Genomic DNA, 288,358 nt, shown 5'->3' with positions numbered 1-288,358 from the left:
CATGTATATAGTAGCCCAATGTCTGTGACTCTGTAATGCTGAAATGCTGGCTGTTCCCTCTGGGAGGCCCTGCTGCCTCCCGCCGTGGTGCTCGACTGACTTCTGCGCCGCTCAGCTGGGCCGCCGCGCGGGAGCAAGTGGCCGTTTGGGATTCACGCTCCCCATGCAGCACGGGGGAGCAACAGCGCCGCCCAGATGGAACAGCCAGGAGGCGGGGCCTGGACGAGTGTGCGTCTCTGACATCAGGAAAGGGTGCCGGATTCAAAAGGAGGAAAGCGGAGCAGACACAGAGGATGCGGGGGAGACAGACAGGAGAACAGAGGAAGCGGAGGATAGTGAGAGAGAGTGAGAGAGACACACCAGGAGGAGAAGAGAAACACAGAGTGAGAGGAGGGAGGGGGAGAAGAGAAAGAGAGAGAGATGGAGAGAGAAGCAGGAGGCGGACGAGAGCTGAGAGAGAGAGAGTGAGGCAATAGGAGGAGAAGAGAGAGAGAGGCCGTTTGCGCTGCTTGCTCCTGCGCGGCGGCCCAGCTGAGCAGCGCAGAAGTCAGCTGAGCACCATGATGGGAGGCGAAGGAGGGCATGGCCTGAACAAGCGTGCATCCCCGATAGAGACAGAGAGGCAGGAAGGGGAGAAGAGAGAGAGAGAGACGTAGAGAGAGGCAGAAGGTGGAGGAGAGCCGAGAGAGAGGGGGAAGGCAGGAGGAGGAGGAGAGCGAAAGAAAGAGACATGGAGCGAGAGACCGGAGGCTCAGGAGAGAAGGCCGACGTGGAGGAGACACCTGAAAATCCCGTTTTATGATGGGCTAATTGGCTAGTAGTATAATATTGCATTAGTGTTCCAGGATACAGATCATTTGGACTAAGGTAGGAGCAGGAAGCAATGAAGATTACTGAGGCATCAAAAATACCCTTACTTTGGAAAGGACAATATCAGGATTAAGTAACCCAGATATCTAGAATGATTAGCCCCAACTCTGGATGTCCTTGGTAGGGAAATTCATTGTAAAAGCCTAGAAATATACTAGATGGCATATTGTTAAAATGCAAAATATAAGCAATTATTTTTACAACTGTCAGAGGTTGACTTTCCCCCTTACCTGCAGCTATGAAACTTCATACTCATTGTGCCCTAGTCTACTCAGCCATGCACTGATGCAAGGGGAAATAAGAAACTCCTATTCTCCTGCCAAAGATGCTAGGGTATGTCTACACTACCCTCCTAGTTCGAACTAGCGGGGTAATGTAGGCATACCGCACTTGCAAATGAAGCCCGGGATTTGAATTTCCCGGGCTTCATTTGCATAAGCGGGGAGCCGCCATTTTTAAATCCCCGTTCGTTCGAACCCCGTGCCTCGCGGCATGGCATGGTCCCCACACAGACTTTACTGAGTAGATATAACATGTTCTCTTCTATGTATATTGCCAAGGGCTTGATTTTATATCACCCATATTCACATGGAGTAGTGGGTAGTGAGTCACTGCTCAACATGAATATGGGTGGTAGATGAAGCCCTTATAATTTGCCAATGCACTAATAAAAGCTATGAAAGGGGAGAAATGCAAAGGGAGGAGGAGGCAAAAAGGTTGAAGCATCTGGATTTGCTTCAAGTTCATGTAAAAGTGCAAATGCATCTCCTGCATCTTTCAAACTGTTACATGTATTGTACGGGATTGATGGCAGCTTTGTTCCAAAAGGAATTCCTAACTAAATTGTTAAAATAGCTCTCCCCAGTACCAGCTCTCACTTTATCTGTAATTTTAACAAGGCTACTTCATTAGCAATGCCGATTACAAATGTTCTTCTAATTCACTCATCCTTGTCTGTCCCAGAATCACAGTGCTCAATGACTTCATACAAAGTTCCAGGAAACACCTCTCTACCAATTTGAGCAACACTGACTCAGTTGTGGCCTCTCAATATGATTCTGTCTCAAACTTCATTCTTGCATCATCATCATCATGTTATTTTACTGGCCTCTATCATATAATATAGTCAGTGTCTTTCCCGTGTCTTCTATAGCAGAAAGCTGACTTCCTCTATTTTCTTGTTCTGCCTCAGTGAATTGTTGTTTGAAATACCCCACAATTCTGGAAAAAATATTTTAAATATTCCAGGATTCAAAAGACTTCTAACCTTGTATTGTATCATAAAATGAAGAAGGGATACATTCCTTAAGACTCTTCAGATTGTTTGATAATGCTACAAAGATTGGACTCCCTGGCCAAAATTTCAAGTGTCTTCTAATTTTGAATGCCTTCTTTCTTGGATATGTAGAGAATTATAGGACCTGATTTTTCCGAAAAGATTACATGTCATTTATAGACTATATCAAGCCATTTATTGATCATCTTTGTTTGTTACAAAATTAAAATTATAAACTAGAGATGAGTGTATCTACAAATGAATGGAAGTGGATGATACTGCTCTTTAGCTGTATTGCCACAGTAACTGAGTTACCTGTCAGGGTCACACCTGCTTAAGGGTCTAGCTATCCCTGTTCTCCAGGATGTGCCCTGTTGGGTGATCTGCCCTTTTTGTACTGTCAGGTGAGATAACTGCTGCTCCATTCAATAGTGATTTCCTTCTCAGACAAGTACACCTCCTGTTTACTGTTCCGAGAGCTCTCCTGATCCCTCTTTCTATTTCAGGGGAGAACAGCTTCCAGAAACTCCAGCTTTCTTCACTGACTTCATTTGTTTTCACACATATGTATCTTTACAAATGTGTATGTCAAGAAAGAAATCAGACGTTGGCAACCACAGAGCATCGGAGTGAGTGACATAAATTACAGCATCAAGTGAGCAGGTGGACCTTGCCAGAGCTGAACAGAGATAGAGGGCAAACTGCATACTGTCAGATGAGACTATATCATCAGTGAGTTTGCACCAATAAAGCCTCATTTTTTACTGACACACAAGTGTTCTGAAGGTCTGAAGCTAGATTTTGGCATGTGAAAAGAGAGGTTTGCTGACAGTAGTAAATGGAGAAAAATCTCCTTTGGTCAGATAATGAAAAACAAAGGATCAGGGTAAAAGAAAACACCACTGCTCTCTAGACAATAAAGAAAGCTGAATTGCAAGCATAACAAACCCAGAGTAATGAACAAATGAGGCTCAGAAGAGTCTGTGAAGCCTGCTTCCTTTTAACTCCTGGTGAAAATGACACATCATCCACAGCTAAATGGTTCGGCGCACTCAAATTCTAGCCACATTTGCACAAGAGACCAATCTGGGGTTACAATCTTATTAATTATAAATGTAATGTATATAGTGCCTTTCCTCCAAAGATCTCGAAGTACTTTACAGGCGTTATTAAACAATCAGTCCATGGCAAGTTAGGTTGTGAATCTACCAGTATGTCCACGTGCATATTAACAGTTCATTAGCACACTTAGATCTAGTCCTCCTTAGAAATGGACTAGATCAAAATGCACTAATGAACTTTAAGTACTTGTCAGCAGGATCTAAACATCCAGTTAGTCTGCAGCAGCTAGTGCAGGCAAGCTAGTACAGGGAAGATTCACACCTCAGCTTGCCACAAACTAAATATTTGTGTAGATAAACCCTAAGTCAGTGTTTCTCAACCAGTGGAATGAGTACCCTTAGAGGTACTTGAGAGAAGTCTGGGGAATACGTCAACACAACTGAAATTTGGAGAAAACTGAATTTTTGTTTTAAGTTTTACAGCGTTTTATTATTTTTGTGCTTTTTACACCCAAAAATTTCATCGCCCACCTGGCTATGATTAAGTTGTTTAAACAAATGTGTTGTAATGGTAGAAAAAAATGTGTGTGTCTGAAAACTGTAGGTACTCCGAGTACTCATAATTTTTTTTAAAGGGGCACTTTATAAAAAAAGGTTGTGAAACACTGCTCTAAGTCACTCAAAAGCCCTGTGAAGGAAGCTTTATTGTGACCATTTTAAAGATGGATAAATTGAGGAACAGAAAAGCTCAGTGGCTTTGTGTCATTGCTTGAATTGCAGGAGGAGAAGCTGTATGACAGGAGCTGTTTCTTGAGGCATTTCATCAGAAGCAAACACAATGCCCCTAAGGGCACTGGAGAAGCACACACAATAACTCTTATGACTACATCATTTTACAAGGTGAGTTTGTGCTCCACCTATACTATTATATATCATGGACGGTGAGGTGATCATAATCCCACCATTGCCCCATTCTGCCATGTTTCCTTCTGCGGCTCACAGCACTAAAATTCAATGTTCCCTGTGAGTCAATAGCACAAAGCCTAGGAATGTGCCCTGCTCCAGATCAAGAGTGCAAGGATGGGACAGGTTTCTTGAGCCTTCCTTATCCACACAAGCCTATATACAATCTAGTTGTAACTAGTCACTAGGAGTACATCTACACAGCAGGGCTAAAGTCGAATTAAGCTACATAACTGTGGCTATGTCAATTGTGTAGCTTAAGTCAAAATAGCTTAATTTGGTTTTTGGCTCTGTCTACACAACAGGAAGTCAAAGGAAGAACACTCTTCCTTTAACTTCCCTTACTCCTTGTGAAATGAGGGTTACCATGAGTTGTAGAAAGAAGTCCTCCAGCTCGACATTATTTCAAAATAAAGGCTTGCTGTGTAGATATGCACTATGTTATTAACACTGCTGTGTAGACATAGCCTAGCAGACCTAGGAACAGAACCCATGAGTCCTGGCTCTTCCATTGCCTTCTTTAAATATAGACGAAAACATCTGAAAAGCTGACTGTTGGCTATAGAAGAATACGTTGGTTCTAGAATGCTGACCACAACTTCAGCACAAGTCTATCTTCTCTAAGGATAAATTTGCTTTTTTTTCTAGGCGTTGAAAGTTAGTTCCATAGTTATATGCTAAAAAATCCATTTCCACTTTTGTCCTCACCCTCTCCGTTATGATTCTTGTTAATTTTATTTAATCTTTCTGGAATATCCCACAGTCAGAAACCAAGTGTAATGAAGCTTGCACTACCAGCATATTGTTCCTTCAAATGTCTTCCTTTCTGTTTTGTGCCTAGAATTAGAGTGGATAATTTAGATGATTTCACTGATGATTGAACATCTTTGTTTCTTCAGCACAGCCAATATTGCAGGAAAAGTAATAGGCATAATTGTCCTCCAGCAGTGATTAATCTAGGGAGCTTGAGGGCAAATTCTTTTAGAAAACAGCATTTGTATAAAAGATGTTATTTGGCACAATCTTGTAAATGTGTGGCAAATTGCAATTTCTCACTTTAAATATGGCTTTCTAAAATCTCACAGGAGCTATTACAATCTTCTTTACATTCTTTTCTTTGCCAGTCTTCCTTCTTATAATTTCAATCTATTTTCTTTCCATAGTTTTGATTCCCCCCCCTATATCTTTGTGGCTTTTTTTCTGTTTAGTCTCCCCAACTTTCCTCTAGTACCTAGGGTGAAGTAAATGATTCATTTAAAACACTTTGATAAATGTTGCTTTTTCTATTTGCAAACTAATTTTAAGTCTATTTGTAAAATGATCCTATGCACTAATTTTATCAGGACAATCCTGGTTGGATTTTTTTTCCATATGATATCCTTGTTTCTTTCCCAGGATTGTTTTTTGGGACACGTGAAATGTCTTCCTAGTCTTCAGTCTTGTTTTCACTACATCGGGAATTGATGCTGCAGGAATCGATACACAGGGCGCTGGTTTATTGTGTCAAAGCAGATGCAGTAAACCAACTCTGAGTGCTATCCTGTCAACACCAGTACTCCACCACGATCAGAAGAGTAGCTGGCCATGATACAAGAGTGGCCTTCACTTACCTTCCTGCATGCAAGACTCCACATAAGTACTTCAACTTCAACTATGTTATTTGTTTAACTGAAGTCGCATAGATTAGATCGACAGAGATGGTTAGTGTAAACAAGGCCTTAGGCTATGTCTAGACTGCAGGCTTCTTTTGGAAGAAGCTTTTCCAGAAGAGAACTTCCAGAAAAACGTCTACCAAAAGAGAGCATCCACACTGCAAAAGTGCATTGAAAACGCGGTCTGCTTTTTCGAAAGATAGCGTCCACACTGAATGGACGCTATTCGCATTTCAGCTGTGATTACTATGGATGGAGTGGCCATCAGGGCACCTATGCTTTTTCCTCTTTCCTCTTCTTTCGAAAGAACTCCCTCTTCATCATCCACACATGCCTTTTTCCAAAAGAGCTCTTCCAGAAAAAGGCTTCTTCATTGTAGAATGAGGATTACCAATGTTGGAAAAACCCCTCTGTTCTTTCAATTTTCTTTCAGAAGAACATGACTGCAGTGTGGACGTAACTGAAGTTTTGTTGGAAAAACAGCTGTTTTTCCGAAAAAACTCTGTAATGTAGACAAGGCCTTAGTCTCTTTATTCATACGGTCCTAGCTGCCATCCTCTACTTACTAGCTTTCAGTCCCAGTCTACTCCCTCTGCCTTCAGCCTCTGAGTCTAGAACAGAGAGGGGCAATCTAGGCTAGTGAGTGTGCCACATGAGTGACCCTCCATATCGGTGGGCCACAAGATTGTCGTAACCAAGATGGTCTTCTTGGACAGGGTAGTTTTGCTAACTGTGCTTGGGTGAGTCAATGCAACCGTAGGAGCACTTTTATTGGATGCAGAGGGAGTGTACGGTTCTCACAATGTTCTGCACAATGTTATGAACATTCACCTCACTTCACGTGCCCATCTTTACGTGTGCATCACTTTTGTAATACTGGTAGGAAAAAACGATGTGGACAAAAACAAGGAGAATCTGGCAACCCTATGTGTGGGCAATGGTTAACGAAATGTCTCATGGACCACACATAGAACCCCTATGGGTCACATGTGGCCTTCAACATTACAGGTTGCCCACCACTGATCTAGAAAGTTCTGCTCAGCCCTGGCATCCAGAGGCTGGAGCATACTCAGAGGAGACAGAATATTTGGAAAATTAAGCTGCTGAACTCTAATAAGCCTGCATTGAGGATTTGTGAACTGAGATATTTCAGGGACATCTAACCTGGCCAAATTTGGGCTCTTATTACATGACCAGCACAAGATAAATCCATGATGTCAGAGCAATCCACTTGCTAGATTTCAACTCCCTCCTCTACAGCCTGGAGGTGGGTGCTAGAACTTCTAAAAAAAACCTGGTGTTACATTTTTTAAAAAACATGGGTAAAGGAGTATATTTTCCCCTAACTTTATTCCCAGAAACAGCTGCACAATTTTGCTGAAACTTTCCAAAAATTTCAGTCTGAAGCAGGCATCTGGCATGGCAAATTTCAGCTTGATTGGCTAAAATTTGGCAACATTATAAGCAACTAAAACTAGGGTCTTATAACGGGACAGCCTTATCCATAAGCAATGCAATAAGATTCATTACTCTGAACAATATGAAAAAATAAGCAATGTATAAAATCCAGCAAGCATTTACATATGGCATTATGAGTACAGAGCAGGAGTTTGTATATAGGTTAAAAACCTCTCTATTCTGGCACCTTTGGGACCTGACCAGTGCTAAAGCAGAGAATTTTCTGGACCACAGGAGGTCGGTATTGTCTAGCAGCATTACCAACACTTGCACTGCTTACTGGGCTCTTAGAATGCATTTACGGGTAAATTAGAGCAAAGTAACAGCACAGAACACAGATGGCCAGGACTGGAGGCTGTAAACAAACTTCATGGGATCACAGGAAACTTGGCCACACCCATGATAAGTAGACATAGAATCATAGAATACTAGGAATGGAAGGGACCTCGAGAGATCGAGTCCAGTCCCCTGCCCTCATGGCAGGACCAAATACTGTTTAGACCATCCCTGAGAGACATGTATTTAACCTACTCTTAAATATCTCCAGAGATGGAGATTCCACAACCTTCCTGGGCAATTTATTCCAGTGTTTGACTACCCTGATAGTTAGGAACTTTTTCCTAATGTCCAACCTAAACCTCCCTTGCTGCAGTTTAAGCCCATTGCTTCTTGATCTATCCTCAGATGCCAAGATGAACAAGTTTTCTCCCTCCTCCTCATGACACCCTTTTAGATACCTGAAAACTGCTATCATGTCCCCCCTCAATCTTCTCTTTTCTAAACTAAACAAACCCAATTCCTTCAGCCTTCCCTCATAAGTCATGTTCTCTAGACCTTTAATCATTCTCGTTGCTCTTCTCGGGACCCTCTCCAATTTCTCCACATCTTTCTTGAAATGCGGTGCCCAGAACTGAACACGATTCGCCAATTGAGGCCTAACCAGCGCAGAGTAGAGCGGAAGAATGACTTCTCGTGTCTTGCTCACAACACTCCTGTTAATGCATCCCAGTATCATGTTTGCTTTCTTTGCAACAGCATCACACTGCTGACTCGTATTCAACTTGTGGTCCACTATAACCCCTGGATCCCTTTCTGCCGTACTCCTTCCCAGACAGTCGCTTCCCATTTTGTATGTATGAAACTGATTGTTCCTTCCTAAGTGGAGCACTTTGCATTTGTCTTTATTAAACTTCATCCTATTTACCTCAGACCATTTCTCCAATTTGTCCAGGTCATTTTGAATTATGACCCTATCCTCCAGATTAGTCACAACCCCTCCCAGCTTGGTGGTATCTGCAAATTTAATAAGCGTACTTTCTATAATATCTAAATCGCTGATGAAGATATTGTACAGAGCCGGTCCCAAAACAGAGCCCTGCGGAACCCCTATTGTTATGCCTTTCCAACAGGATTGTGAACCATTAATAACTAGTCTCTGAGTATGGTTATTCAGCCAGTTATGCACCCACTTTATAGTAGCCCCATCTAAGTTGTATTTACCTAGTTTATTGATAAGAATATCATGCAAAACCGTATCAAACGTCTTACTAAAGTCTAGGTATACCACATCCACTGCTTCTCCCTTATCCACAAGACTCGTTATCCTATCAAAGAAAGCTATCAGATTGGTTTGACACAATTTGTTCTTTACAAATCCATGCTGGCTGTTTCCTATCACCTTGACACTTTCCAGGTGTTTACAGATGATTTCCTTAATTACTTACTCCATTATCTTCCCTGGCACAGAAGTTAAACTAACCGGTCTGTAGTTTCCTGGGTTGTTCTTGCTTCCCTTTTTATAGATCAGCACTATATTTGCCCTTTTCCAGTTCTCTGGATTCTCTCCTGTCTCCCATGATTTTCCAAAGATGATAGCTAGAGGCTCAGATACGTCCTCTATAAACTCCTTGAGTATTCTAGGATGCATTTCATCAGGCCCTGGTGACTTGCAGGCATTTAACTTTTCTAGGTGATTTTTGACTTGTTCTTTTTTTATTTTACCTTCTAAAACTACCCCCTTCCCACTAGCATTCACTATGTTTGGCATTCCTACAGACTTCTTGGTGAAGACTGAAACAAAGAAGTCATTGAGCATCTCTGCCATTTCCAAGTTTCCTGTTACTGTTTCTCCTTCCTCACTGACCAGTGGGGCTACCCTCTCCTTGGTCTTCCTCTTGCTTCTAATGTATTTATAAAAAGTCTTCTTGTTTCCCTTTATTCCGGTAGCTAGTTTGAGCTCATTCTGTGCCTTTCCCTTTCTAATCTTGCCCCTGCATTCCTGTGCTGTTTGCCTATATTCATCCTTTGTAATTTGTCCTACTTTCCATTTTTTATATGACTCCTTTTTGATTTTTAGATCATGCAAGATCTCGTGGTTAAGCCAAGGAGATCTTTTGCCGTATTTTCTATCTTTCTGACACATCGGACATCAAGCTAACTAAAATCATGCCGGACCATGGATGTTGGTGGACCTTAGAGTGCCGGACTAGAGAGGTTCAACTTGCACTAAAATCCACGTAGTTCCTTGTACATTAGTCAAAAGGCTAAATAAATAAATAAATGACACAGTGACAGGGAGATGGATGAAATGACATGACAAGTCTCTCATTTTTAATTTCTGTGAAGTGAGTCAATTAATCTCATGCAAAGTATACAAGTTTACAAAGGCATCAACTAATGAGATAATAAAATGAGTTGATGTAACACAACTCCTCCATTTAACTGATCCTTTACATAAAGGGCTGCCATAGGTCATAGTAGAGCAAAGAAGCCAGACTACCCTTATATACTCAAAGCTCAGTAGGCTACAATTCATCAGCATAGGTAAGGCAGTGCACTAACGAGGAGATGATCAAAGACTCTCCATTAATTCAAATCACATTTCTTGCCAAAACAAGCACACAGGATAGTAGTACCTCCTCATGCCAACTCTGTATCTCTGCCTTCTACAGAACATAGTCAGCCTAAACTGAGTGTTTTGTGGTTTGTCACTCTCTAATCCAGAGATTGACTTGCAAAATAAAGTGGCTGTGTGCTCCCTTCTGCTCAGTTCTTTCCCCTGGCTCCAAACACTGACCTCTTTTTTCATGAGATTTGAAGATAAAGTATGCCCTCCCCATTCAAGTACTCTTATTTTCCTACAGTAACTAGCCTTAAAGGATGCTGATCTATGTCCCTGGGAATCTCCATCAGTCAAAGCAAATTGAATGAGTTGGGTGCCTAACTCCTTTTGGCTCCTTTGAAGAATTCAGTCTATGGGTATGTCTATACTAGCCCCCTAGTTCGAACTAGGGAGGCTAATATAGGCATTTGAAATTGCAAATGAAGCCCGGGATTTAAATATCCCGGGCTTTATTTGCATGTTCCCATCCGGTAGCCATTCTGAAATTCCACTAGCCCGAAGTAACTGCCCGTGGCTACACGCGGCAGTGATACGGTAATTCGAACTAAGTCCTTAGTTCGAATTAACTGTTACTCCTCCTGGAATGAGGTGTAACAGTTAATTCGAACTAAGGACTTAGTTCGAATTACCGTTTCACTGCCGCGTGTAGTCACGGGCAGTTACTTCGGGCTAGTGGAATTTCAAAATGGCGACCGGACGGGAACATGCAAATAAAGCCCGGGATATTTAAATCCCGGGCTTCATTTGCAATTTCAAATGCCTATATTAGCCTCCCTAGTTCGAACTAGGGGGCTAGTGTAGACATACCCTATGTTTGTATGGAATATTCACACAGCACAGTATCTTGCCTCAGAAATCCCCAAGCTAAGTGTAAAATCAGGGGCGGGTTCTCTAGGGACAGGGTTGTCAGTATTTGTTCCAACACCTTGCTTGTGAATCTGAAAGTGACATTCCTGTACTACTAGAGAAAACTTACGAAGGTTTGCTGTTAGCTCATGCAGAGTATATTTGAGTAGATAGTGTCCCTGTTTGCTACATAATGTGCTGTGCTTTTGCATCTTCTTTGTGGTTTAGCTTTGAGTCTCTCAAGTGAGACACAAGATATGTTTTTTAATCGGACAAAAACAGTTTGGTACAAATCCTCAGCCTCGCTTCAAGCCTTCTACACCATTTTGGCAACAGAAGGGCATGACTGGCCAGCTGAACCACTTAAAACTCATGTAGCAGGCCCCCTCCCTGATCCACAATGTATGGCTTGTACAGTATTGGGAATATGGCTGGAGTGCTGCTGCATTCTACTGATCCCTGACCACAGCTGACAGAAATAAAATAGTCTGCTGTAAAATATACCAGAGCTGGTGGAAACTGCCCTGATGATCAGGGAACTGCAAATAGTTTTGTTCTGCCCAAAGATTATTGCACATATCTAGCCCTTCATATTTGTTAACATGAAGGCCATGCTTATAATATTTTTATTATAGGAAGGATTTTGGTGGGGGCTGTCTGTGACCTGTCAGGATAGTTCTTGAGTGGTTCATTGTCTTTTACAGTGGCCACATTAGTAGGTTGGCTATCACAAGAACCCGAAGACCATGTGCAGATCTCTAGTAATGATCTGTCCCAGTGTAAACTGACCAAAACTTTTTGCAACATTATGATTGCCAGCATAATAGCAGCCACATCGGTTTGATCTAGTATCCCATTCCTATCTCCAATCTGACTCCGCAGGCAAGAGAAGATGGACAACTCAAACCAATTAGTTCTTGTTTTCCCTCTTCAATCACTGAGGCTACGTCTAGACTGGCATGATTTTCCACAAATGCTTTTAACGGAAAACTTTTCCGTTAAAAGCGTTTTCGGAAAAGAGCGTCTAGATTGGCACGGACGCTTTTCCGCAAAAGCACTTTTTGCAGAAAAGCATCCGTGGCCAATCTAGATGCACTTTTGTGCAAAAAAGCCCCGATCGCCATTTTCATGATTGGGGCTTTTTTGCAGAAAACAAATCTCAGCTGTCTACATTGGCCCTTTTGCCCGAACGGGAGCAGCATAGTATTTCCACAAAAAGCACTGATTTCTTACAGTAGGAAGTCAGTGCTTTTGCGGAAATTCAAGCGGACAGTGTAAACAGCTGGCAAGTTTTTCCAGAAAAGCAGCTGATTTTCTGGAAAAACTGGCCAGTCTAGACACAGCCTGAGAGTTAAATTGTGACTACAGCTACAGGAATGAGCAAGGAGTGATTTAGGCTGCCCCAGGAAGCACTGTGCCTTAGAGAAACACCAAAGTCACATGCTTTTCCTTCTTACTCCGTTGGCAGCAGTCAGGTGTAACCTCTTTTGCTCAAACAACAAATAGTCTGGTAGCACTTTATAGACTAACAGAACATGTAGATGGTATCATGAGCTTTCATGGGCACAGCAGACTAACTTGGCTATCCCCTGAAGCCTCTTTTGCTCAGGCTAGCTCAGCTCCTCTGGCCAACAAGTAGGCCTTTCCCTGCCTACCTGCTCCAAGGAGGGAATATGAATAGTGTAAGGAAGATTCTTATTAGTACAGGTCACAGTCTAGCCCTGAATCAGACTCTGATGCTATACCCAGAGCTCTGAGGCTATTTCTGGCTGCCTACTTACCAGCTTCCAGCAGGCCTGGTGCACACCAGAAGGTTTAGTGTGCTGCTCTTGCTGTGTCTGAAAGAAGGAACGCCTGCCGCCATCTGGGGCATATTAGTGCTAGTGTCAAGGCAACAGATGTAAAATAGGTGTAGAAGCCCTGGAGGCATCAGTGATCCTTCAAGGAGAACAGTCGGTAACAAATAAATACATTTTAAGCCCTAGAAAAACATCAGTGCACCTTACCTGGTCACAGTTAGTAAGGGTCTGTTCATGCCACCCTCCTTTATACTGAAAAGATGTGTGACAGAAGGACTGGTGTCTGTCAGTAAACCATATTTATATGGAGCAAAATTAGGGTAAATCTGAATTTTGGAGGGCTGTTAATTGTTTCTCTGAACCTGGGCAAAAGATGTAGAATGGAGCTGACCGAGCAGCCAAGAAGCTATCTGCTGCAGTACAATTCTAAACATTTGTAAAGGGATGAATTAGCATCTTCATATAGATTCACAGATTGTAAAGCCAAAGTAGACCATTCTGATCATCTAGTATGACCTCCTGTATAACACAGGCCTTAGAACTTCCCCCAAATAATTCCTGTCTGAACTACAGCATGTATTTAAGAAAAATCACCCTATCTCAGTTTTAAAATTGCCCATGATGGAAAATCCACTAAAACTGTTGGCACACTGTTCCAAATATTAATTACTCTGTTAAAAAGCTACATTTTATCTCCAGTCTGAATTTTGTTAGCTTCAACTTCTGGCCGATGCATCATGTGTTTTGTCTGCTACACTGAAGAACCCATTATAAATATTTGATCTACATATAGGTATAAGTCATCTCTTTACCCTTCTTTGTTAAACTCAGTAGATTGAGCTGCTTGTGTCACTCATTATAAAGCATGTTTCCAATCCTTTAATCATTCTCATGGCTCTTCTCTGAACCCTTGCCAACTGATCATCATCCTTCATACATTGTGTATGGAGGTGTAGGTGACAGCACCTTACTTAGTGAGTTGTTCCATTATTTTTAATGTGACAGCTTGCAAACTAAAGTATTTAAGGTGAGCAAGCACAGTAGAATCAGGGCCTATTAAGAAGTATTTTACTATTTATTATATATTGTAAAACCATTTATCACAGTCTCAGAAGGGTAGCTGTTTTAGTCTGTAGCTTTAAAAACAATGAGTAGTCCTGTGGCACCTTAGCAACTAACAAAAATATATAATATCATTAGCTTTTGAAGGTAGATGGAGTGGAAATAACAATCCAAGAAATATATAACAGCAAAAGAAGTACCAGTCATCTTAGGATTTGCATTAATGAAGCTAATTAAATGGGCTGGATGTGTCCCATTCATAGCTTTTGATGTGAAAATGTGAATTTAAAGGAAGGGGAAGTTGGTTTTGTAGTGCTTTGACCAGTTAATGTCTTTATGCAAGCCCAGGGTAACAGTACCAAGTTCCCCTGCCTTTAACAACTCCATTTTCGCATCAAAAGCTACGAATGGGACATTGTTGGCAAAAAGGCATTAAAATCCATGCAGAAGAAGAAGTTTAAAGAGGGATTTAAGAAGCAATAAAGTAAATAAAAAGGAATTGCCCAACTAGAATTCTAATTTATAGTCTATCTTTCTAGCAAGGTTCTGCCACCACACAAGCAATATCCACACAATGCCTTTGCAAGGTGGGAAAGTATTATTGCCAATTTGCAGACGGGGAACTGATGCACAGAGTGATTAAGTAACTTGCCCAAGAACACGTGAAACAATGTCTATGATAGAGCCAGGAATTAAAACCCTAATCTCCTGAGTCCTGGTTTAGTGTCTTAGCCACAAGACAGTAGATAACAGTGGTTACATACTCTGAGTTGCACAATCTTCATTGTAATTGATTTTTTTAAAAATTAGAAATATGGCTTTCAGCTTAAGGATTTGAGCACATCTGAATCACCTGTTCAATACTGAGAAAGGCTCTCTCTCCTTGCTCTCTGGAGTCTGAAATGCTCTTCCACTGGCAGTGGCTTTGCACCTACTGGTCCTCTGATATCCCTAGGTTAAAGAATCCAATCCAGTCCCTACCGAAGCAAATGCAGACTCCTATGGATTGAAAAAGAAACTGGATATAGCTCTCTGCTTGTGGTTAGTTGGCTGTGTTAGTGAGAACACCCTGCCCTCTGCTGGACAAAAGATCTGTTCTTATATTTGCTGTCTCCATTGTACCTTTTTATTTTTTTCCTCCTAAAGATATGTGTGTTGGTCACCATTTTTATTTTGATTTATTTAAATTAAATCAAATTAGTTTCATTGTTATTAGTTACAAACCTCCTCCAGATAGTCTTATCTTTTGTATGTAGCTGGGGAGGGGGTTAATTCATTTTATGTGCTGTATCAAATAATATTCTGTCTCAAATGTTCTGCACTAGTCTCTAAAACTTCCAAGGCTGTCCTTTGAGGACATTCAGGGAGCATGGTTGGACATAATCACCTTACATTCATGTTCACTGGATGTTTTATGGACAAAAAGGCATATGACACAGTATTTTCTTTACCCTGATTTAGGCTCAAGGTGAATCAACATAATACAATGTTCCTGCACAGCCAGCTTGTCAAGCTGACTAGAACAGACACCAATGTCATTTATCCTGAAGTAGTTTTCCAACCCACTAAAGTGCTTTATTTAGTGCTTTACCTGAAACAGCTTTTTAGACCAGTCTTAGGCATTCAGTAACATATTATTTTTGCTCTCTAAGTACACCAAATGAAATGACTGAGCTAGATCCTTTGTTCATCCACAATACAGACTGAGCAGCTTAACTGAACAGATGTGCCCTTTTCAGCAAATATGGCTTTCCTTGCAGATTAGATTATCTAAGAATGAAAGCAAGGAAAGGAATATAGAACTAGTGTCTGTATAGCTTCACCTGCTGTAACACTATACCTACCTTTTCTTTAGAATACAGCAAAACCAGCAGGAACCAGCTTAGAGGTGGCTTTATTTTATATTGCCTGTCATTTGCAGTGCTGTGACTAATGGTCTGTTCTGCCTGTTTTTTTACTGCCAGTTCGGAAAGTGAGCTCTCGCATTTGGAACTCAGTTCTTTGAGAGCCGTGGCACTACTATCTTTCTGCAGGACTTCAAGTTAGCACATGTCCTAGACTAAGCACAAAAACAATCTTTATACATTTTTCCATTATACGGTATCTGGCATCTGCTTAAACTGACCATATTGGCTAATTTAGTCAGGCATATTTATATCCACAAACTCACCTAATTCTTTTTAGAACCCACTTATGTTTTTGGCTTTCACAACTTTCTCTGGAAGAAGATCCACAGGCTGGCTGTATTGTGTGAAGAACTGCTGCTTCTGAAAATATTAATTTATATTTCAGTAGTTTCCAAAAGCGCCATTCTTAAATAATTCTTTAAACCACAACAGTAGAAATGGCTGTTTTTAATGTAGCTGTGGCAATGTTGTCTCTCTGTTAACAATAACTGTTAGTCTTCCCAATTGCATATAAATCAAGAAAATCTAACACTAAAGCCAGAAAGGTTGAAAACATTGGTACTCTGCTTAGTACACATTTAGAACTGTAAAAAAAAAACAAAAAAAACCCTGATATATTTTGTCCTGATGAACAGCTGGCTATATTACAAAACATTAAAACAATCAGGGACAGTGTAAAAATAAAGAAAAGGTAGTGAGAGAAGCAGCAGTTCTATTTATTTTCCTCAAATGCACAAAATACAGCTAGGTGCTTTAGGAACTTATCCTCTAAAAAGACAAAACAATGCAAAAGGGCTGCCCAGAAATATAGTCAATCCAGCCCACAGTCTGTTCTCTCCTAAACAGAGAGAAAAGATAGGCTTTACCATGTACTCAGAAGGTTAACAAATCCAACTCTGGCAGACTATGAAGTTCCTGAGGAATTTGCTATATACAGCAGGTTAAGTGCATGCTGACAGTGACTGAGGGGATCTGGGAAATTTTATCACAAAGCTGTAACCTGTAGAAGCAGCTATGGTACACCTCTGTTGATCTCGGTTTAGTTCAGTTACAGTGTCCTAGCATTTTTCATAGTCTTCAGCCTAACACTCAGGGCACTTGGGACAGGACGTTTATTTTTTTCTTACAAGCTTTCCCTGCTGCTGTAGATTTTACTTGCCTCAAGAACAGCCAGAAACACAATGTGGTACAACAGGTGACAATGATCATTAATTATTTTGATTTGAAGACATGTAAGGCATGAAAAATATCAATATACAAAATGGCTCCTTAGCTGTGCTGTATGTACACTTAATAGAAGTATCATACACCTAAGCATAGTCAGTACTGTTAAAGAAGTAAGAGTCATATCCACAGTTAAGAGATAGTACTTACTCGAGGGGAATATTGGTTTTGACTATGATTTACCAGATTCTGGCATCTTCTAAATTTACTGATTTTGAGATTATAATATAGGAGATATCTTTCTATTAAGTCATCGGAGCATAATGTACCAAAATAAAACCTTCAGAAGTTGGGACTGCCCAGAGATGGTATAGTAAATCAAAATATTTTAATGCACCCATTTCCAGCTGCCTAGTCAAATGGGAAATTTCTTTTGGGTTGTGTGAAAGATGTGCACATGGGAGGAATCAGTAAAGCTGAATATCTGCTAACACTTTTTTATTAGAGACACAAAGTGCATGAGGTAGTATCTTTCATTGGAGCGACTTTTGCTGGCGAGAGAGACCAGGCTTCTGAGCTTCTACAGAGTTCTTCTTTGTGTCTGGGAAACTAGCTCACAGTATCATTGCTAAGTACAAGGTGAGTAGGCTGTTTAGCATACAATATTAAAACATTTCAAGGGACATGGGGTGATTAATGGGGGGTATGAAAGTTAAAGCGCCCCCCCAAACACCATGAGGGGGGCAAGGGTCCAGCAGCCAGCGAGCAGAGCCATCCTAGGCCCCGCACTTTGGTTGCAGCCCAGAAGTCCAGCAGGGGGTCGCCCACCCCCAAACACACTCACTGGTGGTGGCCTGAAGCAAAGTGATCCAGCCCCATCCCATTTCACTCCACTGGCTCCCTGCCTTGTTGTTTTTCTTCCCGCTGACGGTGAGCATAGAGAATGGTTCTAGCCCTTCCACCTGAGGGATGTGGCCCAGGGGACTGCGAGGGGGACGGACTGAACTGTTCAGGGTGATTAGACAGTCTTCAAAAAATACAAAACATAATAATAATGGAGAATAAAGGGGAACTACATACAAGTGAGGAAGCTAATTAAATGTAAACTGAAATGAACAGTCACAAAAGTGAAATGCCTTCAAACTATACACATTTTTAAGCGTACCATAAAAAAGGCTCAAATGAAATGTAATTGAAAAAGAAAACAGTAAGAGGACCAAAACAATACCACTATGGGTAAACAGAGTAGAAGAGATGGCTGAAGACAAAAAGGCAACCTATATAAACTGAAAGAGAAATCCTACTGAGGGAAATAGAAAGGAACACACATTCTGGCAAGTCAAGTGTAAAAGTACAAATAGACAGGCCAAGAAAGAAAGAATTTGAAGAGTAAGTAGCAAAAAAATGCAAAAGCGAACAGAAAAAAAAACCTGCATTAAAATCATAGAATACTAGGACTGGAAGGGACCTCGAGACGTCATCAAGTCCAGTCCCCTGCCGTCATGGCAGGACCCAGTACCATCTAGACCATCCCTGATAGATGTCTATCTAACCTGCTCTTAAATATCTCCAGAGATGGAGATTTCACAACTTCCCTAAGCAACTTATTCCAGTGTTTAACCATCCAGACAGTTAGGAAGTTTTTCCTAACGTCCAACCTAAACCTCCCTTGCTGCAGTTTAAGCCCATTGCTTCTTTTTTTACCCTCAGAGGACAAGGAGAACAATTTTTCTCCCTTCTCCTTTTAACACCCTTTTAGATACCTGAAAACCACTATCATGTCCCCTTTTAGTCTTCTCCTTTCCAAACTAAACAAGCCCAAGTCTTTCGGTCTTCCTTCATAGGTCATGCTGTCTAGACCTTTAATCATTCTTGTTGCTCCTCTCTGGACCTTCTCCAATTTCTCCACATTGAAGAAATAATTCTAAAATGTAAAAGCGTTAATATATAACTTATTTAAATAAAATACTTTAATAAATGCAAAGTAATGCACATGGGGAAACATATTCCCAACTATTAGCTTGAATTATAGAAGAAGAAAATAAAAATACCTGACAAGAAAAATATTCATCTTTCTTTTGCTGTTTGGACTCTTTCAATGCTTGATCTATGAAATAGAAACAGAGGTCCCCCTGGCTCAGCCTGGAATAGCCAAAAAGACTCTCACCTTTTAAAACCACAAACTGCAGCTCATTTGTGTGTATATGTTCCTGTTTTACCCTTGTAATAAATCTTTTTTTTTCCTAATTAATAAATCTTTAATTAGTTTATTACAGGATTGGCTACATGTGTTTTTTACAGTTGTGAGATACAAATTACCTGGGGTATATGACTGGTCTCTAGGGACTGGAAGCAACTCGAATGTTTTGTGATCTTTGGTGTATAACAACCAACTATCACTAAGGCTACTATTTAGTCACACTTATTTTTAGTAAAATTCATGAACAAGTCTCTGGCAATAAACAAAGTCATGGTCATGACATATCCATGACCTGTACTATAAATATTCCTGCCTAAATTGGGAGGTTGGGGAAACACTGCTTCAGCGGCCCTGGGGACCACTGCTGGGGGCCACCAGAGATCACCTGGAGTCAGCCAAACTGGCTGCTGCAAAAATCACAGAGCTTAGAGAAAGTCACAGAACCCATGACTTCCATGACCTCTATGACAGACATGGAGCCATATTTATCACTAGTCCAGCTTGCCAAGCTAGACCGGAAAATCTAAGGCAGTGTTTCTTAAACTTTTTAAGACCGAGGAACACCAAACAATAATTTTTTTATGAGGAACACCAAGGATTTTTTTTTTTTTTTTTAGGAAAAAAAAATGGGTCGGGGGGAAGTTATTGAGCAAAAAAAAAAAAAAAAGAAAAAGGTTGTCTGTCCCTTTAAGGGCAGCCATTTTGAACTCTGATGTTCTCCGCAACACACCGTGTGCCATAGAACACAGTTTAAGAAACACGGGTCTAAGGGGACTGTGACTCCATGGTAAGAATGATAAAGTGCTTCAGGAGTTCATATCTGTTACAAGACTGATGAAATCTAATCATAGACTATACAACCAGTTTGAGGTCTCTATCCTGCTTCTTCACCTTTGCCCTGAAGTGATATATTAAAACTGGAAAAAGTACCAAGAAGAACAACAACAATCATTAGGGTTATGGAACAGCGTGAGGAGAGATTAAAAAGACTGGAAGTAATCAGCTTAGAGAAGAGATGGCTAAGGAGGTATATGGTAGAAGTGAAGAAAATCACAAATGGTATGGAGAAAACGAATAAGGAAGTATTCTGGACCCCTTCATATAACACGAGAGCCAGGGGGTCTCATGATGAAATTAAGAGGCAATCAATTTAAAAGAAAAGGAACAGTTCTTCACACAATGCACAGTCAGCCTGTGGAACTTCTTCCAGAGAAAGTTGTAAACGCCAAAAGCATAAGTGGATTCTAAAAAGAACTAGGTAAGTTCATGGATAAATAAATGGCGTTTAGTCAAGACGGTCAGGAATGCAACCCCTTGCTTTGGGTGTTCCTAGGCCTCTGACTGCCAGAAGCTGGGCCTGGACATCAGGTGATGGATCACTCAATAATTGCCCTATTCTGGTCATTTCTGCTGAAGCATTTGACACTGGCCTCTATTAGAGACAGGCTACTGGGCTAAGCGAACCACTGGTCTGATCCAGTAGGGCCATTCTTATGTTTGTTACCTGCCTTGCTTCAGCTGAGATTTGGGATGGGATTCCCTGCTCTTTCCTAGTGAGTTAAGATGCATAGGATGCTGAGGAAAATAGCAGGCAGATGGAGCTGGTGATTTATGCGTAGTCAGAAAGTAAGTGTGAGCATTCAAAGGAGCCACTTATAAGCTCTGTGCACTGCTTTTACAACCCATTCATTATTCCTGGCCTTGACATCTTCTGTGTGATACAGCACCAAGTGACACACAGACAACAATGTGCTATGATGAAGTTGTAGCAACAGTCATTAAGATGAAGCCTTCTTTCATCCCTTTGTAGAGAGCCTTTTACATTAGACAGGCAGCTCATGGAGAAAATCTCCAGCTACTTAACTGGAATTATAGTGTTACAGTATTCCCCCTCTGTGGTTCAGCAGGGGTACTCTCTCCTAGGCTTCTGTCTCCCAGGAAATTGCCTCTCTTGGGCAGAGTCATGAGTCTCTCTCTCTCACTCTCTCTCTCTTACAGGTGTATTTCCAAATGCAATGGTCTTGGCTTGTGAGGAATGTTGCATAGGGGCCTGGGGCTTAGGCCCTTCAACCTGCAGAGAGGGATTTTGGTAGGGGAGCCTAGGCCTCCACTGCATTGAACTCTGGCCCCGGGCCCTATGGAGGCAACAAAAGGATCTGATATGAGCAGATAACAAATGGAGAGTTCACTCTACTAAGCCCATTATTTCAAAATAATAATGCCTGCTTCCATGAGGAATTATTTCAAAAATAGTTATTTAGAAACAGCAGTAGTGTGGATGCTCCACTGCTGCTATTTCAAAATAACCACTCTCCAGAGTCATTCAAAGTACTTACTCCCCAGTACTTCCTGGGGCTCTAAGTCAAGGCAGTGCATCCACATTAAGGGGGCCTGCCTCAGACTAATTTTGAGGCTTCCCTGTAGTGCAGACATGCTATTTCTAAATAGTTATTTCAGGAATTATTATTTTAAAATACTTATTTTGAAATAATTTCCTAGTGTAGACATGCCCTTAGAGACTAATAAAAAAATATAGATAGTATCATGAGCTTTCATGGACACAACCCACTTCTTCAGATGACAAATATGGAGCAAGGGGCCCAGGAGTACAAATATAAAGCAGAAAAAGAAGGGAGAGGGGGAAAAGACTTTTAATTAAAGTGTCCATGCTAAATGAGGGTAATAGAGTGGGTAGTAAGAGCCCAATACTTAGCTTTTGATGTCATTTGTGTGTTGAATATAATGGCCCATTTAAGACCCCTTTGAGACTTTCCCCAGCAAAGTCAGGCAGCCTAAACAGGCCTGCTCTATTTTCCCCCTCAGAGATGGTAAACAGTGGCAAAGGCATCCTTTACTCCCACTTTACAAGCTGTCCCAGTGGCTTAATGGGATTAGTGATGTGCATAATAGGTATGAATAAAGATTGCATAGTCATGGCCTAAACTCAGATCATCATCACAGCTTGCTACTGAACAAAAAACAATTCCATCAAAGTCAAGATTGAAAAACAGAGAAAAATAAAATAGATCATCATGAAAGTAATAGAGCAGCAGATGTAACAATGCTTATGGCCATAATGGTGTCTTCCAAACACTCAGCAAGATTGTCCATGACTATGTCTTTCCACAATAGCAACACAGGCAACCAGGATAATCTGACCTCAAAACATAAATGCAAAGACAAATCAAAAAGTGGAAATTCACCAGAGTGTTATTTTGCACCATGAATGAATGCAAGAAAGAAGGACTCTGAGCAAGAATCAGAGACTGTTTTTCCAGAAAATCTCTGCAGTGTAGACATACCCTGTGGGAGAAGTGCCAGCAGACTCTGTCTTGGTGGTGAGCAATAATTTTTGATCGGGGGCCATTCCAAGATTTTAGAAAGTGATCAAAGGCTGCACTTCTCTATTGAGGGGGCATGAGGTAGGGAACGGAGGTTGTGTGTAGAATGGAGCTCAGGGTAGTGGGATCATAAGAAGATAAGAATGGTCCTATTGGGTCAGACCAAAGGTCCATTTAGCTCAGTATCTTATCTTCAGTGGCCAATGCCAGATGCCCGAGAGGAAATGAACAGAACAGGTAATCATCACGTGAATGCTCTCCTGTCATCCATTTCCAGCCCCTGACAAACAGAGGTTAGGGACACCATACCTAGCCATTCTGGCTAATAAGTATTGATGAACCTAACTTCCATGAAATTATCTAGTTCTTTTCTGAACCCTGTTAAAGTCCTGGTCTTCACAACATCCTCTGGCAAGGAGTTCCACAGGTTGACTATGCACTGTGTAAAGAAAAACTTCCTTTTGTTTGTTTTAAACCTGCTGCCTATTACTTTCATTTGGTGACCTCTAGGTCTTATGTTGTGGGAACAAGTAAGTAACTTTTCCTTAAACTTAAAAACCAACAAATAATCTGGTAGCACTTTAAAGACTAATAAAACATGTAGATCGTATCATGAGCTTTCATGGGCACAGCCCACTTCTCATGCTACCCCTCCCAAGACAATCAGGACCTTGGGGTGGGGGAGCACATGAAGTCCCTTGCCCTTGCCCCTGCCCCTCCCACCAAGGTGGGCTATATACTGGATCAAATGGCTTGGCAGGCCACATCCAGCCCGTGGGCCATATCATGCCAAACCCTGCTCTACTGCATGTGGAATGCTACCTGTTTTCTCAGACACCATAAGAAGCATGCCCACATCAGCTATGTCCTCAAACAATTCCAGTGGTTCCCCTTTCATTTCAGGAACCAGTTGAAAATAGTCCTTTTTTTAAACCTTCTGAGACTCGTCTCAGACATCCTTACTGACCTTATCTACCTTTAATCCCTTCCCTGTTTTTCCACTTGTCTAGCACTAGCCCTTCCCTGTCGCTACATACAATCTTGCAAATGTTAGGCTGAAAGCCTTCTTTAGCTTTTGTCATCAGGAGCATCTTGCTCCTTCCTCACTATTTCTTAATTATCATTTGTTTTCAGGTTTCATCTCAAGACATTTTTCTCCTATGCCTATACTTCCCTCTGCCATTTTATTTTAGCTTTGTAGCTGTATCTTTTAACTCTGTCAGGTGTTTTGAGACTAGGGTTGTCCCCATTCAGATTTTATCCAAATAGAATGGTTTGACATCTGTGTCTGGGTGCTATTTAGGGTTGCTAGCCTCCAGGTTTTACCCACAAAGACAGGCTGAAAAAGGGACCCAGCAACCCTAAATGCCTCTGATTTTCATGGGGCGAGGGGTGGAACCGAGCCATCAACCTGAACCAGGCCCTGATCACCTCCTACCTCAGCAGGCTCCTTGAGATGATCCAAGAAGCGATGAAGGAGACAGGAAGGGGATAAAGCAATAGGGTGGGGTCTTTTTTGGGGGGGAGGGCAGGGAGAGATGGAACAGGGCAGGGCCTTGAGGGTTTAGGGGCCAGTGACTAGAAAGGTTGCAATCCAAAGTGGGACTCACTTACTGGTAAATGTGGAACACTGTCAGAAGAAGAGTTTAGTTTTCTTTCTTAACACCCTGCTGTGACAAAGCACCTAAGTCATGGCCTTGCTTTCTAAGTCTTGAGTTCCTGTGCGTGTTTCTGATTATTCCCCTTTAGGATTAGAGGGTGGGGGTTGATTTGTTCTGTGTTTTGGTGGAGAAATAATTTCAAAAAATTCTAAATGGTTGCAGAGATTTAATCACTTTTACTTTCATTAGAGACATATAGCTCTCCATTTATTTACAAGGCATATATTAGATATATCATTTATACTAGAAGGCATTAGGGAGAATTAAAAAAGGATGTTATTGTTTAATTCAACCACAAAGAGCCTCCAAGGGTCCAAACAATTACCTTTGTTCTATTTTCCCTGATACCTTAAATCAACTCTATTGAATTACAATAGATACTTCAAATATCTCATTTGCCGAAAAAGAATGCTTCAGCAAGCAACATATCTGGCCTCCAAAATGCATATCTCCTTAAATGTGACCAAGATAGAATCTTATAAATTCCAGTGAGAACCTGAGGGGATTAAATGTACTGTACAGAACTAGGTACTGACAATGTAAATGTGATGACCTCATAAGAAGGCTGATAAACTAGGACCAAACAATGTTTAAAAGCAATTAACTAATTGAACCTACGCTGGTTATCACTTTAAGAAGTAACTGCTGGATACTACTTTAACAATGAAGCATACATAGAAGTCATTATATATTTTCTTTGAGCAAAATAACACCCTTAATGTCAAATCTAGATAATTATATCCCATCTGGACAAGCCAGAAATAGAAGGCACCTTGAGGCTGATATAAAAGTAAAATACTGAGCACAAAACTTTAACACCCTTGCCCCTCACCAATAAACTAAACAGGCTAGAGTGGACAATCCATCAAGGATATTTATTTATACATATAAATCATTTATATATTTAAACAGTATCAAGTTCCTAATTATCTTAAACAAAATACAGGACTTTGAAGCACTTTAAAGACTAACAAGATGGTTTATTAGATGATGAGCTTTCGTGGGCCAGACCCACTTCCTCAGATCAAATAGTGGAAGAAAATTGTCACAACCATATATACCAAAGGATACAGTTAAAAAAAAGATGAACACATATGACAAGAACAAATCAAAATTCAGAACAGAGGGGAGATGCAGGGAGGGGGGAAGGTAGATATCTGTGAGCTAATGGTATTAGAGGTGGGGACAGCCCCCAACTTAAACCTGTCCAACACATTATCAATAAACTACAGCCCATACTGGAACAGGATACTAAACTTCAAGAGGCTCTGGGAGACAGACCCATAGTCTCCTATAGACAACCACCAAGATGATTCTTACCAACAACCACAGGACATAGCACACTAATACCAACCCTGGTACTTTCCCTTGCTACAAACCTCGGTGCCAGCTTTGTCTACATATTCACTCTGCTGATACCATTATTGGATCTAACCAAGTGAGTTATAAAATCAAAAACACATATTCCTGCGCATCCAGAAATATAATTATGCTATCATGTGCCAAAAGTGTCCGTCTGCTTTGTACATTGGACAAACGTCTCAGACACTTCGCCAAAGGATCAATGCCCACAAAACAGATATTAGACAGGATCACAAAGAAAAAACAATTTCTTGCTATTTCAACCAGAAAGGACACTGTCTCAACGACTTAATCACCTGCATCCTGCTTCAAAAGCCTTTTAAATCTGCACTTGAAAGGGAATCCACTGAACTGTCATTCATGCTAAAATTTGACACTCTACGCTTGAGTCTCAACAAAGACTCTGGCTATCTCACCCATTACAAAGATAGCTTCCCCAATTATCACCTCTAATACCATTAGCACACAGACATCTATATGGCCATATGTATACAGTTTTTGAGATCGAGACCAATCTATTCTTGCCCCCCTAGACTTTCCTGTCTGTCAGGAATAATGCACTGTATTGGGGTAGTTTGGGGAAAGTTGTATGTTCATTGTTTGTGCTATAGCTATTCTATTCTGTGACACTGGCATCTTTCATGACAGCTACATTCACACAGATAAAAATTTAAAAGGAAATAAAGGCCAGATATTTCCTATGATACAAGTTGTGATGCTCACTGTAATGTCCTAACGGGTTTGCATATGAAGCAACAAAACCCAGACATCTACAGACAAGAGCTACAGAACACAGGAATGAAACATAGAGGAATGGCAAAAAGATCCCCTGTAGCCAGAGACACTAGAAACAGAATGTATTATCTATTATCTATGTTACTAGCACCTGTTAAGCATGTTCCAAAATAAAATAAATGTACTTTTCAGTCTTTCACGACCCAGTTGTGTGACACTGGCTTTTAACATGTGGGATAAAAACGCAAAACAAGAGACAGAATGAAAAATAACAAAGAAAGGACCTCAACATTAAATGGGATGAATTTATTTACCATGCATAGAGTTTTCTGTAGTTTCAGCATCAAGAATCAGGCTTCTTAATATCAGTAACTTCAGTAATTAATGAGCTTCAGGGGGTAGCCGAGTTAGTCTGTTACAGAGAAAAACAGCAAGCAAATGGTCTGGTAGCACTTTATAGACTAACAAAACATGTAGATGGTATCACGAGCTTTCGTGGGCACAGACCACTTCTTCTCGAAATAAATAGGAGAAAGGAAGGGGGGGAGAGAAAGATGCTCTGTTGCCCACCCCCCTACCTCTATGCATAAAGTATCAGGAGAAAGGCTGCTAAATCTGAGTAGATAAAGATCGAAGTCAGTGGATAGATGGGTAAGGCAGGAAGGATACCATTCAGAAAGCTGTTAGCACCTTCAGTGATAAAAGGTCCACCACCCCATATTTTGGGGTTTAGGTCCATTAGTAATTGAATTGAATTTGCATATGTATTGTAATTCCAAGATTTCCCCGTGTATTTGGCTTGAGGAACTGGCCTGTGACAAGACTGCCACCTTCAGCTCTGTGAGATTGTGGTTAGGTAAACAGAAATGTTCTGTCACTGGCTTCTGAGTATTTTTTTTACATATATCCGATTTGTGTCCATTGATTCTTTCCCTTAGAGCAGTGGTCCCCAACCTTTCGTGGCTGCCGGGTGCCCAGGGGCGGGGTCGCTCACGTGCTGGGTGTCCGGGGGTGGGGCCACTCATATGCCGCGCTTCTGGGGGTGAGGCCATGCATGCGCCGCGTGTCCGGGGGTGGGAGCCGCCCACACGCCCTGAGCCCAGGGCCGGCACCGCACATGTGCCGCATGCCTGGGGCAGGCGCCACCCACTCCCCCTGCGCCCGGGGCCGGCACTGCACATGTGCCGCTCGCCGGGGGTAGGGGCCGCCCACGCGCCCTGAGACTGGGGCCGGCACCACACATGTGCCATGCGCTGGGGGCAGGGCCAGCCCAGATGTTTCAGCAGGCGCACACAAATGCCCCAGCAGGCACCATGGCGCCCGCGGGCACCGCATTGGGGACCACTGCCTTAGAGAACGTCCAGTTTGACCAATATATATAGTAGAGGGGCATTGTTGGCATTTGATGGCGTAGATCAAATTACTAGATGAGCAGTCAAACGACCCTTTGATTTTGTGGCTTGTGTTGTTTGCTCCAGTGATGAATTCAACAGTGTAGATATGTGGGCAGAGTTGGCATTTTTTCTGGTTGCAGGGCCGGGTTCCTGGAGGCTTATGATGTGGTCGTATGGCATGGTTATCAGAAAGAATACGTTTCAGGTTAGGAGGGTGTCTGTAAGCAAGAATAGGTTTTTCTCCCAAGGCCTCTGAGAGTGAGGGATCATTTTCCAGGATGGGTTGTAGATTGTGTATGATGCATTGGAGGGGTCTGAGTTGTGGACTGGATTGGATTCAGTTCTAATTTGGCTTTGCAGAACAAAATAAAGATTTCACCAAAACTATGGGAGGAATCAGAATCCTAGGGTTGGAAGAGACCTCAGGAGATCATCGAGTCCAGCCCACTGCCCAAAGCAGGACCAATCCCAACAAAATCATCCCAGCCAGGGCTTTGTCAAGCCGAGACTTTAAAATATCTAGGGATGGAGATTCCACCACTTCCCTAGGTAACCCATTCCAGCACTTCACCACCCTCCTAGTGAAATAGTTTTTCCTAATATCCAACCTAGACCTCCCCCACTGTAATTTGAGACCATCGCTCCTTGTTCTACCATCCGTCACTACTGAGAACAGCCTCTCGTTGTCATCTAAATTAATGAAAAATAACGTGAAATCGAATTAAATATGACATCAGACTATTAATTACAAAATGACCATAGAATTAAACAGATAACACTGAACAGAGAAATGTGTTTTATGTTCTGTTTTCAGTAATTATTTGCCTCAGGCCAAGCAATTACAGGATAAGTGTACTCCACCTGTACTTTAAGAAAGTACAAAGAACTTTCTTAAAATGGCAACAGACATTTCCCTTATCAGCTGTGCCATCTGGTAAAGAAACTTGATGAATTGCTTGGCAAGATGCTTTCTGACCTCTGTCATGGTTTGGGAGGGGAATGTGTCTATATACAACTTACAAATTCCAGTTTGGTGTTATGAACTACCTGTATTCGTACATCTTATGACTTACGCTTCTGTGTTAAGTAAACAGGGGAGTGCTGCCAACAAACCTATCTACGAATAAGTTAATCATGAAAGACCATTAGCATTTGAACAACTCTTATCGGAGAAAAACAAAAGAGTGGCTGCATTCTAGGCTATGACCACATTTGCAATTGATAAACAAAACTTTTGTCTGGTCAGGGGTGCTTAAAATCCCCCTCTCATTCTTCCCCTCCTCCCAAAGCCAAAAGTTTTGCCCTAGCAAGTGCAAGTGTGAATGCTCTTTGTCAGCAGGAGCTGCCAACAGAGAGAAAACTCCTGGGGGCTAGAAGTATTTTGTCTGCAAAAGTGATGACAGTGTTCACATGTGCTGAGTTTTAGTGAGGGGGCAGTGTTGATACAGCCTTCTTGCTAAAAGCTGTGTGGTGAAGACATACCCTTAGATGAGGGCTACTCAACACACTTCCCATTTGTTTGCAGCCCACAGTGCTGTTTGGATTTACTCAGGGCTTAACACACAGCCTGCAGGTGGGAGCCAAAACAAAAAAAGTAATCAATATAATAATCTTCTGTTGATATGCATTTTAGTAGTTAAATTCCTGGACTGTCATTGCTCAGTAAAAGTGCTGTCATATGGCTGGAAATTGGGCAAATACTGCATTTTATTAATATCAGCAGAACTGACTTAAATGGCGCCTGTGTTTTGTAGTTTTGCCTTAATCTTTGTATTCATGCCCGTCAATGTGAAAGAATATTTGCATATATATTTGCATGTATATACAACCACTCTTAAGCTGTGGCCCTCAGCATGTGCTATAAGTATCATTGTGGCCCCCCAGGGCTTCCAAAGTTGAGTAGCCCTGCCTTAGATAAAGCAAGTTTTCTCCAACATCTTTGGAGGGAGCTCGCATTCAAAGGAGTGGAATTGCAAGGGACTGGACCATATGTAGGCTTCCCTAGCAGTCCGTCCTGCTTTCAGCAATTCTTGGCCCCAGGGCAGAACAGTCAATAGACCCACCCAAACTCACGCACAAGCCACACCTGTCCTGATGCAGCCCATCTGACATTTGGGCAGTGCTGCACCTGAACTGACTGGTGCCCAACAAGCTGCCAGCTGCGCTAATGGGCGTGCTCTTTCAGAATAGTCAGGGCTTCCACATGCCCATCTAGTAGCATTGCTGACTGTCTAATCTTGAAAACCCAAGGACTCTTGTCCTGTCCTAAGGCTATGCCGTTGGCCGATCCCTTTTCTAACACCCTGCCTCTCCACTCACTCCATTCCCCCTTCCTCCATCACTTGCTGTCCCCCACCCTCAGTCACTTTCACAATGCCAGGGGAGGGGGTTAGTGTGCAGGAGGAGATGTGGGCTCTGGAAGGGTGTTTGAGTGCAGGAGGGGGTGCAGGGTGCGGGTTCTGGGAAAGAAATTGGGTGTAGGAGGGGATGCTGGCTCTGGGCTGGAGCAGGTAGTTGGGATGCAAAAAAAAATGAACACATATGAAAAGGACAAATCAAATTTCAGAACAGAAGGGGGATGAGAGGGGAAGTAAATGTCTTTATGCCTAGGTCTAAACAAAGACATTAATTATCTTACCCATTACAAAGACAGCTTCCCCAATTATCACCTCTAATATCATTAGCTCACGGACATTTACCTTCCACCTCATCTCCCTTCTGTTTTGAAATTTGATTTGTCCTTTTCATATGTGTTCATTTTTTTGATTGTATCATTTGATATATATGGTTGTGCCAGTTTTCTTCCACTATTTGATCTGAGGAAGTGGATCTGGCCCACGAAAGCTCATCACCTAATAAATCATCTTGTTAGTCTTTTAAGTGCTACATAGTCCTGTTTTTTGTTTCAGGATCTACAAAGGCACTTTGGTGACAAAACTTTTGTATAAAAAATTTTCATCCCCTCCCCACTCCCCCCCAAAAAAGTCAAGGTGGTTTCATTTTGTTACCAAAACTGAGGAGTTTTGTAGCCAAAAGAGGCACTGCATGGGTGTATCCCTCCATTGTTTTGACGCCAAAAGCTGCCTTTTGAAAAGAAAATGCTGAAATGTAGAGAAGGCTTTAGTATCCCAGCTCTGAAAGAGCTCTGTATAGGCTCTAAAGCTTGCCTTCCTCTTACCAATGGAAGTCACTTCAATAAAAGTTATTACCTCAGACACCTTGTCTCTTTTCTTCTAAGGCTTATGTCTAAACTAGAGAGCTTCCTCTGACGCAACTATACTGAAGCAGCTGTGAATAGTCCATCTCCGAAAAGCAGTGATAGTTACCACTTATGTTGGCATAATTTGTGTTGCTCAGGGGAGGGAGGAGAGAATATTCATGCCCCTGAGAGATATTAAGTTTTGCCAATGTAAGTCGTAGTAGTAGTACATATAGCTTAAATCAATAATGAAAGTGAGAGCCAAGAACTGATCCCTGCAGGATACCTCTAGAACAGTGATTCTCAAACAGAGGCATGCATACTTCTGGGGTACAGAAAGGTTTTCCAGGAGGCGCATCAACTCATCTACATATTTGCCCAGTTTTACAACAGGCTATATAGAAACCAGTAGCAAAGTCAGTACAAACTAAAATTTCATACAATGACATACTATTCTATGTATTATACACTGAAACGTAAGAACAAGATATGTATTCCAATTGATGTATTTAACAATTATATGAAAAAACAAAGTAAGCAATATTTCAGTAATAATGTGTTATCATACTTCGGTATGTCTGATTTTGTAAGCAAGTAGTTTTTAAATGAGGTGAAACTTGGGGTTTGCAAGACAAATCAGACTCCTGAAAGGAATACTGTAATTAGCAAAAGTTGAGAATCACTGCACTAAGAAACACTGTTTAATGATAAAGAGTTCAGTGGCAATTTAAAGACTAACAAATGTAATAGGGTATTCAAGCATAAGCTTTCATGAGATACAACTAATATCCTCAAATGCTGAAAAGAAAACAAAAGGAAAGGACACAGACTATTTTCCATGAACCATTGTTGATTGGCATTAAGTATATCATGCTCCTTTAATTCTTAATTAATAGATTCCTAAAATTGATGTCAGACTGATAGGCCTATAACTACCTGACAATCCCATTTGACTTTTTAAAATATTGGCACAATATTAGCTTGTTTCCCATCTACAGATGTAAGCGACTAGTTGACTATTTGACTATCAGATAAGCAAATGCGGGGACAGCTGATTACTAGCTTTGTTGGGTCCCCCACTGCACTCCAGCCTTTTTACATTTAAGGCTGGTGTACAGCAGGGGGGCTGGGAGGTACCGAGCACGAGCCAGGAATCAGCTGACCCAGTTTCCGCTGGATCTTCCACCCACTCCCTCCCGCTGGACTCCAGCCTTTTAAATATATAAAGAACTTGTCAGCTCTTAATACATTTAAAAAGCAGAGCTGCAGTGGGGTTAGCTCCCAGGGCCAGGAGTTAACACTGTTGCAGCTCCCCTGCTTATCTACTAATCAATGGAAAAATCCATCAACTAGTCAATTAGTTGATTAAACTAAATTCAATGTCCCTATTCCAGTCTTCTAGAACTTCCGCAGGATTCTAAGATTGATTGCAAAACAACATCAATGGTTCACTGAGAATCTCGATCAGCTATTTTAAAACTCTTAGATACAAGTTATTCAGACAGATTGGTTTTAAAATGGCTAAATTAAGTATCAGCTATTTAATATCTTCCTGAGATACTAGTGGAACAGAAGGAGTTCAGTATATGTTGATGATTTGTTCCCATATGATAGAGATACTTATTTAACATTTCTGCCTTTTCTACATTTTTATTGATTAGTCTATTTCCATCTAGTAATAGACCAGTACCATTGTCAGGATTCTCTTTATTCCTAATATTTAAAAGAGACTCATTCATATTATTATCTCTGCTGGCCATAAGTGTCGCCTTATGACCCTTTGTCAATTTTCTGTAATTCCTAACTCCTGTTTTATAGTAAGTGCTATCAACATCTTTTCTTCCATTTGTTTTTATATAGAATTATTTTAGCTGCCTTCACTTCCTCTCTAAACCAGATTTTTTTAAACCAATATGGCCTGTAATAGGGCATGACTCACCACTGAGTGCCTCCTGCTGGATGCTGAGGGAATTAGCTCAATTCAGCCCTGGAACATCCCCTTCCCACTGGTATCTCAACTATTGTATCCATTTGTGTGCTGGTGGTTCTGCCACCTTATATTAGGAACTATGTCCCTCCCAGACAGCAGTGTCCTTCTCTCAGAGTACTTCCCTGCTACAGTGCCCACGCACCCTGGGATCCTTCCACTCAGGGAACCCAAACCCCCCTATTCCCACCTTGCCTCAGTGACTCTACTGTCAATCAACCTCTCTAGCCCCTTGTTTCAGGGGCAAAATGCAGTCTGAAATAGCCACTCATTATTGGCAAGGGTTGTGGAGCTGCTGTCTTCTCCTTCCATGGCTACCTCCCTACAATCCTGGTACCCTCAGGCCTAGCTTCAGACCCAGCAGCCTAGGTGTTCTTCTGGCTAGAGCTCTCCAACTCCCTGTGTTTTTCCCCTACACTGTTCTGTCTCAAAAGACCTTTCACTTCCTTGGCAGCCGATTCAGCAGCCCTTATATATACAGTCCTCAGCTGGGCCCTAATTGGCTGCTATCTGCCACAGCTGCTTGCTCCACAGCTCCAGGCCTCTTCCATGGCTAGATTTAGCCCTTATTAGGCCAGTCTGGGGGCAGATGCCCCATCACATGGCCTTTGTACTAAATTGTGAGATTGTGGCAGTTTGGGCATTTAGTAAAATGCTCTTAATTCCCAAAATTATTCATATTTTTCTGATTAAATTTTTCCTCCTAACTGATTTGATTTATCATTATTTTCAGGTGTGTGAAACTGCCTGATTAAATCAGTGGACCACCAAGTCCATATCCTGTCTTTGACAATTCCATCTTATTCTGCAGAATCTAGTACTGGCAAGAAGGAAGAGTTATGAAACAGCTTGACTACAGAGATTGTTTTTTCTAAGTCTTGGTAGTTAAAAATTGCTTTATGGTCTGAAACATGAATGTTTATATATTCCTTATAAATGTTAATCCTATTCTGTATAGCTGAGCATGTTCTCATACTCTATTTGCCTACAAATGAGGAATACTGACACACAGTATTAAGAGAAAGCAAAATGCAGGACAATGTAGCACTTTAAAGACTAACAAGATGGTTTATTAGATGATGAGGTTTCGTGGGCCAGACCCACTTCCTCAGATCAAATAGTGGAAGAAAATAGTCACAACCATATATACCAAAGGATACAATTTTAAAAAATGAACACATATGAAAAGGACAAATCACATTTCAGAACAGGAGGGGGATGCGGAGGGGGGGGAGGAAGGTAAGTGTCTGTGAATTGATGATATTACAGGTGGGGAGAGTGGGATGTCTGTGAGCTAATGGTATTAGAGGTGATAATTGGGGAAGCTATCTTGGTATCCCATTACCAAGATAGCTTCCCCAATTATCACCTCTAATACCATTAGCTCACAGACATCCCACTCTCCCCACCTGTAATATCATCAATTCACAGACACTTACCTTCCTTCCTTCCTTTCCCTCCCCTCCCCCCCGCATCCCCCTCCTGTTCTGAAATGTGATTTGTCCTTTTCATATGTGTTCATTTTTTTAATTGTATCCTTTGGTATATATGGTTGTGACTATTTTCTTCCACTATTTGATCTGAGGAAGTGGGTCTGGCCCACGAAAGCTCATCATCTAATAAATCATCTTGTTAGTCTTTAAAGTGCTACATTGTCCTGCATTTTGCTTCAGCTACCCCAGACTAACACCGCTACATTTCTATCACTATTAAGAGAAAGTGGGCTATAAAGGTGTGCAATACAATAACCAAGCAGCAGGTGGTGCAGGTGCACTCAGTATCTCTTCTGACAAGTATTTCCTCTCACCAGGATTATCCAATTAAATATCTGCTGGAACAACTAAATCTGACAAAATGCAATCCACTGTACATGAGAAATTTTAGGCTCTGCACAAACGTGGGAGCTTTTGGTATAAAAGCTAATTGCACTTGACAAGAAAATGGAGGCAACAGAGAAACACGCAAAGATGAAAATTGTCTCCCAGGACAACGTGGCAGTTGACAGAGTGGATATTAAAAAGTACTTGTCAGACAGGAAGAAACTGCAGATTAAGGAAGGAACCAGTTCAGGCATAGGAATATTTTAATGTAGTATATGCCTAATGATAAACAAACCACTTTGGCCTGCTGTCTGTTTGAATTTGAAATCTTATCACACCCTAGATCGGGGTGGGAACAGTGTTCCCTCTAATTTTTTCCATCTATGTTCAGAATAATTTTTTTATGTGCACCTAGGCATGTGAGGATGTGTAACACCAGTGGAAACACATGCTGCCCACTGTCAGTGCTGTGGGCACTCTGCTAATTAGTTGGGAAGCATTTGAATCTCTCCTGGGTGGTTGCCCTAGTGCTCAACTTACAGGGAACCAGGGGGGACCCTGAACCACAGAAAAATCAGTTGGGGACCACACACAAGTGAGAAGCAAAAAAACCCCAAACCGCATGGATGCAGCCCCCAACTGATTAAAAAAAGTTACTTATCTCACTCTTGCAATTTGGGATACCAGGGTTCCTTTAGCACTCCAGCCCTATGTGGGAAGGTGCTAAGGCTCAGGGCTTCTACTCTGGTCTCCCCCTAGTTTCCTGGGTGGGGACAAAAATAAGAGGTTCAGTGTGTGGGAGGGGGTCACAGTTGTCCTGTCCATAGGATGGTTTGGGGTAGCTTCCCCAGGTTCCTTTTGGGGTGAGGGTGCAAGGTCTGGACAGGTGGTAAGGTACAGGAGCAGGATGGGTGGGTGGTGTCTTGGCAGGAGATAGGGTACCGAAATGGGGTGGGGGTGCAGGGTCTGGACAGGAGGGAGGGTGCAGAACTGGGTTGGTGGCATGGAGTTTGGGAAGGAGAGGAAAGGAAGGAGTGGGATGGGGATGGAGTCTGGGCAGGAGAGAGAGTGCTGGAATGGGGCGGAGGAGGTTTGGGCAGGAGTGGTGTGTGGAAGGAGTCTGAGGGGTCTGGGTGGCACAGCTCTGGGGGAGTTGCAGTTGGCTCACTGCAGCTCTGTGATGGCAGGCACCACCCCTTACCACTACCATTGGCCATGCTTCCTGGCCAATGGGAGTGACAGCGGTGGAGCTTGCAAGCCAGCACCCGGGACAGTACTTCTGTGTGCAGAGCCATTTCCTTCCCTACCCTAGCAGAGCCACAGGCCAGATGTGGCAGGTGGCTTGCCTGGATCCAGCCCACGAAGTTCAGGGCTCTGCCCACCAGTAGCAGGGAGCTGGTGCTGGCACTCCAGCTATGGTGTGGGGGAGTGTTCCAAAACTCCATGATCCTCCTCATGGCTAGAATACCAGCACTGGCTGGCCCCTGCGAGGTTGCGGGGAGGAGAGAGGAAGGGAGCCCTGAGCTTTGTGGCCCATTGGGTCCCCATCCTTGCACTAGATTAACAGAATGCTGCTTTGTAGAGATGTCACATTAGACAGAAGGACAACCAGAGATAGATGAACGCGGAATGCTGTCTTATAGCGTTCTCAGATGCTGATGCCTGCAATAGAGGATCTCAGCAACTGATCTATCTTTAAATTAAAAGTGCCCTAGAGTGGAGGAATTTTCCATATTCCTTTTGTTGTACCTTAGGCCATGTCTACACTAGAGACCATGCAGGAGCACAGATGTACTGATGCACCTGCACCACTGTCAGGCTTCGTCTTTACTGCGAATTTTGTTGACAGAAAATATGCTAATGAGGAACTCATTAGCATAAGTCACAGTCTCATTAGCATATTTTCTGCTGTTTCTTTTTGCACAAACAGAACCGGTGTGGACATGGGGGGGGGTTGCGCAAAACCCCTATTTTGCACAAGCTCCTTATGCCTATCCCAGAGAGGCATAAGGATCTTGCGCAAAATGAGGTTTTTGCACACACAAAAAAAGTCCACGCTGCTTCTTTTTGCACAAAAACTCCTTGCAAAAAAAGAAACAGCAGAAAATATGCTAATAAGATTGCACCTTATGTTAATGAGTCCCTCATTAGCATATTTTCTGCTGACAAAAATCATGGTGAAGACGAAGCCTAAGATTTCCTATGTAGCCTTCTTTATGCCCATGGGAGAGAGCTCTCTCGGCAACATAATTAAATCACCTTCAGCAAATGGCAGTAGCTATGTTGGTGGGAAATCTTCTGTTGGTGTAACTTAAATAGAGCAGGGGAGTGTTTCCTTCACACTCCTGAGTGATGTAAATTATGCCAACAAAAGTGCTAGTGTAGATATTGCTTCTGACAACACACAGAAGAAAACAATGAAATATTCTGGAAAAAATACATAATGATAACCGTCTAACTCAGGAGAAATGGAAGACAGTGGAATTACTTGTGATTCGCTGGGGTGTAAATTAGGGATGTTAATGACTATTTGGTTAACTAGTTATCTAATAAGTGATTGCTTATTGGTTAATGTTCCCAGTTAACTGCAACACACACATCCCACCTCATGTGCTCTGTATTTAAAACTTGGACCAGCAGGCTGGCTCAGTTGCAGTCCACCGGTCTGAGTTTTAAATGAAGAGGAGGAAGGGAAACAGCCTACCACCATGCACTACTGTCTCTAAGGGTATGTCTAGAATACATGCCTCTGACGACAGAAGCATGTAGATTAGGCTACCCGGCATAGGCAAAGAAGCGAGGATTTAAATAATCCCCGCTTCATTAAAATAAACATGGCCGCTGCACGAGGCATAAGGGATCAGTTGGCAAAGGCTTTCCCAGCTGACTGATCCCCGTCTAGACTACCGTGCTGTGCCGGATCAGCTGATCATCGGCACAGCGCGGCAGCCATGTTTATTTTAATGAAGCGGGGATTATTTAAATCCTCGCTTCTTTGCCTATACCGGGTAGCCTAATCTACATGCCTCTGCTGCCAGAAGCATGTAGTCTAGACATACCCTAAGAGAGAGACAGCAGCACGGGGCAGCAGGAGGGAGCCAGTTTGTGCAGGGAGCCAGTTTAAAAACTCCAGCTTGTTTATAATGATCCAGTCTCCAATAACACTGGAAACATGTTACCTCAGGCTAATGCAAATATCAACATTTTTGCTGAATATATAGTTGTGAGTTCACACCCTGGGATGGGAGGGAGAGGTGGTGAGAGAGCACACTTATCCAGCTGACAGCCCTGTCATGAATTGTCACAGACTAGATGGATGCTTACTCATGTGGCTGGATTACAAGGATGCCCTTTAACTTGTGCCCCAGCTGCCGGGAGCAGCCACTGTCCTCCAACAACTCAGCAACTTTCTGCCTCACTATCTAGCTGCTCCCACTGCTGTAGAAGGAGCAAGGAAGCACAGCACTTAGGCTATGTCTACACTACAGTGGTTTTGCACAAAAATAGCCATTTTTGTGCAAAAACCTGTGGAGTGTCCACACCTCAAGTGCATTTTTGCACAAGAAAATTTACAGCAGAACAGCAGAATAGAGGGCTTTTTGCGGTAGAGGTATACCTCTTTCTATGAGGAATAACTCCTTTTTGTGCAAGAGTTCTTGTGTGTGTGGATGCTCAACAGGGGTTTCTTGTGCAAGAAAAGCTCCTAAATCAAACTACCTGTTAAACCTCCTTGCAGGAGGAACAGGTAGTTCGATTTAGGGCTTTAATTCGAAATACCAGATCCCTGCCATGAGTAGATGTGAGCAGTTAGTCCGGACTTGTAAATTTAAAAAATGGTGACCGGACGGGAAGATGCAAATCAAGCACAGGATATTTAAATCCCGGGCTTGATTTGCCACTTAGAATGCCTACATTAGCCTCCCTAGTTCGAACTAGGGGGCTAGTGTAGACATACCCTTAGTCTTCAGTTTTCCAAGCTGAAAAATCCTAGTCTCTTTAATCTCTCCTCATATGGGACCCATTCCAAACCCCTAATCATTTTAGTTGCCCTTCTCTGAACCTTTTCTAATGCCAGTATATCTTTTTTGAGATGAGGAGACCACATCTGTACGCAGTATTCAAGATGTGGGTGTATCATGGATTTATATAAGGGCAATAAGATATTCTCCGTCTTATTCTCTATCCCTTTTTTAATGATTCTTAACATCCTGTTTGTTTTTTTGACTGCTACTGCACACTTTGTGGAGATCTTCAGAGAACTATCCATGATGACTCCAAGGGTATATCTACACTACCCCCCTAGTTCGAACTAGGGGGGGTAATGTAGTCATACGGAGTTGCAAATGAAGCCCGGGATTTGAATTTCCCGGGCTTCATTTGCATAAAGCTGTCCGGCGCCATTTTTAAATGCCGGCTAGTTCGGACTGCGTGCCACGTGTAGCCGCGCGGCACGAACTAGCTAGTTCAGATTAGGCTTCCTAATCCGAACTAGCTGTACGCCTCGTGGAATGAGGTGTACAGCTAATTCGGATTAGGAAGCCTAATCCGAACTAGCTAGTTCGTGCCGCGCAGCTAGACGCGGCACGCAGTCCGAACTAGCCAGCATTTAAAAATGGCAGCCCAGCCTCGTACCCCATTCCTCCCTCACCTCCTTCCACTTACCCTGCCCTAGCCCCCCTTCCTGATGTACAAAATAAAGGACAATTGTGTTCAAAAATAGATTCTCTCTTTATTGAACAAAACTGGGGGAGACTGGGAAAAGGAGGTGGGAGAGGGGAAGAGAGAGGATGGGAGAGGGGAGGGCAACTACAATGATGAGGGGTTTGGACCAGGTCCCATATGAAGAGAGGCTAAAGAGACTGGGACTTCTCAGCTTAGAAAAGAGGAGACTGAGGGGGGATAGGATAGAGGTCTATAAAAGCATGAGTGGGGTGCAGAGGGTGCATAAAGAAAAGTTCTTCATTAGTTCCCATAATAGAAGGACTAGAGGACACCAAAGGAAAGGAATGGTAGCAGGCTTCAAACTAGTAACAGAAAGTTGTTCTTCAGAAAGCAAAAAGTCAACCTGTGGAACTCCTTGCTGCAGGAGGCTGTGAAGGCTAGAACTAGAACAGAGTTTAAAGAGAAGTGAGATAAAGTGATGGAGGTTGGGTCCATGGAGTGGTATTAGCCAGGGGGTAGGAGTGGTATCCCTGCCCAAAGTTTGTGGCAGGCTGGAGAGGGATGGCACGAGACAAATGGCTTGGTCACTGTCTTCGGTCCATCCCCGCCAGGGTCCCTAGGGTTGGCTGCTGTCGGCAGACAGGCTACTGAGCTAGATGGACCTTTGGTCTGACCCAGTACGGCCATTGTAAGCTCAGGGCTCAGGGTCGGGGGTCTCAGTGGACCACCTTGATTTTCATGCACACCTGCTCCTGGGTGGCCAGGCTGGCAGCTCTCCTGCCCTAGACGGCCACTTTCCTGTGCCTAGTGCGGAGGTCGTGGACGAGGTCCACGATGTCCGCACTAGACCAGGCGGGTGCCCGCCTCTTGCAGTCCCGAGCAAGCTCCCGGGAGCCGCCAGCCTGGTCCCGGGAAGAGGGGGAGGGCTGGGGGTCATCGGGTGGCTGGCTCGAGCCGTGCCAGGTGCAGGGTCTGCTAGCTGGGTGCTGGCAGGCTTGCACCTGGCACGCGCACCGTAGCCAGCCCGTGCCCCTTTAAGGGCTCCGGGGCCGGGAGGGGGGCAATAGAGTTTCCCTGGTGTTGGCCAGAGTGGCCACCAGGGAAAGCTGGGGAGGGCTAGCCTCCCACTAGTTCGAATTAAAGGGCTACACACCCCTTAATTCGAACTATTAAGTTCGAACTAGGCTTAGTCCTCGTAGAATGAGGTTTACCTAGTTCGAACTAAACACTCTGCTAGTTCGAATTAAGTTCGAACTAGCGGAGCGCTTGTGTAGCGCCTATCAAAGTTAATTCGAACTAACGTCTGTTAGTTCGAATTAACTTTGTAGTGTAGACATACCCTAACAGATTAGTAGACATAATTTCCCTTTACAGAAACCATGTTGACTAGAAGGGTACGTCTATACTACATGCCTCTGTCGCCAGACGCATGTAGATTAGGCTACCCGACACAGTAAAATGAAGTGGCGATTTAAATAATCGCCGCTTCATTTAAATTTACATGGCTGCCGCGCTGAGCCGACAAACAGCTGATCAGCTGTTTGTCGTTTCAGCGCAATAGTCTGGACACTCCCCTGCCGACATCAAAGGTATTTGTCGACCACCCAGGTATGCCTCCTGGGATGAGGTTTACCTGGTTGGTTGACAAATACCTTTGATGTCGGCAGGGGAGCGTCCAGACTATCGCGCTGAGCCAACAAACAGCTGATCAGCTGTTTGTCGGTTCAGTGCGGCAGCCATGTAAATTTAAATGAAGCGGCGATTATTTAAATCGCCGCTTCATTTTACTGTGCCGGGTAGCCTAATCTACATGCCTCTGGTGACAGAGGCATGTAGTCTAGACGTACCCGAAGAATTATGTTCTTCCATGTGTCTGACAATTTTATTCTTTATTATTATTTCAACTAATTTGCCTGGTACTGACATTAGACTTACCAGTCTGTAATCGCTGCGATCACCTCTAAAGCCTTTTTTAAATATTGGTGTTATATTAGCTATCTTCCAGTCATTGGGTACAGAAGCTGATTTAAAGGATAGGTTACAAACCATAGTTAATAGTTCCGCAATTTCAGGATTTTGGGGTGAATGCGATCTGGTCCTGGTGACTTGTTACTGTTAAGTTTATCAATTAATTCCAAAACCTCCTCTAATGACACTTCAATCTGTGACAAGTCCTCAGATTTGTCACCTACAAAGGACGGGTCAGGTGTGGGAATCCCCCTAACATCCTCAGCCGTGAAGATTGAAGCAAATAATTAATTTAGTTTCTCCACAATGACTTTATCGTCTTTAAGTGCTCCTTTTGTATCTCGATCGTCCAGGGGCCCCACTTGTTGTTTAGCAGGCTTCCTGCTTCTGATGTACTTAAAAAACATTTTGTTATTACCTTTTGAGTTTTTGGCTAGCTGTTCTTCAAACTCCTTTTTGTCTTTTCTTATTACATTTTTACACTTAATTTGGCAGTGTTTATGCTCCTTTCTATTTACCTCACTAGGATGTGACTTCCACTTTTTCAAAGATGCCTTTTTATCTCTCACTGCTTCTTTTACATGGTTGTTAAGCCACGGTGGCTCTTTTTTAGTTCTTCTACTGTGTTTTTTAATTTGGGGTATACATTTAAATTGGGCCTCTATTATGGTGCCTTTGAAAAGTTTTCATGCAGCTTGCAGGGATTTTACTTTAGTCATTGTACCTTTTAATTTCTCTTTAACTAACTGCCTCATTTTTGCATAGTTCCCCTTTCTGAAATTAACTTATCTGAATCATTGCTATTTTAAAGGAAATGTTATGCGGTAGTGGGGGATATTTAGAATGTAGGGCAGAGGTCTTTCCCTCCTTCACAATGGGACTTCCCTCCTCTCCTGAATATCCTTATAGTAAAGGTGCACAGCTCTGAACTTTCCATAAGAAAGGAATTTAACTCTTTTCTGCGAACCAAGAAAGCTGAAGGCTTTGTGTTAGCTTAATAGCTTGTCTCTTTCACCCACAAAAATTGGTTCAATAAAGGATATTGAATATCCTGTGACCGACATGGTTATTACAACACCGCAGATAGCCAAGAAACTGGCAGACCTGTACATCCACTCACAGGCTGTGACAAAGTGGGAATGTACTGTAATATTTTTATGAAACTTGTGTCTCAGTTTCCCCCTATACTTTGCATAGCTGCATAGTGGGGAAAACAGGATTAAGCCTGTTCTCAAAGCAGACCAGAAGCCATAGGTGGGTATGTGCTGCCTATTTGTTTGAGCACACTGAATGGGTTATTAAAAGGATTGGGGAAGGCTGACTCATATCAGTGGAAAACCCAGGAAGAAAATGGAAAGTCTCCACCACTAGTATGTTGTTCTGTAATAACTGATGACCTAAAAGGAGCTTTTTCCTGCCTGTCAGAAGGGGTTGTGCACTCAACATAGCCCTACCTGGAGAACAAAGGATTTGGGAGGTGACTGGCAGGAAATAAAGAGTTTATTTCTAGAAAAAGCTGACTCTTAATAGGGACTGACTAAGGAGGTCAGAGAGAGAGAGAGAGAGATGTGGCCTGAAAATGGAGTTCGCTATAGTTTATCAGGTAACGACTCTGGGAGATTCATCAGACTAGCTTTGGTTTAAATTGACTATGTTTTAACCTTTATTTCTCTGTGTTAACCTAAGGACCTGCAATACTGTGCTCCAGTAGACTAATAAATCCTATTCTGTTTTGACAACACTGCTTTGGTGTCACTGCAAATATTGGCTGAGGTGCATGAGTCCCTTAAGCGTGCACAAGTTTATATGAGCGGCAAGGAGTCCTGTGGCACCTTATAGACTAACTGCAGTGTAGGAGCATAAGCTTTCGTAGGCAAAGACCCACTTCGTCAGATGCATGTCATCTGACGAAGTGGGTCTTTGCCTACGAAAGCTTATGCTCCTACACTGCAGTTAGTCTATAAGGTGCCACAGGACGCCTTGCTGCTTTTGCAGATTCAGACTAACACAGCTACCCCTCTGATACAAGTCTATATGAGAAGTCCATTTTAGTGTGACTCACTGGGCAGAGCTCATAGTGTGAATCAGGTGTGCTAAAATCCAGAGAGTCAGTCTAGACTGTGTTACTTACTCTCAAATTTGCCTACGTCTAGACTACAGGCTTCTTTCAGAAGAAGCTTTTTTTGGAAGAGGTCTTACGAAAAAACTTCTTCCAAAAGACAGCATCCACACTGTAAAAGTGCATCGAAAAAGCGATCTGCTTTTTTGAAAGCGAGCATCCAGACTGAATGGATGCTATCTTGCATGCAACAAAAAACAGGACTATGCAGCACTTTAAAGACTAACAAGATGGTTTATTAGGTGATGAGCTTTTGTGGGCCAGACCCACTTCCTCAGATCAAATAGTGGAAGAAAATTGTCACACTATTTGATCTGAGGAAGTGGATCTGGCCCACGAAAGCTCATCACCTAATAAACCATCTTGTTAGTCTTTAAAGTGCTACATACTCCTGTTTTTTGTTTCAGCTACACCAGACTAACACGGCTACATTTCTATCACTATCTTGCATGTAAGCTGTGGTTGCAATGGACAGAATGGCCACCAGGGCACCTGTGCTTTTTTCTCTTTCCTCTTCTTCCGAAAGAACTCCCACTTCCCCATGCACACACGCCTTTTTGCAAAAGAGCTCTTTCACAAAAAGGCTTCTTCCTCATAGAATGAAGATTACTTATGCTGGAAAATGCCCTCTATTCTTTCGATTTTCTTGCGGAAGAACTCAATTGCAGCATGGATGTTCCTCAAATTTTGTTGAAAAACAACCATTTTTATGACAAAAATGTAGGCACACCCAAAAAGTGGGACCTCCTGTGCATCTGGCAAATTAAATGAATTCCTCCAAGAGACTTTAAAATGTAGGGTGTAGCACAGATCTGTGACACGGGCATACGGCTCAGTAAACCCACTGAACATACTATATGGTATCTACTGTTGTCATGGATGGATGGATGGATTAGAACTACAGGCAGTCCCCGACTTACGCAGATCCGACTTATGTCGGATCCGCACTTATGAACGGGGCTTTCTCGCCCCGGAGGTCGAGGTGGCGGATTGCTACCTGCGAGCTCCGGGGCGAGAAAGCCCCGTTCGTAAGCTGCTCCGGTGCCCCTGGTCTGCTGGAGACCATCTCCAGCAGACCAGGGGCACCGGGCGGGTTCCCGCGCTTCTGAGGCTTTGCCAGAGCAAAGCCTCAGAAGCGCGGGAACCCGCTGCTGCTGCGGCTTCAGTCCCGGTGCCTGTGGTCTGCTGGGGACGGTCCCCAGCAGACCACAGGCACCGGGACTGAAGCCGCAGCAGTGGTGGGGTCCCGCGCCTCTGAGGCTTTGCCACAGCAAAGTCTCAGAGGCGCGGCACCCCGCTGCCACTGCGGCTCTGCTCCCCGTGTCCCTGGTCTGCTGGGGGGGGGCGCAGCTAGTGTGCCCCCCCCCCCAGCAGACCAGGCTTTTGTTTTGGACCCTGGGGCAGAGCAGCTGGGGCGCTGCCGATTGGTCCTGCAGCGCCGCTCTGGGCACTACTGGACCAACCCGGCAGCACCCCAGCTGCTCTGCCCCAGGGCCTGATTCAGCCGCTGCTGGTCAGTTTCAGCAGTGGCTGAATCAGGACGCCTGGGGCAGAGCAGCTGGGGTGCTGCTGGGTTGGTCCAGTAGCGCCGAGGAGCGGTGCTACTGGAGCAACCCAGCAGCACCCCAGCTGCTCTGCCCCAGGCGTCCCCAAATCAGCCGCTGCTGAAACTGACCAGCGCTGACTACAGGAAGCCCGAGGCAGACTTGCTCTGCCCCAGGCTTCCTGGAATCAGCCGCTGATCAGTTTCAGCAGCAGCTGACTTGGGGACGCTTGGGGTTCTTAAGTTGAATCTGTATGTAAGTCAGAACTGGCGGTCAGTTTCAGCAGCGGCTGAATCTGGACGCCAGTTCCGACTTACATACAGATTCAACTTAAGAACAAACCTACAGTCCCTATCTTGTATGTAACCCGGGGACTGCCTGTATAGGATCTGGTGGTCTGTCTCAGTCCTTCTGGTATGTATTTATGCTACCGTGTGTCTGGAATAAAGAAATGCTGACATGGAGGCCTCTTTTAATATTTTGCCCATGTCTCTGACTGCTAAGTGGGAAAAGCCTTATCTATCATACAGCAGAGCATTCTGAATTCTCAGATCTATAAGCAAGAACGTCAGGCACAACATGGTGAGAATACACACTTAAAATATAATAATATGGGGTCATTCTGATCTCTTCTACTTGCCATAGGGAAGCTCCTTTTCATCATCATATCCGCAGTTGCACATGACAGGTTTGCCACATTATGGCAAAAACTATGAAAACCAGCTTTAATATTTCATCGGCTTATCATACCACATGAACAGAACTCTATACTTCCTCACTTATTATTAGGATTTCAAGCATGGTTGATAATATGGGGCTCTCTGTGCTGTCCCTTTTTCCACAAGTGTCCAAATACTGTACAGGGGTTTTGTGGTGCTAGGAGAGCACTGTAAGGCTATCATGGCTTTATTTGAGACATTTAGGAAGAGGGAACAAACATGGCATGGATTAATATGAGCTTGTCCGTTAGCCAAATTTGAACCTAGATGGTCAGCAGTTTCTTTGGCACCTACTTACCTTACACATCTAGACTTGTGACTAAGTTTTCTAGAATCCATGGGTGCTCAGCACATGCTTTGAAAAGTTCCCTAGTTTTCTGAACTGACTTCAGTTCAGAGTGAAGCAGGCTGGTATCTTAGAAAATATGGGTGCACATGACTTGTCCAGTATTCAGAGAGTCAACAGTAGATTAGAACTCAGGACTCCTGAATCTTAAAACTATCCTCAATCCACTAGATTGCCAGTGACTTTACAAATTACAGTTCTACATTGAGAAAGCCCTAGTATATAACTCTTGTCAAAGTGAATTTATCTCCCTTGTAGATGTCTTTTGGTAAGAACCATTGCTTAATTAAGAGAAGCTTTATTAAAAGACATTTAACATCCATTCTTTCTAATTATAAAAGAATGTTCTAAGAAGCTGATTAGCATTTCAGTTCTGACAGTTGAAAAGAAGAAATCTTCTACACTCAGGAATGTATTTTAGGACTCCCCCCCCAAAAAAAATATTAAAAAGAAACAAGTATTGAGGTAAGAAAAATTCAGCCTTTTAATTAACACATATTATTCAAGGAACAGAATTAGAGATAATGTCAATGGAACATTACCATAGCATAATGGTCTCACAATGCGTTTGCTACATAATTGAGGCAAAGCAGAGGAAACCATGAGAAAGGTAGTCACCTGAAGCTGGGAATCTCATTTTCAAAGTAAGAAATATTGATCCTTTGACAAAGTTCTTTTATGATTATGTAAGGTTCTGTTGTGAAGATGCTGCTCTCCCACCTCTGCTCCTCCTAGAGCTCCAGGAATTCTTCATCCTTCTGCTGCAGGCAGCCCTGATTGGCTGCTCCTCCATAGGAAAGCAGGAGGAGTGGAAGGCAATTTATCGGGCTGGAAATGGCATGAAGCTTGGAGCTCCTCAACGATATTTAGACTGGTGCCAGCAGTAGCTAAAATTGCAACAGATGGCAAAACAGCAGATAGTATAGTCAAGCACATAGATTTGGCACATTCATTTTGACAGGCTATGTAGCTGAGTGGACGGAATTTGGATCTGCTGTAACAGAAACCTGGCTTCTAATCGCAGAACTTTCCTTATTTGTGAAATGGATGGCATCATAATCCCAAGAGTGGAATCTGGGGCCAGGGTCAATAATAAGAGCTTTGGATGGCACCAAAACATTAATAGTTGCCAGTAGAAGATGACTTCAACTCGTCCTGTGTCCTCCTGGTTTGTCGACCACTGTACTTACGGCTAAAGGGTATTTTCTGAGGGATGTGATCTGGCTCTCTTATTTAGATTTTTACCAGCAAATAGAAAGAACAGGGCTGCCAACTGTGAGACATATATACCATACACATCACTGCATTAATCTAGCTCCCATTCGGAGTGGCAGATCAATATACCAGATAGAGACACTCTCCAGCCCTACTAGACATCTGCTTTCCTCTTCCACAGTACAACAGGTGAGAGAAAGGGATGTTTCAAGCAAGAAGGGTGAGAGTTACAGATGCCGAGACATGGTTGGGAGAGGCTAAGTACATCATGTCATGCGGGGAGTTAGGATGCAGGAAGCTAGTTGAGATGCCTGAGTGCTTGTGTCCATGGGTCTTGTTCGGAGCTGGGGTGTTTGGGAGATAAAGAGTAAGACTGGTGGGAATCTATGGAAGGGTCAGTTTGAGCTTAGCTGTGGAAATAATATAGACAGGTGGTGGTTGGTCAGACTGCAATTTGGGATGGTTAGCTGAAGGAGCTGTTGTAGGATGTGTGTATCAGGCTGTGCAGTGTGTGTTTGTGTTTGGGGGTTTCTTGCTGTGTGCTGAGCTTGTGTTTGTTTGTGGGTTTTTTCCCTCTCTTTCCCTTCCCCTCCCCCTTCACCCCCACGGAGTGTGAGCTGTGGCTGGCAGTTGGAAGCTGTGAACTTCTAATCAAGGTTTGAAATCTAGAAGCCTCTGCTAATTGGTTGAGCCTTAATCAGGGGGAGGGGCTATTAGGCAGTTTGAGGCTTTATAAAGCAGTGAGTCAGCGACCAGGGACTGCAAACAGGGAGTTTTGAGATGGAATTGGGAGGGGGGTAAGATACACTCACCATGCTTTAAAATTTTTTCTCTAAACTATTAGCAAAACTTCCTGAGCTCTGGTGGGCCTTCAGGGGTTGATTGCATCAGAGGCAAAGCTTTGAGCCAGGCCTAGCCTCAGTCTTATAAAAAAGGCAGCCAGAGTGACCTCAGAGACCAGCAAACAGGGCAACAGCCAACAGGGGCATTTACCTGGGAGTTCACCTTGGGAGACTCCCATAGTGTTTGGTGCTCTTTTCCTTAAAAAATGTTTTTTTTCTCTCTCCTGCCCTTCAAGGAGGCATTTAAAAACATCTGAGGAATCTCTCAGAAGGAAGGCAGGTATGGATAGTGATAGGTCTGCTGTTGTTACCTGCACAGCATGTGCCATGTTTGTCTTCCTCCCGGAAGAAAGAAGGGATTTCATCTGCACTAAGTGCAAGCTGGTCGCCATTTTGGAAGAAAAAATTAGAGGACTTGAGGCCCAAGTATCAACCCTACGTTCCATCAGAGAGGATGAAGACTTCCTCAATAGAAGGCAGCATTTAATCCTGCAAGTACAGCAAGTGGAAGAGCCAGTGAGGGCAGTACAGAACAAGAAAGAGAACTGGCAGCATGTAACTTCTAGAAGAAGAAGGCGGCCAACTCAGGTATCCCCCATACCTGTTGAGGTAAGTAACTGCTTTCAGGCTCTCTCCACAGGCACTGCAGTGGAAAATGCTTTGGCAAGGACCTCTCAGGGAAGAAATCAGAAGGGAACACCATCTACTGGAAGGCATGGAATGCGTAGTCCTAGGGATGGGGGTTCCACAATCACCATCCCCAAAAGAAGAAGACGGATGGTGGTGGTCGGGGACTCCCTCCTAAGAGGGACTGAGTCATCCATCTGCCGTCCAGACCTGGAATCTCGAGAAGTGTGCTACTTACCAGGAGCTAGCATTCAGGATGTGACCAAGAGTCTTCTAAAACTAATCAAACCTTCAGATCGCTATCCCTTCCTGCTTCTCCATGTGGGAACTAACGATATGACCACGAATGACCTTGAGCAGGTCACAGCAGATTATGTAGGGCTGGGGAAAAAGGATCAAAGAATTTGAAGTGCAAGTGGTATTCTCATCCATCCTCCCTGTTGAAGGAAAAGGTCCACGTAGGGATTGTCGAATTGAGGAAGTAAATGCGTGGTTGCGCAGGTGGTGTCAGAGAAAGGGCTTTGGTTTTTTCAACTATGGGACTCTGTTCCAGGTACAAGGATTGTTAGAAAGAGATGGGATCCACTAAACAAGAGAGGAAAGAGCATCTTCACTGGCAGACTTGCAAACCTAATGAGGAGGGCTTTAATCTCGGTTTGTTGGGGGATGGTGACCAAAGCTCTGAGTAAGTGGGGAAGCCAGATACCAGGGAGAAATACAAGGAGGAACGAGCAACAAAGAAGGACACCTGATTCGGCTGGAGAAGGTAGGGCGAACAACTGGTTATCTAAGGTGTTTGTACATGAATGAAAGAAGCCTGGGAAACAAACATGAAGATTTAGAAGCCCTGGCCCAGTCAAAGAACTATGATTTGATTGGAATAACGGAGACTTGGTGAGATGACTCGCATGACTGGAGCACTGTCACGAAGGGTATCAACTGTTCAGGAAGAACAGGCAGGGGAGGAAAGGAGGAGGAGTTGCATTGTATATAAAAGAGCAGTATGATTGCTCAGAGCTCCAGTATATAGAGGGGGAAAAGCCTGTTGAGAGTCGATGGGTTAAGTTTAGAGATGGAAGCAACAGGGGTGAAGTTGTGGTTGGTGTCTGCTATAGACCACCGGATCAGATGGATGAGGTAGACGAGGCTTTCTTCAGACAACTGAGAGAAGCTTCCAGATCACAGGCCCTGGTTCTCATGGGGGACTTTAATCACCCTGACATCTGTTGGGAGACCAGTACAGCAGTACACAGACAATCCAGGAAGCTTTTGGAGGATGTTGGGGATAACTTCTTGGTACAAGTGCTGAAGGAACCGACCAGGGGCCATGCGCACCTTGACCTGCTGCTCACAAAGAGGGAGGAACTAGTAGGGGAAATAGAGGCGAGTGACAACCTGGGAAGCAGTGATCATGAAATGGTAGATTTCAGGATCCTGACCAAAGGAAGAAAGGAGAGTAGCAAAATACACACCCTGGACTTCAGAAAAGCAGACTTTGACTCCCTTAGAGAACTGTGGACAGGATACCCTGGGATGCTTACATGAAGGAGAAAGGAATCCAGGAGAACTGGCAGTATTTTAAAGAAGCCTTATTAAAGGCACAGGAAGAAACCATCCCGATGCGCAGCAAGAGAAGCAAATATGGTAGGCGACCAGATTGTCTTACCAGGGAAATTCTTGGTGAGCTTAAACACAAAAAGGAAGCTTACAAGAAGTAGAAACTTGGACAGATGACTAGGGAGGAGTATAAATATATTCCTTGAGAATGCAGGGAAGTTATCAGGAAGGTGAAAGCACAATTGGAATTGCAGCTAGCAAGAGATGTGAAGGGTAACAAGAAAGGTTTCTACAGGCATGTTAGCAATAAGAGAATGATCAGAGAGGGTGTGGGGCCCTTACTGGATGAGGGAGGTAACCTAGTGGCAGATGATGTGGGAAAAGCTGAAGTATTCAATATTTTCTTTGCCTCTGTCTTCATGGACAAGGTCAGCTCCCAGACAAATGCACTAGGCAATGTAGTATGGGAAGGAGGTGGACAGCCCTTGGTGGGGAAAGAACAAGTTAGGAACTATTTAGAAATGCTAAATATACACAAATCCATGGGTCTGGATTTAATGCATCTGAGGGTACTGAGGGTATGTCTACACTACCCCGCTAGTTCGAACTAGCGGGGGTAATGTAGTCATCTGCAATTGCAAATGAAGCCTGGGATTTGAATTTCCCGGGCTTCATTTGCATAAAGCCGGCCGGCGCCATTTTTAAATGCCGGCTAGTTCGAACCCCGTGCCGCGCGGCTACACGCGGCACGGAGTAGCTAGTTCGGATTAGGCTTCCTAATCCGAACTAGCTGTACTCCTCATTCCACTTTCTGGGTGTCTGGCTGGTGAGTCTTGCCCACATGCTCAGGGTTTAGCTGATCGCCATATTTGGGGTCAGGAAGGAATTTTCCTCCAGGGTAGATTGGCAGAGGCCCTGGAGGTTTTTCGCCTTCCTCTGTAGCATTGGGCACAGATCACAGCTGAAGGACTCTCTGCATGTTGGGGCCTTCAAAGTATTTGAAGGCTTCAATATCTGAGACATAGGTGAGAGGATTATTCTAAGAGGGGTGGGCGAGATTCTGTGGCCTGCACTGTGCAGGGGGTCAGACTAGATGATCATAATGGTCCCTTCTGACCTTAAAGTCTATGAGTCTATGAGTCATATGAGTCTATGAGACCTAGGGATTACAGTGGATGAGAAGCTGGATATGAGTCAACAGTGTGCCCTTGTAGCCAAGAAGGAGGAGCACTGCCAGAAGATCTAGAGAAGTGGTTATTCCTCTTTATTTGGGTCTGGTGAGGCCACATCTGGAGTATTGTGTCCAGTTCTGGGCCCCCACTATAGAAATGTGGATGCATAGGAGAGGGTCCAGCAGAGGGCGACCAAAATGATTAGGGGTCTGGAGCGCATGACCTATGAGGAGAGACTGAAGGATTTGGGTTTGTTTAGTCTGCAGAAAAGAAGAGTGAGGGGGGATTTGATAGCAGCCTTCAACTTTCTGAAGGGAGGTTCCAAAGAGGATGGAGTGAAGCTGTTTTCAGTAATGATGGATGGCAGAACAAGGAGCGATGGTCTCCAGTTAGAGTAGGAGAGGTCTAGGTTGGATATTAGGAAAAACTTTCACTAGGAGGGTGGTGAAGCACAGGTGGTTACCTAGGCAGGTGGTGGAATCCCTAGAGGTTTTTAAGTCTCAGCTTGACAAAGCCCTGGCTGGGTTGATTGAGTTGGGATTGGTCCTGTCTTGGGCAGAGGGCTGGACTTGATGACCTCCTGAGGTCTCTTCCAGTTCTCTGATTCTATGGGGCTACAGCTGGAAGAAGCCAAAGGGGGGAGGATGACGAGAGCTGCAGGAGCCCACGGGCTGAGGGGTGTGCCAGACTGTAGCTGTGCGTGTTGTGTTCTGGGTATGACGGGTGTGTGTTGTGCCTTGCTGAGGCTAGGGGTGCGGGTCGGACTGTAGTTGTGGTTGCAGGCTCCCGAGAGGTGTTGGCCAGGCTGTAGCTGAGGGTGTTGTGCTCTGGGAACGGGAGGGCTGTGAGGCCGTGCGGGGCTGTCTCTGGGGGAGGGGTGGGGCTGCGGGAGGGGACCTGGCTGCTGGTGGGTCGGGAGGCCGGGCCGGCACTGGCCATTCTGAAGGGGCTGGGGGCGGGGCTCAGGAGCTGTCAAACCCGCACCCCGCCCTCCCTAGCTCTGCGCCAATGAACCCGGCCCGGCGCCGTCACGTGACCAGGAGGGGCGTGGCTCCCCGGGCCCTCCCGCCCAGCCGCTCCAGGGAGAAGCCGGCGCGGTTGGTGAGAGGATCAAACAGCGACGCTGCGCCGCGGCGGGGTCCGGGCAGAGGAGCCGGGGGCTGGGTCCTGCAGCGGGGCAGGAGGCGTCCGGGCCACGACTCCCCCCCCAGCCAACCGGGGCCGCGCGCGCCCCTTAGTCACGCGCCGCTCCCGGCCGGGGGCCGCCGGGGAAGGTGAGAGCCGCGGTCTGGGGCGCCCCGAGGCAGGGACTGGGGCTGTTCCGCCCCCTCGGCCGCGGCGGTGACGCTGCGGGGGCTTCCCCCAGTCGCTGATGTTCCCTTGGTGCCCCCGGGCTGCTGCTACGGCCCCTCCTACAATGGCCCTTCGGCCAGCGCAGCGCCCGGCCCGCCCTGGGTCAAAGCGGGGTGGCGGCCCCTTAACTGCCCCCTCCCCCAACCGCTGCGCGGCGAGAAGCGCTGGCTGGTCCGCAGCCCGTCCCTGCGGGCGAGTCACCCCCAGCGTCTCTGTGGCGCTTGCTTGTTTGGCACAACGGTCCGATCGCAACTTCAGGCGGTGCTTTATCTGCGCAGGGCGCCTGAATGATCGAGTGGAGTTGTGTTGGGTGGGTAAAATTGTTGGGGAAGAATGTAGCTGGGACTGTGGAATGATTCTTTAGGCAGGGGAAATGTGTGGATAAAATACTGAAAACTGCACCGCTCTTCTGTTGTTGAAATTCTTGGAGACACATGGGGAAAATGTGTTGAGGGTTGTGTGACTCTCTACACGTGATATCACGGGTAGCTTTGTCCTTTGGCTGGCACTTAATGTGGTGCCTCTTTCATCTTTAGGTGGATGTATCCGCTGATGTATTTATTAATCAGACTAAGAAAAATATTTTGCTTTGCAAGTTCAGAGAAAATGAAAAGCAGTTAATTGTCATGCAGGCTACATCCTCCTTGGATGCTTAATGAGCAAGTAATTTAAGCTGAAACTAGGACTCAAAGTAATATAGTAATAGTCCCTTTCAAAAATACAGAACACAGTTAAAAATGTAGTTTTCTTGGTCATCAGTGATATGTTTTCCCTAGTACTGGGAAAGGAGTTTCCCGATTAACTGTTTAATTCCGCCAAGGGAACAAAACTTAAATTTCTCTAGTACTGTAAACTGTTGTATGTCACTGCTGATCAACTTACATGTTTATTAGAAATGTTTGTTTGAAACACTGATACTTTGAATGCATTGCTTTTGAAAAAAAATATTTAATACTTAATAGTTTAATGAACTGCTGTGATCTTTTAGTTTTCAGTCCAGTTTGCAGTATCCCTATCACGATTGTTTTAAAACAATCTATAAGTCTGTCCAAGAAAGTGCAAAACCTGCAAACTCAATCTGCCTTACAAAACACTCCTCCTCTCCCCTCCCCTCCCCCCTTGAAATATTTTTGTGAAGGTAGTTTTCTAACTTAAATGAGTTGACCCTGACACTTTTTTATTAGAAATTCACATATAAGCAAATGAATTTATATGTGGCATTTAAAATAAAACAAAGAGCTGTTTAAGTTGAGGACTGGAAATATCTCAAAACATTAATTTTCATGAGACCTCTTTTAGCTGAAACTTTAGATGTTTTAGTTTAATCCCTGGAGATAATCAGTAACATGCAAGAAGATTCCTCCTTGATTTCCATTCTAGTCTAACAGATTTATTAAGTCACGAGCTTTCATGGGTAAAACCCCCAGATGAGTTGGAGTGGAAATCACAGAATCCGGGGTCCAACCCTGACTTGTATGGTTGGGTCCTAATTAAAGCTTTGATGTAAACCTCATTTTTATTCTCAAACTTTTGAAATAAGGGCTGTAACAATTCTTGTAAACATCAGCTGTTGAGCACTTGTCAGCTCACAACAGATGTAGCGAGGGTGTACTTGGTTCCATTCTTTTGCTCACCTTGCCAACTCCCCTCCTGTGGGCTGGTGAGAGTCTGAAATTGGTAGCTCTCCTTCCTTAAGCATAGTGCTTAAACCAAAACTACACTTTCACTTTGCTTATTTGTCATATCTTTAGAAAATACTGAGGAGCTTCTTTGAATCCAGTGCAATCACCCAGAGATGTTCTTTCAGCCATGCACTAATTTTCCTAAAAACTGGTTACTGCTATAAACTGCTGTGCCATAGTTTAAACTGCTGTGTGTCTGATATAGAGTGAGCAGTGTTCTGGTCTTTGAAACGCTACAGTAACACTTGAAAAGCAGGATTCTTGTCCATTCTAGTTCATTGCCTTTTTTTTAAAAAAAAGCTTATACCTGGAAAGAAGGGGTAGAGGGTGTCTGAAGGGGTGTTGGAGCCTTCTACAATTATGGTCAATTATGAGCTTTTAGTTGGTGATAGTCAAGGGAGCTGTGAGTAGCTCTCTGCACTATATGATATTACAACACTGTGATTTATTTATTAACCAATCAGTATGCTTTTTCTATGTTAACCAGTTGTAGCTGACATAATACTTGGTCACAATAACTAGGGATGTCAGATGTCATGTAATTGAGTAGTCATGTAACCACATAAAATATTATTGGTTACACGACTATTCAGTAGTCCCCAGGGATGGGGCTGGCAGCCAGTGTGCTCCAGCTCCACTGCTGGGGAGCCCTCTGCCACTCCCTGCTGCTGCCGCTGATACAGATGCAGCAGCTCAGTGTGGAAGGCAGGAGGTGATCTGTGACGGAAGCCGGTTTAAAAACCAGCTCCCCTTTCATGATGCCTACCCACTTGCACTGCTGTGTGGAAGCACCCCCTGTCCTTGAGGATCTTGGCCCTTTTCCCCCTTCTCACGGACCGGGGCTGCTGCTGCAAAGCAGCCTCTGCCTGTGATGGGCTGAGGCTCACCATGGACAGAGGCTCCTCCATGGGATGTGGAGCAGCCTCTTTCCATGGGTAGCTTGGAGGACCTCCTGTTGACAGGGGCTACTTCCACCCCTTTGTGGCAGACTTGCCTGCACTCCCCTTGTGCTGGGGGGTGGTGGTGCCACTGCTTGGCTGGTGCTGTGGTAAACCAGCTTTTAAGCTGGCTCCTGCCTGCCCCACTCGCTGCCTCTGCAGGTTCTGTAATAGCTGATACATGTGGGGAGCTGGCTTGACAGCTGGCTCTCTGTGTGTATTGGCTCCCATCTGCCACCCCTTAACCTCCAGGCTGCTGTGCCTTTATCAGAGGCAGCACAGCTGGGTGGGAGGGAGAGGCAGATGGATCTGGTGTTTGTGCGGACCTTCTTAAAGCCAGCTTCTCATGGGCACTGGCTCCCACTCCCTCTCTTCCTGGCCTTACTGCCTCTATATCAGAGGCAGCAAGGTGGGAGTGCATGTAGTTGATAAGCCTAGGCTTATTGGTTAATCATTTACTCGACTATATGCTAACATCCCTAACAATAACCAAGAAAATAAATATACATAAAGTAGTCAGTGAAACAATGAATTCACACTACTCTGACTTCTTTGGCTAGTGTTGATTGCTAATTTGGTTCCTGAACGACCGAGGTCTGAGTATCACTCCCTTTAGTATTTCAGATGTAACAGAGTCCTTCTTTTAGAAAAAAGAAAAGCTAATTAATGGCTGTGAATAAAAGGAACTGGTACCGAGACAGCTACATGCACATGACAGCAATGAATTGAATATTTTTCCTGTTTTTAAACATGGGTTGTGGAGGCTTTTGTAAATTGGGAACCAAAGATCTGTTTCTCTGTTTAAAAGTACTTTTAAAGGGTGTCCAAGGAAACATTCCCCCAGCCCTAACTATTGTCAAGGATCATTTCACTTTTTAGCAACTCTGAGACTTTAAGATCTCTTTAACAAAGCTAAGGCAAACACTGTGTATAAAACCTAAAATCCTTTTCTCTCTCTTTTGTGTGTGTGTGTGTGTGTGTGTGTGTGTGTGTGTGTGTGTGTGTGTGTGTGTGTGTGTGTGTGTGTGTGTGTGTGTGTGTGTGGGTTAGCTGCACAGAAAAAAATAAGTAGGGTTTGTACTCTTCTTGCTGCGTCTGACATAATGAAAGCCTCGTGTACGTAATTTTTAAAAATTTTGCTTGTTTTTTTAACGTATTATAAAATTATATCAGGTCTGCTCTGGAAGCCTCTGTGATTCTCTAGAGTTGTCAGAAACTGTGAAATCCCCAGTGTCAGGAAAATGAACACAGAGTAACATGATTTTTAATTCTTTCTTTTTTTTTTTTGCATCTGATATTCTTGGCATTTGTTGTGCTGGTTAACTTATGTACTTAAGTGGCATGATTCCTATTGACTATAGTGGGAGAGATGGATCAGTCTGAAAATTTGACATAAAGTGCACCTAGTTTGATTAATGTGCACCTAACTCTGCTGTAGCTACACCATTTCTTTAGGATTGTAGTCTGTGGGGAAGTAAAGATATTAATGTTATGAACCACACATTGCTAAAATGTGATTAGGAGCAAGTCCTATTATGCAGGATTTACATTTCCTTGCATTCTGATTTGTCTCCAAGGAACCCTTTTTTCCCCACGTGTAAAAAAAAAACTTCACATAATGACAGATATATAGGTCTTCCCTGCTATCAGTTTTAAACTAAGGGTCACAAATACAGCAGACTGTTTTTCATGATGGTTCATGCACCAGATATTATTTAAAAAAAATTACTATAACAGAAATGCCTCCCAGAACTTCTGTACTATAAATTATGAGAAGCAGCATGTCTCCTAAAATGTTTTAATTCTTGACAAAAACTTGGGTTTATAGATTTTTTTTGGGGAGAGATGCTTAAGTGTTCAGTACTCCAAAAACATTGAGAAGGGCTTGAAAAGAGATAAAGAGCTTGATCTCTAGTTTGATCTGACTTTTCCCCTCCACTTCTTTTTGTTTCCCCAACTGTGATATCTTTCTATCTCCTGTTGTGTACCTGGCTGTCACTTGAGGCTGTAAGTCACAAGGGCTCTGTAATTCAGGCCTTGTGCTCTTCTGCTTCTGAACAGGGAAAAATCTTGATTAAAAGTAGGTATCACTGTATTTGACAAATATGTGCTGACTTGCTTGCTTTGCTGTGGCAGTAGACTTGCTGTATGAACCATAATAACTTTCACGTAATAGGATTTGTCATTATTTTAATGTAATGGCTATCTCCGCTTCAGAGGAAGAGATGATTTAAAAATAAATGAGCTAAGTATCATGAAAGGAGACAAGAGGAAGGGAACTGTAGTATTAAGGTAGCAAGAACAAATCATTATTTTCAATATTTTATACTGGTTAAATGTTGCACCACTTTTCTGGAAGTGCCCACGAAGTACTAGATGCAGTACAAACATAAACGTTGGTAGTTTTTCCCCCAAAGAACTTAGTATTGTATTTTTAGATTTCTACTTAATGTTGTCTGATAAACAAGCAGTTAACGAAGATTGTGCAAATCATCTGTCAGGAGTGCTGAGGGAGAGGACTGTAGCTGGAACTCATTAAAAGGTATATTTGCATGGCTGCTGTGTTTACAGGAAATGAAAAATTAGAGGTTTTAAAATTATGCAGTTGCAGGCAGTCACTGAGATGAGATGTGGAGGAAGTGCAGAGTGTTTGCTTTTCTAAATGTCAAACTGAACAGGTTCTTCACTGAGTAGTACTAAATTTATTTTCTCCATTCTGTGCACAGATTTACTCATGTTAAATCAAAGTTTTAAGTTTTAGTCCACTCTAGCATATTTCTAGTCAGATTATTTTAAACATATATGATGCATGTATACCTTGTAGCATAAATAGTATTGGAAGATTAGGAATTGGAATTACCAGAGGCCAAGGAAAAATTAGTCTTGGTGTTCAATCCAGAGCCCTATTTCCCCATAAAGAAGGAGAGACGGGATGTTTTAGGCTTCCTATTTGGGAGATGTCTTTGTATTCTGCTTGGTTAAGTCATCGCGTGTAGCAGTCTTTGGCTAGGAAGAATGCAGAAACAACTGATGGAGGAACAAAGGAGGAAGCTTGCTGCTGCTGAGAGGCTGTAGGAGGGCTTCTGCTACTTCCGCCCTATAACCACACTCAGTCAGGAAGCTGTGGGATTCTTGGGGCACAGTGAGACCCATGAATAACTTCTGTGCCTGCATCTACTGGTAAGCTTTTCTAACTAGGGGTAGAGTGCAATTGACAGTTGTGAACAGTTGCAGTGAAAATGACTCTGCTTGTTTTACTGCTTACTGAGGAAGGTATATGCAACTGCTAAAGCACTGTCTCTGTCTTCCTATACATCTTTTAAGCAGATAGTGATGCGATGCTAGCCTTCGATGCTAAAAGATTTTCTTTGCAATTTGTAAGGAATCTGAATTAAGGCCCAGATTCTCAAAGGCAGGCACCTATGCAGCTATTTAAAATAAAATATTAGTTTCTACATAACTCAATGACTTCGGGCTCTTTCTGTTCCAGTCCCCTTTCAACTTGGGGAGAGAGGGGAGGGGAGTTCTTGCTGCTGGAGACTAGATATCTTATTATTTTTTTATATCCGGGACACAAATATTTGCTGCCTCTTGGAGAGATTATCACCAGTGTTGAATCTCGCTTAGTTTTATAAATGACACAAGGCATAATCTTTTGGACAGCAAAATCATGAGATCATTACATCAGTGAAGTTGAGTAGAACAAATTTCAGGTACCAGTATTAAAGCAAATACTCAATCAGCTCATGGTAACAGCATGTTACTTGCTTTTCCAGTAACTTGGTAAAGGTTAATTTAGCCCTGGTCCACATTTAAATTTTGATTTCCCTAGCAACGTCAATTACCATATGAAAAAATCACACCCCTGATAACTTACAGTTAAGCTGGATTTGCTCTAGTGCAGAGATGGCTAGGTTGATGGAAAAAGTCTACAATTGACCTCACCATTGTCTGTTGGAGAGTTATATAACTTATTTTGATCAAAAAACCTCTTTGCTGTTGGTATTAGAGTGGCATAGCTGCTCCTATAGCACCCATAGTGTAGCTGTGCCCTTAGCCTTGTAGCTTATATTGATAATAGATAGCCTTGCACTTTCATAGAATCATAGAATACTAGGACTGGAAGGGACCTCGAGAGGTCATCGAGTCCAGTCCCCTGCCCTCATGGCAGGACCAAATACTGTCTATAGACCATCCCTGATAGACATTTATCTAACCTACTCTTAAATATCTCCAGAGATGCAGATTCCACAACCTCCCTGGGCTATTTATTCCAGTGTTTGACCACCGTGACAGTTAGGAACTTTTTCCTAATGTTCAACCTAAACCTCCCTTGCTGCAGTTTAAGCCCATTGCTTCTTGTTCTATCCTCAGAGGCCAAGATGAACACGTTTTTTCCCTTCTCCTTATGACACCCTTTTAGATACCTGAAAACTGCTATCATGTCCCCCCTCAATCTTCTCTTTTCTAAACTAAACAATCCCAATTCTTTCAGCCTTCCTTCATAGGTCATGTTCTCTAGACCCTTAATCATTCTTGTCGCTCTTCTCTGGACCCTCTCCAATTTCTCCACATCTTTCTTGAAATGCAGTGCCCAGAACTGCACACAATACTCCAACTGAGGCCTAACCAGTGCAGAGTAGAGCGTAAGAATGACTTCTCATGTCTTGCTTCGTGTTTGTAGATCAGTGACTTTGAATGTATTCCTACACCATGTACTTTAGAGTTCATTGTACACCCTCTTAATTCTGATTAGTTTCATTAAAAACCAATTTCTTTATAGATGATCTGAGAGCACATAGAGTACATCTGTAAACAGTACTTCTATGTAATATAGTATGTTTGGCCAGGAAATGCTTCTGCCAAGGTTCCTGTGTCTTAGGTAGATTCTATGATGACAATGCCCTCACCAATTCAGTACGGGATCCCAAAACAATTTTTTTATTCCATCTGCCCTTTATAATGTGGTGCAGATTTTCATTTGCAATGTATGTAGTATAGAAGCTCTTGGAATGGGAAAGAGGGAGCAGCTAGTAGTGGTTGACAGATGGTTTTGGATGTAGGGTGCCTGGGAAATTGAGGAATTAGTCTTGGCTTTTGGCAGTGAAAAGGCAGCTTGCTCTTCTGGTTCTGGGAAGTAAAGAAATCTTCATATCACCATCCCTTTTCAGTAGGTGGGAATATGAGTTTTATTTTGCAGTGAACTCTTTCCTACTGCAGTTAACAACATTTGGTCCTACATGCAATAAAATGAAGACGCTTCAGGTTTTCTTTTTTGCTAATATTTTTAGCAGTTAAATAACTGTACTATTTGATACATGCTGCACAGTTTAGGTAACCTGTGTAATTGATCTTGCATTTGGTACTTTCACCTCATCCCCATTTTCTCCATTTTTTTAAAAATTGCTCTGGTTGTGTCTAGTCTCTCATTGGATTCATAAGTTTAGGGGGGTAGTGTTACTGTTTCTGTTTGCACAGTGATCCTGAGTGGTGCCTCAGAGTGGTACTTGGATACAAATGCTAGTTAATATTGCTTTATTGACATGAGTGGGAGCAAATTTTGTTTTTCTTTTCCAGATCTGCTCACTTTACCAGTAGACATGTGTAGATGCCACTGAATTGGTCAACTTACATTCTGAAGGCTTCTTTTGTGTTAAGGGGGTGAGATTTTTTTGAAGAATCTTAGATTAAGATGCACAATTGTGTACATAAGTTTATGCAGGTGTTTAACTGCATGAAACCCACAACCCTCATATGTGGTTTGCATTGTTACTTTACTCAGTGACTTAACTTCCTCAGGGAAGTTGTTTTTGGGTTGAAATTTATTTATTTGGTCTTGGATCAAAGGTAATCTTATATTGGATAGATTTAGTGGTCAACACAATCACTTTCCAATTATGAGAAGACATTTTCCTGTATATTACTGGAGATGTTTTAATGCTTACATAACTAATGGAAGAAATTAGAACTTCATAGTTAGTTGAAGCAAATACTTCAGGTTTGATGAAAACAGGCTTAGCATTTTAAATTACATATTTAAAGCTGATTGTGAGATGTTACCTACATTAGTAGAGTAGATATAATAAAACCCAAACTACAGTTTCATCCACACCTCTTTCCTTAGGGCCCAGTCAGGAGTCATAGAAAATGGGGATAGAAATGTAGAATAGAATATGGGGGAAGAGAGAGTGTGGGGCACGTTGGGCTGCTAGGTGGGATGTCACACAGTGGGATCAGAATGGCTAGGGGCAGGGACTGAATGGGAGCATGGGTGCAGAGACACAGGGATGGAAGCAGATGTGCCTGCCTGAAAGAGAAGGGCTGGGAATCAACCAGGATCAGTGAGCCTCCTGTATGCAAACAATCCTGTGACTGGTTTAATCATAAAGCTCGCCTTGGGGCTGTCACTTGGAGTGCTTGTCATGCCACTGAGCCTATCTGCTTGCCCTATGAGGTGCTGAACTACCTTGTCCTGCTGGGCCAAAAGCTCTGGTGTCTTCCAGACAAGGCACAATTAGGGTAACAACATGAATAATGGACAAGCTCAGCTCTGGGAAGGCTTAGTTATCGGGCTTTGTCAGCATCCAAGAACACAAGCCTTAAGAGGCCAAACCCCTCAAAAATCAGTCTTGCACAGAGATGTTCTCTCTTTTTATTAATGAAAGCAAGATGCATGCACAGCTGTGGTTCACACTCCCCATCCCCTCTCCCCCCAAACGGTTAATTACCCTGGGTTTGTTAGTAAAAAAACTTTTGTTTTTTATTAAATATAAAAAGTAGGATTTAATTGACTGCAAGTGAAAACAGACAGATCAAAGTAAATTACTAAGCCAAAATAAACAAAACATACCGCTAATCTTAATACACTGAGAAATCATTACAGATCCTAATTTTCACCCTAGTCCTTATCTCAGATGCAATTCTTCACAAGCCACAGTTGATCTTTTTTGGCTTGGGTCTAATAGCCACTTTTATATCCTCTTCAGATAGAAGGTAGTTTCAAAGGCAAGATAAAGAGGGCTGTTGATTTCTACCCATTCCTTACATAGAATTTCCTCAGGGCAGAAATTGTTTATTTTATCTCTCCATCCCTAAGGAAAAATACCAGATTCAAGATGCATTCCCGCACCAGGTGGTAAGGATGTTAACACTGTTTATTTTGATAACCATGAACATGGGTGGTTGGTGAAGGCAGGGCTTGGGGAGGCAAGGGTAGCCTACGCAGCCCCACCTCCAACCCTGCCCCTTTTGCTGAGGCCCTGCCCCTTCCCTGTTCTCCTTCCCCCCCCCCCCCCACAAAGAGGTGGGGCGGTGTGCTGCATGCTTCCTCCTTCCCAACCATGGGGAGGTGAGCAGGCAGCCACATGCTCGCCCAAACCTCACCAGCCCTGGGAGGGAAGGAGGGTGCTAAGTGTGTGGCATGGCCCCGGCCCTGGAGGATGGCATACTGCATGGCCTGCCCCAGCCCAACTTCGCTAGCCCCTGAGCACAGGGTAAGGAAGGAGGGTGTGGTGCACGGTGTAGCCCATCCCAGTATCTCCAGCCCCAGAGCACCTACAGCAGGTGTTCTGGTGGGGGAATGTGGGCAGGGCTGTACCTGGCAGTTTGGGAAGGCAAATCCTTTCCTTGCCTAGCATACCAAACACCCACGACAGTGTAACCACTAAAATTGTTAGCGGTTACTCAGCTCCCCTGGGAACAGGACCAGCAGGCAGTGTACTCCTTGCTGCTGACCCCGCTCCCAGGTAGCTGCCTGTGACCCCATGCTGCTGCCTCTGTGTCAGAGACAGCAGCCTAGGACAGCAGAAGCCCCCAAGGCTGGTGGGGAGGGGGATAGAGCTCCCTGTGGACAGAGGCTGCAACCTCTGTCTGTAAGGCGCCTGGGCCCCGTTGGATAGGGGCAGCAGGCAGTTTCCCTGCATGCTCGGCATTTAAAACTTGGACTAGTTGGCTGGGACTGAACCAGTCTGTCCATCCAAGTTTTAAATGCAGATCACCAAGGAGCAGGGTTGTTGTGGTTAACCAGGACCGTTAATGGATAAGCAGTCACTTATCAGTTACCTGGTTACCCAGGTAATCACTAACATCCCTACCAGGTTGCATGGTCACATGTCTTTCTAGGACCAACCAAGTTTGGGGTTACAAGACAAACCTATTTACAGACCTTGACCACGGTGCCATTATGTTTCCGGATTCTAACTAAAAATGGCCCTCATTATAATTCTAAGGGTATGTCTAGACTACATGGCTCTGTCGCCAGAGCCATGTAGATTAGTTTACTAGACATACCCAAATGGAGCGGCAATTTAAATAATTGCCGCTTCATTTAAGTTTACATGGCTGCCGCGCTGTGCTGATCAGCTGTTTGGCGGCACAGTGCTGTAATCTGCATGCTCCGCGGTCAACATCAAAGGCATTTGTCGACTTCCCCGGTATGCCTCATCCCATGACAAATGGGAGGTCGACAAATGCCTTTGATGTCGACCACGGAGCATCCAGTCTACAGCCCTGTGCCACCAAACAGCTGATCGGCACAGCGCGGCAGCCATTTTAATTTAAATGAAGCGGTGATTATTTAAATTGCTGCTTCATTTGGGTATATTTAGTAAACTAGACTACATGGCTCTGTCGCCAGAGCCATGTAGATTAGAGATACCCTAAGTGTGCTAAACAGATTCACACTTCATACTTCCAACTTCACATACAAGAATGATATATGCATAGAATATATCACATTCAAATAGAATATACACATTCAACAGATTATAACTTCTAAAAATGTCACGATGCATTTTGCCTAACATGTCTTCAAGTTATGCATATTTATATTCATAAGCTAATTTTCACAAGACTTGGGGGACCATGACATTCCTCCTACGCCTGATTACTCCCAAAACCATACAAACCTGTTCATTGCTTCTCTCTCTGGCCCCACTCCCAAGAACTCTCCCAAGTTCTCTCTTTCAGCAGTTTTCTCCCTCATCTCTTTCTTTATCCCTGACTTCCCCATATTTTTGCACTGCTTCTGACAGGTGTGGGAAATGTTTGTATTGAGTAAAAATTCATTTAAACTACAAAGTTCTGTATTACATGCCTAGTAAGGATTCTGCCAATAAACATTTCCCGAATCATTTTTGTTGTCTGTATTGTTAAAAATATGCATGCAGTCAAGTGTTTTGAAATAAATTACCAAAATAATTGAAACTGGTATGATTATATTGTTGGTTCCCCCAAGAGTAATTTACTCTCCAACTGAGATGAGGCTAGCTTTTTTTATATTTCTTAAAGCCAGATACTTTGGTCCCATAACTGATAGGCTCATTTTCTTCTTGGTTACTAAATTTTCCAGAAAGCTTGCTATTAAAAGGCCCAAGCAAGTAATGTCTGTGACCCACAGCCTTGTTCACTGATCTCTTGTATACGTGAATTAAGATGTGCTGTTTCTGTGTGTGTGTGTGTGTGTGTGTGTGAACATACTCTTCTACAAAGCTAGTTATTCTTTTCTTGAAAGGTATGAAACTAAAGCAAAATAATGGCTCATGTGGTATTAGTGATGCATAACCATGAGATGAAGTTAAGAAATTTCAAGAGTCAGTGCAGCAAGAATTATTAACTTATACACATTGCTTTTCTAGTGATCCATTGTTCTTCAGTCTAAACTGTAATTACTGCTGTATTTTTCTGTGTGCCATAACGTGGGCCCATAGTATATCCTGATATTTTTACATTCAGGCAAAGTATAATATTCAGAAATTAGTTGTACTTGATTTCTCAATCTGAACATTGTCTTAATGCTCTCCCTTGAAATATAAACTTGACATGCATGATACTTAAAATAATGACGCTAAAATGCCCTTTGTTTAAATACTGATTGACTGAAAATTAATCCCTCCCTTCTACAACATCATGAAGTGAATGAATGAACGTCTTTGTGTTTTGAAGGGGTACTGTCACATCATACGTGGACATACCTCTTTAAGAACTTTAATCCTAAAAAATCAAAGATCAATAGAAGACACTTTCACAAAATTCTTGAAGACTTATTCCAATGGGAATCTTTTATCAATAAACAAAAGTTCCCTGCAGTGCCAGCAACTTGACACAGATGGTATCCAAAATACTAGCCCCATGTGGCTATTTGGTCAGTTAAGTGTGGTTAGCTCACTATAGAGTGTTGCTAATTCTCTATAGCAGTAGCCACTATAGTGATTACTATACTGGCTGCTGCTTCAGAACTGGTTGGACACTATGGGTTTAGGGGCATGAAACTAGAAAATGAAACTATATATATTGTTTTTAAAGAGCAGGTTTTATTTTCCATGACAGGGCTCAGAGGAATGTTAGAAAAAACCTACCGAGAAATAACACACCATTTCAATGTTTTAAAAATCGTTTATGTAATATAATTATGGGGAATTTGTTACCTTAATAAGTGTTCATTCAGATACTAACTCTTTAATTCTGCTTGTTGCTTAAACTCATTTTTTTTTCATATTACTTTTATTTATCTCTGTATCTGAATCTAGTCCTCTAAAGCAATGTATGAATCTGCCTACTAGGAATGTAACAGTGTAGTCCAGCGTTTCCTAAACTATGGGCTGCCCATGTGCGGCGTTGCACGTGGGCGGGGAGGACGCCTGGGTGTGACATGATGGCCCGGGATTTTAAAACTCTTTAGAGGCACTTTGCGGGGCTGCCTCCGGGACCTGAGCGCAGCCTCCGGCCCCGCAACATGGAAGGCAGAAGGCAGGGAATGAGCTTGTGGAGGAGAGGCGAGGCGAGGGTGGTGGTGGCGGCGTGGGAGGGGCTTGGACGGAGTAGGAGGGGCTTGGATGGAGAAGGGGCTTGGGAGGGGAAGTCAGCAAGGGACAGGGTACAGGAGAGACAAATGCCAGGGGGCCAAGTGCAGACAATGAGGGAAAGGGCAGGAGGGGAGGTGTTAGTGGGAGAGGGGACAGGGTGATGCTGGGAGAGGAGAGGGGAAGGGCATTGGGGGCTGGAGGGGGAGGTGCTGGGAGAAGGCTTGAAAGAAGGGGTAGGCATGAGAAAGGTGGGGATGGAGCAAGGCATGTGTGAGGGCACAGAGGGGCAGGAGGGGAATGGGGCAGAGAATGGTGAGGGGGTGGGTATCAGGGGAAAAGGGGGCAGGGACAGTAAGGGAAGGGGGAGGCACCAGGAGAGTGCAGGGCTAAGGGAAGGTGCAGGTGCCAGGGGATTCTGGGGTGAAGCAGAAGGGCAGACACCTGCAGGGGAGGGACCAGCACCAGAGGAGAGAGGCAGGGCAGGTGTGTAGAGGGAGGTGTTAGAAGAGGGGTAGCTCACCTGATCAGAGTGGGGCCACTGGAGGAGTGGGCATAGGGGTGAGAGAAGGGCTGGTGGAGGGGGGGCAGGTCACAGGAGGGCTGAGGGCAGTGAGAAGGGCAGGAGTCAGGACAGCAGAGGAGGGTGAGGAGTTGGGGGGCGGGGGCAGCAGGCACCAGGGGAGATGATGGAGCAAGGAGAGGAGACATGGCAGCAGAGAGAAAAGGTAAAAGTTTATAAAATATTTATTAATAACTTGGTATGCTGCCCACGGACAGTTTGTTTGTGCCCCACGGTGCAGTTTAGGTTTATGTGGGGATCAACACGTGGCCGGCGAGTGGGAGCCGAAACAAAAAAGTAGTCAGTGTAATGATCTTCTGTTGATATGTGTTTTAGTAGTTAAATTCTTGGACTGTCATGAAAAGTGCAGTCACATGGGTAGAAATTGGGTAAATATTGAATTTTATTAATATCAGCAGAACTGACTTAAATGGGGCCTGTGTGTTGTGTAGTCTTGCCTTAATCTTGGTATTCATGACTGTCAGTGTGAGAGAAGCTATTTGTATATATTTGCTTGCATATGCAACCACACTTCAGTTGAGGCCATCAGCATCAGTGTGGCCCCTGGGGCTTCCAAAGTTGAGTTGCCCTAGCTCATCCCTGACAGGTGTCTATCTAACCTGGTCTTAAATATCTCCAGTGATGGAGATTCCGCAATCTCACTAGGCCAGCGTTTGCCAAACTATGGGCTGTGGCCCGGTACCGGGGAGTGGGACTGACCCGGCCATATGTAGATCTTGGGGCGCTTGCCCTCTTCCCCCATACAAAGCACCAGTTAGTCTGGCCTGGGGATTCTATTGTTCTACCCCCCCCCCCACACACACCCTCGAGTAGTTGCGAACTGGCTGGCTGGTAGACACACTCATGTAGCCTGAGCACATTTACCAGCCAGGCAGTTTGAAACTACAAACTGATACATCTAGTAATAATAAAACGTACCTAATGAGAAAATACCAGACCTGTTATATGTTTGGTATTTTCTCAGTTTGTTTTTTGTGTTTATATTTTTGGGCTGCAAAAAACAGTACTGGAAAAAAAAAAGGGGGTTCCAACTGAAGTAAGAAGTTCAGGAAACTCTGGTCTAACCAGCTTTCTGTCTGTCTTAAAGTCCATTTATCCAATCCATATTCCTTAACTTGCTGGCAAGAATATTGAGGGTGACCATATCAAGCTTTGCCAAAGCTGGCACTGGGGGTTTTGGGAGGACCAGAAACAACTTATTTGAATATTCATCATTTGATTAATGAATATACAAATATGCAAATGAATGTTACCAGTCCTCCAAAAGTTCGTGAATGGATTTACTGGTTCCTGTGTCAAAAAGTTTGGGAACCCCTGGTGTAGTCAATTAATGCTATAGACTACATGCATTTCCCTCCCTTCTTCCCCCAAACTAGTAAACTTTTTAGAAGGCTGGCCAGCAGCCTGGCTCAGTTCTGGCTCACGCCGGGTGTGGGACCTATACTTGAAATGCAGAGCCACACTGAGGGTATTAGGAGTGGGAAAAGCTGGCAGTCAGGCTCAGTTCCTGTTTGTTCCAGGCCCGGGAGCTGCTGTCACCCCGCATTGCTTCCTCTTAATCAGAGGCAACAGCACAGGTGACAAGCAACGGGGTCCGCAAGAGGAGGTGGTTTTTAAACTGGCTGCCCTCGTGGACTAGCTCCCGCCTGGCACTCTGTGCTGCTGCCGGCTCCGCCCCCAGGGACTGTAGAATAGTGGACTAACCGATCAGATTTAATGAGGTTACTTGACTGTTCAATTAACTGATATTGAACATTTCTACTTCCTACAAAGATTAGAAGATGACAAACAGAGCCCGTTACGCTTACTGCAATCTCTGAGAATGATGTAGTAAGCTTATAGATTGGTCTGTTTTACTAATTGCTGGAAAAGGTACTTGACTGAATTCCAAACACAAATGCAGTTAATTTTGATAAGCCATTATAAAGCAGTTTCTTGTGGAGGAAGTTGTCACATTGGTTTTGTTTACAGAATGATCGCATATGTTCCATATTTAAACAAAACTTCCACATATGGACTAAAATATTTATCTTAAAACAGAACTTTATCCATAAATTGAGACTGGCACTATTTTAGTTTCACTGACAAAATGAATATTTTTACGGAGGAAAACATGGGCAATGTTTGCTGAAGTGACCTCATATTCTGTCCACACAATCATCACTGGTCTGGAAGAATTTTGATGTATTTTGGGTTTACATCAGTATATTGAAAACTCCGTTTCCAAAGGGGAGGCACTCAGAATGAGGCTATATAGTGATATACAACTTAATTTCATGCATTTAATAGTTAGTTTGACGTTCAGGGGTAAATATTTAAAGATCTACTAGATGTTAATTTCTTTATAATATAGTAGCACAAGTAGAATTGCTTGGGCCCTGGAGAAGGGGATCAGGGCAGGGGGCTGGGAGAGTTGGGGGTATAGAAGTCAGAGTTGGGGATGGTGATGAGAGAGGTCTCTGGGCAATGGACTGTATGAGTGGGAAAGGAACTCCCTTTTCCCCCCAAGATGAGTATTAGGGCTGCTTGTTCTTACCCTTCCTGTCCCCATCAGGGAGCAAGAAAGAAGTGTAAAGCTCTTCTGCCTCCCATGCTTCCCCAGCCAAAGTGAGGAATTTGGGGAAGTGGGAGCTTCAGGCCTCAGATCGCTCCTTAAAGGACACCTGTGGGGGGGGGGGGTAGGGGGGGTAGAGCTGGGGAGCGAGGCTTAGATGTTAGATGGCTTTCACCTGCCTGGCGATTCTGTCTCTCTTCTATACAGTTTTGTTATGCCAGGCAAATCGCATTTTCCTGGCATAACAAAACCCTGCGCTTGCTTTAAGTCATAAGAGGAAACTTATACCAAATTTTGTGGTCCTACCTCTTACCATTTAGGAGGAGTTGTTGATCAAACAGACAAACTTTTGTAATGAGTGATGTAAATGCCCCTCTTTCTGATATGTACAGTGGAAAGCTACCACAACACCAGGATTATTTGTGGTACTCTTCAAATCGAATGTTGATCCTTTCCATATCTGTTATCAAGAGTGCAGTAAGTTGCAACTGTTTTATCTATATTCTTTGTTTTTGTATCAGTAGTCACAGTAGAATGGAGTGACCTTTTCAGTTGAAGGCAAGGGAATATAAATATCTGCTCTTACCTTGTTTTGGGATATGTTCCATGGTGCCACTTCAACTAATATAGATCGGGCACAGGTATAATTACTGTTTCTTATCTAATGAGCTAATACAGTAGTGTTATTTTTGCCCTGTCCAGATTAGTCACACTGTTGCTACCACTAGTGGAGCTGCATTTCATATATGATTTATTAAACCCAGATGAATTCTTGAAAATGGAGGCCAAACCAAACTTAACTGAGCCAAGTATATTGCTGTCTGACACTGTTTGCTTCCCCACACCTCTGCCAATATGCTGGTTTGTCTTCTAAATGCAGATAGCCTGTCATGTTAAACCAGTTATTTTGCAGTGTAAACTAGCCTAAAATGTTTCAGTACTCCAGTAAAAGAGAAGATGTAAAAATAAAATTGATGACTCCAAAAAAGGAGCAAATGTAGCATATGCCATTATCCCTCTTACTGAAATGTTTGTGGTGATGACTTTAATTGGGGCCTACTGGAGTACTTTAAAAGATACACACTGAGGATGGTTGGTCTCAAGTAACTACATGCCAAGTATCCTCTTCCTAAAGCTTTGTCAACACTGCAAATGGAAGGACAAAACTTTTTGTTTTTCACATGTGCTTATTCTCTCCCTTTCCTCTCCACTGAAAGAAAAAAGGGTGTGGAAGTATTCTGGCAAAAGTGGTGACAAGCAGGTCTTACACTGCTGGACCTTTAGCCTTGTGTATACTAGGGAGTTATTTTGATAGGTTTCCCAGGTGTCCGGTATTGACCCGGACAGTTCAGTATTTTTGCTTCCTATCCAGTAAAAAAAAATTGAGAAAATACCGGGCACCTAAAATGTCTGGTATTTTCTGATTTTCTTTTTCCCTGAAAGGAGGCAAAAATACCAGACACTGGCAACCCTACAAACACTCAGCAATTGGGCCTAGCCCCCGAGCACCCCCAGATTTCTCCCCCTCCTCCCCTGCTTTCCTGGTTCTGCAAGGAAGCGCTCTTCTCGCTCTATCAGGAAAACAAGATGGCTGCCGACAAAAAGCTTCAAAGGCTTTCCTTAAAGGGGCCATGCTGTTTTGTTTTATTAATTTTTTAAAATGTATTTATTTATTTATTTATTTATTTTTGCTCAACGGCTTTCGTCTTCCTCCTTCCTCTTTTTTCCTCAACAGAATTTTTCCCCCGGGGTGGGTGTGTGTGTGTGTGTGTGTGTGTGTGTGTGTGTGTGTGTGTGTGTGTGTTTTTATTTTATTTTTTTTGAGGGGAAGGGAGTGTTCGGTATTTTTAGTTAAACCATTTGGCAACCCTATATTTTGAAATAACTCCCCTTATTTCGGAATAACAAGCAGTGTGTCCACACTACCAAGCCTGTTATTTCGAAATATGGGGCTGGTTGTATCAAAACCAATATGTCCTGCTTTCCTTGCAGAATAAGCATATTTTGAAAAAATTATTTTGGAAGTCGTTATTTTTTAAATTGGTTATTTCAAAATAATTTTCTAGTGTAGACATGTCCTTGGTGACTGACATAGCTGTGTCGCTAACTGCTGAGTATAGTAGCCAAAGCCTAAGAATGTTTTGAGTAAGCCTATTTTGAGGAAACATTTTAATTTTGGCCATCAAAACAGAGACAAGGGAGGGAAAGAAATGCAGCCCTACATAGTAGGTAACTTTGAAAGCATCTTTGTGCCAACTCCTGCACTTCTCTGAGTGTTTTTTTTGGGGGGTAAAGTCAGAAGGATCGGTTATGATGATCTAGTTGAGTTCAGCATAACACATGTCATAGGAGTTGACCAATAGTTTCTTGATAGAATCAATAAATTCTGATAGAGCTTTAAATGGCCTGTGTTTCAGGAAAACTTCATCCAACCCCTAAAGCACATGCACACAATTATTCTTTATATTCAGTAGCCAAGTCCTCCTAAGTCTCAAAATATCGTGTTGCACATATACACAAATATGCATTAAAATTAAAACCAAACAATTGTTTACATGCATTGATGCATTTTTCTTACTCTTTTATTGTTTACATGCTAATCTGCAAAATTTTGTAATCCACACTCTCCTAGTCATAGAGGGTGTACTGTAATTTTAGGACAATAACATCCAAATTAGGTGTCAAAACATAGTAAGATTGGGACTTTATGCCTCTCTGTAGTTATTTCGGATAAGAAGAAAATAATCAAAAGGCTGTGGTGATATGTTGTGGAAGGAAAAAGAAAAATAGAGTCCATTTTCCCCATCCCAGTTAAAGCATATGCATACACCAATCCATTTAAACAAGTTTCTTGTGAAACCCTACGAACTTTGCTTAATACACAAAACAGGTGTTTACGTTAAATTTTTTTTTTTTGTCTAAGATACACAATTGTTAGCTTTGGAAAATGGTACACCACATTTATTCAGTAGCTAGGCTTGTGTTCCCTTTGATCTAAATTAATTAATTCTGATTTTAATAGGATTTGCTGAATTAAGGTATTTCATACACTGAAACCAACCATTTTAAGACACCTCCTCTTTAGAGTCCTTTATTTTGTAAAGTTCTAACATAATATGAAATAACATGTTGAACCTCTCTAATCCAGCACTCTTTGGTCTGGGGAACGTCTGTAGTCCAGCATGATTTTAGTTAATGGCCACACCTATGATAAGTGGACAAGTTTCCTGCAGCCCCATAAAGATTGTTACAGCCACCAGTGCTGACTCTCGGTGTCCTGTGCTGTTACTTAGCTCTAATTTACTCCAAATTGTCTTCTAAAAGCCCCGGAAGCAGTGGAAGTGTTGGTAATGCTGCCAGACCATATTGACTTCCAGTGGTTCGGCAAGGTCTCTGGTTCGACATTGGTCAGGTGTAGAGGTGCTGGAGTAGGGACGTTGACATGTACAGGCAGTCCCCGGGTTATGTACAAGATAGGGACTATAGGTTTGTTCTTAAGTTGAATTTGTATGTAAGTCGGAACTGGCTCCAGATTCAGCCGCTGCTCAAACTGATCAGCGGCTGACTACAGGAAGCCCTAGGCAGAGTTGCTCTGCCCCCGGTTTCCTGGAATCAGCCGCTGATCAGTTTCAACAGCGGCTGAATCTGGACTCCTGGGACAGAACAGCTGGGGCACTGCCGGGTAGGTCCCCGCAGGACCAACCCGGCAGCACCCCAGCTGCTCTACCCCAGACGTCCCGCAACAAAAGCCTGGTCTGCTGGGGGGGGGGAGCGCACTAGTTGCGCCCCCTCCCCCCCAGCAGACCAGGGAGACCCGAGCAAAGCCGCGGAGGCGCAGAGGTCCCGCCGCCTCTGCGGCTTTGCTCCTGTCTCCCTGCTGTGCTTCCAAAATTCACTAGCACAGCAGGGAGACATGAGCAAAGCCGCAGAGGCGGGGGACCCCGCTGCCTGTGCGGCTTTGCTCCAGGGCAAAGGAGCAAAGCCGCACGGGCAGCGGGGTCCCGCCGCCTGTGCGGCTTTGCTCGGGTCTCCCTGCTGAGCGGGGGAGTCCTCCCCAGCACACCAGGCAGACCCGGAGCAGCTTTTCTCGCCCCGGAGGACGCGGCAAGAAAAGCCCCGTTCGTAAGTGCGGATCCGACGTAAGTCAGAGCCGCGTAAGTCGGGGACTGCCTGTAGTGTGATTTTTTTTTTTCTCCCCCCCCTTAAATAGTTCCCTGAAGTGGAGATTGTTTACTTTGTTTGGAAGGTAGACACTTTTATACTAGTATAATCACACCCATAAAAGTATTGTAATTTTTTTTAAAAAACAAAACAAGTTACCCCAACTGAATGAGTTGCAACACTAAATCTGTTATTTTAGTAGAGAAATCAGCTGATCAGTAAGTGAGCTTTAAATGTCAATGATATGAGTCTGTTAAAACAAGAGTAAATGCTTTAAAAAATGTCAGGATAAAAATTCTAGGAATTTAAATTTTTAACTTTATGATGCTAGAGGTGTTAACTATGTGACTTATCACATACAACTGGATCATTGTACAAAATGAGAAATTCAACACTCAAAAGTTAGCATAAAACAAAACATCTGAACTATTATTGGAAATACTTTAGGGCCTAACTCTTGTTCAGTTGAGTTGCTGAAAGATGCTGTTATTTCAGTCGGGTCAGAATTTAACTATTGGAATGCATCTGTCTGTCTTAATGTTTCAGCCTTTTACTCATCAGTATAGAATGCAGACACCTTCCACATAAAATTAATAAAGCAAATAGTCCTATTGCACCTTAGAGACTAACAAAAATGTACATATATAGTATCATGAGTTTTTGAGGGCAAAACCCACCTCTTCAGATGAAGAAGTGGGTTTTGCCCATGAAAGCTCATGATACTATATATATCATAGTATCTCTAAGGTGCAACAAGTCTATTTGTTCTTTTTAAAGTTACAGACTAATATGGCTACTCCTGTGAGATGTAAAATTAATAGTGATAGCTGAAATCCATTGCAGATTTTATGGCACCAGTGACTCTTCTCCCTTTTGAGGAGTAACAACTTTGCTTGAAAAACTATCCTCTGAATTGCTTTCAAATCTCAAATATAATTTAACATTTTCCTGGTTTCTTAACATTTGAAAAGGGTATTCACAATTTCTGTGATGAGAACTTGTCAAGCAAATCATAAAAAACTTTAAAGGAGCTATACTATTCAATAATGGAAGTATTCTTATGTTTCCAGATCTTGAAGAGCTATTCAAGATATAAACATGGGATAGCTTCTGTTCAGGGCTGACCTTTTCTTAAGCTTTCCCATCCTTTTTCTTCTTACTAGAATGACAGGAAAGGTTTTTTGCTTTCTCATATTTAAGGAAGTGAACTTCAGATAGATAGTTTAGAAACACAGTCTGATGTAATATTATCTGATCATGTTTTGTTTGTTTAAATGAGCTGGAGGCAAGTTGGCTGTTGCTGTTTCATATCCTTTCCCATCATTTGCTGTTAGAGAACATTGTAACATTATCAATTTTATGAACACCTGTACCCCTATGAAATAGCCCCTTAACCTGAGTGACCTGGCATGCACCATCCACAGGTTTTTTAACTGCACTGTACACCCTAAGACTCCAAGTTCTTATGTGCATAATGGACTTCAGGATTCAGAAATAGGATTGAGAACTCTCTTACGCCAAGTCCACAGCAGCAGTTTACAAAAACTAAGACATGTGGCCATCTTCCATTGCAGTCTCTATACTGTGGAGACTAGGATTCTCTGCTGTTTCATCTATGGATTTTTTTCGTTCTTTTAAGCAGTACTGTGGAAATGCTGTGCTTAGAAGGTTCTAAAATCCTAAATAAAGTTAACACTAGGGTTGTAAAAGAACTGCTTAACTCCGATAGAATGCACATTAAGTGTGTTGCTGGATAGTCAATCTTTTAATCTATCTAAGGCACTAATTGGGTTGGCAGGGAACAGAAATCATATATGAGAGGACAGAGGAAAGTTCTTAATTGAAATAAGTAATGTAACTTCTCAGCTGAGAAATGCAGGTTTGAGCTTCATTTATCTTATGCTTTTGTCAAAATTCATGTCCTTTCCCCCCTACCTCCAAATCCTTGTTACTGAGACTTTTAAGGCCCTCCACTGGCTGTTGTACATTGAATAATAAAGTTGGAAGTGCTCATCTCCTCTTGACTGCCTTGTGACTTTTTTCCCCCTTTCCCCTGGAGTGAATCTTTTTAGCTGAGTTATGTACTCCTTTCCCCAGTCGTTCCCTTTTCCAGGGCTTTAACAAATTAAATCAGTATACATGCAATTTGCTGACTTCACTGTTTTGACTGGCAGGGGCTTTTAATTCATCATGGCTGTATTTGCCTATGGAAGAGGGGGGAGTGAGTCAGATTCTGCATTTTCTAATGTATATTTCCTTTAGCTCATAATTCAGACTCAGCATGAGCATTGTTTGGGACTACGTCTCCCGTTTAAAGGGTGGCATGTTTGCACTGAAGTATTACTTGGATTGACTACCTGGTTCCTTTTGGACACCTGGTGTTCTTCTGAGGTGTGGTTTGGTCTCTTTCATCCTTTCACCATTGTATGGTATCTGCCTCCTAGAAGGAGTTCCAGTGTTCTACAGAGGAGAAAAGTTAGATGTAATCATGAACATCACAAATTAATTTTTGGAGGAGGAAGGGAATTATCAGTTCCACTCATGTAAACTACCTGTTCGAACTCTCTATTTTAAATAATCTAAACTGTGTGTACAGATTAATGATACATGAAGTGATTTAAATTAATTTTTATTTTCAGCAGATCATTAGAAGGAATTTGTACAATATTAGGCAAAACAACAACACTACAGAATTTTCAGTGGAAGTTTTTTTTAGAAACCTTTTATAAGTTAGTTTGCACTCTCCTTTGGAATTTTTACTTGTAGGCAATCAATATTTAAATTTGTTTGTAGAACACACAACAGGAAACTGGGATGGCTCATTTTGACCAAAACTTTGAACCTCAAAGCTTCCAGACTAAACGAAATTAAGATTTTGCTATATTACCTACTCTGCCTCTGCCAGGTTGCATGTGTGGTGCTTCAGCTCGTCAGATTTTGAGTCTCACAATATTTTTTTTTTCTCAGTCTCAGTTCCTGAAGTAATGTGAATAAATCAGAATCAGTTTTCAATTAAAAAAAAATGCTGGTCCTCATGGTTGCAGAGAGAAGCTGGAAACATGGACTCTAAAAGCTCAGAAGAAGGAATATAAAAGGACTTAAAAAGTTGGCTTTTTAAAAATGTGTAATGACTCTCTTTGGAGACTGACTTGTGACCTTGGCAGGGGAAAGAAGTATGCTTGGTGGTGGTAACACTACTTTGCATGGTTGTCAAAAAGCTGTAGTTATGGATATGTCATTTAGTAAGGAATGAAAGCTGAAACTGAACAACTAGACTTAAAATATAAATAGACCTTTTTTTCTGCTGCTTTGATATGTGGAGTAGGTAGTGTTGGCTGACTTGTTGCTTGTAGACAGCTCATAGGACTAGATTGTCGATGAGCAAGTGAACTTGGGTATTATGTGAAAGGAGAGATTTACCTTTCAGTGTTACTGACAAATCTGCTAAGGTAGTACACAAGATCAATAAAACCTTTTCTCTAAACTAGGCGTCTCCTAGAGACCCTCTATTAGTTCTGCTCATCCCAGACCCTTTCTAATAACCCTTTAGGGTAACAAGTCATCTGCCTTGGAGTCAGGGGGGAAAGAAACATTCAGTGCTTTCCAAGCAAGTTGAATTTTACCAGGTGGAGAGACTGTGACAAACACTGCCAGTCTGTGAGAAGGTTTTTCATTATCTTGTACTTAAACAGAGCCCAGTTGTGTACCTTCTATCAAATAGTCATATGAACAGCTCAACAGGAAACTAAAGCAAATAGAATGTTCAAATAAGGGAAATATCAACAATCTATTCCTGTAATTTAAGTGTAAACTTTTCGTTACTTAGTTATGTGAACGTACTTCCCAGCATTGCTAGGAGAAAAACAAATCCCTTCTCGTTTATAAAAGGAGGAAAAGTAAATACAGATGTTTAGTTCATAAAACATGCCTGCCAACAGAAAACTAAAAAGAAATGCATAGCCATCGTTGGTGTAATGGGCTTCCCAATGTAATTATAGAGGTGTCCTTTTCATGAGGCTGTTCTACCCTAACTGTGTAGTTCATAAAAGCTTAAATGTTAAAGGCCAAATTATCCGTAATTCATTCCTGGTTTAATGCCTCCTTAAAAGTAACTTGCCATGAGTCACACCGGTTTCTGTTCCCATTCAGACTATATTCATAGAACATGGGCGGGGAGGGGCAAGGGAGGGAAGTGTATGAAGACAAATGGGCCATCAAATATGCTACCTCACCCAACCCTTGTTTGTGCCATAGCATTGACAAATGTTTTAAATCCCAGTTGTATAAATATTGTGCATCAGGGTTGCTATTGAAGACCCAGTAGAAGGATTGTTAAAACAATCAGTAGAAGTTGTTGACTCCATAGATCAAGGTTCTTCCCTCCCTCCCCTCCAAAAAAGAAAAAGCCCTCTGATTTTTTGTATGGCTTTATGGGAAGGTAGGTCATGGAATAGTTTGAGGTTTTTGTTATTGATGAATAGTCCTCCACAATTTGAGTAAATAGTGAACAAGACATTTTGTGCAGTGTTGCTCATTAAGAAAAGATAATGGATTTCCCTAGATCTGTTTGACTGATACATCTTTCACTGATTCACTCTGGTTTAAGTTTGATTCATCTACATCAGTTTTCCGTTTATTTGTTATGCATGATTATTGAGGGCTGAAGGATATCTGTGAAATGGCTATTTCCTCTAATGAAAGATGTTGATTGCATAGTGCTGTCCGGCATGGTTAGCCTGTTGAGTCCATTTATTAGTGAACAGGGTTAATTGCCAGAGGAGAAAATGGATGGATATGGAACTGAAGTAAATTCACCCTTTGGAAATCCACAGAGCTTCACTTGCAATGCATAGTATGAGATTGCCCTATTGGAGATCTGGTGATTCAGTGGGTTAAAAAGACTCTACAGGAGGCCCTGTCAGCCGACAGTCAGGGCAGTGTATGTGTGTGAGTGACACCCAAGTCTTTAACTGCTAAGACACTAGGTCCCGTTGCAGTGGGCAGCCTAGGAGGCTGAAGGGTGCGCCGAAAGTTTAACATCCGTGCCTTTACTGATAGGACTGGGGTCCCATTGCAGAGGGCAGCCAGCAGGCTGACAGATGCCCCAGAATTTATAGGAAGAGCTTATTACATCTCAGATTTCAGCTGCTAGGATACAAGATCCCTCCGCAGCGGGCAGTCTAGGGAAGACTGAGAGATGCCCCAATGGATCTGTCACCTGGGAGTGGCACGATCCAAATGCCCAAGGTGTTCCTATACCTGTCCCTTATGACCGGCTGAAGTTCTTTTAAATTGTGCTTGGTTCTGTTACAGCAACTGAAGGAGTCAGGTTAAAGCTTAAACAGTTATAGGTTTATTAAAGAAGCTTATAAATCATATGGTTACAATGGCTATTGCTCTATTTCTTAACTGCTAGCAAATACAGATCTTATGGTTACATAGGAAAAGGAGGATAGAAAATAATGGTACCAAGTGACAGCTTAATCTTCAAAGAGCTCTAACACTGTGTGTGTGTGTGTGTGTGTGTGTGTGTGTGTCATACACACACACACACACACACTTAAACGAAGGACCACATCCAGGTACAATTTTTACCCCCTTCTGTGCCTCTTGACTCCAGTGGGTCAGGCCAGGGTCAGTCCCTCAATTCCTCAGAAAGACGAATACGAGGTTTGACTTCGGGAGGTCAAACACCACACCCGACCAGCAGATAGATGGTAGATTGACGCTCAGAGTAAATGTTCTGCTGGAACCATCTTTATACCCCTGGGGGCCCGTATCCTCTTTCTTATCTTAAGATGCCAAATTGTACTGGTCTGTTTTGTGGCGCCAGTTCTTACAAGGGAGTTTCAAATAATTTACACTTGTAAGAGAGGAAGATAGCTAAATTAGGAGTGCCAGATATTCTTTGCTGGGCGGGAGATTCCTCCTCCTGGATGAGTGTGTGATCGTATCAATATGGGTTTAAGTCAAGGGCACTCCTTTGCAGCCTCTTGGTCAACGATTAGTTTGACCACCCTCTTATGTCTGCTTACAGTTGTCCATGGTCACTGGATGAGCCAGCATATTTAAGCCTCCTGCTCCAAGGCTTTCAAAGATCATGCTGTTTTATTGCTCTGTGCGCCTTGCATGCTTTCAAGCAGACAAGGATGGATGTTAAGTGGGGGGGGGAGGGTGTTCATGTCTGGCTACAGGCCCCCAACTTGCAATGCGATTTGTTCCGGATGCAGTGTCGCAAGTCGGGGGCGTTGTAATTAGAACTCACATTTACGGTAGGCGCTGTACACTGTCCTAAATGCGGGCCGAGGTTGTAAGTCATGGGTTTCTGGCCCCTTCCTCACTTGCAACCATTTTTGTAAGTGTGGGGGGGTTGGAACTTGCTCAGTCGCATCTCGGGGGCCGCCTCCTACTTCAGTTTTCAAGTGCTATGAAGCAAGAATGTCTGTCTTTAAGTACTTAGTTTAGTATCAGCTGCTGTAGATATTTAGAATATGGACTGCTTTGCCATCTATTTATACATCTATTAAAACTCTGAAATTAAGAACCTTTAAATTGTCTCTTGTATTGTTGATGCTGTGGCTCTTACTACACTTAAAATGCAGAGCCATAGTGCATATGGCTCCCGGAGCCAGCATGAGCCGGGACCTAGAGCTGCCCCCGCTGTGGCTCTGCAGAGTGGTCCTTATCAACTAATCGCATAGATGATACAAATTGTATTGACTACATAAATTGTGGTTATCTGACTAATTAACATCCCTGGTAAATATTGCTCCTTGTTAAATATTCCTTGTGTTAACATTTTCTTCCACGCATAGGGACTGCTTAGTGTGTGTGTGTGTGTGTGTGTGTGTGTGTGTGTGTGTGTGTGTGCGCGCGTGCGCGCATGTTTCTCAGTCTGTGTTTTGTTTGTATTGGTGGTGCACATCCACACACACAAGGGATGTTAAATTGCAGTTATCTGACTGATCATATAGTCGATACAGTTTGCATAAACTTATGCTTATCAGGCAGTTGATTAGTACTTACATCCCTAATGCTTACGATAATTGAGATGAAATCAAATAAAAAAGAAAATTAACACTTCCCTTGGAGTATATGTATCACCAACCTTTCTAACAGCTCAAGCTAGTACTTGTTACTTCTGACTCATAAGAGTCAGAACTCTACCACGTAGCAAAGATCTGGCCTTAATGTAATACATGGTAAATTGTATTAATTACTAACACAGCACATAAAAACATCATTAAGATCAGAGTTTTAGATATCTGCAACACTCCAAAAAAAAAATCTAAGATTTTTCTTTCTTACCATAAGCCATTAACACCTATGTAAACTTACTTTTAAATGTAATCATGCAAATATCCTGCCCCCGCTTCAACCCCCCACCACACACTCCATGCAGCCTGCTTCCTCTCCCCAAGGCACCCAGACAGAGGACTGCAGTGAGTCAGACATCCCAAACAAACTGCCCCCTGCATCCACCCCACTGCATAAGAGGCCAGGGAAAAATGGGGGTGCCCAGTAGGATGGGAGGACTGAGAGGCTGGAGCTGGCATGGCCCCTGGCTGCTGGGGGAAGAGCCAGGCTTGCTTACCCCCAAAGACATGGGGGTTAGCAAAGCGATCAGGGGGCACCACCCCCTAGTGAAATTAAAATGTGGCTTGTTCAGTAAGTGATGTTGAGATACTTCAGCAAGAAGCTTCCTTGAAACATTTTAAAAATTTCTCAACATTTTAAAAAAATAGTTAACTATCAGTCCTGTGACGGGCCATATCTACACTGTGGGAGATGGATGCTGCCATATCTCTAGCCCCTGCCACGCCACCGTGGCTGCTGTGTCCCCAGCCCTGCTCCTGAGGCTGTCATGGCACTTTCTGCACTACCAGGGTTCTGGTGCCGGTCCAAGCTCCAGTCCTGCTGGGCTCTGAGCTGCTAGCCATCTTGCTACTGGGGCCCCCAGCCAGGACTACCTGGTCAACGAACACTCATGGTCCTACCAGATCACGGAGGTTGCTGAATGAGGGAGTCCCGGTTTTGGGAGGTCCAACCTGTACTCATTTTAGTCAGCTGCTTTGGACTCCAAATAAAAATGCTGTGAACACAGCTGAAGATTAAGCTTACTCTTCTGTTTGTCCACTCCAAAAAGCCCAAAATCTATTCCTGAGCACTCATCTCCATCCTTACCTTAACCCTCCACTTCAACACTTTCATTGAATACCATATTTTAGGCAGAGTTAAACAGAAGAAGTGGTTGGAATTCTTTAGGACTATTAGAGTGAGCCCAGAGAGCAGGAGACTGCAGTGAACTCTTTACTTCCTCTTATAGATATCACTTCACTGCAATTTCAACATAAAAGTGTGTCAACAAAGAAGCTTCTGAACAATTTTTGTGATTCATTAGTGCATCAGTTGTTTTATACAATAACCAATGATAGTTATTTCACATGATGCCAGATTACAAGCTGGAAGATCTTTGTACTGAAAACAAAGTAATAACATTTCTCTTCTCAAGGCTGAACCTTCAGAAACCAGACCAGAGTCCTTACTTTTTCCCCTTATGCAATAACCATGAACCACATTTGGAAAAGTGGCGAGGAGTCCTGTGGCACTTTATAGACTGACTAAAGTGTTGGAGCATAAGCTTTCGTGGGCAAAGACCCACTTCGTCAGATGCATATGACGAAATGAGTCTTTGCCCACGAAAGCTTATGCTCCAACACTTCAGTTAGTCTATAAAGTGCCACAGGACTCCTCACCACTTTTGCAGATTCAGACTAACACAGCAACCCCTCTGATACTTAACACATTTGTAAGTAACTTCAGACGGCAAGTTAAACCTAATTTTTAGATTAAAATTAAAAATTTACTTTCAACATTCCTACATTATCGTGGCCTTACTTTGCTTCTCAGTTTTTGCAATTGGACTGAAAGTCTATCACTTGAACCCTTTTTAACAGGTTTAAGTCAGTTGTCTGAAGTTGCATGAACAACTATTTTCATTTCATAATGATTAGCACTAAGTGAGCTTTTTTTTTTTTTCTGGTGGTGTCTAGTAGCTAAAATACATTTGTGCACTGAGGCCTCGTCTACACTAGAATGGAAGGTCGACTTAAGATACGCAACTCCAGTTCATCGCAAGGAGTACCAGTGCCAATGGGTGTACCCAGGTCCATCCTTAGGCATATGCAGAGTATGCAGTTATGTAGGGCACCAGAATTTCTGGGGCACCACTCTGCTGGGAGAAACAGGAAGCAGTGAGCAGGCAACAGCAGGACTGCTGGGTCCTAGAGAGAGCCCAATGCGCTGCCTGCAGCACAGTCTGAGGGAGGGGACTGGCTGCTGGGGTCTCTGGGAAGGGGAGGAGGTGGGGGTGGGGGAAGAACTCACCAGTGTGACTCTTGTAAGGTGAGGCAGGCTGGCTGGGTGGCTCTATGGCAGTATCCTTTCTTCTCTTCTCTCCCGTGGAGCACCCTTCTCTCCCCCTCTGCAGAGCACCCCTCAGCCAGGCTGGGTTGGGTGAGGTGCTGGGGGGACGGGACACAAGCTGGCTGCGTGCTGACTGAGGCAGGGGTGGACTGGCCTGGCAGTGGGCCATCTGCAGAAGGGCTGGATGGAGGTGGATATGCGGGGCACCCGTGCGCCTCAGCCTGAACGTGGCACCGGCACTTGAAATTCCCCGGCGCCGGCGGGGCACGATGTGGGACCGAGGGAGCCTGTATGGCGTGTTTAAACGCTGCAGAACAGCTGAGAGGGGAGAAGCCCCAGCGTCTTCCATCTCAGCTGGTTTGAGCTGCGCTTGTGGAGGCTGCTGCCAGTAGAGTTACCCAGATAGCTCTCTTCCCCCCGCTGCCCCAAAATGGACACACTTGATGGGGGGGATGGGAAGCAGAGCTGGGGAAGTGGGGAGCTGCGGGCCATGGGGCTGGCCGGACGGAAGGGGGGGTGGGAAGCAGAGCTGGCAGGGGAGAGGGGGTGCAGTGGTGCTGGCCAGGGGAAATCAGGAAGAGGAACGGGCCAGTGGGAAGCAGAGCTGGGGGACAGTAAAGGGGGGCTGGCTGGAGTGGGACTGACCCCGGCACTTGCAGATATCGCTGGGGCGCTGCCTGTCCCGCACAGGCTCCCAGCGATGCAGGAACAAGGAGGAGGCTTCCCCTCCTCCTCACTCTCTTTGGGAGAAGATACTATGCATGTTGTGATTACATATAAATTTATGTCCCTAAGAACGTATCTGGATCTTTAAGTGGTAATTTCGGGCGGGGTGGAGGGGGGGAGAAGAGGAGTGGAGAGGGGGAGAGGTTACAAAATAAAAGGAAAATGTACATGGTTTTATTTATATGATAGAATTTTTCAAAAATGAAGGGGAGAAGGACGTTTGTATTAATATCAGAAGAAAAGTGATTAAAACATCAGATATAGTTTTTTGGTGGACAGTATTTGCATGTTTTCTGTCTTTTGCTAGAATAAAAAGGGGCGGGAGGGCAGGGGGCTGAGAGAGTTGGGGAACTCAGGGCAGGGGTTGAAGGGTGCTGGAGCGAAGGCAGGAGGTAGCCGGGTGAGGGCACAGAGTTTAGTGTATGGAGTTAGGGCAGGAATATAAAGTTGCAGGGCTGGAGTCAGGGCAGAGATATGGGGGACTCTTGGTAAAGGATAGGGGTTAAGATATGTGGGCATGGGGCTGGAAGGTTTGTGGGGGCAGCTCAGGGCAGAAGGTGATAGTGAGGGCAGAGGGGTGGATTCAGGGCACAGGGTCTGATGGGAGGGGGGGACCTCAGGATAGGGAGATGGGGGAGCAGGAGTCCGGGCAGGAGGTAGAGAATGCAGAACTCAGGGAGGGAGCTTTAAGAGATTACGGGGTTTACAAGAGTGACAATGCTGTGCTGACAACTCCTCCCTGGGGGCAGAGCTTCACTTTCCTGGTACTCCCTGCGCCCTCCCCACTCCTCACAGGACGGCATCGTGGAGGTAAGTTGCTGGGGTGCAACAGCCCCTGCAGCTCAGGCAGCTCGCACACGGGCTGTTGGGGGAGAGGGAGTGCAGTCGCACAGTTCCCAGAGGTGCTGCAGGATTGACAGGTACTGGTCCCAGCTGCCCCTGTCCCCTGCCCCCACCAACACTTTCACCAGCACCATCCTGTCCCTGGTTCCAGCACCCTGCCAGCTGTGCCGGCAACCTTGGGACCGCATTAATGAGTCTTAGGGTTTGTTTTGTTTTTTGTTTTGTTTGTTTTTGGCATCTCACTTGTGTGGCCCCAACTGACTTTTCTGTGGGTCAGTGACCCTTGACTCAAAACAAGTTCCCTGCCCCTCTCCTATATAAAGACAATGCTAAAACCTTTTCAGTTTGACATAATATTTTATTTAAAAATGAAGCCTGGCTAACAAGCCCCCAATTGGGGCCAAATCCCCATCTCACTGCAGCATCATAACACTCCTGCACCACCTGACCCCAAATCTGAGCCTCTGTCCACTGGAACCCCCTGTCCTGAACCTCTTATATCCCCAAACTCCTGCAGCCCCACATCCTCAGTCTTCTGCCACAACACTCCTGCACCATCCACACATGACAAATGTGTGTCCTGAGCCCATCATACTCACAACCTCCTTGCCCTGAGCCCCGCATATATCCAACACAAACTCCTGCACCCTCACATCCACAAGCCTGTGGCTTGCTCAGCACCCCAACCTTCCACCTGAGCCCAACACTCCCCAGCCTGGAGCCCCCTCCCCGAGCCAGCATCTCCTTCTCCTGCATCCAAATTTCCTCCCAGAGCTTGCACTTCTCACCCCTTCCCACATCCAAATCCCTCATTCCCACCCCAGAGCCTACACCTGCTCTCTCAACCAAGTGAGACCATATAATGGCTGAGGATAGCAAGTGATGGAGAGGAGGGGAACAGAGAGAATGGGGCTTCAAAAGGCTGGGGTTTTGGGGAAGGAATGTATTGGTGGGCTGCTTTTCTTTTTTTCCTCGACAAACCTAGGCATAGGGGCGTCAGTTTAAAATCCTGTGTAGGGCACCATAAATCCTAAGGACGGCCCTGGGTGCACCCTTCTGAGTTCAGTTTAGTGGGTCTTCATTAAACTCACTAAATCAAACCTTAGCAGGGTGGGAGCAGCTGGGAGGATGGTCTGGGGAGCCAGTAGAAGGGCGCCTCCTCTGGTCTAGCAAATTCCCTTGTTTGGGACTGGTCAGGTTGCGAGGGTGCCAGACCGGTGAGGTCCAACCTGTACATCATGAAAGGCTTTTACATGTGGTTAGCAGCAAAACTCATCCTCAAACATCATGGGCTGTTGACTTCTTTTTTGCATGGATAGACTGTTAAGTTGATATTTTCCATTAATCGGTGGGATAATGGTTGAACAGCACACTGAATATCCTAGCTGCAAAAAAAATAAACAGTTGCAACACAGATTTGTAATCATTTGCCAGAATTCTTCTGCATATGTGAAGAACTTGACAGTTGAGGTTTTTTTATATTTGATGTGTAACTAGTTCAGTCTGAAGCATAGGTGACAAAATGAAAAAAGGTGTGTGTTTTTTTTTTTTTTAAAGAGAAGCCAAAATCAACCCCAGAACCAATGATGAATATCTGATAAATAGCATTTTAATAGAGTGAAAAGCTTTCACTTACTAACAGTGGGCACACCAGGAGTTTAGCAGCTCACCTTTGCACCTACACCGTCTTGTCCAAGTGAACTAAGCCATTAGAGAAGCATCTCAAGAACTATAGTTAAGAATTGAAGGGCACCTGATTTTGGATGTTTGTTTCCAGAGTGCATATAATTTGCTTGAGCGTCTATATTATAATTAGCAGCCGTGCAGGTAATTCTAATAGAATTATTCCATTGTGATCCAATGAAGTCTCTTTTCTAGAAGAGGGTGGAAAGAGGCCAACCAGAAAAAGACAGAAATTTCAACTCTCATCTGCATGTTCAGTGATCATACTATTAACATACACAGTACAGGAAAACAGCCTTCTGCAGCAGAATGAGTTTTCCAAAATCTTTTTTTTTTTTTTTTTTTTTTTTTTGGTTCTTGGAAACTGTAGCTTCTATGAAGGAAAGTGAAGGAGAAGAAACTCCCTGCGCTACAGTTTTCTTCAGAGACATTTGAAAAACAAAATGGTGTCCACACCTGCAGAAAGTGCTAGAGGCTATATCATAAATATGTATTTATGAAAACTAATTAATTCATGTTATGTCCTCCAGCTTCTTAGGTAATAATTAAATGTGGTGTGTGACACTTCATGAGCTTGCTCTATTAGTCTTTCCAAAGTATGTTCCAGTTGTTTGTGATGTGTGCCTTCCCAGATAGCAAAAGAGATATTTACCACAAACATCCAACTAATCCCTATGGTGTGAATGGAGATGGGACTTGAATTTCTGCTCTTCTGCTCTGCTAAATTCAGGAGGCATTTTATTTTGGGTCTGGTTAATATAGATTGAGTTTTAGTTGTTTGTCAAGTTGCATTATGTTTAGTGCTCAGAGCCAAATACTGGGTGGTGGAGATTAATTATACATATCAGCATTAGAAACAAATGTGTTCTTACTCTGATAGTGCTAGCATTGTTTGTTTTCAATTTTAAAAAGCATATAAGCAATTAATTACTGTATGATTAATACAGAAATGTGTGAAAAGGTCCATATGTTGGTATTGGTTAGATAATTTGGATTTTCCTAAGTATTTTACTGTTTCCTGTTTTTGTAAAATTTGTTCACCCATCAAAATGGACATTGAATAAAGCTGAATGGTCCTGTAGCACTTTAGAGACTAACCAAAAAATATAGATGGTAAACAGATTGTTTAACATAAGCCGTTAACACACATTTCAAAGTGAAGTGGTCTGTTAACACTTCTCCAGTCATATGGAGGAAAGGAAGCAGATGGGGAGGCTTTTAGTAGGCTGTAGACTATTGTAATAAGCTATAAATCTAGTGACTCCACAATTTATAGTGTCTAGCAGAATTATGAATTTAGCCTCCCAGGCTTGTCTTGTGAGAAAGTGGAGTTCAGGTTTCTTCATCCTGAAGATGAGGATAGATAGGTCAGATCAAAGTGATTGATTGGTGGGAAAAGTGTTCACCTATAGGTGATAAGGATCACTTTCTTCTGTGTGTTCATTTGAGAGCCCAAGTGATGGTCTGGTTTCACCCATACAGTTATGAAGGCATTGAATGCACTGTCTGAGATGTCACATGTTGAATAGGCATGGATTTAACTCCTGGTCTTTATGGGTGTACTGTGGGGGCTGTTGATCTTTGTAGCAGTGGAGATATGTCTGTGGGTTTGGCATCTGTTCTGGAAAACGTTTTGACAGATAGTGTTGTAATGGGGAGCATTTTGTAATGGTCTATTAAAAGCTATTGTTTTTAAGTGTGTTTATTTTAGTGAATTGAATCTTGTATGAGACCTATTACAGACTTCTATTCACAGACTTAGAATAGTAAGAGTTCTGCCTCTTCATTTTTACCCTTTCTCTCTTCCTGCCGTAGCAACGTCTGTCAAAGAAGAGGAAAAAAGTATTTATTTTAAAAGAATAGGATTGGTTTTGTTTTTGGAAAATGTTACATCCAAAGGAAATTCAAATCTGTCTTTAGTATCTCTTCTTAGAACTTCTAATTTCACTCTGACATTGGAAATGGAAAGAACTATTCTTGCATCTATCCATCCTGTGGAAACACCATTATTAATTTCCTTTGTTTAGGAATTTGGCTGAAACAACTAAATTATCAAGGTTTTTTTCCCCTCCCTGTTTGGCTTGTCCCTTCGCTTGCATTAGCTTCTCATCAGCTCTATATTACTTAGAGACAGCTCACAAACCCTATAGACATAAGAAACCGAGGGAAATATTAACTGGTCTTAATCCATCAAAATACAGATAATTTTCTTGGCTTGAGATGTTGATGGGAACATCTTAATTTCTCATGCTAATGATTTTCTAGGTAAAAATGAATCAACTAGGTAGAGAGAAAACATTCTGACTTACTTTAGTATTACTACAAAAAGAGCTGGGGAGAAAAATTTCTAAGTGGAGATGGAATTAAATGAAGGCTCCTCTTCTGAATGAATTCTGAAATTTGCCAGCCACTTACCATAGATAAGATAGGTGGCAACTAGGGTTTCCAGGTGTCCGGTAATTCACTCAGACAGTCTGATATTTGCGGGCTCTGTCCGGTTTAAAAAAACCCCTAGGAAATAGCGGACATGTGAAATGTCCGCTATTTCCGGTTTCCCTTGGATGGAAGCCTGATGGGGACAATTTCCCCCTTCCGCGTCCGGTGGGAGAGTGAGGAGCACGGCAGAGTTGTAGTGAAAGGAGGGCACTTGGTGGGCGCCACACTAGGGGAATGCTGGGCTGGCGTGGGAGTGGACCGCATGCTGCTTTGGCCCACGTGACCAGCAGAGACTCAGGAGCTGTCCACGTGATGCCTCCCTCAACTCCAGCCGTGGCTGACCCTCGGCTCTTACCCCCCTCAAAAGTGCGGCTTGTGAAGCCACTCCTGTGGCTCCCGCCCCCCAATGGCCCCTTCCGGCTCCCCTCCCGGCCCCCAACTTCTCTATTGCTTACCAGGTGGAGCTGTGGGGTTTTAAAAATGGGGCCCAAGATGGTGGCTGTCTTAAAGGGGCAGCCTCCTTTTTTAATTTTTTTTTATTTTTGCTCAACAATTCTGTTCTGGGGGGCTTATTTCTTTTTTTTTCTCCTTAACTTTGGTCTTCCCCCTTTTTTTCCTTGACAGAATTTTTTCCCAGTGGGGGTTTTTTTTTTGGGGGGTGGGGGGGAGAGGTGTTCGGTATTTTTTTTTTGTTAAACCATCTGGCAACAGTTTGGAGTAAGTGTTCTATCATATTAGAATTTTCCCAGTTTCAAAGTCTTATGTAAAAATAACGAAGAGTGGGTGCGGACAAATGTGTGACTCTAAATCAGGATGGAGTTCCAGAGTGGAGCTCCAAGGGAAGCGTTAGGGAGGTGGGATTTTTTTTTTGAATGTGTTAGCTATTATAGGAAAGAGAACCAAGGTCATCACTTTTCCAAACAGCCTGCATGAAATTAACTTGTATACGCAGTACTAGCATTATGAGATATTAATATCTTCTGTAGGTTCCACTCAGTGCCTGGTAAGTATTTGGTGCAGACAAGGTACTATCATTCTAACGTTACAATGTTGAATTCTTTCCACAAGATTGAATGGAATGACACTGTAAACCTACAATGGTTTAAGATAACCAAACAGTAAGGTTACTGCAGTCCATAATTATCATCAAATGAAACTCCATATATGTAGATTTGTAGAGAATCCTTCCTATATCTAGAAAATAACCACAGATAAAAAGACTTTACTAAACTTGTATTTTCAAGATGAAAACAAAGAGTTAGCCCATCTGCAGCTTCATCTCTGCATGTTGCACCAAAAATGACTGGCTTCATTGGGTTTGGAAAATGCAAGGTGATACCTCCAGAACTTGAACAGTAATGAGTAAGAATTTTCCAAGAAGTACATTTGTCTTAATAGAGGGCAACTTCTCTTCAATTTAAGTAAAAAGTAACTTCACATTTTTTCAGTCCATTTGATCTCCTAATTTTAATGCTGCTTTATCTTAAAGTTTTTATAGTGCTTGATAGGGATATAAGTGACTAGTCGACTATCCAATAAGAATAAGTTTATCGGATAGTCGAGCAGTGATTCAATTAGTCTTCTACCCCCCTCTCCTCCAGCTGCCTCTAGTGGCTGTCCTGGTTCATGCCTGGTTTTCTCTCCCCCCCCCTCCCCTTGTGCTTCAGCCTTTTAAATGTATCAAGAGCCTGCCAGCTCTTACATTTAAAAGGAAGCGCTGCAGCAGGGTTAGCTCCCAGGACCGTAAGCTAACCCCACTGCAGCTCCTCAGTTTCCCCCGCTTATTGACTAGTTGATGAATTTCCAAAACAATTTAACATCCCTAGTGCTTGAGCACCTTCCATAGAAAATCAACAGCAATAGTCCTCACCCTACTAGATTTCATGGGATAACTGCTAATTCATCCTTTATATATCAAAATTGTGTTGTGGATAGCCCTTTTGAGGGCAGGGAAGACTGTGACATGGAAGAAAAAGGAAGAGCTAGGAGGGCCTTGGGAATAAATGGAGCATTGAATTCAGTGACACTAAAGCATGTCTACACTACAGTCTTAAATTGAGCTGTGTTAGGTTACAGCCACTGCCATCATGTCTGCACCACCCTTCTTCTTTAGTGGTGTATCTCCTTACCAGGACCACTTCTGTCGACTGAAGGGGGGAAGCTCACTGCTGTGAGCCGAATATCCCTTGGGCTTCTCGCCTACCTACTTGCAGCTTCCCAGGGCTTCTTGTCTCCAGAGGGGAGATCAACACCCAGAGTATGGTCTGCTGCCGTGCCTGTTTCCTACCTAGCCGGGAAAAGCTGGAAGTAGTCGTTAAAGGCTTTGCCCACTAGCACTTGGCTGAAGCATATGCAGTCTCGCGTAGGAGCTGAGAGGCTGAAGCATGCTTAGTGAGGTTTATATCATCAGCAATTTTTGCTATTAAACTTTAACACGTCTCTACTGACCATGTACAGACTTGTGACTTGGACACTTTCACAGGGATGGCAAATGGCCAATCCCTGACATAAAGGCAACATTTCAAGTCCTTGCTCCAAAGGTTGTAGAAAGTGCTATATCTCTTTTTTTTTTTTTTTTTTTTTTTTAATAAACACACACTGAAACTTTTTATTTTAACCTTTCTTCTTGGAAATGGTTGAAACATTTTTGAAGAGCTTTGCCAACCCAAGTCTTCCTGAGCCAAATAAGCTGGCATTGAAAATTGTCAGCTAGAATAGTTAAGAGTGTGTTAAAATTACAAGCAGCTGAAAACAGAGTCTTCACTTGGAAGGTGTTGAGCAACCTGTAATACAGGGCTGGGCAAAAGGTGGCTAGCAGGCAAAATCCAGCCCACCACGCAGCTGGATATGGCCTGTGGCCACCTTGCTGGCACCCTTACTACACAGCAGTATATGCTGCTGGCTGCTAATTGCTCTGGACGCTGCGGAGAGACAGGGAAGTTTTGAATGCTGACCCTGCCTCCTAGCAAAATCCCTCAGCTCTCATAGGCCAGTTTCCAACCAGCTGGGCAGCTTTTGCTGGAGGCAGGGGGCAATGAGTGAAGTCTCCTCCCTCACTTACTCTCCCCTTCCCGGGGCTGGAACAAAGCCAGCCCAGCAGACTGGCATGGAGCTTGTCTCAGGTTCCTACAGAGCTGCTGGCTGAGAGCCTCCTAGATAAGCAACTCCCAGCCAGAGCCCCTGCCTCTGGCACCCCACCCCCTAACTTCCTGTCCCAGGTTGTCTCCCAAACCCTCTGCACCCCCTTTTCCCAGGTCGTAACTCCCTTCCAGATCCTGTACCCCCTCCTATATCTCCCCCCCAGGCCCATATCCCCTCCTAGACCTTGCACCCCAAGCACCTGCCCCAGATCATAACCCACTCTTTCACTCAAACTCCCTCTCAGACTCTACATCTTCTCCTGCACCCCAGTCCTCTCTCCAAGCTCCCTTCTACATCACACCTGCCATCCCAGATCCCACAATCCGTGCATAGAAGGGCAGTCCTTGATCACTTACCAAAATCTTGGCATGGCCCCCCCATTAACAATTATTGCTTACCTCTGCTGTAATTGATGGTGCTACCAGCTCCATCTGTAATATGCTTTGTATTACTCATAACGTCCATAGTATAAATTGATTCCATTTTGGTTTAGTTTACTCCCCCCTCTTCTATTTGCAGTGTAGATTTACTTCTGATATTTGACCTTCCTCCCAATCATGCTTCTTTTTACAAGCTACTTTGGCACCTTGTTATTTTTTGTCACTTATTATTAGACAAATCACATTGTTAACATTAAATAAACTAAATTTAAATAGTAGAAGATACTTTACCTGAAAGTAAGGATTTTATTTCTTCATTTGGTTATGATATTCTGGGTTTTCAAATCTTCACATTTTGAATTTTTAATATTGTTTTATCTTGCACCTAGCTTGTTCGGTAGAACTTTCCAAAATTTGCTGATTGAAAATATAATCTTGTGCTGAGGTATTCCATGAATTTCTTAATTATGTTGACCTCAGGTAGCATGTGTTTACCAGCCATCTCTATTATTCATGTTATAGTTCTTATCTTTAAGTAGTAGTTTCAGGAGGACATCTCCTATGGTTGTGTTCTTTACTTTCTGGATATACAATTGCCTCTTTCATAATTTAGAAAACCTACTGATCCATTTTTAGCTGCATATTTTATAAAGTTGCTGTCTGAATTTGAGCTTTGAAAGAGTTTGCACAGAAACATTTTACGACCACTTTATTTCAAACTTGGAGCAAAGGGTAAGAGGTCTGTAGCAGTTTCTCTTCATTTATGTTTTGTTTTTTGGTTTCTGCCTCAAGTTTTAGCACTTGTCATACTAATATATTTTATTACAAAATTATCCCACCAAGTGCAATGCCCTCTAGTACTTTTGAGATCCTTGTAGCTGACAAGGCTAACCCGCTGGCTTGCCTATAGGTATATAATTTTATTATTTCCTTATGGTTTTGATTATTTTGTCAGCGTGACTGTGTAACAAGAGACTTACAAGCCACATGTTGGATGTTGAGCTAAAGGCAAAGTGTGGTGTGTGTTTTTTTGTTTTTTGTTTTTTTTTGGGGGGGGGGAACCTTTCACCCAGAGATCAGTTAGCTCACGTTTACTTGGGACCTTTCACCTAGGTAGATGGTGATAAGATGTTTACTTTCCATGATGTAGGGGGTTCCAAGAATACCCCCAAACTTAGGAAGTACATTGTTACTTATAAAAACCCAGTACAGCCAGTTGAGGCCAGACCGAATAACCAGGTAAGACAGAAATAATAAATGTGATGGACAATCACAAAAGGCCCATGGTAATGAATTGACACATGATAATAAGTTGAGATCAATGATATACTGGCCTGTTGGGAAAAAGATATTTCACCCTTAGTAAGATGAGGAAATACAAATAGGGAGAAAAGGAAACATCCCCTACTGAATATACATCAACATAACAATGTCAGCGTGATGTATGATACAAGAGGAATCCTGGCCTGGAGGGGTAGAAGGAGGAGATGTAGTACTTGGGAGGTGACAGAGGCCACTGGTGATGATGGGGAAGGCTAAGGTGATGAGGTTGTTCTAGAAGAAATGGTGTAAGTATATGGTATGCAGAAATAGATGTACATTCCCTATTTATCGTATGAAAATGTGCTTAATTAACTATATTTGCAAATATGCAGGAACTCCTGTAGTGTGAGTGTTACATCTGTGCATGTCAAGGTTTCCAGCCACAGAATAATCGAATACTGGGCCTGATCCTGGGACAAAGAACCTGTCAGCCCTAAAGGTGGTAACTGGAAATTCTTAAGAAGTCTTAGATCAGGCAACTTTCTCTGATGGGAGGCTTCAAAATTTGTAATGCGGGTTGCACCCCTATAAATCAGAACTCTTTGGTCTAGCAACATCTGTGGTCTGGTCTGGGGTGCCAGAGGCAGGCTGTGGCAGGGAGACCCTTACTGGGTGGCTCTGTCCAGCAGCCTAGCAGGTTCATTAGCCAGGTCCCTGCCTTCCACATCCCTGTACGTTCTCAGAGCAGCTTCATGGGCCATGTTGCTGTCTGAACTGAATGCTATGAGCCTGGGGATTGAGGAGGGTGGCAGCGGCACGAGGGTTTTTAAAAAATCAAAAAGGGGGCGTGATGCCGAAAAGTTTGGGAACCACTGATCTAGACCATGCCCCATCATGAAAGTTTGCCATGAAATCATGTTTCTCACAAGTTGAATTCAGACCCTTCCCCTTAATGTATCAGGCATTCCAAATCACAGTCCAGTTAGATAAGGACATCTCAAAATATTTTCCTACATGCTGCATTATACATGCGTGAATTATTGGCTAATTTGTAGGCGAAGAGTTTATTCCTACAAAATTTGTTACCCTTTTGCCATCACAACCCTTGTCTTCCCCCTCACCTGAATGATTACGGTCAGTAGAGACCATGATACCAACTCCCCTCCCAGGATGCTTGGACTTAAATCAAAATTATTTTAAATCACTGATTGATTGTAATTATTATTTAACTCGAACAGGAAACCTTGATTTACATTGATTTAATTGTGTTTTGCATTTGAATAGTTACCTAAAGAAGGTTGATTCTCATTGGTTGGTAACTATTACACTTTGTTGCCGATCAACATATTTTATAACCTTCATACTAAATATGGAGCTTGGTGTGTGTGTGTTTTTTTTTTTTTTTTTTTTTTAAATATATATTTTAAAAAAAACCTGGGGGGTACATTAGCTGTGGTCATTTCAGTAGTTATATAGCTTAATGTATCCAGATGTCTCAGTACCTTTTTATGTTGAACTGCGACTGTTTCATCTCTTACTGAATTATTAACTTGTGATTTCTGTCAAGCACTATTTGGATAGAAATTAATGCACAAAACAAACACTTTTTTAAAATTAAGCTTATTTTCCCCAGTATTTGAGAAATCTATCAAACATATTTTTCATTTATTACATAAAGGAAAGTATTAGCTACACTTACTGAACTGAACAGATTATTTCAATCAGTTCATGCTTGTCAAGATGTTAGAACTAGTAGATCTCATTCTCTTTAGTTTTTATTAATAGATTGGAAGAGGAAAACCACCTTTTCTGTCTCAATGTCTAATTGTATTCTTAACTTTGAATACCCTGTACTCATTTAACTAAACTAATTGAAATGGAAAAAAGTATTCTTTCTGAACCTGCAAAAGATGCCACTGCTGCCAAAGCTGGTTCAGCATTTCAGCAAGCTGGTTTTATTAGCCTATGACTTCCACCAGTTCAGTCATTTGACTTCTAAAATTAGCAGCAAACCTATGCTATTTTTTTGTATTTAATGTAAATCTATTATTATTATATGTAGGTATAGATCGCAAATTGAATTTTGAATAGATTTACATTTAAAAAACCTGCATCTCGATGTTGTTTTTAAAATCTTTTTATCAACCCTACCTCCTCACACATCCTTATTTGCCTTATCTTTATCTTCTCTTAGAAGATGTGTTTGCTCTTAGCCTCTCCTGACTCAGCACAGCAGTCAAACTCTCCTTCCTCTCCATTCTGTCTTTTAAATAAAAGAACAATAGTACAGAAATAGACACAAGAAATTTACTTCTCTGTGTGGAAAACCACAGATGGAAGAAATACAAAGGCAGGTGGTGGAGCTCCAATGCAGATGAGAGCATTTTTGTGGGTGAATTCTGCAACTTGACAAAATTTGTGGTGTGTTATGGTGTTTATATTGATTGTGTCTTGTTATAAGAAAATTCTTGGTTTTATCACTGCATTTCTGACCTGATGTGTTTAGGGCAACTTTCATTGGAAATGCTAAGGTCAGGGCAGGCTGAAAAAGGGAGAGAAGATATTCCAAATAATGGTGGGTAACTCTGAAGTTAACTCCCCAACCAAACTGTGTTTCTGAGCTCCTACACTGGTTATCAAACAAAAGTGAAATAATCGCATAGTCCCTTTTATTGCATTTCAGTTCTCTGGCTACCAGTGTGCAAATAGGTACAGTACAGTGAGAAGTTATTTTAAGATTGTGCTTACATGTACAAAATGTTCTTCAGATCCCAAAAGATCAGCCACAGTATCAGGTCCATATGGGTTTGGATCTTGCCCAATTTGGTGCTGCTCTGTTGGACAGTCAGGGAGTTGGGGCCTATGCCTCACTCTCCCTATTATCCCTCTATTAGTTCCTCTTGGATCTTTAATGGCTCCTAGTGGAGCTGGTTATTGTTTACTGTCAGTGAAAAAGGTCAAACCAGAGAATTTAACCCAAGCCTACCAGGCAAGTGTATTGATTAAGGAATTATACCAGCAGTAAAAGGGTTACATCAAGCACGTAACTCCTATGTTAGACATAGCAATACATGAGAAACTATACATTCCCTTAACTTAAACAATCCTCTTTCAGAAACGTACACAGCTGGCCCCACGCTGTGCCTGCCTGGCAAACAGGGAGGTGTCATTACCACAATGACTCTTCTCTTTTTCCGTTCCCCTCTGGTTTGCCTGTTTCCCCCAAAGCAAGGCCTTGGTTGCCTTGAAAGCTTCTGGTTCCTAGTCCCATAATCCACACACCGGAGTGTCACTATCTTTTTCAGGTGCTTGAATTAATCCCCACCACCAAGTAAGATTCCTTTGATTCTCTATTCTTATACTGCCTTTCTTGCAAAGGAGCCACATGCCACAAAAACCTTCCAACTGGGTGTATTATTACTAATTTTTACGTAATTAGTAAAAATTTGGAAGGGGCTAGGAGAGATGGTACCCCAAGTCACCTCACATCCACGCATATATGTCATTCACTTTAGCTTTTGCATGACATGCCTGTCACTATGGTCAGGGTGAGCTTCACACTGGAACTTTCCTCATATGATATTTACTTTTGTGTGGTCCTATGTTTACTGACCAATAGGTCAACTATTGATTGCACATGTATTTGTTGACAGTCCTAGTCAGTGTGTGTCATGAAGTTTACTTCAGTTCATTTCTGCTCAGAGAGGCTCTGCTCCTAGGCCGTGTCCAGACTCAGGGGTTTTTTCAGGAAAAGTAGCCTTTTCCCGAAAAACTTCCCCTGCGTCCAGACTCAAGCCGCGTTCTTTCGAAATTATTTCGAAAGAACGCGGCTTTTCTTTCGATGGCGGTAAACCTCGTTTCACGAGGAAGAACGCCTTCTTTCGAAAGTTCCTCTTTCGAAAGAAGGCGTTCTTCAATGTAAAGAGGCCGTCTTCGAAAGAGAGCATCCAGACTCGCTGGGTGCTCTCTTTCGAAAAAGCAGATTTCTCTTTCGAAAGATCCGCCTGCAGTCTAGACGCGATCTTTTGAAAGAGGCTCTTTCGAAAGATGCTTTCGAAAGAGCCTCTTTCGAAAGAAGCCTGCAGTCTAGACATAGCCCTAGAGTCCTCTGTTAACTCAGTTATGTCAAATCACAGTCACACTGGTTGATTGTAATCACACCAATTGGGCACAATTGCAACCTACTCCAATACTTCAGTGTCTAAATCTAAAAGTTTATTCTAAATAAACAAGACAAAAAAACAAGTAGAGATGTTAAATAGTAAAACAATCATATACATGCAAAGACTTCGAAGTCCATATATGAGGTTCCTAGTAGTATTGATGAGTCTGCTTGCTTGAAAGTCACTCTGGAAGACAACTACAGCTTGGATAACTCATTCAGTCTCCCCTCCAACCCCACACCTCCCAAGCTTTGTCTCTAGAAAGGTTATTCTAGAGGTAAGAAGCAGAAATGAAGACAAAATGGAGAAGATGCAAGCTGCCTTGATTATTCCTTTTGCCATGTAGCTTCTACGGGTTGGACCTCCCTGATCTGGCACCCTTGAGACCTGTGCAGTCCCGAACAGGGTAGTTTGCCAGATCAGGGGAGGTAAGGCCTGGGGGCCTTGTGGGACTCGCCACTTGGCCACCAGCCCAGCTGATATGCTGTCCCTGGCCGGCTGGCAGGGCTCCAATCCAGGTTCCCAGCCCCGCTCCAGCCAGTGGGGCTACGTCTACCCAGCAGCCTGGCTGTTGTGGCTAGCAGAGCTCAGTTCCCGGCTGGTGGGGCTCATTTCTCCTGCCTTTGCTCCAGCTGGCAGAGCTCTGTGCCCCTAGTTGGCCATGCTCCAGCTGCCAGCCCACTGGCCAAGCTTGGTGCCCTCAGGCCACTGGCCCTGCAGGCTGCAAAACTGGCTGAGCTCCCAGCTGCTGGTAACCTCTGTGACTGGGACTTTCTAGTCCAGCAACATCTGTGGTCCTACTAGACCACAGATCATGTTGGACCAGAGAGTTCTGGACTAAAGAGGTTCAAACTATCCCAACACAAGCTGCCTAGCACCTAGCCTGGGGAGGCTAGAGTTCTGTCCATAGGCATGCCCTTACATGCTTTGTTGAATATTATGGCATAGCACTTGCCTCTTCTCAATGGGTCAGTTGAATAGTTGATGGTCCTGGGTGTACCAACAAGGCTAGGCAGTGCATTACCAAACTCTCTCTGGTTGTCACCCAGAAGCATAACACAAGTTTTGTAACACCAGACCTACATGCTCATAATCCAAAATACAAATGTGATACAAACATATAAATGAGATTATATCAATTTTGCATAAATCTTACAAGGCATATCTGGCACAACTCACTGCATTCTACAATATTGATATTCATGTCTTAAAGTGTCCCAGATTCCATATACCATCCCAGCTATGTTGTAGCAGACCCTTAAACTAAAAAGAGAATTCCTCAGTTCAGTGGTTTTAAGCTTGTCATGTAGTCGTTCATGGATGTCTTTTCCACATACTTGGCTTTCCAAGAATCTTCCGTTTGCTATCAAGTCCTGCCAGTCTCTGTCTCAGTTTTGTTTCCTCAGTTCTCCCTCTGACTGCCATATATCTGTTGTGGAATTGCTGATGAGACCCTATCCATTTTGAATTACCAGAGAGGGAGTGCAAACAAAAAATATATACCTTGTTTTTCTGCTTAGTAGAATTGTTTCTCAGACTCTACCACACTGAGGGTACATCTACACTAGCCCCCTAGTTTGAATTAGGGAGCCTAATGAGGGTGACCAAAATTGCAAATGAAGCGCGGGATTTAAATATCCCGCGCTTCGTTAGCATGTTCCTGGCTGGTCGTCATTTTGGAAATTGACTAGCCTGAAATAACCGCCCACGTCTACACACGGCAGAGAAGGGCGATTCTGAAATAAACCTCTTACTTCGAATTAATAGTTAAACTCCTTACTTGGAATGAGGTTTATTTTGGAATTGCCCTTCTCTGCCGCGTGTAGACGCGGACAGTTATTTCAGGTTAGTCAATTTCCAAAATGGCGACCAGCCGGGAACATGCTAACGAAGCGCGGGATATTTAAATCTTGTGCTTCATTTGCAATTTTGGTCGCCCTCATTAGCCTCCCTAGTTCGAACAAGGGGGCTAGTGTAGATGTACCCTGAGCGTGTTTGATTAACCACATTTTGAGAAGTCTTTCCTATAGAATAGTGTGTTTGGAGTGCTATCATGGCTGTCCCAGACTTGAAAGGATGAGCCTGTTTTGGTAACTTGAGCTGCATTTCCACAGTCAGTCTGATGCCACTTGCAGAAACTTTATTGAATCAGTAACAGTTTAGTGTGCCTATATTTCATTGTTTGCATGTTTTTGAAGACTAAAAATAATAGACTCCTTAAAATGTAAAGGACGCATTATATGGCTGAAAATTTGAGTCTGTAGCCATTGTAGTTGTGAAGTAACCCAACAGTGCACAATGTATATCAACATTGGTTTACTTGCAAATAGTATGAAACAGTAGCTCTAGGCTTTTTATCTCTATTGGATACTGGTTCAAAATCCTAACCAAGGATACTTTAAAAGTTGTCACTGTTTCTCTCATCTTGGCGGAAAGGTCTGGCTAATACTTCACCATTGTTGGATATAAGTTAGCTGCTGTCGGGATCTTGCTGAGAGCCCTTGAAATGCTGTTATGTATTTTAATACAGAAATTCTAAACTGCTCAAGATAGTTAAGACTAAAGCAGACTGTGAAGAGCTTCAGACGGATCTCACAAAACTAGGTGATGGGGCAACAAAGTGGCAAATGAATTTTCATGTTGATAAACGCAAAGTAAGGCACATTATTAGGGATTATTTTTTCCATATGTACAAAATCATGGGGACTAAATTAGCTGTTACCACTGAAGAGAGATCTTGGAGTCATTGAGTGGATGTTTTCAGAGAACTATCCACATTGTGCAGCAGCAGTCAAAAAACCAAACACAATGTTAGGAATCATTAAAAAAGGGATAGAGAAAAAGACAGAACATACCTTATTGCTTCTGTGTTAATCTATGGTACTCCTGCATCTTGAATATTGCATGCAAGTAGAGTTGTTACTCCACCTCAAAAAAATATGTATTTGGAAAAGATTCAGAAAGGAACAACAGTAATTATTAGGGATTTGGCACAGCTTCCGTATGAGGAAAGATTAATAAGACTCATTAGCTTGGAAAAAGAGACAACCTAAGGGGGTGATATGATAGGTCTATAAAACCATGGCTGCTGGTTTTATACTAGGAAGTCCTATTTACCTATTTTCATACCATGAGAACTAGGGGGTCACCAAATGAAATTAATAGGCAGCAGGTTTAAAACAAAATCAAGTATTTCTTCACGTAGTGCACAGTCAACCTGTGAAACTCTTTGCCAGAGGATGTTGTGAAGGCCAAGACTATACCAGGGTTTTAAAAAATAACTATATAAATGTATGGATAGTAGTTCCATCAACAGCTATTAGACAGGATATGCAGGGATGATGTACCTGGCTTCTGGTTGCCAGGAGCTCAGAATGGGCAATAGGGAATGAAGCGCTTAATGATTACTTGTTCTGTTCATTCCCTCTGGAGCACCTGGCTTTGGCCACAGTCAGAAGATACTGGGCTAAATGTACTTTTGGTTTGACCCAGTATGGCCGTTCTTCTGTTAAAATTTTCTCTGATTTAGCACTGTCTTACTGTGATGCATTTATTGAAATAAATGTTAATTTTATATACGGTTCCTATAGGATTTTTATCTTAATGCATGACTTTAAAAAAAAAAAAAAACTTGGTTACAGAATGTTTGATACTAGTAATTGTTCATGGTGGAATTTCTGTCCTTTTGTATGGACTGATACTGTCTCTAATTATATGATCTTATACACACACTCTTTCTCAAACCTGGCCTTAATTTGTTATGTATATTAAACAGGAATGGGGGTCCAGAGCAATCAATGTGTGTCTTCAGTGATTTTATAGTGTGGCGTGAACAAGCCTAGTATCATACTACCCTTTCCTTGTTTTATGCAAAACATTGCATCACAGGTAGGGAATAAGGTAGTAGTCCTGAAGGGGTAGAATCATGCTGTGTGTCTTGAGTAGGACTTGGGGAAAAAAAAATCCAGTCCCTGGCTTGTCCAAAAATGGCACCATAAGTGGCAAAGTCTTTTAGCCCCTGCCTCAGTTCTGTATATACTACTACTTAAATTATGGGGGGAGATCATAACAATTTCTGAATAAAATGCGACAAACAAGCTTGTAAAGGAAAACCATTCCATGTTCACTGTAGGGTTTGGATGTTGTACAGTAACGGAGGCCTGCACATTGAACTAAGAAGATGTAAGAAGCTGTAGAAGGAAACTGGTTTTTTGCTTATTGTTGACAAACTGACTTTTTAGCGCAGGTGGGATCCTGTGGGGAAAATAGTCTTTAAAAATAATGTGCCATCACAATGTGTGTAGAAAATCGGCCAACTTCAATGTGATCATTGCTTGAGTTTTACATGATTCACTTTGCAACCTTTAATTATTTTTATAGGCCTTTTGTACAGATAATATATGGAATCTTTGAGGACATTATGGTGTAAAAGATATACGGTAGGAGTAAAGTCATAATTTTTGTTGAGCAGTGTTCTGTTATACTGTTGAACATTAAGGATATCTATTGGTAAGGTTCGCTAATTTCAGCCACTGATGATGCCCTCTGTTGTTTTCTTCCAGGATATGCAAGTTTGCAGAATGGAGGAACTCTAGTTGAAAGAGATACAGAGACAAGGCATCTTTCAACATGGAGACTGTTTTGTTTGAAGGGGAATCGGACAGGATTTCGGTGAGTAACATCAATCTTATTGAACATATTCAAACTAAATTAATGTTGAGGATTTTTTAGGATAATTGATCTTTTTTTATCTTAAAATGGCAATAGTTTTTGGCAAGGTGTGTTAAAAAGTAATTTTTATATAATTGGGGTAAAATGTGCCAACACTTGCTAAGCAGGGTGTGCCTGGTCACCTTGTAGTACTACTTTTCACTACCGCGTAGGAAATGTTTGTTTGATAGAGTAGGTACTCACTATTCTGAGTAGTAGAGGGCAGTCCTGCCTGTCTTACGTTTGAGATCTTTTTGGAACTGGATTTATGAGTATTTATTTCCTTTGTATATTTTGACTCCTGATACTGACAACTTGAAATTTTAAACTTATAAAACTTTAATATTTTGAATGTGAACATCATGAAATAATTCTTACATGCCCCACAATTGAAATAGATTAAAAATCGGAAATGTGCTGAACCTATAATTTTGTGCTACTGTGAAAATTTGAATCCAGGAAAAAAAAGCTTTAAAATATTATCCTCTTTAAGACTACTGAAAAAAATTATCCAAGCTTACTTGTGAGATTTTGATGATACAAAATGCACTAATATTTTTGGGCGATGTTTGATATGTAATGGAAAGACGATTTTTGATCTTCTGTCTACATGCACAATTCTTTAAAATATTGTCATTTACTTGGCAGAGTCCAATGCTAAATTAATTTCCATACAGTATGATCTAACGGGATGTGACTTTTTTTTCTTTTAAGTACCTCTAACAAAGTACTGCAAAACTCATTTAGATTTTTTCCTTTCTTCAGAGACAATAAATGAATGCTTTTAAAATAATAAATATGTAGGTTTTTTTATCTTAATATCTCTTAGTTGCCAGTACAAAAAAAAAGGTATTTGGGCCATAAAAATAATCCAAAGAACCTGTTTTGCTGGACACAATGAGTAATATGGAGAATGTGCTTATATTTGGAGATGAGTATAAAGTGAGCTACTTTTCAACCTTACTCTAGGCTGTATATATCTCTTCCTCATTCAGAATTGAATTATTTTATGTGAGAAATTCATGCCTTTTGCTCATGTACATGAGATATCAACCACAATGTAGGGCCTGTTTGAAAAATCTCCCTTCTCCAAAATGTGTCCTGTGGTCATGGTACCTTTATTTCTGAACTGATGTGAATCTTGCACCTTTTCTCTGTTATCAGCATTTATTGAAGTGGGCTGCACTCCCTCCCAAGAGTGAGTTGGACCTTCTTGACATGGCTTATAAATGAGACCCATAGAGTAGCTTTTTTTCTAAGTTAATTAAGGTTACATATACACTGTTCTGCAGTTCAGACTATGGTCATGTCAAGAGCTGTGCTGTAATTATCATAGGCAGACCCTGTGGGCATGAACCAAAAGTTCCTAAGTTTGCATTGAAGTAGTCCTGGTTTAAATAGTCTGAACTTGAATTCATCCCCCGGAGGACCAAAAAGAGAGGAAACTTGATGACGTATTCTGGATCATGGTGGAAGGTTGAAGGGTTTGAGCAGTAGGAGCCAGAAGTGACAAGGGTTTTTAAAAAAATCCTTCACTTAATCTTGTGTGCTGTGTCCTGGTTGCTTTTGCCACAGTACTGGGGGAAAATTATTACTTAAACTTTCTGTTGCTTGAATCACAACACTATATTTCCCTTCTGCCTCTGTATGTAATTCCTGGACTATCATGGTGCTCTAAATTGGGGCTACTCAACTTTGGAAAACCCAGGGGCCACAAATGATATCCACAGCACATGCTGAGGACCGCAACTGAAGCATGACTGCATATATATGCAAATAGCTTCTTTCTCAGTGATGGGCGTGAATACAAAGATTAAGGCAAGACAACACGACATGGAGGCCCCATTTAAGTCAGTTCTGCTGATATTAATAAAATGCAATATTTACCCAATTTCCACCCATATAGCAACAGTTCTAATGAGCAATGACAGTTCAGCAATTTAACTACTAAAACACATGTCAACAGAAGACCATTATATTGACTATTTTTGTTTTTGTTTGCTTGTTTTGGCTTCACAATTTTAACAAATCAAGCAAACTGCCAATACAATATTTACTGAAATGGTCACTCTTCTACCCCAGAGCCAGGCACCCCAGCCCACTGCTTTATCTCAATGCACCCACCCCTCCCCCAGAGTCAGTCTCCCCCCTCCTCCGCCCCTCCCAACCAGAGGCAGGCACCGGAGGTATGGGACAGGTAACCCTACCTTTCAAGTGGCCGCTCCTGGCTGCCTCGGCTTGATTGCAGTTTGCACAGGGAGCAAGCACATGGCCTGCTAGCTCCTGGATCACCGTAATTCGTGGGCTTGTGCACTCCAGTACCACCCCAACCCCTCCCTCCCCCCTCAAGCCCAATGCACCCCCAGCCTCTTATCCCCCCTCAACCAAATCCCCCTCCTGCAGAGCCAGGTGCTGGAGGTATGAGACACCCTACCTTGGAAGTGGCTGCTCCCACCGCCCACTTGGAGGCTTGATTGCAGTTTGCACAGGGAGCATGTGGCCCACCAGGCACTCCCGGCTCGCTGCAATGCATTGGGCTGTGCACTATGGTTCCACCCCAGCCTGATGACCCCTAGCGTGATGCCCAAGGGCAACTGCCTCCCTCCCCCGCTATGCTTCTGCCCATGCATGCGCCGGCGTGGCGCTGCTGCTGTGGCAGACGCGGCAAGCATGCTCTGCTGCACCTTTTGCCGCTCGCCCCATTCCATTGGCTGGCAGCTCCTGCACGCACAGCCTGGCTCAAAGCCGTGCTGCTCAGCACTGCAGCTGGAGCCCCAGCAATGAGGCAGGCAGGCAGCCTGAGAAGCGGCTCAAGGTGCCGCAGGTGACATGCAAAGGGGCTGCGGGCTGTATGTGTCCCACGGGCAGTGTGTTGAGTAGCCCTGCTCTAAATTGTAAGAGCTGATGCAGGCTGAACTGTTGAACTCTTCATAGACTTTTGTAGATTCCTGAGATCTTAATATTTCCTGAAATCTGTGGGTTACTCATAGGATCCAGGCTCTAGCTAGCTTTCAACTGATACATGTATGGATTGGTATTCGCTTCACTTACATTGGGGAGGTATTCTAGAGTCGAAGTTTCCAATTGGGGTCCATGGGCCACTTACTGGCAGATAGCAGAGATGTGGCTGGCTTACGTTGTGCTGGCTATTCTTATTTAACCTGAGAGAGGAATTGGTGGTGGTGGTACAAAAGAACATCTGAAGAACATGAATATGCAGTCAGTGTGATTCCTTCTTTTTTTCAAAAGGCAAATCATTGTTGGAGTAAAGATGACAAATATTACTTTCCTGACTAAGCAATAGCTGTATTTATCACAGGACAGAGTGATCAGTGTGATCACACATGTGAATGGGAAAGTAAGTCCATGACTCAATTTCTTCTAATATCTAATGTGTATTATGATAGTTTGAACTCTCCAGTGCTACAGTTCCTGCTCTTTGCTGGTGAGTGAGGAGACCTTGGAGTAGGACTGGTGGCAGGATCACACACATATGCTGCAACTCTGCTGTTGGTCTGTAGCAGAAGACATCTCATGTCATCCACCTAGACTCAATTGCTGGGTTGGTAAAGAGCAAACAATAGGCTTTATGCTTTTGTGACTTTTGGAGTGTGGGTGTCTTGTCTGATTTAAAGGCAGTGTTTTTTTTTCTGTGCATGTGTTTGGAAAATGAGGAAGTGAAGAATGAGCAATTTTAGTTAGAAAAAAGCACCTATACTAACTCTCATAGGTGTTCTGAGGATGCAGTTCTCAAACTCTCAACTTGAATTCTTGCTTCAGAATAGTTTGGTTATAGCTTGCATACTAGTGGTGGTATTGAAATGGGTGATCAAGCAGGCACAATAATATCAGCTTCTCACATGCAAATCTTGTTTTGGTATTGGAACCTTTGGAAGCTCTTTTTTCCTTTTATTTATCCCAAGCTGCATTCATGGAACTGCAGAGAAATACTTTTAACTTGTCTTAGCATAAAGTAATTTGGTGATTCTAGAGTAGCATTGGGGTTCTGGGAGCTGTCACCCAAAAGCCTGAACTATGACTTTTGCATGGCTCATGAGATGTGATAACCCCTGTGTGTGGACTGGCTGAGCGTGGCTTTAAAAATTAATTTAAAAAGTAAGAAATATTAGTATAAAGTGGTTTTTGTTTTGTAAAGCAAGTGTCAAAAGGCTTGAGATACTGTGATGGTGTGGAGCCCACTCAGTTTTACACCTCCTCCTAATGTTTTTTATTCCACATCTTCTTCCTCTTTGTGGGTGACAGTGACAGGGTGGATGAAAATCAATGATTTAAAAATCAGTTTTTATTTTTTTAATTTAAATTTAATTTTTAAATCAATAAAATACTTAATTTCTCATTTAAAAATAAGTTACAGTTAAATCTTACCGTAAACATGCTACACCTATGCTTTCAGTCTCATAATGAATTAATGGTTCTAGTTAGGGATGTAAAGGAGTAGTCTATTACCCATAAGCCTATCGACTACTCACATTTCCCTTCCCCCTTGCTGCCTCTGTATCAGAGGTAACAAGGTGAGTGAGGGAAGCAGGAGCCAGTGCTGGTGGGAGCCACCTTAAAAGCTGGTTTTTTCCCCACCCAGCACTGTCTCCCCCGTGCCACTCCCTCCTCCCCCACCACTGCCTCTATCAGAGGCAGCGGGGGGAGGAGCGGCGTCAGGGGCTGCTGCCATGAAGCAGCCCTTGTCCGCAGTGGCCCTGCTGGGACCCCCGTGCACAGGGACAGCTGCCAGCTGGCCAGGCAGCCCTGCTCAGTCCTGACTTGTGCCAATTCGGGACCAAACCCTGCTGTGGCCCTGCAATTTAAAATTCACTAAGAGCCTGAGGCCAGGCTGCCCAGCTTCTACTGCCTTTTTAAATTGCAGAGCTGCAGCGGGGTTTGGTCTCACACTCAGTGGGAGATGGACTGAGCTGGGCTGCCTATCCACTATTGACTACTTGATTAGTTAATACTCGCCTCTTAACATGTCTAGTTCTAGTCTGTCCAGCCTAACAACCAGCTTTTCTTGAAAGTTCTGGGTCTTCAAGGTCTGTTTCTGAGCAGACTAATGTGCAAAGACAGACATAGACTGGATAGGATTGTTTATCTTCTGTGCTTATGTGGTGCTGGTCTTGGGCCGAGCACAGCAGAGTTAGTTAAGGCATTGTCTAAAGATAGAGAGACGAGATATAGGAAAGGACAGAGGCAGCATAGAAAGCAACAGTGGAGTGGACTGGAAAGAAAAAGGTAAAACATTATTCAGACCATTCCCAGCTTTCTATATTCCCCTACACTTTTGCCACAGAAAAACTGTCATAGTTCCTTCATGTAAAAGAGACCCTATCTGGGAAGATTTTGAATAAACTGATTCTGTGGGTAAAAAAAGAAAGCATGTCAAGTGCAAGAAGAAAATGCAGACCTATCTGCAAGAATGCAACATCATAAGGAAAACGGCCTATTGGGAGAGAACGATGTTGATCTGTCTGAAAAACAGTGAGGATCAGCTTTGCAATGCATCATTCTTCAAGACACTCTGTATGCCTTTCAGTACGTGTGATTTAACAAGCTAATCCTTACCTTAGGTCTTGTTTAGTTAGCTAACTAGGTTTAGAATCTATCACCCAAGTATATAGTTGAGAACTGCAGTAAGAGAAATCTAGATTTTTATCTTTACTGAGGCTTTTGATACAGTCTCGCCTCACAATTTTTAACATGCTGTTTCCCTCTTTTAGCTTCCGAATCTACCCAGTTTTCACATGCATTTGCTATTAGGCGTCCAATCACCACCTGCTTTCTTGGTGAAAACAGAAACAAAGAAGTAGCTAAATACCTGTTTCTGATATTTTTTCACCTCTCAATGAGTAAGGGCCCTATCCTATTGTATTTGTAGAATGTTTTTTTGAGAAGCATGTTACCCTTTCTCTCAAGATACTCTGAGCTTGTTTTGTAGCCATTTACACAATTAACCAATGATCCCAGGCTCATCTATTAATCCTAATGGTTATATGCAGCCCCCTGCTCTTAGCCACTGTATTAGAGAGGACAGGTGGAAACCAGTACTCATGGGAAGCTGGCTTTTAGCTAGCTCTCTGTGTGTGTGGGTGCCTGCAGAGCTGCCTTCCCCACTCTCCCTCTCCCCACAGCCTCCAACAATGGCAGCAGAGTGGGGGATAGGTGGCTCTTAAAGCCAGCTTCCTCCAAGCACCAGCTCCTGCAGAACCGCCACCACACCCTGCCCTGCTGCCTCCCACAGAGGCAGTAGCACAGAGATGGGGGCAGGTGGGAGCTGGTGCATGCAGAAAGCTGGCTTTCAAGTCGGCTCGCCTCATGTACCAGCTCCCTTGGAGCCGCCTATGCGTCTCTTTCCCCCCCCACACCCCCACACACACTACCTCTGATATAGAGGCACTGGGAGGAGGGGTGTGTGCAGAAGTCAGTATGTGCGGGGGACCCAGGCTCATCAGTTCACTGTGAACTCATGTATGCGTTCTTATCCCTACCCATCACTACCAGACCTGTGCTATGCATGATTTTGTTGTTAAACAAAAGCCTTATTCAGCTCTTCTTATTTAAGTGGTCTATAGTAGATCCCTACCATAACATCACACTTTTGTTTTTTACATTTTTTATCTTTTATCCAAGCCTGTCTCCCATTTCCATTTCAGCCAAGTGTGTACATTTTTAATATACAGTATAATGCACCATCTCCTTCCTTTTTTCCCCATTTGTCCTTCCTGAGCAAGCTTGAGATAGCAAAAAGCCAGGAGGTAGGATTCCAGGGAAAGGTGAAACAGTTGAAAGCAGTTGAAACAAAAACCAGGACTATGTAGCACTTTAAAGACTAACAAGATGGTTTATTAGGTGATGAAAGTGCTACATAGTCCTGGTTTTTGTTTCAGCTACAGCAGACTAACACGGCTACATTTCTATAACAGTTGAAAGTGGTGTGAGACTTAGTTGGTTTGGTTTTTAGGTTTGCTATTTTGGAAGAAATGAAAAGGGTGGTGAGGAGGAGTCTATGCAATTCCAATCTTGTGCGCACCCTTGAATGTAGCAGGATACCTGGAATTGACACTTCGCCGAAGAATCAATGCCCACAAAACAGACATTAGACAGAATCACAAAGAAAAAACAGTTTCTTGCCATTTCAACCAGAAAGGGCACTGTCTTAATGACCTAATCACATGCATCCTACTTCAGGTTAAAATTCGACACTCTCCGGGAAGGAATGAACAAACACTCAAACTATCTTACCCGTTACCAAGATAGCTTCCCCAATTATCACCTCTAATACCATTAGCTCACAGACATCCCACTCTCCCCACCTCTAATATCATCAATTCACAGACACTTACCTTCCTTCCTTCCCCCGCCCCCCGCATCCCCCTCCTGTTCTGAAATGTGATTTGTCCTTTTCATATGTGTTCATTTTTTTTAAATTGCATCCTTTGGTATATATGGTTGTGACTATTTTCTTCCACTATTTGATCTGAGGAAGTGGGTCTGGCCCATGAAAGCTCATCATCTAATAAACCATCTTGTTAGTCTTTAAAGTGCTACATTGTCCTACATTTTGCTTCAGCTACCCCAGACTATCACTATCCTACTTCAGAAGGCTTTCAAATCTGCACTTGAAAGGGAATCCTCTGAACTGGCATTGATGCTAAAATTCGACACTCTCCGCAGGGGGCTGAACAAAGACCCCAACTACCTTACCCATTACAAAGATAGCTTCCCCAATTATCATCTCTAATACCATTAACTCATAGACATCTACCCTTCCCCACCTCTAATATTAACTCACAGGCATTCACCTTCCTTCCCCCTCCCCGCATCTCCCTTCTGTTCTGAAATGTGATTTGTCCTTTTCATATGTGTTCATTTTTTTTTTTTATTGTATCCTTTGGTATATATGGTTGTGACTATTTTCTTCCACTATTTGAAAACATGTAGATGGTATCATGAGCTTTCGTGAAAGGGTGCTAATCCTGAGCAGATAAAGATCGAAGTCAGTAGATAACACTCTTTCTCCTAATACTTTATGCATAGAGGTAGGGGGTGGGCGACAGAGCATTTTTCTCTCGCCCCCCCACCCCCACTTCCCTTCTCCTATTTATTTTGAGTTTTCATATTCCCTAATCATAACTCCCGTCATCTGAAGAAGTGGGCTGTGCCCACGAAAGCTCATGATACCATCTACATGTTTTGTTAGTCTATAAAGTGCTACCAGACCATTTGCTTGCTGTTTTTTTCAGAAAACCTTGTAACTGTTCTTAAGCTACTGATGGGCGATACAGAAAATCTGAAAGTCTGAAGACACTATAATGAGAAAGTATAACCTGAAATATGTCAAAACGTAATCTTATTGAAGATTGGAAGAGCTTTGTCTCACACCACCTCCATATTGATGCATGTAACAAAATCCATGCTGGAAGTGGTGCCGAAAGGTTCCGTGACTGGGACAGGGGGGAGAGGCTGAGGGCTTAGACTTTTGCACTGTGCTTTTAGGATGCCAGTAGAGGCAGGGACTTCAAAATTCCCTCTCCCCTGATGGGTCTGTTCCTGAATATGGTCATCTTGTTACAACTTCTCAAAGTTGGAGAATTAGATTCTGTATATGCAAATTGAAATCCTCCTCCTGTGATGTTTCATGGACGGATGGGACTGGAAATACAAAGGGCAATCAAGTTTTCTGAAACTATCTTTGTACACTTTCCATGTAGGTAAAAGTCTATCTTGACATTTTATCCCTTTAAGAGATTTACTATAGTAGGTTACATATTTCAGTATGGATTCCAGATGATGCAGGTGACACATGTAGGATTCTGTGAAGTAAACAGAGGTGTCTCATAAATTAAAAAAGTCCTGAAAAAAAGGTTATTTTCAGTTAAGAGTCTAGACTACAAATATATACTTTTGTGTTATTACACAGTGCAGCTATATCTATCTGTAGTTCAAGCTGGGATTTGGGCAGCATGGAATCCAACCTACAAGTATAAACACTGTGTTTATTGGTGTCAGGAACGGAGTTAGACTTGTGTTTCATTGTATAGCATAGGAGTTCTTTGTATCAGTCTACAGGGTTAACTATCCAGTGCTAAAATATTTATATGACACCTTAGTCATCTCAGGTGACAAGCTCTCCTGCTCCATGTTTTCTAATTTTGATGTTGTTACTTGGTCAAGATCAGGCCTGGACAAAATACAGCCCACGGGCTGAAGCCAGCTCGCCAAGCCACTGGATCTGGCCCGCGGAGGCAGTGGGGAGCCCCAGGCAGACTCCCCTGCTTGCCCTGCAGCCCCACACACCGCTCAGAAACGTGGCTGCAGGGCACTTTCTCTTTGAGCCCGGAGGAGGGGGGGAAGAGTCAGATGCTACTCCTGCCCTTGTGGGGGAAATCTCGCTCCCCTGGGGTACGGAGCCCCAGAAGGGTCCGAGGCTGGAAGTCAAATCAGTGAGGCAGGAGAGAAACCTAGAAGGAAAACTTTATTATGCATGCATGCAGGCTGACAGCAGAGCAATAGCAGTCAGCCCCGAGAGACAGGTTCAGGGATCCTTTATACAGTATGCTCAGACAGTTTAGTTGTTGATTGTTTTCCCTTAAACATATCAAAGTCTCAGCAGAAGTACTCTGAGATGTTTCTGTTCACACCAGGAGTGCAAGAAGTAAGTTTTACAGAACAAAGCCACATCAGAACTTGAGTGGAGAAGTCTACAAGGCAAACTGTGACAAAGATAAGGGTTTACATGATAAATTGTGACAGACTAGGAGTATCCATGAACTTGAGATAGGCATTGTAAGGGTCTTGATTAGAGTTAATTTGATTGCTCTCTGTTACAGGGAGAGAGGCCTGGAAAACTTTTAACCCTTACAGCAGTTTTCTTTTAGATAGTTTTGATTTCTGCACAGTCCCCCCTTAGACACAATTGGAGTTATTTGATTTTTCTGCCACACCCTCAGCACAATCCCATTGGACAGTTTCTGAACAGACAGTGGCCAATGGGAGCTGCCTGTTTGAATAATAGGGAGCCACAGAGAACAACCCTCCTGCTCACTCACTCAAGCACATGGCTGAGCAGGCAGAAACATTTTAAGCTCTGCAAGCCTTTAGCTCTGCAGGCAGACAGGCAGGCTGGTAAGTCACCTGGTGAGAACCTGCCTCTGGCACCTCAGCTCCTCCTTTCCCCACATTGGTGCTATTCCACATGCACCCTCCCAGATCTGGCACCCCATCTCCTGCCCAAGATCACAATCCCCTCCTACCCTAGGTCACATCCCAAAACCGTGCACTCCAGTTCCCTGCCCTAGGACACAACCACCTCCTTCACCCAAACTCCCTCCTCAGACTCCATTCTTCCTCCTGCACCCCAGTCCTTTACCCCAACCTCCCGTCTGCACCCTCAGGCCTCACACCACCTCCATTAATACCATAGAAGAGTGTGGCCCTCGACCACTTTCCAAAATCTTGGGAGTGGCCACCTGTCAAATTATTACCCACTCCTGGTCAAGATTATACTTGCAGAAGCAGTTAGTGGTGTAAAGTGTGCTGCTGTGCTTTTTCACGGTGTATTTCACCACTGTAAGGGTATGTCTAGACTACACGCTTACGTCGACATAAGTTTTGTCGACAGAATCTGTCGACAAAACTTATGTCGACATAGAGCGTCTAGACTACGTCCAGTTCTGTCGACAAAGCAAGCCGCTTTGTCAACATAACAGTGTGGACGCAAAGGACAGTGTAGATGCAATAACACCTTCTGTCGGCAGAACTCTGTCGATAAAAGGCGTTATTCCTCGTAGAATGAGGTTTACATACGTCGACAAAACTGCTGAGTTTTGTCAATGTTATGTCGACATAACTCAAAGGCAGTGTAGACGCAGGTATAGTTTTGTCGACAAAAGTCCACTTTTGTCGACAAAACCCTGTAGTCTAGACACACCCTAAGAGTAGAAAACATCTAGTGATTAGGAAGCTTAAGTCGTGGAACCCTTGATCTCTGTATGCTTGCTCATTAATACTTAGATTCCTGTGTCTCCCCACTTCTCCTTGTTGCTTTAACTCTTTTAAAAAGTGTGAATCGTCACAGGAACTCTCATCGCTAACTAGGGACATGGCCATGTTCTCCAGGAACCAGGAGACTCCTTCTCTCACAGCCTCTCAAATTTGGCAGCCTCTGGGGATGATATGGGCTTGTTTCTGCAGACATGGAGGCAAATCTGACACCCTTTTTAAAGTACAGTTCGGCAATCTCAGTCAATATTGGGTAGGGCTTTGGTTGGGCTTCATAAAGCATTGGATTTTTTACTATTTTATTTAAAAAAGGAATCAGCTGTGCAGCAGTCGTTTGTCACACGTGAAGCTATACTAGAGCTAAACATGAAAAAAAAATAGCTGAGCAGAGGAACAATTGGAGGGTTTGTTTTTTTTCCTTTTTTAAGGGAAGACATGGGTGTGTAATCATCCTTGGTCGCTAGGTTTGTTTTATCTTTAGATCTGTCACTATTTTTCTCTCTTAAAATGGAGAGCACTTAGGGATTGGGATGGATCAATACCTTACATTTGTACATCACCTACCCCAAAGATCCTGACTGGAGCTTTGGATACTAGTGGAATATAAAATAATTAATAATACAAGTCAAATATGCCCCTCATCCAGTGTTCCCTCTAAGCTGTGGGACAGCACAGCTTCACAAGTGATTAATCAGCTCTGCCCAGTCAGTGCCGCTCAGAGTCCTGAACCTCTGACTGGACGGGGCTGATTAATCACCTGTGAAGCTGCGTTGCCCTGCAACTTAGAAGGAACACTGCCCTCATCCCAAATACGTGAGGTGGTTTGGGCTGTTACTCTGTGTATGTACTTTACTCTCCTGAAGTGCTTAAAACAATACATAGTTCATTGAAAACCTGGGGGGGGGGAAACAAGTGACACAATTTACATTTCTTTGGAGATGCACAAACACATTGCTTCTTGTTTCTTTTTTTCAGTTGCCATTGTTTGTCTTGTTTCCTACATAGGAGTAGTAGGATGCTGTGTAATGGGGAGCTGTACTTAATGAATTAAAACACTGAGGCTTCTAAAATAATTTTGCATAAACGGCTATGCTTGGCTGCATCATTCGAGTGGGTGTTGAACATGTAATGCACCTTTTGGAATGTTTACATGCTTAATTTGAGAGAGACAATTTGTTCTTCTAGATAGACTGTTTTGAAATCTCAACTCTTTCATTGGATGTTATGGTTTTCTGAAACTGACTTTTCAACTATAGATTTTGAGAGAGTGTTCATAGTACTTATTACAATAGAACATAAATTGCTCAATATCTTTTAGAAGACCCCCTTTTGTCTGTCTAAAAGGGGTATTTGCTGCTCACTAACAGTATGTAGGCTATTAATGGCTTCTTATAAGCATATTTGTCAATTTCATTGCTTCAGTGTTTCTGAACTGTTAAGTTCTTTTAAGTCTTGCCTTAATATTGATGTACGTTATATTTTAGTGATAAACTAACTCTGTTTTCATTGTGCCTCCTCTTTCCTTTTGCTGCTGCTGCTGACACTTCTGCACATTTTGCTTCTTCCTGGCCTGGACTCTTTTTGTTTGCTGTTCTTCGTTCTCCAATTGCATTGCACGTGCAGCATCATGGTGAGATCAAAGACTCTCATGGACCATCAAGTAAGTGACTGACCTTTTCTAGAACATGTTTGGGCATATTAGTTGAGATACCCACGTGCTCACACAAAATGGTGGAGTGCACACAACACCAGGGATTCATGTATGTCGTGACCTAACTGAGATAATTAGGACAACAGCTGTGAGAAATACTTGTTGATTTTTGTCATAGTAGGGGTGTAAAATCCCATTTAATTAACTGGTTAAATGTGATGTTTAACTGGTTAATCAGTTAAAAGGAGGATGGATGAGTGGACTGCCTGCTGCCACTAGGCTGAAGAAACACCTTCACTGCAGGCAGGGGCTGCTTCAGCATTGCTGGAGGCCACTGGCTTTTAGCTCAAACTGTAGTGTTTCATGGATTAAGCCCCAGAGACTCCAGGTTCAATTCCACATGTTGGGAGTACACTGGGCATTTTAATTCCTTTTTAAACTCAGGAGGATTTCTTTGGTACCAAACATCTGTTTGCATTTTTTTCATTTACTTACCATAGTAAATAACTTTTGAAAATTATTCATTTGAATTGTTTTTAAATTACTGCTGTTAGCATTTACAGTGGACTAGGGCTGTTAAGTGTTTCCAGCTGAACCTATCAAAGACATACAGGGCATAATTGTACAGAGATGCATAAGTGCTTGTTGCTTCCATTGACTTCAGTTGGAGTCTTCAGCACCTTTAATAAAAGCTACTTGCACATCTTCGCAGCAAGGCAGAAGTCGACTTAAGCTACACAATTTCAGCTGCGTCAATTGTGCTGAAGATGAAATAGCTTAGATTGGGTTTTGGTGCTGTCTTCACAGCAGGAAGCCAAAGGAAGAATACTCTTCCTTCGACTTCCCTTACCCCTTATAAAATGAGGGTTACAGGAGTCAGAGTAAGAGGTCCTCCAGCTTGCCATTATTTCCAAATAACGGCTTGCTGTATAGATGTGCTCTTTGTTATTTCGGAATGTCAGTTATTCCAAAATGATGCTGCTGTGTAGAGTTAGCCTGTGAGCTTGAATAGGTTCAATTGCCCATAGGATCATCTGGCCCACTCTCCAGGCACATGCCAGAAGGAGAGCCCATAGCGATTAGGGGGAAGGCTTAGGGGTTTTCTAAACAAACAAGACAGATGATTCCTAGCTTGTGCTTGCTGTATTAGCTTCTGCAGTACAGACAGAAGTTCACATGCAATGAAAACTTTCCATTCACTTTCTTACTGTTCTATAACATTATGCTGACAAATATCATTGGAGTTGAGCAACGCTGATCTCTTTTCTCTTCTACTGATTGTTTTCCGCTTTACAGATGAACTGTTTTTGAAGAGCTTGCTTGGGCTACGTCTAGATTACATCCCTCTGTCGGCAGAGGGATGTAAATGAAGCACTTTGAAAGTGCAGATGAAGCCGGGATTTAAATAGCCCATGCTTCATTTGCATAATCATGTAATGGTGCTCTTTTGAAATTGAAACCGCAGTCTAGATGCAGTTCTTTCGAAAACGGGGTGCTTTTTCGAAAGATTCTGTAAACCTCATTTTTTGTGTGAGCACATAGGTGAGTGCACACAACACCAGGACACACAATTGGAGGCAGTTTGGTCATTTGGCAATCTGGAGTATTGTGTTCTATACCAGGCCATCATTAAAAAAAGAATGTGGACTCATTGGAGAGAGTCCAATGAAGGGCAACAGAAATTATTAGGGGGTTGAAGCACATGACTTATGAGGAGAGACTGAGGGATTTGGGTTTATTTAGTCTACAGAAGAGAAGTGAGGGGGGATTTGATAGCAGCCTTCAACTTCCTGAAGAGAGGTCCCAAAGAGGATGGAGAGAGGTGACCGAATGAGGAGCAATGGTTTTAAGTGCAGTGGCGGAGTTCTAGATTGGATATTAGGAAAAACTATTTCACTAGGAGGATTGTGAAGCACTGGAATAAGTTACCTACAGAGGTGGTGGAATCTCCATCCTTAGAGGTTTTTAAGCCCTGGCTTGACAAAACCCTGGCTGGGATGATTTAGTTAGGATTGGTCCTGTTTTGGGTAGGGGATTGGACTTGGTGACCTCCTAAGGTCTCTTTCAACTCTATGATTCGAACTTGAAGTGGCTTCACTTCCAGTACTACACAGGAACCAGCAGAGGGCATTATAGTTCTATACATGGTAACGCTCTTCAAATTGTCAGGTACACTACTCTATGTAAAAGCAGAAATGAAATTGCAGCTCCATTGCAGCAGTAAAAAGGTAGAGATGTGAAAAAACATGAAAGGCTTCTTTGGCTGAATCAAGTACTAGGAGAGGGGTGTAACACTCTAGAATTTCAAAAGGTAATGGTGTATCTGTCATACTTCAAAGTTGCTGTTTTAAAACAAATTATGACACTGTTCTTTTCAAATAATATTTTTTTCTTAAGATTGCTCGCAGTCTATCAGAACTGTAAAGTGGAGTTTTATTTCCTGTATAGATCTCTTGGACCTTTTCATCCCAGCACTGATACGTTTGCATCTCTAGAAAGAGCATTTGACTTTAACACTGTTCTTTCCCCCTTTTCTTCTTCCTCCTCCTAACTGGGAAAGTGCTGTTTTTTGACTCAGTTTTCCTGACCAGCAAGCAACAGCAGTGTTCTTTGTAGTTTGTCCAGAGTAGAGCTTTTCAGTGGGGACTAAGGATGTTAAATTTAGATTAATTAACTAAGCGAATAGTCGATGGGATTCCCATCAACTATTTGAGTTGATAAGGATGCCTCAGCCTTTGAACTATAGCAAGAGCTCAGGAGGGCTCTTGCTACCGTTCCAAAGTGGAAGCCCCGCAGGGAGTGCAGGGCCTGCACCTGAGCCTTTGAAATGTACAAGAGCCCCAATGGCGTTCTTGTACATTTCAAAAGCAGATGCCTCGCATAGAGCATGGGGTTAGTGCTGGACTCCTTTCTGATCCCACGCTCCCTGCAGCACTTCAGCCTTGAAATGCCCCAGTGGGGCTCTTGTATATTTCAATAGGAAGCCCCGCAGGAACCCCACCCTAGCCCCATGCTCCCTGTGGTGCCTAAGCCTTGGAAATGTAGAGCCCCAGCAGGGCTCTTGTACATTTTCAAAAGCAGAATTGCAGCAGAACCAGCATGAGCGGAGACCGCTTCAGTCCCCACTCATGCTGTTTCCTGCTGTGCCTTTATCTCCCTTTGCCCCCACAGAGACTGTGCTGGAGGGAACCAGCTTTTAAGCCGGCTTCTCCCAGCACTGGCTTCTGATCTCCTCTGCCCCTCCTTGCTGCGCCTCTCTCTCTCTCTCTCTCTCTCTGATAGTCGCTTACATCCCTAGTGGGGACTACTACTGTCCTTTTTCCTCTTTATATTGTCATCACTGGTCATCACCACCTTTGGGTCAAAAATAAGTTAGTGGTACTAGTAATGAAAACAGGCATCAGGGATCTATCTATTCCGTGGAATTTTATGTCTGGAAATTTCAACTACGAACTGGATATGGTTGAAATGTACAATTTTTAGAGGCTGAAACTGAAGAAACCTGTAGAAATCTTAAGGCATGGAGAAGTTTGTAGCTTAAGTGGCTCACATCTTATTTTGCAGCCTGCTATGTGGTGACGTGTTGAATTAAGCATCATTTGTAATCTTGCCTTATTCAGTTTGATGTGTGTTCCCCTCCTTGTTTCATTAGTCATGACTACTCATTCCAGTAACATTGCTCCCTTGCCCATTCCCTCATCAGAGGGTGACATGCTTTTTATGGTAACATGCATCCATTGATAGCTTTTTAGGAACAGACACATGATCTTGCAACTGAGACACTTGAGCTGGCAGCTGTAGCTGTGGCCTGTGTTCATGAACAGCTCTTATGGGCTTATAGCTGTACAAAGGATTTCTATAGACTGGGTTTGGAAAGGAAGCTAGATTTCAAGTATTACCTGCCACTATACATACAGGAATGTGTTTTGCAATGGGTTAGTATCGAGGGTTCCAGGCTGCACAGTGTTCCTGATTCCCAATACTCTTCTCCTCTGCTGCCTCTCTCTCGCAGATCAGTCTTGTGCCATCTATATACCCTGACCACCCAAGCAACTTGCTGTTAGGGAAATCTTTTGCCTGTTCAAGAAGAAAGTGCACTGTGAGTTAGATAATGTAAGTCCCAAAGACTGACTATCTGGGACATATTGTTAGTAATTAAATATTATTAAATTGCTATCTCTTATTTCCTTGTTATGCATAGAATTCTGTAATCTTTTTTTGTTTCAGCTGTGGTAACTAACAGTGATGAACCGCACCTTTTGACTCCAGGAAAGATGAGCCAGCGCCAGGGGAAAGAAGCCCATCTCACTCCAACCAAAGATCTACTGCAGCCAGCACTCAGTCCAGGCACCGTCCATAGCCATGGTAAGAGATCTCTACTTCTTTTACTGAAGGATTTAAAAAATTCCATATTTAGCAGTTGTTTGCTTGGGTTGGAATATGTGACATCAGTTCAATTATTGGCAAAATATTGCTTTCAAAACTGAGACTTCAGAAGAAGGAAGTTTGTTTCTAAGTATGCTATGGTGTAAAAGCTTCCAATATAATTAACATAAGGTACATCTACACTACAGAGAATGATCGAAGCTGCTGTTGTTGATCTCCCAGGATTCGAATTAGTGGGTCTAGTAAAGGCGGCTAATTCAAACTGAGAGGCGCTCTGGTTGATGCCAGTAGTCCTGCTTCCACGAGGAGTAAGGGAAGTCGAAGGAAGAGTGTTCTCTCTTTAACTTTCTGCAGTGTGGACAGAGCCAAAATTTGAGTTAAGGTACTTCAACTTCAGCTATGTAATTAATATAGCTGAAGTTGCTCATCTTAATTTGACTTTGTTCCATAGTGTAGACATACCCTTAAATTTATTCTGTTAGCCAAAGCTCATTGCCTGCCCTTCTTAATACCACTAAAACAAAAGTTAATTGCGCAGCAGCAGAGGATAATAGCATAGCTCATGACACTGTTTTACACACAGTACATACTGTCTTGTGGAGAAATATTCCACATTGTGACATTGTGCAGAAATATTCCGTATTATGACATTATGTAGAAATATTCCGTATTGTGACAATGAATAAAGGTGAGTGCACATAGTCTTGTAACTGTTTCTGTATTTTATGCAAGGATGTTCATACATTTGTAAAACTACTTCAAAAGTATAACTTGATGCAGAGAGGTTTATTTAATTGTTAACTATACCAAGTGGCATAGCAGAATGTAGGACTCTTCTTGAAAAATCTAATCTATGAATGTTGTTGTTTTTTCTGTGTGATAAGAGATTTAAATTTGTTAAATATACATGTCCCTTTTTGGGTCAACCTGTGCCAGCCCAAATGATGTATTTAATCTTCTTTTCTAGCAGGTAGAAACTTAAAACATCTCAATCACTTCAACTAAACCTCACTGTTTTAGGCAAAATATAAAACATATTTATTAACTGAAAGATTTTAAGTGTTCATAAGTGGTAGGCATAAGAGTTCAGAGATAGTTGCCGAAGAAAATACAAGATAATCACGCAGTCTAAATCTTAAACCTTATTGCACAATGCAGTATTTAGATTGGGGTAGGGAACCTACAGCCCATGGGTTGCTAACTTTGATCTGGCCCATAGTGAGGCAAGACTCCGAGCCTCGGCATCCTTTCCCTGTAGGGCACAAGCGGATCTGTGGTGCCACAAGTTGAATGAGCGTGAGCTGAGTATGTCTTTTGTTTGACTTGGATGCAAGGTCAGTGAGGTGTTTTGATCTGATCTATTTTGTCTGTGGGCCAGTGGCCTCCAATGGGGGAAAAAAATGTTCCCCATACCTGATTTAGATCAAGCAATTTTCTCACCTTACTGGATGTTACAATTCTTAATATGCAGACTGCTTAAGCCTGTACCAATCTCCTGTTAAGTCACTAGGTTGGGCAGTTCTGGAGTGGTCTTCTGCAACTGAGTCATGAGGTTGTGCAGTTCCCATTGTGTGGTGCTTGCTCCGCTGTGAGTGAATTGTAAATCCCTTGATTACAACTCCCCTGCTGATTGATTGTTGAACACCTCCTGGGTAGGGGCCCATTGTATGCCACTAGCAAATTTACTACGTATTTTAGTAACAAGGAGACAGCAAAATCTCATAACTTACTATACACTATCTGTATACATATATTTGGATGGAACAATAAGGCTCAGGAGATTCACCTTTAATATGATATTTTACAAATCGAGCTTTGTTTGAAATATCACAGCCACTTATACATGATGAATATGGGGGTTACAGGGAACTGTTTTGAGTTAGTGTCACTCATGCCTGCCCACAGACAGGTTTCAAGAAATGAACAGCATCATCTCTCACATCAGAATGACCCATATGTACTGGTCAAGACTTGCCCGTCTGTCTGGACCACATAGCTTTGTGTTTGTTACCTGTTTCTGCAAGACTTCATATTTACTGCATCAGACATAGCTCCATTCCATGTACTTGCTAAGCCATCACTCTCTGGTCCTCATTCTGAAGATTCTGGCCAAGGTACTATCATCCCTACTATGGTGGATAGACACCTCCCGCCATCTTCCCATTATGTTTTGTTCGGGGTTCTCTTTCTTCTCCCTTCTCCAAGCAAATTACCATTGCTGACACCTCCCTGATAAGTTAGGGAGCTCATATGAACAACCATACAGCAAAAGGCATGCAGATACCTCTTGAATGCAGAGAATGCACATCATCCTGAAACTTGGAGCAGTGCAAAAGGCATGAAAATCATTTCTCCCACTCTTTCAATTTCATCATATCCTCCTCATGTCAGCCTTTAAAACCAGCATAGTTTTCTATGTCAACAAGGGGTCTGAGAATCTCCACCCTCTGCATAGAAGTGGTTAAGCTCTAGAACTGGTACATCACACACCAGATAACTGTATCTGCAATTTACTCTGCAAACACAGAATGTGCTTGTGGATTCGTTCAACAAGCACTTTGCAAGTGAGTGGTAGCTTCATGATGCGATAGCTTCAAAGTTGGGAGCCCTGCCATGAACCAACTCACTTTTCAGACCAACAGAAAATGCACCAAGAACTGCTCCAGAGAAGGCACTGGACTGTTACTCCCAGGGTGATGCTCTCCTACCGTAGCATCACCCTGGGAGACCAACTCAGTTACCTATTTCCTCCTCTGCCACTTTTACCTCAAGTTCTCCTCACAATCCAACGAGACAGGGTGATGGTAATCCTCATAGCACCCTTCTGACCCAGATAGTTCTGGTTCCTCAATTTTCTCTGTATGTCCTCTTGTCCCCTGATTCCCATCTTGGATTTACCTGACCTCCTCTTCCAACTTGATGACAGAATCAGGTACCCCAATCTATATCCACTCCATCTCCGTATATGGTAATTTGATGGGCATCTACTCTAGAATGAGTGTGCTTCCTGGCTGTCTCTAACAGCAGGTAGGACTCAATTTAGATACTTCCATTCAGTCTGATAACACCACTTTTCCTGTTGGGCCCAACTTAAAGAAGTTTTACCAGAAGAGGTGAAAATCTCTGTGGTTGATTAAATGTTATCTGTGAAGTCCATCAGGTCTCACCCTCAGCATGTTGATGGTCCACTTAGCCACAGCTAGCACATTCCCTCCAACAATTGAGGGCTTCTCTGTTTTTATACACCTTAGATTTTTGGAAAGGCCTCCTCAGAACCTTCCCTCTCTGCCAAATAATCTCTGGTCAATGGGAGTTGAATTTTATGTTCTCAGTTTTATTGAAACTTCCCTCTCCTTTGAGTCACTGGCAGCCTCCTCCTTGTCTCTCCTTTCCATGGAAGTTGCCGCCTTTGTATCTATCACTGCAGTGAGGAGAGTCTGTGAACTCTGTCCTAGGCTGGTGGACCCATTCACCGCATTCCACAAGGAGAAAATATCCTTATGTCTGCTCTCTAAAATCCTATCAAGGTGATCGTCTCTCCTGTTTTAAAAAGGAAATCATGTGCCTCGACACGAGAATGTAGGCTACATTCCGTCAATGTTAGGAAAGCACTGACTTTCTACTTGCAGAGAACAAAACCTGTCAACGTCCCCTCACCTATTCACTGCAATAGGCCATCTCCACCTGGGGACTCTCCGTTTGGATTTCTGACTGCATCAATTTTTCTAGCAGCTTTTGGGCCAACCTCCTTATGCAGGGCTAGAGGCTCACTCCACTAGAATGCAAGCTACTAGCACAACCTCACTCCAGAGCATACCTATCAAAGACATAAGTAAAGCAGCCACATGGAGTTTGGTGCACTTCTTCATTACACTTTATGCCCTAGTGCAAGACATGGCAGTGGATGCGTTCTTTGCTTCAGTAGATGGTGAAAGATAAGAAGGAAGAACTGCTCAATGCCTGCTTTGTTCCAGTTTTGTCACAAAAAATAACGTGACTCCTTGTGGAATGAGGTTTAACAGTTAATTCAAGCTAAGGGGTTTATCTCAGAATCCCGCTTCTCTGCCGTGTGTAGACGCGGGTAGTTACTTTGGGCTAGTCCGTTTCCAAAATGGCGACCGGCCAGGAATATGCTAATCAAGCATGCGATATTTAAATCCCACGCTTCATTAGCAATTTCGGTCACCCTCATTAGCCTCCCTAGTTCGAACTGGGGGCTAGTGTAGACGTACCTTTAGAGAAGTCTAATTTCTTATGTCTAAAGCTTAAATCCTCTTCCAGACAGCTAGTGGTGTGTTTTTTTGTTTTTGTTTTGTTTTTGTTTTTGTTTTGTTCCTCCCCTCCCCTCTCCTCCCCTTCCCTTCCCTCCTCCCTTGAACGCCAGGATCTTTCTGTAGTAGATCTGTTGTGAATGTGAATCTGGCATGCTCTATCTAGTGAACCTTCCTGAGACTATAATATCCCTTTGGTTGGACACAGCCTGGATTTTTGTTGACCTTATGACCGTGCTGCAAGGACAGGTATTGAGTTTCTTGGAGAAAGTAGGGGGTATGCTTCCTAGATGGGGCAGAAAGAAGTTTTTGTGGGTGGCTGGCTGGCTGAATTCCTAGCAAATTGACCATTTAATGCATTTGAGATTTACTTATGTAGTTAATGGTGTGTTTGGTTGGCTATGGCCTTGGATAGGCATTTCTTTAATTATTTAAATAAAAATACTCTTTCTTAGTCTGCTGTATTTTCACCAGTTAATTTTGAGTTTTCATTGTTCGTTTTCTGTTTTGACTATAGAAGTGGAAAAGAGTCTTTAATATATTTGTGAAGAATTAGATGAGATGCTTGTGTATTTAGCCAAAAGTATGCTGTGTATTTAGCCAAAAGTATGCTGTCTTATTACTTTGTTCTGTTCGGTGTTTTCCCAGATTTATTTTACCATGCCCTTCTGCGCTACTGACCGCTAATTATGGTATATTTTCTAAAAGCGGCTAAAATTTCATTGCAACAGTTTTATAATTTGATTCATGCTGTAGTGTATATACTTATTTAGGAATGGTCTTTCGGTAAAATGTCTCTTAACTTTAACAAACATTTTAAACAAGGAGATGGTGGTTCCTGCCGATCAGTACTTCTCCTGTCTTTTACTTGATGAGCAATGCAGTTCCTCCATATTTAACTTCCTAAAACTTTTTTTTATAAAGCCCTTAAAATTACCATTATGGCTGATTATATAGATGTGATGAAGCATTCATTGTGTTCTTTAATGGCTCTCCTTTTGCTCACCAAACTGAGACCTACGTGTAAATATTTTTTAAGGGTTTTGGAACAGATGGATAAAAGCCATAGGCTAGATCAGGAGTGGGAAACATAAAGGTCAGGGGCTGGATGTGCTCCCCGGCTTGCCTGGATCCAGCCCCCAAGGCTCAGGGCTCCCAACCAGCATTGGGGAGCCCACAGTGATGCTCCAACCCCCCCTACCTCTTCTCCAAGGGGCTAAAGCAAACAAAATCTACCAGGCTCTGTGTGTGAGGGGACTGGGAGAATGTTAGTGTCTTTCTCTCTCTGTCAGAGGCCATGTCAATGAGGATTAGTGTGTTTTTGTGTGGTTGGGATTTTTTTTTTTTTTTTTTTTTTTTTTTGCTTATCACTTACGTGTGGTCCCCAACTGATGTTTTTTTTTCTGTGGGTCAGCAGCCCCTGAACCAAGAAAGGTTCCCCACTTTTGGGCTAGATTGTACTATGATAATTTCATTGATACTCCTGTCTTCATCCTAATTGTCTCCTCTTGTGCTTATATATATTTTGAGCTAGGGACACACTTTATTTTGCATGTGTTTACTACCTAATACAACACGGTCTTGTTGGCATTTTTTGTGTGCAACTATACGTTAAGTGTATTAATTGATGGAGATGAACTCACCAAAATGGGTGATTAATTTTGCCTTTTGTGTTATTTCTGTAAAGATGTCAATTTAGTGCTTTTGAAAGTTGGTCAAGTGGCATCCTGATGACTGAAGTCCTCCAATACTTGCGTTGACACTGGATAGAGTTTAGGAAGGCCTCATGCCTTGTAATATGCTTCAGTCTTAGCATACATGGACTTTGAAGTGCTAATTTATTCTCCAGGCTCTTGGTCCTTAGCTAGTCTATTAATAAGCATACCAGTTGTGATGGTGTTCAAGATGTGAATGTTGTGGTAACTGCCTTCAAAGTGACAATACTGAACAAACCGCCACCAAGTAATTTTACAGTAGGGATTCTTCAGGTGGAGTGAGGTTGGGGCCATTCCTGGCAGTTTGGGAAGGCAATGCCTTCCCCCACCTCGGATACCTGCTGTCCCTGATGTTTTGGTTAAGCCAGGGTAGTCTGTATTTGTGCTTATTAAAAGATTGGATCCAAGATAAAGCAGCATGGTACAGAGCAACACAAAATGAGAAACCAACTCCACCACAAGCAAGGGCACAAAATCAACCGCAAACACCTTGGAAATGTAAAGTAAATAACAAATGCTGACTCAAGCAGTACTCAGTTCTGAGCCTCAAAGTGCAGAATCCAGTGTCGCTCAGCTACCCACATGAATCCTCTCCACATCAGGGGACAAAAAGATCCATCTTGGTCCCAGAGCCCAGCCCACTCAGCTGGTGACCTAAGTTCCCTGTAAGCTGCACAGTTGTGTGACTGCACAGCTATTTATTGAACTCTGCTCAGAGCTCCCATGCAGGCAGGGAGCTCAGTTGACCAGCTGGGGGAGAGGCCATGTGAGCTTCTTCCTGGTTAGGTGGTCTGTAGTAGACTCCTACCATGATGTCACCCTTGTTTTTTACCGTTACCAAGAGACTCTCAAGTCAATTTTCTGTTTCCATCTCAATCTCAGTCCAAGGCTACGTCTAGACTGGCATGATTTTCCGGAAAAAGTTTTCCATTAAAAGCATTTTCGGAAAAGCGCATCTAGATTGGCAGGATGCTTTTCCGCAAAAGCACTTTTTGCGGAAAAGCGTCCGTGGCCAATCTAGACGCGCTTTTCCGCAAAAAATCCCCAATCGCCATTTTCACGATTGGGGCTTTTTTGCAGAAAACAGTACTGTGCTGTCTACACTGGCCCTTTTGCGCAAAAGTCTTTCAGAAAAAGACTGTTGCCCAAACGGGAGCAGCATAGTATTTCCAGAAAAGCACTGACAATCTTACATGAGATCATCATTGCTTTTCCGGAAATTCAAGCGGCCAATGTAGACAGCTGGCAAGTTTTTCCGGAAAAGCGGCTGATTTTCCGGAAAAACTTGCCAGTCTAGACACAGCCCAAGTGTATACATTTTAAATGTTAAGGCAACACCACCTCCCTTTTTCCCTACCTGTCCTTCCTGAGCAAGCTCTGTACCCTTCTATACAAATATTTTAATCATGTGTATTATCCGACCAAGTCTGTTAGCATGTTTTAGAGGTTACCAATCCTGAGTATCAACCTCTTAAAAAATGAAAGTACAAATTCAAAACTCTATTAAAACATGTTATTTAAATCGAGGTTCCTTAGTTGCTGATATACATAACTATTTAAATAATTTTAATTTAAATGAGTCCACTCTGCAGCTAAGTCAGGCAAGAATTTACAGATCCTACCTCTATCAGTGTTACTTCTATCCTCTTTAGCAGACAGAGAATTCCAGTTTAAAGCTGTTGATAGCGAGATGTAAATTCCACATGTTACCTGGCCATTAAAATATGGTCTGTGAAATACACCATGATGAACCAAATCTTATTCCAACTGAGAGCTTTCCTACCTAGTAGATCTGGAATAGAACTTTTTTGTATTGAAAGTGGTACAGGTGTTGGGATACAGCGTTGTTGCAGACATGCCTTTTAGTCTTCCATGGAATAGCTATTGAGTCTGGAGCGCTGTCTTTTAACTGACAATTTTCTCTCTCCTGCACTCTGACTTCACTTGGAAAGGGTGATTTGGTGTGACATGCTCAACAGAATACTCACAATGAGAATTTCATATACAACTTCAGAAACCATTCTGAATACATTAGTGACTGCTATACCTTATTTTGGGGGTGTTTCTGGGCCCATGCACTTATACAGAGAATTCAGAAAAAAATCCATGTCTCCTCCCTACTGCTTCTCTTCCTTTCTTTAGGCTAAAACGAGGTCAAATGCTACAGACTAAACCATCTGGGATATACTCACATATCACTTGCAAATTTGCAAAGTTTGTTTATTTTTAATGTGCCTCCCAGTTATCAGTACAAGTTACTGCATTGTGCTGGTTCTTACTAGGGATGTTAGATAGCAGGTAATAGAATAGTCAAGTAATCCCGTGAATTCTTAACTGTTACTTGACTATACTATAATCCCGGTGGGTGGGGCCGGCAGCCAGTGCACTCAGCCCCGCTCCTAGGGAGCCCCCTGCCATCCCACGCTACTTCCTTCGTATCAGAGGCAGCAACATGGGGTGCAAGGCAGGAGCCAGTCCGTGAGGGGAGCCAGTTTAAAAAACAGCCTCCCTTGCAGACCAGTTGCCGGCCTTCCCCACGCTGCTGACTCGGAGACAGAAGCAGCAACATAGGGTGGCAGCAGCCCCTGTCGGCGGAGGTCCGAGCACCCTTCTAACAGAGGCTGTGGGAGGGGCGAAATGGCAGCAGCCTCTGTCTACATTGCAGCCTCTGTCCATGGGGAGCTCAGACCCTCCGGACAGGCGCTGCTGCTGTGAAGCAGCCTCTGCCTACAGCGGGCCTATGCTTGCCACAGATAGGGGCTGCTGCCACAAAGCAATGCAAGTAGTAAAGAAGATTAACTGATAAGCCTCGGCTTATCGGTTAATCGTATACTTGACTGCTCGTTTACATACCTAGTTCTTATTAGCAGCCATTTCTCAGTGAAGTTCAATTCCATGAGTCTTCAATATTTTTACATGAAATGCTATTGAGCGCAGATAAGTGGGAACTTCTCGTGCATGGTGAGAAATACAGAATTTGGCTCTAAACAACAGTTCATTGGTATCTAGCTGTGTCATGCTGGAGGACAAGCATCAGTCTACAGTACTAATATAGTAATGTATTTAATATTTGCACATTTATTTGAATGCTGTTGAGACCTCTGCCATGGAAATTTCCTTGTCTCTACACAGACTGGTACTCATCATTTATATGTTCATATTGGCCTATATAGATCCAGTTAGCGCTCTGTGATTGTTTGCTGGGGAACATTCAGTGTACGCCAGCAGGGTCTACATGGGCTGATTAATGTGAATCATGTTAGTACACTTTAGAAATTACAAACCCATCATGTGCATCAGCCCATGTTGTAGACAAGTCTTTTAATTTTATAGGAGTTGGAGATCACCATAATCATTCATGCTATCCTCCTGCCAATGCAAGGTTAGAGTAATTATACTAGTGCTTTCTCCAGTTAAATGTAAGCTAATGGGATTCCCACCACTGTTAGTGGTAGATTCTCGAGGCTAGTATTGTTTGTCATTAAGCTCTTGCTGATCCTTAACCTACATCTACTTTGTTCATTCTGTTATAGTCCTTGTTATAACCCTTTGTATATCTAGAATAACTCCTACAATTATGACTTTTAGGCTTCCTTTCTGAAAGTCTGTCTCAAATATATGTTACTTACATAACTTTGGCAAACAAACAAAAAAGAAACGCATAAGCCCTTTCTGGATTCTTGAACACAGAAAGGAAGGGGTTTAAAATGGTTTAAAAATAAAACATTCTTGCCAGACTCTCTTTTTCTCCTCATCTCTAAGATGTTTAGTTCTTTTGAAGGACTTCTGAGATGTTTCCTTGTAGATGAATTAAGGTTAGCCAGTGTTATCTGATTTATGCCATTAAAGAATATAATTTTTAAAAGATGAAAAGATTAGAGAACCAATTAATTCATAAGTAACTTTTATATATAATATTTACACCACCTCAAAGGAAAGTAATACATCCTTTACATTTTGATTATCTCTTAGGCAAGCTAGTTTTCATAACAAAACAAAGCTGAGTTTGTCCTGTGTTTCCCTGAAGAGATACAAGACTGAACTTGCTTAGAGACTAATCCCTAGAAACAATACAATACTCCCTGCAGTTCAGATCAGAAATTACCATCAAGGGACCAGCATGTTTGATCTCTAGCAGTATTTTAGTTTTTCAAAAATTAAACTGACATTGGAAAAAATACTTCCCAAGTAATGCCGTCAGAGAGATAAGTCTTGTGTTCTTGGAAGATTTTTGTAATGTCTTTGGGTACTCCTGCCTTACCCAAAGAAGCAAGTTTTCACTTGTCATATTTTGTTCCACCTCATTCTAATGTTACATGTTTACTTTAGTTTTGCTTTTTGTATATGGCATTCATTATGTTCCTTAAATTAGATTGGGTCAGTAAACCACATGCCCCTTATCTGAATCCCCTCCATGAATCACCAGGGCAGAGGGAGTATGGAGCAAACAGTGTTGTTGGCCCATACTGATTAATAGAACTCAATGCATCTAAGTTCTTTTGAGGTGGGAGTGAGAGGTATGTAGTCTTGGTACGTTTCCTGAACCTAAGTCCTACTGCCACAACAAAAAGTGTTGCCACATAAGCCACCAGAGAAGTCCTGAACAAGTGAGTTACCTTTAACAATAGAATTAAAATGTCATTTGAAAGTCTGCCTCCTTCTGTTGTTCGATATGGCTCATCTTTTGTAAGACATTGGAAATGTGACTAAATGAATCAGTCTTAGGGAATTAAAATTTTACATTTAAGGCCCTTCGGCATCGGTAGTCTTGTTGATATTAATGGACAAATTGTGAATAAAGTTCCACTCTGATAAAGAGTAAAATGGTTGAGCCCCAAACTATAAATTTAAATTTTTATATTGCTTGATTAAAAGTTAAACTTTTCAAAATATACGGCATGTGACTGTCTTGGGGGGAAAAAAGTATCTTAGCAGCATGCTTCTTATTCAAATAGCATACCCTATTAAATTGTAAATTAATGGAAGTCCCCTTTGTGTATGCATAAAAACATATTTCAGAAACAGTATGTGTCATACAATAGAGCGCTGCTGCTTGCTATAATTGCATTTACCTATTTCTATAGTGGTAGAAGCTTTTTGAAGATATAAAATATTCATGGGACTTTGCTTTAAGAGGCACAGTGTATCAGATTAATATGAAGAAGAAAAGCTGTTCAACCAAGCTTTCTTTGCAAGTAAATCTCAGCAAAGCTGACCTATTTGGACCTAAACTGTTGCCCTGGAATTTCACAAGTGGTGCAGAGACCAAAATTATTGAAACCTGAGTAGTGAACGTGTCTACGTACTTGTTCTGGGAGGAGCTGATGGGCAGTGCAGCTAGTAAGATACAAGGCTACAACCACGTACAGGCTGCAGAGAGCCTTGATGCAAATGCTTTAATTGTAATCAGAAGTATCGAAGGAGTTCTGCTTCAGCATAAATTTATACCTGATTTGGAATTACTAAAGGGTAGAGAAGAATATTTGGTGTAATTATATTGGTTTCCCATAGCAGACTGTTAGCACTGTTTACAAAAAGAATAGGCTTATGGCTAGGATGTCTGCTTTGTGACTCACACTGGTGTCTGAAGGCAAGTATACCTCTGAAAGAGCCTGTTGATCCACAGGAGAGAAACTGACTTGTCAATTATTGTGTCTTTTAAATTAATTGTAAAATATGCTTGCTGTATAGAAACAATTTTGATGTAGCTGACCGCTGTTAATTGTTGATTTATTTTCCAGTCACTTCCAAGCTGTGAGGAGTTTATGCATGGCATACTGCAATTTTATGTAGCTAATGTGAAATGATTTACTGATCTATTTTTGAGGAGGCCAAATGAATAATATTGCATTGGAGAAATATAGCTCCAGGATGATTTCCCCGCTTCTATCCCTCAACCCCCATGGCTTTACTGTGTCTGATTTAAGGACGTTGATGTTTCAGGGGTTAAAAGGAATTACTTGCCTTTCCAAGTATAGATATTGCAAAAGAGAATCCATGCTTTGGCTAGTAACATTTTTTTTGATTGTATACTGAGCTTGTGTGCTGTATCAGCTTTGAATCCTCTCTGTTTATTATGTAAATTACTTCAGAGTTCTGATTTGGTCAGTAAAGGGTATTCAGTATGTGTTATTGATTTGGAGCTAAATTTGCATGCTTAGTCTTAAATCATCCAGAAAGCTGCTTTCTTTTTTGATCAACTCATGATTTTTGGATTGCAATTTTTCCCTTGTAGAATTATTTTTTATTAAAACCTAATCTTGTCAGAATATGTTTCTGTTCTGTTATGGTACACGGACCTTTTGATTGTCTCTATTGTGTACATGCTGATTTAGTTCCATCCCAAGCAAGCTAATAAAAGAATGTCTTAAACAGCGAGGTATGATATTTTTTTCAGCTGGCTTTAAATTTATTATTAAGAATAATCCTGATTTTAATTGCCTACAAATATGGTGCATATATTATGTTCTTTAGAAAATGTCTACAGTAGATTGCAACCTTCTTCACTGGAAGAAATTATCTGCTTTTAAGTAATTCTTACTGCATCCATTTCAGACTATCAGGTTTTTCTCCTTTGATGTTCCATGTTTTGTGTAGTATAATAGTATATTATTTTTCCTCATAAATGATATATTAAAATCAGGTGCATGCTTGCATGAAGCACTGGAAGTTACTGGTAGAAAGAAACTTAACAGTGTCTTATGTGGATGGATGTACCTTGGATTGGATGCATTCAGAATATAGAATAGTAGTGTCACCCTTCATATCAAGCTGCCAACAAATACAGTTGGTAGTAGTTTCGTGGAAATTTTGTAATCTCTTTTCCTAGACTTGACGTTGGGTGTGTAAATACTCCGTAAGTTTTATAGCTGTGTGTGATTATCCAGGCAAAACTCCTGACACTCAGGGGGCTAGATATCTTTTTAAATGCCTTTTAAAAAAAATTCTGTCAATTCTAACAGTGCTAGTTTGGTAAATCTCTGTTTTTCCAAATGATGATGGCACTTGCTATGATTTTTTTATTTTTTAAGTGTGAAAGTACCAATCACCAGTTTGAAGTACAAATTCAGAAAGCCAATGTTGTCATGTAGAAGATGACCACATGTGAGTAATTTTCATGTTGTCCAAAGTGATATAGTGCCTTCTCAGCACAGGAGGCTGGTGCTGGTTACAGTACATTCAAAATTTTCTTAAAATCTGGGAAGCTGAACATATTGAGACCAGAACACTCTTCTGCAGTTTACGAGCTAGAACACAGCATGTGCTGCTTTTAGGGTTGCCAGGTGTCCGGTTTTTAACCGGACAGTCCAATATTCGAGCTTTCTGTTCGGGGAAATAAATTGTGAAAATAGTCCGGTATTTTCTAAATAAGATGTAATGTAGATTGTGATGTAATGTCAAGTGTATCCGGTATTTTTGTTGAAACCATCTGGCAACCCTAGCTGCTTTGTCACAATGTAGAGTCTGCTGAAATGGGGGCCTGGAACTAAGACATCATAGGCGGGAATGCTGACCACACTGCAGCTGTTAGTTCACATACACTCACAGCACTGTTATACAGTGGTGGACATCAGGAGCATTTTAAAAAATCTTCCTCTCCTTCTCTGCCTAGGTATACTACATTGAAATACCGAAGCTAAGAGACATGCAAGTAAATTTTACGAGTAATGAGTGGGATGCTGGAAACAGTAGAGACGTATTAAACACTCGTGGCCAAATGATACTGTTAGGTCTGCAGATCCTAAGGAAAGCAGAGTAGTGAAGTAGAAGGGAAGGGTAAATGAAAACGTAAAGCTGGGGAATTCCCCTGCACTTCAAAATGTACTTTTATGCTTGATATTTGTGTTACATGGTTAGTGTCAGAGCATCATCTTTGCTCAAAAGAGACATTTTAAAAACAGTGAACCAATAAGTGAGATTTTTGTCTTGTTGCTAAGTTAAACAAAGCACAGTTTATTAAAATAAGTGGTGTACAACAGTCTTCTGTCAATATTCCATGTAATCTTTTCAGTCCATGTGCAGAATAATTTTTATGTGCATTGAGGCCTGTGCAGATGTACACCACAATAGAAACAAACCTAGCTATGGACGCTTTGCTAATCAGTTGAGTGACATTTGAATTTTGCCTGGGTGGCCACTTACTTTACACTAGGGGTGGGCAAGATAGGGTGCATGGGCCGGATTTGGCCTACCAAACTGTTTGAACCGGCCTGTGGCTGCCCTGCAGCTCCTCCATCCCCAGACCAATTGAGACCTGGGAACAGGGGATGCACAGCTGTTCAAAATAACTGATGGTTCCCTCTAGGCACAGCATACCCTTGGGAGGGTGGGGATGAGGGGACAAGAGACTATGTGCACTCCCCCACCCCCAGGCCAATCAGGGCGTAGGGGTGGGGGATGGTGCAGAGTCCTCCCTCTCCTTCCCCCCCACACACAGAGCAAGGGGCTCTCAGCACCTAGATGGAACAGCCCCTTTCCACCTGAGGCCCCGCCCCTTGGAGGGTGGCCCATGACCACTTCCAAAATTTGTGAAGTGACACCCCTGTAAAAATTATTGCCCACTGCTGATTACAGGAAACACTGTTCTCAGTTGAAGAGCTGCTCAGGCTATACATTTCAGCACACACTGTGTGCGCAAATGTAAGCACCACATTAACATTGGAAATTAGTGTATCCATTTTGTCTACTGGATTTCTTGTTAAGCAGGAAAAAGCTCCTTTATGTTTCATCCCTTCTGAGAGAGAAACTGGGTGTATAAAAGTTCAGACAATAGGACCTACCACCAAGTAGAATTATAAGGTCAAAAATACATTAGAACTCATTTGGAAACTTCTTTGAAATTTTTTGTTTTTGGGCTGAGCAAAATGGACAAACGTGGGACTTAAAACAAGACCTTTAGATGGATCATTGCTATTTGAAGGGTTAGTTTGGAGCATTTTGTAGCATGTTTAACAGTAAAGAACATATGTCTCCATCTCCCTTTTGACAACAGAATTTCATCTAAGCTGTGCAATGCCTTCAGCCTCTCTAATCTGGCAACATTTGTGGTCCGCATGATTTTAGTTAGTTAGATGCCCACTTACCATGGGTGTGGCCAAGTTTTCCCTCAGTCCCGGCTCTTACTGTTCTGTGCTGTTACTTTGCTCTAATTGACTCCTAAATGTCTTCTCAGAGCCCAGTAAGTAGTGAGAGTGTTGGTAATGCTACTAGATAATATTGACCTTGCATGGCTGAGCATTGATCATGTCTCAAGGGTGCCGGATTAGAGAGGTTCAATTTATAGCGTGACTTGGTCTAGATGACATAGGCCTGAACTATCACAGACATGAGACATTTCATTTTTGATTAGTAACATGAATGCACTGACACACAAAAATCACATCCTCTTGTCACGTTCATTCCACAGTGAACTTGTGCAGCTATTACCCAGAATGATTTAAATCATCCTTAGACTATTTTTCTTTCCAATTTCAAAGAAAATATGAGTATAGTACCTTTAAAAAAATGAGAAGCGAAATGGATTACCAGAAATAAAAGGTAAAGGACAGGAGATCATTGTATCAAGAATCATGTCACAGGTTTACCATTTACCAGGAAATAGAACATTTTTTATCTTGGCAAATCTGTGAAATGTGGGTGTTATTTGAGGTAATGGGAATAAAAACTTGATTTTTTTTAATATTGCTGAATTGGAAAATTCTCAGCATTTAGCATGGTTCTGGCATATTTAGTCTTCATGTTACTCTTGGGTATTTTAGAGCTATGGTGTGTGTGGTGTTTTTTTTTTTTTGTGCATGACATATGAGTTGGGTTTTTTAAATCACAATCCCTCTTTAATGGCTGGCTTGCCTTTGGCATGTGTTAGGAATTATTAGGCTGTCAAAAGAGGACTGAGCACTATTTCACAGTTCACAGCATCACAGAGAGGAGGAGAGCTACAATTATTTTTCTACATTGAAAAACATTTTTGTGCCACATACCTAATTTGCACTGTTGTATTGTAGGGATAATAGAATACTGCAGGCTGCTATAGTTAGATATAATCTAGTGAGCCAATGTGACTGGAGTATGCTTAGTACCCCACAGATTTGGAGTGGTTAAGTATTAATTACTCACTGTATTATTGTTAACTTGATTTTGAGAGTGGCTTTCTCCAGTGAAGGAGAAATAGTCTTTGTGTAAAGAAGGAACCCAGCTGAGCTAACTGTGTATCTTTTCTCTTGCATTTTCCAATTTAAAATGGACCAGGTTTCATAACGATTTTGGTCTTGGATACTATATAGTAAGAAAAGTGAAGCCAGCAGAAAAGTGCCCAGCAGTGAAGAAAATTAACTTGTGGGATTTGATGTGTTTAAAAACACAAACTGTTCAGCACTGCTTACTGATAATTTGAATGAAGGTGCTAGGTATGGGGAACAGGAGAATTGACCACATAAAATACATTGGTATTGAAAAGGAAAACTGATTTAGTAGCTTTACATGTGTGAATAACAGCAGGTAACATCTGGGTCATCAGATTATTATAAGGTCATATCAGAGTTACTAATTAGATTTTGTTTTAAATTAGTTTTGTCTTCCTTTGTTTTGCTTGGCTGCTTACATTGGCTATAAAAAGGTGATGCACTTACATGCTAGTCTCAATTACTCTTATTGTATATGTGTTTCTTCATTAAGCAAATACTGTTCTTTTTATTCTTGTAGAGGTTGTATTGTATTAACTGTGCATCAAACGTGTAGAAATTTAATAGAAGTTAGAATAAAATACTTTTTTGCATAAAGTGATTGCTCAAAAGTAAAAATGAGTATTGAGAATTCAGGTCAGTATTAACAATTAACAAAAACCCATGGCTAGGATTGCAGCATTAGTTACTAAAAGATAGCCTACAATTGTAACTGATTAACTCATTTTGAATAATTTTTGAATGCCCAAATATACAAACATTAAACAAGCTTGGTTTGGGGGAAGTGCTAAGCACTTGCTCTCTGAAAGCCAGGCACCTCCTAAGGTGTATCCCGTTCAGCATTCCAAAATGCGGATACATAAGTCAGTAAGTCTTCAGAGTTGGTATAAATGTCATAAATTGTTAACTCTTAACAAATGGGATTAATGCTCTATTAATATGTAGGTTTAATAGTTTAATAGTTTATACTGGATTACTGTTTGCAGAGACTATCAAAATACATCACTTGCTTTGAATTGTAGCTTTTAATTTTTATTTAGAACTAGCAGATTTACTTGGTGTTGCTTGGGTCCCTAACTCTACTAATGGTTGTAGGTTTTTGTGTTTAAATTAAAAGGAAAATGCACATGCTGTATCTAAATGATTGTATTGGGGAGGGGGGTTTGTGGGGGGGAGGTAGATGTGTGGAAGGGAAGGGAGTGGTGGTGGGTGTGGGGGGAGCTCTGAGTATAGGGTGGGGGCTCAAGGAAAGGCAAGGGAGATGGGGGGCCTCAGGGCAGAGGGTGGAAGGTGTTGGAGTGAGGGCACAGGGTGGGGGACTCAGGGCACAGAGTTCAGAGTGGGGGGACTCAGGGAAGGGGGAGTGAGGGCTGGGAGGTCGGGGGGAGCTTGCTATGGCTGACCATCTCGGTGAGATGACCATCTCAGTTCTGACAGTGCACCCAAGGCGGTGCTCCTAGGTTACTCCTAGGGCTGCGGGGGGCCATCCCCAGCCTGCAGCTGCCTCCTCTCTAGGCTTCTGCAACTGACTTGGGAGGGCACCAACCAGCTGTCCCCGCCCCCCGGGCCTGCAGCTGTTTTTTTTTTTGGGGGGGAGGCCTCCAGCCACCCCTTCTCCCCCTCCCCCAATCTTCAACCTGTGCAAGTGGGGGGGGGGGGGGAGCACCAGGGTCTAGCCCTGACCAATAGTTGTTCCTCCTTCCATCCCACCCCAGCCTGTAGTTGCTCTGGGGGTAGGGCAAGGCTGCAGGGGCCAGCCCCAAGCTCTAGCTGCCCCCCGTCCTACAGCAGGTCGGGGGTCAAGCCTCTCTTTGGGGAAACCTTTATTGGATTACACTGGGATGCACTGTCCAGTCCCAGGGAAGGTTCTGGGGGGCCACAGTGGTGGGACTGGATGTGACGGGCCTTCTCCCCCCATCTGGCACTGTTTGGGGCAGGTGGGACACTTATCTGGTCTGATGGCTGGCCATGTGGAGCCCTGGCCACTCACTGCAGTGACCACTGGAAGAAGAATTGCTGGCTTCTAATCAGCCCCCTCCCTTCTCGTGTTATGGAAAGCCTATGGAGAGGGTCTGGGATGGAGGTTGGGTACAGAAGGGAGCTTGGGGTAAAAGCTGGGGTGCATGAGAGGATGTGAGGTCTGAGAGGGAAGTTTGTGTGAAGTTGTGACTTGCAGCAGGTGATTGGGGTGCAGGGTTGGAGCTGGGGTATGGATGCAGGAGAGGATTCTGGTCTGGAGGAGGGATGTAGGAGGGGTGCAGGGTCTAGGAGGGAGTTGTGATCTGGGGGTTGGGGCCTACAGAGAGTCTGGGTGGTGACCTGGAGCAGGGAGTTGGGGTATGAGAGGGGCTGGGTGCAAGGAACAGGCTCTGGCCAGGAGGCGCTTACCTAGGTGGCTCTTGGTCACCAGCCCTGCAAGACTCTGAGACCATTATCTCTGCCTGCTGCAGTTCCAGGCTGCTCAAAACAGCTGGCTGCTTCCTGTGGCTCTCTGCTCCTGGTGCCGTGCTAAAGGGCAGAGAAGGCTTTGCATGCTGCCCCCGCCCCAGCACAATTTCTCAGTTCCTGTTGGTCAGAAACTGGCCAATAGGAGTTAAGAAATTATGCTGGGGGACAAGGGCAGCACGCAAAGCTTCTCCCTCTCTCTGGAGTCTGGAGCAGAGCCGGAGCAGAGCCACAGGAAGAGGCCAGTTGCTTAAAATGATGTGGGGGTGCTTCTGTGCCTGAGGGTTTTGGCACGACAGCCCGCGGGCCGGATCCAGCGGCTTGCCACTATAGATCCAAAGTAGTTATAGGTGACACAAAATGGATAGCAAGAGCCTAAACTAAAAGTTATTATTAGCATTGGCTGCCTTCTCCAGTATTCATGATGGTATATTTTTTAAATGAAGTGTTCAGTGGGAAACCCACATTAAAACATAAAATCATGAGTTAGTCTTTATTCAGGAAACAAGCAGGCAGCAGAATCTATTTAATAAATCCATTCTGAAACCCCAAGTAGTGAGTTACCTAGTGCCCAGTGAGCAGTGTTGAACAGCAGCCTGACGTTAAATATCACTGAAATAGAATTGTAGGGGGGACACCAATATATTCCACTTTCATTAAGAGAATCTGCAGCAACATAATTGGAGCCTACAACATCTGTAGCTAATTTTGATATCCTATGTTATCTCCTCACATCAGTGTGTATCTCTGTCCTTTGTGTCTATTCCATTGTGATCTTAGTCATCAGAATGTGAGGTGCAAGTCTGTTGTTTAAACATTCTTGTTCCAGCTAGCTAATACTAACCAACTGTCTGAGTGAACATAATCCTTACACAGACCACCTAACTCATGAAGGAAGAGGGTCCTCTGCGACGTAGGTTTTCCTCATGTGCTGGGGTTTCGTCTGGTGTGCTTCCTTCACGATCTGCTGTCCGAAAACTTGTCCGGAATGCTTCATTTGGAGGCTACAATGAACTTTCTCCGGCTTTACCAGGTTTGTTTCATCTCAATCTTGCACGGTAAATCATAACTAAAATAAAACTTACAACCTCAAATCAATTCACTTAGCTGAAAATCATTTACTAAGATGTTGGTGTTACAAAAACTAGAATGAATATTCCAAACATTTTTCTGAATTAAATCTGATTGTGGGAAGAGCAGAAATGTTGTATTTTTGACATGTCTGTAAATAAACAAGCTTGTTTCAAAGCAAATATAAATGTGTTTGTTTAGAATGGGTTTTGTATATGTTTGACAGAGAATGTGGTGCTTGTCTTGGTTTGCATGTAAGAAGTAGCTGTTTGCAATCAAAAAGTTGCACAAGGGGAGGGAGAATATCCCCAAAGGACTCTTTTTAAAGTGAGACATGGATGTTTTTAAACTCTGTTGGCTTTTAACAATTCCATAGTAACTACTGCAAAATTCTCACACAATATGTCAGTGGGTTACTTAGAATGACAAATTGAGAAGCTGAGTTAAGGCTTAAGTTTTTATTCTGAATCTCACCCCTCCCTTTTTTTTTTTTAATAGAGATTTCCAATAAATTTCACCTTGGTCATACATTTCAACTTGTTTCAACTAAGTGAAAGTGTGCAGAGAATGTTGTTAATAATACTGTAAAAGCTTTGGTGGATTTTTTTTAAACCTTTAATTGTACATCTACATTAGTGTGATTCAAATATGTTTGAATGGACACAGTTTCCTATATTGTATGCTAGGAAACTCCGACTTTAAAAAATCTATTTTCAAGCATTGTCTGTTGGTAGTGCAATCCGGCTTTGAATGTTGTAATGTAAATATGGCTGTTCTGCTTGTGTGGGGGTATGTGTGTCAGATGTTTACTTTTTTCAGGTTATCACTAGGATGTTGTAAGTCAGTTAATTAGGTGACTGTGTAACCTACGGCTGAGCAAAACATGATCCGTGGGCTTGATCCAGCCCGCAAAACTGCTGAACCTGGCCTGCGAGAGCCTCTGGCGGTTCCCTGCCTGCCCTATCCATGCTTGACACTCAGGAAATCCGGCTCAGGAAAACCTTTATACTGTAGAGCCTGCAGCACAGCCAGCTCCCTGGGAGCAGAGCCGGATGGCCCCACTACCAGAGAGCTAATGGTGCTGTGGACTGCACAATACAGGTTGAACCTCCCTAGTCCTGACATCCTCAGAACCTGATTAGTCCTGGATAAGGGACTTTTCCAGACCTGGGGAGGTAATTTCAAGCCTCCTGCTGCTGCCCTCCCACCTTGCCAGCCTTCTTCCCCACCTTGCCAGCCTTCCCTCCCCCCCCCCCCCCCCCCTCCCATACTGTGGGCTCTGATACAGTCAGCAGCATGGGATGGCAGCCAGCTTCCCAGGAGCAGGGCTGTGAGTCTGCGTGTAGCTACCATTAACGGTAACCAATGAGTCCAGGCTTATCACTTAACTGTTGAAACGGTTATACTGTTACATCCCTAACTATCACCATAGAACCAAGTGAGCTGGAGGAGAAATCTTATTTCATTCCTTTATTGTATGCCCCACCTTAACAGAAAAGCTGGCCATGGATAAGTTAGTAACATCTGAGCAAATCCATAGAGGACTTGTTCTGCTGACTGTCATGGAGGGGCAAATTCTTAATATTCCAATTATGCCAACTGTCACTGAAGAACTGATTTTGCTTGCAAAAAAACCTGTCAAGGAAAAAAATAACCATATGTTTCTGCAAGCCTAGGCTGAGTCTGTAGTGCTGTAAATTACAAAAATCTTTTCTCATATGTGTATATGTTTATATAAGTTTAAAAAAAATCAGAGACACAAGAAATTGGGATCTTGCATCACCATTTTTAGTCTTGTCTAGAGTCAGCCTGCACATTAAGTCTTATCTCTGGGCATTACTTGGACAATACAGGCAGTCCCCGGGTTACGTACAAGATAGGGACTGTAGGTTTGTTCTTAAGTTGAATCTGTATGTAAGTCGGAACTGGCGTCAGCCGCTGCTGAAACTGATGAGTTTCAACCGCGGCTGAATCTGGATGCCAGTTCTGACTTACATACAGATTCAGCTTAAGAAACCCAGGCGTCCCCAAGTCAGCTGCTGCTGAAACTGACCATCAGCGGCTGAATCAGGACTCCAGGGGCAGGCAAGAAAAGCCTGGTCTGCTGGGTGGGGGGCACTAGCTGCACCCCCCCTCCCAGCAGACCAGGGAGACGGGGGTGGGGACGCCCAAGTCCTCCATGGCTTTGCTCCGTCTCCCTGGTCTGCTGACCTGGGAGACACGGAGCAAAGCCGCAGAGCACGCGGGCAGCGGGAGAGTCCAGGCGTGGCGCGCTGTCCCACTTCTGGCGTGCTCCGAAGCTTTGCTCCCCATCTCCCTGGTCTGCTGGTCCGACCAGGGAGACGGGGAGCAAAGCCTTGGAGCACGCCCGCAGTGGGACAGCCCGGGCGCGCTTGAGCTGTCCCCTGCGGGCGTGCTCCGCGGCTTTGCTCCCCGTCTCCCTGCAGACCAGGGAGACGGGGAGCAAAGCCTTGGAGCACGCCCGCAGTGGGACAGCCCGGGCGCGCTTGAGCTGTCCCCCTGCGGGCGTGCTCTGCGGCTTTGCTCCCCGTCTCCCTGCAGACCAGGGAGACGGGGAGCAAAGCCTTGGAGCACGCCCGCAGTGGGACAGCCCGGGCGCGCTTGAGCTGTCCCCCTGCGGGCGTGCTCTGCGGCTTTGCTCCCCGTCTCCCTGCAGACCAGGGAGACGGGGAGCAAAGCCTTGGAGCACGCCCGCAGTGGGACAGCCCGGGCGTGCCTGGGCTGTCCCGCCGCCGGCTTCCCCGGCGGCTTTGCAAAGCCGCGGAGGGGCTGGGGCTGCAAGGCAGCCCAGGTGCGCCTGGGCTGCCCGGCTGCCCGAACCCCTCCGCGGCTTTGCTCCGCGTCTTCCTGGTCTGCAGACCAGGGAGACGCGGAGCAGCTTTTCTCGCCCCGGAGTACACGGGCGGCGGGACCGCAAGGTCCCGCAGTCCGTGTCCTCCGGGGCGAGAAAAGCCACGTTCGTAACTGCGGATCCGACATAAGTCGGGGACTGCCTGTAACTATTTTTTAAAAGTAGGATAAAATGGTTCTACTTTAGTGAATTATAGTCAACAGATTTGTAGTTCCTTAGAAGCTCTTGGTATGTCTTGTGTGATTGTGCATTTAGGTAATGCATCTATAGGTGTAGACTTTCAGTTTATGTCAATAGCTCTTTATGCATGTGTAGTAAAGTCCTGAGGAAATGCCTTGGGGGGGGGGGGAGGAGGGAGAGGATCGTTACTATGGACTTTAATTTAGAGAAATTTAGTGGCCAAAACTGTTAGGTGTTTTCATTATACACTTGCCAGTCTTATTTTACTATTTTAGCATGCTGATTATGAAAAGGCTTGAAACTCGTTAATTTCCAGCAAAGATGCTAAAACTACTTGTGGGTAAAAAAAAAAAACATCCAGAAGTTGTGTATTTACCCTGTTGGTGTTTGCCATTACGTGCCTCCTGCATTGTTCAAGACAAAACATGTTGTTCCAGAGCTAAATATGCTGTTTCCCTTTCATGCCCCACGAGGACATATGGTGAGGACAGCATTATCTAGTGCTACTATCTTCCCTTAAGCATACCCCATGTATTCTTTGGAGAGTGCTTAATTTTCCAGTTCAGAGCATTATCTTTCAACGCTGTTTATTTCATCCACTCCTCAAATCAACCTGCTTCTTTTGATGTGTTATAGTTGACAGCCTAGCCACTCAATTGATTTTAGGTCTCTTAACTTATGCTTTCCTTTTTTGCATGGGTGCACATATGGACTTAAGAAAAAAACATAATAAAATTAAAACATAATAAATAAGTCGTTACATTTTAAATCAGAATGGGTTTGGTGTTGGTATAAAGTAGGAATTAATTTATTTTATTATTTTTTCACTTAAGTGTCTTAAATGTGCAGGTTACTTGTTGTGAAATGCAAAATCAACAAATGAGTTGATGCCTGGCTGGTTTTCCCCTCCCCCTTCCTGCAAGGTTGATTGTAGGGTATACTTGCAGGTACAGCATGAGGAGACATGGAATTATGAAAAGCTTCATTTATGAAGTTTAAGACAGTTAAACTCAAATCAGCTTTCTGTAGAAGACAGATGAAATATATGTTCTGGAGGATTTTTTAGTCCAAAAAAGTTTTAAATGTACTAAGTAATATCTTATTGTATTTTAAATTTCTGAAACATCAGCGCTCTTGGTAGTCTGTTCATTTAATACGTAACTACTAAACTGTACTGCTATTTTGTCTTGCAACTGGCGGAGTCTCATTTAAATGTGATGAGACTGTCTATTACAAAAAATTACCTAAGGTCCAGCGGCCAGATGCAGCCTCTGGCTTGTCTGGATCTGTTCCTTGAACCTCAGGGCTCCCCCACTCAGTACTGGGGAGCCTGACCTGGTGCTCCAGGTCTCGCACTCTCTCCCCGCAGAACTGGAGCACACACTCTTATCAGCGTGCCTTCCCCCCCCCCCTGCTCCCCGCAAGCCCTGGTGTACAAGGGGAATGTGGGGAGTGTCTTTCTCCTCAGTTGGGGCCATGTCAATGAGAGTTTGTTCTGGGTTTTGGTTTGGTTTTTTTTTTTTTTTTTCCACTTGTGGGTGGCCCCTAACTGTTTTTTTTTTCTGTAGGTTAGTGGCCCCCTACCCGAAAAAGGTTCCCCACCCCGCCTTAATGTTTATAGTAGGCACCAAAATAGGGGCCAAATTCATCGACCTCACTGCCTGCTTTGGATCAATCCCTTGGTGAGGTTTTTAATCTGAGGGCCGGAACCTGGCCCACGTCAAATCTGATTTGTTTTGGCCTGGAGGAGAAAAGCAAATTTAAATATGGCCTTTGTAGATTCTACTAATAGTATATTGGCAGACCCAAGCAACTCATCATATTCTGCCTTTTAATATTCAGAATAGGGCATATTAGGGATTGTTGGAGTGCAGCAGTGCCCTGGCCACACATCCTGGCTGCTGTAATAGCCCTTTCCAGACCATAAGCAAACTAGGCTTATGTTAGACCAGCTTTAACTTATCCTGGGGTTGCACCTACAGATCTGGGATTAGGTGAAAGTTAAGTTTGTCTCTTGCCTTCCACTTGGTACTACGCTAAGTACATCTCATCCAGAACCAAGGATTGGTCATAAGCGCAAAGTAGAATGTGATGTATAAATCCACATGGGGACCGATCTCAGAGAACATTTGGTTTTGGTGCTGATTTTTGTGTTGAAATAGAAGCAAGGTTACTTTTATAGCAAACACATCTCTCTTTCCATACCTTATTCATTTGAAAGCTATACTTTAAGTTTCCAGTTAATAAGGGCTCAGTGTGCAGAATATTTAAGTGTACTCAAGAAATTAGTTCCATAAAAATGAAAGACAAAAGACTAATTGAAAACAATTAGTGATTCAGGTTTAAGAACTTGAGACCTGTGTTGATTTTAAACAGTACTTTTAGGCCTTCTGGTATTGTCAGTTCCAACCCCAGACAGTGACGTCAAATGCATTTTTCATTAGCATTTAGTAATAATATTCAGACAGTTGGATCCTACTGTGTTACTCCATGTTATGTCTATCAAAATTCTATACTCATGTAAAGATGAAATCACAATATATGGCTGATGGAAACATTAGATTTATTTTTGTCTATGATAACAAAAAACAAATATACTCTAACACATTCAGGAACATAAAAAGGTGGCAGCTAATCAGAACAGAGTATATGTAAGTGAGATACATACGGACTACAGAGGTTTGTCTAACAAATAGCTTCAAGTACTAATCTCCTGGAAGGCATTAAGCTAATATTGCTGAAATACACAAGTCTCATGGGGGTAGCCATGTTACCCCACGTCTTCACTACAAGGAAGATCGGTGGCTTCCACATTTGATTTAGGCTTTTCATCTGGCTAGGGTCTATTCTGAGGCATGTTGTTCTTTCTGAGATTAACTTTAAATTATCTGTTGTGCACCTAGATGGCATACTAACAGGTGCACCAGAATATTCTGAAATATGCACATCAACAATTTTTTATTCTTGCACTGGAAAAAACTGTCACCTAAGTAGTGCTGGTACAAGCTGTTCTAGCATCTCAGTCGTACATGCTATTGACTTCTTTTGCCACTTTATACTTAAGATGTTGCTGTAAAAGTGAAGTATGCCATCAAGCTGTAGGATGGGATGACTGCTTTGATGCTGATGAAAAGCTCAGTATGATTGTGTAATATAAAAAGTTGTAGATAGAAAGCAGTGTCAATTTTTTGTTTTATTCGGTTTGGATAAAAGTAAATTCTGATGTAATAAATATGCCTGCTAGAGCATTATGCACTCCACGTGCACAATATAAAACTTTGTGGAATGTAGAGTTTCACATCTTGGGCAGCATTTATGGTATTGTGTGAGCAGTTCAGAATCTCAACACTTAAGTCTGAAAAATTGGGAAAATTGTATATAATGTGAATTTAAAAAAATGAATAAACATACAGAATGTTTTCAATGAGTAAACTCACTTTTAGAAACTCACTGTACAGTAAGTGATACGTTGAAACTTCAAGATATATTTTTATTAAGCAATGTTATTTATTTACCTTTTTATAGAGGGCAGTGTTTTTATTTTTTAATTATTTTGCATCATTCTGGATGGTGACCAGATAAGTGAAATGTTCTAATTTAGGTTTTAGTTTTCAACAGACAGCTTAAATAAAATGCGGAGTATTCAAATGGATTATCATACTGCAACAATGTCATCTTCTCTTTTAAGGTTTTGATAGAGGGAAGGATGATGTGTCACAAAGTAAAGAAGATTCAGCACATTCAATGTCAAAAAGCAAGGTAAGCATAGTCACCTTTCCAAAAGCTAGTTTTGAAATATGCATTATGCAGTGGTGGAGTTCTGTATACTGGGTTTAAATGCAAGTGTATTAGTTTTAGTGAGTGTTTAATCTGGTAGATTGCTGTGCAGACTTCCTGAGAGGAGGATTACATTTTAATTAAGAGCATAGTTTCTACTTTATTAGGGTGACGTTAAGCATAAGCCTTTAGGGTAAATTCAAGAAATTCAGAGTTACAGTTTCTCATGTCTTTCTGCTAAGGATCCGATTTAGAAGAAAGCTCTTTGCAAAGATGGTCTGGGATCCAACTTTGTGCACTGGGTGTCCCCTCTACCTCTGACTACTGGAAGCATGTTCTGGACTAGAAGGAATGGGTCACTTGATAATTACTCTGTTCTCTTCATTCCTTCTGAAGCTTCTGGCTTAGTCCAATGTTTCTCAAAGTGGTCTGTGGATCCACTCTGAGAGAGCTGCTACCAGGTCATTCGCGGCTCTCCTTGGCTGCAAGCAGACAACTGCAGCTAAAGGGAGCCGTGATGCTCCACAACTGCGGAGCCAGTAAGTAAACAAACTGAAGGGGCCCAGTAGCAGCTTTCTCCGCATGGTTCCATGGCCCACTTTGAGAAACACTGCTAGTCCTTGTCAGAAAACTGTGGACTGGACTAGATGAGTAGTTGGTCTCAGTATGGCCTTTTATGCATTCTTGATGTAATTGTATAAGTGTGGATACTTGCCATTTAATAGAAATGCACAGTTGAGGCACCCAAACAATGCCACACTACAGGTTGACTCTCCCTGGCCTGGCACCCTCTGGATCTGACTAGTGTTTTCAAGTCAGGGTATTTGCCAGACCAGGGGAGTCAATACTTGACCCTCTTCCCTGCTGCTGCCTTTCCTCTTAGCCCACCCGCCTGGGTGGAGGCTCTGTTGCTTTTGACACTGGGGCTCCTGCTCAAGCTCCGGCGACATTCCCATCTCCTGGAGCTCTACTTCTTCAACTGTGGACCAGCTGGCAATTGCTTTGAGAAAAGTGGCAGTGCAAAACACAGACAGACACAGTTGAACAGATGAGTGGCAGTGACATTACTAGACCCAGATTTGAAGAAAATGCTGACGAATGTTGAATACCACATCACTGAGCCATAAAAAACCAACTGCTCCTTTACTTAGTCTTTTTGATTAACGTATGATCTATGAATAAAATAACTCTAAGAACAGCCATACTGGGTCAGACCAAAGGTCCATGTAGCCCAATATCCTGTCTACTGACAGTGGCTAATAGCAGATACCCAAGAGGGAGTGATCAGAAGCAGGTAATCCTCAAGTGATCCCTCTCCTGTCATCCATTTCCATCCCCAGACAACCAGAGGCCAGGGACACCATTCCTACCCATCCTGACTAATAGCTTTGATGGATCTAACCTCCATGAATTCATCTAGTTGTTGTTTTTTTTATTCCTGTTAAAGTCCTAGCTTTTGCACATTCTCTGGCAATGTTATCCCTGTTCTGATATTTTATTACCAGCTAGCCTTTCCCCTTCCAAAGTCGTAAGATTATTTTAAAAGCTGGGGCAACAATTTTGCACGCCTGTAATGCCTGTAATCCCAGTTCCATTAAACTGGAAAGATTGCACTTTAAATGCACTAATATGTCATTTGTAAATTGAATTTCCTTTACTTAGCTATGCTGTTCTGATATGGCCAAGATGAAATTGGGTTTTGTGTTAATATAGCCTCACTGCCTAGACTGAAAAACTTGGCTTACAGAGAGATCTACTATTCTACTAACCCAGTTCCTGTCCACATGTTAATTATGGCAGTGTATGATTGGTTATATTGAGACTCTATTATTGCTTTGTTGGTAACATTTATATGGTTCTAACTAAATTTGTATTCCCACCTCCTCCCAACAGTACGTTATTTTTTATATAGTTCCTTGCTAGATGGCTAGACGATAGATGACCGCAAACAGCATAGAGATCTGAAAAAAAGTCCACAAGAACTTCATAACCAGGACCAAGTCATTAGTGGTTATTTGGAAACCTCCATCTGGAGTATTTTTCTTCTAAGGTCTCTGTCACTCTGCAGCCCATTTGTCATATTAACCTGCATTTAGTACCATGGTGTGTCCCCAAATTGGGAAGGTGTAGGATTCACATCAGGGTAAACCAGAAGTGACCTAGAAGCTTATTTAAAAGCAGATGAGTGCTTCCAGCCCTTCCCCTCTGCGGGAGGACATGGGGGTTCACCTGCTGGAAGGCAGTGCAAGTAGTGACAGCCTGGGCAGCACCAGCATTAATCAACCTCTGGGCAGCCCCCACACCCTGGGCAGGGCACACCCAGATGAGGGTGCAATGTCGGTTGTGTCAAACCGATCAGGTGGCTGGAAAACCCCACCCACAGCTGCACATCACTAGACTCCTGCCCCGGTCTCTGGAGCCCCACCCCTGCAGCCAAGACCCCCTGGGGCCTCGCAGCCCTTTGGCAGGCACCACACCCCTCCTCCTGCTGCGGAAGAAGCACACCAGCTTTGGTCTTGCCTGCCCACCAGCTCACCAAAAAGATGAGGTTGAGGAAGATGAGGACAGTTTTGGAGGAGGTGATCCTGCACTGCCCTGTCACTCTGGCTTCTTTGTTCTGCCAGTGCCCCAGCTCTGCTGTCCCCCGTGAGTTTCCCCTGGAGTAGCAGCTGCCCTTTCTGTGGCTCCAGCTGCCCTTTCTGCAGCTCCAGCTCAGGCCCTGTCCGGGGCTGCTGGAGGAGCAGCCACCCACAACACCGCTCTGGCTCTGGCCCCAACTCAGGCCAGCCACCTGCTACTGAGTGGCTCCATTGAGGTGGGGTGGGCCTCAGTTTCTTGGTGTGGGCCGATGCAGGTGCACACCTTAGAGGGAACACTGGTCTCTGGGGCTGGCATTAGACTGGCCAGGGTACAGGGCGGAAGCTGAAACCAAAGCTAAAGCACGAGCTCTGCCATCTGGGACTGAAGACTGGATTTGGACTTAGACTTCAGTCCCCCTCCCAGACATGTATAGTAGTTTTTGTTGTCAGAAGGAACTTGAAATACAGTGAGGTCTGAGAACCTTTGTATGGCTGTTTTTTCTGTAGTCAAGCACGTGCACAGCAAAAACTGCACATTTTCTTAAATACTGTTCTCCCTTTGGAGTAACACTTGACACATTTGTGAGATCCTTGGTCAGCATCATATTCATGGTTTGATCTCTAGCTCTGGATGGAAGGGGAAAATATATATATTTAAATGGCTATTTTTTTTCAGGGCTTATCTCTAGAACTCCTGGCTCAAATGACCCTGGGCCCTCCTGAGACACACAATACTTCAAAAGAATCTATGCACATGGTTGTTAGAGGATTTAGGAAGGTGGACAGAATTTGTGATGCAATCTTAGCTATAATGCTGCTATTGCCAACTATATTGTCTACATTAGCCTGATCCAGTGGCTTTATGGTCTATTTACATTGGAAGGAAAGGGCAATTTGTGAGAGCAAATATGATTTAAGTATTTACTTATAGCTCATTCTCTATAAAGAGGATATCTTGTATTCCTTATACAAAAACAAAAGCTTTAATTTCTCTGTAAACTGAAAAATTCAATGCAATCTTAAATATGGAACTGTGATGGAATGTCCACAATAATGTTCTATGTATTAATTTTTTTTAAAAACACCTCGGTGTAATATCCTGCTGCTCACAGTTCCTGTCTCTGAGCTCAAGTGCTCTGCAGCTGAGGGAATAGCCTTGTAATTCTGTGATGTCATAGTTGAGAAGGCTGGACCATGTTAGCCTTTGTACAGTTGCTTAGCTCTGACTCTGGATCCCTTCAGATGCAATGCAATATCATTCAATTCTAGTCCATACTCAGGCCGCACTGTTCAGGGAAAGGGAGAAAATACAGTTGGTCATTATCTAGCTCATTTATGGGTTGGTCCTGAAACTTCTCAAACCTCTATTTGGTGTTTAACTGAGATTATTTAATGTATAATTTAACTAAATTTCTGATCTTTGAATATTTATTCAGTTTATTTTCTCATCTTTCCATTTCAGGTTCTTACTCTTTTTTTTTCCTGTCAGACAATTTCAGTGTTTCTGTCCTTTCCAGTTACTGTATCTAGACCTCAGTAAGCTGCAATGAGACAACCCCGCACCACCCATTAACCCCACCCCGCACCACCCATTAACACCTTTTTCCACCTTCAGTTTAGTTTTGCTGTGGCAGTTGGCCTGACTTTATGGGAATAATCAGCTCCCTAGGTCTCAAGATAAACATTAACAGAGACAATTAGCTGTTCCAGCTTACAAAGGCTAAGTGGCTTCCCATTTGTCTAAGCATGGACTGGACCAACAATGATGAAAGTTACTCCCCATACAGTACAAGGAAGGTACAGCGCCTGCCTCACTAGAAGGTGCAGTTGGTCCTTCCTATTTAAAAAAAATTCTCTTGTCACTTTTATATGTGAATTTAGTGCTTAGGAAAGGTGTTGGGTTGACCTATATAGAGTCCAAAGTCTTCCATTTGTCTGCCAAACAAGTTCCCGATAGATAGACTCATCACTGTGCCTTTCTAATGAACTTCAACCCTCACATGGAAGCCAAGTTTTCTAGTTCTAGGATTAATATGTGTTAGTGTGGGGCCTCACACACATTTTTGCACTTCAGATTGCATTCAATTCCTTTTGACAGGTAAACTGAAAACTTCAAAATGTTATTGTGGGTTTTGCTCCATTACCCTTTGCCTCTTGTTTTTTCCTGGCTCATCCCTCCACAAATTCTTGAAACAAAGTAATTATTTCTTCACTTTTTGCTATGAGATGAAAGTACTTGAATCCTGATGACTTAATAGAAAAGGATTCACATGTCCAGTTTTGTATGTAACTTTTGAACCTAAATGTTTTGTTTTGAATGGGCTTTGTTATGAAATTAATAAGATCCCTTTTCCCCTCATTTTCCCAAATGTAGATTGAATATAGGGAATTTCTATACTTACATATTTTAGACTCGGTCATTCCTAAGTGTTTTAGAAGAACTTGGGTGAATGAAGTTTGTATTTGTACCAAGACAAATGTCCATTTTCAAGGAGATTGAAGTTGCTTTATCATCTATGCAGCAAGAAAGCAATATTGTTTCTTGGGCATTTTGCTACAAAAGCATCTTTTGCCGATCAGTGGATCGAGAAACACATCTCATTTGAAGTTTTATTTTTGAGTTGGTAGCAGATAACTGCTGAATAGTCCCCAGTGGTGATAAACTGGGTTGCAATAATAATGAAAAGTGATAAGTTGTAACATCACAGCAGACTTTCCTTAGAGATGGTCAGTTGTCAGTCTTTTGGCTGGATTCATCAGTGTCCTCTTTAGGGATGTAAGTGACTAGTCAACTAGTCCCTTGACTAGTTGCTTCCCTTCCCCTCCTCCCCCACTACTTCTCTTAAAGCAGCAAGGGTTCGGAGCAGGAGCTGGTGCTGTGGGAAGCTGGCTTAAAATCCAGTTCCCCCTACCGCTGTCTCTGTAGGGAGCGGGAGCGGGGGGGAAAGAGGCAGGAGAGACAATGGGGTAGCGACGATTGGGTGCGAGCTGGGAATCAGCTGATTCACGGCTCGCGCGCAGTCCCAGAGGCATGCTTTTTAAAAGTATGAAGAGCTCTTCACACATTTAAAAATCAGAAGCATAGAGGGGGCGATCTGGCCCTAGCCAGGAATCTTCGGGCCCAACTTGCATTGGGTCCCTCCCCCTCCCCCTGCTGCACTTCAGCCTTTTAACTGTATTAAGAGCCTGACTAGTTGATTAAACTAAATTTAACATCCCTAGTCCTCTTCCAGATTTCTTTTGGCTAATGAGCGATAGATAAAAAGAAACATTAAAAAGAAACGATCTTTGAATCTTTTAAGACCTAACCAATAAAAACCTCTTGTTGCTGAGTCAGCACATTGACCAGCCATAAATGAAGGCTCCAGTTTTGTAAGCAGCTCTCCAATCTCAAGGTACTTGGATGCTCTACTATGATGCCCTTGATCTTCTGGAATAGGCAGGGGAGAGAAGAATAGTAATTAAACTCTGCTTGATCATGGAACAAATTTAAAAAGTCTAGTCTGAAGTAGTTACCTGACCCATGAAGGGAATCATGCATAAGCACTCCCAGAGCAGCTGGCACAAGAAGAGTTGTCAGGCTGTAGGTGTCAAATGTTGAAGAGGTGAGCTCCTCCCAATTTTAAAATCCCATGGTCCATGTTTCAGCCAAAGAGAGTGTTTAAAAAAATAAACCAGGCAGAAACAACTCCCATCTGGTGATTGGAGGAGGTGAGGTAGAGTGAGGGCTGACAGCTTCAACAGTGTTACTGAGCATGCTCAGTACAAGCCAAACAGAAAATGGGATGGAGGGGAATTGTCTCCTGCTTCCCCCACTCCCACTGTTTTTACGTTCAGCTCTGGTAAAACAATTTAAAACTAATCACATTTGGAACATCCAAAGTGTTCCTTAGCAACCAACTGCTCATTCAACACATTTACTACATGTAGTTGAGCTTCTTTTGGAGCACTCATGTGCAATAGTGCATTCCTTAAAGTAATGAAGCATAACTCTGTAAATAGCTTGGGAATAAAGCAGACTAAGAGAAAATATTTTATTTTTATTGCAGGAAGTAAAATGAAATTGTGAGGACAGGCATATCACTTTGTTTTGTCTGAGTGAAAAATTGTCCTAATGTGTCCAGGTATCTATCACCAACACTTATTTGTCCTTTATTATGTAAATTTCAGTCTGAATCCAAGCTTTACAATGGCTCCGATAAGGACATCTCCTCTACTGCAAACAAGCTTACAAAAAAGGAGTCTCTCAAGGTGAGTCACTTTTCAAAATGGGTTATTAACAGCCTGCAACTTGATTGTCTATCTAGATCATCTTCCAGTCAGACCTTAAAAGATAAATAGGGATAAGACCTCTGAGAGAGCGCTTGGAACAGGACTTTTTTAAAACCCAGTTCTGATACCAGCCTGCAAGACCCATTCTGACCACTCCCTCATTGTTTCTTTCATGTTTTTATTTGTCTTCTACCAGCAAAAGCCTTAGATCCAGGAAGAGACACATTCCCCCTGCTACTTAATTTTTTTTAATATATTCATATTCTATGCATATGAATGAAGTTCAGCCAATTTTTATCTCTAAAATAATAGACGTGAAATCTTTTTCTATCATTGAGTTCCAGTATTAAAGACCTTTTAAAATATTAAAAACAAAAGAAAAATACAATTTCAGCAATGTAAAGCAAGTTTGACAAACTGATGAGGTATTTCTTTTCCTGAAAAATGCTGCAGTCTGTATTCTTTATACCTACCTAATCCTGCCCACAACAAAATATAGTTGACCTGCTCCCACTATTATGACACTGGGTCCTGTGGGACCCACAGGATCCTAGGGCTCTACTCTAAAAAATATCTATGACCATTGCTGTACAATGATACTAAGGTAACTTAGTTTCTTTGGTGCAATCTTTAGGATCACATGTAAAATGGAAAGCATGCCACTCATTGAATCACCAACACTTCCTTGTGTTATCTTGTTGGTGTTTCATCCATATATTGATAAGATCAGACTCTTAAGTTTAAAGTCGCTGCCAGAAGACTTTTCAGCTTGAGGTCCCCAGAACCAAAAATAATCTGAAAATAATCCTGTTTGATTTGAACCCAAAACCAGTGTTCCCTAACTTGTCATCAAATAGAAAACTCAGATGTGTTTTGAATCCATGAAAACATTGAGTCAACTTGAAAATAATTTTTCTGATCTTCATATGAGTTTGTTTGAATTTGGCTGCGTGAGTGCCCCTTTTTTTAATAAATTGACTAAAATTTGAAATTGAACTCTCCATTCAATTCAATTCAGTTTGAATTGAAAAGTTGAAATAAAATAGTCAAGATTAAACATTTCAAAATGGTCAAAAAAGAAATGTTTCAACTCCTGAACGTTTTTTTTTCAGGTGAAACTATTTAACAAATTTCAAATAGTATTGGGTCCTGAATAATGTAGCGATGAAAAAGTAATTCATTTAACAGCCCCAGTTCTTGAGGTCGGGTACTATGAAAAGAAAAGGGCATTGCTGATGTCCCCTGGGGAAAGAGGAGAGGAGTTAAATGCTTGAATTATTGTTTAATTCAGTGGAATTTTTAATATGCATACATGTCCCAAGCCCCACATCTGCGCAAATATGCTGTGTATGAGAACTTGAAATTCACTTATTTACAATTAGTAGTCAAACTGACTGGTCTACTTGCCTTTCTTATAAGAAGTAATGAAATAAATAGTAACATAGTGATAAATGATTGACTTCCGTTATTTAAAGTGGTGATTGTAACCTTTTTTACTTGACATTAGAAGTGGCTTGTAGGGAAAACTATTGTATGTTCAAGACAGACATTTTACCACATTTTAACGCTTCGTCTTTGTCTGTATAGTTTCAGGTTGAACTTTGTCTTACAATTTTCCTGCGTTTTTCTTAGTTGCAATAGCTTTTTTTTATTGCCGTGGCTTGTTTTTTCCTAGTAATTTTTAAATGGTTTTACCATCTTCTATATTTGTTAATTACAGGTTCAAAAGAAAAATTACAGAGAAGAGAAGAAGAGAGCTACAAAAGAATTGCTTAGCACAATCACAGACCCATCAGTCATTGTTATGGCTGACTGGCTGAAGGTCAGAGCTTGACTGTGAAATCAGAGTTGAAATTTTAGCAGCTGCCTGCTGTTTACCTACCAGAATAGAAAAGGCACAGAATCCTAGTGGGTTGCTGATTAATGTTTTTTGGCCTGCAGAGTATCTATTAATTGCAACCCAGAGCTCCATGCCTGAAATCTTAGGGGATAACACAAGGGAGCTGGCTGTTGCTTACTGTAGTCACCATAGTTACATTGATCTTATATGTACAGCAACTAATTTTAAAAACTAATTGAGGTTGGTTTTTTTAGAATTTATGGACATTCTGCTTGATCATAGAGAATTCCTTAATTTCTGGTAGAAGTCCCAAAACTAAGGCCAGTAAATCTTGGGTATTTTAACAGTGATTCCTTCTTGCACATTTCTTCCTTTTCTCTTTTATCCTATATGAAATAGCTATAATCCTTGAATATTATTTCCATAGGAGGGATGAGAAGATATGTTCCAAACAATGGGCAGTGCCACCAGCAGTAGGCCAATGCAAAAGCAGAATGGGCATGAAGGATGTTATGGACTAGTTGACTATCCAATAAGGAAATACGTATCGGATAATTGAATCAACTAGTCATTTCCCCTTCCCCCGCCCCCTCTTGCTGCCTCTATCAGATAGAGGCAGTGAAGGGGGTACTTCAAAGTGACAGCACCCAATAGAGCCCGGGGTACAAGCTCCATGTGGCACTGCCACTTTGAAATGCCATGGTGGCGTTTCAAAAGGACAGTGCCGCACAGCTGATCCCGGGCTCCGTGTGGTGCTGCCTCTTGAAACTCTGCTGCAGCATTTTAGAGTGGTAGCACCACTGACCTCGGTCTTGCTGCAGCATTTCCATGGGACCGGGAGTCAGCTGAGAAATCCAAAGTGGAAGCACCCGGGTTGTGGAAGCATTTCAAAGTGGAAGCACCCGTGTTGAGCCCAGCTGGGAAATCCCCAGCTGACTCTGGCTCCATGCAGTATTTCAAAGCGGCAGTGCCGCATAAAAGGGACATAAAATGTATGTCTTGTACATTTCAAAGCTGGCAAGCCGCGTGCAGCCTGGGGCCAGCGGGAAGTCTTGCTGATTCTGAGCTCAACACGGGTGCTTCCACTTTGAAATGCACACGGCCCTCTTGCGCGTTTCAGAGTGGAAGTGTCCACATGGAGCCCGGAGTTGGTGGGACTTCCCACTGGCCCCGGGCTGCACCTGGGGTTCCAACTTTGAAATGTACGAGAGCCCCTGCGAGGGCTCTCGTACATTTCAAAGGAGGAATGAGGAAGTGTCTGTTGAGTAGTCGATCAAAATTCCATTGACTACTCGACTAGTAAAGTAATCGATATTTAACATCCTTAGGGGGAACTTACACAGAGATTAAACTAAATGGCTTATCTGTAAGAAATAATATCTACTGTGCTTATGGAAAAGCCTTACTACATAGAAGGGTTAAATTAAGGTCAGCAAACTGGTGTTTCATCTGCTTGACGGGAAGGAATAAATTCTAGACTGATCAGAACTAAATCACAAGCATTCAAACTCCAGACATTCAAGTCCAAGGAATCTAAGAACTCATTGTGGTGCACAGGAGGAGCTGGTCTCTCAGGTAGCTAGTAACCCATGCCACATCTGGATTTTTTTAATAAATCTGAAGGTTGGTTGTCCTTGATTTCTATTCACAATCAGATCTGAAGACCTCTAAGAATTGTTGTGACCTAGCATCTCTGAGGGTATGTCTCCACAGCTGGTTGGCTGGTGCCAGAAGGCAAGGGGCTGTAGAGATATCTACGTCGTAGTGAAGTTTCCAGGCTCAGGTGTGGTGGAAGAGTCCCAGAGTCTGAGTTCAGATGTCTACACAGAAACAAAACAGCCCTATAGCCTGTGCCCTTTGAGCCTGAGTTACCTGGCATGGGTCAGCCATGGTGGGGTTTTTTGTTTTTGTTTTTGACTGTGTAGATACACCCTAAAGAGAGCAATTGCATTCTGCACCAATTATAACTTCTGAGTTGCATTTACAGTAGTTCCATTCAGTCTGTTACAGGAAACCCATATGTCGTGAATAATAATGCTAGTGGTTAATGGTTAATAATGCTAATGGTTAAATATGCTCTGACTGAGGATGCTCCTGGGTAATCCAGAAGTGTTTCTGGATTTTGAACCAATGTGTATCTCATTTGCATAACAAGGGTAGTATTTACCAGATCTGAAAGAAACAATCTTCATCTAAACCTGGTTTTGTCACAAGGATGTATAGAACACTGTTGTAGACTTGAGAGACTTTTATACCAATACTATCAATTGACCCGGATTCAATATTTCTTTCAGCAGGAGGGATGACTTTGGTGTTTATTTTTAATTGTGAGGAACTAAAATCAATCATTAATATTCTGTAGATTCGTGGTACATTGAAAAGCTGGACCAAACTGTGGTGTGTGCTAAAACCAGGAGTATTACTCATTTACAAAAACCCCCAAAATGGCCAGTGGGTTGGAACAGTGCTCCTGAATGCTTGTGAACTCATTGAGCGGCCTTCCAAAAAAGATGGCTTTTGTTTCAAACTTTTCCATCCCTTGGAACAGTCCATCTGGGCTGTTAAGGTAAGTGAACAACCATTCTTGAAAAAGACATTGAAGAATGTGTCTGTTTCCAGCATTGAATAGAAGCAGCCTTACACATAAAAGGCACTGTGCTTTTCTCTACAGTTACCAGTGTTCTCTTTCTAACTATTTTTTAAAATTTAATTCTGTAGTTTCTACTGCTGTACTTTTCATCCAAAAAGTAACTGTGAATTCCATGTTTGATACTGTCTAGATCACTTTTTGGTTACATTAGTAGAAGAATGTTTGGGAGCCCTTTAGCAATAAATAGGATGCTATAATCTTTCTGAATGGCATATAGTGCAGTGATCTCAAACTTCATTTACCTTAGGGCAGGGGTTCCCAAACTTTTTGACACGGGGACCAGTAAATCCATTCACGAGCTTTCGGAGGACTGGTAACATTCATTTGCATATTTGCATATTCATTAAGCAAATTACAGCTATGCAAATACAGTGTTTTGGGTCCTCCCAAAGCCCCCAGAGCCAGCTTTAGCAAAGCTTTTGATACAGCCACCCACAATATTCTTACCAGCAAGTTAAGGGAATATGGATTGGAAAAATGGACTGTAATCCAATAAAACCCTGCACCACCACATCGTGTATTGAAAAGGGGCTCATTTATTTTCAGAAAGCTGACACTATCTTTGTAATTTTTTATCCATATTCTCATTCCGGATGCTGAATGCACCAGGTTCTCTCCATTCTGACACGTTGTAGTGCCTTTAAACCTCACTGTCAGCAGTGGGGATATTTAAAAGGCACGGTTTTTCAGTTTTTATTTAGGATCTGCGTGCGCCCTGAACTGTCCTGCTCACCGCTGGCCGATTCTTCCCCCCCGTCAGCTGATTCTCTCCTGGCAAGCCCTGCTGCCCCCGCGAGCAGGTTTTCCCCCCTCCCCTGACCCAGCCCCTCTGCTCCCACCCCCCCTAGCCAGCCCTGCTTCTGCCAGCCAGTTCCCCTCCCGCCCCGGTCCCCTCCATGCGATCTCCCCTGGCCGGTACCGGGCCACGGCCCATAGTTTGGGAAATGCTGCCTTAGGGACAGTACCAGTCTGTAAACCCTCCTGGTGGGTCAACAGGCACCCTTTCTGGCAGGGCTCCAGGGAGAGACAGGAGTTTCTGCACATTTTGTGTACAGTAATGATGAAGACCCAGCGCTCTGAATTTATCAAATGATCCGGACTTCAGGGTCAGAAGTGGGTGATACCAATTGGCCATTGGAGATGGTGGTGGTACTGATTAGGGAACAGGACAAAGATGATGACTTGAAACTTCAATAATTCTCTACTGCACAAGAATGAACAAATGCCATTCCAGCTCTCAGCACATTGAAAACGGACAATATTATCTCTTCCAGGCTTACAATTTGACCTACCTTAAGTTAAAATTTCCCATTCTCCAGCTTATCCAGAATTGTGTTAATCTGATATAGCCCTGGTCCTAGTTAGACCAGATAAACAGGGTTTTACTAGATTATTTTATCTCCTAACAACCTAGTAATGGACAAGGAGTTCATTATACTTCACATTCTACATCTGACGCACAGCTGTTCCATGTCACGTCTCTCACTGGTGATGGAGAAGGGCTAACTTTCTTAAGACCAGGAAAATGATTATCAACTGTTGTCTGTTTGCAATCTTATCTTTTCTTACTATGAAACACTCTAAATATTAAGATTTATAAAAACCTAGTTGTAGATTTCCTATAGTCTAAAACCACTTAGGAAGAGTTTTTTACCCTCCCAATTTCTCATGGTTTATTTGCTGCACATTGATTTCCCCATTCCCTTACATAGCTATGTGGATTTTGTGGTTAGTGTACACTTTTAAGTCACCTTTTTATGTGCACTTCCATCAGAAAGGTTGTCAACAGCTATTTGACTGTGGGACCTAACTCTGCAAAAGATGATTAATCAGTCTTGGGCGGAGATCTGCATAAATCCAGACTAATTTCCTAATTGCTTGACAGAGAGTGGTGGATTTATTTGTTTCCTAAATAATTTAGAAATTAGAGGACATTCCATACAAGATTTTAACTTTTATTAAGATAGATCAAATTTGAAACCTGAATGAGGTGGTAATGTCCATTTTCAATGTGCTGAGAGCTGAAATGGAATTTGTTCGTTCTTGTGCTGTAGAGAATTATTAGTTTTAGTTCAAGTCCATATTAAAGTTTGAAGTGGTCTTCTTTATTCTGTTCCCTAATCAGTAGCACCTGTCTGCTAATCAAACTAGATCTAGAGGGAGGCAAACTTTCATCAGGATAGCAGCAAGTAACTTTGCTCTCTAATAAACTTCCTCCATTAGGTTCACAAGAGAACAAACTTACTTCTAACAAAGAGCAAGACTTGTTGACACCCAAGTTGGAGAGAGACCACCACTCATAACTATGTATACAAGATGGATAGGTGCTGCAAGAGTCCTGCTTTTCTGTGAGCATACTTTTCATAGCATCTGGTGTCTCCATCTGGCAGACTAGCTCCAGATTACAACAGAAAGGCACACACAATCACTTATCATGCTTCTTTGATGTTATACTCTTTCAGTTTACATTGTATAACTAATAATACCCACTCTACTGTCTTTATGCCAGCATGAGACTTCAACACACTAGTTGCTTGATCATCCTTCAAATACTATTTTAAATAGTATGCCACTATACAATTGCATTTCTGAGTCTCAATCAGAGAAGCTGAAAAAAGACTGCAAATAGATTTACATTAATAAATTGTGTTTTTAAATAGTCTTCATCCACACCCTTATTGTTCGCATTCCTTTTGTACTCACTTTCCACCAGCATTCATGACATTTAGTTTTACTGACAGGAATGTAGAGTCATATGTTCGTGTACAGAAACAGAATTTCAAATTTACCCATGATGAAATTTATGTGTGAAGTACTTGTATCATCCTCCAACTGGGGAACAGAAACTATATACTCTGTAACTTCAACATAGCTCAAATAGTGAATATCAAAGACTTTTCAAAAACTATTTGCAATCAAGCTGTACATTTTTTAAAGTAGTGTCTAATGCTTTCAGAAAACCAATCAATATTGAAATTTACAGTATACATTAGATACATTAATGTATTTTCAAGCAGTTACTGCATTATCAAAGCGGTTCATTTGTTCAGTTGTTGACTGCAAATTGGTCATTCAGCTTTTACTCATTGTACTTCGAGTATCTCAGCATATCACCCTTTTTTCACACCAATAAATGGTCTTCATCCTTAAATTATAGTACTGTAGTTTGATATAGAATAATTAATGTATCTAGTATACCCCTAAATTGGATTCCAGGTAACGTTTCACTGAAAGATTTCTGGCCTCAGACTGCTGTCTGTAGCCTGGCCAACTTATGATTTTACACAGTACCTCAATATTGTTCTCCATAGTCAGGCACTTCCTAGATCACTTACTCATATTGCTCGTAATATCCTGAGTCTGTTATCTGTGCTTGGAGGGTTAGTAGTTTTTCCTATGTGAAAAACTGTGTGGCTTCTGCCATAGTCTGACTTTCAAGTCCCTATCTTATATTTGGGAAGAAGAAAAATTTACTCTACATTTACCCACCAATCTCTTTTGTCTCAAGTCTGAGAACTTTCCTTTGGGGGACAGTTCTTGTTTTTAATCTTTTGAAGTTGGAATTCAGAAATTCTTGGCTGTGGTTAAGACCAGCACTAGCCTGTGTACATTGCTGCTTTAACCTTGTGTGTATTTGGGAGGGTGTTATAGCTGTTCCAGGTGTTTGCTTCTAAAAACAACTATAATCTTTGAGTGATGGTCCTTATTGTATTCCACTGTAGTATACACATGTGCACCAGGCACCCAGAGCCAGAGTAGCATCTGTTAGGTCACACGTGCACTTGGGCTCACCCTATGATGCTGCATTTCCTCCCACTGGGAGTTAGCATAAATGCAAAAAAAAAAAAAAAAAAAAAACAACTCTGTTTAACCCCTACACAATCTTTGGAATTCATTGAGGCAACCTTGAATTGTATTATTGCAAGAGCATACTTGTCCAAGGACAGGTTCTAGACCATGAACTAATGCAGACAACCTTTATCAGGTATATGTAGGCATTCCCTTTCCTTCTTCCATTCCAGACATGATCATTATTACAGGTGAGTCCCTGTTTAATTAGGGAGCCCACATGAATAACTACATAGCACAAAGTACTTGGATATCTTGACAGACCAGGATGCACATCAATATCCTGGGGTATGTCTACACTAGCTCAGTAGTTCGACCTAGGTAGGCAAATGAGGGCAACCGGAGTTGCAAATGAAGCCCGGGATTTAAATATCCCGGGCTTCATTTGCATCTTCCTGGGCGCCGCCATTTTTAAATCCCCCTTAGATTGAATTAGATCCTACCGAGCTAGTGTAGACATACCCCAGGAGTTGTGAGCAGTCTGGAAGACATTCAAAGCCTTCCTTCCATTCAGCTGTGGTCATCTTGTCCTTACAATGTTATAACCAACCTGAGAACTGTTTGCTTCTCAAACAAACAACAAATGTGTTAATCAAAAGATCCAAAGGTTGCTACTCCCAGGGCAATTCTGTACTTCTTTCTTGGTCAGACGAATTATGCCTTCCCTCAGCTACTGCTCCTACCATGAATGAGTTCTATGCAAAATCTGCCAGGATTGGCTGGTGTCATTCTCATCATTACCCTTTACTGACTCAGCCATTTCAGTTTTCCAATCTCCTATGCAGGTCATGCTGAATACCAGTCATCCTTCCAATGTTTCCTGAGCTCCTGATCCAGGAGAACAGAAAGATCAAGTACCTAGTCTGTATCTGCTCCACTTCAGGGCTTGCTATTTGGATAGGCAACATCCACAGAATATTTGGTTGTGGAGTGAACCCAACCCAACCTTGTCATACAGGCTTTTTAATAGTTGGAAAGACTAGATTAGATAGTACTAGCTAAATGGAGGCACTTTGCTTTTTGAGCTCATCAAAGGAGCATTCTCCTAGAAATTGCAAATGTTTCTTTTATCTTGGACTGTATCCTCGCTGAAGACGACAGGCCTGCCCATCATGCTCCTTACGAGTTGATTTGGTGTCAATCTGTGCATAACATCCACCTTCTCCGATTGCTTTGTCTTTATTTCTCAGGAGATGAACAGATTTTGGAATGGCTTAATCAGAAACCTATTCTCCACTGGGACATGAACCTTGTTCTTTCAGTACTCCAGAAATCCCCTTTGACCCTTCAGCTTTTTGCTCCGTTTTCTTTTCGGTACGGTTGCTTTTCTCATGGCCATTACCTTTCCTAGAAGGATTGAGGAGCTTATGATGATGGTAGATTCTCTTTCCACTACATTGAAAAAGGGTGAGGTTTCTTTGCATCTACCTACACCCCAAATTCACCTCAGAACCTTACCTGATTGGTTCATGTTCCGGTGTCCTTTCCAAAAACTACACATTTTCAAGGAGGAAAGACTCCACTTTTTTTCAGCAAGTCTTGGCCTTGTACCTGCAAGAAACACAACCAGGAAAAATGTCACCATAGTAGAAAGAATCAAGGGGACATGCCATTTTCTCCTGGACACTCTCCAAATTGATCTCTGGCTGCATTCTGCGCTGTCAGCTATTGAACCTTCTCCCCTCCCCACCCTCAAGGAGGTGAAAACTTGTTCCACGGGAGCACAAGTAACAAACGTGGCTCCATTCCATAAGGTGCCCTTCTTCCTTGATATCTGTAAAGTGGCAAACTGGAGGCTCTCTTCACTCATTTGCTAGACATTATGCCCTGGTGCAGGACTCCTCACCTGATGCCTCTTCTGGGACTGCAGTTTTCCACTCAGCTCTGCTGGCTACATCCTCACACCTTACTCCCTGGTATTATGTATTACTCAAAGAAGAAGAGGAAGTTACTGGCCTGTAATGGAGATTCCTTGAGCTGTGTAGTCGCTGTCTATATTTCATTACCCTCCCTCTTTCCCAACTGCCTTGGATTTTCTGTGATTTGCAGTAGAGAGAGAACTGGAGAGAGTTGATCCAATTCATCCTTTATCCCCTTGGGTGGAGGCATAAAATGCGTTGGGATGCATGCATGGACTATCTGAACTAGGTTTAAATTCTCCAGCTCTGGGTGCATGCATAATCCACAGTGGAATACAGGTAGGAACCATACATCTTTAAGAACCTGTTGTAGGTCAGTAATGTCCTCTTTACTTGCTATTGCTCAAACTTTTTTTTTAATTTCATCTTCTAAACTAGCAGTTTCTCATTAGATTCATGGGTAGAATTCTGCAACCCAAGACCCAAATGGGTCTTACCAATTAGGCTAATTTGACTAATACAAATACCTTTACCTATCAATTTTCTTAACTCCTCTAACTTAACTTTTTTTATAGTGGGCTCTTGAGTGGCATTTTCAATGCTTTATCCTCTAAGCACACTTGACAGAAATAGAAATGTCTCTAGGAATAACACTGGTTAAAAGCTGCAGCTGTTTACAACATTTCTTTAGAGTTTAATGAGATACTGTATCTGGAGCTTTGCATCTTTTGCCATCATTTCCTGTTTGGAGACAGTAGCACACACTCCTGCTGATTTGATGGCACTTGGAATTGATAGCAGTGAGGGTCATAGAAGTACCTGAGGGTATGTCTACACTAGCCCCCTAGTTCGACCTAGGGAGGCTAATGCAGGCAATCGAAGTTGCAAATGAAGCCCGGGATTTAAATATCCCGGGTTTTATTTGCATCTTCCCGTCCGGGCGCCATTTTTAAATCCCTCTAGTCCGAACTAACTGCCCGCGGCTACACGCGGCAGTCAAACGTTAACTCGAACTAAGTCCTTAGTTCGAGTTAACTGGAACGAGGTGTAACATGATCTTGGTAACTAATTGACCATTCATTATCAGTGGGAAATAGGTCAATGGAGGGATGATAGGAGTTACTATAGAGAACTTTCTGGGTGTCTGGCTGATGTCTTGCCCACATGCCCATATGATCGCCATATTTGGGGTCGGGAAGGAATTTTCCTCCAGGGTAGATTGGTAGAGGCCCTGGAGGTTTTTCGCCTTCCTCTGTAGCATGGGGTACAGATCACAGCTAGAGGATCTCTGCATCTTGGGGTCTTCAAAGTATTTGAAGGCTTCAATATCTGAGATATAGGTGAGAGGATTATTCTAGGAGGAGTGAGTGAGATTTTGTGGCCTGCACTGTGCAGGGGGTCAGACTAGATGATCACAATGGTCCCTTCTGACCTTAAAGTCTGAGTCTTGTTTTGTAATCTGACTTCGGGGAAGAGGCAAGGGTACAAGGTAAATTAAAGCCATGAGCTGACTAATTTTAGAAAATGAACTAGAATAAACTGAAGATCGTAATCTTTGAAATGTGGTTCCCAGCTTAACCCCACTTTAAGAGATGTGTCTGTTGAGGGAATCCAGTGAAAGAGAGCAACTCATTTACAGGACTTGTATCTTCATTAGTTGTTACTATGAGGGTAGATATTCCTGAATTGTGATCAGCTTGTGACAACACCAAAATAATGTCTGTTATATCTGTTTTATATATTTCTAGGGTCCTAAAGGTGAAGCAGTTGGTTCTATAACTCAGCCATTACCCAGCAGTTACTTGATCATTCGAGCAGCTTCAGAATCGGATGGTAAGTTTCTTATGGATTTTTTCATTTTGAAAGCGCATGCTTATTAGATTCATATTATTCCATTTTTCTCTTACAGCATCCTAATGACAGCTCCGTAGTTCAGTTGAATGTACTCGTTTTATTCGTTCAATATATTAAACAGCTATAATGCAAACATTTTTATTTCCTGATATGAAGCAAAGTTTTAGTAGTTATAAATTTTGACTAATTTAAACATTTGAACCCACTTAAGAGACTAACTCTGCCCCATAGAAGATATGCTAATCCACTTTAAGTGGCAAATACCTTGAAAGATTCTAAATTAGAACTTCAAGGCCATTGTGTAACTTTGGCAAGTAGCTGCTATGCGCCTATGCTGTTTAATTAACTTACCACTGCAATACACATTTTATATAAGCCTTATTATCCAAAGGGATCTAGCCAATTTTAAAATCTAGTGAATTTCAAGAAATGAATGAGAAAAGTAGTTTCATAAGCTATTTGTTCTAGGTTTATTTGGGTTTATAATCAGTTTCTTATTTTTCAAATGCTTTTTGCTCGTTTTACTGTGAAAAGACTCCAGAAAATTGGCCAAACATGGCAAATAGTGAAGATGGCTATACATAAATGAAAGAATAGACAGGTTTTTTCCCCTCTGATCTTTCAGCTATAATCTTCAGTCTAGTCCAGTGGTCTCCAACCTTTTTAATCACAGGATCACTTTTTCAAGTGAAGTGCAATATAAGATGTACCTCAAACCCAAGTACCCTGGCCCCATGTTCTTCCTGCCCCTTCTTTGACATCCCACCACTTCTTCTTTGAGGCCTCACCTTGCTCACTCCATCTTCCTTCCTCCCCCCATCCTCACTCACTTTCACCAGGCTCGGGAAGAGGATTGGGGTGCAGGCTCTGGTCTTAGGCCAAGGAGTTTGGAGTGTGGGGGGAGCTCCTGGCTTAGCCCAAGGTGGGGAATTGGAGTCCAGGAGGGGTTTTCGGGTACAAGCTCTGCAAAGGAGTTTGGGTGCAGAGGGACTCACGTCTGAGGCAGGAGGCTGGGTGTAGGAGGAGATTCAGGGTTGGGATGGGTTCAGGGAACAGGCTTTGGCTGGGCACCGTTTAACTGAGACGGCTTCCAGGTGGTGGAGCAATGGGGTTAAAGCAGGCTTACTCCTTCCCTGGCCCTGCACCACTCCTGAAAACAAATGGCATGTACAGCAATGGCTCCATGCGCCGTGTGCTGACCCTTCTCTAAGGACACTGAGCCCACAGCTTCTACTAGCCACGGTTCCCCATTCTTGATCAATGGAGGCAAGGACAGCATGTGGAGATCCCCTGCTCTTCCTTTCTCAAGGGCTGCAGGGATGTGTCAGCCACTTCCAGGAGTAGCTGGGATAGTTACTCCATCCAGGACAGGTTAGGCATTTTAGAACTCGCTGCTCAAAGAATTAAATTTAAGCATAAGAGAGAAGTGAAAATTATAAAATGCACAGACCAGTCCAAAACCAAAAATAATCCACTTTGCAAGCAGTAAAAGGAGTAACAACAACCCCCCACGTACATGTTTTGGGTCAGGAGATGAGTGTGAAGGGACAGTATGTGTTTGTGAGAATGACAGACACAGCCAGTGTGTGTGACAGATTTGCATTGCCAAGCTCCCTCCATCTCCTTCTCTCTGTGTGGAGATAGGGTACAGAAGTGGGAGCAGAGGTGACACTCTGACATCAGAGCCTTGCCTCTTTTCCCTGCCCCCTGTACAGCAAGCAGCAGGCTTCCAGGGGGGCAGCTCCAAGGCAGAGGGCAGGAGCAGTATGACAGTTGGTGGAGGGGCAACTGATGTACCAGAGCGTGATAGCTTCCTGGCCAAACCAGTCAGGATCACTTGTGGGAGTCTCCAAGATCTACTGGTTGGTGAACACTGGTCTAGTCTATTAAAAGTTCTTCAGGTGTGCCAAAAAATAGGGACAGAAAACAGAATAGGAATAGTGGTTTATTATAAAAATGGCAAAAAAGTTAATGATTAGGTGATCCATGGTTCTGGTCTAGGACTGGTTGGTGTTTAGTCCATTTTTAGCACATTTTACACTGGCAAAATTTGCACATGACAGAATTAGTAACAGACAAAACTGGATACAGCTGTAGAGAAGATTAGAAGGATCTAATGAAGTTAAGTGATAAAGCAGAGTAGCTGATAAAAATCACTGTTGGGAATGCAGGAAATGGTACATTCATTACTTTAACTTATTCCTGTCACATACCAGATGGGTTCTGAATTAATTGGAGGTGGAGAAGTTGGTGATGTTGTGAACTAGTCAGTGACAATGTTTCCTCATTATAGTTGTAAAGTTAAAATGTAAGGATATCTAAAGAATGGAATATCAAAAATTATTCAATTCAGACATGTTTCTTTGCAAGCAGATGCTTTTAAGAAAGTACTGAAGTTTTACATACCGTATTTTCCGGCGTATAAGGCGACTGGGCGTATAAGACGACCCCCTAATTTTTTAGTTAAAAGATAGGGTTTCGTTTTATACCCCAGCGCCCCTCCGCCTCCTTTGTTCCCGGTGTCCCTGGTCTGCTGGAGACGGTCCCCAGCAGACCAGAGGCACCGGGAGCAAAGCCTCAGCAGTGGCGGGGTCCCGCGCCTCTGAGGCTTTGCCAGAGCAAAGCCTCAGAAGCGCGGCACCCCGCCACCACTTCGGTTTTGCTCCCGGTGCCTCTGGTCTGCTGGGGACCATCTCCAGCAGACCAGGGACACCGGGAGCAAAGCCTCTGAGGACGCCCCGGCAGCGGGACAGCCCCGGCACGCCTGGGCTGCCCTGCCGCCGGAGCCCCTCCGCGGCTTTGCAAAGCCTCGGGGGAAGCCGGCGGCCGGGCATCCCAGGCGCGCCTGAGCTGCCCGCCGCTGGAGCCCCTCTGCGACTTTGCAAAGCCTCGGGGGAAGCCGGCGGCGGGGCATCCCACGCACGCCCTTTGCAAAGCCGCGGAGGGGTTCCGGCGGTGGGGCAGCTCAGGCGCGCCTGGGATGCCCCGCCGCCGGCTTCCCCCGAGGCTTTGCTAAGCCGCATACCGGCGTATAAGACGACCCCTGATTTTGGGGGGATGTTTTTTAACATCAAAAGTTGTCTTATACGCCGGAAATACGGTACTCACAATCAGGAACAAAAATATTGTGAATGGGAAAGGAGAAGCCAGTATAGTTCATTCTCCATGTTTGAAAGTTGAATGTATTGTGGTTTAACATAATAGAGAAATACTAGGGAGCAATAGAAATGCTTTAAAGATAGTAACATTTTCTAAGTGCTTATCTGGTCAAAGGAGCAGGAGAGTGGTTGTCTTCCTGGACAAGGTGGAAGATGGGAGATGATTGGCAGGTAAAGAAGGGAAGTGATGCTCTGTTTCAGGAAAAGGCATGTCTTCTGTGGCTTTGTCTATTATAACTAAGGCTAAGATTTTTGTCACAGTTATTTTTAGTAGAAGTTACAGACAGATCATGGGCAACAAGCAAAAATTCAGAGCTGTGACTTTTACTAAAAAAATAATTATGGCAAAATAGGGCGTGACAAGTCCATCACCAACCATTGCTGTTCATGGTGGCTGGGAGCTTTGGAGTGCTCCTGCTATCCCACAGAAGCAACTAAGAGTAGTATCAGGGTCTCCACATCACAGCTCAGAACCTTGGAACTGTGGAGCCAATAATTGAGAGTCACCAAGCCCTCCATTGCCATCCAGAGACTGCAGTGGTTGGGAACTGCAGGGGCCTCCTACCACAGCTAATTTGTGGGACTGGGAGCTGCAGAGGCCCTGCATCACTTGCAGCAGCTGTGAGCTCCAGGGTTGAAGCAGAAAATGTCATGGAGGACTCTAGAAGTCAAAGATTCCTTGACTTCCATGACCTTTGTGACCTAATCATAGCCTTAGTTACAACATTCTGGTCTGTGGCCTTGCTAGTCCTAACCGGAAGTCCCTTTCACATCTAGATAGGGAGTAAGTTGTTTTTTATATTTTAGGACTGGAATGCTATTAAAATGCAAGTCACAAAGTGTGGAGTAAGTGTGCATTTACTATTCTAGTATGTGTGTTTCAAACGGAAGGTAAATGTGGACCCTAAATTCACTATTGTAAAGTGAACAATATCAAATTATATTATTAAAAAGCATTTGTCTTTAGGCAGGTGTTGGATGGATGCTTTGGAACTGGCTTTGAAATGTTCTGGTCTGCTTAAACGTACAATGATTAGAGAAGGTAAAGAGCATGATTTGAATTCGTCAGCAGACAGCACCCATGTTTCTCTCTATGGTTTACTACGTGCTACCAACTTACCCAATACAGAGACATTTCCGTAAGTAGATCAAACCCTTAATTTTATTCTTAGAAGAAAATTACGAAAACTCTTAAATTGTTTGAGCAGATCTTTGAATCTGAAATGCTATCAAAGTGGTAACCTTTTTCATATTGGGATTTATTTTGCCTCCTAATGACTCATACAGCTCTGCAATTATGTATTGTTTTTTAAAATCTTCACATTTCAAACCTGCAGATGTGGGTGCCTTATTTGATGATCTTCAAATGGATCTGCATGTACTTACTTAGGGGTACTTGGTCACTCTGAGGTGCCTTGCTATAGAACCATCTTTTAGTAGTGTTAACGAGGGATGTAAGAGAGTAGTCGATTAGTTGACTATTTGCATTCCCACTCCCACCCCTCCGCTGCCTGTATATCAAAGGCAGCAAGTGGAGGGGGGAGGAAGCCGACTTAAAAGCTGGTTCCTCCCCAACAATGTCTCAGCCCCTGCACCCCCCCCCCCCCTGTTGCCTCTATCAGAGGCAGCAGCCCCTGTCCATGGGGAAGGGTCCCAACTCCCCGCTGGGCAGCCCCAGCTCAGTCCCGGCTTGTGCTGGGACCAAACTCCACTGCGGCTCTGCAATTTATAAGGCAGTAGGAGCTGGGCAGCCTCTCTGGTCTCTCCCCCTGCCACCCCATCCCCAACCCAGCTTCTACGGCATTTTAAATTGCAGAACCGCAACAGGGTTTGGTGCCTGACCTGGCGTGAATCGAGACTAAGTCGGGCTGCCTTCCCCTATCAAGTAATTTAGTCCATAAAAATTCTGTTGACTATTCAATAAAATAACCTAATTTTAACATCCTTAGTATTAAATAAGGTGTTCTTGTGCCTCTTATCCCCACCCTCCCATGTCACACCATGTCAAAAACAAGGCTAGAGAGGGTCAGAGCACCCTCAGCTGGAGCTTTTTTCTTGGATAGTTACTGTTAAGTGTTAATTTAGTCAGTCAGTGATTTTTTTTTCCCTTTCAGTTCTGTTATGGCAGAAGTGAAGGAGCTAGGTTTTAGGAGATGCGTTTCCTGCTGAGCTGTCTTCCTTGCACACATTGGCCACATGCAGTGTCAGCTGCTTGGGGGAGAGACATTTTCCTCCTGATTGGTTGGTTGATTAGTTGATTATTTGTTTGATGTATGTGTAGGATCTTAACTCCCCGAGTCCAGAAGGACAGGGAGACTTACCTGCAGCTCCTATTATGGAAAGAAATCATGAAGTCAGACCCTCTGGTTCTGAGCAGTTCTCCAACTAAGGTTGCAAATGCCTGTTTCTGCTTCTGTTACTCCCACCAACAAAGGACCAAAGGGTTCCACATCTCTAGGTGGGACCAGACCAGTCTCTTTGGCTTTCTTAGTTAAGACACTGAAGTGATTTGAAGCCAAACCATGGGTCATCTAGCCATATAGTGCTTTCTGGTTCCAGAAGAGACTGAGAGCTGAGCCACCCTCACTGGTGCCATACTTTGTACCTCGCAGCTTTCTGATCCTGGCCCTGCCACCAGAGGAGTTGTTTGAGGATCAGCTTTGAAGTCCAGTTATAGATGTAGGAAGTTGGAATCTATCAGTGCGCTAGAACCAGGGGACATAGTGCGTTTGGTGCTGTCTCTCTTGGCACTGAAGAGAAAGATGCATAAGGACAAAGTGGCCTCAGCGTGCAGTTTTGGTTCCTGTGCATCAGAGTTGTCAGATTCACCGATTCCGATGAGGATGCTATGTCTCCAAAACTAAGACTTGGTCAAGTTTCTGCATTAGTAGCTAGTGAGCTGCACTTGCAAGTAATGCTGGATCTAATACTAGCTCAAACCTTACAGCTGTAGTTTGGTTTTCGTTTTTGGCTCCTATTTAGACTCCAGCTATATGCTCAGTACTGGAGAGTTCAGTCACTGGCAGCCTCGGTTCACCTTTTGGATCAGACATGTGTAAGTGGATCGAGTGAAGTTCAAGAGTATTAGTAGGCACATTTACCCAGTTGTAAGATCATCATCTCTGGATTTTGGGTTGTGGGCTCCAGCCAGGCAAGGCTTACCTCAGGTGGTGCCAAACTGGTGCTATCCCTGCCTGTTCCGGCTGTGCGTCACTTCCAGAAGTGGTCAACATGTATGGCTCCTACGTGGAGTGGCAGGGTAGCTCTTTGCAATATGCATGGCCCAGGTCCATAGTTACTGCCCAGATGTGGGGGTGAGTGCAGCATGCAGAACTTCCCTGATTGCCCTTCCACCTACAGGCCTCAGGGACATGCAGACAAGCCAGTGCTCACCGCATGAGCCTCACTGGGAGCAGGCGCCAAAGCTTGGGGCTTCCATTCCAGGGTTCAGACTTGTTGTTGGTCAGAAGAAATGAAACAGCAGACCTGATTTCCCCCACTCGTTATCTAGTGTTCTAAGGACTCCATCTTGAATCTACTTGCACTGCTAGTGGAAGAGACTCTCCATCCAGTATTGCATAGCTTTGGTATTCTAGTGAAGAGTAGGATATCCCTTCTGTAAATGTGCCATCCCCGTACCCCGGAGGGCATGTTCCACTTGTTCACCCCCTTTCCATCCCCTAGCCCCGTGGACCCGTCACCCTAACGATCGCCCCATGGCGTCCCAGTTAATTGTGTTAATAGTTTCCTATGTCTCTTTTCCAATATTTGTTGGCTTGCCTCCCACAATGGGGAGAGGAGGGTCTGGGCCCACCCCCTCTCACAGACCCCAGCCAAAGGCCCTAAGGACACGGACGTCAAGCTTGTCCGGTCCGGCTGGCGGGGGCCTTAGCCGAAACGCGCCAGCCCGCAGGCTCCACTTTGCCCGCCCTGGGCTGCTTCCTCTCCCCACCTGGGTTCTACCCGCCGAGCCGGAGCTTACCGCCTCTGCCTCGGGCCCATCCGGTGTTCTCTTGCAGGGGTGTCACTAGCGACGCTCCCCCCCTCTCTCTCCTCCATCCGGCGTTTAAATTTCCGCGCCGCGGCCCGTGGGCGGGGCCACACCCGACTCGGTGTGGGCTCGATTCTGGCTCGTGGCGGCGGCTGCGGGGTGATGTCACGGCGCCCGTGACGTCAGCGGGATTCCCGGGGCCACCCAGACGTCTGGCCGCAGCAGCTGCCCGGGAGCACCTGGCACACCGCCGCATGGCTTGCGACGGGGCCGTTCAGGCGGCGGGCTGCGGGCTGTCTGGCTCTGCCACTCCCCACCCCGTCCCGAGGGCCGCCAGGCATACGGCCCCTGCGCGCTCCGGAGTGCGGGGCGTTTCTGCCCCGTCACACCTTCCTATTTTGAATGGACTCTTTCTGTATGCTAGGTCGGTGTCCTGATCTTAGTGCACTCTTGAATTTTGTTAATCTGTCTCCAAGAAGGCAGACAAAACTGTACCAGATACCTTCTGAAGCTTTGTTGTTTTTTTTATAAACTTTAATAACCATCCCATGGCTAAGTCATTGGTGGTGGCTGCTGCCAGTAGCAGGGCATGATCTGGACAGACACATTCCATATCCACTGATAAAGAAAAAGGTGGATTTACTGGGGAGAGAGTTGTGGTTTTCTTCCTCAACTCTTGATGTTAAGATCACAAACTATCACCCAGTCATAGTCTGTTATCAAGCCCATATGTGGGTGAAAAACTACTTTATTTTTACAAGACCTGTCAGAGAATAGAAGATGATTAGCTAATGCCATCTTAGTAAAAGGTAAAACTTTAGCTAAACAAACCCTTGTTCTTCTTTGACACTTTAGACTCTAGTGCAAGAGATTTGACATCTGCTGTGACCTTTAAGAATCATTGATTGCATGGCTCCATTCCTCATCCTTCACTATAGACATCAGACCTAAACTAGAGGGCCTTCCCTCCTCCATTTTATTTTACTTTTTTTCCCCCAAAGGGACAGAGTATTGGAAAAAATTTAAGGACTTGAGATTGACAGCTTGGTTTCCAGGTCTAATTCCATCTTCTAGCCCTTGATACCAGAAAGATGGAAGGAGAGGTAATCCTATCCACAGATTTAGTCATGCAATTTTTCAACACATCAGACCTCAAGTCCCAGTTTTGATGAGATGGTAGAATGTCAAGAACCAGTCAATCAGGACTGAAACATCCTCACATTTGGAGACAGACTAGACCATTTCGTCAGTGCTTAGAGGTGAATTACCTCTGACTAATGGGTTCAAGTGATTGTCTAAACTGGCTGTGTTATATAATTAAAAAGATTTTCTCCCGCTTACCCTTCCCTCTTCAGGGACCCTTACAAGGCTGCAATTCTAAATGCAGAAATGGAGCAATTGAGGAGGTTTCCAAATTCCTGAAGATAGCGGGGTTTAATCCCTCTTTCCTTGTGCAGAAGAAAGGGTGTCAGTTTCATATGTTGACTCTGGCCACCATAATCCCTTTTCTGTTGGTCTTGGAATGGTTTACAACTCTTGATCTAAAGAACATATATTCTGATAATTCTTCAAACTAATTACCAGTACTTTCAATTAATGATGGCCAGATGCCACCTGAAGTACAAATTACTTCCATTGGACCTTCTTGTAGGTGCCCAGAGTTTTTAAAAAAATGTGTGTCTGTGATGGGGGCTCATCTGAGGAATCAGAGTATTTTTGTTAATTCCTATTCAACTGACTGGCTAGTGAAGGCTACTGTGAATGAAGATCTGTTAAACCAGTGTTTCTCAACCAGTGGTACCCTTAGGGGTACTCGAAGTCTGGGTGGGGGGGGTACATCAACACAACTGAAATTTGGAGAAAAATGAATTTTTGTTTTAAGTTTTACAGCACTTTATTATTTTTGTACTTTTTACACCCCAAAATTTCATTGCCTGCCCGGCTACGATTAAGTTGTTTAAACAAATGTGTTGCAATGGTAGAAAAAAATTGTCTCTGAAAACTGTAGGTACTGTGGGTACTTATAATTTTTTTTTCCAAAGGGGTAGTTTATTAAAAAAAAAAAAAATTGAGAAACGCTGTGTTAAACCATGTAGTCTTTGTGACTAATCTCTTTTCAGATCTAGGGTTCTTTCTTCATGCCTTAAAATAGATCTTCTGGCATTCACAAATGATCCCTTTTATAGGTATCCTACTAGACTTTATAGGGGTGTGTAATGTCATTTGACAGACATTTCTATTTTTAAATATTTGTTTCCGTTCTAGAGCAGTTCAGTTTTAATGCTACCTGCTGATCCAAAGTAAAGCACATTGAAGACTCATTGAAGCACATTTCTCCCTCTCAGGACCTTTTTCAGATCAGACCTCTCCTGTTACTATTAGCTCCTGCTCAGTCTGATGTCAGTAGCACAATGAATACTGGGACATCACACCCAAAATAGAAGGATATTGATGACCAAATCCTGTCTCAAATTTGAGTTTGGTTTCCAAATAATCTTCAGTGATTGGTGTTATCCTGTCTAGCAGAGTGGATGCTGGTGTGCCCTGGCACAGTGAGAGGAAGCGGTGATAACTGAAAGATATTTGTTTTGACTTTAATGTAAAGGTATGCAGGTTGGACTTCCCTTGTCTGGCAGCCTTGGAACCTGATTGGTCCTGAAAGAGGGAATTGCTGTACCAGGGGAGGTCCCCTGCTACATCTCTTCAGCCTGCCGCCCTCCGTGCTGGTGGCTCATTCCACCCTGGGTGAGCTGCTGCCTGCTGGCTGTCCCCAGTCATGGTCCTGCTCTGACCAGGCTGTCCTGGTGGGCTGCCACGGTCTTGGCTTTGCTGCTGCCCAGGTGACACTTGGCCTCTGTCAGGCTGTCATGGCTCCAGCCTCATTGCTGCTCAGACTGCCACGGTCACGGCTCTGGCTCCGCTGCCAGGTGGCACACAGCCCCAGACAGGATCCTAGCCTTACCAGCCTCCCAGCTCCTGGCCTTCCTGCCCTGGGGTACTGTCATCCAGGAACATCCATGGTCCTGCCTGATCCCGGATGTTGCGGGATCCAAGAGTCCCAGTTTAGGAATGTACTCAAATGCCCCCTTTTTCTCCAAGTCCACATGGTACATACTAATCCAAATTTTGCTTAGAACTCCTACTTGCATATAGAGGAGAAAAATCTCATCTTTATGACTTCTTCCCTTATGTGATGGTTGCATTCCTATTTACAGCAGAACGAGTAAATGTTAAGTAAATGAGCTGTATCTGGCACTTTTGTTCAGAGAATCTTCACCTGATGCTTTTATTTTTTGGTAGGATTTGTTTACAATCATGTGCTTGTGTCGGATTTTTTGCCCTTGGGTATTTCCATATCTCCCAGTGTTTTGAATTTCTTTAAGTGTAACCTAAATCCTGTATTGCTTTATTTGTTGCTTAACTACAGTATAGGTTTTTAACCTTTAAAATACTGATGTGCTTTTAACCCTGCTCTGGCTTAGCAAAGATTTTTATCTGGGCATATCCTTGAGGTTTTAGAATTTTTAAATATTTAACATGGACAAACTGGTCCGGGGACTAAGCAGACTATGGGAACCAAGGGGCTAAAGACCTGCAATTGATCCTGAATTGTAAGCTTCTCACTATACTCCAGTCTTCCCAACTCCACAAGTGGCACATTGTAATGGTGTCTATGGAAATAATAGATTGTATGATGTTCCTATCTTTTATTCCTATAATTTTTTCTTTTCTTCCACATGAATCAGAGCTCTAACATGAGAAAAAGGCTATCATATTGTGATGGACCAGGCCGGGTCTGGGAACAGCTGAGGGGTCCGCTCAGGGCGAATTGCTCAAACTTGGGGCTCCTTACAGCCCCAGACTGGAGACCTTTCCAAATAGGCCACAAACCAGTCCCACTGAGCGCTTCAGCCACCGATCTGGCCAGCCAGAAGCCTCGAGCAAAACCCCTCAGACACTCCAGCTCTCCCTGTGCCCCAATTAGTCCCGGGCCTAACACGCAGGTGAGGGTTATAGAACGCAATCTCACCTATCCCAAACGGGTTCTTCTGGTCCCAAGAAAGCAGCCACAGTTCCCAAGTCAATTTACACTCTGGATCTTACCCACAAGATCATGCTGAACCAATCCTTTAGAATCTACAATCTAAAGGTTTATTACTAAAAGGAAGAAAAGCATGAGAGTAAGGTTATTAGACAATATATTCCATGCATCGAATCACCCAGTTCTCGATACAGGCTGTTAGCAGGGACATTATAAACTGCTATCTTAAAAGTCTCTGATGTACATCCTATGTCAGGACGGGTCCACAGTTCTTTCCAGCTCGTTGTTTCCTGCAAGGCTGCATCTGGGATCAGGAGCTAAACAAGACTAAGATGGAGGGGGCCACATGGCACTTGTATACCTCTCTTGGCATCTTCCTGGCCAGAGCAGGTTACTTCAGGTCACATGGTCCATTGACCTATCCTTGTGTCCCAAGTCAGCAACCATTATCCTGGCTTCCTTGCAGCTATCCAGACATTCTTCAGGTGTCTCTCAGGCACTTAGAGATCTATTGTCTGTGAAGCCTCACTAATTAGCATAGCCACTGGCTGAACATTCTTTGACCATTGCTCTGACTCAGACAGAGAACCTTCCAGCGTCCATAGAGTGCATGTTTATAACTCCCCATATAGACATCATACAAGTACATGAATAGCATATACAGATTCAGTAGAACAGATGCTTTCATGTGACACCTCACATGGCCCCCTTTGTACAGACTTTTGGGGCAAACACCCCCCCCCATGGGTGCAACAGTGATCCTTAGAATCCTATAACATGACACATATGTGCACCCCTGTAGCAGGATGTTAGAATTTTGCCCATGTGAGACAAGGAGGAAACTGGGAGAAGGATGAGGCCTCTTGCCTCAAATCCCAGTTCATGGCCCAGTCCTTTGTGTACATACATGTATCTGTCTTACAAATATAAACCATTTTATAAACCAACCAAAACTAGCTAGGCCACTGTTAGACAATCAATCCTATGTGCCTATTTTTTGTTTACACACAAAATAGTAAGCGTTGAGGTAAAACCTGTATGAGGATAAAATTGTGGAAGGGTTAGTAACGAACTTCATAGTTCAAAACAAAAAGCAAACTAAAAAGATGTCCATGTTTCAAAGAAGACTGATGATAGTGATTCTTTCTTACTGCAGTGCTATCAATTTGACAAAGCTTTCCGGTATTGGTATTGACAGATGTCCTGCATTCGGTCATTTTCTGATCTGAGGATGTTATTCATAGTGGTGCACAACTTGAAGTAGATAGACAATCTCAACATTTTAGTTTCATTTTTGTTTGTTGTAGATTAAATTATAGTGAAATTGAAAGGCATCACTTTAAAGATCAAGATGTATACTCTGACAAATCTGATAAGGAAAATGATCATGACCATGACGAGTCTGATAATGATGGCCTGGGGAAAAGTGAAGAAAGTGACACCGACACATCAGAGCGACAGGATGACTCTTATATTGACCAAGAACCTGTTGATTTTATCAGGGAAACTACCTATATGGAACAGGTTCACGAAGAACTTGGAGAGGTAAACAGTGTACTCTTAGTAGCATTTACTTTATTTCCAGATAGCAAACTAACTTAAGCATTTTAGAGGTCAAATTAAATGTCATTGGAAAGTGTCCTTGTATTGTTGGATTTAGTACTTCAGGGTGACTTGTGAAAGTGTAATTGCTTCCCGTCATGCCCTCGTATAACACGATCACCACTAATTATGTGCCTGAGCCACGTACTTTGCTACTGAGTTCTTTCTTTGGGATGTTCCTCAAATTTAATGAACTTGTTTTACACCAGAAAGTGCTTCCTGCAGCACAAATTGAGTCTAGTTGCTTGTCCTTTCACCATTAGTGATTGATTTATGTTTGCTTAATTTTAAGACTCTCTTCTCAAGGGAAAAGGGTGAGAAACTTTATTATTAAATGAAGTTAAGAGGCTTCTTTGTATTCTAATTTCTCCTTAAAGAGAGGCCAGCAGCCATAATATTTTCAGGACTCGGATGTTGATTTTGTTGCCTTCTCTTACTTAACAAATTTGTTGGTCTTTATAATGATTCTGACATAGGTTTTTGTATGGTAGAGCTCCATTGCCTTTGAAATCTTGAACATTTGTATGAAAAAGCAGTTGTTCCCATAAAAAATCACCAGTGCTATTTGAAATGGTAACACTCTGAAACTGACTTGACTTATTTGAGCCTTCCTCTGGTGGTTGTTCACTGCTAGAGACTTTTTTTAGCAGCAGCTGTACAGAATGAAAAATGTCAGAGGATGCTAATTTCTAGCCTACCTACCTACTGCTGCTGATACTAATTTCTGCTCCATAGGTATTTCAGCTTTATTAGACAAAACCAATCAGTTTTTTTTTATTGCAAATAAGGTGACTACTTCTTCCATAATCCTGCTTTTGTTTCCTGAAGCTCTCTTGAAAGGTGCAATATCTCCCTTTTCTTCTCCAAGTCGAGCAGAGTGTCATCTGGAGATGCATAGAGAGCATCAGGCTGCTAGAGAGAGGGAGGAATATGGAAGAGTTCTGGACAAAGCAAGGGTGGAAACGGGGGTGAAATGGGCAGATTCTTCTGCCACATTCAAAATAAAAAAAATAATGTAACCAGTGTCCGCTGGCTGGCATATGCACTGCATGTGAGAGAAAAGGGAAACACAAAGCTAATGTCTAGGAAAGGAACAGGCTTCTGACCATCGGTCTACCCTATAAGGCTCTCTTAATATAAAATGTAATATACTTATTGGTGCAAACCCAATTTTAAAAAAACCCATTCTAGATAGTGTATCTGATATGCTATGTTAATCCGGTAGCATATGTTAAACTTCTCAGAATGCCTCTAATGGGCCTAGTTCCCATACTCTTAAAGTAGTTGGTTAGGTATAGTGTATTCTAAACCTAACTTATTGCTTGTCCTAAATGTGTGTAGTTTTTTTAATAGGACACATTAAACTGTTTCTGTGTTTCTACTTTTTCAACAACACTCTTTTCTTGGTGGCAGGCAGGAGAGGCCTGTCAAACAGAAACCGTGTCAGAAGAGAACAAAAGCCTGATCTGGATGCTATTGAAACAAGTTCGTCCAGGAATGGACCTCTCCAAGGTTGTACTGCCTACATTTATCTTGGAACCTCGCTCTTTCCTGGACAAACTGTCTGATTACTACTATCATGCAGACTTCTTGTCTGAGTGAGTTAGTTCTTTTTACTTTAAAAATAAATGTTATTAAATAGTGAAATGGCTTTGCAAGATTTTCTGTCTATCCTGTTAAGCTGATGTTAAACACTCGTCTAACAATATATTAAACACCATATTGTGGGGTTTCATTGGTATATTACTTCCTAAAGTTCATAAAGTATATCTTTCTCAAAGGCAAAGTTTCCTGGTAAGAAATTGATAATCACTTGACAGACCATAGGAATCTTTTGGAAACTTCTTAAAGCATAGGAAAACAGCAGTTAGAGTCATTTGGTGAAAGCAAAGGAAATTAGATTTTTCTAATTATCTACAAAGCAGGACCATTTTAAATAGTCCAATTAAAGTGTTTTTTTTAGTTGCATGAGGGCCTAAATTAATTCACTTGATTTATGTGAGAACCAAAAGGAATAAAGACTTAAAACTGAATGTTTCACTTCAACTTTCAGTCCTATGAATTTCTAAATCAGTGTCTTTCCAGATTGGAGAACTGTAGGGTTAAGAGTTGCTGTGCAAGGACCCAAGTATTTTACATCTTCGCAGTGGTTAGGCTAGCCAGAATTGGACATACTGTATATACTCAATCATAAGCCTGTTCATTCATAAGCCAACTCCCTCCCCTTCCCCCCCAGTTAAAAAAAATTGTTAAAATTACAGTGACCCATTCCTACACTTACTCAAAATCTGCAGTTTGCAAACTTTTGGTGTCAGGTTGTCAGTGTAAGCTATTGGCACATCGGGACATTTTGTTTACCTGGAGTTTCTATCTACAGGCATGGAATTCTGCATCTCTGTGTCTATGATTTGCCATTTCTGGCCAACAGGAGAGGTGGGAAATGGCAGCTAGTATGTTCCTTGGCCCATGGTGCTTCCTGCAGTTCCCTATTGGCTGGGAACAGCAAACACCAGCTAATGGGAGCTTAGGGGCTCTGTGTCTGCAGACTCTGCAAGCAAGCAAGCAAACAAACCTCCCAGTGTGCCAGTGGCTTACCCTAACAGGCTAGGAGCTGAAGTTTGCTGACCCCTGTTGTAGATAATGAAATTTAGTTCAGAACTCGCTTCTTTAAAAAAAGTGCTATTTTTTTTAATTTAATTTGCATGAAATTTGACCCTTCCACTTCATAAAATGCTAGACCATCAAGGAGCGGATAGAGGAGGCATCTGAGCCTCTAGCTATCATCTTTGGAAAATCATGGGAGACAGGAGAGATTCCAGAAGACTGGAAAAGGGTAAATATAGTGCTCATCTATAAAAAGGGAACCAAGAACAACCCAGGAAACTACAGACCAGTTAGTTTAACTTCTGTGCTAGGGAAGATAATGGAGCAAGAAATTAAGGAAATCATCTGTAAACACTTGGAAGGTGGCAAGGTGATAGGGAACAGCCAGCATGGATTTGTAAAGAACAAATCATGTCAAACCAATCTGATAGCTTTCTTTGATAGAATAACGAGTCTTGTGGATAAGGGAGAAGCAGTGGATGTTAGTATACCTAGACTTTAGTAAGGCGTTTGATATGGTCTCGCATGATATTCTTATCAACAAACTAGGCAAATACAACTTAGATGGGGCTACTATAAGGAGGGTGCATAACTGGCTGGATAACCCTACTCAGAGAGTAGTTATTAATGGTTCACAATCCTGCTGGAAAGGTATAACAAGTGGGGTTTCGCAGGGGTCTGTTTTGGGACCGGCTCTGTTCAATATCTTCATCAACGATTTAGATATTGGCATAGAAAGTACGCTTATGAAGTTTGCAGATGATACCAAGCTGGGAGGGGTTGCGACTGCTCTGGAGGATAGGGTCAGAATTCAAAATGATCTGAACAAATTGGAGAAATGGTCTGAGGTAAACAGGATGAAGTTTAATAAAGACAAATGCAAAGTGCTCCACTTAGGAAGGAACAATCAGTTTCACACACACAGAATGGGAAGTGACTGTCTAGGAAGGAGTATTGCAGAAAGGGATCTAGGGGCTATGAGACAGCAGTGTGATGCTGGAGATATTTAAGAGTAGGTTAGATAAATGTCTATCAGGGATGGTCTAGACAGTATTTGGTCCTGCCATGAGGGCAGGGGACTGGATTCAATGACCTCTCGAGGTCCCTTCTAGTCGTAGTATTCTATGATTCTTACAATCAGAAAAATACAGTGAGTGATAGTATTATGGCACTGGTGTCAGTCTGCTACTGTGTAATTTGATCTCTTCTTGCATGTTGAGCACTGGACCTCCTCAGTCTCTAGGCAAACTGAAAATAAGAATCAATAAAATCTTTACTAAAATTAAAATAGCCTATCATGACCCCTCGCATGACAATCTGTAGTGCTTCTTTGAAATAAGCAAAGAATAATTATAATTTGACAGTGATAAAGCAGGTGACATTCCTTTCAAGTTCTACAAAATCTATAAATTATTTTCTAAGATTTTCATGCTAGTTTTTAAAATGAACAATGGTGAAATAAAGAAAATTATCTGCTTATGATGCAGCATTTAAACTTACAGTTGTTGAATATGCAGAAGCAAACCATATTTGTGCTGCTGCTGCTTATTAATTCTACATCACTGAGAAGCAGGTAAGAGAATGGCAAAAAAATAAGCAATACTAAAAGGCATGCCAAGAAGCAAAGAAAAAAGAAAGTCCAGCAAGGTGCACTTGATTTCCGAGGCTAGAAAAAGATCTCTATAGAATTGTTGAATGGTGACAAAATGGGTACCTTGTCACTAGAACGGGAATTCATCTGCATGCTCTGTAAATGTCAAAAGACAACAAATACAAGTCAGAAGACATTGGTGTTTGTCACGTTAGTGGGTTGCTTCTTGAACCATCTTGGTCTCTGCCTTTCGCAGCAAACAAAAATAGCACAGAAGCTGCCAAGAGACCAGGAAGAGAAAATCAAATCTTTCCAAAGATTCATTGTAGAACATTGAGACGTAAAAGTATGGATGAAACACTGTTGACATTTGCTCTCCCGAGTAATGGAACAATAACTGGTGCCGGTGAAAACAGTTTTAATTAAAACCACTGGCCATGAAAAAATCCATTTTACAGTGGTTTTGTCATGTTTGGTCAATGGATCAAAGTTCCATCCTGTTGTTGTTTTCAAAAGAAAATCCTTGCCTAAAACCATGACACTTCTTGGGGTGTCATCATGTGTACACAAGAAAAGGGATGGATGGATGAAAGTCGGACTATTGAATGACTAGCAAAAGGGTGGAATAAGAGACCAGGAGCACTTCTCAAGAAACCTATGCTTGTTTGGGAACATGTTCAGGGCACACAGTACGGATGGGGTGAAATATGGCAATGTGGCTTGAAAAAAATATGGTTTGAAATATGTGGTTTCAAAAAAATTAAACCTATTTTGGCTGTAATACCTTGAGGCTTACCTTCTGTTCTACATCTGCTTGATGTCTGCCTGAACAAACCCTTTAAAGACAAGCTACGCAAAATGTGGTCTGACTAGATGTGCTCAGGCATGATAAAGGTGACAAAATGTGGGAGTCTTAAGAAGCCCAAAATCAATTTTGTTGCCCACTGGGTCTTAGATGTGTGGTAGTCCATTCCCTTGGAAATGATGATCAAAAAATCATTTTGAAAATGCTGCATCAGCAATGTGCTTGTGTCAAAAGACGACACCATCTTTGCTGCTGACAAGGAATCTGAGTCTGAGGACAGCATTGCTGACATACACGATGACAATGCAGGAGCAGCTCTTACTGAAGCTGAATTTGATGAACTGATTGGAGACTGATTCAGAGTTTGAAGGGATTTAAGACTTTTTAAATTAGTGCATTAAACTATGAGATTAAAACATGGAGTGTAATTTTGAAGGTATGTGAATATATAATCAGTTATTATTGTAGGCTTTTTTGTTAGAGTGCATTCAAATAAATCTACTAAAACTTGTGTGTTTCTTCTGGCTCCAACTTTTAAAATACAACAGAGTCCTCAGGATGGTCAGTTGCCAGCCCAACTGGGTAAACCACTGGAGTGCCAGGATGTTTGTGTACTTGAAGTGTCGGCAGGCATGGAGCCTCTCAGCTATTGGCTAGCATCCCTCAGCCAATGGGAGCTGTGGGAAGCAGTGTGGGCCAAATGGTGTGCTGGCCACCACTTCCTGCCATTCCTGTTGACCCAGAACAGAAAACAGCTGCCACTGGGAGCTGAGGGCCTCCGTGCCTACAGAATGCTCCAAATACATAAAATGTTCTAGCATGCCAGCGCTTTGCCCTACTGTCCTGGGAACTGAAGTTTTCTGACTCCTCCCCATCACCACCAACCAAGTTTTAAAAAAAAATTTATAAAACACAATGACCCATTTGTAAACTGACCCCCACTCTTCACTGCATCATTTTTTACCAACAAAATCAGCTTATGATCAAGTCTATATGGTAATTGGCTTTGCAAAAGAATTTTTTCCCCACAACCTTTTTTTCCTCACAAGCTTTAAAGTGAAGGAAAAGACAATTCTCTGAAAACGGAGCCAACAATCTTCCAGTCTGTTCTCAAGATTAAATTTTCTTATTCCTTTTTGTTTTGACAAATATTTAATAATAAATGCAAAAAAGGTCCTACGTCCCCCCCTAAAGATTCTAGGGTGGATTACACCACATGGATCCACGTCTAACTACAGTATTTAAGTGTATATACTTTTGTTCCGCTCTAATAAAGGAAAACAAAATATTTAGTTGAATTTCAAGAATCAAACTGCGCTTTTTGATCATAAAATAAGCATTTTCTTGTATCTGGAAGCTTATTGGGACTCTGTTGTTAATTTCCTCCTTAGACCTCACTGATCTGATTAGCAGCAGTATCTTTTACAGTAGCAAAAGTTTCCAGTGAGATGCTTGAGAAGTAGTTTTTGGTAATACTGTCATCTTTCAGAAGCATTACTTTTTTTTTTTTTTTTTTTGGGGGGGGGGGGGGGCAATTTCTTGGCCAACTACATGCCAAATGATGTTCTTGACCCTTATTCTGAGTAGTTTCTAGCTATGTCCTTTCATTTACCAGTGAATCTGGTAAAAACTAATTACAAGAACCATTCCCTGCTCAATAGTTAATATACTATAATGCATATCAGTGTAAATAATATGCTGATAACGTTGGAAGGAGAACTATGATTTGTTTTAATTTTATCTTTAATCCAGTAATTGTCATGTTTCATAGGGCTGCTCTTGAAGAGAATGCTTATAATCGTATGAAGAAAGTAGTAAAATGGTATTTGTCAGGATTCTACAAAAAGCCAAAGGTAAATTTTTGCATCTTCCTCTGCTATTAAAAGATAAACTTAGTTGTCTTCTGGTAATAGTAGTAACCTTAATACTTTTAGTTAATTTAAAAAGTGATGTATACAAATATGAAGCTGCTATGCTTTGAACTCAAGCCATGCTCAAGCCATGCTTGAAATGGACTGCAATTAATATGCAGTTTTGGCAATGAATTGTGCGGTATGCATTTTCAGCTAAATTGGGTAGTTGTTATATTCTTGATAGTCATGCTCTCAATGAGGAACATTGATCTCAGTAGAACATTACAACTACAATTAGATAGCAAAATTTCTAATATTTTATAGTTGGCCCCTTACTTGCTTCTAACGCATCATCTTTCTAGTATGCTAATGGGTAAGGTGTTGAATGACACACAGCATGCTTCTGCTTAACTTCAGACTGATAGTGATGAGTGTTTAAACCAGTTCTCCCACAATAGTTCAACTGCTATATAGTCCATCATAAATGTACACAGAATGAGACAGGATCTCAAAGGAATGATGAGTACCTGTTTTTAATCTTACTCAGAATTCATGCAGTTATCTTCAAAGTTGGTGTCTATTCTAGTGACCTCTCCTTTTTCTTTTCCCCCCTTTCCATTTGATAGTACTAATACCATTTTCTGTAAACTGTTTTGCATTTTCTTGATTGTATTGTCTGATAGAAATCTCCAATGTTTCTGTTCAGGGACTAAAGAAACCATACAATCCTATACTGGGTGAGACTTTCCGCTGCATGTGGATTCATCCCAGGACAAACAGCAAGACTTTCTACATAGCTGAACAGGTATTAGCAAAAGAGATTTTGCTATTAACTAGGGCTGTCAAGTGACTAAAAAATGTAATCGTGCGATTAAGAAATTTAATCGTGCGATTAATTGCGTGCACCTCCCCATGGAAACGCCGCCGCGGCGTTTCAATGGGGCAGCACTGCCTGGAGCCTGGGATCAGCTAGAGCCCCAGCTGCTCCAGGGCTCCCTGTAGCAATGCCCCTTTGAAGCACCAGGGCAGCGTTTCCAAGGGGTAGCGCAAGGCATAGTCCGGGGTCAGCTAGAAGTTCCCAGCTGACCCTAGGCTCCATGCAGCACTGCCCCTTTGAAGCACCTCTGTGGCACATCAAAAAGGCAGCGCAAAATGGAGCTCTGGATCAGCTAGAGCCCCCAGCTGACCCTGGGCTCCATGGCAGCTGCCCCTTTGAAACGCCAGAGGCGGTGTTTCAAAGGGGCAGCTGCCATGGAGCCCAGGGTCAGCTGGGGGCTCCCCAGCTTTACCCCGGGTTCTGGGGAAATGCCACGCAAAGCCCAGAGTCAGCTGGAGTTCGGCATTTTAAAGGGGCAGTGGCAGCACAGCTGATCCCAGGTTGCATGCGGCACTTTCTCGGAACCAGGGATCAGCTGGGAACTACAGATGACCCTGGGCTCTACTGCCCCTTTGGAACATACGGAGGTGGCGTTTCTAAGGGGTAACTGCCGCACAGCTGATCCCTAGCTCAGTTGTGAGGCGGCTGGCCCTTTGAAACGTCGCCTCTGTGCATTTCAGAGGCGGCAGTAGAGCCCCCATCTGATCTTGGGCTCTGCGTTGTGCTGCCCCTCTGAAGCACTGCAGCAGCACTTCAAAGGGGCAGCACAGCATTAATGCCTGCGATCAATGCGTTAAATAATTTAATGCCTTAATCCTGGATTGCGTTAATCGTGGCCTGTAACATGTCAATTGACAGCCCTACTATTAACCTGAGTTTTTAATATATGCCAGCTGTTAGTTAATTTTTGCTTTGATTTGTCGAACAGATAAAACATAATTATGTGTAGTTATAGTGGTCCCAGTTTGGCAAGGTACTTAACATTTGTGCTTAATATATGAGTAGTCCTAGAACTGAATCTGAACCAGTATTTAAGAAGTGATTTGATATCTTTATTTGAATGTCTGTTTGCTTAGGGGAATGGCTGGTACATGAATTACTGAGCATCCAGACACTACATCATGAGCAGATGCTAATTTTGGACATAGCGGGACAGTTCATATGTTGTTCAAATAGTACTTCTTAGGTCATTTTCTCAAGGATGCCAGTGTTAGTCTTGGGTTCTAGAGCAGTATCACGGAGAAGGAAAAACAATTCTTCACCAAGAGTAAGCTTTTGTCTGTGAATGTAGTACTGTCATTGATCCTCTGTCTTACGCCAAACCATAAATAGGGTTTCTAAAGAGACAGAGGGGAATTAAGGGATAGATGGAAGAAGTGGTATAATTTGTACCTTTGATTTGTTATGGAAAATTGAGATTGAGAAAGTGAGTACATATTCCTAATTGCTACTCAAATAGTTTTTTGGCCATGTGTCTTACAGTAAGGCTGTAGTAAGACAGTACTACTGAGTAAACTCTACTGCCTTTTATTTCTGAAAAAGAAAAAGGCAGATAGTTCTGGAACTTGGCAAAAGAGACGGTAAAATAACTGCAGTCGGTAGGCCAGAAAATCCGAGCAGTGGTACTTCTTGTCCACATTGAGGTGGACAACCTGGGAACTGGGACACTCACAGAGCTAGTGAGGCAATTCGTGTATTCCAGCTACTGAGATTAATTATTAAAAGGTAATGGTGGTTGCAAGGGACAATGTGTGTTCTTGCCAAGTATTTGAAAACTTTTCAAGAAGTTCTGATGATAAACCTGGTGTCTTTGAAGGTACTCTGGATTTTTACCAGACATAGGTGGTTATACAAGATATTTCCTAAACATAATATTTGAGACACTTATTTTTGTAATAGTCTGGGATTTGAAGTTTTCTACTAACACCTTGAATTCAGTAACGATTCTGACTTAATTTCTTTGATCAGATCATATATTTAAATGTCTTCTATGAAAATTACAGCTGCCTTTCTTATAGATGGTTTTCTTTGGCTTTTAAATCACGTGCTTTCTGTAGCTCACTTATTAGAACAAGAAATTTTGTACACTTCACTGTTTGTATTCAACTTTGTTGCATTATAGGTATCTCATCATCCCCCAGTATCTGCCTTCTATGTTAGCAACCGAAAGGATGGGTTTTGCCTTAGTGGTAGTATTCTGGCCAAATCCAAGTTCTATGGTAAGTGCTATGTGCTTTTTTTATATAAAGTTGAATCCCAATATATAATTGGGATCAGAGCCAGATAAATCAGAGAATGGGTAGCTGGGCTTCTCGAAGCCAGACCCAGGCAGCTGATGGTTCAATAAATATGGAGAATCAGATAATGGAGGCTAGATTACATTGGATACTACTGTTTTATTGCACAAGGAATCTATAAAATGTTGGAAATGCAATTTGGTGTTTTTATCAAATAAATGTAAGGAATGCCTAAACTTCTAAGGATTATTTAAACAGAGAAACTGTGCTTAAAGCTTTAAGAATCACTTACGAAAAAGTAAGAATCAGATTTTACTTACTTACCATTGGTGTCTTCTTCCTCCAATTAGAAATGCTGGGTTAATCACTTCGGTATAGATATTACATTGTGTGAAGTGGGGGATGTTCTTCATCATATGGGCTTCAATGTAAGGACAAAATGCAACAAAGGTTGACTCATTCTCTCTAATCTCTTGCTGATTTACAGGAAAATACTGTTTATTGTCCATTGCATTTTTCAAAGCTTTGGTGTAAATTGGCTTCCTTGTCTTTTAGGGAATTCATTATCTGCCATATTGGACGGAGAAGGTCGGTTAATGTTCCTGAATAGGGGAGAAGATTATATAATGACCATGCCATATGCACACTGTAAAGGTAGATTTTTTTTTTTCCTCGTTCAGAATGTAGAAATCTTTTTTTAAAAATCCTAGATGTTTCTAATTTGTAGATAGGATTGAGTTAGAGAGAACCTACTGTTACCCAGAAGGCTAAGGTAAACAATTGCTGTGGGCAATTTAATTAAAGCCTAATGCATCTCCCCCACAGAAGCCAGATTCGACCTGGTACCCGTATCTATCACTGGGGAACAGCTAGTCACAAATCGGGTCTGAGATGGAATTTAAGGCCAAACCATGTATTTTAAAAAATTGTGAACACGTATCCATCAACAAGAAAACAGTAAATGTCCCACCCTATCCTGGAAGAAAAGGAGATAGAAGGTCGCAGGCGTCCATTACCGCCTTCTGTGTTTTAAGTATAACCCCTTTTGTATACGGGATCTTTCCTACCTCATGGCTAATTGGAAGCCTTGAGGAAGGACTGCAGGGAGCTCCCTTGGGGTCCCAATTATTTCCGGATCCTGAGTAGGTTTTCGAAGTATATCCTTGCCTCTCCAGATTCCTTATCTGGACACCCTCCGGATTCCTTATCACCAATCCTTAGGTTAAGTGAGGTCCGTAGGTGTAAAATGGTGGTCTAGTCCCAGAGTCCAGGATCACCAGCCCCCAAAAATCCTTACAGAGAGGAGACTTCTCTCACCCTCAGGATGGCACAACTAGTGCTGGACCTGAGCAGCCTTGGCCAGGCCACGTGTGGATGGCACTCCTCAGGGTTGACAGATGAAGACGAACAACACAGCTATAAGTGGATCGACGAAGACCAATGGACGGGTAGAGGAGAGCCAACCCAAACCATTCTTAGGGGAGGGTTTATAAAGACAGTAAAGCGGGAAACTGGATTAGTGAGTGGGGTACAACAGAATAGGGCGGTGTGCATAAGGAAAAGGATGCTGGGTGCATATTCTGGCTGCGCACGCATTGGATTGGTGAGGGGTGCACAGGTTTGGAGCCATGTTCAGAGGCCAGAGAGTGGAGTGCAAAGCCTTCTTCAAGGTGGTTTTGGAGGGAAGGGAGACGGCTGAGGTGAAAAGGGATCAGCAGACTCCATTTTAAATCATAAACTCCATTTTAAAAACACCGGCCTGGGTAACACTACTGTAAAGTCAAGGTCTCTGAACATACTTGGCATTATTGTATGCAGGTTCTTCCAGAACTACAGAAGAGCTCTCTCTAGCTTAAAAGTTGCTTCAATAAAAGTTATTACCACCCCCACCTTGTCTCTCATGCGTACCATTGACAGTTCTCTAAATCTATGCTTCCACATCTTTTAATACTACAAGTACAGTTGTGTGGATGAATTCCTACTGAGTGCTGTATTTTTGTTTTGGTAAACTTTGAAGAAAATCATGTCACATTAATTACAAAAATATATAAAGTCACTTGGAATTGCACTAAAAGTAATTAATGAAGTCAATGGCTTGGGCCATTTCTGCTCCTTTAAAAAGAAACAAAAGGGAAAAAAAACAATCAAGTTACACCATTGCTTCCCTCTGGAGAACTTAATCCATTGTCAAAAGTCATTCCTAATTACTATTTTGCTTTTTATATTTTTAATTTATTTCCAGTTCTAGTTTTTTCTTTCTTGACTTCGTCTCATCAGTGTGGATACAATATTATACTTCTTGCTGTGGCTGAAATGTTTATGCATTTTGTTCAAATACTTGCCAACATATTTACCTTCATGTTTGTACACACCATCTTAATTCAACCTGATTTCACATTGTTCTTTCACGATGAAACCAGCCCTTGATCTTGTGATCACTGCCATGCAGTGCAGCAGAATTGCTGCTGTTCAGCTTAAATATTGAACCGGTGGATTAGCTGCCTACCTAGAAGTAAAAGATCCGTTTGAGACTTCCTTAAAACAGTTGAGGATGAACCATTTGCCATGGCTAACTTTCAATCAATGAATTTAGAAGTGTTTGTGTTCCATCAGTGAATATCAAAAATCCTAATATCCAAGGGTGTATGTATGATTTGAGTACAGTGGGCTTGTACCTATTTGGCTTTTGTCATTTCACTCTATGGGAAGTAAATGAGTGCTTCTGAGGAAGCTATTTGGGCAGGTACTGGGTGCTGTGGTGATGAGAAACAATACATAATACATTCAAATTGGTCTAATTGTAACATAATTTGCTGTTTGTTCCAATATATCCAGCCATATATTATGTAGCAGAGTAGCCAAGTGTCCTGTAAATGCTGTCACTTCTGTATAAAATGATAAATTGCAGCAGAATAATGTAAACAGAATTACCTCTAGTAGGCTGGATTTTGGAAAGCTTATCTATGCTCTTCTCACTTCTTTCCAGATTTTTTTAAAACTCGTTTAATCCTAGAAAGGGAAGAAATTTTTGTGTGTTTTCTGTGAAATATTTAAATACAATATTCAATGTGCCAGCATCCACCGCATAACATAAAGGGCTGTGTATATTCATGATTAGGGGAGATTCCCCCCTCTCCCCTCCCAAGAGAAGATAAAATAGCTCCCTTAGCTATTCCCATGGCACTGATAAATATTTACTCTAAGGTTTTTGACGAGAATTTAAGGCTTGTTTGTTTTGCTCAATTTTAAATGTCAATTATCAATAGAAAGCAACTGGACATTGGAGAGGAACTCAGTTTGCATGTTATGTAAAACATGTGCTGTTTTCCTGCAGGAATTCTTTATGGCACAATGACTTTAGAGCTTGGGGGAATTGTCAACATTGCATGTGAGAAAACTGGATACAGTGCAACAATTGAATTCAGACTAAAGGTAAGTGGGCTCTGTATGTGGACACAGGGAAATTTAAGATATGGAAAAATGGATGTATCTTTTACCATGTCATATTCAGATTTTCAGTACAAGTATTGATTTAACACTTTTCTGGAAAATATATAGTTTCTTTATGCTAATTGCTGTATATCAAACAATGTTAATGAAGCTAATCTCAGCACAAGTGACTACAGTATTAAAGGAACAGCATCATCAATATTTACATTGATCATTGGATAGAATACTCTTCTGGGTCCAAAGGTCAGAACTTAAGCCCGGACCCAAGGACTTTGGCTCAGACCTGAGCAGTGCACTATTACACTGAAACAGTGCTGTAAGACTCCTCCAAAAGGTGTTACTTTGGTTTAAATATCTCAAAGTTCTTTCTCTGTCGAGGTAAAATTCCAGGATCCTCCAGGGATGATGCCACTGTTTTGACCAATTATCCTGATGTTAATAAAACTTTCTCAGCATAACTCTTGAGAAATGGCAGAATGACTGAACAAGGTGTTATGGGCTCAACCTTAACCCTGGGATTATATAGCCATGCTAGAGGCTCTTTTAAAGTGATTTTGGCTATCTCACCAGAGAGTCATAGCTACATGGTTTAGTCCCAGTGTTTGACTTCACACTAATATTATCTCTCACTAAAACAATTACCATTTTTCTTTTTGTTTTGCAGCCATTTTTGGGCAACAATGACAGTGTTAATCAAATATCAGGAAAAATTAAACTGGGCAAAGAAGTTCTGGCTACTTTGGAAGGCCACTGGGTGAGTAGTGAATGTGTCTGTTAAATAAACTGTCTGTTTTGCTAGTAATGGTATGTAAATAGCACTCTTTTCAAATTTGTTGTAAATTCACCTAGATTTATAGCTACTTCATTTTGGCTTTAAACATTGACACTTATCAGGAGCTCCATCTTTATAATAGATATCTTGTGTGGAATGACTCTGGAATCTAAATAATGCTGATTTTTAAATGAACCTCTTGTTTTTATTTCTGAAAGAAACAAAGTAGGACAAAAGAGATGCAGTGCATTTGTGAGACAAAGTATTTTGAAAAAAATAAAGAAATTTGTCATATGTAGCACACACATACATTATATATATATTATGTCTTTAATACAGTGGTCCCCAACCTTTTGGGGCCCGGGGGCGGGGCCTTTCACGCACTGGGCATCCGGGGGCGGAGCCGCACACACGCCGCATGCCTGGTGCCTGCACTGTCCATGCGCCGCACTCCCGGGGCCAGCACCACTCCTGTGCTGCACGCCCAGGGGTGGAGCTGCCCGTACGCCATGCGCCCGGGGCTGGTGCCGCTCCTGTGCTGTGTGCCCAGGGGTAGGGCCGTCCATACGTCATGCACCTGGGGCCGGAACAGCCCATGCACTGCGTGCCCAGGGCCGGCGCTGCTCCTGGGCCGTGCTCCCAGGAGCCGGCAGCGCCCATGCGCCGCGCACCTGGGGCCAGTGCTGCTCCTGTGCCGTGTGCCCAGAGGTGGGGAAGCCCATACACTGCGCTCCTGGGGCCGGCACAGCCCATGCACTGCGCTCCCGGGGGTGGGGCTGCCCATGTGCTGCACGCCCGGGGCTGGCGCTACCCCTGTGCCGCACGTCCGGGGGCGGGGCCGGCCCTGATCAGTCGGCGGGTGCACAGAAATGGACCGGCGGGTGCAATGGCACCCGCGGGCACTGTGTTGGGGACCACTGATGTAATACAACCTAAGGGAACTAAAATGGTGGGGAGGGCGAATTGAGGTAAGAGCCTGGCATGAAATTACTCAGGACTACTATGAATGAAGAAACAGAGGCGGGAGCTCCTGTTGTGTTGTATCAGGGCTCTCCAGACACAGATAGCTAATAGACACTCTGGTAAGTAGTCATCTTTCAAAAATAAAAATATATTGACTTTTACATTATTAAAAATATCATACTTACTGGCAAGGTTTAAAAAAAGTTGCAGTTAATTACAGTTTTAATCACACTGTTAAACAATAATGGAATACCTATTTAAATTTTTATAAATATTGTGGATGCTTTTCTAAATTTTCAAATACATTGATTTCAATTACGATACATAATACAGAGTATAGTTCTCATTTTGTATTTTTGATTACAAATATTTGAACTGCAAGAAGATGAACAAAAGATACAGTAGTTTTCAATGCACCTCATACAGCTACTTTGTTTGATCTATGACAGGATTGGGCAATAATTTTTGCAGGGGGGCCACTTAATGAATTTTGGTACATGGTCACAGGCCGGTTCCATCCCGGAAGGATCAAAGTCTTAGACTGGCAAGTTCTGGCCTGTGGGCTGCATCTTGTACAGCCCTGATTTATGGGCTTGTAGCAATACTGAAACTCTGTAAGCATACTCTTTCACAAGTAGCAGGATTCATTTGCTGTCAGTGTGTTGTGTGCAGCATAAGAACTGGAGATGAAAGCTGGAATGTTTAGCAGGTAGGTGGTACTGCAGACTTGAAGTACCTCAATGGTATTCGATCTCAGCCTTACAATAGCTACAGAGAAATATGCAGAAATTTTTAAAGAACAAACTTCCCATTCAGAAGACCTGAACTTCTGCTGCTACTTTTTTTTCCCCAGTGTTGATAAATGTAAAGTAATGTGCTTTGGAAAACATAACCCCACTGTAAATATCAAATGATAATGTCTAAATTAGCTGTTACCACATATAGATCTTGGAGTCTTTATGGATAGTTCTCTGCAAATATCCATTCAGTGTGGAGCAGACATAAAAAAAAGCAAACAGAATATTGGGAATTATTGAGAAAGGAATAGAAAATAAAATAAAAAAATTGCCTTTGCCTAAATCCATGGTACCCTCACGTCTTGAGTACTGTGTACAGATGTGGACTCCTCTATCTCAAAAAAGATACAGCAGTTGAACCTCTCTAGTCTGGCACCTTTGGGTCCTAACTGGTGCTAAACCAGAGAATTTGCTGGCTAACTAAAATCATGCTGGACCACAAATGTTGCCAGACCAGAGCATGCCAGATTAGAGAGTTTCAACCTGTATTAGACTTGTAAAAGCTTCAGACAAGGAATGGTTGCCATATAAGGAGAGATTAATAAGACTGGGACTTCTCAGCTCAGAAAAGAGATGACTAAGGGCATTTATGTGCGCCCGACTAGTGACCAGGGCCGGCCCAAGCCATTCTTGTGCCCTGGGCGCCTGGCGCATGCATGGCACCCAGCAGCCCCAAAAGGTTGGGGACTACTTTTATAGACTAACAGATGTATTGGAGCATAAGCTTTCGTGGGCAAAGACCCACTTTGTCAGATTCAGTGGGTCTGTCCCCACGAAAGCTTATGCTCCACTACATCTGTTAGTCTATAAGGTGCCACAGGACTCCTTGTTTCAAGTGTGTGTATTACAAGATTATAGGTGTCCAAAGTTAATATGAAGAAATGTTTTTCATTATTTTAAACCTAAATGTTTTCTGAAAGGTGTAGATGGGTATTTAAAATAATCCTCTATTGTGTTGGGAACGCAATAATATTATGCCAACATATTATACCAGATAGACAAAATTTGTAGTCTCACAAAGAAAAATACAAAAAAGTAAAGCGACCATAAATATTGTGAAATGAAATTTGATTTTTAAAATATTTAGTTCTAGTGCAATATTTCTTGTGTAGTTGTAAGACCTAACATGAAACTTTTTCAAATCTCCTATGTAGATCATGAAGGGTAAAAGCAAAATCTTCATTTAATACCTATAGTATAACTTTTTTAAGAGTTCTAAAAAACTCTAGTATTTTAAGAGCTCTCTTTTGACACCACACACTTTTTTTTAAATAACTCGTTACAAAAGATTGGTTGGCCTGGGCAGCTAGAAAGAAGGAGATTGCATATGGGATTCCTGTGTACTGCAAAATGTTTTTCAATATTACCCATCAAAATGTATAAATAAAACACTCTATGACAGTAGCATATGCTTAGATTTATTATAAAGAAAAATTAAGTAATGTTCTAGCTTCTCTAAAATACAAAATTTAACACACACACACACACACACACACACACACACACACACACAAAATAGTCCAACCTTCCACAATAGTGTAAAATATTCCTAAACTCATCGGAAACAATTAACACTAAGCAGAACCCAACTCTGCCCAACTTTCTGAGAGCAGGTCTATGAATAAATAGGTAACTTTAGGTCAAAACTCTAGAGAATAGAAGAAATATATATATTCATTTTAATTAATATCCTTTGTACTTCAGTTTCCTGCTTGAGTCATAATCAGAGTTCCCCCCAGAAGCTCAAAGTAATATAGGCCAAAATGTATGGTGAGATTTTGTTATCCTGACACAGATGTGTTTTGAAAAAGTTAGATAATCTGGTCTGAATCTGAACAGTTTTCCAATACCTAGATTTTAAAGTAAAAACTGTCATAGCTGTAAACATTTTCCTGTTTGTATTTGTGCTGAGGCAATCTAGATTCATCCAATAGTACTAATCAGGACAATTCTGCTTGAGATCACCTGGACATTATAGTCTCTTCCATCATATCACAGCTTCTGCCTATGATTTCAAGAACTCTTTATGCTTCTGCTGGTGAGATTCAGAACCTGATCTCCACCAGTAGTATTCTAGCTTCATCATCTCCCACTACTTTGACAACTAATATTTATAAATCAAAATATGAAAGTTCTACTACTACAAAATCTATTAAATCAGTTTTATTAAAATTTTAAATAGTCCTGCTAAATCAGATCAGTTTATCCCCAAATGTAGCTTTCTGTAGGCATGAGCTTTTATGTAATTTAAGAATATTGTTTCCATAAATTTATTTTCCAATCAAGAAAATAATTGTGGCAGAGAAATATACTACAGCATTGTGCTATGTAGCACATAAAAACCTGACGGAAACTGTCTCACACACTTAATAATTTAAGTTACTCGTTGTAGCAGAGGCAAGGAAATATCTTTTTGAACGATGGCTTTTGAGCATTCCCAGCCAGGTGTCTAAAAGGAATAACAAATTCTTCAGCTGCAAAAAGTTCTGTGTTGAGGAATTCTGTTTCTCAAGCTTTTTCTCACTGGCTTTGTTTAAGGCTACTACAACATTAGTAACTAAAGTCATTAAAATGTTTAAACTTTACAGGACAGTGAAATTATTATTAGTGACAAAAAGACAGATGTTTCAGAGACCTTCTGGAATCCAACTTCAGAGATCAAACAGCGCAGATTAACAAGATACACAGTGAAATTTGATGAACAAGATGACTTTGAGTCAGAGAAGTAAGTTGATGAAATATTAGCTCCTGTTCTGTTAGTTGTTTTTGAATGATGACTTTTGAGCATTCCCAGCCAGGGGCCTAAAAGGAATAACACATTCATACATGCTGATGGACAAATAAAATATGGAAGGGAGCGTGGTCTGTTGTTAAAGTATAGCTTTTGGTCAAAGTGATCTAGATTTCCATTCTGATTTTTTCCTGAGAACTTATTTTTATGAACCTGAGCAAGTCACTTACCTTCATTGTGCTTAACAATCCCAGTCTGTAAAATGGAGAGAAATAACCTTTAAATGCAAGATTTACAGAAGTTCCATTGAAGGAAAACTTGAACAAAATAAATCTGACAAACACTGCAGTAAATAGTAACTTTATAATTGCTCATCAATGTCATTTTACTTCTGTCAAAGCAATATTTGTAGTTATTTCTGTCATTCTGATTTTGATTCTTCCACCCTTATTACATTTAATTTTCTAGGCTTTGGCAACAAGTGACCCGAGCTATAAACAACAAAGATCAGACAGAAGCAACTAATGAGAAATGTATTCTGGAGGATGCTCAGAGAAAGGCTGCCAAAGAGAGGAAACTGAAGGGTGAAGGATGGACCTGCAAACTCTTTGAACAGGATTTAATCACAGGAGATTGGCACTACAAATACGCAGAGTGAGTAGGGGACTATTTTGTGTACAGCTTAAACTACTGTTCATTTGTTATGTAGAGTAAACTTGTTTTATAGCTTTTATGATTGAAAACATGAAAATGTGGATGAGTCCACACTAGTCCAAGTGGTATTGAGTGGTCTTAAATCTCTGTTTACCTCAAGCCATATCCACACCACAATAAACTGAATGTGTAAACTTTCATGGGATTGGCTCTGGATATGGTTAGTCTCTACAGAGGGCATGGCTGATGCTCAGTTAAGTAATTGTAGCAGATAATGGTAATTTGCTACCAGTAGAGGAGTGGATTGGGTTTTTTTTCCCTTCTTTCAGCTATTTCAGCATGCTTTTTTGAAAAATGAATGAGTGGCCCAAACTGCCTGTGTGACTAGTTTAGCTGGTGTCATCTTCCTAGTTCTTTTATGGAGTATGACATCCTGGCATGCATTACTTTTTGCTGTTGGGTGTATTCTGTGGGCTTTGTTGTCTGGACATTTGCCTTCCTAAGCAACAGGGGAATAGCCATCTGGATTTTCCTAGCATAGCCTGATACAGTTATGTAGCAGGTAGACTTACAAATATAGCTGTGATAACAAAAAAAAACCTTATTACTGGTAAAGGTGACTAACATTGACAAGCTACAAAAACACAGTTGCGCTACATAAGGGTCCACACAGCTCTAGTCTCTTAACAGCTCTGCCACAAGCCCACTGTTAAAGGCTCATAGTGGAAATGTAACTGCACGTATTCAAACAAATATGAAACTTGAGTCCAGTCTTGTCACTAATCCACATCTTCAACTGCCACTGACTGCCAGGGAGCTCAGCAAGTAACAGTGACCAGTATAGTGATCACAGGATCAGCATGCAGAGTCTATTCCTGTTTATCACACGAAGTATTAATTTCTGTTAAAAAGGGGGGCAAAGTAAATATCCAGGGATATCACACCCAGTAAGAATGCAATAGCCCTGAAGCAAATCTTTTATCTAGCTTTTGTGCCGATAGTTGGTTCCAGAACTTTATTCTATTCTACATGTCAAATTTGCACATCTGACAAAAATACCCTTAAAATAGTCTGTTCACCATATAAACGAGTGTTTTTCCTTATCTTTCTCTTTCAAAGAGACGAAGTAACAAGATTTTTCTTCCCCAGTTAGAGAATATGGTATGTTTATGTAACGTGTCAGGAACTCTTTACATATCTCAGTCTTAGGTGCTAGTATAATAAAAATGCCATCAAAATTGAGTGGTGCTCTGGCTGGCATTCTCCATAACCAGGGGAGGGATTCACTTGTGCATAGAGACATTTTGTCTTTTGGTGTATTAATACCTCCAAGTCATGGCTGAAACATATCAGCAGGGTAATATGAGTAAGCTTACATCACTTATTGTGACGCCCCCATGCTGCCCCGCGGCGTTTGCCCTGAGGGCTCGCAATAGTCCTTGAGTCTCGAGCTCCCTTGGTCAGTCTTATTCGCGTTCTCGTCTTCGGTTTCCCCCCCACAACAAGGCAGGAGGAGAAGGGGGGCCCGGGCCCGCCCACTCTCACGGGCCCCAGCCCAGGGCCCTAAGGGTTCTGGTCCAAGCGACCCGAACCCGGCTGACAGGGTACGACCCCTTAACTCGTCAGCCCACCAGTCATCCCTGACTCTGCCCTGGGCTGCTTCCTTCCCCTTCTGCTCCCGAGCTCACCAACTCGCTGCGGTCCGGGGTATCCGTAAGCCGGGGGGGTGGTCCGCTGCCTCGACGTTGCTCCTCTGGCCGGTGGGGTGCTGTGCGGTGGGGTGCTACGCTGCGCTGCTCTGCTCTGCACTGCGCTGCCCCCCACCCGCGGTCTGCACCCCCTCTCTGGGGCCATTTTGAAGTTGGCGCCGGGGTCGCGGCCCCGGCGTCCTGCGCCGTCCCCGCCCCTCACGCCGGGGCATCTGCCCGTTGCCGAGGCAACGGGGGCCTGGTCTCCGGGGCGCCCGGATGACGTCCTCCGGTGCGCCGGAGGCCGACGCGTTCCCCGCCGCCGCCGAACACCACGGACAGCGGCGGGGGGCGCTCAGCCTCCCGCTGTACAGGGCGGCTGGGACGGGGCTCTCCGCCACGGGCGGGGCCACCCCGTCACACTTATGTTTGTTCTATACTTAACTTGTAGGGAGTTGTGAATCTTTTGTTTTTCACACGAGTATCTTTCACTTCCAAGTATTGGTTTTAAAGCTTTCCTCAGCTTAACAGGAAAATGAAAATGCCTCTGAATTATTACACATTAGCACAGTGTTTTGTTTTTTATTTCTCTGTAGAACCAGACCATGGGATCCACTGAATGATATGATACAGTTTGAAAAAGATGGTGCCATCCAAACAAAAGTCAGGCATCGGACACCAATGGTACACTTTGGCTTTATAGTTGTTCTCAATAAACAGCAAGTTCAGACACTTGTAGATGTCAAGTTATAAATCTAGAATTCATCAGAGCATCTGCCTAGTTCTTCACCTGTGTCTGAGAGGTGTAGTCCTGTCAGCCCCTTATCGCCCACTGTCCTGCTGTTTGATAAGCAGGAAAAGTGACAAAATTGGATAGGTATTGAAAGTTAAATTACTTTAATGTCACTTACAAAAACATCCATACTTGTTTTAATAATCTAATGGAAACCCTCCAAAGCTTAGGATATCATTTTCATACATTAATTCAGGCTTCTTTTATTGTATTTGACATGCAGTTGTTTGGTTCTCTGCAGATAGTATTAATTATGTGAATTGCAGGTTAGTGTTCCAAAAATAAAACGAAAACCAACCAGTCAGTCGAAGAAAGAATGTGGATTCTCCTCTCCAGAACCTGATAACCAGGACTCCTCTGGAAGTGAAGGTAGGATAAGTGGCATCTATGCAGAAATTTCATTGTTTTTTCTGTTTTATTAGATAGAGTACTGCTACAGTACAGTCATGCACTAACTTTCCTAGTCTTTATTATCCCAGGACAGGTGTGATATGAAATAACTATTGTGATATGATAAGTTGCAGTACTAATGCAATACTGTGTGTCTTTACAGAAGGACAAAAATATGCATAGCACAAGAAATGGAATTAATAGTGAGATCTGAAACTCTCCTACTTTGATAGACATAGTGATGTAATTTAAGTAGGCTTCATTACTTTATATAGTTAATACATATTACAAGCACAGTAATTGTATCATCAAAAGGATTAGTCTCTTTTCAGAACGCAATTCTTTAAATATATAGCTCAGTAGATTTATATAAGAATGTGTGTAAAGAATTGTTAGCACTGTTAAGAATAAAAGTTTTTAAATTATTAACTAAAAAAGACTTAACACTTCAGTTATGGGCTTCCTGTGATATGTCTGGAACAAAGCTGTTACCAGCACCTCAAATTGGATAACTTTACCTAATTGTGTGTTGTAAATAATTTTATTGTAGATTAAAAGGAGTTTAGATTTGGATAAAATAGTCATTTTAACCTGTTACATCTATCTGGTTATATATCTTCATAGCACAACTACTAAAGCATAATACAAGAATCAGAAAGAAGGGGATAGACCTTGGTGAACTACAAAGTGCCATTGAATCTATAAAGGAAACACAAGAAGACATTAAGAGGTAGTATTAGATATTTTAAAACATATCAGGCTTGTTCTGTTTAAAATGAGGTAGGAATATAAACATTCTTTAATTTTCATTTCACTGCTTTAAAATATAAATACATCAATACAGAACCTTGTTTTAAAAATTGACATTTATTATTCTTGTAATTAATTTTGCTTTATATAATATACTCTGGAGTAGTTCAAAGGAATTGATATTCATGAACTAACAAACCTGATTACTTCACCTAGGATTCAGAAACTGGGTAGATACAAGGATTAATGCAAATAAAATCCACGGTATGATTGTCAAAATTATAAGTAGGTTTACTGGAAATAACAGGAATTCCATATATAGCACAATATTGGATATCTGCGTATTTTTTAGTATTTCCATTGTTTTCTAGGATATTTTTTAAGTTTGTATCATTTCCACAGATGAACCAGTACAGTGTTGTTCTTGTAATACTGCAGAAAGATTTAGCCTAATTCTTACTATTAACGTATTAACTATGAAACCGAAGGATGAGTTTTAAATGTCAATATGTTTATTGAAATAACCAGTAGAGAAATAGTTGAGAGAGCTCAGGAGCCCAACTGCACGCATCTCATTGCAGGATTGGGTCTCACATGTCCAAACAAATATTGCATTTTATTTATTTGTTGGACTTGGGTTCAAAACTATTTCAGGAAGGGGAAGGCAGAAGCTCACTGGGGATCTGTAGTTTACTCAGGTAGAAACAAGATGGAGCTGGCCATTAATTTAAGTGGGAAAGGAAAAGCTCAAGGAAGGAGAAAAATGTAACTAACAATACAGTAATACAAGTTGGACCTCCCTGGTCCAGCATCTTTGGGACCTGACCTGTCCTAAGTGAGGGAATTTTCCAGGCCCAGGGAGTGCCCCTGCCACTGGCCTCCCAGGACATTGCCCCCTCCCTCTGGCTGGCTCCATTTCTGCCCTGCTACTACAGGTCTTGGGCCTGCTGCTGCCTGCTAGCTGGGGCTCTCCTGGAAAAGAACTCCAACTGTCACAGCCCCACTTAGGCCCCACTAAGTCAGGATTCCCTGGGGATTGGGCTTGCCAGTCCTGCTTCTCCCCCACCTTGCTGGAGCACCCCAGGGATGGGGCTCACTGGTCCCAGTGATGGACACTGTACTGAACATATCTATTGAACATGAAGGAAAAAGCAATTCTAGACTAGGTGTGTTGCAAAGCAGAAACATACTTGCAGATTTCAAGGCCTTCAACAAATATGAGGTGTTAAGTTGGGGGTCTTGGCATTGTGTATCTAAAGTTCCAATTAACCTTTTCTCCAAAAGCTGACAGAAAATAGCCTCTTGATATTTCATGGTGTTCCTAACAGAAGACAGCTAATATGTAAAACGGTTTAAATCATCCAGATGTCCACTTACGAGTTTCTTTTTATATTTTATAGGGATATTATGGCTCTACGGAATCGTGTTACTTCAAATTCACCACCCCAGGAAAACAATTTCTTGCAGTTTAAGCACTATGTCTTTATTTTTCTCATGGTTCTGCTGCAACTTATCATCAATTTCTTATTCAAATAGAAGCTCTAAACAAAAGACTCTTTGAACAGAATACTTACTGGGACCACATTTTCAGTTGGTTTGGACTTTAAATGATGCAATATTATCTAGAAGAGCCCTGTAGTTAAAACTTAACTTTGCCTCAAATCTTTATGCGCACATGGATCAAGATCTGTTGTATTCTTGCCTAGCCAGTTGAAGTGGGAAATGTGTAAGTGCCAGTACTCTCTTGCTCTTTGTGTATGCCTCTCTCAAACACAACCATAGTCTTGTATCTATATTATCTTATTGGCTGTACTGACAAATTTCAACACAGAAATGTCACACTCAGAATTCAGAAATACGTTCCCCTCTCAGGGAGGACATGTAATTTCTGTTGAAGAGAAATTGATAAAAGAACTGATCTTTTATCATTTAAATTTACCATTTTGTAACAAAATAACCAGACTTGCTATTTTTTGAAACTATGGAGAAAAATGTGGTCCAAACCAAACAAAATAAATACAGTATTAAGCGCCATAAGTAATATGAATTGGCTCAATACAGATGTTAAGGCTTTACCTGAAATCTTTGTGTCTTTAATGCTCTGATTTAATATATGGAGTATTTTAACTCTAGATTAAGGTGGTGATATACAAATAACTATTTTCTTGGTTGACCACATTATAAAAACTCTTACATTATACACAGAATGAATTGTACAACTATACAATACTCATAGAGACTATTTTGTTAATGGCCTACCTGTACTTTTATTATGAACCCATATGTCATAGATCTATAGAATTGCTATTACATTTTTCTCAGTTTACTAAACTTCAATTAAATTGTATGAGTACTTCCAATAAGTTGAAGATAAAGACTATTGCTATCAGATACTTCATTTGGTGTTTCTGTAACTCAGAAAAAATATTATCATGCAAAGTTATGTTTAGTGTTAAGGACTTGATTTTATGCACCCAAATGAAAGGCAGATTAGAACTAAAAGTTGAGTCCTATTGTTAGGTTTCCACTGATAATTTTAATAAGATACGCTGCAACAACCTTTAGCTGATCTAAGAGTAAGATGAAGTCCTAAATATTCATTAAATTCCTCATTATTGCCATATATACACACTGTGAAACTCATCCCTTATTTCACAATTGTGCAAACTAAAAATATAGAAGTTGGATTTGGATTTCAAGTGTGACTTTTATTCTAACTAGAGTTTTGGTCTTAATTTATATATTTGCAAACAATTAATTTTAAGCAAAATGTAGGTGCCAGCATTTACAGAGATATCTTTGCTCCCATTTTGACCCATCTGCACACTTTAAAAGGAGCTCTAGAATCTCCTTTTAACTCCTAGACCTTCCCAGCAGTATCCCCTCTTAAGCTGCGTGGCAGCACAGCTTCAAAGGTGATTAATCAGCCCAGTCCAGTCAGTCAGCTCTGTGCATGGAGCCCTGAGCCTCTGACTGGGTGGGGCTGATAGATCACCTGTGAAGATGTGCGGCTGCGTAGCTTAGAGTTAACACTTTTCCAGGTGTAGATTCTATGAAAGATGGCCATAAGAATGTTTTCCAGGAAGCCCCCTGAAATCTTTGCATGTGGGGAGCAGAGCTCCAGGGCTGCAGAGGTTCTGGGGCAATGCTGTTGCTGATGAAGCAACCTTTCAGAAACATCCTAGCTTCAACAGACCTGAGGGCTATCTAGGTTACACGGTTGGCCTCTCCAGCCTCTAGAATAGCTCATGATTGGAAGACTGCAAAGGTGTTTGAAAGCCACCTTCCCTTGCACTGAAAGTCCCATGGTCCACCAATTTCATTCAATGTTAATGTTAAAGTAAAATTTAATTAGATTTGTGCTTTGTCTAGCCAACTTTTATCTTTCAGTGTCCCTAACTTATAGGTGCCTCCTCTTCCTGTCCCCTTCTCTCTTTCCTTCCACATGAGATAAATTTTACTCTTTAAGCTTAAATTTGATAATTTCCCATCCTCTTAGTCAATGCAGTTTTTGTCTTGAACCACTCTCTACAGAACAATTATTTAACACAACTGTAATGGACAGTAGTATATTACAGAAAGAGCTTTACCCTAAACAGGCAATAATTCAACACAATAAGTCCCCAATACAAATTAAAGTTGGCAGCCATGTGTAAAAAATTAGCAGATATAACACAAAGGGTAGGTTGAAATATGAAAATAGAATGTTGTAATATTGATTTGACATTGTCAGTATTCAATAGAGGTTGTTATTACACTACCTACACAGGCTACATCTAGACTACATTCCTCTTTCAACAGAAGAATGTAAATGAAGGACTTCAAAATTGCAAATGAAGTGCTGATTTGCAAATGTCATGCTTCATTTGCATAATAGATTCTGATCACTTTTTCGAAAAAGGATTTTTCAAAAAAAAATGTGTTCTAGATGCGGTTCTTTCAGGAAAAAAACCTTTTTTGAAAGAACCTGTAAATCCCCCCCCCCCCCCCCCCACTCTCCTCCCCAGGCATTAGGGTTCTTTCAAAAAAGGGTTTTGTTTTTTCGAAAGAACCGCGTCTAGACCATGGGGCGAGTTTTCAAAAAATCCTTTTTCAAAAAGGCGATCGGAATTCATTATTCAAATGAAGTGCAAAATTTTGCAAATCAGCGCTTTATTTGCAATTTCGAAGTCCTTCATTTACATTCCTCTGTCAAAAGAGGAATGTAGTCTAGACGGTAGCCATAGAGAGCTCTTTTTTGCAGATTTGTTCCAAGAACTGCAGTGTAGTTGGTATACTCAGATAATTTTTGCTTTATATGACATGGACCCATGATAATACATAGGTAAATGTGAAAGCTAACTAACGCTACTGCCCAAGAATTTAGACAGTAATATTAGATCCCCGTGATACTCCTACAGTTTTTGTGTTGAACTTCATATTTGGTAATAACATATACATTTAAAAGAAATGTTTGGTAAAATGTCCATCTTCCTCAATATTTATTGGGTTTTAACTGTTTTATTCAAGAGCAGTTAGAGAACCCTTTAGAGGTTTATTTTAAATTTGACTTTAATTCAGTATTGATTGTCAAGCATGTATAGAACTGCGAATTTATACTCACGCAGCAAATGTGTAGAGGTCAAAATATTGTCCTCACTAAGGTGACTTGTGTTTTGGTCAATATTAGAATACATGTATGCACACCATATATTCCATAATTGAGATCCTACCCCCTTCAATTCTTACGGTTTGCTCATTTGCATATGCCCATGTAAGATGAAGCTAGACAAAATACCCTTTCTTACATGCGTGATAATTTTTTCCTCTCTCAATACGTTTTAGAGGCTGACTAAGATATAAGAGTTGTTGGTTTAATTCCCGTCCCAAAAGGCAAAGAGTACACTTCATGAAACTTTTTAATGAAAAAGTACAGCAACAGGTCTGCTCTTCATTCTATTTATTACTCATATCCTAAAAAGCACATGCACTGAAAGCCTGATAATTTCTATTTTGCTCTTCTTTGTATGTAGTTCCCCTGTTTGAGCAGAAAAAGGAATTTGCCTGACTTTTTTTTTAATAGGTTAAGGTTGATGATAGGTTGATTTGTAAAGCCTTTTCTTAATACATAATTAACTTCATATTTAGCCATGATGTGTAAGTTGATCTTGAAATATTCTGTACTAAAGATTCCGTTTTCTGCATATAGTCACAAAAAACCGTGATTGTACAGTTTGCAAATATCAAGGGCAGTTGCCTCCTGCTCGTTTTAATATTTAAAACACAGCACTTGTTTTCTCACTTAATTAGATTCTTTTTTTTTTTTGTACAGGAAGTAGGAAATATTCAAGAACTGATGGTTGTTTTTTTATTATTTTTAAAATGCACTCTAAGCCTTTAATTTGCCACTTAACTACTTGTAGTTAGGTATAATTGACCTGTAAGAAAGTAAACCTGTTGTGTGAAGAGCTTAATTCCAGCAATAGATAATGTTTCTTGTAATTCATAAGATGGTTACTTTACAAATAGTTTGCATTATTTATAAGGGTACAGCATGTCTTTATTTTTTCCTTTCAGTTTAAATCCTGAAAACTTCATTCTTATTGTCTTGTAAGATGTTTCATGGATTTTACAGTTCAATGTCCTTCTGTGCCTTTGAGAAATTCTTCTTGTCATTTTAATATTGAGATAAAATTTAGATTCGGTGTTTTTGTCTAGCATAACGTGGTGTTGGTTTTTCTTAAAGACCATTATTTCACCATTTTGTTTTCTTTTTGTAAAAAGCATATGTAACAAGAATGCTGTACTCTTATAAATGCTTGATCATTGTATTTCTTATATATCCTGAACTCTTTGGACATCATTGAAAATAGATATTTCTGAGTATTGTAAACAGTGCCTTCTTGATGGATTTCACACTGTTTTGAGGTTTATAAAAGAAGACTTGTCAAATTTGTGCCATATATACAACTGACCTTTTGTGGGGCTATGTTTTGGAAGACTACCTTTCCCACTTAGATTTTTAAAATCAGATATCACTCTAGAACACCATTCCATTTCTTTCTCTGTTTTCTAGAATTTCCAGTTAGTGACTAATTTGTCTGAACTTTGCTTTTTTGATTTTCTGTACAATGAAGCTGCAGTATTTTGTTTGTGATATTACAGAAATAGCCATAATAAAAACATCACAGACAATTATTTTGGCTTCACTTTGTACTTGACCAAATTTAATTGATAAATTAACTGATACAAAGAAAAATTGGGGAAAACAGACATTTTCAAGGACACAAAGAACAACAAAGCACCCAACTCCTGTTCGTGTCTCTTAAAAATATTCCCCTTAAAACATTATTCTTTTTAATTTAGTTAGTCATTTTGTACACACTACAAACCAAAGGTATATTCAACTGCATGGGGAAAGTACTCTTTAAAATATATAGCTTGCCACTCTTACCTAATTCTGTTTTTCTCTAGTTTCAGAACTTCCGATAACTCAGACTAGCACATTTTTATTCACTTTTTATTATGTTACATATTGTTTGAATTTTTGTACTGTTACATTTTTTTAGAAAATTGAAAATGGACTGTTATACAAAAGCTGTATAGGACCAGTGTTTCATTAATCCAGTTAACAGAATATGTAAAGAGCCAGATCCCGTGACAAAAATGAATGTGAATGTATGTAGTAAAATATTTATATAGGAAAAATCCTTTACTCCTGTATGGCTTTTGATTTTGCCATATATCATGTTAAAATTGCATTAGTATAGAACAAGTTATTTAAAAATGCTACATGTAATATGATAAGAACCACTATGAATTCTGTAAAAAGATCCAGAAGTTGACCATATTGCATGCCTATATGTACATCTGAGTTCAACGTTTTGTTAAATGGCCATCTGTAAATTAAAGCACTACCACTGGTCAATAGTTTTGTATGACTATTGAATAGAATAAAGAGATGTGATCAATAGCATAAGCACAGCATGCTGAGTCATGTTTGTGCGTCTGACACCTCTGTATTTTAAGCAGATGGTGGAAATGGTTTTGAGAGCAACACTTCATATTGTTTACAGAAGCATTTATCCCTGAGTTTCCATTGTTCTTTACTTAGTTTCTATTTCTGATTTCTGATTACAGATTTAGTATTTGGTCACCCTATGGCAGAGGTGGGCAAACTGTGTCCCATGCATCTGGCCCAAAGGACCTTTTAATCAGGACCTCGAGCTCCTGCTGAGGAACAGGGTTGGGAACTTGCCTTACTCCACTCAGCACAACTCCTAAAAGCAGGGCCAGCCGGGAACTCCACACACTGCCCCTGCCCCAAGCTCCAGCTCTGCAGCTTCCATTGACAGAGTGTTGCTTGCAGCCAGGGTAGCATGCAGATCTGCAGGGCCCTGCCTCTGGGTATGTCTACGCTACAGAGTTTTTCTGGCGAACAGCCATTTTTTCAGAAAACTACACTTACATCCACACTGCAATTGTGTTCTTTTGACAGGGGTTTTTCCAACAATGGTAAACCTCTTTTTACAAGAAAGAAGGCTTTTTCCTGAAAGAGCTTTTTCAGAAAAAGGCGTGTGTGGATGGGGGAAGAGTGGTGTTTTTTGAAAGAAGAGGCCTCCAGGAAAAAGCACAGGGGCCCTGGTGGCCACTCTGTCCACAGTAATCGCAACTTAAATGCGAGATAGTGTCCACATTGATTGGATGCTATCTTTTGAAAAAGCAGATCGCTTTTTCGATGCGCTTTTGCTATGTGGACAAACTCTTTTGAAAAGTTTTTTCAGAAGATCTCTTCCAGACAAGCTTCTTCTGAAGGAAGCCTGAAGTCTAGACATAGCCTCTGTGTGAGAGCTCGGGGTGGGGGGAGGCGGGATGAGATACCGCTCCAGGAACCACTTCAGATGAGCACTGCCCAGATACTGCACCACTGATCCCCCTCCTGCACTATAAACCCATCATCCCAAACCCCAGCATTCCCTGTAAGCTGAGAGCATGGGCAGCTGCCCAGGAGAGATTTAAATGCCACCCAGCTGATTAGCAGAGTGCCCACAGCCAGCAGCATGTGTTTATACTGTTGGTGCATGTCCCCAACCCCTTGCCCAAGCTGTGATCTCCCTCCCATCCCCCAAACTCCTTCATCCTAGTCTGGAGTACCCTCCTGCACCTCTAAACTATCATTCTCAGCCCCATGCCAGAGTCTGCAGCCTCAGCCAAAGCCCTCATCCTCTCCCCCAACATGTGCACTCCAGCTGGCCCTCCACAGAGTTTTCATACTGAGCTGTGGCCTTCAAACCAAAAACCCTTCTCATGTGGCATCTATTCTAGGTGTTATGTAGGTAAGAGTATTACAAAATGAAGCCTCTGTAAAGAGACGTCTGGCAATTTAACTTGTACTGTTTATCTGTTCTGGTGCTATGATATCATGATCTCATTTTGATTAAAATTTCCTCAGGGGTTGTGTCTTGGCACTTTAAGTAATTGGACCAAATATTACAGATTATGTGGTAGGTTCTTTGTGGTGGTTTTCTTCATTTGGTGTTAAAGGTTACTATTAAGATGTTGCAGTCATTTTTGTCATTTTTTTTAAAAAAGCAATTAATTGCAACATTAAAAAATAGTTGCAATTAGTTTTAATTGCACTGTTAATTACAGGATACCAATTTAAACTTACTATAAATATTTGTGGATGTTTTTCTACATTTTCAAATATATTGATTTTAATTATAAAACAGAATACAGTGCACATTTCATTTTTATTACAAATATTTGCACTGTAAAATAGTATTTTTCAGTTCACCTCATACAAGTATTTATAGACAGTGTGGCCTGGGGGCAGAAGGGGTGGGCTCAGATGGCAGAGGGGTCATGGGGTGGAGGAGGGTCGGGCTCTGATGGTGGAGGGGACGCGGGGCAGCCCAGGGCGGATGGGGGGTTAAGCTTGGATGGCGGAGTGGACCCAGCCCCAGCGGCGCCTCCTTGATAGCGCAACCTTCCCACCACCCCCCACCGGCATGAAGCAAGTTGGAGCAGCCCATGCCTGGAGGGGACGGTGCTGAGGCTGGCCACAAGAAGCAGCTGAGGATGTGGCATGAGGATGCTGCTTTCATTCTGTAGTCCCAAAGGGGAAAAAAAATTAGAAAGATTTGCACTATAAAAAAGAATTTAAAAATCCAGTGAAATGAAGTACTGTGCACTAATACGTGTAACTGAAATCAATATATTTGAAAAAGTAGAGACATCTAAAGATATTTATTGTAAATGTAAATTGGTATTCTATTTTAAGAGCATGATTAAAACTGATTAATCACAACTGTTTTTTAATCCAGGTTATTTGTTTTAATTGCATGTATTAACTGAGATTGACAGCCCTAATATAAATACTTACAGGAGAGGGTATGAAAAGTTGTTCTTGTGCTTTTTGATAGAAGGAATGCACCAAAATCTGTGATCCTTTTTGTATGGATTGCAGCAAGATATCCAACAGTAGTTCTGATCTGCAGCTGTAGTTTGGAATGTGTCTGTGTGTACATGGTACTTGTTTTGTCCAATGGTGTAATTTGTAATTGACCTAGTTCCATTATTTTGAGATGCCACTGAATTCTACTAATGAATAATTTTGGCAGATAGTTAATAGGGAAGGACATTGGGTTAGGGTTGACAAGCATGTGGTCAGAAAGGAACCCTGGTGGCTCCAGTCAGCCCTGCTACCTGGGCTCTTAAGTCTGGTTAGCAGTGCAGTAGGGCTAAGGCTGGCTCCCTGCCTGCCCTGGCACCATATGGCTCCTAGAAGTGGCCAGCATGACTCTATGGCTCCTAATGGCAGAGGCGGTCAGGGAAGTGTCACATGCTGCCCCTATTCTGAGTGCCAGCTCACCAGCTCCCACTCATTGAGAACCACAGCTGCAGAGGGGCTATATATACCTGCAGGCATAGAGCTTATTGATTAGCTCCCCCTGTGCCTAGGCAATGGACATGCTAGTCTCTTCTGGAAGCTGGATGGTGCCAGGACAGGCTATGCTATTGCCTTATCCATGCTGCATTGCTACCAGGAGCCATCTGAGGCAGGTGCTGCTTGGATGGATAGAACCCACTCCTCTCCCCAAAAAAACCCCCTTCTCCTACACCCAAACCCCCTCCTGCAATGAAACTCCCTCTTTGGAGCTTGTACCCCATCCCCCACCCCAACCTTTAGCTCCCTTCCTGAACTCACATCACTACACCCTACACCAGCCCTGAGTCCTCTCTCACACCCAAACTTCTTCCTAAAGCATGCACCCCACAAACACTTTCCCCCACCCCAACCCTCTGCCTCAGTCCTAAATCTGCTTCTGTAATATAAATCCCTCACCCTACTCTGGAGCCCGCAACCAGGGAGTATGGTCGGTGTGAGGTTCAGTGGGGGAGCAGTGGGAGTGTGATCAGTGTGTGGTTCCGCTGAGTTGCGGGGAAGTGGTGCGAGTTTCAGCTGGGTTGCACGTGGGAGTGTGGGCAGTGTACGGTCCACCTAGGTGAAGGTTCAGCTGGGTTGCAGTGGGGGGAGTGCAGGCAGCCTGGGTTCAGTTGGGGTGGTGGCAGAGGCGGTGGAGTCAGCACATGACTCGCACAGCTGGAGAGGGGACACACACAAGCGACTGGCTGAGGGGGGAGTGGTGTGCAGGAAACTGATGTGCTGCTCACCTGGGCTGCAGGGGTGGGCAGGAGTCAGGATGACCAGTGGGGTAGGGAAGAGCAGCAGCAACCATCTGAAATGGCCTCCTGTGGACTGGAAAAATCCCTCCTCTGGGACCAGTCATGTACTGAGAGTACCAGACCACGGAGGTCCAACCTCCTATCCCAAGTCCCTCTCATCACCCTACCCCTAGTCTGCTCCTACACCCTCCCTCCTGGCCAGACACCTATTCCCTATCCACTCCTGCACCCTGTTTCCTGGCCAGACACTCTATCTCCAGTCTGCTCCTCCACCTTCTCTCTTGGCCATACATCCTACCCCCACCCTGCTACTACATCCACTGTTTCTCCTGCACCCTCCCTCCTAGCCACACACTGCACTCTCCTTTGCTTCTCTCTCCCCCTAGTCAGACACTCTACTCTCTGCACTGCACTTCCTGACCGGACTTTGCAACCTTTCCCCCTTCTGCAGCTCCCTCCCAGATCCTTTACCCCCAAACTCTATCCTACTTCCTGGCAGCCCTGTTGTACACACTGAACCCCTAATTTTTGTCCCCACCTCAGAACCTAAGGAGGTCCATAAAATCCACCAGAAAAGTAAATCTGACCTATGAGAAGCCCTGAACCTCAGTCCTTCCGGTCCCTTCTCTACCCTGTGGCACTGGAGTGCCAGAGGAGTGAGGGATCGTAGTTGGGGGGCATAGTGAGCATAGGGGGTTGTGCGAGGAGTATTTCTGCTTCACACTTGTGTGGCTCCCCAACTGATTTTTCTGTGATTCAGTGGCCCCTGATCCCTAACAAGTTCCCTACCCCTGCTATAAACAGAACTTTTTGTGTTGGATGTGAAGTAAAATAATTTATTTAAAATGAAGTTTGATTAAGCATTTTAACTCTCATATTCGTTTATCTGCTTACTAATTAACCTGTTCTCCCTCGCTGCAGCACTAACAAAATGGCTTTGGTTTAATTCTGTAATTAATAGTGAGTTTCCTTTACCAGCTGGTGGTCTGTTGACAGGTTTACATTGATCCAGCTGGTTCATGGGCGAGAGAGGCACTCCCGTCTCTCCCCTCCCCTCCTGCAGTAAATGCAAGTTGGGTGGCTGCAATTGCAGCACAGTTGCATTGTGTCCAAGCCCACCCCTATTGGTAAATGGCAGTGAGAGGTTTTAGAAGGGTCACACGACACCGTTATTTCTGGGCACGTGTTGATCTGGTCCCGTCCATGGGACTGGCGGCAGGGGCGAGTGATCCAGGGAGCCAGAGCGCCTGGCTATCAAATTGCTACTTCCGGTTCAGACAATATGGCCCCGTGTCTCTGTACAAGCCCTGCCCCATGGGGCTCTAGCGCGCCGCGTGCAGCCTGACGCACCGCTCGGGCTTGCCGCGCGCGGCCGAGCCCCGGGCCTTACGCGCAGCAGGGCCGCGCCCCTTAACACACTAGCGCTGGCGCCTTTCTAGCGGCAGTTCGATCACGTGTGCAGGTTTCTCCCGCCTCCCCCCGCAGGCCCCGCCCCCTGTTGTTAAATAAAAGTGAAAACGCTCGTCCTTCCAGGGAGGGACAACTACCCTGAGCGCGAGCCCGGCTGTAAACGCGCACGTGCCTAACGCTGCCACGCGGAGCCCATACGCGCCTGCTCCTAGCGGTAGAGCGTTGCGGCGCGCGCGCGCACGCTTGGTCGCTCCGGCCACTAGCGGCTCGCGCTGCACGCGCCTTTCCCAGTTCACAGCCCGGTCCCTAAGCGTAGAGAGGGGTGGCAATAGCGCTCGCCCTGCGACTGGCACGTTACCCTCATTCGAGCGCGCTGACGTCACGGCGCCCTACACCGCCCCAGTGAGGAGCGGTTGCCATGGCGTCTGCGGCGTCCCTAGACCTGGGGCGGCTGGTGCAGGAGGCCGAGGCGCTGGCGGGCGCGGTGCGGGGCGCGCTGGGGCCGCGCGGCGGGCAGGTGCTGCTGACCAGGCCCACGGGAGAGACGCTGCTCACGCGGGACGGGAGGCGCGTGCTGGAGGCGCTGAACTTGGACTCGCCCACTGCCAGGTAACCCCGGCCCGGCGACGTGCCTCGCCCCCCCCCCCCCCCGTGTTCCAGCCGCGGTGGCTGCAAAGCGCCCCACGGGCGGCGTGAGGGGGGCGGGGATCCAGGGTGGCCGGGCCGCAACTGGCCCCTGATGCTCGGGGGCTCCCCCCCCCAGCTCCGGGGGCAGAGCGGGGGTGACTCCTCCCCACACGCAGCAGCCGCGAGAGGACACGTCAATGACACGCGGGGCAGCTGCTCCCCTTGGGCAGCGGCTTAGTTACACCCTTTACACGCACCCAGCTTCATGCTTTGTGCCATGAGCTGGATGCTCATGCAGCGACAAACTGGCCCAGGAAAGCTCATCACCTAATAAACCATCTTGTTAGTCTTTAAAGTGCTGCATTGTCCTGTCTTGTTTCAGCTACAACAGACTAACATGGCTGCATCTCTATCACTTTTCCCCACTCCTTTCAGGAGAGCCCTTGCCGTTCGCAGCACCTGGGGACTGGGAGGAGTTTGGGCTTCTCACTAGGATGCTGTGGCCTTTGGCTGTCTCTTGATACCTGCCTGCCTTTTTTCTGCCTCTGTGTCAGGCATATCTTTCAAGCTCAGGGTGATCTTTCCATTTGTTAAAAGGACATGTAGGAAGAACCTGTCGTCACTGACTAATATTATCTGTGGAAAAGGGAATAATTGAAACGCTTCTGTTAATAAATTGAAACCATTGATTAAAATGTGTTGGTTAAAGCCAGCCTTAATATACTTTGTTTTTCCTTTTCCTACCAGAATGATGGTAGCTTGTGTCTCCCTGCACCACCACATGACTGGAGATGGTGCTAAAACATTCATCATCCTATTGTCCAAATTACTCAGAGGACTTCAGGAAATTCTTGATAAAAGAGAAGGTTCTCCTTTTTGTGAGGCTATTCAAAGGAGAGGGCGATATCAAAAACATCATTGCCTGAAACAAATATCTCAATCTCTTATGACATTTCAGACTCACATATTGGACCAGATCACAGCAGAAGACCTAAGAAAACATTTTTTCTCTGCTTTCTCTAGTTTGGAAGGAGAGATAAGCAGGCACACGATGGAGTCAATATTAGAAGCTTACTTTTGTGGAAGAATAGGAAATAGTCATCAGAAGCTTCTTTCCCAATTGAGTTGTGATTTCTATTACAGATGTGTGCATTTTAAAAATGGTAGAAATGAAATGCTGAATTTGGTGAATGACTATTTTGTAGAATTACATTTTGCTGTACCAGGTCTTCCTGTTTCAAATTCCAGGATCTTAGAAGGACTTGTTCTTCACAGAGATTTTGGTGTGTACTGTCCAGCAGATGGTGACATAAGAATGTTAATTGTAACAGAATCCATCCACTCTGATCTTTCTGCCTCTGATTTAGAGTTTGTTGTAAATGCAGAAGTTCAGTATCAGGCTTCCCAAGTCTGGTTTACAAAAAGAACAGAAACTATAATGAAACACTTGCAGAGCAACAATATAAAAGTATTATTGTCAAGTGTGAAACAACAAGAAATAGTTATTTACTATGCAAAAATAAGTGGTATATCTGTTGTTGAGTGTTTATCGTCAGAAGAAATCTCTCTTCTCTGCAAAACCACAGGTATCTCACCGTTTGTACCTACTTGGGACAATGTACGTTGTGAGATCACTGAAACCATGGTAGCAAAATTTTGTCGTCCTATTGTACTTGGCTCCAAGAGATATGTTCATCTTGGCTTGACAAGGACATGTGCCTTTCAGCCACACTGTGTGATCTTTTGTGGACCAGTGCATGGCGTCACTGAGCAGCATGCCTCTGCTTTTCAAGGAGCATTTAAAATGTTACAGCAACTATTTAAAGCAGTTGACTTGAGTGACAAATGTGCTGCACAACCCGAAAACCCAAATAATACTTCAGAAGCTGTACACTGTAGTTTGCAATATTCATCTCAACAGAAACTCAAAATGGAGAATAATTCTTGTAACGGGGAAAAGATCAACAACCAACAACTGAAAACATTTCCGGCTGAAACAGAAAAACAGTTTGTAGACTCTTATTCATGGGTAGATGAAAATCCATCATGTAGTCAAACATATTTGCAAAAATCCTCAAACCTAGTCATGCCTATTGTAAAATTAAAGAACGATTTTATGTTTTCAGCTCTCATTGATAGAGGTCATACTTTAAGAGAGTTGCAGAAATTCAAGTATCCAAGTGAAATGGGCATAAAGAATAAGAGTGAGCCAGTTGTCAATAACCACAGGATTTGTAATGATGCTATGACAGCAATAGAAAACACTAGTACATCCGTTGTGTCCAAACATCTAAATACTACTAAGGACTATTGGAATCCAGGCAATCCTATAATTCCATTTAAGTATGAGAAGAGTTATAACCACACAATCCAAAGTTACACCAGTTCAGTCATACAGGCAGGATCAGTTTTGCCAGTGGGAGGCAACTTTGAGATGCTGTTACATTATTATCTCCATTCCTATGCAAAAAAGTGCCTACAGCCAAAAATAACTGTTGTTTCTACTGTAATTGCTGATGCATTGCTGAGCATTCCAAAAATCCTTCATAGGACAACAAAAAAGAACAGTTTTACTCAGGTCTATTTCAAAGCCACTAGTGCACTTCAAATTAATAATCAGCTGCACATGAATCAACAAGGTCTAGAATCAGTGTATTGTAAATATCAGTTAGTAGCTTCTGTTCTTCATTGTGTTACAAAACTTCTCACTATTGATTTAATAATTGCCATTAGGAGACTACCTCAAAAGACTGAGGATAATGATTCAGAAGGAGATTTGTGAAAATAACTTTGTTTTTCCTATGTGTTTTGGTTAAGTCTGGATGTCCAAGCTCAGGGCCAGAACAAATGCTTCTTTCTATAACAAAGATGGAAGAAAAAGATCATTGCAGGTTTTTATTGCTATTTAATTCAGTAAAGCAATTTCTGTTAATTTCAAGCATAAGTAAATGCAATAGTATGCATTTGGAGTAAAACTGATTATGGCCCTGTGCACCATATTATGAAAGATCTCTGCCCAATGGTGAATCTCACCTCATTTTTCAAATTTTTAATATTTATGCAAATTAAGTGTGAATTTTGGTTTTACTGGCAAGTTACCTTGTGGTATGTACCACCAAAATGTTGTAAAGCTAAAGAACTAGCTTTAACAATTGTTTAAAAAGTAAAAAAATCTCTAATTTATTAATCTTTATAAGGACTTGAATTAAATGTTTTTAACCATACATTGTGTTTTTGTGTATATATTTTCCCTATTTTTTGGCCTTATAATCATGTAATGTTGATGTGAAGAGGATTAAGACAGCCATCAGTAGGCTTTAAGCCAATATGTATCGTATCACGCTTAAACAAAACTTTTATTTGCAGATAATTCAAACATAACATCCAGACATACAGAATATCTTTATTTCAATCTATGTACTATATACATTTTTTAAAATATTAGCTTCAATAAAATTTGTATTCCTTTTAAGACTTGTCTGATTGTCTATAAAATCTGGAATTTGTACTCTTCATCTAAAAATTTTGATCAAAGTTGAGAAATTGTAGGAAGTAAATCCACATTATGACTGGCTAGCGTTATTGCCAGTCAGGGCCTGGGGAAGGGGGGAGCATGCAAAGTCTCTCACACCTGCCTTGCCGGGGTGCATGGTGCCTAGACAGAACCACCAACTCTGTTGAACAGCTGGTGGTTTCCTCTCGGCACCAGATCCTCTAGTGGTAGGAGGAGATTTCGCATGATCCCCAGTCCCCAGGTTTCGATTGGCTTGGAGGCGAGGGAACCGTAGAGTGGCCATGGGCCAGATCAAACGGCTTTCCAGGATGGAGTCGACCCCCAAGCCCTATCTTGCCCACCCCTGGCATAAATGGTTGCCTAGCTTTCATAACTGTTTTTTAAGATGTGTTGTTGTATCCATTCCATTATATACCTTCGTGCCCCTCTGTCGGATTTGTCAGCAAGAAGGAACTGAGAGGGCATGGTCTGGTGGCGCTTGGATTCATCACTGTATGGCTGCGTCTAGACTGGCATGATTTTCCGGAAATGCTTTTAACAGAAAAGTTTTCCGTTAAAAGCATTTTCGGAAAAGAGTGTCTAGATTGGCCCGGACGCTTTTCCACAAAAGCACTTTTTGCAGAAAAGCGTCCGTGGCCAATCTAGACACGCTTTTCCGCAAAAAAGCCCCGATGGCAATTTTCGCGATCGGGGCTTTTTTGTGGAAAAAATCTCAGCTGTCTACGCTGGCCCTTTTGCCCGAATGGGAGCAGCATAGTATTTCTGCAAAAAGCACTGATTTCTTACAGTAGGAAGTCAGTGCTTTTGCGAAATTCAAGCAGCCAGTGTAGACAGCTGGCAAGTTTTTCCGGAAAAGCAGCTGATTTTCTGGAAAAACTGGCCAGTCTAGACACAGCCTATGAGTGTAGTGCTCTAGAGAGCCCCACAGCTGGCTCTACAGGTACTGGTAAGGCAAAAATCTTGTGTATGGATGGAATGTAACGGACATGAGCAACACATCTCAAAGAACAACAGTTACACAAGGTAACCATTTTTTCCCATGACTTGAAACCAATGATTATTTTCAGAAGTAGCTTGGGTATTTTAAAACAAAACATAATTCATAGAAACAAAATTGCTTTAATATAGGATTATATTCCTGTTCTATCCTTTTTTTTTAAAGACTAGACTATAGATCAATAGTGCTAAAATCTGCGATCAATCTGGACGTGGCAGTGTTAAATAGAACTTTGTTTAGCTTAAACTGCTATGGCAAAAAGAATACAAAATAGTTCTGTTATAGAAAATGCTGGTTCAGCAGCCAATTTATCCCACATGAAATCACCAGCACATAAAATAACTGCTGCACTGAAGCTCTTATTCAGTGCAGGATTAAGGACACATAAGTAACATTGCTTCCCATGTTGTTTCATCCTTCTCTGCCTACTGCAAAGCTCACTTTATACCAATATATTTCCAGTGTGAGGTTTTTAAAAAATGTCAGTTAACAAAGCAAACTATAGCCTGACCCCGTAAGCTGAGAGTTGTTATTAACAAATGTATCAGGTGACATACTCTTTTTGCATAATAATAATAATAGGGTTTAGAAACTGACCTATATTTTAGTTAGTCTTCATTTTCAGCTAGTGCATCAGATTAAATATTACTTTAAAAGAAGTAACTATACAGAGTATACACATGAAAGAGATTTTACTTCATTAAGGAGAGAGGCTCATATTTAAGAGTTATGTCTATAGAGATTTGAACATTAATTGTCACCTGTCCAATAACATAGAGGAGGATTATGTTTAGGCCATAGGGGCAATGCATATGTTGAGGGTAGTGGACTATGTTAATGAGGAAAATTTGTATAGGATCTTTTTCATAACAGTATAAATATTAACTCAGTCCCTTGAACACACATATACTAATATTTTCCAATATTCTATCACAGTGAAAATTTTGATGTATAATCAATTTCCAGTCCATTTATTAATGTATTGTTTTGGAGGTATCTGTTTTTTTTCCAGCTAACTAACCAACTGTGAAGGCAGAAGCTAATTCTTGAGGGCCTAATCCTGCAATTGTGGTCTAATTGATGTCAATGATAATTCTTAATACAGAGCAGCTGCATAAATAGTGCACTGTCTAAACCTAAAGGAGTTTCAGCCTTGATCTTGACTTTTCCAATATGGACTAGTCGAATGAGGTCGCTTTCGCTAATTTGTTATTCATAGTGTAAAATGTAACATTGCAAACCACTTTTTAGAATATCAAGTGATGTAATCTTATAATATGAGACACTTTAATCTTTGATTGAACAACATTGAGATTCCCAGTAGTATATTTCAATATTGTATGTGGGGTGGCTGCCCAAAATTACCCATTATAGCAGCCTGTATTCAGTAGCTTATAATTTTACCAACATTTCTGTGTGAGTTGACATTTTCCAATCCAGGTGTCTTTCAGGCTTATTTAATTTCAGACAAAATATTTAACTGTTTCTGAAACTGAGGCTAGAGAAAAATATATTGTTACCTTGTTAAAATTCTGATCACCTTTGAGAAAATGTAGCACCTCCATGCTTTGGAGCAAAGAGTTGAAATTTGGCAGGAGGTAGCCAAGTAGGCAATAGGAATGTGCCTTTATCATCTCCACATGAAATCTTACTAAATAGGGCTTACAAACAGCAATTTTTTGGTGGCTTATAATGTATGTACTCAGTAGAGACTTACTGGACCTTCACAACTAAAATATCTGAAGACGGTATTTGATGGAAGAGGGGGAAAGAAACTGAGTGAGAATTAAGGTGGTTAAAGCTTGGATCTATTACCAACAGAAGTTGATCCAATTTAACCCAGGATACTATCCAATCCACCTTGTCTCACTAATATCTTGGGAATGACACAGCTATAAAGCCACTGTATATGGACAACATATGCATTCTTAACTATATGTTGCATCACATATTTCTGGCCTGCAGTTTTAAAATCTCCAGTCCCCTTTGTCAGGTGACTCTCTCTGATCAGTCTCATCACATGATCAGTTTCCCACAGCCTGGAAATCACTGCCTGGATTTCCAGACCACTTGAATACGTTCTGAAAAGTAACCAGCTCTTTGTCAAAGGCAGCTTCTATGTAAGTTGATGATCATCAAATTTTGACATCCTTCCATTGCTAAATTTGTATTGTTACTCATTGGATTTTCAGTTGCGTGTGAAAGTAAAAAAAAATTGGAAGGCAGTCAAGCCCCACTTTCAAAATAGAGTTTGTCATGTGACATACAGTGAAATTACAGTATTAAACTTGATTGTATAAATGGTAAATTGAGTCCCCAAATTGTCAGAAAGGGCTTGAGGGTTATATCATATTTCATTAATGTCTTGGATGCAAGACCTCAGCTTGACTCCTACTGTCACCTGTCTGTTCACATGTGCTCTGATTACAAATTATTTGTAAAGAGGATAGTTATGGACTGGGTTAATGAATACAGAAGTACATCAGTGTTAGATTTGAAGAAGCTTACACTGGGGAGTTTACCCATGAAATGAAGCATTGAAAGCCCTGAATTGGGAATATCCTAAAAATGTCATTGATTTTATTGAGAGGCATTTGTGTGATGGCTCATTGATAGAACTATATTATCATCGGGTCTATTATTTGTTTTATTTGTATTAAGTACAACAAATGAAAATTCTTGTAAAAGAAAAATATAAGAAACAATAATTAGTCATCATTGTGGACTTTTCAGAGAATTATGCCCAAATATGACAGAGGACAAGCGATTCAGTGCTAACAGTAGGGCACTGTGGCAACATTACACTAGGAAACTATTTCAAAATAACTACATTTGACTTAACTCCCAATTTTACAAAATCGAAATAGCATGTCCCCACTACAGGGAAGCATCACAATTAGTCCAAGGCAGGCTCTGTTAGTGTGGATGTACTACCTCAAGTTAATGTTGCCCTAAAAAGATCCTCACTGGAGACCACCCAGGGTTACACTAGCATGGGTTTATTGCCACTAGGTAAAACTAAAGAGGCAAGAGCAGCCACCCAAGGCTTAAACTAAAGAAGATAGAGATCTCTCTCACACACACAAGCACACACACCCCTCCATTCATTCACTCATTCACACACATTCATTCCTGACCTCAAGCACTCACACAGGCATATGGGTTACAGAAGGAGCCAAAGCATATAGATTCTGGAGGGTGTGTTTGCTCATCATGGCTTGGAGAAGCTGGTTAGGAGGAGAGACACTGGCTGTGGAGAGGAGTTTCTCAGGAGCAGGGGAAGAAAGAGAGAGTCTCACATGCACTCCTTCTCTTTATATAGTGTCTGAATAGCTCTTGTGACTTATTCACCTAGTCATCAGGGAGCATGCCCAGACTTCCCTTTATCCAGCAAAAGCAGCAGTCTGTGATGACTCATCACCATGTGCTCCATTGTTCCCAGTCTTCTTCAAACACAAACACACTCTCACTGGAGAATGCAGCTTAGAGCAAGTTACAAGCAAGGTATCTGAGAGTTACAAACGATTACAAAGTTGCAGCTTACAGTAAATTTCTGAGAGTTACAAAGATTACAAAGTTTGACAAAGATCACAATGAGTTTCAGTTTCATACCTTAGCCCTTACAGTTTAGTATAGTTTCAGAATATGCATGTGTATAAATTAAGTAAGCTCAGGCGGAGGCTTTTTTATGCAACACTTACAACCCCAGGAAGCACCGGGGAGTAATTAGTTCACGTTACTCTGAGGAGTAGTTATTTCAAAATAGCAGCACCAGAGCATCCATACTAACATTATTTTGAAATAAATTAGCATTATTCACTGAGAAACGCAGGAGTACAGATTTTAAATGGTGTCTCTTTATTCTGAAATAATGATGTTGCCAGTGTGGATGCTTGGCTTATAAATTTGACCTTGGGGGGGCTTCAGGGTTCTGCGGTTGGCTTGCCCAGTGACTTGCTATCTCACAATGGGTGAATTACTTAGCCCAAAATTTTCACAAGTTCACCCCCCCACAATTGTAGATGCCTCAATTCTAAAGTTCCTAACTTTAGTCTCTAGGGTTCTAGGTTCTAAGCCCAGACTTAGATCTCAGGTTGGGAGTCTGCAAAACTGAGAGAACCCTAAGTTAGTGGTCATGTGACAATTTTGTTATTGATCTTTGTGTGTGTTTTCCTTTTTGAAAAATGGGAAAATCAGTACTTACCAGTTTTAGAGTTAATGCATATCTTATTCTGACTTTCCTTGTGAATTTAGCAGGAAAATTGAGATTTTGATGAAGAGACAGAAGTGAAATCTCCCTTTTATTGTATTTTATTCCCTTTCATATTAATAGAGAAACAGTACTTTGCAAATCTATGTATTAGGGGCTCTCCCTCAAGACCTTCATTCCATAATACCTTGCAATATAACTAACCATAGAAAAGCTCTTCCTTTTCTTTGGATGTAATCATATTCTTGATTCATCCCCTGGGAGCCATTAGTCTGCTTTTGAACTCTAAGCAATTCAGAACAAACTGTAACTAGAATATCTGGCACAAACAAGTATCCACTGGGAACATTCCCATCTGTTATTCTATGTGTTTGCAATTGTATTCAAGTGCAGAATTACACTTGAATTTCCCTTCTGTGTTTTTGTATTCAAAGGAATGGTCTCAAAGATGAGATATGATTTGGCTGTGGGGGAGAGAGACTTCTTTACAAGTGTTAGGAGAAGCTGCCATGTCTAACCTATAAGCAATGGATCTAGTTCTGTGGTTCATGGACCACCAGTGATTTATGGAGTCTTTCTCAGAGGTCTACAGAAAGAAATCAAGCAGGGAGGGACTAAAGTGTTGGACAAGGAAATCAGGCCATGAAAGAATTTTTCTCTTGAAAAAACAAAGGATACTGTGAAGAGGACATAATAATATTTTTATTATTCGGCAAGTTCAACAGTAATATTCATAAGATGTATTGTAGTAGAAAGAGAGCCTGAGACATGAACTTGGTATAAAAGGGCTAGTATAAGTCCCTTTTATACCAAGCCCAAGGTCAAGCCCTGCTAATATAAAGCTGAGTCTGCAACAGTCAAGCCAAGTCAAGCACTACTATGTTTACAAAGTAGATGCCTGGTTGCAGGTTCACTATCTGACACATGAACTTGTCAAGAACAGGGCTGGTGCTGCAAAATCACAAGCACTCCTAAGCCCTAAGTATTCACATAAGCACATTCCAGAAGAGTGATATCACAGCACCCCAATACAAGATTATGATGCAAAGAACACACTGAACTCTCTTAAAGTTAAGGTCAGGATGACAGTGTGATGAATAGAAATGTTTTGATTGAACCAATATGTATAAGGTAAAAAGGTAGTAACTAGCCACATCAGAAGGGCAGTATTATACACTGATGCAAACAGGTTACAAAGAAGAGTCACAGACATGGTGTCTGTCTGGTGTAGGGAGGAATGGAATGTCCCATTACTCTTGAGCCAAGTCCACTGTAAAGGGCATATACGTGTTAACGTACCTGTAGCACAGTGTTTCTTAAACTTTTTAAGACTGAGGAACACCAAGGATTTTTTGTTGAGCAAAAAAAGGGGGGGGGAGTTATTGACCAAAAAAAACCCAAAAGGGTTGGGGGGAAAGTTATTAAGCCAAAAAAAGGGTCACCTGCTCCTTTAAGGGTGGCCATTTTGAACTCTGTTGTTCTGCGTGGCACACCTCCGACTGCCTCACAGCACACCGGTGTACCGCAGAACACAGTTCAAGAAACACTGCTGTAGCATGTATAGGATACTCAGACCATGCTTCATCAACAATAAACCTGGCCAAGTGCCTTTGCTACTGAACAGTGTGATGTCAGAACATTAAATGTCAAAACAGTGATGCAACTGTGAAATGAGTTGGCTTTTTTGTTTCTTTTGGTTCTTTGGTGAGAGGCATCAACACCTGGTGCTCCACATCAGGTGTTGAGCACTCCAACACTTCTCGACGTTTTTTTCTCAGCAATGTATTGGGGGCCGCACATGTGCGGCGCACGCGAACCTCCCTCAGTACTATTGCGCATGCGCGGCCTCCCTCCCTTCAGTTCCTTTCTACCGCCCCCCGGCTTCAGACAGAACTCTCCTGCTCTCGCAAAGATTTCTCCTCACAAACTTCTTTCTTCAAATAGTTGCTTAGAGTTAGTTTATTTCCACAGTTCCTGTTAGTAGTTAGCTTTTATACTTGTTTAGAGTTAGTTTAAATTAAAAACAACAACAACAACAAAAACAACCAACCACCTGCAGTTTTGAACTGTGATCTCCAGCCACCCAGCTTTGAAAGCTGCGGGGTCTGCAAGAATTTAATGCCTGTCACCAACTGCGCTAAACCAAAAATGCGCAAAGACAGACAGCTGCAACTTAAAATGTCCTTCTCTGACAAGGGCAAACACCATACCTCTGACCCAGGCTCAGGTCTGAGCAATACACCTATGAGGCAAACGTCCTCTAAGCTATCAAAGGCAGGGATGAGCTCTCTGAGTCAGCAGCCCAGAAAGTGGCAAGCTGAGGGGAGAAAGACACATTACTCAGGTAATAACCGCCTGAGCACATTTGACCTCCCAGGCACTTTGGGTGAACACAAAAAGGACAATAAAAATGAAAAAATGTCTGCCCTTACTGAGGCAACAGGTCTTCCCCTGCCTGCCTCACACTCTGCCCTGTCTGACACGTCAGTGCTTGCCCTACCACGGGCCATAGGAGATCTTCCTGCAGCTATCGCAGCATTGAGGAATCTCTTCACAGACCAGCCACTGGCTGCTGGCCCCCCTCTCCCTGTTTCCAGGGACAACACCTCAGACAAGCCCTGCCTCAGCAGCTCCGGCAACTTGTTTATAGTCAGCAGAGCTATCCATGCTGCATACTCCCCACAAGGACCACAAAGACCTGGCAATCTCTCCCACTTTACATTCTCATAATTTGACTGATAACATACATCCTCAATCTCCATTCTCTGATTACTCTGACTTTTTCTCCTCCCCGCCCCCCGCTCCCCCAGGACAAGGAGGAATGTTTACCTGCTTTTTCACTTCAGCCATATAGTGACGGCTCTACATGGTCTGCTTATCAGCAACAACCAGATTTTCTTAGAGCACAAATGGCTCCCTGGGCTCCTTATTTTTGGATGCCGCCGCCTATGCTTTGTGCCCCACAGTGGCAAATGTTCCATCAACCACCTCAACAATATAAAAAGAGACCATGTAAGATGAAGCATATGACGAAACCCTGCTCTCCTTTAAACCTGTCACCCCACACCTCTGAGGGGAACTGACAGTGAAAGCCATTGCTCCCCAATGTCGGCTTCTACATCTCTATTACATTCAAACGCAGCCTCAGCCATAGAGCAGGCATTGTTACCACCTGCTACTCATACTACTGATGATCTCTCCTCTTTCCAAGATTTATTTAAGAGTTGCTATTGATTTGAATATATCTATGGAAGAAGTTCAGGTTTCTCAATATGAACTCACTAACATCCTCCAGCCCAGTACAGCAACAAAGATGGCACTTCCTATTAATCCAGCCATCTTGGAGCCCATTTTAAAACCCTATGGCAAACACGTGCATCCATCCCACCAACATGCAGGAAAGCTGATTGAAAATACTATGTTCCCCCCAAGGGTTCTCAATTCCTCTTTTCTCACCCTCCACCCAACTCCTTCAGAGTAGATGCTGCATAGCAGAGAAACAAACAACAAAATCATTCCACCCCATCCAGAAAGGACAATAAACGTCTGGACATGTTCGGAAAGAAGGCTTATGCCTCTGCCATTCTTCAGATGAGAATGGTGAACTATGCTGCTTTATTTAAGTAAATACAACTTCAATAATTATACACAATTCAATACTTTTATTGAAGATATCCCTGACAGCAAAAAGGCACAGTTTCAGGCTCTTGTTTCAGAGGGCCAGATAATATCATGAGTAGCCCTGCAAGCGGCACTTGACGCAGCAGACAGAGCTACAAGGACTACGGCAACAGCAGTCACTATGAGATGAGCCTCTTTGTTCAACTCTTCTGCTTTTCCCCTCCAAGTGCAATCATCGGTAGAAGACCTTCTGTTTGATGGAGAAAAGCTATTTTCTGCAAAGAGCAATGAACTGCTCCAATCGATGAAAGATTCCAGAGCCATATTGCAGTCACTTGGTATCCAAACCCCTATGATGAGACAGAGACTGTACAGGTACCAATCCATATCAGAGACCTAGGTACCAGTATCACTTACCAGTACCAGAGACAAAACCATGCCCCGTACCAACAGAGGGGGCACAACAGACAACACAGATGGTGCCCTTAGACTAATAACCCCAACCGCTCATCCCAACCCAGCAAGCAAATTTGAAACAACAGTCGAGATGTAAAACAACACCACATGCACCAGAGCTTGAAATTGGTTCCAAACCTTTCCTATTTTGTTTATTACCTTTCCTTTCAAATTGGGTATCTATTACCACTGATAAGTGTGTAACTCAAACCATCTCCCTAGGTTATACTATCCCTTTTCTTCCCCCCCCCCCACAACCACCCACCCCATACCTCTTCAGGGACCCCTCTCACGATATCATTTTACAACAAGAAATTGACCACTTTCTCAAATTAGGAGCCATAGAATCAGTACCCCAAGAGTTCCATGGAACCAGTTTCTACTCACATTATTTTCTTGGGCTGTGTCTACACTGGCATGAATTTCCGGAAATGCTTAAAGCGGAATACTATTCCGTTTTCAGTTTTTCCAGAAAAGGAGCGTCTACTTTGGCAGGCTGCTTTTCCGGAAAAGCCCTTTTTCCAGAAAAGCGTCTGTGGCCAATGTAGATGCGCTTTTCCGGAAAAGAGCCCCGATGGCCATTTTTGCGACCGGGGCTTTTTTCCAGAAAAGACTACTGGGCTGTCTACACTGGCCCTTTTCTGGAACAGTATTCCGGAATAAGGACTTATGCCTAAGCGGGAGCAGAATAGTTTTTCCGGAATAGCGGCTGATTTTGTACAGTAGCATCGTTGCTTTTCCGGAAATTCAAGGGCCAGTGTAGACAGCTTGCAGCTTCTTCCGGAAAAGCGGCTGATTTTCCGGAATAAGTGGCCCAGTGTAGACACAGCCCTCTAGAGAAGAAGACAGGTGGTTGGAATTAGTGCCTAGCCAGAGGCATTCACATATTCGCTTGCCACCTTCCTGGGGTCCTCAGTTCCACGGCAGATGTCCTCAGCAGAGCCCTGCCACAAGAGCACGAATGAGAACTCGACTATGCACTCCTCATGGCCATTTTCAACTGATGAGGTTTCCCAGATATAGATTCATTTGCCACCTCAATCAACAAAAAATGCCCAGGTTATTGCTCCAGGGCGGGCATGGGGAAAGAGTCCTCCGGGTTGCTCTTATAACCTGGAATGCACTCCTACATTATGCTTTTCCCCCATTTCCGCTCTTCAACGGAGTCCTGGTAAAGATTCTGAACAACAAAGCAAAAGTTATCCTCAGCGGTGGATTTAGGGCAGGGCGAGCGGGACGGCTGCCCCGGGCCCGCGCTTCCCGAGGCCCCGCTCATGCGCCGTGTTAAAGGAGGGGCCCCGCAGCACTCTCATCTGCCCCTGGTTATCCTTATTGTGCCCTGCTGGCCCTGACAGCCGTGGTTTCCCCTCCTACACAGGCTAGTAATACATCAACCAATCACGCTTCCGAACGATCCCAACATTCTCTGTCAACCAGGGATCATGTATCCTCACCCACAGTTTTACACACTCCATCTCAAGGCGTGGTACCTAGATGGTTCATGGGCATAGAAATGCGGTGCTCTCAACAAGTCCATGACGTCCTCTTACAAAGCAGAGCACTGCAACAAGAAAAACATTCTCAAGCAAATGATCTCAGTTTGTTCACTGGGAAACCTCTCGTAACATACGATCACAAGTCGCTCCACTTCCTGATGTACTGGAATGTGCTACATTGTCCTGCATTTTGCTGGAATACCTGCTACACCTCAAACACTCACATCTCTCCCTCAGCTCAATCAGGGTCCACCCAGTAGCCATTGCAACCTTCCACATAACAGTCGAAGATGCTACAGTCTTCGCACACCCAGTAACCAAGCGATTTTTGAAAGGTCTCCAGGCTCTATACCAGAGGTGGCACCCCCTCAAGAGCCTGGGGACTTACACATGGTATTAACAACCCTCACAAAAACCTCCATTTGAACCCATGGCGACATATTCCCTATGCCATTTATCCTTAAAGACGGGATTCTTGATAGCAATAACATCAGCCCACAGAGTGAGCGAAATGGCTGCCCTGATGGCAGAACCACCTTTCACGATATTTTTTAAGGACAAAGTCACGATGCAACCACACCCAAAATTCCTCTCCAAGGTGCGCTCCCCTTTCCACTTGAATCAGACAATATACTTTCCAGTATACTTTCCAAAACCCCACGCTAATGCATTTGAAGCCCAGATGCACACCCTAGATGTCAGGAGGGCTTCTACATCAACAGAACAAAATCTTTCAGATCCTCTTCTCGACTTTTCGTCTCCATTGCAGATCATAGTAAAGGAAAACAGATTTCATCACCGAGATTATCACATTGGATCTCAGAATGCATTGCTACTTGTTATTCACTAAATGACCTACTTTCACCAATTCCAATTCGGGCTCGCTCCACAAGGGCAGTCACCACGTCTGTTGCTTACCTGAGGAAAACCCCACTGCATGATATATGCACAGCAGCCACGTGGTCATCAGAAAACACCTTTGCAAAACATTATGCACTTACCTCAGGACCCCTCCCACATACCAAACTAGTAAAAGCTTTACTACAGGTGGCATACTTACCTGATCCAAAGTCCCTGCCTCCATAAGAAAATATTGCTTGTAGTCACCTGATGTGGAGCACCCCCAAGGATGTGTCTTGACGAAGAAAAGGAGGTTACTCACCTTCCTGTAACTGACGTTCTTCGAGAGGAGCATCTCTGGGGGTGCTCCACTACCCTCCCTTCCTGCCCTCTACTTTGGAATTCCCTTATGATAACATCTTAATATATTATTTGCCGGGTTCTGGATGGAGAAGAAACTTGAAGGGAGGGGGACCGCGCATGCGCAATAGTACCGAGGGAAGCTCACGTATGCCATGCACCACACATGCACAGCCCCCCGATACATTGCTGAGAAAAATCCATCAAGAAGCCCTGGGGCGCTCAACACCTGATGTGGAGCACCCTCAGAGATGTTCATCTCGAAGAACGTCAGTTACAGGAAGGTGAGTAACCTCCTATTTTGCCATGACCAGAAGAGACAGAATAATCTACCTCCATAGGTTATGAATAGTTGGAAAGCTGCCTCTGCTTCACTAGGTGCAGAAATAAGTTTCTTAGAAGGATTTGTCCTTATAGGTTATAAAATCAAGTAATAACACACAAAGGTGAGGAAAGAGGAGCCTTAAAAATCCACATATAATGTGTAAAAAGAGGATACGGTTTTTTTTCTAGTTTGTGTGTGTATATTAACAGGTACTGTTTTATTTAATAAAAAGCATTCTTCAGGGCAGAAAATCTCTCAGAGAACGAATGTAAAAGTTCTAGGACTGTTGAACGCTTTAGTAATCATAAAACCCAAGGCTAAACTTGAAACTCCCATTGACTTATGGACTTTGAATTAGGTTAGGCCCTAAGTAGGAGAAGTACTGCCCTTTTCCCTTGTTATCCTGACCTGTTGTTAGGGTGTAAGATTAATTTACATATTACAAGCTAAGGCCTATTAAAATGCTTTAAGATAGAAGCTATTAAAGAATTTGTATAGTAGCTGGTATGCTTAGTAATAAACAGCAGTACTAATGCAAATAGTTTATGAAAGCAATCAGAATCTCAATGATGGGTACCCAGATTGCCTCATATGCATAAGGGGCCAAAACTTAAATAAAATGTGGTCATGGATATGTGAACATAGGGAAAAGGGAGTATAAAATCAGATGCACAAATATGAATGTTCATAAAGTGGGACTGGGAGTAACTAAGACCAGACCCACTCAGACAAACCACCAGGAACAGGCTTTGTCCTGTAAAAAAAACATATAGCAGGATCCCAGTTCAGCAGCCCCTCCTGTCTGCATGCAGCCTGCGCACTGCTTCTAACAAAGTCCCTGCTGAATCCCTGCTGAGTGCAGAGGTTACAGCATACAACACAGCCCCCCCTTACAACATTTTCCAATTCCCAAAGTAACCAAACCCCGCAACAACCTAAACTCCTCTCAGGGTGCTCTATTGCCGTTTTTTGTCCTACCTGGAAAAAAAATACAAAACAGGATCACAGTTCAGCAGCCCATACTCTCTGTATGCAACCTACCTGCTGCTTTTAACTCAGTCCCCTCTGAAACCCTACTGAGGGCAGAGGGGTACATCCTGGCAGGAATCAGGAAGTTCTCCCAATATTCTGTGATTTGTAGTCGACAACTTGTAGTTCCGAGGGCTGCTGTTGAAGCACACTGGACCTTGGGCTACCCCTATAATTGACAAATGTAGATTTCTTTATCTCTGGTCATTAGCAACACACATTGAAGTACAGGCAGTCCCCGAGTTACGCGGATCCGACTTATTCCGCAGTTACGAACGGGGTTTGCTGCCCATCTCCCTGGTCTGCTGGAGACCAGCAGACCAGGGAGACGGGAAGCAAAGCCTCTGAGAACGCTGGCAGCGGGACAGCCATGGCGCGTCTGGGCTGTCCGCTGCCTGTGTGCTCCGCGGCTTTGCTCCACATCTCCCCAGACCAGGGAGACGGGGAGCAAAGCCGGGGAGCATGCGGGCAGCGGACAGCCCAGACGCGCCGCGGCTGTCCCGCTGCCGGCGTGTTCCGCGGCTTTGCTCCCCGTCTCCCTGGTCTGCTGGAGACCAACAGACCAGGGAGATGGGGAGCAAAGCGGAGTCCCACCGCTCCAGTCCTCCAGGGCGAGAAAAATCCCCGTTCGTTACTGCGGATCCGACATAAGTCGGATCCGCGTAACTCTGGGACTGCCTGTATTTCAAAATAAGATATACAATTGACGTAGAGTGCATCTGCCTGTCTGTCTGCGAGTCTGTTTGTTCAAGAACGCCTCCTAATCAGTAACAACTCATCCACCAAATTTGAGATGCAGTTTCCTCGTCTTCTAAAATAAAGCAAGCTCAGGGATTGGCTGTGCCAGGACAACCAGGAGCCCCAGGAAATGGACTGCTTTCCATAATATGCAAAGGGAGAGACTGAGGTTCGAAGGAATGCAATATGAGAGTGGCCACTGGGGAAAGCAAGCTTTCAGGGGAGAGCTATCCTGCAGAGTGTCCACTGGGAGCAGCTGTGCCGCTAAGGGAGTGGCTAGCAGGGCTCAGACTCCACCACCTTGCCTGCTAGAACATCTAGTAAGGAGCCCCCTTTGCCTCAAACCCTTTCCTCCACCTCCTGGCCCTTGACTGCAGCAAAAAAGAAAGAAAAAAGGCCTCTGGTGGCCAGGGTTGTGGCCTCTGGCAACTGGAGGGAGAATAAAGGCCCTTGGCAGCTGGGGTTAGGGTTGCTAGGCAGGGCTGGCTTTAGGCCTATTCGCCCGATTCCCCCAAATCGGGCCCTGCGCCCAAAAGGGCCCTGCGCCCTAAACCCGGAAGTGTGCCAGGCACGCTGTGGGCGGGGGTGTCAGCACCCGAGGAGGAGTGTAGCGGCTTCTGTGCGCCATGGGAGGAGGAGTTGGCCCCTGGGTTTGGCTGGAAGCCAGGACTCTGCCCTGTAGCTGGGTATTTTTAGGGGCTTGACTTGTTTCTTTGTGTGCTGGGTTTTTTTTGCTCAACCAAAATTTGTGTGTGGGTTTTTTTGGGGGTCAACAAAATATCCTGGGTCCCAAGGCCCCATCGAAATGGTTTGAATTGGGCCCCGTACTCCACACTTCCTAAAGCCGGCCCTGTTGCCAGGTGTCTGGTATTGAACTGGATAGTCCGGTATTTTTGCTTCCTGTCCGGTAAAAAAATTCAGAAAATACCGGACACCTAAAATATCCAGTACTTTCTGAGTTTTTCTCGGACAGGAGGTGAAAATCCAAGGCCCTCTGGCATACAGAGGCAGACTGGCAACCCTAGGGTATGTCTACACTACCACCCTAGTTCGAACTAGGGTGGTTAATGTAGTCAACCGAAGTTGCAAATGAAGCCTGGGATTTGAATTTCCCGGGCTTCATTTGCATCTTGCCAGGCGCCGCTATATTTAACGCCCTGCTAGTTCGGACTCGGTCTACAAGCAGCACGGAGTAGGTAGTTCGGATTAGGCTTCCTATTCCGAACTACCGTTACTCCTCGTTCCACGAGGAGTAATGGTAGTTCGGAATAGGAAGCCTAATCCGAACTACCTACTCCGTGCCGTGTGTAGCCGCGGGCACGGAGTCCGAACTAGCGTGGCTTTAAAAATGGCGGCACCTGGCAAGATGCAAATGAAGCCCAGGAAATTCAAATCCCGGGCTTCATTTGCAACTTCGGTTGCCTACATTAACCACCCTAGTTCGAACTAGGGTGGTAGTGTAGACATACCCTCAGGGCCAAAAAACCTCAGCACGTGGTTTTTAAAAGGGGCCAGAGTGCTTGCTTCCTTTTTTTTTTTTTTTTTCCTTAACTCTCAGCATCCTTTTTTAAAAAAAAAAAATTTCCTGGCGTGTTTTATTTATTTATTTATTTATTTATTTATTTATCGGTATTTTTTCTGAAACCAACTGGCAATCCTAGCAGGGGCGGGCAGCTTGGGTCAAGGAGGACCATGGAGGCGGGAGGGAAGAGAAAAAAGCCCATGGGAGGGAGTCTGGGAGGAGAAAAAAGGCCCATACTAGATGGACCCCCCCCCTGCCCTGAGCCACTCCTCACCCCCCAACCCTCACTCTTGCATTCCATCTCCTGCACTCCTCCTCCTTATCCCCAAGGCCCTGTCTTGAGTCCTGCCCCTCTCCCCCCACCATACCACCAACCCTCTGCCCTGAAGGACCCAGACAATGCTGGGTAAGTCTGCTAGTAGTTACATAATCTTTTATCATAAAGATTTTTAATTGGTTTGGATACTGGATTTTGTCATAGTGCTGAAATCAGTATTTTATTAGTATTTAGTCAGCCTGCTTTTCAGGCTACATTACGTTATATAAGAGTAAATGGCACAGTAAATACCATATGAACTACAGACATAGCCAGATATGATTGACAGTATCTAAAGAAGGGGATGAGAGAGTAAAGGAAACAGATCACGCAAATTAGAGATGTCATAGCTGATGCTCCCTAACAGGTTAAAGCCATCAAGGATATATATTTTCTGCCAGTCTTGTAACAGATTATATTTAAAAAAAAAACACTTGTTTTAAAAATCACACTCCTGTTTTTACCTGCTAGTATTACAAGTATCCCCTGAAATTACTCTAATTAATGTATAATAAAGAGAAAATCTCTTCAATTTATCTATTTGACAGCACTTTTGTGAACAGTCTGTTGCATTGTTTCCCCTGCATAGTTAGTTCAGTTCCCCGTTAGTTTGTGCGGGTCTTTCACAGAGCATTACTTACTTTGTTCCTGTTATTGCCCATCATGTACTAGTTCCTTTTCAAATGTACAAAAAAACAGAGTTCCTGTCTCCAAGAGCTTAATAAATGCAGACTGTTGGCTGAGGCTATACCATCAGTTTCTACAACTGCCTTTATCAACTAATTTTCCAGCACTGACTATGTCAGACTGATGTTGGTCCTTTAACTATGATGTTGGTATTACCTAACAAATAGTCTATATCCTTTATCAGATGGGTTTGATGGTTTTTGCGGTGTCGAGGAATATGTGTCATCTTGTTATGTCTGAGCCTCCAGTAAGAGGGAAACTTACTTGTGCTTAACTGAGTATCAGCTTCCTGACACCACCAGACTGTTAGCCATCCAAACCATCTCTTTGGCTATGCCAGTTCTTACTTTGTCCTGTAGGTTAACAATAGGGGTACCTTAGTTGCCAGGCCCTTTGAAAAATTCCTCTGTAATGTCCAGCTCCTTCTTCACTGAACACTCACAGAAATACCAGGTCTCCTGTCTCCAAGGGAACAGTATAGACACCAGGTTGTATAATTCAACTCAGAATCAGCACCTTGATATATTTCAAGATATACACAGAACCAAGATATATTTGCAATAAACAATAAATTGTATTATCAAAACTTCAAGAGATAGTGAGCAAAGATAATGGAAACAAAAGGTTTCCATATAAAATAATCATAACATGTTTCTAGAGACTAACCTTAATTGCTAATCTCCTGTCAAAGGAAGTCTTATCTCACCCAAAGGCTTTTGCAACATCTTCCCCCCAAAGTTGGCAGAGATCCTGTTTTCATTAATGTAAATGTGCTGTCCATTTATGTCCTAGTTATGAGAAAAAGGGATGTCCTTTTGTCTTCTACTAAAGTCCATTGTCTGTATGCAGCCAGTAAACCATTTTGTCACTTATTTTTCCTGTGTTCTGCTTCTTCCCTATTGATTTCACACTCCCACTTGATTCTAGATGTACATGTGCAGCCATTGTGATAGCTTACAATGTTTAATTTATAGGTAATAGTCACAAGTGATAGAAACCTTGTTTGTTAACTCTACCTATATACAGACTTTAAAACACACTTTCTGCATACATACATAACTCTGTACATAGTATCTGTACATACATTTCACAATGATATTAATGACTAGTGTGACTCTGCCTTTCATTTACGTTCTCATATGACATTCTTTGAACCAGTACGTACCAGGATCAGGATATTCCTGTAACTCTCTCGCCAGCTGTCATTGAGGGGTTTCTGGGTGTCCCCATGTCTTTTGAAATAATAGTGCAGCATGATATTGAGGGAAGTTGGTTTATAGCAATAAGGGTAAAATATGTAGCCTGCATTTTAATTATTTTACAACAGTTTTATAGCACTGCCTCCAGCTGACGGCAAAAATGTAGTGGGTCTGGATTCCGATCTCATTTTCATGACTGTGAACCTGGAGGCAGGCAATAGAGTCATTCCAGATTTGCACAAGTGTAAATGAGATAAAATAGTTGCCTCCGAAGTATACTTCCCTCTTAATCTTCATGCCTAATTTTAATTAGCCTCTTGATGTGGATGGGTAACCCCTGTTGCCTTTAACAAGTTACATCTTCTCATTATCAGTAGAATAGACTCCTACTAATGGAAAGCTATTTTAATGGAGTCTAATGCAAAAACAAAACAAAAAACCCTAAGAATTCTTCAAATCTGATTTTCAAAGTGTGATGAATAAATATAGCATCTATTCCATGGAAAATCTGAGTGAAGGGTATTAGTAATTCATGAATGAACTGGTCCATTTGTGAGCTTTGCAGCCCAGAACTCACAGTAGCACAGAGAACTTCAAACAAAATCCCCAGCTGACTGTTGTGCATTTAAAACAGAGGAGTAAAGGCTTAATCTAAGCTAAAAAAAAACCACACAAATATTCCCCATGATTTAGTGAACAGAGATGGAAAAGTTAATTACTTATTGGGACATAAGTTGAAAGATGAGCATAAAAAGGCAGAATTATAACTAATGCAAATACAAAAGGATTGCAGAGGAAAATGACGTTTCGATATGTAAGGAAGTTGTTATTCAAAATTTCAAGATTCATAGTCATTGTCTAGCCCAGAGGTCCCCAAACTGTGGGGCTCCTTCTCTAGGAGGACACAGAGGAAATTTGGAGAGGTGTAGCAGGGCTGGGCCAGTCCCCATGAGGGGTGGGGAGACAGCACCACTCAGCCCTGCTTCTGGCTCCAATGAGGTGGGGGTCACACACAGAAATAAAGGAGAACAAACCTCTCAGAAGTGTACGCATCATTGATCTCGCCTGACATTCTGTGCAATACACACCATAGAAAACTTCCTCTCTTCTTCACATGACACACAATCCACCGGTGGAACTCTTTGCCAGAGGATGTTGTGAAGGCCAACACTATAAGAGAGTGCACAAAACAAGTAGTTAAATTCATGGAAGAGAGGGCCATCAATGACTATTAGCCAGGCTGGGCAGGGATGATGTCCTTACCTTCTGTTTGCCTGCAGAATGGACAACAAAGGAGGGATCACCTGATGACTTCCTGCTCTATTCATTCTCTCTGTGGCACCTGGCATTGGTCACTGTCGGAATATTTTTGGTCTGACTCAGTATGGCTATTCTTATGGTCTTGATTGTTCTTGGGTGGAGGTGTGGGTTGGGGGAGATTTGAGTTCTAGCCAGCCCACAGCCCCAGACTCTGACTATGGGGGGCAGAGAGAGGCAGACCTCTGGCAGGCAGGGGACAGAGACTCCAAGCAAAAGGGGCAGAGCTGGAGCGGCTAGCCTCCCGAGAGGAAAGGGGAGGGATCCATCTGCCAGACATGCCTAGAGCTCTATTCATGGGTGCTTGAAGTACTGGGGTAGGTTTCTTCCTCTGACCTTAGCATGCAGAAGCAACACACACATCTCATATTTGTGATACAGGATGCTCCCCCTAGCAGGAGACATTTATAGTCAATATTTTATTAAAATAATTACTTTATAATTTCTTCTGTAAAACTATTATGTGAAATTGATTGTCATTGCTATAAACCAGTGCTAGCCTTTTTCTTTTTAAAACAGAGTTATACTAGATCCTGCAATGTGTATTGGTTGTTAAACCTTTTCACTCAGGGTGTGTTTTAAAAGGATATGAATTCTGTGCTGAACACAGGATTACAAGGTGTGCTCTAATCTCTATCCATACAATGCCAAAATATCTCTAGATCTCTAGTGAGCTGCTGAATCAAATGACCTTTAAACCTATACCAATCCGCTTACGTTCATCTCTGAATGTACAGTAGAGGCATGTTTACTGAGTTGCCATGATGTGAAGTCATTAGCTTTACCATGAACTACTATTCTTTCCATCAGAGCTAATGGATATGGGTTTTTATGATGAATAGTACAACAAAAGAACTAGACCCGTTCATGGCCCTGTAAATTGAATATTATCTTTTCTCAATATGACATAGAAATTGACACTGACATTTAGCTCTAAGTACACAACCTTTTCCACCCAGACTACTGTCTGAAAGCACTACTCCCTTTTTAAACCAGCTTCCACTTTTATTCAGCCTTACTTGGCAGCAGTGTGATGGTTCTAGAGTGTGTGAAACAATCCAGCTGAACTTTCAAGCATGAAGAAAGAAAAAGATATTTATTTGTTACCTTCTGATGCATAATATAGGTTGAAACTCTCTTGACCAGGATTCTCTGGTCTGGCAGCACCCAGGGTTCAGCAGGCCCACAGATATTCCAGGACCAGAGAATCCCAGTGGAGGGCTAGCGCTTGGGAGTCCTGCAAGCTGGCAGGGGCGCCCAATGATGATGCCATGCCATTGAGGGCTGTGAAGGCGGGGACACGGATCGCACATTCCGCCTGGGGTGCAGGAGCACCGATCGTGCATTCCGCCTGGGGTGCCAGCTGCCGGCAGCCTGCCTCGGGCCACCGCTGGCCCCACATACGGCTGCAAGAGCCTCATTCGTGGCAGCAGGAGCCTGGAACAGAGGCTGCAAGCAAGGGTGCCGTTTTGAAGGGGTAGGAGGGCAGCAGCCATGCGCTCTAGGACACGGCTTGTTTTTCATCCCATTCCCCGAACTATCAGGGAGAAAGGGGAAAGTGCTTGCATTCTGTGCATGCTTCTGAATAACTGATAGAACTGAATAACATCAGTTATTCTGAAGTAACACTGCTGTGTAGGCATACCTGAAGTGACTTACCACCCCTGAAAATACATATTTTTGTGACCTTGTCTTCACTGGGAGAAAAAATGTATTGTTGACCTATGTTAGCTATACCAATCAGCAAACATGTTAAAATTACAACTTGTTTTTCTTCCATAGGACTTTAACTTGTTAGCTCGTGTGTGGCTAACATCAGTTAAAATACAAATTTTTCCTTATGCAGACCCAGCCTTCAAGTTTGCAGGCCAACTACCACAGCCTTGGAAAATTCCATGAGCAGTTTTTTGTTTGTTTGTTTTTAATCTCTAGGTAACCAGTTTAATACCTTGCTCTTGCTCTGGGATCTGTTACTATGACACCCTGTGTATCTATGTTCCAGTGAAGCCTGGAAGGAGGAGATCTATGATAGTAAATCCTCATGTAATAAAGGGTGCTAATTCTGGCATAGATCAGTTAACAATTCAAACCATTGGTCAGTGATATTATGAGAACAAATTGTGTCCAATTACTTGTCACTCACAACTGTTTCACAGGAAATGAGAGCAACTCACTGGTTTCCATCAATATTGTAGGAGTTTGTCACTACTGGACTGAAGTAGCCCGTGGTATTTTAAATGCACGAACACACATATTGCTCAGATCTTTGAACTCTGATTCATAGTGATGCTTTGCCTTGGATTAAGCAACAAGAATCTGGCCAAGAAGCATCAGAATATCTTCACAAATAAGAAATTAATTTAAATAATTTTCAGATTCTTAAGTGAATAGCCTTCTTGTATGTTCATTATCATTTTACTTTCCTACCTGTGTCTCCTTACATTTCAGAAAACCAATTTTCTCCTTTCCATAACATCAGTTACCTTGTCTACATAATCATAATCTGAGGACTCTGCTAGCCAAACAGCCAACACTCTCTTGAACACAGACCCAATTACTAAGTGAGACATTTACTGTTTGAGGTTCTTTCTTCTGTGAATTGAACTAAGCAAACAGTGAAAAAAATGCTTTCTTCAAGCCCTTACCCACCCCTGTTTCTGCCTCCTATTCACCATTGGAGAGAGGAACAACACAATCATGGCAACTAGAACAGCTGTTTCTGGCCATTATTCTTAATGTAGGTTTTAGTAGATTCCCTTGTTTTTTTTCTGGTTATCATAAGAATAATGACTTGCTTTACTACAGCTTCTTCACCCTGTGATGGGGTTTACCTACCCCACACTGAGGAGCAGGGAGTTGCCTTGGTCTAGCTGGCTGAAAAGACCCCACCCCACACAGCCCTGCTGGGCCTGCTCACAGGAGAGGCTGGATATAAAAGCCTCTGGAGCCACTCAGTTGGAGCTGACCACCAGAGGGGAAGGAGCTCAGGCCTGAGATCCAGAACAGCCCCAGCAGCCTCAACCACAGTGACAGCTGCAGCAGCCCCAGCAGCTGCAGCCACAGCTCCAGCTAGGGAGGTCGTCTGGGAGGGTCCGACCCGCCGAATGATGCTACAAGAGCTGAGCAGTGAGCTGGGAATGGTAGGAAGTGGCCCAGGGCGGAGGATTGTCCTCTGGGCACTCAGAGTGTTTTGGTAGGAATCCCCACCAAGTGGGCAGTGGAACCTGCCACTGCCAACAGGGCCCTAGGCTGGGACACAGTGGAACAGGAGGGCGATACTAACCCGTGGGCTGGACACCCGGGGTGGGAAAAGACCCTGCAACTGGTGGCCCAGAGATTGTTTTGGCCAGGAATCCACCGTGAAGTACGTGACTTCTGTGAGTCCTTCCCTGAATACCAGTGGACCAATCCAAAGGGAGTACTGAAAGCCCCATTGGTGGCATTGCCCGTGGTGGGGGTCCTCTTTGAACAGATCGGCCTAGACCTGGTGGGACCCTTAGAAAAAGCCAGCCTGCGATGCAAGTACATCCTCATCATAATAGACTATGCAACTAGGTATCCTGAGGCCGTGCCTCTAAGGAATACCTCCGCCCCCACCTTAGCGTTGGAGCTTCTCAAGCTGTTTTCCTGAGTAGGGATACCTACAGAGATCTTGACTGACCAGGGAACAAATGTGTCTTCTAGACTGATGGCTGAGCTGTGTCTGCTCCTAAATACCCGGGCCCTCTGGACCACAGTGTACTACCCCCCAGACAGATGGCTTGGTGGAACCTTTTAATCAAACATTAAAATTGATGCTCTGGGAGTTTGTGGGAAAAGGCCCCCGCAACTGGGATAAGCTCCTCCTGGCTCTACTGTTCGCAGTATGTGAGGTGACTCAGGTGTCTACTGGCTTTTCACCATTTGAGCTCTTTTATGGGTGACAACCGGGCCTGGATACTCAACCTTGTTGAAAGAAAACTGAAAAGAACAGGAGTCCTGGGTCATGGGCACTGTCCCCTATGTAAAACAGCCTGCAGAAGCTGAGGGATTTCACCCCCGCTAACCTCTTATAAGCACAAAATGTACAACCCCGGTACTATAACCGATGGCCAAAGCTCTGGACTTTTGAACCGGGAGACCACATCCTCCTCCTGCTGCCCTCGAAAGAGTCCAAACTGCTAGTAAAGTGGCAGGTAGTGTGATGTGTGGGGCCGGTGGACTACGAAGTGAGACTAACAGGGAGGAAGAGGAGGTGTGGATTTATCACGTAAACCTCTTGAAGAAGTGGAAGACGCAGGAAGGCCTGTTGATCGCCCCTTACTCACCAGACCCGGAGTTGGGACCCTTAATCAAGGATTCCCCTGACTCACCCCAGATCACCATGGGAGAGGAGTTGGGCCAGGAACAATGGGTGGAGTTACAGCAGTTGGGCCAGACCTTCTCACACATCCTATCTACCCGCTACATCACCACACACCACAAGGTACGAGACCAACATCGTCTGCTACCCAAGAAGATGTAAGGGGAAGGAACTCCAAATGATGATAGCGATAGGAGTGGTTGTCCCAAAACCAGATGGGACGATTCAATTTTGCATTGATTTCCATAAAGTAAATCCTATATTGTGTTTTGATGCCTACCCAGTGCCTCAGGACGACGAGTTGTTAGAGAGGCTGGGCAACGTGAGGTACATCTCCACTTTGGATTTGGTGAAGGGATACTGGCAGATCTCTCTGACACTGACCTCTAAGGAAAAGACCACCTTCCCCACCCTCTTTGGGCTATACCAGTTTATTACCAGGCCCTTTGGGTTACACGGAGCCGTGGCTACGTTCCAGTGGTTGATGGACCGGCTGTTATGCCCTCACCACCCTATATGCAGCCACATATATAGACAATATAGTGGTCTATAGCCAGACATGGCACGACCACCTCCAACACCTAGAAGCCATACTGAAAATGCTGGGCGAGGCAGGTCTCATAGCGAACCCAAGGAAATGTCATTCGGGATGCCGTGAGGTGACCTACTTGGGGTATATGGTCAGACGGGGGACACTGCGCCCACTAGTAGACCAGCTGCAAGCCTTGAAAGAGTGTAAAGCCCCCACCACTATGAAGCAGGTACGTCAGTTTTTGGGACTAGCAGGATACTACTGCCACTTTGTGCCTGACTTCGCAACACTCGCAGCACCCTTGTCCGATCTAACCAAGAGTTCCGAGCTGAAAAAGGTACGATGGTCTCAGGAGTGTGACAATGCTTTCCAGACCTTGAAGGACAGTCTAACTAAGGCCCCGGTGTTGTTCTACCCAGATTTCTCAAAACACCTCATTCTGCAGACCGACTCATCCAAAAGGGGACTAGGGGCCGTACTGTCCCAGGAGGTTGAGGGAGAAGAACACCGCGTACTTTATCAGTTGCAAGCTGTTTCCATGTGAACAGAAGTACTTGACCATAGAAAAGGAAGCGCTGGCAGTGAAATAGGCGGTTGACACATTGAGATATTATCTCCTAGGGAACCCCTTCCAGCTGGTGACCGACCACGCCCTTTTGAGATGGTTGTACAGCATGAAGGAGACCAGCCCCAGAATCATGAGGTGGTACTTGTCCCTGAAGCCATATGACTTTAGTGTGGCCCACCATCCAGGTAAGTCCCATATAAATGCAGATTTTGTTTCTCAGAGGGGGAGTAGCCTGAAGCAGAGCATGGGCCAACCACCCATTTAAGGGGAGGGTGTGTGATGGGATTTACCTACCCTGCACTGAGGAGCAGGGAGTCGCCTTGGCCCAGTTGTCTGAAAAGGCCCCACCCCCACAGCCCTGCTGGGCCTGGTCACAGGAGAGGCTGGATGCAAAAGCCTCTGGAGCCACTCAGTTGGGGCTGACCACCAGAGGGGAAGGAGCTCAGGCCCAACCCCCAGCAGCAGCAGCCCCAGTGACAGCCCCAGGGAGGCCATCCTGGAGGGTCCAACCCACCACGTGATGCTCCGAGAGCGGAGCAGAGTGCCAGGAATGGAAGGAAGTAGCCCAAGGTGGAGGATTGTCGTCTGAGAGCTCAGCATGCTTTGGCAGGCATCCCCGCTGAGCAGGCAATGAAATCCTCCTCTACCAACAGGGCCCGGTGGAGCGGGAGGACCTAGGTCCCCCTACCTACCCACCCCACGGTAACCCTGCTCCCTAGCAATCTGGGTGGCTTCCCTGTGGGCTAGATCTTCTATGGTCTGTTTGCCCTGGAAAAAGGGGGCAATGATCCAAACTTTGAGGACTTCTGGACCGTCGAGGGGGCCTGCCCCTTGACTTACCCAAAGAGCTGAAGACACTTTGCAGGAGTTAACACCCATATGATGTTGTGCATTATATACATTTTACAGATAGATAATTAAAGGTACAGAAAAGTTTAAGTGATTTGCTTGAATTCAGTGAGTCATAGTCAAAAGAGGGAACCGACGCCAACAGTTTTGACTCCCCAGGTCCTGCTCTCAGGGCTTATGCTACTTTCTTCCTCCACTCCAAATTGGAGCTTCATGCAGAAAAAGATTGTGCTGAGAGCTGAAAACAAAACTAAAAACATCCTGAGACTAATGCAAACAGACTTGAAACCCCAGTGTATGAGGAGGATTACTGGATAGATTTTGCTTCTCTAAAGCACAGTACCTCTAGGAGACCAGATACCACTACACCCTTCCAAAGGGTAAATCAGATCGTCAAATATATACCACGCCAGCTGTGTGGGATAGACTTTATTGCACGCAACCTGGCTCATTGTGTCTGGCAATTATGCTGGAGGGAATTCTGTGCCAAAAATTTAAAATTTGCCAGCAATATTTTAAAATTCCATGTATTTTCTTTGTCAAATAAAGAACAGAAACTCTGGGTCAGACCAAAGGTCTATCTAGCCCACTGTCCTGTTTTCTGATAGGGGCCAATGCCAGATGCCCCAGAGGGAGAGAGCAGAACAGGCAATGATCCCTCTCCTGTCACCTATTTCCAGCCTCTGACAAACAGGCTAGGGACACCATTTCTACCCTTCCTGGCTAATAGCCATTGATGGATCTAATCTCCATGAATTTATCTAGTTCTTTTTTGAACCTTTTTAAAGTCCTTGTCTTCACCACATCCTCTGGCAAAGAGTTCCACAGGTTGACTGTGTACTGTATGAAATAAACTTCCTTTTGTTCGTTTTAAACCTGCTACCTATTAATTGCATTTGGTGACCCCTACTTCTTATATTATGGGAACAAGTAAAAATTTCCTTCTTCATTTTTTCTATACCATTCATGATTTTATAGACCTCGATCATATCCCTCCTTAGTCTCCTCTTTTCTAAGCTGAAAAGTCTCAGTCTTTTTAATCTCTCTTCATATGGGGCCCGTTCCAAACCCCCTAATAATTTTTGTTGCCCTTCTTTGAACTTTTTCCAATGCCAATATATCTTTTTTGAGATGTGACCACATTTGTACACAGTATTCAGTATTGGGGTGTACCATGGTTATATATAGAGGCAATAAGATGTTCTGTCTTATTCTATTCCTCTTTTAATGATTCCTAACATTCTGTTTGCTTTTTTGACTGCCGCTGGACATTGAGTGGATGTTTTCAGAGAACTATCCACAATGACTCCGAGATCTCTTTCTTGAGTAATTATAGCTAAATTAGTCCCAATAAACTGACCATTTATTCCTATCCTTTGTTTCCTGTCTTTTAAACAGTTATTAGTCCATGAGAGGTCCTTCCCTCTTATCCCATAACAGCTTACTTTACTTAAAAGCCTTTGGTAAAGGACCTTGTCAAAGGCTTTCTGTAAATCTAAGTACACTATATTCATTGGATCCTCCTTGTCTACATGTTTGTTGACCTCCTCAAAGAACTCTGGAAGATGAGTAAGGCATGATTTCCCTTTACAGAAACTATGTTTTCCCCAACAAACTATGTTCATTTATGTCTGACAATTCTATTCTTAAATATAGTTTCAACTAATTTGCTGAGTACTGACATTATACCTACCAGTCTGTAATTGCCAGGATCATCTCTAGAGCCCTTTTTAAATATTGGCCTCACATTAGCTGTCTTCCAGTCATTAGGTACAGAAACTAGTTTAAAGGATAGGTTACAAGACACAGTTAATAGTGCCACAATTTCACATTTGGGTTCTTTCAGAACTCTTGGGTGAATACCATCTGGTCCCGGTGACTTGTTACTATTAAGTTTATCAATTTGTTCAAAAATCTCCTCTAATGACACCTCAGTCTGGGACAATTAACACAGTATAATCATGCCAGTTGCAATTATTTTGGTAATTTATTTCAAAACACTTTTCAACAAGTAGGTCTGTATTAATACAGACAACGAAAAAGAGTCAGGAAATGTTTTTTGATGAATAGATTCCCTTCGGGGCATATTAATATGGAAAGTTGAGTAATAATTCATTTAAATTACATAAAGAAATGGATTTCCTGTGCTCCGCAAAAGCAGTGCAAAAGCTTGGGGGAGTCATGGGTAATGTTGGGAAAGGCAGAGAACTCAGGTCAGTGGCTGGTGGTAGAGGGTAGTGAAGGTGTTGGGCGCTTTAGGGGTTAGGGCTGGCACTGGGGGCTCTGGATTCTGGGCTTTTGGTGAACCGGTAACATTTTATTTGCATAATTTCATATTCGTCATTTGCATAATGAATATGCAAATATGCAAAACTGTCACCAGTCCACCAAATGTTTGTGAATGGGTTTGCTAGTCTCTGGTATCAAAATGGTTGGGAACCACTGTGCTAGACAACTTTGACTCCTCCAGTATTATTGAGTGGCCATTCAATAATAATAATAATAATAATGCCAGACATGAAGGGTAACTCATTGCTCAAAGAGCCTTAAGACTGTGATCTTAGAATTATTTGTGACTCTGCTTTTTAGACTCCTTCATAGATTATTTATGTTGTATGTACTTCCCTCCATTTTGTAGGCTTAACTAATTGCCTTGTCTTTTAACATCATATTTCACTATATGTTATTTGATATTGAGTTTCTAAAGATCATTTGACTTTTATAGCCTATATGGGAAGGGGATTCTGTTGAGAATCTAAACAATCTCATTTGCAGAGCTAGTGCTGTACTTTCAAAAAGGAAACCTCTTCTCTTCAATGATGGAAAATGACACTTCCAAACACTGAGCTGGCCTTTCTTAGGGTATGTACTGTTTGAGTATGATTACCTCAATGGTCAAGTTTGAACACCTACCTTACAATAAGGATTGCGATGGGGAAATAGCATCTACTGTAGAAGAGAGAAAGGAAGGCAGGGCAGAAGCTCTAGAACAGTTTCACCCCCATATCAAACCATATCGCTGCTGGTGGAAGGATAGAGTGCCATGCGGGGATTAAGCTCTTTGGAGCACATGGAGCTGTTTACATATGTTAGTGTAACCCACATACCTCCTGGGTGTGGTTCACTGTTCCATGTAGTGGTACTTAGACCACTTACAGAGAGAAAGAATGAGTTTCTCCTACAGCCTTAGCTGAGAGCTGGCTGGCTTTATAGTGCAAGTTGTAGAGCAGGGGCGGGGAGCCTCCGGCCCCACAGAAAATTCAGTCCAGCCCCTGGGGGTCCAAAGGCCGTGTATAGAGTCCTCTCTCCAACTTCACCTGCAGCACTGGCCAGATATTTCTGTCTCCTCATCCTGTGCGTAGGAAAGCAGGCATGCGCAGGTGAGGTGGTCAACGTAGAGTTGCCAGGTGTCCAGTTTTGAACCGGACAGTCCAGTATTTGAGCCTTCTGTTCAGGAAACAAATTGAGAAACTATAAATGAGAAAATATAAAGGTCCAGTATTTTCTAAACCAGATGTAATGTAGATTGTGATGTAATATCAAGTGTGTCCAGTATTTTTGTTGAAACCATCTGGCAACCCTTGGTCAGCGGGGAAAGCCACATGGCATCAGATGCTGGAGCCCTTCCCTGTGCCAGGTGCCAGGCAGCAGCAGGGAAACAGCTGGAGCCCCTTCCCAGCCTGGGGCAGCTGCAGCAGAGAGCCATGCTAGGCAGCCACTTCCTGCAGTGTCCAGCCCAGCTCCAACCCCAACCAGCAGCTCCTCCTCCTGCAGATAAGGAGTCCTGTGGGACCAGGAGGCTCAGCATGGAAAAGCAAACTCAGACATCACACTAAGAGTATGTCTAGACTACATGGCTCTTCATTTCACGAGGCATACCGGAGCAGTCAACAAAGGCTTCCCTTGTCAACCGTGGCGCGTCCAGACTGCCCTGCTGTGCCGCCAAACAGCTGATCGGCACAGCGCGGTGGCCATTTTGATGTAAATGAAACGACGATTATTTAAATCGCCACTTCATTTTCCTATGTCTAGTAAACTCATCTACATGGCTCTGTCCACGGAGCCATGTAGTCTAGACATTCCCTAAAATACTAAATAAAAAAGAACATCACATCAAGTGATTTTGTGACGTTTTTGTGTGTGTTTGGAAGTGATTGTTCTGTGGGTTAGTGGTCCCCGACCCAAAAAAAGGCTCCCCACCCTTGTGTAGAGGCTCATGTACTAAGCTCCAGAGGTTGCAGATTTGGTTCTGCCTGTTGGCGCTACATTGGTACAGTAGTTAGTACCTAGTAGAGGCCTCGAGGCATTACCTCACTATAAAATGTTTAATAATGAGCAGATACCTCAGCATGTGCATCCTTCCCTTTTCATAATAAAGGAAAAAAGTCACAGCTACCAGTATTCTGCAACCAGTGGAATGGATCAGCTTTTCAGCAATAGTCTTGCAATCCAGTTTTTCCTTCTCAATTTGTTATAATCAGAAAAATAAAATTAAAAAAAAATGGTTTTACAGACATCTAAATTAAATGGGGGGGGGAGGGGTAAGGAATGACTATCCTAGCATCTGAATAGGGAGCAAACTCTTGGCTCATCTGGAAATTTAAAAATATTTACTCTCCAAGTCCCATCACAACTTATTTGCAGAAAATGTAAGTCTAAATGAATGATTTAAACCTAGATGCTAAATCCCCTTAGAACATATATAGGTTAAATAAGCATCCAGCAGTTTCTATCTTTGAAATACCTGGGTTGGCTGTTAATTTTCCTCACTTCCTGAACTGAGTCATCTTACCTTTACTGACCTTTCATGTCACCACTTTGATACTCTTTAAGAGTTTATGCTTGGTTTAAATTTGCTACTTGATTTTTTTCCCCATAAATACCATTCTCCGCATGCAGCAGCCTGTTACTTTCGCCTGAGTTTATGGTAGGAAAGGAGTTTAGAGTTAATTGGATAAGCTGTCCCCTGGCATAACTCTGCTGAAGTCACTGGAGTTAACACAGGGGTTATACTTGGCCCACTGTAACAGTTTCGCATGAGACAAATAATGCAATGCCTCATTGTTCACATTAAGCCAAAGAGATGATGTCATTGCTGCATTACCGGAATCCCTGCTGCAATATTCACTGATTGCAGTGAGAGCTCAAATGAAGAGAACAGCATGTTTTGTTTTGCTAGTGTAAGGGTGCCAACCATGTTTTTATGAAACCCACTCTTTGAGATGTATTCCAGCAATAGTCATGTACCAAAATGATGGACAGAAGTCTGCAGATCAAATCTGAACAGCAGCAAAAGCAAAAACCCATCAGTGAAGTATTTTAATGCTAAAGTGTTGTGATTATAGGACTATTGATCTATAAATTCCAAAACAGAGGAACATAATTCAGAAAAATTAAATGTTTTGGTGATCAGGTAGGTCTCCTTAACACACATTTTCTTCTAACTATGAAGATATGTTTGGGATTTCTCTTGAACCAATAGCAGAGTGTGTGGTCGGAATTGTGGAAAGCGTGGGATTGGAGAAGGTTTCAAGCAGAACCAGTACAATGAAGTAGAAATGGAGACAGTAACTTTGGGGATAATATTTTATTCTAATTTCCGTATTCCCCCCATTTATTTTAGATTTATGTGAAAGATCTTTGCTTTGTTAGAAGAAAGCAACTCCTTTGTGAGTCCTCACAGTTATCAATTCTACAAGCCAAATACACAGAGAAGCATTGGAATTATAATTCATGCACAAATTCTGTTCTCACACTGATGACCTCCTCAATAGAGATAATGGATGTCTGGGACATTATCAACATAACATTCAATGCAGGTGCCACCAGTTCTTTATCTGTGTAGATTCTTGCATCACTACCCTTCTTATCTAATTGCTATCCTGTGATCTTATCTGCTTCTTTTAACTATCCAATCTTTAGGTGCTTATAGTTTACCAGTTCTGCCTACTTGTTTTTCCCTTTGATATTTCCATACCCTCTGCTCCTTGTTTCCCGCCCTCCCTTTTTTCCCTCCCCCCTCCCTTCTTCCCTATTTATTTTGGGTCTGCACATCCTAAACTCAAAACTTTGATCATCTGAAGAAGTGGTCTGTGCCTATGAAAGCTCATGATACCATCCACATGTTTTATTAGTCTATAAAGTGCTACCAGACCTTTTGTTGTTTTTTAAGTATGTACTGTACAGACTAACTCGGCTACCCCCTGAAGCTTCACAAGATACTAGTTACTTGTTTCTTCTCAATCTCCTGTCCCTAGTTACATGATTATCTTAAATCTCTAAGTATGCACTTTATGTTGTTGTAATGGGGCAGCACTTGCCTCCTGCAAGCACCCCCTTGGCCAGGTATGTGTGCCTGCACTCTGAAAGCCTCTTCATCAACTCAACCCTCTGGCTGAGTCACACTGTGTGAGAATCAATCAACCCCCTTCCAAGGTACATAGCTAGTAGGGCCCATCTTAGTGACCTCTGTAATGTCCCTCTGAGTCTGTTCTCTCAATCTATTTCCCCACTCTGGCAGAGAGTGGTGCACCCAGGACTCTCCCTTCTGGAGGCAGCATCCTTGCCCTTACCTCAGGACTTTATCTCAGAGTCTCAGCATAGTCTATTTGTCTCCCATAAGCACTCCACATGGAGCTCTCCATGGTGCTGCCATTCTCTTTGCCAGGCAGTCTCCTACTCTGCCCAGCTTGAGGTCTCCAGAGGAACTGAACTGCCTCTTCACCTGCAGCTCCTCTTAAAGGGCCTTCCTGGCCTCTGAATGGCTGCATCTCCTGTAGGGATGTGAATGACCAGTCGACTAGCCAATAAGCAAATGCTTATTGGCTAGTCGACACACTAGTCAGATAGAGGGGGAGGGGAGGAGAGGAGGTGCTTCAAAGTGGCAGCCCGAACCGGCCTCCATGTGGTGCTGCTGCTTTGAAACACCATAGGGAGCATGGGGCCAGAGGGAGACTGCTTGAGTCCCCTGCTGGCCCCATGCTTCCCGCAGCGTTTTCGCCTTTGAAGTGTAGCAACAGCCCTGCGGCTAACACTTTGAAGGCAGAGGTGCCCTTATCGACTAATCAAACAGTTGATTAAAATTATATCAACTATTTGATTAACCGATTAATCTAAATTTAACATCCCTAGTGTCCTGCAGCCATTCTAGTCTCTTTGGAGAACCTCTCTATTGTCTCTTTGGGGACCTCAGAGCCTGGTCCACCCTGTCACAGTTGTCATTTTTTTCTCTGTACTGATTCTCTCTCCTCTATTTATAATTTTCTCCAAGCTCTTGGAGACAATCTTTACCTTCATACTAATACCAGTGGAATTCAAATGGTCAGTACTGCATTTTGAGAGACTTTGTAGTAAAACTGACATGAATGCACCTGTCTCCCTGTACCTGCATATCTCACTAGTAGTCAGCTCTGTGTGAGCCCCTTCATATTCAGCATCATAGTGGAAGGAACAAGAGTAATGTAATGTGATTTCCCCTTTTGTTTAGGTCAGTGGCAAAGAATAGCATGAGTTGAACTTTGCAGATATGGTGGAGAAAAGTTAGTGGCCTTATTCTGGCCAGTGGATACACTCCTGGAGAACAAAATAGAAGGAGGAGTGAAGTGAGGGAGCCTGTCTTAAGGGCTCATTCAGGGGACTAACAGTGTGTTTCTGGTTGAACAGATGCAGTGACAGCAGGGGGTTAACCAAGAATCTTTTCTGGAAGCAGATATGCTGCACTAGAGCACTACAAAATTCTCCAGGCAGTGAGTCTTTTCTTCCTTGATGATCAGATATCATCTTGTCATTAAAGATTAAAGACTAGATTGTGCCTTTAGGCACAGCTCTGAGTAAAGAGTCATGCAAAAATAGCACCATCCCAGGAGTAGCCCTGTGCCTCAGAGAGACACCTCAGATTCCCATTTCCCTCTGGCTTTAAAGCAGTAATAATTTGTTGTTGGCCTTTACTAGAAGAAATCTGACCCCCTGATTGTCAGCTCTGCTGTAGTGGAGCTGACCTCCCACTCTCTTGTGTGGAGGGGTGGAAAGGAAGTGAGTGAATGCACAGGTAGGCTAGTCAAGGTCCAGGTAGGCTAGTCAGCAATGGGATTTTTACTCCCCCTTGCTCTGCTGCAGTATACAGGCAGTCCCCGGGTTACATGGATACGACTTACATCGGATCCCTACTTACAAACGGGGTGAGGCAACCCCGCACTAGCTGCTTCCCCCCAGTAGACCAGGGAGACGCGAAGCTAGCGCCCACCCCCCCAGCAGACCAGGGATACACGGAGCGGCTTTTCTCAGCAGACACCTCAGCTTGAGAATAAAGGACCGAGGGAAGTGAGGTGTGGGAGAATAAAACTGAGCTCTGGAGAAATGTTGGCTAGAGTTTCCCTTACAATATGTACCAGTTCGACTTACATACAAATTCAACTTAAGAACAAACCTACAGTCCCTATCTTGTACGTAACCCGGGGACTGCCTGTAGTTCAAACCACAATCTAGCCCTAAGCATGTACAGTAAATATACAAGTGCGCCCAATGCTCTTCCATCAGCTATTTCACATGGCGAATGTGTGCTGTAGTTCTCTGTACTTCCAAATGGTTTACAATAGGGGGAATGGTAGGAAAAGAGCAACTCCCCACACTGCTAAATGATCCACAAGAGAGTCCCCTCCTCTCCATGGCTTGGGTAAGGAATGCTTCCCTGGGCATGGAGCAGACAGCCTGAACGGGCTCCTGGGCAAGGTTGGGATGGAGGACATAGCTGGAAGGGGCAGATCTGGGGACAGCCAGCCTTCCATGCTGCCCAGAGCGCAGCGTGCGCGCACACACACACACACACACACACACACAGAGTCCTCAGAGCTGACAGCACTCCAGCAGAAATGCAAAAGGTTCAGAGATCCAGCTCACATGACTGCCATAGTAGCAGTGGTAGCGGCTCCCCTTTGAATCGCCAGGCCCCGGGGCAATTGCCCCCTTTACCTCTCCCCGTCATTGAGCCTGCCCTTGGGGCTTCCTTTCCTAGGCTGTGTCCAGACTCAGGGGTTTTTTCGAAAAAAGTAGCCTTTTTTCGAAAAAACTTCACCTGCGTCTAGACTGCAGCCGCGTTCTTTCGAAATTAAATCGAAAGAATGCGGCTTTTCTTTCGACGGCGGTAAACCTCATTCCACGAGGAAGAACACCTTTTTCGACGGAGATCCGTCGAAAATAAGTGTGTGGGGATGGGGGGAGGCCATTTTTTCGAAAATATTGGTCTCCAGGAAGAAGCCCTGGTGGACAATCTGGGGCATGGGTTGCATGTCTGTGGTTCCTGTCTGCAGCCATTTCTTAAAGGGACAGGCACCCTCACAGTCACTTGTTGCAGCAAAGGAGCCAGAGCACACGGCTAATTTGGTGCAGCATGTCCCAGCCCCAAGACCCTCCTGGCCCTTCCAGAGAGCCTTCTGGGGACCCAGCCAGGGGCTCCAAACACCGGGCACCATCCTGGTCTGGGCCAGAGCTCAAGACCCTTCTGGAGCTCTGGGGAGAGGAGGAGGCCTTACAAGCCCTCAAAAGCCGGCGGCGAAATGCCGACATTTATGGCCGCATGGCAGAGGCCCTGGCCCAGAAGGGCCACTACCCCCGCACCCAGGACCAGGTGCGCTCCAAAGTGAAGGAGCTGCGGCAAGGGTACGTCAAGGCCAGGGAGGAGAGCTCCCGTTCTGGTGCAGCCCCCTACTACTGCCCTTATTACACTGAGCTGGACCAGATCCTGGGTGGCAGTGGTGAAGCACGCACACCACGGCGTTTTGTCCAGTCAGGATTGGCAGACCCTGTGGTGGACGCTCCCGAGCAGTACCCAGAGCAGTCTGGAGACGGGGACATGGTGCCAGAGGAGGAGGACAGTGAGGAGACGGCAACCCTCACCCTGGAGCCAGTCACCCAGACCCCAGAGGCCTCCCAGGTGTCATCTGGCGCAGGAGAGGAAGCAGCAGGTGAGTGCAGTGAGGTTGTGTAACACCTGGAGGGGGGGAGGTAGGTGGGTGCACAGTGGGTGATGCACAAGGGAAACCTGTCATGCTCAGGCTGATGCCCAGGTCACACACAGTGTTACCTTCAGAATGTCTGATTCCCCTGTCTCAAGGAGAGGGCATGCCCTTTTGGACAGCTGTTGCACACATGACTGATTGTGATAGAAATGTAGCCGTGTTACTCTGATCTGAGGAAGTGGGTCTGGCCCACGAAAGCTCATCCCCTAATAAACCATCCTGTTAGTATTTTAAGTGCTACAGAGTCCAGCTTTTTAGGACTGATTGTGTCTTCTTCTTTTCCTCCACAGCCGGACCAGCTGTGCAAGAGGGCCGCAGCACCCCAGCCCCACCTCCATCTCCATCTCGGGGACATGGGAGCCGCAGACACAGGCGTGTCTATGCGGACATCCTGAGGCAGCACGTGGAGGCCGTGCAGGAGCTCAACTCCATCCTGAGAGAGAGGGCGGAGGCAGAGGATCGGTGGCGTGACCCGCTGATGGAGGAGCTGGTCCAGCAGCGCACGTCCCTGACTGCCACTCTCAGGGAGGTCTGCAGCTTGCCTGCTCCTGTGCCTGGTCCTGCTCCTCCAGCACCCCATGACCCCGCCCCACCAAACCCCCCTTCCACAACAGCATCCCTTTCCCCCCCTGGCCCTCCTCTCCCCCAGGCCTCCACGTCCCAAGAGCACCCCAGCCAGCCAACCGACAGGTGCACCACCCGATCCCGTGGCCATGGTGCACCCCGAACACGAGGCCCAGGCAGGAGAGGGAAATCAGGCAAGCACCGTGCAACCTGATCCCCTTCCCCACTCCAGGTTTCAAGTCCCCTTCCCCCCTCCAGGTTTCAAGTCCCCTTCCCCCCTCCAGGTTTCAAGTCCCCTTCCCCCCCTCCAGGTTTCAAGCACCCCCATCACCCCAGTTAAATCACAAAGAAAGGGTTCAACAAGATGTTTATTGTACATAGTTTTGTCAACATCAAAAATGAACAAAAGCTTTTTTATGTTTGCAACAGTTATACTATTTTTTGAGAGAGATTTAAAAAAATTAAACAGAACATATTATTTTGAGACAAACCCTGGTGTTAATGATTTGTCCAAACAGGGTCAGGAGATAGGTTGTGGAGGGAAGCTTCTATTGGGCCAGGGCCCAGTCCCCAGGCAGAAGCCCCTCAGTAGAGTCAGTGGCCTCCACTTGAGAATTGCTCCCGTAGGGCCTCCCGTATGCCAACAGCAGACCGGTGAGCCTGGCGGATGGCAGCTGTCCGGGGCTGGGCAAAGTGCCTCTCCTGGCCATCAGCACCTCTACCCCACCCTGGTAGGAAGGCCTCCCCTTTCCTCTCCACCAGGTTATGGAGAACGCAACACGCGGCCACCACCTCAGGGATGTTGCTCTCCCCCATGTCTAGGCGTGTGAGCAAGCACCGGAATCTGCCTTTTAAACGTCCAAACGCACATTCCACCTGGTTGCGAGCCCGGTTAAGGTGAGCATTAAACTGCTCCTTGCTCGCATCCAGGTGGCCGGTGTAGGGCTTCATCAGCCACGGCATCAGGGGGTAGGCGGCATCAGCCACTATGCACACTGGCATGTGCACATCCCCAACCGCAAAGTCGTGATGCGGGAAAAATGTTCCTGCCTGAAGCCTCCGGTAGAGGTACGAGTTCCTGAAGATGCGGGCATCATGTGCCCGCCCTGACCACCCAACACAAATGTCAGAAAACTGGCCACCTTGGTCGACCAGGGCCTGGAGGACCATAGAAAAGTAGCCCTTTCTGTTAATGAATTGAGCTGCTCGATGGGGCGGTGCACGGATTGGAATGTGTGTCCCATCGAGCGCTCCTCCACAATTCGGGAAGCCAAGGGCAGCAAAGCCGGCCATGACGCTGTCCAGATCTTGTAGACAGATGAGCCTGTTGAGCAGCTCCGAATTGATGGCCCTCACCACCTGCAGAACGAGACAGACAACAAAATGTTAGAAGGGGTGCCTTATCTCTTAGGAGGAGAACCCACCACCCACCTTCCCTCTCAAATACCCCGGGAATCCCCTCCTCAGAACCCCCCCCCAACAATTCAGGGTGAGTGGAGGAGCTCCCTCCCACTCCCACTCCACTTGGCCCTTCCTGACAGTCTCCCTTCCCCCCACCCCAAACTGTGACTGTCCCCAGACAATGACTTACCTCCATCAGGATGGATCCAACAGTAGACCTGCCCACTCCAAATTGGTGTCCCACGGAGCGGTAGCTGTCGGGGGTTGCCAGCTTCCAGAGGGCAATGGCGACCCTCTTTTCCAGGGGGATAGCGGGCCGCAGGTGGGTGTCTTGCCGTTGCAGAGCAGGGGCGAGCCAGGTACACAGCTCCTGGAAAGTGGTCTTTCTCATGCGGAAGTTGCGTAGCCACTCTTGGTCATCCCAGAGCTCCATCACGAGCCGGTCCCACCAGTCAGAGCTGGTGTCAAGCCTCCAAACACGCCTGTCCACAAAGAAGTTTGGAGGCAAGGGCAGTGCGGCTGCTTGACGGAGGAGCCCTTTGTACCTCTGGTCTGGGTCCAGATGGGGAAGTAGCCTCATGACTGTGTCATGCAGATGCAGCAACAATTGCAGTATGATGGTGTGGGGCCATCGCCTGCCCAGGGGCAGCTCTGGCTCCATGCCAAAAAAATGGGTCTCAAACAGAAAAACCTCCACAGAAAAAAGCTGCTGGGGTGTCCCAGGAAGCTGAGCACTCCAAACCAGCACTGCAATGCCTTGCTTACCTCCTAGAGGGACAACAAAGGCAGCTGCAGGAGCAGAGCAACGGGTGTTCAGGAGTGTCCCTTTAACCACGCCGCGTCTCTGCAAAGGGCAGGCAGGCAGCAGCACCCGGAAGGAAATGCTGCCCCCATGCCCTGGCAGAAGCGGTTCCGGGTGGCTTTGAATTTCGAAAGAGCGTCCAGCAGTCAGGACGCTCTTTTTCGAAAAAGCGGATCGATTTTCCGATCCGCGTATTGTAGTCTAGACGCGCTCTTTCGAAAGAGGCTCTTTCGAAAGTATCTTTCAAAAGAGCCTCTTTCGAAAGAGGCTTGCAGTCTAGACATAGCCCTAGTTGGCTGATGCCAAGAGAACTGTTCTTGTTTCAATCTACTTGAAACACAGCCTACAAATGTGCTGCTCACTCATTCCTGCAGCTGCGACTGAACCTGTAGTGTGAGCGACTCCTGTGACCTGCCAGAAGTTAGTTAGTTTTTAAGTCACAGCTTCTTAAACATTGTCCCAGTGTTTGTACCTTAATGGATTATGAAATACATAGGCCTTTGCTGACATATACGTCTTAAATTGGAGTCCTTTCCCCACCCTTTTTCCTCCCATTCCTCAGATAAGTGGGGGGAAATATTGTGCATCTTGAACAGGCTGCCTGGTCATATTTGTCTCTTTTGCTGGGTCATTTTCACATAGTAGAATGGTCTCGATACAAAATAACAGCTTTGCATTTGAGTGTCAAAGAGAAGGGTATAAGAAAAGAAAAAAATATTCTATTTTATCTTCCCTGAGCTTGTTTGAACCATCCAGATTAGCACCTTTCCAGGAAGGTACCTCAACAATTTGAGAAGCAGTGGGCCAACTGGATTTGAATACTTATTGGCCTTTAAACCTCTGCAGAATTGCAGCAGAATGCCTTACATCACAGTGTATTGCATCAAATCCTTCTGTCCTGTAGGTTCTTTATTGCTAGTGTTACACTAGCAATACATATTTGATCTGAGTCTTAAAACGTCCCAGTTTGAACTCATTTGCCTTTTGGAAAAGATAAAAGTGATAGTTACCCGCTTTATGGAACTAATGAAACAACAAACATGCAGATTAATCAGAATATTGATTTTAGTGTTAGCAGACGCTTTTGTTTTGTGCGGTTTCATTTCCTTTTTGCCTGTACAGTATTTCACTATTTCCAAGCCCTTGGTAGTGGCTTCCCTAGCTCTTCCTGTGCCCTTCTCTAGCAGTAGCTGGGAAACAACTTGCTTTTTTGTCTCCATTATGCATTCACTTGTTTTTTATTTGCACATTCAGTCCATGGACTCTGCAGATTAACACCCTGATCCTTCTGCAGTCTCCATCCAAGCCTTGGAGAGACCTACAGAATTCAGCAGGGCACAGGGGCTCTCCATGTGGTGCTCAGTGAGGCATGTTAACATAGTAATTTCTTCCACTGGGAAAAAAATTAACGTTACAAAGACTGCAGGTATCATTTTCAAATACACCTCAGTCTCATTTTCAAAAGTGACTTAGGGTATGTCTACATTGCAATTAGACACCAGTACATGGGCAACAGGTATACGAGGCAAGGGAAGGCACTGCCTTCCCTGGGTCTTAGTGGCCATCCTCTCTCCTCTTCCTATCCCTTTTCTGACTCTTTCTGCAGCTCCCAATGCCTGGAGAGTCTTCGAGCTAGTAACTTAAAAGTGAAAAAGCCTTCTAGCTTGTCAGACCTATTAGCAGAATATTTATATTGTTAAAGAGCCATTGAAGTGGTAATGAAATCATTTAACAGACATTTGCCAACCCCTAGTATACATTGTCAGCCTGTCAGTATGCATTGCATCACACTATCAGTTTTCTTTTTTGGAGGAGGAATCCTTCATTTCATGTATCATGCACAACTTGCTATAGTGAGGCCTCAGTATCACCCATTCGCAAGCACACAATAAAAAAAGAAGAGAAATATCTATTTGTTTTACATTTCATTTCACCAGAAGATCTTTAACAATAACCAGATCCTCAACTGTGCCAGATCCTCAACTTGTGTAAATTGTTGTAGCTCCATTCAGGAGGTGTGGCCATTTAAATCAGCAGAAGGATCTGTAGATCTTGGCAAGCTTTGCAATCATGAGTGAACTGAGCCTCACAACTACCTTATGAGGAAAGGTGTAATGGTTCTTCAGGCTCAGAGGGAGGCCACTCTGACTCAGGCAACAAGCAACAGTCAATTAGCAATCTATGGCTCTCCCTATCCTTTGGGGCGTGGGGGAAGAGTGATCAGCAGTCATTAGCCCACCTCCTGGCTAAGGTAGAACGCAAAGACAGTCTGGAACTCTGACCCTCTGGGTGAGGTGGAGTAATAAGCAGTCTTTAGCTCAGCCTCTGGGTGAGGCCAGACAGCAAACACAGTCTAGGCCTAGGGTTCATGGTGAATGTGTGGTCAATCTCCAGCTGCGGGGTTGGTGGCAAAGGAGATAGGGAAATCCAGACCCACCCTACTCCCCAGAACTCTACTATTGGTGGGTAGTCCCGCCACTGAGTAGGCTGGGAAACTGAATGCCACTGCCTCAATTCCTGGCAGCACAACTTGACCAAAGCCTGGTTTCCTTGGACTACCTCCTTCTACCCTTCGTTGGCGTGGCTCCACCATCGAGTTCTCGCTGCATCAGGATAGATGGGCAATGGCAGCATCTGGTAACAACACTCTGCTCTTGGTCTCCTCCAGAGGGAGGGCATGGCTACGGCCACCTTTTCAGAATGCAAAAGTAGGATACATGCCATCAAATGGAGATTGCATTACAAAGTGAATACAAAGCTGTTGTAAGCCATGTGGCTGTCCTGATATTTTCTTCTCCTCCCATGTCAGCACTCCTCATTGCTCCCCTCCTGTTTCATCAGGTTGGGGTGCATACTAGGAAATGGAGTGGAAAGCCACTGAGCTGTTGAATTGGGTTCAGAACATTGGTGCTAACTGGTTGCCATAGGTTGAGTCTGAGGACACCGCTGGTGTGCATGCAGAGTCAGTAATGGAGCGGGGAGATGGATGGGGTTGCTGCTTGGGAGGGCTGCAATGCCCATGGCTTTCTTGTGACTTTTGTCTTTTTCCCATGACTAATGAATGCATTTTAAAGGTTTTGACCTGTGACTGAATTAGATCCTTAATCATAAGAGTTGTCAATTCTAGTAAATGGTCTGTATTTGAGACCAATTTGTCTGCTGCTAAATTTGTATTGATTTATTTTCCAAAATTCAAGTAGCTAAGAATCCTGCTTTATTTTTATACACCGAGAATGTCAAGGTTTAGATTTTCCTCACAGTAATATCTGTTGAATCTGGAGAAGATAGTTAATAAGTAAGAAGAGACAAGATATGCCTCAAAGCAACCTAAGCTGCGTGGTTTTGTTATTTCTGTTGTAATTTGATGTTGTGAACCATTCTGTGGTGATCATGTATTTCCAGTGCAGTGGTGTCACTTTATTCTGTTTTGGGACCCGTACTGTTCAATATCTTCATCAATGACGTAGATATTGGGATAGAGAGTACGCTTACTAAGTTTGCAGATGATACCAAACTGGGTGGGGTTGCAACTTCTTTGGAGGATAGGGACATAATTCAAAATGACCTTAGCAAGTTAGAGAAATGGTCAGAGGTAAACAGGATGAGGTTTAATAAAGAGAAATGCAAAGTGCTCCACTTAGGAAGGAACAATCAGTTCCATACATACAAGATGGGAAGCGACTGTCTAGGAAGGAGCATGGCGGAAAGGGATCTAGTGGTCATAGTGGACCACAAGTTGAATATGAGTCAACAGTGTGATGCTGTTGCAAAAAAAGCAAATATGATTCTAGGTTGTATCAACAGGTGTGTTGTAAGCAAAACTCGTGAAGTCATTCTGCCGCTCTACTCTGCACTAGTTAGGCCTCAGCTGGAGTACTGTGTCCAGTTCTGGGCGCCACATTTCAAGAAAGATGTGGAGAAATTGGAAAGGGTACAGAGAAGAGCGACAAGAATGATTAAAGGTTTAGAGAACATGACCTATGAAGCCAGGCTTCATGAACTGGGCTTGTTTAGTTTGGAAAAAAGAAGATTAAGGGGGGACATGATAGCGGTTTTCAAATATCTAAAAGGGTGTCACAAGGAGGAAGGAGAAAATTTGTTCCTCTTGGTTTCTGAGGACAGGACAAGGAGTAATGGGCTTAAAGTGCAGCAGGGGAGGTTTAGATTGGACGTTAGGAAAAAATTCCTAACTGTCAGGGTGGTCAAATATTGGAATAAATTGCCAAGGGAGGAGGTGGAATCTCCCTCTCTGGAGATATTTAAGAACAGGTTAGATAGACATCTGTCAGGGATGGTGTAGATGGAGCTTGGTCCTGCCTTGAGGGCGGGGGGCTGGACTCGATGACCTCTCGAGCTCCCTTCCAGTCCTATTATTCTATGATTCCGGCAGGGCATCAGAGTAGGACTTAGAGTGTGGAGCTGCTGTCTCAGGCTAGCCGAGGGCTGTGCTTAAAGGGACATCAGAGTAGTCTGATATCAGAGTGTCACTTTATTCTGGCAGGGCATCAGAGAAGGACTTAGAGCGTGGAGCTGCAGTCTCAGGCTAGCCGAGGGCTGTGCTTAAAGTGACCCGACCCCCACCCCGGACAGATAGTTCTCAGGGGTTCCCCGCTTGCAAAGCAGTCCTGGCTTGGAGTGCCCTGAGTGCCCACACTCAGCACATCACAGCACTCGGCCATCAGCCCGGCTGCACTTGCCGCAGGCTGCCATCCGGGGGGGTCAATCGGAGGGCTGCAGGAGAGCTTCCACCCCGAGGAGCCCGCAGAGCCACCCCAGTCCTCCCCATCGGGATCTCGTGCCCCATTCCTCCCTCTCCTCCTTCCATTTACCCCTCCCTAACCCCCCTTCCTAATGTACAAAATAAAGGACACGTGTGTTCAAAAATAGAAACTCTCTTTATTGAACAAAACTCGGGGAGACTGAGAAAAGGAGGTGGGAGAGGGGAAGAGAGAGGGTGGGAGAGGGGAGGGCAACTAAAATGATCAGGGGTTTGGAACAGGTCCCATATAAAGAGAGGCTAAAGAGACTGGGACTTTTCAACTTAGAAAAGAGGAGACGGAGGGGGGATATGATAGAGGTCTATAAAAGCATGAGTGGTGTGGAGAGGGTGCATAAAGAAAAGTTCTTCGTTAGTTCCCATAATATAAGGACTAAAGGACACCAAATGAAATGAATGGGTAGCAGGCTTCAAACTAACAGCAGAAAATTCTTCTTCACAAAGCAAATAGTCAACCTGTGGAACTCCTTGCTGCAGGAGGCTGTGAAGGCTAGAACTAGAACAGAGTTTAAAGAGAAGTGAGATAAAGTCACGAAGGTTGGGTCCATGGAGTGGTATTAGCCAGGGGGTAGAAATGGTGTCCCTGGCCTCTGTTTGTGGAAGGCTGGAGATGGATGGCACGAGACAAATGGCTTGGTCACTGTCTTTGGTCCATCCCCTCCAGGGTCCCTAGTGTTGGCCACTGTCGGCAGACAGGCTACTGGGCTAGATGGACCTTTGGTCTGACCCAGTATGGCCATTCTAAGCTCAGGGCTCAGGGTCGGGGGTCTCAGTGGGCCATCTTGATTTTCATTCAAACCTGCTCCTGGGTGGCCAGGCTGGCAGCTATCCTGCCCTAGACAGCCACTTTCCTGTGCCTAGTGCGGAGGTCGTGGATGAGGTCCACGATGTCCGCACTAGACCAGGTGGGCACCCGCCTCTTGCGGACCTGTGCAGGCTCCCGGGAGGGCTGGGTGACAGCGGGTGGCTGGCTCGAGCCATGCCAGGTGCAGGATCTGCTGGCTGGGTGCTGGCAGGCTTGCACCTGGCACGGGCACTGTAGCCAGACCGTGCCTCTTTAAGGGCTCTGGGGCAGGGAGGGGGGCAGACGAGTTTCCCTGGTGGTGCCCAGAGTGGCCACCAGGGAAAGCTGGGGAGGGCTAGCCTCCCAGTAGTTCGAATTAAGTGGCTACACAGCCCTTAATTCAAACTAGTTAATTCGAACTAGGCGTTAGTCCTCGTGGAATGAGGTTTACCTAGTTCGAATTAAGCGCTACGCTAGTTCGAATTAAGTTTGAACTAGCGGTTTGCATGTGTAGCGCCTATTAAAGTTAATTCGAACTAACGTCTGTTAGTTCGAATTAACTTTGTAGTGTCGACATACCCTCAGAGATTAGTGGGTCTTCTCTATAGCCATAGCTAAGAGCTCTTAGCTCATGTGGTAGTGTTTTATGCACTAACCTCCAGAGGCTCCTGGTTCAGTGCCACTGACCATTGTGTGTCAGTGTTACCAGAGGTGTGTGGGTTACATTATTATTTTTTATCAATTTTCCACAGTTCCTAATGGATTGACATAACCTGGTACAGAGTAGGAGCAAAGAATGATCATAAATGGTCTCTTCTGGTTTGAATTCTAGGTCATGTTTTCCTCCTCTGCTTCCCTACCATTCCCCTTAAAACATAATTAGCCAGCCTGTCAGTCCACCATGAAATGAGGCTGTTGACATCATCCAATTATGGGATCAGCTCCAAAGTTCTAACAAGAAAGTTACCCCATGTATGTGAGCTGTTATTGTTTCCTTGAAGAGGAGCTTTCGTCTTCTCCACCCACAATCCGAAGTGTAATTAGCTCCGATGTCACAAAGACAGCATGCAAAGTAACATCCCATTTCAAGAAGCTGTCAGGTAACTAGGTCACTGTTTTGAAATCAACCCTGTCATCCTTGACAGGATTTTACCAGGCCCAGTTTCTCATTTGCATCAGAGTTCCACATAGCTGTAAAACACCTTTTCCTCCTTGTGACAGGGTGAATCAATCCCGCACTGTAGCTGACAGAGTTACCTTGGCTCAGCTGGCTGAGAGGGCCCCATTCCTACAGCCCTGCTGGGCAGGTATGCTCCTACTGGGGGCTGGCTATAAAAGCCTCTGGAGCAGCTTGGCCAGGTTTGACTGCTGAAGGGGAAGGAGGTGCTGCGGGAGCTCCAGGGTAGGAAGCGCAGCTGGACCAAGCAGTGGCAGCCAGTCTGAGAGGTGCTGCCAGAGAAGCTGCAGGATTTAAGTGAGCATACAGAGAAGACAGAGGATGTCTGCCAAGATCTGGTAGGAAGTAGCCCAGGGCGGGAAATTGTTCCCTGAGCACTCAGCATGTTGTGGCAGGATTCCCCGCTGAGCAAGGAATGGATGGTGCCACTGCCAACAGGGTCCTGGGCTGAGACCTGGTGGAGAGGGAGGGCCCGGGTCTCCTTACCGCCTCCTTACATACTCCCGCTGGGGGGAGCTTTTCCGGTGCATATTGACTGAGGCCGCTGGGCCGTAATACCCTGAGTAGAGGGACTAGCATATTGACTGAGACCATTGGGCCATTCTGTAAATAGACTGGGTGGCTGCTAGGCCACTCAAAGAGAATAGATTCAAGGGGCCTCTGAGAGCCTGTTGTCCCTCAACACTCCCTCAATTTCCAGGGCTACCAGGGGGCTGGTCCAGCACCTGGCATAATATGAAGCATCCTGAGAGGGCATTCTACAGAAAAGGATCATTGGCCACATCCTAGCCTCCTCAACATCCGCCTCCCCCAATTCCCACACTCCTTCCCCTCGTGGGCTGGAGAGGAACTGGGGCAGGTGATGTAGCGTTGATAATGTTTGTAATATGTTACCTGGTTAGGCAGTGGCTTTTAGGCTACTTTGCACTACAAGCATGACACACAAAGCCTGATTATAGACTAGGATCTGGTTCATTTTTTTTTAAATCCCATCACAGTCACTGGTTTGGAGGATGCACACTAGCAATTTTAGAAGGGAATTTTTGTCATACAAGTAACTTTAACAGGAGAAATTCTGGTTTTACACTGGCATAAGTCAGATCAGAATTTGGGCCAGAAAATTAAATGTATCTAGAGGACGGGACATTATAAAACATGCCCTGGTGCAGCTATTGAATATAGGGTCTGTTGCACACTTATCAAGTGGATGAATCTTCTGAATAAACTTCAAAGTGGTGTTATTCGCAGTGTTAGTAAGAGAGGCTCTTTCAAGCTCTGTGTTTGTAGCTCTTACAGTAGGGATTTTCTGGCATATGCCAGCTCCAGGGATGCTGCCTTTGTTAATCAAAGAAACTGTTTGCTTTAGGGACAGAAAAATAGGCTAAGCAGTTTCTATTGGTGTAGAGTGTGCCTTGCAAATCAGGCTACTCTCAAGATGACAAATCAGCAAAATTGAATTTACCTCTAGAGCTAGCATGATGCAGGCCCCGTTTCCCCCACTTCGGCAACAAAAAAGGACACATTCTAGGTGGTATGTGCATGCCCTACTTTAACACAAAAGTAACAAAACTTAGGCCTGGTCTATGCTTAAAATTTAGATGGGCATAGCTCTGACTCAGGGGTATGAAAAATTCACTGCCCCTGAAAAGCAAAACTGTCCTGGTCCAACTGAAACTATCTTGGCAAACCTATTCCTAGCTTCATGGAAAATGCTTCAGCTGACTTATCTACAGTGGTTCAGGATGGTGGCATTCATACATTGATGGAAAAGTCCCCTGTACCAGTGAAGGATGTGTCTGCACTGCGGGGTTGTGCCGACATAACTATAGAACTGTGGCTATGCTGGCATAGGCCTCGTAGTGTAGCCATAGGTATAGATTTTGGATACAGTCTCACAGATTTCAGCAAAAGAGCAGATCAACTCTTCTGTCTTTTCCCTCCTTTAACCTTTCTGCACCATGGGCCAGCTTGCTTATTCTCCTGTACGTTTGTGTATCCAAATGTCACTGCCAAAGAAGCTGGGCTCTGTTAAGACTTGGATCCTGCTTCTGTTAAAGTTCATGCAACCAAGACCCTCACTGAAATCAGTGGCAATTAGGAGCCCAAATACCTTTGGGGATCTGGACCTGGGAGTTTTTCCACTAAGTGTAATGGTAGCTGGGAGACCAGACTGGAATGGAGTGGCAATTTTCCTTTCATAAGGGAAACCATTTAGCACCCACTCCTGTGCAATACATATTGCCGTACAAGTACGTGAGGAGCTGCGATTATGGACTCCACAGCAGATCTTAGTTTCAGTTAGGCCATGTGCAGCAGGCTAACCCAACGCAGTAACACTGCGTCTCTGCAGTAATGAGTGCAACTAATCTCCCAGTGTCTGTGCTTTGCATTGTTCAGTTCTTAGCCTAATTTGTGACCTGGGAAATCTGCAGGGAGTCAGTCCACTGCTAAAGGGGTTGTGTGACGGGGCAGTCCTGCCCCGCACTCAAGCCCAGGGAAACCACCTGGTGCCGGGGGCGATGAGGGCCCCACCCACACAGCCCTACTGGGCATGCTCCAAGGGGAGCACAGGTATAAAAGGCTGCTGGCCTGCTCAAAAGGAGCAGACTGCGGCCCGAGCTGGAGCTAGCGCCCACTGGCCAGAGAGGGAGTCGCCAACAGGGCTGAACGTGCTGCTGCTGGGCTCGGCCCCAACGCCGGAGCCGCCAACTGACCAAATTAAAAACAAAATTAAATGACACCATGAGTGGGTGGTGTCTCCCACTGTTCAACCTAGTCCAGGATGTGCTGAGGGAAGCATTGTAGCCTAATGTATTTATGGAAATGCCCAGGGGCCCAGTCTACTGAAGACCCTGTGGTAGTAGATGCTGTACAAGCACTGAGACAAACTCAGTTGTAATCAATGTTCCCTCTAATATTTTCCATCCATGTGCAGAATGAATTTTGTTATGTGCACTGAGGCATGTGCAGATGTGCACCACCAGCAGAAACATATGCTGCTGGCAGTGGATGCTCTGATAAACAGCTGGGTGGCATTTGAATCTCCTTTGGGCGGTCACCCAAGCACTCAGCTTATAGGGAAGACTGGATGCAACCCTGCAGAGATTTCTGATTGTGGTGCCTGCTCTGCTGGAGTGGGGAGTTGAAGCCAGATGGGCCAGCGACAGTAACCGCACCATCATCTGAAATTTTGTGGTGTCAGAGCATTAGCAGTGGTCTGCTATAGCAGCTGATTAGTAGGAGGGGGACAGTCACTGAAAGGACTCTTTCCAAAAGAAAAAGGCTGTGGTTTAGCTGAAACTAGGAGACACTGTGCAGTTGTCTGGTGTGCATTGGCAGCTCTTGTATCACCCTGAGGCAGAGGGTGAAGCAGCAAGAGATTTCTGGAGGGAAGGTTCAGACATGAGAAAGGAGCTTAATTCAGGGAGGCATGTCCATTGCAGCTTTCCAAATGCAAAGAAATGAAATGCAGACTGGATACTGAGGTGACACGGAAAAGGACTCTGTAACAACGTGGGAGCAGAAGAACTCAGAGTCTAAGGAAATAAAAATCTATGTTTGACGCTGCAGAAAACTGAGCCCCGTGCTAAAGCCTCTGGTGAGATTTCTGAATGCCAAAATCAGCTGGGCACACTGGACACATCCCTCACAGAGTGTGGTGCTTCCCTGGTGATTTGATTAATTATAAAGAGCCAGCATCCGGTGTCTCCAGCTGTTGGGATGAGTGTGCCACTGTGAACTCTTCAAATCTGTTCTGCTTATGCAGCTTTTTATACTATGCCCACCCCATGATAGCCGAGTGCCAGTGTGCGGTAAGCAATGTGACCACATATCTGAACGATGCAGTGTTGGTGTAGCTGGGGTGGTCCCAAGATATCAGAGAGACAAGGTGGGTGAGGTGATCTACATTGGTCCAATACAAAAATTCTCTCTCTTCTATACATCTGAAGCAGCAGCCTCATCGGTTCAAACCAGCCTCACCCAGGCTTCCTTACACTGTGCTCAGTGGTTGGTAGGCTGGAAAAAGAGAGGAGGAGGGGATTTATTTATTTATGTTTTTTATTTATTTGAATACCCTGTCTTTACCCTGAGAGATTAATGCACCTTAACCCCATAGTCTCCTGCAGCTCCTCCAATGTGATGTTAGTTGAGTATCCGGAGAATATGTGTAAAGATTCAGCTTGATTGCAGGACAGCCTGTCAGTAACTTCACATCCACACAAACGAATGCAGTTGGGAAAAGCAGAGATGCACAATTGCATACATGCCTGAGCACCAGCGTGAATGCTGAGAAATTGCTGACTAGGCACGGAGACTATTACATGCTCAGTTGGGCCCCAACACTAACGTAGCAATTCCATCCTCCAACCTTAGGCCAAGGTTACACATTTGTCCAAGTTACACATTCTATCCAATTTGGTTTCTCTCTTATTTACCACTCTGTTGCTGGGATTGCTGAATGTTTGCACAGCTGCTTTGCTTTGCTTTGCTTCTCCATTTGGACTAGCTTTTTCCTTACTGGGCTGACCCTGCATCCCTTCGGCTCACTTGAAATCAGCGGGAATTGTATGTCTGCAGGAGTTGTAGAACAAAAGTTACATGTTGGGCACAAGGGAATTCAGACTGTTCAGAGAATGAACATGGCAATGCTTTCAATAATCAACCAAATCAGAGTCTTAAGAATGAAAGAAAATCATAACTAACAGCTATGATCCCTTTGCTTCTAAATGAGAGTACCCATACCCCTGGGAAAGGGGTGTGTGTGCTAATGTGTTACAACTTATGTGCATTAACTTCACAGCTTTAGTTTCTTTATCTTAACTTCCTGTGCAGACAAGTCCTTGCATTTTTGAAGGCTTGGGCCTAAGGGAAGAATATACTGAAGAGATGACAGGTTGTGATCATACTAAGTGAGAACTTGGCCCAGCTTGACGGAGAGCATCCAAAATGAGAACAGCTCCTTTTGAAGGCGCCTTAATATTGAACAGGAAGCTGTGCAGAGAGAAGACCATGGGATATGAGGCTTTTTTGCTGCCCAATATTGTTCAGCTTCTGGGCTGCTGGATTTGGAGCTATTTGGCTCAGTACGTTACACTACTCAAGCCTGGAGGCACAAATGATGATGATTATTATTTATTTTTGTCTTACAGTGGGAACTGGAAGCCTGAACCAAGATGTCTACTTGTGAGGGGGTGTGCCAACTTGGCACTAGATCTGCAAGGGTTAACAAGGGTTACCTGGCTGAGAGTCCTGCCCCCACAGCTCTGCTGGTCATACTCCAGCTGGAGACCAGATATAAAGGGTGGAGCAGCTCGTTCTAGGCAAAGTGAGCAATAATTTTTGAACGAGGACCACTCTAAACATTTTTTTAAGTAGCTGTGGGCCACTCTGGAAGGGGCGGGGCCTCTGACGGAAGGGGCGGAGCCTTGTGCGGAAAGGGTGGGCCTTTAAATAGCAGGAGTTGAAAGGGCTCGCGCCACCCCTGCAGCTCCCAGGCATCACGTTAGCAGGGGACTGGAGCTGTGAGCCCTTTCAATTCCTGCTATTTAAAGGGCTCGCTGCTAGTGTGTTGCCAGGGATGCTAAAGCCCTTGTAACTGCTTCTATTTATTTAAAGGGCTCGCACCTTCCCCATGCCTGTTGGGCAATGCATTGCCCGGCAGTGGTGGGGAAGGTGCGAGCCCTTTAAATGGTAGCAGTTGAAAAGGCCCGTGCATCCTGGACAAAGGACAGATGTGCACAGGGGGTGAAGCATTCTTTGAGAGGCTTTAGAGGCCTAATGCCCTGTCTCGGAGGGAGCTGTGTACCCACCCCATGACACTGCTGCACAAGCATTTCATAGGAGATGGCCCTTAGCTCAAAGAAATTCTAGACAGGTAAATGGATGAGGGAGAGAATTATTTTTCCTGTTTTTACAGGTGGGAAACTGAGGCACAGAGCAATTAAAGGCCATGCCCAAGTTTACTCATGGAGTGTGTGGCAGGGCTAACAATTAAACCCAGTTACATTGCATCCCAGTCGAGCATCTTTACCATAGGGACCTTCTCCTGTACAAATGTAGAGGGAATATAAAAATGAAATATTTTTGGCATTTCTGCTAATGAAAAGCATGACTCTGAGAGGTGCTGGACACCTGCAATTCCCATTAACTTTAGATTGGGCCCTAAATAATACAGAAGAGAGAGAGAAAGAGAAATACCTTTCAGCATATGTAATATTAGTGACAGAAAAGCATAAAATCTTGTGAAACATAAATTAGAATTTCAAGCCATATAATTAGAAGGTATGGCAATAAAATACTGTAAAGTGCATTTATTTCCAATGGATGTGTCAAGACATGAACCTTCAATTGCCTGCAAACCAAAGTGCTTTCTCTAGCAAAATGCTGGGAATCATTTTGGATGCATTGCGTACAACAAATATTAGAAATTGGATCCAGGAGGCCAGAGTCTCTATTTACATATACCACTGTCTATTAAGAGCGACTCTACTGGCAATGGAATTACTCTGTTATGCAAGTAGAATTGGGTCCAGCATCTCAAATTCTTATACTTTGTTCCTTTTGCTTATGCAGCTGGAAACTAGCAGCTACCCTCTCAGCTTTTTAGATCAGTGTTTCTCAACCAGTGGTACGAGTAACCTTACAGGTACTTGAGAGAAGTCGGGGGGTACATAAACACAACTGAAACTTGGAGAAAACTGAATTTTTGTTTTTAAGTTTTACAGTGCTTTATTATTTTTGTACTTTTTACACCCAAAAATGTCATCACCTGCCCGGCTATGATTAAGTTGTTTAAATAAATGTGTTGCAACAGAAGAAAAAAAAGTGTGTGTCTGAAAACTGTAGATACTGGGGGTATTTACTTTTTTTTTTTTTTTAAAGGAGAGGGTGTGTGTGTGTGTGTGTGTGTGTGTGTATGTATGTATATAATTTTTTTTTAAGGGGTACTTTAGAATCATAGAATACTAGGACTGGAAGGGATCTCGAGAGGTCGTTGAGTCCAGTCCCCTGCCCTCATGGCAGGACCAAGTACTGTCTCTAGACCATCCCTGATAGACATTTATCTAACCTACTCTTAAATATCTCCAGAGATGCAGATTCCACAACCTCCCTAGGCATTTTATTCCAGTGTTTAACCACCCTGACAGTTAGGAACTTTTTCCTAATGGCCAACCTAAACCTCCCTTGCTGCAGTTTAAGCCCATTGCTTCTTGTTCTATCCTCAGAGGCCAAGAAGGACATTTTTTCTCCCTCCTCCTTGTGACAGCTGTTTTCAGGTATCTAAAAAGGTATCATGTCCCCCCTCAGTCTTCTCTTTTCCAAACTAAACAAGCCCAATTCTTTCAGTTTCTTCCTTTATAGGTCATGTTCTCTAGACCTTTAATCATTCTTGTTGCTCTTCACTGGACCTTCTCCAATTTCTCCACATCTTTCTTGAAATGTGGTGCCCAGAACTGGACACAATGCTCCAATTGAGGCCTAATCACCACAGAGTAGAGTGGAAGAATGACTTCTCGTGTCTTTATAAAAAAAGGTTGAGAAACACTGGTATAAATCACCTTTCAATCACTGATGCTTACAGCCTGCCTCCATGGTCATCCACTGGTAATGGTGGAAGCAGTTAAGGACACTCATCACTCTATCATGCGTGAGGGTGGAGCCCCACTGCTTTGACGCATTGCAAGAAGGTGTGGGATGAGCCATTCACCTCTTTCCTGTTACCACAGCAACACCAATTCCTGTGAAATAGCCATGGAACAACCACCTTTGTGTTTCACTGCCATTGTCTGTCAGTCATTGTCAGGGTTGTCGCTAGACATCTTGTATTCTGAGTTCTGTATAATGTGTTATTATTTATATACAGCAGGACCTAGAGGCCATAACTGAGAGTGGGGCACCATTGTGTTAGGTGCTGTACAAAAACATAGCGAGAATGTCTGCCCCAAAAAAGTTTATGATAAATAGAAAAGGCAGACAAAAAGTAGGAATGTAGTTAGCACCATTTTTATTTATCTGATTGGGTACATCTACATTTGCTCCCTCAGTTGGACTAGGGATGCAAATGCAGACGAGCGAAGTAGCTAATGAAGCCAGGATTTAAATATCCCATTCTCCATTAGCATGATCTTGCCAGTGCACTAGTTCGAATCACAGCCGATTTGAACCAGGAAGTACACGCCGGGATGCGCTTTTTTTTTTTTTTTTTTTTTTGAGGAGTAACGTTAGTTCAGACCAAGGGCTTTGGTTTGAACTAACGCGTCCCGGCGCGCACTTCCTGGTTTGAATCAGCTGTGATTCGAACTAGCACTCTGGCAAGATCATGCTAATGGAGCGTGGGATATTTAAATCCCGGCTTCATTAGCTACTTCACTCATCTGCATTTGCATCCCTAGTCCCATCTAGGGAGCTAATGTAGACGTACCCATAGGGAAGCAGATCTCCAATCAGTGTAATCTGTCATAGTTCTATTGGCACAGCTTGGAGCTAGTGAATATTCTAGAATTATAGGATATAACAGAGGTGCTGGTTCTTCCTCCCATTTCCAAATCACTACCAGACAAATGCTTGCTAGCTAAGTATCCACTACAGCTATGAGATCTCATGCAGGGCAACATGCAAATATAGTGGCCAACCATTTGCAAAAGGGATCTCTTTCTCTATTTTAAAAACACTGCTATTTTTTTGTCAGTTACTTGAATTATTTTATACACTATATATTTCTGTAGCATCGAGGGGCCTAATACAGAATTATTGCAGTAAGCCCCCTCTTTCCTACTCCCTAATAAAACCGTGTACGCTTCCACGCTCCCTGTTATATAACCTGTGTTGTCAGATGAATATAAATATTAACATGAGCAGACTCTTTTCTAAGGGTCTGATCCTGCAGTCCTTATTTACATGAAATCAATAGATTACTCACATGACTAAGGGCTGTCAGACTGGACCCAATGAATGCCTTGCCACTTCTGTGTTGCTGTGCAGATGAGAAAAGCACCTGGCAATTGGCCAAAGGGGGGATACTGAGATTAAAAAGCATAGAGAAAGAGTGTAAATCATTACAATAAATGTGGGCCATGCTGCTGAGTACATCTGAGTAAAGGAGCAGTGAAAACAGAAGTGGCAATTGATAGGGAAATGTTAGTATACATTTGGAAGGGGAAACTGCGGAGTTTAATCATGGCAGAAAAGTGGTATGTCATCGAGCTGTGGTGGAGAAATGTCTTATGTAAGGCTGGCTGTATATGTGTGTGTGACAGAGATCCATCCACTTAACTCTCATTTTACTCATATCATCTTGTTCATCCCAAGGTGCACCTGGGCATCTGTATTATTTTTTAGCCGAGTTGTTTATGCTAACTTTAGACTATTTAGATGCTCATTTCTGTTTAAAGAGCATAAGGAATTATTAGGAGCAAAGGCAGTGCTATGCAGTTTCTATGTCGAGCTGTATGTTACCTTTAGGAAGGGGTTGTTACCTTTAGGAAGGGGTTGCTTTACAGAGGAGTCAGCATGATCTTTCTCCTAGCACTCTACTGCGTTGGTTCTTGAAATATCATCTCTAGTTCCTGTTTGTGAAGCATGTCCAGACATAGACATCCTATCCTTTACCTTCCTTTGAAGAGTATTACTCTATAGAAAATGGAGTTATGGCAAATTTGAAGAGAATGTGAATATACAAAAGATAATACATGTTTAAGTATAGACGTCTACTACAAATACCCCAGATGGTGCTGAGATCTTACCCTTTAGCAGCAGATGTGATATTCAGCTCTAGCCTTTTCATGTGGCACAAACTGGCTGCAGCTGCCAAAGTTCCAAAGTTCCCTGAAAATCAGTGAGGTGCCTGTAAGGAATGTGTTGCATTTTTTTTATAATAAAAAATGTGAAAGTTGTCTACAGTGACTGTAGTACATCAGTAAGATTTACAATTTAGCTGTACTAAGATCTCTGTTAGATGGATGGGGGAAGGACCCAGGCTTGAATTAGAACCTCAACTCTAAATTTTTCACCTTTCCAAACTGTTTCTTGCTAACATTCTGTGATATTTTAAAAGTACAGATCTTAATAATCTCCAAGTGTTTTTTTCCTGCTATATTTATTACAGGCATACTACACCACAGAGCAGGGGGAAAGTCTCTTATAGGGGCCCAGGGAACCAACATGCATGATTTGCATCAATGTTAATGGAAAAAATACTTGTTAAACCCTCTGCCATGAGATAAGAATAGCTCCCATTTAATTTAATCATATTTAATCCTACTGTGCAATGCTATTCTCACAGAACACAGATCAAGTTTTTTAGCCAAATGTTTTCAAATATTTGTCTGCATTCTCATCTGATTAGTTTTTCATAATCTGACAAGGTGGAATAAACTATTATTATGTGCTTATTTTTAATAAAATCCTCATGAGATAGAACTGACAACTCATAAGACAGGAAAAAGTGTTTTGTATCTGTATCGTATTCAGCTGCAGTTTCGCGACAGGTGATGGAACACAGATTTACAGTGGGTGCAAGATATCTGCATTCTAGAATGTGGCATAAGGGAAGTCAATGCCATAAGCAGTTCTCTGAAGGCAGGTAGTAGCCTGTCTGAAGTCAGGGCATGCCAAGTTTTCAGCACAGTACATGCTGCTAAAATGTCCCTGAGATGCCTTTTCAGTGTTAGCTGAGAGTATGTAACTGTCAGGGAATCACTTTAACCATTCCTGGCATCCTGTCATTCAGGTCTTAATTTCCCCCTCAGACAAGCTCCAATACACAGGCCTTTCAAATAATGTGTCCTCCCCACGGGGTTCCTGTTTATTAAAGCCAAACAAACACATTTCCTTTGGCCCACCCCCTGGATAGCAAGGTTTCACAATATTTTTTTATTCCTCTGGGTTTAGTTCTTTCTGCCTCACATCAGAGCAAGTTCTTTTCTGAATTCCTACTACCATGAGATTCTTCCTCAGGCCCATCACTGTTCTTTTCCTGGGATAAACCATTCCTTCAGCCCTGGATACCTTCATCCTTTTTCCTGGCCCTGCTAAAATCAATGACACGACTCCCACTGACTTCAATGAGGACAAGATTTCACTCAACGGTCTTTTTCACTGCTGCTGTCCCATAACACCTGGTCACCCAAATCATTTGTAGACCATAGTCTAAGAATTAATCCCTTACAGGCTGGCTTATCCTGTGGCAGCAGCACAGAGATTTTCCTATTAAGAAAAATAACTTGTGGGAGCAAAAATGTACAGGGGGTATTTTTGTAGTCATACATTTCTCTGTCCTCTTTGCATTTTGATATACACACAATGAAAACATCCTCAACATTATCATCCTGATCAGTTTCCTAGGTTAGACATTAAAGTCCTGCACCTGGATACTTCTGAGCATATTAGGACTCAAGAACAGCCAGCCCCACACAGAATCAAGCCCTATATCTACATGGCGGAGCTATTTCAGGATACCTCTGGTATACCGAAATTGCTATTCCGTGTCTTAAAAGCAAGCCTATTATATCAAAATATAACAGGCTTTCTATTCCGACAATCCTGTGAACCTCATTGCATGAGGGATAAGGGACATTTCAGAGTAGTGCCTTATTTTGAAATTTGGCACTGTGTAGATGGTGCCACATTTTGAAATAAGCTATTTCAAAATAGCCTATTTTCATAGCTTATTTCAAGATAAGGGTGTTGTGTAGATGCACCCTAAATGACAGAGGAATGTAGGAATTGCCATATTAAAACAAGCCAAAGGTTCACCTAGTATGGTATATTTCTCCAGTAGTCGCCTATAGGTAAAGCAATGAAAATTTAAAAAACCCACTGTAATCATTTGGAGAATTTTGCATACCTATGGGCCACAAATGGAATTTTCTATCTAATCCCAACTGGTGATCAGTTTACGGGAATACAAACATCAGGATTTCCAAGGAACTTGGAAAAATGTGATCACTACTTTATCCATCAGGAAATGTATTTCTTGGTTGAAATCCAGAACAAACCTTGTATCTTGGTATTAGCTATAGGAAATAAGCTAATCGCTTAAGTATTTATATCTGATCATCTAAGCATTATGTTTTGAAATTCACGGCCTGCGTAAGAGGGCTTTTTTGCTCTCATGGAGCCTGCATTGCTTTCCATTGTGAAAGAAAACCCAGGGCAAAGAAGTGCATCGGTGGTAGTGAGTTCTTGCTCTAAAAAATCAAATTCCTGTCAGAAATACTGAAAAACTATTTTTCTGCACAAATTACTTCATAGCATCATATGTGGGAGCAGCCTGTGTCAGGAGGGAGGCCTTGACTGAATATGGTTTCAAGATCATGGAGCCAGCTGATTTATATGGCCCAAAGCCCACTCAAGTCTTTCTGCCGATCTCCGTGGCCTTTGGATCCAGCTTTGAGTAAAATAGGTGTGTGCAAGACTGCCGTTGATCAAAAAGGGGCTTTGAAGGCACAAAGGGTGTGTATATACCCTACTCTCCACTGTCCCTAAAGTTTAGGGGACAGATGAGCGACCACCCCAGACTTCCTAGCACTCTCCAAAATGTGGCTACTCTAGCCTTTTGTTCTTTGGTGCCATGTGGGAAAACTTGACTGTCAAACTTGACTGTCCAGAGGACAAAGAAAGTCAGCCCATGGGAGTCTAGGTTCTTTTGGTGGACTCTCAGTGGGGCTGCATCTAAACAGCAAAGCAATAGGGCAGTGTTTCTCAAACTGGGGTCTGTGGACCACTGGAGTTCCATGAGGAAACTCTGGGGGTCAGTGGGCCCTGCTGATCAAGTCCTCTCTCTTCCCCTCTCCCTCCCAGTGCTGCAGCCCAGAGCTAAGGCAGGCTTCCTTACCTTGGTTCTGCATGGCTGTCAACTCCATGCAATCTGTAGACACATGGGTAGTCAGGGAGGCTCCACATGCTGCCTTTGACTGAGTGCCAGCTCTGCAACACCCAATGGCTGGAAACTACAACCAATGGGAACTGCAGGGGCAGTACTTGGTGGGTGTGAGGGCAGCACACAGAGCAGGACTACTCAACTTTGGAAGCCCCAGGGGCCTCAGTGATACTTATAGCACATGCCGAGGGCCACAACTTTAGTGTGGTTGCATATACATTAAAATATATATGCAAATAGCTTCTTTCACACTGATAGGCATAAATATAAAGAATAAGCCTTAAGCCATGGTGCCTGACCCAGTGTGAGCCAGTCGGTGCTACTCAGGCTCTGCCTACAAGACAAAGCTGCCAGCACTTCCCACAATGCCCCGGCACTCCTGGCACCTCCTCCCTGGGGGCTAGAAACACCAGCACCCTGTACCTGTTTCTTCCAGACAGCCTGTCTGCTTGTGTCTTTCAATGCTCACCCTCCTAGGAGACGCCTTGCTGGGAGGGTAGGCTTGAGCTTGAGTTTGAACCCTAGGTTTATACAGCAGTGTAAATATAGCTATAGGGACCAGTAGAAAATTGAAATAGAAGGCTAGGAGGGCGAAGTCTTAAGGGTGCAGTGTGTTTTCAAGAAACCTGAGGTCAGGTGAGAGAGGCTGAATTCTCTTAGAAAGGTTAACTTACCATTTACGCATTCACTTGAATTTCATGGACTTTATTTACAGTAATTATGTATGTTCCACCATTGAATTGTATACTATTAAGTGACCAACCTGAACAAAGAGCCTTCAAAGAGCCCTTAATACCTTTACCTCATAAGGGTGCAAATCTACAACAGAACTGTATTATGATGTACACTGATTGAAATATACATGTCTGAATACCAATGATCAGATAGATACACAAGAACACTCCAATGATACGCAATTACTTATGAAAAAGGAATATATTTAAAGCTAAGTTATCAGAAGGGGGGAACCAAAATGTCTTGTGTGTGTCCATGTTAGGCAGTCAAATGCCCCTTTGTGTCCATTCACGCTGGGGTATGGATATAGGCACAGTTGTACATGGACCAGCCCCAACTCTAACAAATGGAGCAGAGTACTTGTGTACCTCAGTTGACCTTACACAAATTTTAATGGCAGTTCTCTTAATTTACAGGTTCTCATAATGTGCACTGAGAAGCCAGGCAGAGAGACATAGGTTGAGCCAAATTCACTCCTGAGGTTACTGCAGCAGCTCTGACTGTCTTGCATACAAATTGTACTTGTTTACTCCAGGGCTTAATTTGATCCATTATCTCCATCTAATAATCTTTTTGCATTTTGTTGCTGACAAAAAGGGGGAAAACCATCTCTTCCCTCCCTTGAGCTTGGTTCCTGAGGATAGGCTGATGCAAGGGTAAAGGTAATTCAGAAGAATGGGAATCACAGGGAATGTTTTTCCTTTAGGCTGTTTTGTACAAAGTCCTTCAAATCTGGAGATAACTGTGTATCAACATACTAGATTCTTCTGACAAAACACCTGTGGTTTTTTAAAAACTGACATAGTGCCAAGGACCCCACATGATTTGTGCTCCACATTTTCAGTTTTTTGTTTAAAAAAGCCTGTTTTTTTTAGTGTTTCTTTTCCAAACATTAAAACCAGAATGAAATTGTGTTCTTAAAAAAAATCAGGAAAACATAAAACAAAAAAGTTCATAATATACAAACTTTACTGCAGTACAATCGATGCTTTATTTATGTACAAAGGTAGTAGTTTTTCCAGATATCCAAGCCTCCTGACTCATGTTGAGCATCTTGTGTTCTTTGAAGTAGTCCAACTTTGAAAATAAGCACTCTGTATCAGTAAATTAAAGGGTTAACTCAAAGCTCCCCATGACACATTGCTGAAATTGGGAAGTGTGTCTTCATGACTGTTTCCAAAAGTCAGCACGTCTACTGTCCCATTTTCAAAGTTGGGCATGTTCATGTAAATAGTAAATTTCCTTTTCAGATTTGAAATTTCACCTTTCGGGGCAAAAAGTTGAAATACTTTGGCTTAACAATTATAGTCTGCTGCAAAAATCACCTTAAGGAAGGGGTTCAACACCTGGATGACATTCCAAAAAACACTCAAAGGCTGTGTCTACACTGGCCCCTTAAATTTCTGGAAAAGCACTGATGAGCTACTGTAAAATCATTGGTGCTTTTCCGGAAAAACTATGCTGCTCCCGTTCGGGCAAAAGTCCTTTTCCGGAAAACTGTTCCGGAAAAGGGCCAGTGTAGACAGCACAGTAGTGTTTTCTGCAAAAAAGCCCCAATCGCGAAAATGATGATCGGGGCTTTTTTGCGGAAAAGCGCATCTAGATTGGCCACAGATGCTTTTCCGGAAAAAGTGCTTCTCCGGAAAAGCATCCTGCCAATGTAGATGCACTTTTTCCGGAAATATTTATAATGGAAAACTGTTCCGTTTTAAGCATTTCCGGAAAAGGGTGCCAGTGTAGACACAGCCAAAGTGTTTGACACCAAACACTTTGAGGTTCACATTATGGGCCACAGTCACATCCCATTTCTCACTTAGATTGTGTTGAAAGTTTTGGATGCTTTTTTGGTGTTCTCGCGTTATGAGGTTAGAGGAAACAGATGGATTTTCTTGCTGTACATTTCTACTTGTAAGCGGGGGAATGGTCCCGCTCTTGTGGGGAACTTTCCTGGCTTCTATACACCCCGGTGAAATGAACCAGCGAAAGGATCTGAGTCCCCGCTCCCACTTCCTTTACCCCACGGCTCCCTGATCCTGAGGGCTCCCCCTCCACTCTCCTGAGTAGCAGAGCCCTTGAAACCACAACAAGGCTGGGCCCAGGTTTCCTGGGGCTTAATCCCTGACCTTGTAGTCACTAGGGGCAGGAGTTAGGGTGTCCCCACTCCGAGGTGCTCTCTTTACACTGCAGGCCTTCTTGGCCCAGTGATCACTTCATAAGGTTCAAAGCAAATACAATTTATTAAACATCAACTGATTAAAGAGAATAGAATAAGAAACAATGAGAATGGTTAAATGAGAACACACAGCCCTGCTCTGTAGCACAGGCACATCAACACAGCAGTCTGCAGAGTGTAAGGACAGTTCACAGTCTCTTCCTTAGAAGCCCTGGATGTGCTGCAAGGGGCTGCAGGCTGGACACGCTTGCACTGGCAGTGACCACACAGCCTCAGTCTCTAAGTGGCCAGACCCCTCTCCCAGTCCAGAGCCTTTCCCCACACTTTGCAGGTCCCAGTAGCTCACCACATCCAGCTGCAGGCTGTGCTGCTTGGCCAGTTCCAGCTCTTTGTGTTGCTTCTCTGTTCCTTTTGGCTTTCTGAGCACTGCCAGTCTGCTGCTCAACACAGGGTCTGCACTGCTTGGCCTGTCTGTGTCTGGTTCTGTCGCTGCAGGACTTCTTCTTGTACTCCTCTTTCAGCTCTCTGTCTTTGCAGGACCTCTTCTGCACACAGCTTGTTTGTTCAGAGACAGAGCCAGAACAATCCCCACTTACAACCTGTCAGTCAGGCTGAGCTGGAGTGTTGACTGCTTTCCATTGTCTCTGGGGTCTGTCAGTCTCATGAACCCTTCCCCTTCTGAAGCTGGTAAACCAAAAAACTCCCACAGAGTTTTAGTAAGGGGTAACAGTCCCCTTACATACTGCAGCTTTCATACTCAATTCAGCTGAGATTTTGGTATCCAGGATCTGGCAAACATTTATATTGGCAAATGAGTTGTCTCCGTGTGTCACTGTGATTCCAAGTTTAAAACAATGGACATCACCTTGGTGTGCAGAATCTGGCAGTCATTTTGGTTATTTGCCAGAGTTTCTGCTTTAGATCCAACAGACTCAGGATGATCTAGCAGACACATTAGTACTGTCCACATGTTATTTACAAGACAGACAATGAAGTACAAACTCATTCACTGATGTGGCATAAAGGGGTAGCTAATTGGCAGTCAGATCTGCACTCACCTTCACCTTGCACTGTGTAAAACAAAGCCTTCAGCTTGTCTGCATGCTTGAAAATGGTCCTAAATGATGCAAGATTTCACATCTTTCATTTCTTCTGTCACGGTAGCGGCTGACAGCACAACATTAATCAGAGTAGCAGGACAGGTAACATGGAGCAGTGCCAGTTTCTGATTGCATTTAATCTCCTGTGCACATTTAGCCATATAGAAAGCAGAATCCATGTTAGTTGTGGCCACACTTTCCCATATTAGTTGGTACATCTCAAACATATCAGTAACTGTTGAATAGACAAAATGAGTATCAGCAGAAGGGATGAGTGTCACAATCAACACAAAACAATGAGGGTTTATTCACTTTGAAGTCAAAAAATGATAACAAAAGGCCAAGAACTGGACAGTGCAAACCATCAGGCATAGATTAGACACTGCTACATTTCTCTCAATTTGTTCCACCTATTTATATATTCAAGTCATTTTTGTCCAGATTCTTATGAGTAAGGTTGCCTGCATTATGAAGGGGTTTTGCTGCTGGACTCTCACAGAGTCATCAACAGGTCCCTTGGCAAATTAACAGTGGTTGTCCAGCAAAACAAAGAGCTTGCACAAATTCATTGACACAATTGTGCAGTGTGCATTCTTTCATTAAAGCCCTGGCAAAAGCTCCTGATAGTGACTGTTTATCTGGAAGCTCACTTTCTTTTTTAAACTTCTTACTTGTTTTTTGACATACTCTGTCAGGGTGAGTAGTGACCTCAGTGCTCCAGGATTTATAGCACAAGGCATCCTCTTCACTTCTTTACTTTTCTTGAAAATTTCTAAGCATTAATTTTCTTGTGGGCATTCAGGCCTATATTTGTATTTTTGCTCCATGTTTATCTTTTTTTTACCTTATCTTTGTCTGTGGAGGATTGATTGTTTACATTCAGCACCACACTAAATGGCTGCAAAGAAATAGGTGGGCAGTCTCTCCTTGTGAGCCAATCACAGTGCACTATTAATATTTGATTTTCCAACTCCATGGCGTGTGTGTTCTGTATTTTACACTTCAGAACTGCTTGAAATACAAAGGACACATCAATTGCATAAAGTTAGTGTTTAACAAAAATAAGTACCTCGGGGAAAAAACTGAGTGGATTGATAAATCAGCAAAAATGAAATGACTTTGACAAATTGCCAGCTTTATTAGCGAAAATTGATAAAAATTGAAAACGCAGAACATTACATGTGAAACACATGCAAAATCCTGCCTTTAAAAGTACCTGTTTCATTCATAGAACAGGAGAACTGTTTGACCGAGAGCCAAAAGGAAACATTACTTTTTGGGAAGCTCCCCTGAATTGGAGAGCCAAAGAAGTACTGAGAGAACCTGCCCTGCCTGCAGGTGAGGAACACTGAGCGGGAAACCTGTGTGTGTTTGTTGTTTTTAGCCTGTGCAATTGACCGGGTGCAGGGAGCAAAATGCTACAGCAAAAATTGTGCACGTTGTCATTGCTAATTCTCTGCATATCACTCTGGACTCTAGTAAAGGGCAAAACAACTATTGCGGGCAGCCAAGTTGACAGAAAACCACAGAGTACACAAATCGTCTGTCTAGTTCACTTGGCTTTTATAACGGCTTTCAAAGTATAACTTGTTGAAATTAAAGATCATGAAGAAATTTGAAGGAGAAGTAAAATCACCACAGAAGAGCTATTTATAAAAAATAAATCTAGACCTGATAAAGTTCTAATTGTCCTCTTGGTCACCCTATGCAGATGTAAATCAGTGTAGCTCCATTAAAAGTAGGGAATTTGGCCAATGATTTTATAAACAGGCTAATGAGAGTTCAAAACACGGAAGTGAACTGACTGAAAAGTGCTGCAGGCTGAATTGTGCCCCTCGCAATGTCCTGTCAAAATATCTTACATTAAACAATTGGAGGGGATATTGTGCAGCTGGCATAGCCTTTCCTACCAGCTTCATTTCAAGAAAATAAAAATAACATTGATGTATATTGATTTTGCATGGTATTTTATAATTCCAGGGACTGGCAGGGCAAGCAATGCGTCAAAAGGACAATGGCGGTTGAAAGGAAAATGAGCTGTGTTCTCCTTGTGGCACCACAAACATTGCACTCATGCCAAAGGTGCCTCTCACACTGGAGTGCTTGCGCAACTGTGGCTAGAGATGCTGCTAAGGCTGACCTATCATTCAGTTCTAACCAATTTCATAGCAGCCACTATCTGCCTGTCACGTTTTAAATTATCCAAAAAAGGGGCAGGGGAGAATGAATCAAACAGAAACCAAGTAAAGCCCAGGTATTCAAAGTGAAGGTGGGAGGTTTGCTCAGTGGACAGCCCCCCTCTTGACTCTCACGAAGAAGGCAACAACTGTAATTTGCACTTGTAACATTTCCTCAAAATTCTGCTGTGGAGGGTTGAGATCCATTCCTTTCTTTCCACTTCATAGAAGTAGCAGAAAGTTCCAGGCTCCAAATCAATGATTCTTCTGAGATCTAAGTAGGCCCTGAGTCTCTGATGTGACTCTTTGCTCGACACTGCATGTCTACGCTGCACGTTATTTTGGAATACGCTATTTTGGAAGAAAACATCCAAAATAATTTATTTTGAAATAGCATATCTACATATCAAATGCCTATCGAAATAGCACTGAGCTATTTCAAAATAGCGCGTCCACATGCATTGGTGCCTCAATCGCATTTAAGGCCATCTGGAAGCACTTCAGGCAGGGCATCAGGACAGCAGTCGCTTCCTGTAGGTGCTTCCCGAGGCTCGTGCTTGCAGGGACCCTCCAGTATAGCCGTGTCTCAGGCTCTTCTCTTTCGCCTACCTCCTTGAGGGACAGCAAACTCATTCCACTGCCTGTCTGGTTGCCCTTGCAGACACCACAGCACTCCAGCCATGGAGCCAAACCTGCTGGAAAGCAGTTGCCAGTTCCTGGATCTCATGATGCACCACCTGGTGCAGTTACTGCAGACTGCTATCATGGCACTGCAGAATCTTGACCCACAGTGCCCTGCGGGGCACCTCTTCACCTCTCTCCACGTGCAGCACAGCCCCTCCCACCCTCTCCTGTGCACCGTGCATCGCTGCTTCTGGTGCTGGGACACCAGTTCCGACTGGTGGGACCGGATCGTCATGGAATGGTGGGATGATCAGCAGTGGCTCCAGAATTTCCACATGTGGAAGGACACCTTGCTAGAGCTTTGCGCATGACTCACCCCCACCCTCAGACCACATGAAACCCATCACCCCCCTCCAGAATTGGGCGTGTTGAGATTGACTGTCATGGTCATGCAGATATGGCGCTCTTACTATGTTATTGGGCAGGAGGAGAACTGCTGGAATGGGGTTTCCTAGAGGTGATGGTGGAAGCTCTCACCCTGGAAGGTTTTTCAGTCCCGCCTTCACAAAGCCCTACCAGGGGATGGGACAAGCTGGGCGTTGGTCCTGGTGTAAGTGGGAAGGCAGGTTGGGCTCAGAGACTTCCCCAGGTCCCTGGCAACCCAGTGCTTCCCTGTTTGTCTTCTTTTCCATGTGGTGAGAGCCATCAATACCATCCTGCTGTGCCGGCTCATCTTCCTGAGCAACGTGGCACCCACATCCCCATCCGGGACCCCAATCACTGGGCATCCAACTACATTAAGTGCAAGGAGTACTTTTCTATGGTCCTGCAGGCCATTGTGGGCCACCAGGGTCACTTCACGCACATTAATGTCGGGTGGTTGGGGAAAGCATACAATGCCCAGATCTTTCGCAACTCCAGCCTATTACAGAAGATGCATACTGGCACATTTTTCCCCAACTGCACCATCGGGGTTGGGGATGTGGACATGCTGATATGCACAGTGGGGGATGCAGCCTACCCCTTGCTCCCTTGGCTTATGAAGCCCTACACTGCACACCTGGACCCCACAAAGGAACATTTCAGTGGCAGGCCCAGTAGGGCCTGCATTGTGGTGGAGGGTGCCTTCAGGTGTCACAAAGGGAGGTTCCGCTGCCTCCTCACCCAGCTGGACCTAGGTGAGTGGAACATCCCCCAAGTGGTGTTGGCCTGCTGTGGCCTGCAAAATATATGTGAAAATAAGGGGGAGATATTCCTACCAGGGTGGGGGACAGTGGCTTGAGCAGCTGCACATGGCTGCCACCCATCAGGTCCATCAGGGGGCTGTGCATATCCAAGAGGCCCAGAGGGAGAGTTTCACACAAGGACATCTGAGAGACTCTCCCCTGGACCTCCCCACAAGGGGGCCCTGCCGTGCTTCAGTGTGCCTTTCCTCCTTCACCCCTTATTTCCCCTGTCCTTCCTTCCTTCCCCCTCCCCCTCTGATAAAATAAACCAGAACTTTTTGTTTTCAAAGAATAAACTGCTTTTTTATTTGGGGGTAAATGTAACTGGGGAAAGAACCTGAGATGGGGAGGAGCGGGGAAGAGAGGCTCAGGGATGAGGCAGGGACTGGCACCTGACTTGGGCAGTCCCACTGCCTCTTGCGCGGGGCTCCTGTTGGCCACGGCAGCGGGAGAATTAGGGGGAGAAGCCAGAGGAGCAGGGGAAGAAGCTGTAAGAGCAGAAGTGGAGGGATGGCTGCTGGACCGATCTATAGCACCTCGTTCCACGAGGAGTACCGGTAGTTCGGATTAGAAAGTCTAATCCGAACTACCTACTCCATGCCGCGTGTAGCCGCGGGCATGGAGTCCGAACTACCGGGGCTTTAAAAATGGCGGCGCCCGGTAAGATGCAAATGAAGCCCGGGATATTTAAATCCCAGGCTTCATTTGCAACTTCTGTTGCCTACATTAACCACCGTAGTTTGAACTAGGGTGGTAGTGTAGACATACCCCTGCAGACTAAACAAACCCAAATCCCTCAGCCTCTCCTCATAGGTCATGTGATCCAGCCCCCTAATCATTTTGGTCACCCTCCGCTGGACCCTCTCCAATGCATCCACATCCTTTCTATAGTGGGGGGCCCAGAACTGGACACAATACTCCAGATGCGGCCTCACCAGAGCTGAATAAAGGGGAATGATCACTTCTTTAGATCTGCTGGCAATGCTCCTCCTAATGCAACCTAATAGTCCATTAGCCTTTTTGGCTACAAGGGCACACTGTTGACTCATATCCAGCTTCTCATCCACTGTAATCCCCAGCACCTTTTCTGCAGAACTGCTACTTAGCCAGTCGGTCCCCAGCCTGTAATAATGCTTGGGATTCTTCCGTCCCAAGTGCAGGACTCTGCACTTGTCCTTGTTGAACCTCATCAGATTTCTTTTGGCCCAACCCTCTAATCTGTCCAGGTCACTCTGACCCTTATCCCTGCCCTCCAGCATATCTACCTCTCCCCCTAGCTTAGTGTATCTAGGGACAGTCATGGAGCTCACCTGATGGACCCTTCCCTGTGTTGTCTGATCCCTGGGCGATGTCCTGGGAGGGTGGTACCGGCTCCAAGGACAGGGTGAGAGCCTGGCTGGTAGGCATTGTGGAATCTGTGGCCTGCTCCTGCTCCTGCTCCTCCTACTCCTTAGCCACAGGCCTGCCCTCTGTTAGGGTGACAATAAGCATCTCCTACCCAGAGTCTACAACAAGGGGGAGAAGGGATTGCCCCCTCCCACCAGGATACAGTAGCTGCTCGTAATATTAGCAGGTCTGTGGTACTGCCCCTGAGTGGGAGCTGCACTCCCTGGCCTTGGTATAGACCTGCCTGAACTCCTTCATCTTTATCCACACGGCTGTGTCCCCTCTGGCCCAGGCTGTCAGCCATCTGGCTGTAGACATCAGCATTCCCGTGCCTGGTGCAGAGATCCTAGAGGTTTGCCTTGTTTCCGCAGATCTCTATGGGTATGTCTACACTACAGCACTAATTCGAACTAACTTAATTCGAATTAGTTAATTCGAACTAAGCTAATTCGAACTAGTGCATCTAGACCTAAAAACTAGTTCGAATTAGCATTTTGCTAATTCGAACTAGCATGTCCACCTTGAGTGGACCCTGAACCGATGTTAAGGATGGCCGGAAGCAGTGCCGGCAGGGCATCAGATTAGGACTTAGAGCATGGAGCTGCTGCCTCAGGCTAGCTGAGGGCTGTGCTTAAAGGGACCTTAGAAAAAACGAGACTGAGGGGGGATATTATAAAGGTCTATAAAATCATGAGTGGTGTGGAGAGGGTGCATAAAGAAAAGTTCTTCATTAGTTACCATAATAGAAGGACTAGAGGACACCAAATGAAATGAATGGGTAGCAGGCTTCAAACTAATAACAGAAAGTTCTTCTTCACAAAGCAAATAGTCAACCTGTGGAACTCCTTGCCACAGGAGGCTGTGAAGGCTAGAACTAGAACAGAGTTTAAAGAGAAGTTAGATAAAGTCATGGAGGTTGGGTCTATGGAGTGCTATTAGCCAGGGGGTAGAAATGGTGTCCCTGGCCTCTGTTTGTGGAAGGCTGAAGATGGATGGCACGAGACAAATGGCTTGGTCATTGTCTTCGGTCCATCCCCTCCAGGGTACCTAGTGTGGGCCGCTGTCGGCAGACAGGCCACTGGGCTAGATGGACCTTTGGTTTGACCCCGTACGGCCGTTCTTATGTTTTTATGTTCTAAGCTCAGGGCTCAGGGTTGGGGGTCTCACTGGACCACCTTGATTTTCATGCAAACCTGCTCCTGGGTGGCCAGGCTGGCAGCTCTCCTGCCCTAGACGGCCACTTTCCTGTCCCTAGTGTGGAGGTTGTGGATGAGGTCCACGATGTCCACACTAGACCAGGCGGGCGCCCGCCTCTTGCGGACCTGGGCAGGCTCCCGGGAGCCCCCAGCCTGGTCACGGGAAGAGGCGGAGGGCTGGGTGGTAGCGGGTGGCTGGCTCGTGCCGTGCCAGGTGCAGGGTCTGCTGGCTGGGTGCTGGCAGGCTTGCACCTGGCACGGGCACCGTAGCCAGCCCGTGCCCCTTTAAGGGCTCCGGGGCCGCGAGGGGGGCAGACAAGTTTCCCTGGTGGTGCCCAGAGTGGCCACCAGGGAAAGCTGGGGAGGGCTAGCCTCCCACTCTTTTGAATTAAGTGGCTACACAGCCCTTAATTCGAACTACTTAATTCGAACTAGGCGTTAGTCCTCGTAGAATGAGGTTTACCTAGTTCGAATTAAGCACTCTGCTAGTTCGAATTAAGTTCGAACTAGCGGTTTGCATGTGTAGTGCCTATGAAAGTTCATTCAAACTAACATCTGTTCGAATTAACTTTGAAGTGTAGACATACCCTGTAAGATCCAGGATCTCTGCACCTGTTCAGCATGGGGCCCACCTCCTCCGCCCTTGGGCAGGGGCTTGGGAGCTGGCTGGAATTGTGCTGGAAGCTGTGGGGGGCTCAGATTGAGCACTGTGGTCTGCCATGGCAGCAGGGAAGGCAGAGCGGGGCACTACTGTGTGCGACACACTTTTTCCCTTGAGGCTGCACTTTTAAAGCCTGCAGGGGAAGGGAAACTATAGAGTCCTGATGAGTGTGGACAGAGTGAGCAGCAAGGAACCTGTGGGAAGCCCTAGAGGCCACTTATTTTGAAATAACCACAACTACTTCATCTACACATGGCCTATTTCAAATAACTATTTTAATATAGGCATTATTCCTCGTATAATGAGGGTTACTGATTTTGGAGTAAAATGCCCATTATTTCAAAATTATTTCAAAATAATGGGTTTGCTGTATAGATGCTCACCTAATTATTTTGAAATAATGATGCTGCATACGCATGTGCTGGCAGTGCAGGTGCTAGGGATTTGATCCCCTCTGAGGCTGAGGAAAACCTTGCATGGGAACAGACGTTTTGCTTTTCAATGCTGCATGTAACACCAAAAGGCAGAATTAAACTGGCAGTCTCTGGAGCTTGGTGGGTGAACCACCACATGAGCTGAAAAGCCAGCTGGCCCTTAGCTGAGGCTGTAGAGAAGACTCATTATTCTCTCTCTCTAAGTGCCACTAGGTGGGATAGGACATCACACCCAAAAGGTGTATGGGTTTCACACAAACAAACATTTTGAACAGTCTGTTCTGCTGAGTAAGCAAGGAGGGGGACGGTTAAGTGTGTTTGGATCATACAGCACGATGCATAAATTGTCTGATTTTAAAGATGGCTTCAAATTGTGCAGCTTCCCTGAAATAGTGCTGTACCAGACAGGAGCTGAAACAAGAACAAAACAATGCACTCATCAGTCTGGTTTCTTTTCAGTGTCATGTTTAAGAAACAGGTGGCATGAGAAGAAGAGCAAACTATCATATAGTACAGTCTGGTGCCATAGAGTTGCCTGGAAGCATTTCTGTCCTTCTTGTCATTCTTTGGCAGGTGGCTCCTGCCAACAGAGAGATGCAAGAGTTCACATTTTGCACCTCATTCAGCAGGTCACGTCGTATCTGAGACACTTCAATGGCATGTCGTAGGAGGTAATAGTTGCAATGGCACTAGAAGCAGAAATGTTCACAGTGGGCTACTGGAGGTAATTACAGCAACATCTCACATGAAAAAAGAAGTGAAACTAAAAGTAGACACTCTGCAGGTACATTACTGTAATTGCCTTGTACCAACCAGGAAAAATGGTAGGGCTGGAACAATTAAAAAAAAAGCAATATCAATGAATAGATGCTAAAAGAAAACCCACCCATATTCTGAAGGATTTGGAACTAGTTGGGCTTTTTCACAGTAGAACACATTACAGGGAAATTACAGTTCTTTGACATTCCAATTTTTTAATGGATTCTTCATTCTTTAGCACTCATTATTGTCATAGCTAAAGGATCCTCTAAACAGGGAGTTGGTACAGTTATTCCAGAGTAACTTGCTATGGGGATGTTTTTATTTCAGAATAACAGCAGCCACAAGGAATTAACCAGCAATAGACATTTTGCTTTAAATTCATGCTCTACATAAGAACATAAGAACGGCTGTACTAGGTCAGACCAAAGGTCCATCTAGCCCAGTATCCTGTCTACCGACAGTGGCCAGCACCAGGTACCCCAGAGAGGGTTGACCGAAGACAATGATCAAGTGATTTGTCTCCTGCCATCCCTCTCCAGCCTCTGACAAACAGAGGCCAAGGACACCATTTTATCCCCTGGCTAATAGCCTTTTATGGACCTAACCTCCATGAATTTATCTAGCTTCTCTTTAAACTCTATTATAGTCCTAGCCTTCACCGCCTCCTCTGGCAAGGAGTTCCACAGGTTGACAACACGCTGTGTGAAGAAGAACTTCCTTTTATTAGTTTTAAACCTGCTACCCATTAATTTCATTTGGTGTCCTCTAGTTCTTCTATTATGGGAACTAATAAATAACTTTTCTTTATCAGCCCTCTCCACACCACTCATGATTTTATAGACCTCTATCATATCCCCCCTCAGTCTCCTCTTTTCTAAACTGAAAAGTCCCAGTCTCTTTAGCCTCTCCTCATATGGGACCCATTCCAAACCCCTAATCATTTTAGTTGCCCTTTTCTGAACCCTTTCCAAGGCCAAAATATCTTTTTTGAGGTGAGGAGATCACATCTGTACACAGTATTCAAGATGTGGGCGTACCATAGTTTTATACAGGGGCAGTAAGATGTTCTGGGTCTTATTTTCTATCCCTTTCCTAATAATTCCTAGCATCCTATTTGCCTTTTTGACCGCCGCTGCACACTGTGTGGAAGTTTTCAGAGAACTGTCCACGATAACTCCAAGATCTCTTTCCTGATTTGTCGTAGCCAAATTAGCCCCCATCATACTGTACGTATAGTTGGGGTTATTTTTCCTGATGTGCATTACTTTACACTTATCCACATTAAATTTCATTTGCCATTTTGTTGCCCAATCACTCAGTTTGGTGAGATCTTCTTGGAGTCCCTCACAGTCTGCTTCTGTCTTGACTATCCTAAACAGTTT

General features: G+C 43.3%; 3 protein-coding genes and 1 long non-coding RNA gene across 9 annotated transcripts; 2 read left to right on the top strand and 2 right to left on the bottom strand.

The window, feature by feature from the left end:
- The first annotated feature begins 52,491 nt into the window (after positions 1-52,491).
- Positions 52,492-207,388, top strand: OSBPL8 (oxysterol binding protein like 8). Of its 6 annotated transcripts, none has more exons than XM_075932114.2 (24): positions 52,492-52,704; positions 102,124-102,232; positions 114,905-114,941; positions 119,160-119,297; positions 145,742-145,812; positions 152,580-152,660; positions 154,402-154,503; positions 156,884-157,087; positions 164,628-164,712; positions 168,859-169,030; positions 177,232-177,469; positions 178,940-179,124; positions 184,298-184,379; positions 185,086-185,184; positions 187,379-187,475; positions 188,049-188,147; positions 190,828-190,925; positions 191,608-191,697; positions 196,064-196,200; positions 196,675-196,860; positions 199,145-199,232; positions 199,608-199,710; positions 200,356-200,461; positions 201,882-207,388. In XM_075932114.2, the coding sequence occupies exons 2-24, from the start codon at positions 102,191-102,193 to the stop codon at positions 202,015-202,017; spliced, it is 2,676 nt and encodes an 891-aa protein (XP_075788229.1). In that variant the 5' UTR covers positions 52,492-52,704; positions 102,124-102,190; the 3' UTR covers positions 202,018-207,388. The 6 variants fall into 6 exon arrangements, with proteins under 6 accessions (XP_075788229.1, XP_075788234.1, XP_075788224.1 ...); XM_075932119.2 differs by lacking the exon at positions 52,492-52,704 and adding an exon at positions 52,825-53,093; XM_075932109.2 differs by lacking the exon at positions 52,492-52,704 and adding an exon at positions 105,679-105,833.
- Positions 207,389-209,331: 1,943 nt separating this feature from the next.
- BBS10 (Bardet-Biedl syndrome 10) lies at positions 209,332-216,410 on the top strand. The gene is made up of 2 exons (XM_075932158.2): positions 209,332-213,168; positions 213,934-216,410. Exons 1-2 carry the CDS (start codon positions 212,978-212,980, stop codon positions 215,966-215,968), a joined length of 2,226 nt encoding a protein of 741 aa, XP_075788273.1. The 5' UTR covers positions 209,332-212,977; the 3' UTR covers positions 215,969-216,410.
- On the bottom strand, positions 214,461-233,385 carry LOC142829907 (uncharacterized). The gene is made up of 3 exons (XR_012904815.2): positions 233,252-233,385; positions 230,047-230,203; positions 214,461-214,596 (listed from the first exon to the last, which is right to left on the bottom strand). It is a non-coding gene; the product is annotated as an uncharacterized LOC142829907 (long non-coding RNA).
- A 14,367-nt stretch (positions 233,386-247,752) lies between these two features.
- On the bottom strand, positions 247,753-254,576 carry LOC149525585 (uncharacterized). The gene is made up of 3 exons (XM_089778084.1): positions 254,273-254,576; positions 253,824-254,040; positions 247,753-247,796 (listed from the first exon to the last, which is right to left on the bottom strand). Exons 1-3 carry the CDS (start codon positions 254,513-254,515, stop codon positions 247,753-247,755), a joined length of 504 nt encoding a protein of 167 aa, XP_089634210.1. The 5' UTR covers positions 254,516-254,576.
- Positions 254,577-288,358: the final 33,782 nt, after the last annotated feature.

The sequence above is a fragment of the Pelodiscus sinensis genome, chromosome 1 (genome assembly GCF_052426305.1).
Source record: "Pelodiscus sinensis isolate ZL-2025 chromosome 1, ASM5242630v1, whole genome shotgun sequence".
Taxonomy (NCBI): domain Eukaryota; kingdom Metazoa; phylum Chordata; order Testudines; family Trionychidae; genus Pelodiscus; species Pelodiscus sinensis.
The sequence above is the reverse complement of the archived record's forward strand: the minus strand, read 5'-3'. Positions and strand labels throughout refer to the sequence as shown.

Coding starts and splice junctions, on each gene's coding strand:
- OSBPL8 (XM_075932109.2), top strand. CDS start 105,765: ATGCTGCAACTCTGCTGTTGGTCTGTAGCAGAAGACATCTCATGTCAT. Junction 177,470..178,939: donor TTCACGAAGAACTTGGAGAG/GTAAACAGTGTA, acceptor TCTTGGTGGCAG/GCAGGAGAGGCCTGTCAAAC. Junction 188,148..190,827: donor GCCATATGCACACTGTAAAG/GTAGATTTTTTT, acceptor GTTTTCCTGCAG/GAATTCTTTATGGCACAATG.
- LOC149525585 (XM_089778084.1), bottom strand. CDS start 254,515: ATGGAGCTCTGGGATGACCAAGAGTGGCTACGCAACTTCCGCATGAGA. Junction 254,041..254,272: donor TTGGATCCATCCTGATGGAG/GTAAGTCATTGT, acceptor CTCGTTCTGCAG/GTGGTGAGGGCCATCAATTC. Junction 247,797..253,823: donor CCAGGCCCTGGTCGACCAAG/GTGGCCAGTTTT, acceptor TTTGGCTTGTAG/AATTGATAACTGTGAGGACT.
- BBS10 (XM_075932158.2), top strand. CDS start 212,978: ATGGCGTCTGCGGCGTCCCTAGACCTGGGGCGGCTGGTGCAGGAGGCC. Junction 213,169..213,933: donor TTGGACTCGCCCACTGCCAG/GTAACCCCGGCC, acceptor TTTTCCTACCAG/AATGATGGTAGCTTGTGTCT.